A 288,358-nucleotide genomic window follows, 5' to 3' on the forward strand; every position below is an offset into this window, starting at 1 on the left:
AGACGATGAAGAAAGGTTTCTGAAGAAAATTATAAAACTCCAGGTTTAGATAATCGATGTAGCCAAAACTGCCTTCTCTACCCAGCATTCACAGCTGCAACTGACTCCTGGCTGCAGTTAATAGTGACTGCTAGACCAGGCACCTAGGATTACGCCTGTAATCCTAGCAATTCAGGAGGCTGAGATATGAGGATTGAGGTTCAAAGCCAGCCCTGGCAAGGAAGTCCATGAAACTTATCTCCAATTAGCCAGCAAAGAAGCCAGAATAGAGCTGTGGCTCAAATAGTAGACTGCCAGCCTTGAGCAAAAAAGCTAAGTGACAAAACCTAGATCCTGAGTTTAAGCCCCAGTTACCAGCCCAAAAAATATATGTATATTTTTTGAGAGGCACTTTGGAATGGCAGATTAAGGAACTTGGAAAGTCTGGTTTCCACAAAAGCAGCAATAAGCTCGGTGGCATTTTGTTTTCTTGGCCCATCTTGTACACAGGCTACAGGCCTCAGAAATAAACTCTGATGACCCATTTTTGTGCCTCTCCTAAAGGTTGAATTTAGGGCCAAGGACACTGATTCTGAGCTCTGCCTCACCCCACCTCTCCTCTCCTCGCCTCACCTTCCTTTTTCCTCAAGGCTAGCACTCTAACTTGAAGCACAGCTCTACTTCTGGCTTTTTAGTGATTAACTCCTGAAGATAGGAGTCTCCCAGTCTTTCTTTTCTTGGCTAGTTTCAAGCCATGATCCTCAGATTTCAATTTCCAGAATAGCTAGGATGACAGGTATGAGCCACTGGTGCCTGGCTTATGACAATCTTTTCATCTCCAAATGCTATTACCTCACCTGTCTTTGTGAGCAGGGCTGTCTGGTCCACTAGGCAGGACTGGCTGGGCTTTAGCCCTGTAACAGGGCTTCCAAAAACAAGGGAGACCTGAAACCCAGAATTAAACCCAAAACATACAAGTCAAAGTCAATTCTAACAAACATTTAACTAAATGTCTGACAATCATAATATTACAAGTCCACTCTTTTAGTGTTAACAAAATCATGCCAGGAAATATCTGCGGCTTAAATGTTTCTTTCGCTCTGTGGAATTTCCTCAGTATTTAGATGACCTCCAAGAAATGATCCTAATTTTTATACCATTTAATTTGTGAATTCTAAATTAAACGAAACACCAAACACAGCCGAAAATTATTTCAGAAATGTGACGGCCAGCTCTATTTAAGTGGGACATGAGTCCGTATGGATGCCATATGAGTCTGTATGGGTGCCATATAGGGGCCTCAAAATCAGAGTCCTAGGATCTTCCTAGAGATACCTTCCAGGGGTTCTTGCTGTGAGGTTTAAGGGTTGCACAGATGTGATTATTGTGCTGCAGAAAAATGTGGTGACTTGGTAGAGTGCTTGGTCAGCATACTCCAGACCCTACATATGACCACTACAACCACAGATGCAAAAAAAAAAAATTGCTGCTAATAGTAGTAGTAGTAGGAGAATAGAAGGAGGAGGAGGGAGGAGGAATCACTGTCCCCAAAAAGCTACCAGCCAGGAATCTCTGGGAATTGCCCCAGATCTACCTGACTGCTCATGTCTCTGGGGAAGGGAGGCAGAGTGAAGAGCTGGGAACTGGTTTCTTAACCAGACCTCAGTGATTTTGACAACCAGCCAGGTTTGACCTTGCCTCTAGCAAGGTCATCTCATCTCATCTCATCTCCTTATTACGTCCATTTGCCTTTGGTTTATCCTTTTGGAAAAGATCGCTGTCATCTGACCATATTTCTGCACGAACTTGACAGCTGCCAAGTCTTTCTCAGGCAGGCAGGGGAGCACACGGGACAACCACTAACACTCACCATGGCTTTGTCTTTCACCCTTTCTGTTTCATATTTCTCCTGACCTTAATACCTCCCTTCCTGACAACCATCTTCCTTTCTCAGCCTGACCATTTTCCTTCCATGCTCTGTTCTTTCTCTTTTCTCGTTCCTGCTTTCATTCCAAGTCACAGCTTCTGCAACATGTTTTTCATTTTAGTTGTGCAATAACAGCAGCAGAGATTTTAGAGCTCTTATTGCCAAAGGCTGGGAGGCTGGAAGTAGGAAGCAAACGTTGTTACATCCTCCTGGGACCATCAGCAGAGCCTTGGTGGCTGGGAGGAGGCAGAGTAGGGGAAGACAGGTTCATTGTTGCTCTTCTGGGCACCTCACCTTTCCTCGGATAGGAAGTCCAATGGATAGACAGAATTACGGGGCCAGGTGGGCAGACCCTGCACTAAACTAGGCCAGAGGTCAGAAGAAGCTTCTTTGCTGGGTAGTTTTAGTATGGGTCTTCTTTTAGCTGTGAAGGCTGAGGTGGTTGTCTCTTCTTCCTTCTGGGAGGCCTCTTGTGCTGGGTTGATTTGTACATGGAACTCAGCATGAATGGGTTGGTGGCATACCCCAGAAACTGCACACTTAATTATTTTAAAGGAATGGCCCTAATGATAAATAGAAAATCAAAATGAAGATGGATTGTCTTATTGCGTGAACGATTTGTCATCCTCAGATCTGAACTCATTACAGTGGAATGACACAGCACCAGTAGCGATCCTTGACTACCATGCCACTCCACCTGCTCCCAGAAAGTCACTTCCATTGAAAACACCTGGGGAGGCTGCTGAACAGGTAGAGTGTTGGTCTCCAGTGTGGCAGCATTGATGAAGTGAGAGTCCAGGAAGCTACCTGTTTAGATCCTCAGGTGATGCGTAAGCACACTGAAGTTTAAGAATCATTGACTAGGGCTGGGAAGGTGGCTCAGTGATAGAGTGCTTGCCTTGCAAGCCAGAGGCCCTGGGTTCGATTCCTCAGCACCACATAAGCAAAAAGCAAAAAGCCGGAAGTGGCACTGTGGCTCAAGTGATAGAGTGCTAGCCTTGAGCTGAAGAGCTGAGGGACAGCGCCCAGGCTCAGAGTTCAGGCCTCACAACCGGACCCCCCCCCCCCCCAAAAAAAAAAAAGAATCATTGACTTGCCAGGCACTGGTGGCTCATGCCTGTCATCCTAGCTACTCAGGAGGCTGAGATCTGAGGAGCACAGTTCAAAGCCAACCCAGGCAGAAAAGTCCCTGTGTGAGACTCTTATCTCCAGTTAACCACCAGAAATCTGGAAGTGGAGCTATGGCTCAAAGTGTTAGAGGGCTAGCCTTGAGCAAAAGATCTCAGTGGTAGAGCGCTTGCCTGGCATGCCTGAGGCCCTGGGTTCGATTCATCAGCACCATATAAGCAAAAAGAAAAAAGCCGGAAGTGGCGCTGTGACTCAAGTGGTAGAGCGCTAGCCTTGAGCTGAAGAGCTGAGGGACGGCGCCCAGACCCAGAGTTCAGGCCCCACGACCCGACCCTCCCCCCCCCAAAAAAAAAAGATCTCAGGGACAGCATCCACCCCAGAGTTCAAGTCCCATGACTGACAAAGAGAGAGAGAAAGAGAGAGAGAGAGAAAGAGAGAGAGAGAGAGAGAGAGAGAGAGAGAGAAGCAAAGCAAATCTCCTTATGTGTTCTGTGTCTCAAAGCACAACTAGCTTTCATCATGAAGACCCCCAACCTGTCTGTCGCTGGCCATGTGATCAGAGTGAGCCCTGTCCTTGGTGGGCAATCACGGGAATGCTCAGCCGGGAGGCAGGCAACCAACCACCAAAAGCTACCATCCGCAAGGTAAATGGTTTGGCAAATACAATGAGCTCATTAGGATTCATACATTGTGGCTCAAGTGGTGCCCAGTCACCCCCGGAGCACACAGCCAGCCAGTGCTGCAAGGGGAGCAAGTGTTGCATGTTCTCCTAACAATATCAGCCACACTGCCTCTGATCATCAGAGCTTCCATAAGGACCTGTGCACAGGGTGGATACACCCCTGGACCGCCCATAGGTGAATCAATACAGCAGTTGTTAGAGATCAGGGTCTCCCCTGCCTGTGGTTGTCACTAAGCTGGGGTCCTGGCAACATTCATCCATTGCTGTCTCTGGCTGCTTTGATGGCTGGACAGCCAAGAGGCCTTGGTGATTATGGAGGCAATTTAGACAGGGTGTGGGCTTTTGAGAGTCAGGCACCACCACGCATCAGTTGCCACTCACAGTCTGTGGGGTCTTGGACTCGTTCCTCAATTCTTCTGAGCTTCGGTTTTTAAAATAACATCTACTTCATAAGATTGCCATGAAGACTTTTTGTTCCTACTCAGTCTCTAGCCTGTGATGGGTACTTCCTGAATCAATGATTCTTTTTTTTTGTTGTTGTTGTTGGTCATGGGGCTTGAACTCTGGGCTTGGGCTCTGTCCCTGCGCTCTTCAGCTCAAGGTGAGAGCTCTACCACTTGAGCCACAGTGCCACTTCTGGTTTTCTAGTGGTTTATTGGAGATCAGAGTCTCACAGACTTTCCTGCCCAGGCCAGCTCAAGTGCCTGTGAGACACAGGACACATAAGGAGATTTGCTTCTCTCTCTCTCTCACTCTCTCTCTCTTTCTCTCTGTCGGTCATAGGGCTTGAACTCTGGGCTGGGTGCTGTCCCTGAGATCTTTTGCTCAAGGCTAGCCCTCTAACACTTTGAGCCATAGCTCCACTTCCAGATTTCTGGTGGTTAATTGGAGATAAGAGTCTCACAGGGACTTTTCTGCCTGGGTTGGCTTTGAACTGTGCTCCTCAGATCTCAGCCTCCTGAGTAGCTAGGATGACAGGTGTGAGCCACTGGTGTCTGGCCAATTCAGAGTTTTCTTTATAACAAACTCTGATGAAGTGTGTTCCCGCTTCTACTTCTATGGCATGGTAACCATAGAAACCAATGGGATACCATTACTACTTTAAAAATTAAAGGCAATACTCTAATTTTTGTAGTGAGAGGAATACCTATTGCTCAGCTGGAGATGGATCAGTAGACAGGCCTGTTCACCTAGCTGGGATCAGCGGTCAGATCTTATTCCTGGAGATGAGCTCTGGAGTCTGTCCCCATGTATGACACTGAAATACATATATTTTGTTCTTTGTTCTGGGTTCTAGACACAGTGTTCCTAAAACCCTCGGAATTCTATGGGTGGTGAGTATACTTTTGGTATGCTGAGGGTTCCCTAGAAAGGACCGGAAGATCCCACAAAGACCAATCATATCGCCGGGCGCTGGTGGCTCACGCCTGTAATCCTAGCTACTCAGGAGGCTGAGATCTGAGGATCGCGGTTCAAAGCCAGCCCGGGCAGGAGAGACCGTGAGACTCCTATCTCCAATAAACCACCAGAAAACCGGAAGTGGCGCTGTAGCTCAAGTGGTAGAGTGCTCGCCTTGAGCTGAAGAGCTGAGGGACAGCGCTCAGGCCCAGAGTTCAAGCCCCACGACCGACAAAAAAAAAAAAAAAAAAAAAAAAAAAAAAAGACCAATCATATCATTGGAGGCTGGAACTTTTGGCACCATCTCTGGACCTTTGGGAAGGGGAGAGGAACTGGATTTTAGTTCATCACCAGTGGCTGATGACTTAATGAACTGGTCATCATTAGTGAAGAACTTTCCTGAGCAATGTAATTTGTTCTAACAAATTGAAGAACTTTCCTGAGCAATGTAATTTGTTCTAACAAATTTTGAACTTGAGGAACTGATGGAGGTAAGCCTACCAGAGTTTATCCCTAGAGGGTCAGAAGTACAGATGGCTTGGGCCTGCAGCTGGCATCAGAACGGTAGATGGTCTTAGGGTACCTGTGAGATCTGTGCCAACTCCAGGTAGTTAATAACAGAGTCAAACTGAATGGAAGGACATGTGTGGAGAGTGTGGGAATGGGTGAGAGGCAAAAGCCTACACATTCGATATGAGAAGTGTGAATAAAAGTGACTCAGCCTGGACGCTTGTCCCTGGCGTGGCTGGAGGCCTCCCGAGTCTGGAGTGTCCTTGCTGTTCAGTTGTATTAGGAACCAGATTTGGAATCCCGTGCCTCATATTTTGAAGAGTGATCAGCTATTTCATATCAAATATTCATCTGAATCCAAACAGGAAAACCTGGCCAGGCTCTCAGGTGCTCAGTGAGGTTAGCTTTTCTGGATAAAAGCTCTCTGGGCTGAGACTGAATGATAGATTTAGTGCAGGAATGAAAAAGCTAGAGTTGGAAGAAATTAAATGACAAGAAACCTAGCTTACTGGAGAGCTGACCTGAAATGATTAGTTCACAGCAGGAGTTGAGCTCTCAGACTTTAGGGATTATCATTTTTTTAAAGAGATTCTGAACTACTCTTAAGAGAATGTGCTTTCATAAGATTAAGGAAATTTTGAATATTAGAAAAAGAATTTTTAAAAATCGCTCTTGACCTGTCTACTTTAAAAAGAGTTTAAAGGAGCTAAAAATACCAGAGTTTGTATAAAGTGGGACAGCAAAAATAGAGATAAGGAGCTCAGAAGTCAGGGGCCTGGGGTGAGCTGGAGAAATTGAACACTCATTCTAGAAGTTTCTATTTCTGATCCTAAGGGTGGTGTTAAGAGATTGTCCAGTTCATGACATCAGAACTGACCAACATTTCCTAAGTCCTAAATTTTATGAGAATTATGTATGTGAGCAAAATTCTCATCTCAGAGTCCATAGAAAATGTCTTTGTAGTGATTTTGTCAAAGGCATCAAAATTTCAAACAGATGGAGGAGAGCTGAGTCGGCGTCACTTGCAGCACATCTTGGGTTTTGTGTTTTCTCTGAGCTTCTGTTCCTTTGCCCCCTGCCTGTGTCACAAAATGACTGAAGGCAGAGAGAAACCTGTGCTGAAATGGTGATCTAATGGCACAAAATGGCTGAGGAGAGGCTGACAAGAGCCACTGGGGCTGGGAGAATCTGAACATGAAAAGAAAAGTGAATTTCCAACCACAACAAAATAATTACAGGTTAAGATGCGGATGGCCACCGACTCAGGCGTAGACTGAATGAAGGTTTAAAGTCAGCTTTTGTCTGGAGCACTTAGACCAGTCTTGCAAAAGGGATTGTGGTTAGGGAGCTCAGTAGCAGACAATGATAACAAAAGAAGTGAATTTTACTTTCATGTGTCATGACCTGAGTGGTGGTGGTAGTGGGAGCAATTACTGGACAAATAGATTGACCTTTGGAGAACAAGGAAGAAAAAGATATCCCCTAGCAGCTTGGGGTTTAGGCTGTAAAAACCCATCAGAACACTTTGTGTTCTAAGCCTGTGCATCAGATCCATTGATTGGAGGGGCCTTCTGCCAGCACCCACTCCCCGCTGCTTGAGCCTCTGACACTTCCACAGGAACTGATCGGAAAAGACTGCAGCCCCTAGAGGCCAAGGAGCCAAGAGGGGCAATTGCTCTACCGGGGAAACCATGGTAGAGCAGAGCAGGGGCCACTTTGAACTTAGAAGGTGAGACTTTCACAGTATTAATCTTTGCATTTCAGATGTGTTTGCTTGAGGAGTGTGGGTAGGTATTACATAAAACCAATACAAAGCACAAGAACAGACGCAACCCTGTTCCTGAGTCATCACACTAAGGAATCGTGAGGAGTGGAAGAAGGAGAGGAATAGAGTCTAGGAGGTTCCATGGAAAAGGACCCTAGTCCCATGGGGATTGAGAGTGGAGGTGTGAAGGGCACACTTCCTGAGGATGAGACTTCCTGAGGCTGAGCACAAGCACAGAGGAGATAGGAAGTTGAAGGAGGTGGTAGTGGGGGACAGGAAGAGCTCCCTGCACAGCGAGTAGATCGAGCCCAGGAAGAATGGGTGGTCACCGTCACGTTGTAAGCAGAGCAGAGGACAGTCAGATCCACGTTTTGAAAAGATGACTGTGGTCCTGGCTTAGAGATGACCCAAATGAGATGGTTTTATTCCTTTGCAGAACTCTGCCCTTGCCTTCCAGGTTAGTGTGACTCCATAGTTGGTACTGGTTAAGGTCAGAGTGACACAGCACTAGGGCTGGCTTAGTCTCAGGTCCATCTCAGTTTCGGAGCCTCTTCCTTGCTCCAGAGGAGCGGGGCAGTGAGTGATGTGGCTGGTCACAGAAGTTCAAAGCGGTCTAGCATGTCACGGAATGCCCCGCGCCTTCCAGGGAGCCAGCGGGAGGCAGCTGCTGAGGCAGCTGGCGAGCAGCGTGGCACCTCCACAGCCTCCGGGGCTCTCTCTTCACATGAGCTACAACTGAGTATCCTCTGAAGTCCTGAGTTCGCATCTAACCATTATTTTCTCAATGCCAGGAGAGCCCGAGATTCACCCAGGAGGAGGCATCTCCGAGTTCAAATGTATCTCCTTCCATCTCTGAACCTTTGGCTTAATTACAAAACAACATGTAAGTGCTTTAGGATTGACCATTATTTTGTGCTTTCTGATTTTTGGCTTTCTTCCATGAACACAATAACTAACCTTTAAGCTTTCATGAACTTGGAGAAGGATGGACATCAGGGGTTTTTCTTGTTCTTGGAGCCTCTCTCGAAACACCTATTTTCTTATCTTTCCAGATGAGACAACTTGAACTGGCAATGGGCAGGACCCACTCTAGAGAGCCCACAGTTCTCTAGCCAAGAAGTGTGCATGTCCCATAGACCCAGGGACATAGTTGGAGGTGGTTCTACAAGCCTTTCCCCAGAAGCCCAGGTCTGCAGTACATAACCTCAGACAGGACCTGGGGGTCAGATCAGAATGGCCAGATCCCAGTGTCCTGTTATATCTGAGGCTGTGTATATGAGGGAGGAGGGAAGGGCCCAACAGAAACTTCCAGAGAAAACACCTGGCACCCAGCAGACAAAGATGGCCACAGTCCTAGCTGAACACTTCCTCTGGCTGCCTCTCCCTTCAACACACACTGCAAGCAGTGGATGGTAAAGAAGGGGTTTGAGCGGGGGGGGGGGTGTCTCAAGCTGCCTCTGGTGGGGGCCTGTTGCTGCCAGCAGGTGGTGAGGCCACCCAGTTGAACTGGACTAAAGTAGATCCAACAGAACTATTTCTACTTTTGAAAATAACTCTTTGTTACTGGGCGCCAGTGGCTCACACCTGTAATCCTAGCTACTTAGGAGACTGAGATCTGAGGATTGAGGTTCAAAGCCAGCTCAGGCAGAAAAGTTTGTGAGACTCTTACCTCTAATAAACCACCAGAAAACCAGAAGTAGTGCTGTGGCTCAAGTGGTACAGTGCTAGCCTTGAGCTGAAGAGTTCAGGGAGGGCGCTCAGACCCAGAGGTCAAGCCCTACAACTCACCAAACAAACAAAAACACCAAAAGCAACAACAACAACAAACCCCGCCCCCCAAAACAAAACTCTGTCATTGAAATGATACAGAATCAGAATCAAATAATTAGGGCTTAGATGTAGATGAGGAAAACAAAACAATTTCATGTTTTCTTGATTTTTGATGCCAAGGGTACTTTGTTTAGTAAAGCAGTTAACACATATGTTTTAGGATGAATTATGTCAGACCAATCTGGCTGTTATTTTTGAATTCATGATTTCCAAATCTATAGATATAGAATTTATTATGGTAGCACAGTTTAACACCTTTCACGCCATGAAATCTTTCTAGAATACACAGAGAAACAGGAACACAAGATTTGAACTCAAACAGTCTCAAGATAAACTCAAAAGAAGAAGCCATCATAGCCTTGGGGAACTTGAAGGTTCTTCCTCCTCCTCCTCTTCTTCCTCTTCCTCCTCTTCTTCTTCTTCTTCTTCTTCTTCTTCTTCTTCTTCTTCTTCTTCTTCTTCTTCTTCTTCTTCTTCTTCTTCTTCTTCTTCTTCCTTCTTCTTCTTCTTCTCCTCCTTCTCCTTCTCCTTCTTCTCCTCCTCCTCCTCCTCCTCCTCCTCTTCCTCCTCCTCCTCTTCCTTCTTCTTCTTTTGTTGAACTCTGGGCCTGAGCTCTGCTCCTTATCTCTTCAGCTCAAGGCTAGCGCTCTATCATTTGAGCTATAGCACCACTTCTGGTTTTCTGGTGGCTTATTGGAGATAAGAGTTTCACAGACTTTCCTGCCTGGGCTGGCTTTGAACCAGGATCCTCAGATCTGAGCCTCCTGAGTAGCTAGGATTACAGGCGTGAGCCACTGGTGCCCCATTTGTGGGCCCTTCTTAAAATGGGCATGTATGGCCTCAGTCACTTGTCTGTGGCCTATTGTTTCAAGAAAGCATTTATGGAGTACCTACTGTGTGTGAAGCCCGTGTTGGGAGCCTGGAGGCAAGCTTGTTCTTTACAAACCTGCTTTCCTCTGGATGCTTCTCATCTAGGGAGTACCAGGTAGTAAATGGAATGATAAGGCAAGGATGGAGCAACCGCTGAGAACTGGTATGTGTGTGGAGGGGGGTGGGAGCTGAGGAAGAGCACTGTGGAGGGCATGCTTCTCCTTCCCAAGTACAGAAGGGAGACAGAGGAGGTCACGTGTGCTAACCCAAGGAAGGCCTGCCCCCGTCACCAGATGAATAGGAATGATACACCAGCTCCAGTTGTTTCCCATTTCCAACCATAACAGCTCTGTTCTTGTCAGCCCCAGATAATGCATATTCATGAGTGGACCCTGGGTACAGCGCTGGGTCCCTGGTTTGGAGACATCAAACTAGATGCCAAAACTATTGCAGGTCAGTCAGTGCAATGTGGCTTGGCAAGGGAGAGCCCCAGGGATGGGCTATAGGATTCACAAAGACTCAAAGACATTCGATGTTGAATTTACTTTGTGTTAATGTTTTTCTCCTCTTTCTGAAAGGAAGCAATCAGAGAAGCATGGCATAAATCACTAACTGGCAACACAAATGTCTAAAAGGGACTGCTGTGTGCAACCAATTTTACATTGAGAGCCGCTCCTTCGAAATGCTGAAAAGCTATAAATCAACAAGCCTAATGGATTTTGTCCTGTCTATTCAATATCTTCCAGGGCATTGAATTTAGAATGTAATTCATTAAAGCAGGGGGGGTTGTATGCAGGAGAGGAACCTCTCCAGCAAACCACACTAGCCTGAGCATTTCCAAAGTCAAATCCATCATGCTAAAAGCTTTCCTTCCTCCTTGGTACAAGGCCGTGGCCTTGGGCACTCCATCACAGACTCACAGCTTGTCTCTTAAGGCAGAAGAAAGAACAGATCCGCATGAACCCAGCCCTGGTACCAGAGCTGTGGGGCCTCCGGCCAATAGCATGGGGCTTTGAGCCATACTTTTCACCCTCATCCGGTGGACATAGGACCCTTAAGATTGCTTTATTAGCATATGTTAGTTGTAAAAAAATGAGTTTCATTGTGACATTTTCCTAGGTGCATATAATGTACTTTGATCATTATTTACCTCTTGTGATTATAAATGAGAAGAGGTTATAAGGACTTCAGATTTCACTGGCCTAATAGCAATTGCTTCAAATGTGGTACCATCATGCATGTTACTTTTCAATTTTGATCCCTTACCCCCTTCAGCCACAGCTTCCTCAGTGGGGACAGGGGCCACGTGCTTTCTACCTATGACCAGGACAAACACATGACGGAATGTCTCTCTCTGCTAGATTAAATGGCCCATGTCAGTACAAGGACAGTCCTGGACCATGAAGATTCAGCTCTGGTCTGCTTCAGCTTCTGATTGAGAAGTTGCTGGGTTCCTTTTTTGGGGTGGTGGGGTGGGGGAGGTAGCTGGCCGCTTTGTTGCTGGGTGGGGCTGTTTTCTAGGGCAGAAGCTCAGGGAGTAGGCCTCTGCCCCAGAGCCTGGAGCTGGGCCCCATCTGTGAATCACGAGGATTTCTCTCCCTCCCTGTTTGGGAAACTCAGCTCTGGAAAACAAAACTTCCTTGCAAGATTTCTTCATTCCTTGCACACCACGAAGTTACTCAGAAATGGAACTGGAGCTTTTCTCTCAGGCAAAACTTGGCAAGAGTTGCTGACTAGACAGAGCCAGATGCCTAGTTTTTAGACTCCACCCCCCCCCCGCTCCAACCCCCCCCCCTTCTTCATTTACAGGTCATTGATCCCAAATCTTTATGAACCAGAATAAGAACAGATACAGATAAAAATAATATTATTGTGCCTGAAACACCTGGGGGCTTAGAAAGAAGCTTAATTCAGAGTGATGGTTGGTTGGGTTAGACCTCTAACCTCCACACTTGGGAGAAAGTAAATGATGCTTCTCTGCCTCCTTCCCTTGTGGAATTTTTGTGATAGCAGACCGAACTGACTGGCACAGAGAAAAGGCCAAGCCCTTAATTCCAACATAACATGGAGGCTGGAGTACAGGCCAGGCTGTGAGGTCAGGAGGTCTAAGCCCAGGCACTTCCTGGCTTCCCTGGAGCAGTCCTGGGCTCTCGCTGCATTTCTGCGAACCTGTTTCCTAAGCGGAGGGAAGTGACTGGAGGCACGCACAGACAGGAAGTGTGTCCCCGATGGGACGTGTGAAACGCAGAGGGCCGCTGCTGCTGCTTTTGAGAAGTCATTCCACCAAGCAGGCAGGCAGCGTCTCTCACAGCTCAGGGGCCACTAGCTCTGCTTTCTTTCCAGCTTGAGTCCGTGGGCTCCAAGTCCACATACCCGGATGGCAGGGTGTGTAGGGCTGGTTTGGGGGACTCCAGCTGGTTCCGTGTGTCAGGGCTCTGTGGGGGCAGGCGTGGGGATGCCTCTGCTGGTGAGCATACTCGTGGTTCTTGGCTTCTGGCTAGAATTGAACAAAGTCACCAGAAATGGCGCGTATGTGTCTCAGAAACTGAGCTCAATAGATTCAAATGTCCTGATTTGCAAGGAAATGGCAACGTCAAATAATGATCTCATCACGGACCCCATGGGACCCCAGGGGAGGGAAAGAAAGAACAGGAACCCTGAAGGGTGGAGAGAGAGAAGGGAGGCACACTACCTGCAAATGACTCCAATATCGTGCTCATTGCCGGCCTGCCTTTTACATAGTTGTCCCTGGTCTAGCATCTATTATCAGTATCTAGCTACATGGTTATACCTACCACCTGTGGCCCAACTCCTCTGCTGCACAGGTTCTCCTAAAGCCACGGCATGTGAAAACCGAGTGCAAACCTTGCACTCGCCACTCACGATTGTGCCTTCACCTTGGATCAACACGTGGTGAGCATGTTGTTCCTGAGAGCTGGCTGGCAGCGCTCTGACACAGAGTCTGGGGGTTTTTAATGGAGCACCACTGCATTGCCTTATGCACAGAATGTACAGGCTTGGCCCACTGAGTGGCCCCTGGAAAGGCCGTGTCCAGGATGTCTGCACGGCTTCGTGGCCTCAGATCCATGGGAAGTATGTCCTAAAATAACCACAGCAGACGACAGACAGAGCCAGGACTCCCGCCTGAGGGAACCCTCCCCCTCCAAAAAAACAGGTTTGGATCCGAATGCCCTCTTATTAACCTGGTCTCTGATGCTTTGACATGGAGTTTTGCTGATGCTGGAGAAATGGCACCTCCCACAGGCAGCGAGTTGCTGGGGCTGGTAACCAGGCCATCCACAGCACCCCTACCCTAAGCAAGGGGACACGGGCCTCCCCCATGGACACGATCCAGCATCCGATCCCCAGCCTGCCTCCTCTGCCACACAAGGTGGTTTCCTATAGAAGCCACCACGTAGATTGTGGCTTGGATTTTCCTCCCATCTCCATGCGTCTTGATGGTCAGTGTGGATGGAGCATGCAGAATGAGCTTCAGCTTTTGTAGACAGAGAACTAGGGAGATAGAGGAGAGGGAAAGTACTGAGCTGTCACGGTCAGTCATGGCTGTGATGTCATCATTTCAGTCCTTGCTTTGGGAGGGTTCTGGAGAACTTGTTATCACTGTTGTCACTGACCCGATGGTGACCTGTCCTGAGGATTCTCTAGGAGATCTTGGGGGCGATTTCTGCTCCCTTGTCATAAAAGTGTGATCCGTCAGTCTGGTTCCAAGGTGATTGCAAAGGGACCACAGGGGGACTGGCTTAGAGCAAAGACACAGACAAGATGGGTGGCCCTGAGGCCTAGCTTTTCATCTGCTTTCGGTGAATTCAGGAGCTCAGCAAAGAGCGCCTCCTCTTACACTGTGGCCTTCTTCCGAGCTAAAAACCACAGAATGGCTTACGATGAAGATGGACACAAGTGTATCTCAGAAAACGCCTCTCTGGCTTGTGGTTCGGAGACTCAGTGGGTGAGGATAAGAAAGAGCCTTAGGAGGTTCAGGTGGAGATAATATGTGTTGAATTGTGTTTCCCAAAAGATATGTAAGCCTCAGGTCCTGCGTACCTGTGGATACAACCGTATTTGGGACTAAGGTCTTTCCAGATGTGATCAATTAGGACGAGGCTGTTGAGTGTTCCAGTCTGACTGGGGTCCTTATGAGAGGAAAACAGATGTGTGGAAGAGCACAGGGGCAGGGAGAGGAACGGTGAGCAGGCCGCAGCACAGGCGTGGCACATGGGTGAGGATTGCTAGTCCCCTAGATGCTGGGGAGGCAAGGAGGCTCCCCACAGAGCCTCAGAGCAATTCTGGCCTCGCCTATGCCTTGATTTCCATTTCTGGCTTCCCTGTCCGAGAGAGTAAGTTCCCGCTGCCCCAGTGGCGAAGCTTGTAATACTAAGACCCTCCTACAGGTAACCATGGCCATGGGCAGTGGCAGCCGGGAAAAGGGGGTCACACTGTACTTGCACCAGGCTGAAAGAGCCATTACGGGCTGTTGAGCGGGGGAGGCTTGCAGCCATAGTAAGGGTCTGGGCCTGGCACTCGCTCTGTGGCTGCTGTTCTGTCTGTCAGCCATGACACTCAGCCTTCACTAACCTTGCCAGCCTTTGTCCAGTTGCCCGAATTGGTCTATTGAATTGTGATGTGACATTGTGGTGATCATGTCAAAGACAAATGCAGGAGGTTGCTGTTTTGTATGTGATGCCGGCCCTCTCCGCTCATGAGGTTTGGTGTGAGGCGCCAGAAACAAATGCAAACAGCTCAGTGCCATCCACCAAGAGGTCCTGAAAACCAGAACCCAATCCCAGGGGTCAGATGCATCTAGAGTGGCTGGGTTCTATCCCAGGAACGGGAAGAGGGTCCAGCTGCTGTCCTGGGCCCTACACACGAATTGGAATTGGGGGCAACAGTGAAGAGATCTAAACTAGCCTAGCAGGCAGGCAGGCCTTTCATTTCACATTTTCCAAATTTTCCAGCATGTTCTGGAACTAGACTTTATTACAGGAAATCGAGTTTTGCCCAGATCTTACAGCTACAAAGATATGCACTGCCTGATCTTAGTCTGAGAATACATTATCAGGCCACAGAGTCCTGCCGTGAGCACCACACCGCTGACTGCAGCCGTTCATTAGATACGTGGCGAATGCTACTGACTTTGGTGGCCTCTCAAGCCATCTGCTCTCATGATCCCCAGAAAGTGGGTTTTCATGACCAGTTGCCAGGACGACCTAACAAATAATTGATATTGCAGTCCTCAGACCAAATCTCAATCAGAAAACACAGATGCCACAAGCAGATGTGCTTACTGACTAGATATCTCCAAACAGGGCCTGCAGAACCTCTGCAGGTTGTCATTTTCCTGGCCAGGATGTGCCGATGATGAGGTCAAGAGGCCCATCCTAGAATTCAACTTCACAAATAGAATGTTTTCAACATGATGCTCGCGGTGGGATAGCTATGTCTTAAAGCACAGGGCCTGTTTGGATCCAAGATATTAAGAAGAAAAGCAAACATTCCCTCAGCCCTCAGGGAGTCAGCCGTGTTGGGTCAAACTGGATTTAGTTAGCTGAGTTTTTCTAGAATTTATGCATGGAAATTGTGCTGAACTTCTTAGAGGTTTTCAAGCAAAAGCTGGAGGGAGGAAGAGGTCTTGACTGTTTTCAAATCGGAGGTCTGGGTGTGGTGGTACATACCTATAATCCCAGTGCTCAGGAGGCTGATGCAGGAGGATTGCAAGTTTGAGGCCATTTGGACTACATAGAAAGGACCTTGAGGAGGACCCAAATGCCCTCCCCCCCAAACCTAGACAAACAAACCATCATGAATCACTGGGGGCCAAGGAAAACAACTAATGGCAAGAGAGGAAGCGCAGCTGTGGGAGGAGGGAATGAGTGGCAGGGTCATGGAGAAGGGCCTGGTTCAAAGGTCAGGGGGAGGAGACACAGTGAGTCTTGGGGTCAGGGGAGGGAGAAGGGGCTCCAGGAGCTGGTGTCAAGCCCCCTTTGCAAGCAGAAAGTCTAAAGGGAGATGCAGGTCTGTGGATGAAGCCAGTTGGAGTTCAGGCTGAGAGGGTCTTTTTCACGAAAGGAGGAAGAGAGTTTATCTGTTGTGATTAAATACTAACTTGCCTCTGCTTTCCTACAGAACCCTAGAGCCCTACAGAAATACCCAAAGCACGGCCTTTCCCAGCTTCTTATTCAGCCAGGGGTGGGCATGCGACAGTCAACATTGCAAACTGAAATCCAAAAGTAGGGCATCTAGGAACACCCTTTAAAGGGAGCAGTCTTAGTGTCCACTACCCGCTTCTTCCTTCTAAGCTTCTCCCTCTCTTAGAATATGGCTTTGAGGACTGGAGCCACCGCAGCTGTCTTGTGAGCATGAAGTGATGAAGGATGAAAACTAATGTGAAGAATGGCAGACCAGAAACAGAAAGAAGTCTGCATGTGGCTGTGCTGAGATGGTGTAGATCCATCGCCTGGCCCCACTGTCTGCTGGCTGGACTTGCTACTTTTCTAAGCTGATAGAATTTGGGGGTTTTGTTACCAGTAGCCAAAACACAATTCCTCTCTCTGGTTTTTGTTGGGAGTTTGTGTGTGTGTGTGTGTGTGTGTGTGTGTGTGTGTGTGTGTGTGTGTGTGTGTGTGTGTGTGTGTGTGTGTGTGTGTGTGTGTGTGTGTGTGTGTGTTGGAAGGTGGATCACAGAACAAGCAAGTTAGAGGTTGAATTTCTACATTGCTTTAAAGTGACTTGTGGATTGAAAAGGTGGAGAACCACAGCTGTCAATACGCAGCAGCCAGGATGCGGTTGTGTAGAACCTACGAAGGTCCACACAGCACGTGCCCACGGAGGACAGGGTGGCTTGACTTCCTCTCCCTGCTGCTTCCCCTCCTTGACCTCGACGGTGTCTCTCAGGAGACTGACATGGACATGTTGACTCATGGGTACTTTTGTACTGCAGGAGTAAATGCTTTCTGAATAGGTTCCTGGTTTAAGATCCGTTCTGCAGACATTGCCTCAAACATGGGAGGCACTGGCCACACACACCTCTCTAAAAACATGACGCGTGTGTGCAGGCGTTCACATTTGAATCCACGAAGGGTTTAAAATGCTTTGCTGTTCATTTTCATGCCAGGACGTTGAACTGTTCTGAGATGCCAGTTCCTAATGCTCTGGGCAAAATTCTGGGAAGGCTTCCACCTTCTGTCCCCTTGTAGGCTAAAAACATTCATGTAGACTCCCCCCCCCCCCACATCAGGTCTCTTTGGATGTGAAACATGGACTCTTGCTTTAACTATGAATCTTAAAATATCCAGGCCAATGAGAAGAGTTCATTCACATGTTCATTTCTGTCTAAAATTTCATCAATTACCAGTTGATAGAAAAATCTTGCACTCACATTGGGTGCTTCTGCATGCTCTGATCCATTCTGATCGTCATTTCTGTGGTTTATGAGATCAAAAAGCAATTCCATTTGAAGCCATTTATCTAGTTCTGTGGCAGCTGCAAGTACGGGTACCCCCAGAGACAATCTAATCTCATCTTTCATCTCCCAATTATTTTCAGTGTGTGGATTAGCCACTTATGTTTGAAAATCCATCTCGTCTGCATGATCTTACTGATTTACAAAACTATTAGTATCTGTGACATTCCTAGAAACAAAAGGACACTTTAGCTCATTTAAAATCTCAATGATAACTTTTCTTGAAGAAGAGAAAGGAAGAGAGAGGGGGAGAGACTGAGTGACTGACAGTTGTTGTTGTTTTTTAATGTGGTAACAGCATACAGTGCCACACACAGACCTCCAGAATAGGTAACCGGGACCAGGAGGAATAAGAGCTCATTTGAAAATCTCTCTTTTTCCAATTCCCACAACTCATGCATTCAATACAAAAATATAAACATCAATTTGATTTAGGCTCAGATTTAGAACAGTTGTAAGCAGCACTTAGAAAATAGATTCCATATTTATTCCTTGTTGTTTTCTTTTTAACCTGGTCAAAAATTACATGAGCAGAACAGAGCCCTGGGGTGGCTGAATGTCTGGGTACGATCCCTGTTCTGATACTTTGCAACGAGCTCCAAATCGCAAAGCTAAGTTGGGGTGCAGTTGGATCCTGAAGAGGATGGGATGGGCTTGCCTTCCCGTTCTCACAGATGGTTCCATCTGCACCTGGGAGGCCAGCGACCCCCGGCCCAGGGCAGGACAAGCTCTGGGATGACGAATCCTGTCCCAGTGACATGGCTCTGCGCCCCGTCTGAATCCATCTGGCATGCTGGTCACAAAGGAAGACCGGACACACTTAGGGGTGGAGAGTTAAGGAAACCAGACAGCGATCTCGTCTTTGCTGGCTCAGGTGGGACACGGCATATTCTTCTGGCTGAAAAATCCCACTGGGAAGCTGGAAGCAGCTTTTCTCAAGCAAGCACAGCACAAATGCGGGCTGACGGCCCCAGCAAGTGACATGTCATCACGCCCTGTCAGAAGCAGGCTGTCTGCATTTTCGTGCTCTGGCTGCTGACCTGGGCACTCAGGCTAAATTCAGCCTCTGCATGCCTGGGAAGGCCTGGAGGCCCCAGAGCATTCCTGAGGAAATGAGAGCAGATGAAATTTTCAACAGAAGTGTGTGTGTGTGTGTGTGTGTGTGTGTGTGTGTGTGTGTGTGTCCAAGGCTTAATAGCATGATAAAATATTTATCTTCTTTTTTTTCCCTAGCCAGCATGCAATCAATTATGAACTCATTGGAAGCATTTAGAAATATCTAGGCCTACTCAGCCACAGTAGATGGATACATGCGAGTGTGTGTGTGTGTGTGTGTGTGTGTGTGTGTGTGTGTGTGTGTGTGTGTTAAGGGGAAATGCTGAACCCTGCCATCATCAGATAACAAGTCACCCCCACCATCCCCACCGCTACCCTACCATTGGGGGAGCCCTGGGAACACAATTGCCATTCCCAAGCCACATGGGAAAAGGCTGTGGGCATCCTTGTAATTTTTTTTAAGATGTCTCAGCAAATCTGTTCAAATTATTCTCCCTCTGGACCCTGAATAGCTTTGTTCATTCCACCAAAATGCTCAAACCTTCTTTGATAAAGGATGGCATGTATATGCATGGCAGGAGGGTCATAAAAACCATGATCACTTCTCAGTTTCCTTAGGGGTTTGGTGCTAGGGCAGCCACAAATACCAAAGTTCTTGGGTGGTGAAGTCCTTTGTATAAAATGTGTACAGCATTTGTATATAACTTATGCATGCAATCCCCATTAATTTAGATTATCTCTAGATGACTAATACCCAATACAACGTAAACACTATAAAAATAGCTGTTATAATGTTCTGTTTAGGACATAAGGGTGAAGAAAAGTCCACACATGTTCAGTGTACACACAATTGGTTTTCAAATATTTTCAATCAGCAGTTGGTTGATTTCATGGATATAGAACCAGAGGAGACAGAGGGTCAACTACATTGTTACAATGATCCCTGCTTCTTGGATTTTTTTCATAAGGAGGGCTCTGGCCTAAATTGTACATAGGTTTTAGCAGTGGGAGGTGAAAAAAGTGGAAAAATAAATGGTGACATGTACTTTACCTTTTCCATGTTTTCATACTTGCATGCAGCATGAGAAATAAAGCTGGCTCCACACATCAACATGCAGCATGAGAAATAAAGCTGGCTCCATGTATCAAAAGAGGGCTTTTCAGTAGAGTGATGTCCCCAACAGGATTGGTTTGTGTCCCAATTAATGCCTGAAATTATGCTTTTTCATCTTTTCTTTCACATACAATGGCAACTCTTTCTAGAAGAGAGCCACTCTTCCTATTGGTGGGAGTCATGTAGGGCTGCTTGCATGTGAGAGCCAGGTATGTTACTTTCAGATGGTTGTAAGAGAAAAACCCCTGACTTGGAAGCAGCATTGGAATGCAGCCCCGCCGGGCTGGCTTCCCCCTGCCTCCAAGAGACTCTCCTGAGCGTGTGGCGCGTCCGCACCACTGACCTTCATTCCATCACTGTCTGCTTCCCAACATCATCCACCCCAGTGCTGAATATGGTGGTGTGGAGGTTTGAACTCAGGGTCTTGTACTTACTAGGCAGGTGATCTACCATCTGGGCCAAACCCTTCCCAATCTTCTCTACTGGGGCTTGAACTCAGTGCTCAAGGCTAGCATTCTACCACTTGAACCACAGCTCCACTCTTGGCTTTTTGGTAGTTAATTAGAGATAAGTCTCAAGGACTTTCCTGCCTGGGCTGGCTCTGAATCTTGAGTCTCAGATCTCAGCCTCCTGAGTTGCTAGGATTAAAGGCATGAGCCACTGGTGCCTGGATTTCCTCCTTATTTTTGACACCTTTACCAAGACCTCTGAGGTTTGGTGCTTCTGAGGTGTGTGGACACAGCAGCACTGCACGGCACTGGGCGCACAGCCTGTCAGCACCCTGCTCCTACCATTCCCTCCAATGACTGCCAGTCACCCCTGCGAGGGAATCTGTAGAGGACAAGTTCAGTCAAGATCCTTGAACACAGATAAAGGGTTGAGAGAAGTGGACAGGAAAGTCATCTTTTATCTAAGAAATCATCCTACAACCATTCTCTATCCCAGAACCCAAAGATTTGAAATTGGGTTGTCTCGAACCCAACAAAACCAAAAACAGACCGAGCTCTCTGCAGGCGCCAGGCTGGGCTCTCAGGAAAGGATCACCACACGCACAGGCGACATGATGGAGGTCACCGCTTTATTGGCTGTCCGGAGGGAGTTCGCCACACAGGAGGGCTGCGGTAGGGTGGCTGGACACAGCGCCTCCCCTAAGTATTGAGGCCTCGGCCGGGACAGCCCCAGCAGCGTCTACCGCGGCCCCGCCCACCGCGTGATGCGAGGCCGCATCGCCCCACAACCCAGGCTATTGCACTGTCTTCCAACACAACAGCACTCGACAGTTTCACAAAATTAAACTAGGAAAGAAAGCAGCGTTTCCTTTGGAATACCCACAGCACCGGAACACAGACTGCAGCGTGGCATGCAAATCCACATCCCTTCTCTCTCTCTCTCTCTCTCCCTTTTTAAGATTTCTTCTCAATTACAAACAAAAGGACATGTCTATTTCAAATACAAGTAGTGGAACAGCAGATGCAGTATCAGTCTGGCCACTGGCGTTGGAAACCTTCTGGGTATCTGGTCTACCAGCAGCAGACAGGAAGCACAGCACCCAGGCAGCATGGTCAGTCCTGGTGTTTGAACTCGCGGCCCTGCGCTTGCCACCTGTGCTGTGGCCTACAGGCAGCTTCTTTCCTTCTGAGGGTCCTCCCTCCCCGAGGTCACCCCCAGAGTCCAAAGGCCTGAAAATGGCCCTTTCTCTCTTCCTCCTCTTCCTCTTCTTCTTGTCTAAGCACTCGGGCTGCCTCTGGTGCCCACCTGTCTTGTGCCATTAGGTCTCTAAGCGGTCTCTGTGTCCCAGGCCCCGAGGCTGCTGTCTCCCCGGGGTGGGTGAGCCCCCCACTGCCCAGGGACGAGCCCTGCGGTCCCCGGGCAGCCACCTGGGTCACACGGAGCTGAGCTTCACCAGGCCTCGCACAGAGTCCTCGTGCAGCGAGTCCTGGCTGGCCAGGCCCAGCACGTGCATGGTGCGGCTGTGCGCCAGGGGGCTGCCGCCCGCCAGCATCCGCCGCGGCGAGGGCGCCTCGTCCGGGGTCAGGAACTGGTGGCCCCCGTGCTCGTCCTTCAGCGGCAGAATGTCTGACAGCGTGGTCTGGGTGGCCAGGTTGGGCATGGAGGAGGGCGGGGTGGGCTGGCCCAGGGTCAGGCTGGTGCACGGTGTGCCCAGCCCCGGCTTCCCCGGCAGGTGCAGCTCCTCGCTGGTCAGGCTGGGCTCGCTCTGCAGCAGGGGTGTGGCTGCGGCCTGCAAAACGAATTTGGTGCTCTGAATGCACTGGTCTTGGTCGCACTGGAGAGCGGCAGGAGTCAGCCAGGAGGAGGCAGAGAGGCAACGGGGAAGGGCCAGGAGGACGAGGCGGAAGGGCAGGCGTGAGAAGAGAGAAACCATTAGTAGGCAGTGAGGGGCTCACCTGCAGCAGCCTCTCCCTCCTCCCCCACATGATGATTGACCCCAGCGCCTGGCACGGGGTCAGGTGCTCCCGTGACACAAACCCAGAGCCTGTTTAGTCCCGGAAGTCATGCCAGGCAGTCCTGCTTGTGACCTTGGGCCTCACCTGAAAGGATGCGATTTAAAAACAATCCCAGAAGGTGGCTCAGTGGTAGAGCGCTTGCCTTGCATGCATGGGGCCCTAGGTTCGATCCCTCAGTACCACATAAGCAGAAAAAGCTGGAAGTGGCGCTGTGGCTCAAGTGGTAGAGCGCTAGCCTTGAGCTGAGGAGCTGAGGGACAGCACCCAGGCTGAGTTCAGGCCCTCGACTGACCAAATAAATAAATAAGTAAAACAAAGAAAACCAATCCCAGATGGGTGGGGTTGGGAGGGAGGGAGGAGAATGGCAGAAGGGGAGACGGGCTGGGGATGCATTATACTCATAACCTGACATGTACAACTACATAAAGGTAATAAAATACGTCAATACAAAATGATCCCAGGGGCAGGGACACAGGTATTCACCACCCCACAGCCGTGTGAGGCAGCTAGTTCTTGGATGCTGAGAATGACTTCTGCCATGTGGAGAAAGTACACCCGTGTTCATGTGGTGAAAGTACACCCATGTTCATGGCAACTGCACTCACAGAAAGCAGGGGAGGGGGGGTGGAGGGGGGGGAAAGCCTTGCATCTGTTGACAGGTGACTTCAGGAATGAGATCATGAACTTGAACGAGACCACAGTGTGGTCTCTTCCTACAACAGGGTATTTCTGGGTCCTAGTTAGCTTCCTAACTAGGAAGCATGGAGAAAGCCCAGAGGACATGCTGCCACTTGAAATAAGGCAGCCACAGGGCAAATGCCGTATGAGTCACGGACATGGTGCTGAGAGAGAAGGCAGATGATGCTAGCCAAGGCAGGGTGTGTGTGTGTGTGTGTGTGTGTGTGTGTGTGTGTGTGTGTGTGTGTGTGTGTGTGTAGGAAGGCCTTGCTCGCTCGCTCCATGGGGCAGAGCCTCAATCTGGGAAGATGAAGGAGGTCTGGGGATGGAAGGTGAACAGAACAATGTGAATTTGACTTGACGCCATGATTGGGGAAAAGGGTCAATTTTATGTTATGTCTATTTGACAACAAAAGAAAGAAAGAAAAAGCTGGGTCACAAAAGCCCTAAATGGTTGGATCCCAGGGTTCTACAAAAGTCTAGAATTCCGTTGCTAGATTTTCTTCAGTTTCAAGACCCATTCCTTGGGCTTTCGCTGTGGGAATGCCAACATTTGAAGACATGTTTTGTTTCCTTCCAAACGCTCAGAAGTCACGTGGCAAAGAAACATTTCTAGCCTGAAGGTCAGGGGATCCCCAGCTGCTCTGCCGACAGTGCCCTGGGGTGCCTGGGCACTTAGCCACCGATGAACTTGACCTTGCACAATTCTTCCATACTGAGGGGCGGGAGGGGCAGCAGCAGTAACGGCACCGGCACCGGCACCATATGTGACGGTTCACTCTCCCAGCAAGTCCCTAACTCAGCTCTTCCAAGGAGTTCACATCCCATTTACAAAGGCAGATGGGCTGGGGGTGGAGGCCAACACTTCACCGAGGAAAGCCGGGGAGAACGCTAGCCTGTCAAGCTGCGCTCCTCTGCTGCAAACCAAACCCCTACTGGACACCTGGCACACATAGGTTCTTCATGGGACTGTACTCAGAGCCCCATGGCTGAGTTCCCCAACTCTTCCCACCCAGATATACCCACATGTATCGCTCACTGCCTTCAACCCAACGGCTGACTTGCAAGCCACAGACCCGGTCCAGGAGTAGAGGGCGCTTCACCTGGCTGTGCAACATTTCAGGGATTTATGACAATGACGGTAGTTTGTGCACCCTTCCTGGCTCTCTTTCCTAACGTCACAGCACAAGCCATTCCTCCCTGCCCCAAAGCCTGGATGAGAATAGCGAAGATGGCAAGGGATGGGCAGAGCCAGGGGGAGGAGGGACAGAGCCGGGGGAGGAGGGACAGAGCTGGAGGAGGAGGGACAGAGCCGGGGGAGCTGGAGGAGGAGGGACAGAGCTGGGGGAGCTGGAGGAGGAGGGACAGAGCCGGGGGAGGAGGGACAGAGCCAGGGGAGCTGGAGGAGGAGGGACAGAGCTGGAGAGGAGGGACAGAGCCGGGGGAGGAGGGACAGAGCCAGGGGAGCTGGAGGAGGAGGGACAGAGCTGGAGAGGAGGGACAGAGCCGGGGGAGGAGGGACAGAGCCAGGGGAGCTGGAGGAGGAGGGACAGAGCTGGAGAGGAGGGACAGAGCCGGGGGAGGAGGGGCGGCGCTGATCAGGCTGCGTGTACTCATCAATGGACGTGCTTACTTACGAGTCAACTACTTACAGCAATAACAAGAAAAGCAGCTAAAAGGTCCTGGTGCTAGCACGAGCTCCAAGGCCATCCTCACTCTCCTCAATCAAACCAATCAATCCCCAGCCAGAGAGCTGGGGAGGGGCTGAGGTGCGGGTGGGAGGAAAGCGTGGGCAGTGCCATTCAGAGGGGATAAAAGAACCACTGAAATACACTTGAGCCAGTGGCGGTGGCCCACGCCTGTAATCCTAACTACTCAGGATTGCGGTTCAAAGCCAGCCTGGGCAGGAAAGCCTGTGAGACTCTTATCGCCAATTCACCACCAAACAGCTGGAAGTAGAGCCGTGGCTCCAATGGTACAGTGCTAGCCTTGAATTAAAAAGCTCAGGGACAGCACTTAGGCCCAGAGTTCAAGCCCAGGACCATTCCCCCCTCCCCCGCCTCAGGCATGGCTCCTTGGCAGCAGGCTGCAGACCCTGGGCTGTGCCAGATTGCTGCTCCCGCCATGCCAGCCCACTTAGCACACAGGCTCGGAGCTGACTGGGCAGGGCTGGCCCAGAGGAGCTGTGCAGCTTTGGGACAGGCCAGGGCTAGACCCTTCTTATTTTCACACTGGTAGAGAAGGCCTAGCTGCCACACTGTGGACACGGCCAGGGCACAGGGCGGGGCAGACAGCTGCCAACCCATCCTTCCTGAGTTCCCACTCAGTCCCTAGTCTCAGTCCACGCAACCATCCAGCTCCATGGCATCGGGAAATTGCAAATGGGATTTGCTGTCTCTGTGATCCAAGGGAACCCTTTGTATTGAGAAGTAATTGACAAATTCTAGTTTCAGGATCAGCTCTTCAGAGTCACATGATGTGCACTAGAGGTTCAGCCAGAAGGGATAGCCCAGCTGTGACAGCCAGCTGTGACAGCCCAGCTGTGACAGCCAGCTGTGACAGCCCAGCTGTGACAGCCAGCTGTGACAGCCCAGCTGTGACAGCCCAGCTGTGATAGCCAGCTCTGACAGCCCAGCTGTGATAGCCAGCTGTGATAGCCAGCTGTGACAGCCCAGCTGTGATAGCCAGCTGTGACAGCCCAGCTGTGACAGCCCAGCTGTGATAGCCAGCTGTGACAGCCCAGCTGTGACAGCCCAGCTGTGACAGCCCAGCTGTGATAGCCAGCTGTGATAGCCAGCTGTGATAGCCAGCTGTGACAGCCAGCTGTGACAGCCCAGCTGTGATAGCCAGCTGTGATAGCCAGCTGTGACAGCCCAGCTGTGATAGCCAGCTGTGATAGCCAGCTCTGACAGCCCAGCTGTGACAGCCCAGCTGTGACAGCCAGCTGTGATAGCCAGCTGTGATAGCCAGCTGTGACAGCCAGCTGTGATAGCCAGCTGTGACAGCCAGCTGTGATAGCCCAGTTGTGATAGCCAGCTGTGACAGCCCAGCTGTGATAGCCCAGCTGTGACAGCCCAGCTGTGACAGCCAGCTGTGACAGCCAGCTGCGATAGCCAGCTGCGATAGCCAGCTGTGATAGCCCAGCTGTGACAGCCCAGCTGTGATAGCCCAGCTGTGATAGCCAGCTGTGACAGCCCAGCTGTGATAGCCAGCTGTGACAGCCCAGCTGTGATAGCCAGCTGTGATAGCCAGCTGTGATAGCCAGCTGTGATAGCCCAGCTGTGACAGCCAGCTGTGATAGCCAGCTGTGATAGCCCAGCTGTGACAGCCAGCTGTGATAGCCAGCTGTGATAGCCCAGCTGTGACAGCCCAGCTGTGACAGCCCAGCTGTGATAGCCAGCTGTGACAGCCAGCTGTGACAGCCCAGCTGTGACAGTGCAGCTGTGAAGGAGCCAAGCCCACTCCCAGTGCCATCTCTTTGTCCTGTTTTTTCTCTCTCCCTTCCTGTTTCTCTCTCCATTTCCTCCATGTTCTACTATTTTTCTTTTTGTTTTAAAACAACATTTAGCTAAGCTGCCAAGGCTGCTTCAAATTTGCCATCCAGAGTGCTGATATTACAGGCATGTGACACCATACCTGGCCATTCTTGTCTTCTTGATCACTTGTTTCCTGCCTACGCCTTCTTTCCATCAGTGTCCGCGGGCACCCAGCAGAGCCCTCTAGGATAAGATGGCTGCCATGGCAGGAATGGTCACTGGTGAGGTCAGTGTGGAATTCCCAATGCCTTCGGGGACAGTTAGTGACAAATGCTACCTTGTCCGCTTAAACCACAGGCCCGGAGGAGTGGCTAGGAAAGCTGCTGCTCCAGGTCCCCTTGCCAGGCGGGCCTCGTTCCTGTGTTCGGTGTTCATTTTCTCACAGAAGCCCCCATAGTATGATGCAGGTCACATCAGACCCGGCTTTGCAGCCACACTCAATCACTGGGGCTTAAACACTAGGCTGACAGCTCGCTTCCAACTGGACAAAGCCAGCGCCGGCCTCACGGGCTGGAAGCTGTGGAAACGCTCTGTAGTTTATCATAGCGCTTGAGGATAGCAATAAAAAAAAAAAAAAAGAAACAGGACTGAGAGCAAAGTTTTGTTTCAGTCAATTACTAAATTAAAAAAGTCAAGGTGTTGGTAGCTCCTAGCTACTCAGGACACTGACTTCTAAGCATCGCAGTTCAAAGCCAGCCTGGCCAGAAAAGTCCATGAGAGACTCTTATCTCCTATTAACAAGCACAAAGCCATAAGTGGAGGTGTGGCTCAAGTGGTAGAGACTCCAGCCTTGAACAAAAAAAGCCCAGTACCTGGGTACTGCCCCCCCCACCCTTAAAGTCTACTTACCAGTCACTCCAAAATCCTTCCCAACAGCGTAATCAGACCTCAAGCACTGACTGCAGAGATTTGTGGGCTGTCATCATAAACGATGACTGTCTCTCCAAGTTCCATTGCAGGCGTTTCTCTGCCCTGCCTCCCAGTCCTGTGCTTCCAGTGAGCACAGGGCCCAGGGACCTGAGAGTCTAAACCAGGCCCCAGGCTATGACTTCAAAGATCATGTGCCACATTCACAGGGACTTCTCACAGAGACCACGCTCGCTCCCACTGCAGGGGGTTTATAGAAAGCTATGGGCTCAGTGGCAGGAGTGGGACACTACAGGATCTCATCAGAGGACAAGCCCCGCCGTGCAATGCTCTTCCCACAAACTTGGTTTATTTTGAATATCTTTTTAGAAAAAGACCCCCACAGGAATCAAATAATCAAGAATATATATATATATATATATATGTATACACACATATATAAACATATATATATATATATGTATACACACATATATAAACATATATATATATATATATATATATAGTTGTTGTTGTTTGCTGTGGGGCTTGAACTCGGGGCCTGGGCGCTGTCTCTCAGCTCTTCAGCTCAAGGCTAGCACTCAATCACTTGAGCCACAGCGCCACTTCTGGTTTTCTGGTGGTTTATTGGAGATAAGAGTCTCACAGACTTTCCTTCATTTGGCTGGCTTTGAACCCCCGATCCTCAGATCCCAGCATTCTGAGTAGCTAGGGTTACAGGTGTGAGCCACCAGCGCCTGGTTTAAGATAGATTGTTTTTAGGGCAGAGTTCCCCCACATTTTTTTCTGCACTGTCACAATCCCAAGGATGAGGAGTCGCTGGAGCTTCCTAGTGGCGGCTCTTTCTTGTGTGACTGTGGGGATGAATATTCTTCAACTTCCTTTTCTCTTTTGGTGACACTGGGGTTTGAACTCAGCACCTTGCATTTGTTAGTCTGGTATACTACCATAGAACCACACCTCCAAAACCTATTTATTTATTTTTGTTTGTGTTAGTTTGAGATGGGCTCTCCTGGATTTCTATGTTTCTTTGCTTTTTCATTTTGTTGGGGGTGATGTCTGCTCAGCTAATAGCAATCAGATATCTTATTGAACCTGAGTTTTAATACAGTATCCTGAGTTTTAACCCTGTTGTGGCTGGGATGGTAGACATGCCACCATTCCCAGCTTCTTCCAATGAGATGGGGTTGTAACTTCCTCCCTGGCCTGGTCTGGAACCGCAATCCTCCAGACTTTAGTCTCCTGAATAGTTAGGTTTACAATATGCTCCGCCAGTGCTCTGCATCCTCTTTTTCTTTTAGCCTTTGTTACTATTTTTTGTCTTATTTTTAGTACTGGGTTTTGAACTCAGGGTTTTGTGCTTGCAAGGGAAGTTCTCTATTGCCGTAGCCTTGAGAGACAAATTCTAGCCTTTCTGCTGTGTTATTTTTTTAGACAGGGTCTCAGTTTTTGCTCAGGTTGGCCTTGGACTTTGATCCTCCTCCTTATGCCTCCCTAGGAGCTGGGGTTATAGATATGCACCTCCATGCCGGTCCCTCTTTGTTTCTAATTCTTTTTTGTTTTTCTTCCTGATTTTTTTTTTTTTTTTGATCAGTCATGGGGCTTGAACTCTGGGCTTGGGCGCTGTCCCTCAGCTCTTCAGCTCAAGGCGAGCGCTCTACCACTTGAGCTACAGCGCCACTTCCGGTTTTCTGGTGGTTTATTGGAGATAGGAGTCTCACGGTCTCTCTTGCCCGGGCTGGCTTTGAACCGCGATCCTCAGATCTCAGCCTCCTGAGTAGCTAGGATTACAGGCGTGAGCCACCAGCGCCCGGCTCTTCCTGATTTTTTAACTTAATTTTCTCTTTCTTCTCACTACCTCTCTTCCATTCTTTCTTCTCTTCACTTTCTCTTCCACTTTTCCTATTTTTGCTCATTTTTTAAAAAATCATTTTTCTCTTCTCTACCTGACACTTTTCTGGTACCCTGAATACTTTTTACTCTCCTACCCTGACTTTTTGGGTTTTCATTTGAGGGCTATTTTACTTTTCACCGGTAGAGGGCAATACCACTGCTCATTTCTCTCTCTTACAATTTTGTGGCTTTGGGAACATTCTAGTTAACACCAAGAACCCATAGGCATGTTTTATTTCACCAGTTACATAATCATAAAGGGGGAAAATAACCACCTAAATTCTTTGATAGAAGTCCATCTACTATGAACAGCAAACGGAGAAGCACACATTTTCATTCCCCCAATAACCCTTTAAAGACCCACATTTTTCAAATAGTAGATTGAATCCTATTGACATTGCCTTTTTTCTTGGTTCAAGTTTGGTCAAATGCAGAGTAGACTCAGGACAGCAGCTGATCGCCAGGGAGGGAGCGTCTGTGGCAGAGCTTAAAGTGTGCAAGAACACCAGAAACTTCTCACCAAGTCCTCCCAAAATGTAGACGGCGGTTGGGAGAACAGCTATTAGCAGTGCTATTTGAGCTGGTTCAAGATAATTTTCCCCAATGCTTTTGACTTTTCCAGATTACACAAGGACTGTTCTGGAGTCCTAGTTTAACACATCGTACAGCTGCTGGGTTTGTCATGTTTAGATACTGGTTTAAGGGGAATATCAGTTAGCTTTCCAGGACTATGAGGAAATACCGGAGGTAAGGGACTAGGAGGGAGCAAAGGTTTATGTGGCTCATGGTCTGGCAGCTGTAGCCTGTGATCCCTGGGCCCGGCACTTGGGACCTTTGGCGGCTCAGGATGTTACGGTGGGCGCACACAGTGGGGATACTGCTCATGTCACAGCCCAAAGGCCGAGAGAGAAAGGGACTGGGTCCCAGTGTCCCCTTCCAGGGCACACCTAACTTCTTCCAATTGGGACCCACTTCTGGAAGGTTCCACACCTTCCAAGAGCAAGTTGTGGGGGGATGTGAAATTTCGTCTAAGTAAATATACTGTTATTATTGCTACTCTTTTGTGTGTGCTGATACTGAGGTTTGAACTTAAGGTCAGAGTACTTTCCCTAAGCCTTATGGCTCAAGTTTGGCACTCAACTATTTGAACTACAGCTCCATGTCCAGCTTTATGCTGGTTAACTGGAGGTGAGAATCTAATGGACTTTCCTGCCCAGGCTGGCTTTGAACAGTGATCCTCAGATGTCAGCCCCGCGAGTAGCTAGGGTTACAGCTGTGAGCCCCCGGCGTCCGGTGACTCCCTACCTGAGACACAGTTGAGACTCCAGCGAGTCCACTCAATGCCAGCTTTCCCCCGCTATCCAGCTAAGAGTCCCTTGCAATATTAGGGTGTTTATCTAAGACTTTTATGTCCTTTATCTCTAATTTCCAAGATGCTGATTCTCCAGGAGAGGGAGTGAGGATAACAGGCTGTAGAGACTAAAGAATGTGGGAAAAAACATTTTCTATACAGTCAATTTTCTGCAAATATTTCATTATGGGGGGGTGGTACAGCATAGGGTTAAGAGCAGGGACTTGTGGGTAAACATGCAAAAGCTACAGGCAAAATACCATTAAGTACTCGTGGTCCCTGGGTTTTCTTAATCTGCAAAAATGGAGGCAATTTGCTCACCAGCCTCTGGGGGGTTCTCTAAGGCCATCGGGAGATACCAACGTAAAGGCTTGCTGCAGCATTTGGTATGAATATGGTGAACATTATTGGTGTGGGTGTGAATAAACCGGAAAGAGGAAAGTGGGGTGAAGGCTCTGCTTAAGACCAGCCTTGCTGCACATGACTGTAGTCCTCTTAGTCCAGTACTTACACACCACAGGAACCCATAAAGAAAGCTGGAAACATAACGAGGCCCAATTCTAGGTGCTGACTGGCCTATACATTAACTGCAGAGCGGTAATATGTTGGCATGGTGATAAGATGGAATGGGCTGGAAACTCATCTGTCCAACAGGATATGACGTGGAAAGGTCAAGGTTCAGTGGAATTCCCTGTCTGGACTTGCGGGGGAGGGAGGGACTAAATTCTCCTGTGGAACTTTCCGGGACTCCTGTCTGCCACGTGAGCTCTGGGTGTCAGAGTCTCTTGCATTGAGGGGATCTGAATCCCAATCCAGGCGGTCCCCGCTCTGACCTTGTAGGTCGAGGGATTGATCTCATTCTCTCCGGAAGATAAGCGCATGTGCCCAGGGCAGTGCCAGTCAGGGCACGGTCATGTCATCAAGAAGATTTCTCCTGAAACAAGCAGGAGGCCACGCTGGGCTTCTCCTAGCCAGGCAGCATGGTAAGGCAGCCAGGGAAGGGGCTCCAGTAAGAGACCTTCACATGTGTCTATCTGCGAGCAAACGACTTAATTTATAGTTGATCACGACTTCTGTGTAATCACATGTGTGCTCAGGAATTCTTAGGGAGTTAAGAGAAACCCAAGCTACAAATCATTTCTAAAATGTAATTATACTTTCATGAATGTTAAGTTTTAACAGTTAATGAGGTTGACATATTCATGTGGCTCACAGACATTCAACATTTATTAACTCTGATTTCATGTTTTCGAACGTAGGCATTTGCCTGGACCTTCAGTTTCTTTGCAGTTCCTGCAAAGGACAGAGCACTCACCTGCAGTCTCATGGATAAAATGACCATGACCTCTCTTGGCCACAGGTTAGTTTGGTCCTGTCTAGATCATTCTTTCATGGGCCATGTTGTGCTATCACTAGACCAAAGAAACTCCTTTCCTTCTGTGTTCTGTATGTAGGGTGGCTAAGGCCTACTGTTTACAGATGTGGCAAATCAGAGGATGGAAGGAATGAGGAAGAAGACAACTGTACCCTAACATTTGCTAAGAACCTCCTACGAGGGAGCCCCTAGAAGGGGGATTTTCACATATGTTCCATCGAAGGTTTAATAAGCACCTACTCTGTGCTAGTCCTGTGTTATAAACTGGTGGGGGGAAGATGAAACAGATGACAGGCTCTAAGTCATTTCTCCCCACAGTCCAGAGTGGCGATGTCACTGGCTTCCTAACTTTCCAGTTCTGGAATTAGGTAACCTGTCTGATTGTCACATCCCAAAGCATCAGCCCCAGTTCTCTGTCATCTACCGTCCTCTGCCCTGCGGCTTCTCCTTCACTGAGTTCTCAGGATCACCCTCTTCTGCTGTCCTCACTAGTAGCCAATCAGACGAGGAAACCTGAGTGACGTAGTGGGGTGCATACAGTCGGCAGCGGTGGGTGCAGGGAACATTAGGAAGATGAGTGACTAATCCTAGCCACCTGACAAATGGAGTGACGTCATCTTCATTATTCCACACACTATCCAGCACTCCATTTCTTCATGAACATGGGTCAACAGCCCTTCCTTGAGCCTCCCACCCCCCTGCTTGCCACATTCCCCCAGCCCCCAGAACACAAGCAGAGAATTCCACATGCCGAAGTCAGCCCCACCCACTGAATGGTCACTGGTGCAAGGAACAGCCATCTCACTCAGCACGAGGTTGGGGTGTGTGTGTGGGGGGAGACGCCCCTGGCTCCCTTTCCCAGACCTTCCCACGGCCTCAAGTCTCAAACCCTGGTTTGTGCTGTGTCCTTTTTGAGTCTGTTTCTGCCGTCCTGGCCTGCCCCTTAGTCCCTGTGTGAGGAACTCCTCTGTCTGCCCTCAGTTCTAGCACAGACCACCCTAGCCTACTGCCAGCCCCATCCACTCTAAATGACAATCTGAAGGTCATATTTGCCGACCGGATGCTCTGCCAGGCTCCCTGACATGTTACAGGACAAAGCCCATGCCGGTTTACAAGGCACCACGGTCCTCTGTGTGCATCTTTCCTGGCTTAGCTGCCCTGAGTTCCCGTTCCCCTATCCACGCTCTCCTCTTCACCTTTCCCAGCATGCACCTGGCAGCCTCGTGCCACACTGGCTGTGATTTTACATTTGCTGTGCTTGGATGTCCCTCCCGTTATAATTTTGATGGAGAATGCCTTGCTCATTCTGGTGGTGCTATTGGGAGATGGTGGAGTTTCTAGAAGAGGCCTACAGGTGGCATTTAGATCATTGGGGGCATGCCCTCAAACAGGACTATGAGACCCCGTGCTCTGATTCTTCCCCTCTTTTGCTTCCTGGTCATCAGATGAGCAGTTCGCTCTGCGGTGTTCTCTCCGTTTCTACCTGGCTCTTCCACCAGAGGCCTAAAAGCAATGTGTCTACAGAGCATGGACTTGAACTTCTAAACTGTGCCCTAGAAACATTTTCATTTTCTTTGTCAGTCATGGGGCTTGAACTTGGGGTCTAGGCACTGTCTCTGAGCTCTTTGGCTCATCACTTTGAGCCACAGTGCCACTTCTGGTTTTTTTGGTGGTTAATTGGAGATGAGTCTCTTACACTTTGCTGCCCTGGTCGACCCTGACCCACAATCCTCTGATCTCAGCCTCCTGAGTAGCTAGGTTCACAAGTGTGAGCCACTGGTGCCCAGCAAAAGACAGCTTTCCTAAGTGAATCATTTCAGACTTTTTGTTATAGTGATGAAAGATGCCTCCCTCTCTCACCCTCGGTGCCTGATTTATTGTCATCTTTATGTTTAGTGCAAACATCATCATCTCTTCCAGGAAGCTTTGTCTGAAACCTACGGGATCCTGTCTTTTTTTTTTTAAGCCATCACCTCCTACCCCTGCCTTACCTTAATCAAGCACCTGTTGTTGAAATTCTCCCTCTCTTCTTTTCTTCTGAATAGACCATGTGTGAGCTGAGTCTCAGCTGAGTCACTCTGACTTGTAAGCCAGCTGATAAAAGACACTTTGTCTGAACCAGAGCAAAAAGTGGCTCCAAAACTGTTCTCAACTCCAACTTTTGGAGAGTTTGAAGGCTATGGCTATGGTTTTTCCTTGCTGATCATCTATTAAACTCATCCACGGAACCCTATTAATCCCAGAGCGTGGGCCCTGCCCTGGGGTTCTGAGCTAGCAGGACTGGGGTGTGAGAGTTGCAATTCTGCTGAGCAGCGAGGCTGAGGGGCACTGTCTCCTCAGCCCCCAGATGGGAGGGCCAGGTGTGGAGAGGTCGCTGACACCCAGCGAGGGCCCATGGCAGAGAGCACACAGGCCTGGACTCAGCCTCCGCATGATCTGAGCAAGTCATTTAGCATTTTAAATTAAAAAAATCCCCCACTTCATCTTGTATAAAATGGGGTGACTGTGAGATGCTGCTGAGGTGAAATGAGACGCAACGTTTTGCTGCTGCTCAGATGCAGTCTAGTTCTACACCAAAGAAACAGCGAGCTAGCCAGACTCGGCCTCGGATCCCTTGTTGAATACTGTCCTAATTTGCCCTTTGACCATTCCCAAGTGAGCATGTGGCCGGCCTCGGGGTTGGAGCCTGTGTGAGTAGAAGAGAAGCGTGTGCTGGCTGGCGGTCCCTACCATGTCACTCTGTGACTGCGTGGCTCCGTACATGGTGATCCCATTGGAGGGCGCGGCGGGCTGCGGAGTGTCAGGCTGGATGTACCCTCGTCTGTCAATGAGGCTGCAGCGAGAAGAAAACACAGGAGGGAGAGCATGAAGAAAAACCTACAGACACTGCAGTGGGCATCAAGACGTCCACGTCTGGGTCCCTTCTTTCTAGGATGCCCCCCCCCTTCACGGACCCGCCGCGCCGCGGTCCCCTTCCTCAGTCTCAATGTGTGCCACAAGGTTTGTCACCTCGGCCGGCCACGGTCTGTCTCCCGCTCTCCTGTCCGGCCTCAAGCTCAGTTTTATGCTCGCACGCCTCTTAGGGTCTCAGGGCAAACGTGGTCTGAACACCTCGCGGGTTGCAGCGCGGGGACCTCGGCCGGGTCTCGCTCCCCTGTGCGCTCCGTGCTTTGTCTGTTCTAAGTCACATTCCCTCCCCGCTCCCCTGTCCACCTGCCACGGGCCCGGAGAGGCCCATCCTGGCTGGAATGGTGGGAAAATACCCGCTTGCAGCCCCACCCGGCACTTGAGAGATGGGGTTGAGTGACGGGGAGGGTGGGCCTTACGAGGCTGACGTGGAGTCATGTGGTCTCCCACGTGACACAGAGGCAGAGGCTGGGGCGAGGCGGCTCCAAACGACCCTGGAGGACCAAGGAGTGTCGGCCACACTCGGCCGCCGCTGCGGGGGGCACGGAGAGCTCCCGAGCATCACAGCCGCCAGCCTCGTTTCCAGCACTGTGACGGCACGTTGCGCCGGCATCTCGGGAGCTACTTCCCCAGTGGGGGGGGGGGGGGAGCCGGTGAGGGGCCGGCTGGGGCCGGCGGCGGGTGGGGAGCCCTGGGAGCTGCACGGAGGGGCCGGCCCCAAGACAGGCCTTTCCAGGATCTCCCGCCACCGCGGGCCAGGACCTGGGGAAGGGCCCCCCTTGCCCCTGCGCCCCCTTTCCCCCAGCCCTCCCCTCGGGTGGGAAGATGGACGGGAAGCGCTAACTTCCAGGGAGCCTGGGCCGGTCTGCCTCATTGAAATGACGCTACTACGTTAGGGAGAATGAACGTGGACGGATGTGTGGGGCGCTCACGGAGGAGCGAGGAAGGACTAGGCCGGCAGTCTGCACGGACAGCGGGGCCACGGCTGCGAGCACGGGCATCGGGCGGCAGGAGCAGCCCCGCCGGGGCCGGGGCCGTGGCTCTGCCCCACGCCCGCTGCGCCTGGGGTTCCCAGGCCCTCCGAATGGCCCTGAACCCCCCCCCCCCCCCCGTGCCATGCCTCTGCCCCCCCCCCCGACCAGGGCCCCCCTTCGTGGCCCTGGCAATGCTGTCTCCCATCTGTAAGTCCCTGCCGCCCCCAGTGCCTCCCCCAAATCCCTACCGATCACCCCCCAGCGCAGAGGGTCCGAGGGGACTGTGCTGTGCACGGCTTGCCCATGGATGGCCCTCGGCGAGCACTCCACATCCGGCCCGACAGACTACTCGACGTGACTTCCCCGGTTGCCATTCCTCCCTCCGCGCCTGCGCGGGGCCCCTGGGAGCCGCCCCGGCCCTCTGGTGACACCGCACAGGTGGCCTGGGGCTCTCGGTGGGACACAGAGACACACGCTCCGCTCATGAGCGCATCACGCCGCCATGTATCACCCACGCGAGGCAACGAAGCTGGGGAAGGGAGGCCGCCCAGCACTGGCAGCCGTGCCCGGGGAGGCTGGGCTCCAGCGGGAGGGCACAGGATCGGCGTGAGGCCGGTGAGGGAGGAGACATGAGAAGAGGGCAGGAAGGAAGAGCAGAGAGGAGGCAAACATCTCCACCCTCACAGCTTCCCGGGGCAGGGAGGGAGGGAGGGCCGGGAACCGATCGTGCGCCTCCCCCACGGCATGTTCTAGAATGTGTGAAAAGGCCCTGGAGGCCAGGCGGCCACACACTGGAGCTGGTTCCGCGTGGCCAGTCTTGACCCCTCGGAAACCGCCAAGCAGCCCCTCACTTTAACCCGCGCGTGTTCCCTCTGCCTTCCTGCGTTCACTCGACACAGCGGGAAGGGCCGGGGCGGCTTCGGTGGACCCCAGTCACAGCTGCTACCTTACTATTTCAGTGGACCGCAGTTCATTGATCGTTTTGGGGGTACTGGAATTTGAGCTTGTGTTTGCCAGACAGGTCTGCTCCCGTGGGACATGCCTCTAGCCCTTTTTGCTTTAGTTCTTTTTCATTTTTCTTTTTTGCCCCAGGCTGGCTTTGGGAGGTGATTCTCTGTCTCTGCCTCCTGAGTCGCTGTGATTCAGGGCCTGTGCCCCCCCAGCTGGCCCTCAGCCGCCTCCCTGCAAGCAGTTCGAGCAGTTCCAAGGAGGAGGGGCTTCCCCAGAAGTGCACAACTGTGACAAAAAGTCTTTTGGATTGTGACGAGATCTACAAATACAAAGCAGAGGTGGAGGTGTGACTCAAATGGTAGAGCTCCTCAAGCCTTGAGAAAAAAGGCTGAGAGGGAGAGGCCCAGAGTTCAAGCTCTAGAACTGACAGAAACACAACAAAGTAAGCGCCTCTAAAACGCACAGAGGAGGGTGAACACAAGTTGAATAAACGTCAGCTACTGCCATGGTTACCATCATTGTCACCTCCACAATGTCCAGCCCTCCTGGCTACCCCTCCCTGCCCCCGCGGCCTTCAAGCTTTCTATCCTGGGCCACTCAGCCTTCAGCACCAGAGCCCACAGGTTTTAAATTGCTTTCCTAGGTTCCCTGCCCTGGCTGCTTTACCATGCTGACCCTAGCTCCCGGCTCATCACTGATGCTGGAACTCACTCAATAATTAACGGCGTTTCCTCATTCCAAGCTCTAGGGAATTGTTCTTAAGCCTGACACAAATTTAGTTTAAGACCACAAACCATGTGCAGAGGGATCAACACCACCAGAGGCAGATCGCTACTTCAGGGGCTGCATCTTTGGGCTGTGAGGGGTGGGGTTGGAGGGGGGAAGGCTATGCCACCAGGGGGCGCCCGGCGTGGAGGACCTGTGCTAACACCGAGGAGACTTTTCCAGATCTGTCAGGAGCAGGCTGCTTTCCGGGTCTTACCTTGGAGAGATGGGTCCACACAAGGCAACGCAGCAATTTGTAAAGATATTTCCGTAGCTGTAGGGATTGTAATTTTCTTTACCTCTTTTGTTTGACCAAGATCCTTTGATCTGAAAGAAAAGGTACGCCAGCATCACACAATGTCCTCCAGACCAATGCTACCGCCTGCCACCACCTTTCGGCAAACTATGCCCAGAGAAGCCTACGGGGAATGCAAATAATCTTCGCTCATTTCCTCGCCAGGAGAAAGGGGGGTACTTTTCTAGAAGAAAATAAGCATTCCCCTCAAACTTAGAGTCATCCTCAAACAGTAGATGCTGCTGCTTGGGGCTGCTAATCTATTTGTACTGCATGGTACCAACAGGTCCTCCAATGTACGCCAGTGGCGGTGGTCATGTTTTCACACATCTCCCACCCAAACCAATTAAATGAATGGTGGCTGGAAAGTGGGCGTGGCTCCCAATTGCCACACTAGAAACAGAATCCAGCCCATGGTCTTCATAAAATAGTCTGGCGTGCAGGTTCTACTATGCACAGTTACAAATCAAATGAACTCTCCTACTCTGTGTATTTTATCACCACTAATTCCTTTTCTGATTTCGTTTTCAGTAGTGGGTAATGAAGCCAGAGGCCTCACACTTGCTAGGTAAACACTCTAGATACTCAAGTCACCCCCTCTGTAACATAATATAATGTAATATGATAGCATGAGGTCTGGCTAACCTCGTGGGATCTGGCCTGGCCTTGAGCTCACCATCTTCCTGTCTCTGCCTACCAAATAGCGGAATTACAGGCATGCATGACCATGCTGAGATACCACGGAATTTTCCCTCACAGCTTTGTTTAAGGTAATCTGACGTGTTCTGAGACATTCAGTTTCTGCGCACACAGCAGTTTCTGTGTACGCAGGACAGTTTCTGCATATGCAGCAACTAGGACCATGCTTACTGACACATGTTTTGTTCCTCTCCTGTACCGGAATTAAATACAGGCAGATGGTCCTGGATATAAAGTTAAACTTTGGGTCAGGGCAATTACTGTCCTAAACTAAAAAGAGACTTGAAGTATGAAAGGCAGATGCGTCATCAATCATTCCGGGAGGTCACACCGCCATGAACTCTCTTCGTGAGACGAAATGCTGCAAGCAGCTTCCACAGTTATTTAGCAATAACGGGAAGAGCTTCTCCTGGCCTGACTGGGGTCCCCTGGCCAGTCTTAGCATTTGACTGACACAACCAGAGAAGAAGAGGAGAATGCGGAAATGCCCAGCACGGCAGACACATGCGACACACAGCGATGCTCCACAGCATGCTCACTGTTCCCAGGGCTCCCAGCTGGGGGTGTGTGTGTGTGGGTGGGAGGCGGGCCCCCAACCCCTCCCTGCACCTTCCCCCTCTCCCTGTCCCCCCTGTGCCCCATGGTCGGGAACTTACATCTTCATTGGTTGTCTGATTGGAGCTGATCAGGTACGTATGGAATCCCGAGAGGCCGATGATGGACCAGACGGAGAAGAAGCACACCACGGCCTCCAGCACAGTGGCGGAGTCAAGGAGACGCGGACACCCCTGCCGCTGGGAGCTGTGATGACGGGGAGCCCTCCCCCTCGCTGGTCTAGCCTCGAGTCCTTCCCATTCCATGTGTGTGTGGGGACGTCCTTCAGCATGAGGACCATGTCAGGTTCTCCCAGCCCCCTCCGTGCACAGGCCGTGCCGGGCTCCATCAGTGGCTCATGGCCTTCCCTAAGCACCATTGTCTTTATCAGTGTGTGTGTGTGTGTGTGTGAGTGTGAGTGTGTGTGCAGGTACTAGTGCTTGAACTCAGGGCCTCACACTATTGCTTAGCTTTTTTGCTCAAGGATGGCATTCTACCCATTTGAGGCAAACTTCCACTTCCAGCTGTTTGTTGGTTAATTGGAGATGAGAGTCTCTCAGGTTTCCCTGTTTCGGCTGGCTTCAAACCATGATGCTTAAATCACAGCCTCGTCAGTAGCAGGGATTACAGGCAGGAGCCACAGGTGTTTGGACACTTTCTTTTCCTTCCTTCCTTCCTTCCTTCCTTCCTTCTTTCTTTCTTTCTTTTTTTTTTTTTTTGTCGGTTGTGGGGCTTGAACTCTGGGCCTGAGCACTGTCCTTCAGCTCTTCAGCTCAAGGCGAGCGCTCTACCACTTGAGCTACAGCGCCACTTCCTCTTTCTTTATTTCTTATCTGAGTCTTGAACTCAGGGCCTGCGTGCTGCTGTCCCTGAGCCTCTTTGTACTCAAGGCTAGCACTCTACCACAGCACCACTTCTGGCTATTTCTGTGTAGTTTAGCCAGTAATTTCATAGGCAAGAATCTCACAGACTTTCCTGCCCAGGCTGTCTTTGAACCGCAATCCTCAGATCTTGGCCTCCTGAGTAGGTAGGAAGGCAGGCGTGAGCCACTGGCGCCTGGCTTACTTACTTCTTTATAGTGAGAGCCCCCCTCACTGTTTCCCCCCCAAACTCACCCTCTCCCCTGCCTCAAGGGGTCAAGGACAGAGGTACCAAAAGGAATCACATGATTAAAGCTGACCTAGCTGGGGCCTTGGATGAAAGGACTCAATACTGACCATCCCGCCGGCAGACACCCTAGCTTGTGAGGCAGACAATGACGCACACGTGGCTCGCTCCAGCAGGACGGTGTCCAAGGGGACTGTCTGTTCTTGGCTGACAAGGTTGAGGAGCAGAGGCCAGCACTTCAGAACCACAGCCGCACCGGTGTGAGAAAGCCGCCCCTCAGGGGACCCCTCCCAGCCCTTCAGCCACAGCTCTGGAGTGGTGACGTCCTTCTTAGAGGAGAAGTCACGCATGGCACATGGGGCGCTCCCACCAAAGGCAAAACACCTGTCTTTCAACAGCTGAGATGCACCGCCATGCGTGTGGCCATCCGAACGCTGCATCTGCCTACCAGAAAAATGTCTGGGGAGACTCTGTTTACAAGATACACGTTCTCAGGAAGAAGCCCATCCATCATGGGGTGGTGTAAATATACATCTTACTCTCCTCACCATCAACTACAGACCAAAGAAAATAAACCTCTTGTCTTCCTCACCCCCCAAGGATGGAAGCCATGTAGGCCAGGCTGTGAGACATCACCATTGTGTTTCAGGTTGGATTAGTTTGTCTGGTCCATAGATGAGGAATAACCAACTAAAAGGGGACACACGCTGTGAACTGCACATTGTGGCTTTAAAAAATCCAATGATCATGAAATTCGAGATGTGATTTTTTTTATCCACAATGTAGAAATTAATACAATGAGACATTTTCTGCCTGTCAAATTGGCAGAAAGGACAGGCAAAGACCCAGCATATGGTATGGCTGGAGAGAAGAAATCGGTATGATCTCTTTTCAGGACCAATTAGTCAGTCTATCAAGATTTCAAATATGCTTAACTTTCAACTCAGATTTTACACCTAACTATCAGTGTCAGAGAGATACTGGCATTAGTTCACAAAGAGTTATATGAAAGAAAATTTAATACCTCACTGTCTGAACCAATAAAAAGATAAGAAATTTCCTATCAATAGACTATGAATCAAGGATGGTTATCCATACCTTGGAATTCTAGAAAGTGGTTAAGAAGTGAAAAAAAAGAGAATGAGAGAGATCTGTACAGTGATATGGAAGTATCTCTAAGAAATGTCAAAAGAAAAATCTGCAGAACAATGCAGAGAGTAGGATTCTAATTTTTAGGGACAGCCACACTTAATGGTGCAGAGGAATGCGTGTGAATGTACACACATGCATCCCAGGACCACGAAGATCTTCTGAAGAATGATATGGACAAGGATTCCCATCAGGGAGGGGGGTGGAGACCATGGATAACACATCTGTTTTCACCACCGCATTTCTATTAGAAAATCTGTATGACATGTTCTCATATTATCTGAATGGTTCAAAAATCTCACACAAGCTCCTCCCTGCATTGCGATCTTACATGATCTCATCTGATGATCATTCTTCACAACTGGTTAGGGACACGGAGAAAGTGTGCCATTCCGAGTACAGCAGGGCCGGAGCTGGGTGAGCCTGGTGACACAGCGGGGTATCCTCTGGGGATGGCATTTTCTGTCTCAGCACATGTGTTCTCAGTCCCCCTGTTTTCTGGGGTCCTTGTGAGTATTAACAGCCCTCAGGATGGTCAGGCCAGTGAACGCCTGTGGGGTCTTCATTGTTTTCCCAAGGTGGGGACTATTGTCCTCTTTTCTGTGGGCCCTGGGGCCAATTCTGAGCCTTTTTCTAGATGCCATGAAATCAGACAGTGTGTATTGGGCCATGAGTGCCTGTCGGAGGGGCAATCACAGCAGTGACTGCAAACTGGGGACAAAGAGGCTTTTGCTGGAGCCTCCATGAATGCAGAATCAATTACCATCTGATTTACCAATCACAGAAAATCCCTTTCATTTTGGGAGAACGGAACAATAAGTCATGATTAAAAATGACTGTAATCCTCTGCAATGGGACATGAATGCCATGTGACGTTGACATGATTGAGGATGGCTGGGGTTCTCCTCTCGGGGGACTCCCCTCAAGGATGCCAGCCTGTGATTCTCGCTGCACGCGTGCAGGTTTCCAGCTCTGCGACTCAAGGAGGCGTCACCACGCGACTCCGCGGGCATTCGAGACTGCAGCCCTCCCTCCTTCCATCTTACAGGAGCAACGCCAGAGGACCCTGGCGGTGAGGCTGGTGTGGAGGCTGGTGTGGAGGCTGGTGTGGAGGCTGGTGTGGAGGCTCCGGTGTGGGATCTCTGAGATCCTTTTGTAAATACATTGTAGCTAGAACTCACCGAGGCATCTCTGATAAACTATCTTGCAATTTTTGTTTCTAATCATTCTCATTTCTACTTTGTCAAAGGCATTGCTCTTGTCGGCTCTGTCTATCTAGTTATGAATCCATCTATCTATTATCTATTATCTATCTACTTGTCTATCTGTGTATCTTTCTATCATCTGTCTGTCTATCCATCTATCTACCTATTATCTATCCATCTGTCTGTCTGTATGTCTCTCTAGCCTTGTGTTCTTTTGCCTGAAGTTGGGCTCAAACTCTGCCTCCATCACCCAGCTTGCTTGCTCACCTGGCACTCTGCCACCTGAGCCATGCTTCCAGTCCACTTAAAAACAAAGCTGTCGTCTCACCTCAGAGTTCTCCAAAGAGGTCACCTGTGAGGTTCAATTAGGCTCCGTCCTGAGCGTAGGCGGTCCAGCCTTGATGCTGCCTCCTCCACTGCTAAGAACTTGCAGCCTTACAGAGCACCAGACTGAGTGTGTCACGTCATAGATATCCATCATCCACTGATGGCCGGCATCTACGCCACTGATTCCCTGAAAAACTCAGACTAGCCTCTCCTTTGGAAAGAAGGCAGACCTTGGAATATGTTAAAGCAGACTGGGCATGGTAGTACATGCCTGTAATCTCAGCTACTCAGGAAGCAGAAAGAGGATTGTTTTCCTAACAAAAGGGTGAGACCCAATCTGAGAAATGCTGAGAGTAAAAAGGACTGGTGGTGTGCATGTGCATGTGGGGGGAGGGGGAGGAGTGGTAGGAGCAGCTGCCAATCAAGTGCAAGAAGACCCTGAGCTCACGTGGGTCTGGTGTGGGTGTGGGGGAAGAATGCCCCATCGGTTTTGAATGGGCTTGTTCTTGTTAGTGCAGATGAGGCTATGATGACTATTTTGCTTTCTGGCCAGCTCCTGGCTCACTTCAGCTTCCCATGTCACTAATCCAAGAGGACACACCAGTGGAATTGGCTCCGAGTCTCCTTTATTCGCTGTTCCTGTGTCTCCTCTGTGTCTTCACCACGCAGACTGCACTACACCACAGAAGCAACTACACCACAGAAGCAACTACACCACAGAAGCAACTACACCACAGAACAACGTCCCATGCTGCCCACAGCTGCAGAGAGGCCAGGAGGACGTACTTCCCTGCGCGTGGATATACTTATGTGGCAACACGTGCTTCACCCTCTGTCTATCTACCTCTGCCCCTCACCAGCCATTCTCACCAGTTCTGAGACATGTGGACCATGTTACTTTAAGAAGTACATGCATGCACACGTGGCAGATTTTCCACTATACGTGAAAAGCACGCATGAGGAGCTTCAGTGCAATTTACCCAGTTACATGTGGAATAAGCTGTCTCCCAAGGAGCCAGGTCAGTAGGCCCTTGTGGTAGATTCCACAGCAATCCGGGTAAACCATTCAGCAGAAGCCCATTGAAGCACGTATTGGGTGAACATTTTTCTTTTAAGAACCCTCTATCTTGTTTGGCAGTCCTCACTTAGCCTGACCATCTTTGTACCTCAGGACCATGAAGGGAGTTCAACGTCTAGAAATAACATCTGGGTCACCTGAACTCCCGAAGGAATGCCATGCTGCACCCAGACACCTCACCCAAATGGCCTGGGGACGCCACCTGGCATCCACCAGGGATCTGTTGGACCGCCCACCCATCACGGGGGTACTAGGGGGAGGCAGCTTGTGTTTCTACCAGTGCCACCCAAGCACAGCCAATACTACTCGATGCTGGGGTGAGGGGAGAAGGGTTCTTGTTGAGGTCTCTGGCTAAAGAACACTTTAATTGAGACAAGGCTGCGTGAGTCACGCAGAGATCCAAGAGTCCGGATGGTCACTTTTGTCACAAACATGAATATTATCCTGAGTGTGAATATTATAAAAAATGTGAAATATATTATATATATATATATGGGACTTGTTGGATGCCTCACAGAATGAGTAAGAATAAGATTAACCAGAAGAAAAGCTAAAGCCAGCGAGGAGAAGGAAAGGGGAGAGAAGTCCATGAATACTGAACACATTACCACGGCACCAAGCACAAGAAAGGATATCTGGCGGGACTGTCCTTGAGGGCATTGAGGAATCCTGTTTGCTGGGAACCTGTGGGAACGAAACAGCATTTAGCATTCCGATATTCAGCTCCTGGAAAGCCTCACGCAAAAGCTCTTGTCTTCATAAAAGTAGTAACTATCCAAAGATCAATGAAACAATTACATTTCCTGAGTGCTGTGGAATCCGGTTTCCTGATGGGAGTCTATGATTCCCTTGAACTTATTCAACACAAATATGGCAGAAACGTAATTACACCCAACATCTGCAAGGCATTTTTTCCAATAAAAGCAGATGGATGCCAGCGTACTTCCCCATAAATTATGGTTCTGATTACTCTTTTGTTTTCCTCATTTTTAACAGGAAAACAAAATATTATATGCTATTTTTTTCTTTCCTGTTTTCCCCAAATTTATTAACTTCTGACCCTAAAATTCCTAGGAACTAGGCTCCATATGAAATAGACTCCTTTCTCTGCACCCAGAGTAAACAAAGCTGTAAAGCTGAAGTTCATGACTGACTCCTTTTGGGTTTAAGACTTATAATAGGAATTGTCTTTGCAAGAAAACATTTTTTTTTTCTGGGGCTTTTGTAAAGCTGCAGCTGATGGAAAGCAATTGTTGTTCAATGTGTTGGCACAGTAGTGTGTCCCCAACACTTGTAACAATAAAACCCCGTTAAGACTAAGTCTTTTTGGGGGGGAGGGTATGGAGGAATTGGGGCTTGAACTCAGGTTGTAAGGGGTGCTTTTCCCTTAGCTTTTTCGCTCAAGGCTAGCACTCAGCAGCTTGAGGCACAGACCTACTTTCAGCTTTTTGGTAGTTCAGTAGAGATAATAAGAATCTCACGGACTTTCCTCTCTGGGCTGGCTTTGAACAACAATCTCAGATCTCAGCCTCCTGAGTAGCTAGGGTTAGGAGGAAGTCTTGGCACTGCCATCTTGAAGCCTGGTCCCTGTTCTGTGGAAGCCACTGTGCTCCACCGGGCAGTTAGCCCTTCTGCAGCAATGAGATGTGCAGATCTGGCACGGAGGCTGGGGGGGGAGGTGGCTGCAGCCCTGCGTTAACCAGCCTGGCTGCAGGGTGGGAGTCAGAGAGTGGCAGGGCCCTCGACTCCTCCGTGTGTCCCCACGACTGTGCGGTGAGGAGGGAGGCTCGCCTCCATCTCTGTCCTGGAGATGACCCTCCCTCTGGGCATCCTGCCCACCAGAGGTACAAGGACACCGTGGTAGGAGGGGATGGGGCTGGGCAGAACCAATGAGGAAGCTGGAGTTTAAACCTTCCTCTTGTAACTCCCTGAGGCCGGGAGGGCACCGCCAGCCTGGCCATGCTGATGGCACATCGAGGAGACTAGAAGAAATGATTTCTTCTCTTTCTCTGCTACCCTCACGTTCTACTGCTTGCCTAAATGTTCTTTCTCCTATAAAAAGAGTTTTCCAGGATGCCCCGGTCCCAGAATTCTCCCCAGCCTCCAGTCACGTCCTCTACTCAGAGCCTGCTTCCCAGTAGAGAAGGCTCAGGTGACGGGGCTTCCGGGTTTCTGCCTCTGTCCATTGCTTTCTGACTCTGAATAGGACACAAAGGCCATGCAAACCCTTTGTTTTCCTCAAAACATCATGGTGCCCAGCCAGATCGAGGACAAGATGCTTTGTGGGGGCTTTGGAGGTGCAGAAGAAGGGGAAAGGCGAAGCATATTTACTTTTGTCTGAAACATTCAGTTATTTTCAGGCAGATAAGTTCTTCTAGTTTGTAGATTAGATGAATAATATTTAATGACAGTAAACTGCAGTGTGCAGGAGTGGAGGTGAGTGAGAATCCAGTGGCCGTGTGTGTGGACGACACAGCCCCCAGTTGTGGTAGGCTGCGGCCCCCCACATGTAGGAGTGCGTGAGTATGTTTAAACCAGTGAGTGTGACAGGGTAAGAGGTTTGTGAGTGTCACTGTGAGGGGGTGTGAGAGCCTGTGAGTGAGTGTGTGTATATTTGAATGTGTGCAGTGAGAGGAGATGAGTATGGAAGGTATGAGACAGTGTGAAATGTGAGTGTGAGACTGTGTGAAAGTTGTGCCTCTGTGTGTGTGTGTGCGTTCTGGAGTTCAACATGAGTGAGTGAGTGAAAGCTGACCCTTGACATCCAGAGCGTGTGAGGTGATGTCATAAATGTGATCTGATAATACATAAAAGCTCAAAGAGCGCTTCAAAGATGACAAGGATTTAAGGTCACATACTACTTGTTAGTGGCATATGTATTCTGTTATTGGTATTTATTCTCAGATTAGGTCAATAATTGTTTCTTTGCAAATACCATGTAATATTTTAGGCTTTCTTTCTGATTCTTTTTGCCTGTGAATCTAAAGAAAGGACCCTGGCTCCAATTTTACCATGTTGGGTTTCTGGAAAGTGATAGAAAGGGGACAGCTCTGTCGAGCCCAAGCTGGGGGCCGTCACAGCTAGGCGAAGCCAGCGAGGCCTCTCTGGGAACTTCCAGAAGCCTGACAGAGACAGGCTAGTGGGTGGTTGGCTATACCAGGAATGTGGATGTGAGGAAAGGCTGGCTTCTAATGCAGCATGGCACCACCATGGAGGTTGAAAGACCTGAATTACAGTTCAAAGTCAATTAACATCCTTCCACTCACTTCCCACTGAAGGAAAGCAAAGAATCACAGACCAAAGAAAGTCAAAGTTATGACCTTCAGTACTGGGATTGAAAAACAAATGCCATTCAATTTATGCTTACACAAATACATCAAGATCATTTACATCTAAATCTGACTTTTAATATGGTTGCTCTCTTTACATGCCAGGGGTCATTAGCCTGCAATCTTGCAGATAAATGGATATCTCTGTAAATGGATATTTTATTTGTTTTTTGTTGGTCGTGGGGCTTGAACTCTGGGCCTGAGCACTATCCCTCAGCTCTTCAGCTCAAGGTTAGCACTCTACCACTTGAGCCACAGAGCCATTTCTGGTTTTCTGGTGGTTTATTGGAGATAAGAGTTTCACAGTTTTTCCTGCCCGGGCTGGCTTTGAACTGTGATTCTCAGATCTTAGCCTCCTGAGTAGCTAGGATTACAGGCGGGAGCCATTGGCACCCAGCTGGATATTTTAAACATATAAAAATGTGTACAAGGAAACCTATTCTTTATCCCAGACCTTGTTTTCTAGGGATAGTAACTTCCAGTATAAGTAGATATTGTGTTAAGGAAAACAGGCTCTGCTATTCATGGTTATTATCACTGTGGCACGAAGGCCTTTGTACAGAATGCGGGGATGAATCTTTCAAGAGGATCCCTTAGCAGAACTACCAAGTTGGAATGGTGACAGGTGTTTCAAGGCAAAGTAGTGGCAGTGAACCTGGTCTAGGCGAGACCCTGGGGAAAGTGCTGGTGGAAGGAAGGGGTGGGGAGAGATGGAGAGATGAAGAGGAAGGAGGAAGAGAGAAACAGGGCAGGGAGAGAGAAGAAGGAAAAGGAAAAGGAAAAGGAAGGAGGAGAGAGCCCGAAATGATCAAAATAGTAAATCAAAATTAAATCAGAAAACCAAAGTCAGGTAAATGGTTACATACGTAATCTGATTTCGTCAGCATACTTACGAAGGATGACGTGGGTGATAACGAATGCAAATATAAAGACTGTCAGAAAAGACAGGGATAAAATAAACATATAAAAAAATCTGTAGTTTCTTTTCCCCACACAGTTGCCTACCCAGGGACAGTGGTGATCAAACCGTTCTGAAATGAGAGGCAGAAAAGAAAAACAGCAATCAATAACAGAATGTCTCAGCCACGCGAAGGAACCCTGCCCCCAGACTCAGAGTATATGACAAATCATCACATTGTGCATTTCCAAGCTAAGCACTTAGAGAGACGCTTATTATCATCCAGACGTTTCAAGAACATAATCAGTCTTCCAACACAACTTAGCGCTTTCAAAAAAAAAAAAATTAAAGGTATGCATTCTTCTCAAAGGGCCATTTAAAGAAACAGGAGTACCAATTTGCATTCCAATCAGAACGCCCAGGATTTGAAGGAAACACCCTGGTCTGCCAGTGGCACTGACAAGAAGCAATGGGTCAGAGCAGAGGACACAGCACCGAGTCCAGAGCTCACTGGCAACCTGATGGTCCTAAGATGCCGACTTTCAACAGAAGCTGCTTCTATTGGTGTGTGTGTGAGGGTCAGTGGATGGCTGAGCGGCTGAGCCCCACATACAAACAAGTGCCCTGCTTGTTTGTAGGGGACAGCCGGATAGACAGGCGGGGCACAGAGGAGGGTTAGGGCTTCAGAACAAATCTGGATAATCATAGATACAAGCCATTATGCATTTGACCAAAGCCCCAGAATGTACAAGGCCAAGAGTGAACTTTATGGTGCACTAGGAGCTTGAGGTGAACACAAGGTGCCCGTGCTGGCGATCAGCGTCACTGATGCTGCTCCAGTGTTGGAGGGGACGGCAGGAGGGGTGAGGTGCGTAGGTGGTAGGGTGGGGACTGTGCGGAATTCGGGGTACTCTTTTCAACTTTTCTGGGAACCTAAACCACTCTAAAAAAATAAGAAGTCTTTAAATATTAAAACAAGTCATGGACCTGTAGGCTGTACAAGGAGAGGTTAAGAAATGCGAAAGAAAGAGGGAGAAAAATAGCTGTGTCAGCCAGACTTTAAAAACAAAAAATCACTTTTCTCCTTGATCCGATGGAGAAAATGGGGATGAAAGTGGCGGCGGGCGGGCAGGGAGCGTGTGCTGGACTGACGTCTGATGCTGAGTGTATGTGGATCTCCAGGCCCAGCATGGGACTGAGCTGCTGAGCTCCAGGGAAATGGTGATTGGTCAGGACCTGAGCCCTGGGTGTGAAGGCATGCGGCCTGGCAGCCCAGGGAAAGTTTCACAACAGCCAGGCAGCCCTGCTGTGCTTGTCCCAGGGAGCAGAGGCACCGAGAGGACGGACAGGTGACAGCTGGTTACAACCTGGGAGGAAAGAAAGCAGTGTGGACGTTGGGCTCGTGCTCAGGCCTGGCCTGGAGGCCGTTTTCATTTGAGGCCTGTCCTGGTGAAAATCCTTTTGTGGCTGACAAAAATCTCACTAAAGCTGAGTTCTTCCTGCAATGCTTCTCATGGCCTCTGCTGACCGCTAAGTGCATGGTGACCATTGGGTCTGAGACTCCGGGGCACCTCTGTGGACCGGGCAAGCGTGGCCTTGAGGCCTGCCATTTTGGAACCCCCCCATGTGTACTTTGTCCCAGAAAAATCTCCCATCACACTTCTATACATGAACCTTTCCAGACTTGCAGTTAGCCAGCGCCTCGGCCAGAACCCCACCTGCCCATACTGACCCCCTCTGCCCCTCCCCAGCCCGAGTCAACCTGTGAGCACAGAAATCAGGTTATGTTTACTGGGTTTTGTCTGCTGAAATCCGGACTAGGCTTTGGGCCTAATAAACCTTTGTGTGATGGTCCAGTACACCTGTCTGTGACCAGGACAGTCAGTCTAGTAGGGCGCTGTCCAAGATCGCACAGGTAAGGATGGGCCTGCTCCGTCCATCTGTAGAACCGGAGCTCCTGGCCGGGAAATGTCACACTGTCCCTACCGGGTAGTTTCCACCTACCTAGCACTGCTAGAAATACTAAAAAATGTTAATAATAACATAAAACTCGATGGCTTCAGCAGCCCTTATCTTATTTGGAGATTATATCCAGCCTCGAAAATATTCCTGAGATGCAGGGAATGAAGTCCTAATAAGCTTAACTTAGTTACTAAATCATCTATCACCATGTCCTGTGGCACCCAGTATGTGTGCTGGTCCTGGGACTTGAACTCAGGGCCTGGGTACTGTCCCTGAGTTGCTTCTGCTTAAAGCTAATGCTCTACCACTTGAGCCACAGCTCTACTTCTGGCTTTTTTTTGGAGGGGGGAGGGAGGTATAGTTTACTGGAGATAAAAGTCTCATGGACTTTCCTGTCTGGGCTGATTTTGAACTGAGATCCTCCTGAGTAGCTAGGATGACAGGTACGAGTCACGGGTACCAGGCTCCAACATTTTTCCTTCTGGATCAAGGATAAAACCAGGAGAGTAGCGGAGGCCTTGCAGTGTCTGGCCTTGCCCCACAGCGGGCCGGGTGCCCTGCCCGGAACACAGCTGCTGCTGGGGCGGCTCTGACAGCAAGGCTTATGCGAGACACTTTCCAGGCCACGCGAGTGGACAAGAACTGGGCCGAGCTGAGCTGAGGACAGAGTGAGTGCCCCGGCTGACACATGGTGCAGCCCCAGGGGACCATGCGAAGCAGGGTGGACATCTGGAGCAGCGGGCGGGGACAAGGCTGGCGGCACACAACTGCAACATCTGAGCCGTTTCAAACAACTATCATCTGAGGTCAGTGTGTGTATTTTGTGTGTGGAAACCAAATGGGTGATCTGTGTACTGTGGGGGACTAGGGTGTGAGAGCGTGCGTGCGTGCATGTGTTTTAAAAGAACATTTTGGAATTGTTGTCACATCTCTATTCTCAAGTCTGCATCCTGCCAGAAGGGAGTATTTCTAAACAGCAACATTTCTTGATTCCTTTTATGAGAAGAAGGAGTCGGATGCTGCCTTAGGACTGCTGAATGAGGCTAGGAGTCAGGGTAAGGGATGGCTGGAAACCATCTCAGGTAGTCACACTTCTCCAAAATAATGAGTTTGTTGGGCCTGGTGGCATACTCCTGTAGCTTCGCACTTGTGAGGCAGAGGCAGGAAGGTTCAAAGTTTGAGGCCGGCCTAGGCTCCGTTGGGAGACCCTGCCACAGACACGCAAACAAAACCCAATCCCCCCAAATAAAGAAAACAAAAGATTAGCTAGTTGGGGTTCCCTGACCACCCACATGACCTATCACCCCACAAAGATGCGAGGACTTCCTTTCCTTTCTCCTGAGGTGACTGAGTCATTTTGACCCACAGTGGACACTCAGTAAATACAAATGAAGAGAGAAATGAGTTTCAGCGCCCTGAGAAGGCTTGGGAGTGAGGGTGATCGATCCCTGATGGCCACGAGGAGCTCCCCGCACCCCCCACCCCTGCGCCGCCCCGCTGGGCCTGGGCTGGGGATGGGATGGAAGTCGGGAGTTGAGTGTGCCAACCAGGGGCTGCACAGACAAGACGGCAGGTCCAGAGGCAAGAGCAGTGCATGCACTCCAAGCTCCGTGGGTGCCAGGAGAGACCCCAAAGTCACGGTGGAGCCGAGTCATCTGCCTGGGACCCCAATGGGGAAGGGAGGCTCCGCTGGCCGGGCCAGTGTAGCGCTGGCCAGGCAAAGGAAGCATGAGCGTATTTGGCTGACCTAGTTTCCCTGGAGCTCGCAGCCAGGAGAAGCTTTGGCGAGTATCTGGGGCTTCTTTCGCTTGACAGCCGCTGCCGCGCCTCCGGTACAGCCAAGGATATAAGCAACAACGTAAAAGCTGCTTTTGCTGGGCTCATGAATGAACTAAAACCAGGATGAAAGCGGGGCACCCCGCCCCCCGCCCCCTGGGTCTGAGCCATTCTCAGAAGTCATTTTACAGTCACTTCCAGGAGAGACAAGATTTACCTGGAAACATCCTAGGCCAAGAGGCGAACGCCCCTCAGACAAGGCTGTGCCTTTCCATTCTGCAAAAGGCAAAAAACTGCTCCAAGGCAAGAAAACAGCCAAACGCTTGGAGACAACCTCCAGACAAGAGTGACTGACTTGTCCTTGTTCCCCTCAGGTAACAAAGTAACTACAGCTTCTCTAGAACCTTCCAGAGACAAAGGCTGAGATAAGGGTCCACCAGGCCATGTCTGTGACTGTTTTAATTTCATACCTCTAGCCCTCACTTCAAGTTCCCTATTTAAAATGAAGGCAAACGTGTGTGCCCCTGAAGATGGCTAAAGACGGCGGGAGATGCGTAGAAGTGCTGTCTGCGGTGTCCGCCACCTAACACATCTCTCTTCTCTGCCCTTCACCATGTCTCTTTATTTGGTGTTTTGGGACCGGTGGCTGACCTGACTGTGAAACTCCTGGCGTTTCAAGAACTGGAGACAGGTAAGTGTTTTGCTCCCTCAGAGCTGGCCCCCAGCTGTGTGGCCCTGGGCTGAGTTCCTTTCCTTCTCTTCTCATTAAAGAAAAACTGCTTGTTTCTGGGTCTAAAGAGGCAGTGAAGAGTTCCTAAAGCTGGATAGTGACAGAAAAATTCAATAGAGGGAAACAAGGGAAGAGGAGCGCTCATCAAAGTTACAGTTAAGAGTAGCAGAGAAACAACGAAATACTTGGAAAAATGATGATGAGAGTTTGCAACCTCCCAGAAGGTTCTATCCCAGATGCTTCTAGAAGTGGGTGCCAGAGACAGGTACAAAACACAACCTGGCTGGCCCCGCACTGGCATTTTGGATTGTCATGCAGACACTCCAGGTCCCTAGCCACAGGCGGCAACCCTAACTCTGCTCTCCCAGAGGACTTTGACACTCCTGCGAAACGCACAATTGAAGTTTAAGACTAATTTAAATGTTAATTACATTCGAATTAAATGAAGTGTTTTTAAAGGTTTTCAGTGGAAAATCAGTTTTCTTTAAGCCTTGTGCCTTTGTACCCTACACACTATAGAAGTCGCCCCTAGTAAGTATTTCACTTGTTTTAGGAAGTGTTGAGATGTAGGGGGCGATCTACCTGCCATCTCACCTTTATGGTCTCCACATAACTCATAGCAGGGATATTTAAAAGTGAAGCTAGCTCAGGGGTCGAGGGACCAAGTTCTTAGCCACCATCGAACTCACGTGACTCTGTCCTCCGGCAAGACCTAAGCCATAGAGCGCACCCAACCACCACTTCACCTGCTTCACCACGCCTCCGTCTGCGCTGAGCCCACCGTGGAGCCCAGCCTGCCCCGCACCATGGATCACATAATTTAATGCTCCCCACTACTGTAAGAGGCAACTGATAGATGCTTTTGCTGAATTAACTCAAAGGCCCCCAACCTCCTGTCTGTGCCCTTTGAGCTGAGCTATTCTCTGCTGCTATCCCTAGACGATCACCCTGGGCTCCGAGAGAGAAGACTCAGTGAGAAGCATCTTGCGTGGAAGGCCAACCACCCCTCAAACAGGCAAAGCCTTCTTCTGAACTCAGGAGGTCTCCTTGTTCCTGTTCTGTTCCAGTCATAGTAACCACCATTCTGCAGAACTCCTCCGAGGGCAAACGCTGAGCTGACGGTCAGCCAGGCCGCACCTGGGACCAGGGACTGTTTGAACCTCCTTCCCTCAGTTCCCCCTACTGAGCCTGAAGCCAACATCTCCTGCTGAAGTGCTGTCTTCCCATGGCTGCCATGTGACATACCTCCATTCCCTGCCCTTCACTATGTCTCTTTACTTGGCATATGGGGGAGAGAGGCTGGATCTAACTTAGGACTCTTGGACTTTGGGTCTGGGTTCTGAAAGCCAGGTTTCACATTTGGGGCTCTCAGCCCATGTGTGACACCAGCCACCTTCAAGAAGTCCTCCGGTACACACGGCACTTGAAGAGGGCTCTAATTCTCAGCAAGGTGGACACTGGAGAAAGACTCTTCTTATGCAGAAGTGTGTGTGTGTGTGTGTGTGTGTGTGTGTGTGTGTGTGTGTGTGTGTGTGTGTGTGTGTGTGTGTGTGTGTGTGTGTGTGTGTGTGTGTGTGTGTGTGTATGCATGCACTCAAAGTAAGGCTCAGGGCTTGGGGGTTATCCTTTATCTTTTTTGCTCATGCCTAGTGCTCTACCACTTGAATCATTCCTCTACTTCCTGCTTTTTGCTAGTTATTTGGACATAAGAGTTTCATGGACTTTCTTGCTTAGACCATCCCATGAAGCAGCCGTAGCTCTAGCCTCGTGGGTGGCTAGGATTCAGGGTGAGCAGCTGATACTCCAGAATCCTTTGGTGAGTTTGGGGTTTGGCAGTCTACTGCAAACACCAGGTTTGGGCTGGTGCTGGGCAGGGGGAGATCCTGCGGTCACCCTTGCTGTGGACAACGGGTGGGTGGCCTGTGAGGGTGCGAGGGGGACCCTTGTGTGGCTGTCCTCGCTGCTCCTCTTCCTCAGGTGAGCTTGGCCTGGCCCTTTCTACCTAGCTGTCACTCAGACATCTCCGTGCATGGAGCCCACGTCTGTTCATTATGCCTGGCTCGCACCTCTGCCTTCGCTGCGCCGCCCGTCCATCCAGCTGCCCCAGGACCAAGTGCATCCAGCCCGTCCGTGCTCCGTGCCTCCTCGCCGGTATCAGCCGGAACTGGTGACTGAAATTCTGGTGTTTTCTATCCTTCTGCTCTCCTGTATCTGAAGGCCATTGCAGTGTGCATGCCTCTATCCCCTCTGGCAGGAAAGACTGTCCCATTTTCCTGGCCACTCCTTCACCGTGTTCCCCAGTCTCTTGCCAGGCCAACCTCCCAACACAAGGCCTTCTTAGCCCCTGGGACTCTCTGCCAGTCTCCCCTGAGTGGATCCTGCTGCAGGTACCTGGCTCTTCTCACGGGCGGCTACCCTCCGGGGGTCTGCAGAACCGAGGGGCCTGAAGCCTGGTTTTCCAACCTGAGCCCCTCTATGGCCAACTCTTTATTCTCCCTTCACCTGCTCAGAACTCGTGTGTGTGTGTGTGTGTGTGTGTGTGTGTGTGTGTGTGTGTGTGTGTGTGTGTGTGTGTGTGTGTGTGTGTGTGTGTGTGTGTGTGTGTGTGTGTGTGTGTGTGTGTGTGTGTGTGTGTGTGTGTGTGTGTGTGTGTGTGTGTGTGTGTGTACTGGGCTCAAACTCAGGGCCTGGGCACTGTCCCTGAGTTTTTTTGCTTGAGGCTAGTGCTCTATCACTTGAGCCATAGTTCTATCTCTGGATTTTCCTAGTTAATGGAAGGCAAGTGCGTTACAGGCTTTTCTTGCCTGGGATGTCTCTGAGGCACGATTCTCAGATCTCAGCCTCCTGGTTAGCTACGATTATAGGTGGGAGCTACTGGCACTGGCTCTCTATCAGTTTTATATAGTGGATTTCTTCATTCATTTTCTAGAATGGATACTACTTGTGACAACCAATAAATAAGTAGATGACAGATTCATAGTCAGCTAGTAAATGTTTACCATAGTAAATGTTTACATACCTGTTCTAATAGCGCCAAGTAAAGCTGCCAGTGTGCTGTGCTGTGCGGTTTCCTGGCACCAGCATTGTGGCTTCAATGGGGTTCAAAGGATGCTGGATCTGAATTATATCCTGGCCTTTAGTAAATTTGATATGCTATATAAGCCCCCCCATAACTTTTCTAAATAAAACTTTTCAAGAATTGAAGTCAATGATGTCTGCCCTATAGAAGACGAGGAAGTCTTGGCGTGTCTCAGCAGAGGAGCTATAAATAAAGAATTTACAAGAACTGGAACTCTTACTGACTCAGGTTAGGCCCAGAACCAATTGGTGGCTTGAAAGGCAGTCAGGAGCTACAAAGCACACAGAAATACTCCTACCCGCAGACCAAGGTCTGCACAGACTCCTCAGACTCTAAATATAGTGTTGTTTTTGTTTCTTATTGTTCTCATGAAGCTGTACGCACTTCACTGAGTCACTGCGCTTCAGCCAGTAGGTCTGTAATTACTTGGACAAACACGGGCACCCAAAAAAACCCAGCAAAGGGTCTCTCTCATGGTTAGGACCAGCTGCTGAATTTCTGGGGTCTACTGCCAAATGAAAGTAGGGAACAGTTTATTAACAATTCTAAAGAATTTCAAGATGATTGTAGCCGAATAAGACATCTGCCTGGGAATCTGTGCGTGAACAGGTCACAAACCTAGGGAGCCGGCCCTGTTGGCCGCCACCACTTCATGACCTGAGAATGTCACTTTCTCCACTTTGGGCACTATGTCACCAAAGCCCGCTGGCTTTTCTGCAAGGATTTTCAGAGAGTGTCTAAGAACGTGGCACAGGGAAGAAACTGTTCAAACATTACCATAGCCACCAGGCACTGGTGGCTCACACCTTCTTCCCTGAAGAAGCTGTAAGTCCTAGCTATTCAGCAGGCTAAGATCTGGAAGTGGCTCTGTGGCTCAGGGGATAGAGCATTCGCCTGGAGCTGAAGAGCTCAGGGACAGTGTCCAGGCCCAGAGTTCAAGTTTTCAAGTTCCAGTACCAACCCCCCTTCCCCCATCCCATAGCTATCATCCTATCATATGGATGGACGAGTGACATGAACAGGTGATCTTCTGAGAGCTGCGGTCTTGAGCCCCTGACCCTTGGTGGACGAGTTCTGTTGTTGCCATTTTTGAGTCTGGGATGACTTCCAGAGAAAGGTATAGTGGGAACAGGGAAAAGAAGGAAGAATACTCATCAGGAGGACCAGAGAGGAAGTGAGCAAGGCCCAGATGCCCACCTTTAACTCTTGTTTCTCAGGGTGTCAGAAACCCCATTCTTCAACCCTGAGGGCCATGGTACTTAACCTTCTTTTGCATTCCCTAATACTCTGAAAATCTGGTGGAAACAACTGGTCTGTCGCCTCTACCTCAAAAAGGAAAGGATGGTTGACATACTGGTTTTAGTTCTTAGAAATCCAAACGACCTATTTCAACAGCTAATTTAAAACCAAGTTGTTTTAAGAAGGCAGGCAAGCATCCCCCTGCTGTGTGGCCCAGCGCCCTGGCTCACTCAGTATATAACTCAGCCACTCTCAGGGCAGAAGTGGCTTGGCTCTGCTCTTTACTCCAAGGTCTTTATAAATGAAGGGTGTGCTCACATAGTGAGTCATGACCAGCATTAAAAACCAAAAGGAAGGCCAAAGCCTGTGGAACATGCCTGTCACGCTAGCCAAGTAGGAGGCTAAACTTGGGAGGATTCTGATTTGAAGCCAGCCTGGGCAGAAAAAGCCTCCAGACTCCACATAACGAGAAGCTGGATATGACGGCACACATATGTGCTCCCAGCAATGACAGGAAGCCGAGCGCAGGCTGCTGATGGCTCAGGTAAGAAGCCAGAGCCTAAGCTAACAAAAACCAATCGTAAGCGGGGCTGGAGGTATGGCTCCGTGACAGAGCTTCGCCCAGGAAGGAGGAGGCCCGAGTTCAAACACCCAGTGTGTGGTACAGGCCTTGTGAGGTATTACCTCAAAATTCGTACATGTTGGGTTGTGATGGAAAGCACCTTTCCGACAGTGAGATGTAGGAAACTACAAGTTTGAAAACCACTACTGTCTTTGAATTTGTTGTTGGTCCATGAAAGACCCTAAAAAATCTGTTGAGTAAGTAAGTATGTATAAATTGTGTCTTCACCAGGCCCAGACCGCTGAGGAGACGTTTTCTATGGCATTAGTGTGGTATTCTTGAAGTTTGAGATTTTTGCTTTGTATTCTGCTGAGGTTGTGGCAGGGGCCGTGACTTTTATTTAGATGGGCTGAAGGCAAGTTAAACAAACATTCTACCCTGGCCACAGGAGAGTAAAACAGTTAAAAAAGATGAAGGCAGCCACAGCAAGAAAGACGTGACATTCTCCCTTTCTTCTGTCTCCCTTCTTTCTTCTGCCCTTCCTGGACACCTGTGCCATCCTGGCTGGTTTTGGGGAGACATACCTGCCCTTTTGGGGCTCACACTGCACTCTGGAGGTGCAGTGGGGTACAGGGAAGGTTTCCCAGAAGAAATCCCAGGTGCACTTATCATGAGAGCACGGAGAGTGCTGAGGCACCCGCACCAAGCCCCCCAAATAGGAGAGGACTTGAGAGGGAGGGCTGGAGCTGCTAGTGACTGCGGCCTGCGGGCCGGGCGTAGCTGGCTGGGGCTGGTTGGGGCTGGCTGGGGCTGGCTGGAGCGGATCGGCACAGTCCTCAGGGGCCGCAGAGCAGGCAGACTCGGCCCGCTCTCCCCGAGGGGCCAGGTCTGCTTGAGTGCGATCACTCTGGGGTCTGGTCCAAGCTGGTTGGGGGGGCACAGGAGTGGGTGTGGGGGGCCTCTAGGAGACAGACCACTGCACAGGGGAGGTGAGGCCAGGGGCAACTCTTGGTAGTGCAGGAGGAGAGATGGGTGAGTCAGGGAGCGTGCCCGGCTTGCCCACACCCTGGTTCCTGGGGGCTGCGGGTGGGCTGCGGGGAGCTGCTCTGGCCTGCCCGGGGCATGCGGCTCAGTGGGGTGGGTGGCACAGCGGAGACTGGCACGGGGGCACGGGCAGGACTGGAGCTTGGAGGAAAGCACTGAGTGAGACTCAGAAACTCGAGAGAGAGGCAGACTTGTGGAAAGCACAGGGCAGGGACTCGAGCGGAGCGAACTGCAGACACCCAAAGCCAAGAACCACACGCGGACAAAGACACGGCGCAGTCACGAGACGCACAAACAGAAACAGGCTTTCATGAAGTATCGGCCGTGCCTGTTCTAAGGACGGAAGTGTTTCCCAGGCAGGAAGGCGGCGAGCTCTTAGCCGGAGGTCACCCCTTGTTGGCTCGGACCCAGCTGCAGCCACAAGCCTTTCCGCCTCTTGCCCATGTTCACGGGTGCTGTAGGGAGTGCCACTAATCCAGGAACAGGTGGAAACTGTCCTGCTGGTACGACCTGAGCTTTCCAAGATATCCCATAATAGATGTCCAATTTCATTCTTTCGCCAAAAACAATTTTCGAATGAATAAATGTGTGGAATGAGGAACACCATACAGTTTTAAATGCCTTTTAAGCACATTTTTACAAATTATCAGAATCCTCTAACAAAGCACTATGGAAGTGTGCACATGTACCTGGATCGCCATCTTACAGACCATAGAGTTTCTGACAGAAGGATCCAGAAAGTCTTCTAACACTGACCAGGCGGGGACGCTGCTTCCTATGGTGTGTCTATGTCACATCCGACATTTTGAATGCTGTTCCGCTCGTGAGTTGGCTACCCTGGTAGCTAGACTACAGGCAGACGCAGGGCCACCCGCATGGGGAAGAACTCAGCTAATATGAGTCTGTCTTAAAGGCATGACTCTGTCCTTGGGCACCCTACCAAAGCCAGAGCTTGGACCTGATGTCTGCAGGGTCCAAGACTAAGGTCTCTGGTGAGTGTCTCCCACTTTCCAGGGTGATCCAGCTCTCCCTGCCTTCAGAGGCCGCATGGCACTCAGATGACCAAGAACCCTGAGCCTTATGACCTGCAGAGACACAAGGCTCCTGAAAACTTGGTGAGGTATGGTTTGAGCTCAGGTCAGGTCTGGATTCTGTCTCTGGTCCCAGGCTGAGTCCCCCCAGCCGCTGCCCGTGCCACCCAGCAGCAGTTCAGCGGAGGTGATGCTCAGTGAGCGCGCGGGAGGAGCGCACGCGGCCATCGTCACAGGACGATGCTCTGGGATGAACTCACATGCGTGTTTTCCTGGACCCCCCAGTTCCCTGTTCTCAGGGAACCCACCACTGATGCTTTCAGCCAGAAGGCTCTGGAAGAGGCGGCCCTGGGTCCACCTTTGAGGTTCCATGACGGCCCTCCTCCCATCTGGGCTGACTCGAGTGCTTACTTAGAGTCCAGCCTTGGTGTCCCGTGGCTACCTCTGGGCTTCCTGGGGGGGGTGACTGCCTTCTCCCCATCTTCTCTAAGCACTGTCCCTGTCTCCCTGCTCTGTGGCCCCAGATGAGGGGGACAGGTGAGCAGAGCTGAACATGAGCCCTCTGTATCCACAGTGTGTCTTAAGGAAGTCCATGGAACAGTACCCTGTCCCCCCCAAATAAACTCTTAGTACTTTGTGTGATGTCATCTTGTAAAGCAGGGTGACTATGTTGGCAGTGGGGACACGTCTGGGCTGAGCGCTCGCTGGATGGCTCTGGGTCTCTCCTCAGCAGCTCTGGGGGAGCCCCTGCTCCACCCCAACCCCAGCCCGGCCAGGAGCGGCTTCTCCTCTGCCCATGCCCAGCACCTTTCCACCCTTCCAAGACCGCTGTCCTCCATGACCCTCGGCAGCACAGCCACGCGCGACCGCTCGTTCGCTGTCCATGCAGCCTCCTCCTCCTCGTCTTTCCTCCGCTCCCTATTACTGCCTCCTTTGCCCTCGATGCGTCTTCCTCACAGGCACCAGCCAGCCAGCTGCAGCCTGCTGTACAGCGTGCACCGTTCGGGCCCTGGAGCTGATTCACTCCAAGCCCTCCCGTCTACTTTAAGCTGATGCATGTGAGGTTCCAGGTAGTTAAACTAAATCATGTTCTTAACAGGCCTGGGTCACACAGTCACGACACACTGAAAACACAAGAGCTCTACCTTTTTTTAAGCACTGAATTTTAGGACAGGTGTGGTGGCTCATGTCTGTAATCCTAGCTACTTGGGAGGTGATCAGGGAATAGTGGTGAGAGGCAAGCCCAGGCAAAAAGTTACAGAGAACCCCATCTCACTCAATAAGCTGGGTGTGGTGGCATGCATCTGTAATCCTGGCGATGCAAGAGGCTTAGGTAGGAAGATCACCATTGGAGGGCGGCTCCAGGCCTTATCTAAAAATAACTAGAACAAAAAGAGCTGGAGGTCTGCCTACAGAGTATAGCACCTGCTTAGCAAAGATGAAGTCTTGAGTTCAAAACCTGGTCTCTCTCTCTCTTTCTCTCTTACACACACACACACACACACACACACACACACACACAGGCACTGCTCTTTAACTTGGAAAAATAACCAAATTCTCTCTTTTGCCTCAACCCCATGCATTTAACAAAGACTCGACCCGTGGGTTCTTTCTCTGAGATATTCCTGGAAGCCACTGCATCTTCCCATTCCTCATTCTGGGCCGAGGCCTCCTGCCCTGGCACCACAGTGCTGGGCCTAACCAGTCTCTGGACTCTGTCCTGCCGCCACGTAGCTCACAGTGCGCTTTCTGAAACCCAGTGTCCTCACCCTGTTGAGAAGATGCGCATGCCCCGCCTGCTTCTAGGCCCTGCCTCTCCGGTCAGCAGGCCTCGCTGGCTCTGCCTGCCTGCAGTCCCCACCTGCCTTAGCCTGTCCTCCTGGCTGCCAGCGGGGCTTTTCCGCTTGGCCAACTAGGGCTCACAGCTTGGAGCTTGGACCCGACGCTCCGGCCGGTTGGCTGCTCCCCACACATTCCCTCACTGCCTGTGTTTTCCTGGGTGCCACCGCCTCTCTTGCCCAGTGTTTGCTGCGCTTTTCTGCAGGACCACCGCTCTCTCCCTGTGCCCTCCTAGCTCAGAGCAAGGTACACAAGCGACATCTGTCTCCAGTTCTTTTTTGTGCCAGTCCTAAGGCTTGAACTCCGAGCCTGGGCACTGTTCTTGAGTTTTAGTACTTGAGGCTAGTGTTCTACCACTCTGAGCTATAGCAACACTTTTTGCATTTTAGAAGTCCATGGAGACAAGAGTCTTACTGATTTTCCTGCCTGGGCTGGCTTTGAACTGTGCTCCTCAGATCTCAGCCTCTGAGTAGCTAGGATGACAGGCGTGAGCCACTGGCGCCCGGCTGTGCCCAGTTCTCTCACTGGGCAAGAGAACACAGCGCTTGGTGGCATGTGTACAGGGCGGGCGCTTCCTGAGCCTGGCACCCCCAGTCTCCCCGAGCACACAGTGGGGTAACCCAGAGGCACATGCTGCACCCCCCGTCCCACAGCAAGGCCTCGGCATGATTAGACATGGAAGGAATACATTATTTTTTGTTCCTTGGTGAAAGATAAATACATAAATTAAGCTAGTAGTGAGTAGTGGGTTTCTTATTTTTTATTTATATTTATTTATTCTTGGGTCCGGTCGTGGGGCCTGAACTCTGGGCCTGGGCGCTGTCCCTCAGCTCTTCAGCTCAAGGCTAGTGCTCTACCACTTGAGCCACAGCACCACTTCCAGCTTTTTCTGCTTATGTGGTGCTGAGGAATCGAACCCAGGGCCTCATGCATGCAAGGCAAGCGCTCTACCACTGAGCCAACTTCCCAGCCCTGAGCAGTGGGTTTCTAAGCATGAGCCTCTAAGCAGAAAGCGGGTTACTCCGCTTTCTATGATAAACAGCACTGCCCCGTTACGATGGCAGAACTCATAAGAGTCTGCTCACGCTTGTGAACCCTAGGTACCAAGGAGGCTGAGAGCTGAGGATCGAGGTTCTCAACCAACCAATTAGCCAGCAAAAAAGCTGGAAGTGAAGGTATGGCTCAAGTGGTAGAGGGCTAGCTTCGAATGAAAAAAAGCCAAGGGGTAGTGCCCGGGTGCTGCGTTCAAGCCCAGCACCAGCACACACGCAAAGAGTTACCTGCATGGATATGTAGGGGAGGCGCAACTCCTGTGAACAACGGATAAATACCAGGTCGTGGCATTGTGCTTGGATAGGGTATACAGGGGGAGTGTGCACGAATGGAGAGAGGAAGAGCAAATGTAGTCATTGTCTTTGATGTGTATTATGCAAAAACTAAACTACGAAACCTGAGACTAGGGCTGGGAGGGAGAAAATAGGGGAGAATGACAGAATGGGGTGATGCTGATCAAGATGCATTGAACTCATCACCTGACTTCTCTGTACAGCGATATCAAAGTCACCTATTATAACATCCCATGAAAAAGCTGCTGATTCTAGTAGTGACCGATGCCACTAGTGTGCTGTCACCTGTATTCACAGTTGATGAAAATACTGATTTTCTTTTCTTTTTTTCAGTCTGAGTCTTCAACTCAAGGTCTGGGCACTATCCCTGAGTTTTGTCTTTTGCTCAAGTCTAGCACTTTACCACTTGGAGCCACAGTGCCACTTGCGGTTTCCTGGTAGTTAATGGAGATGAGAGTCTCTCAGACTTTCTTGTTCAAGCTGGCTTCAGACCACATCCCTCAGATCTCAGCCTCCTGAGCAGCTAGGATTACAGATGTGAGCCACTTGCGTTCAGCTTACTGCTGGATTTAAAAATTCTTCCCAAATATAATCTTTCCAATTCTCTTAGGCCCTTATTTAAAATACTCCTTAACCTTTTAAGAAATAAAACTTATTCCACCCAGCCAAATTGTTTTCATAGCTCTTTTTAAAAAATGTACAAACATATATTAAGCCTTCAAAACCAAAGCACACAGGTTATTGTTCATTATCAAAGTTTCCAGCCGTGAGCAGCTCAGCTCTGCCCAACTCCTACAAACAGTGGGTGGAATTCTGTGAACGGTTTACTGCCTAATACCCAACAGAGAGCAGCTGGATCGCCTGATACACCCACAAGTACCGCAGAAGATTGAAGGTATGTTTTGGCTTTTACCTCTGTAACTCTCCAAGCCATTGCTGTTGGCCAATTTGGGTTCTGGAAGGTTCAAGTCAACCCTAGATTTTTAAAATATCAACTGTAAGGCACTGTAGGGGGTCGAAAGATGAAACGATTTCTCTTCTCCCCCCCCCCGCCCCTTCCTCTTCCTCCTCCTCCTCCTCCTATTCCTCTTCATTTTTACCTTGAACTCTGGGCCTCAAGTTCTTACTCAGCCTTTTTCCCTCATGGCTGGTTGGCACCCTATCACTGGAACCCTGTTTCCACTTCTGTTTTTATTTTTTTCTAGTTAACTAGACACAAGAGTCTCTTAGATTTGTCTTCCTAGGCTGGCTTTGAGCCTCAGTTCTCAGATCTCTGCCTCCTGAGTAGCTAGGATTATAGGTGTGAGCCACTGGTGACTAGTCACTTTCTGAAATAACTGTCTCCAGTCTTCTAACCTCCCCATGAGCCACAGGTTGTGTTACTCGGTAAACATTTTTTTCCTCCCTTCTGGCGCCGTGGACATCTGTGATGGTCATGGGCCTCAGTTGGCGCTGTGTCTTGGCAGCTGTGCTACCGAGAGAGGTTGGGCGAGACATGGAATGTTTTGGCTCTCCATCCCATGGTCTAATGACCTGCTGGGAGGAAAATTTGCTCCAACTGCTGCTTTCCCTTCAGCCTAGATTCTGGAATAAAATTTGAGAGCAGTATCTGAACCTGAACCCGTGCTGGAGCCAAGCTCCAGAGCTGTCCTGGGCAATCCCAGGCATGGGAGAGAAACCTCTGCGAGTTTTTTTTTTGTTTTGTTTTTGGTTTTTGGTCCGGTCGTGGGGCCTGAACTGGGCCTGAACTCTGGGCCTGGGCGCTGTCCCTCAGCTCTTCAGCTCAAGGCTAGCGCTCTACCACTGAGCCACCTTCCCAGCCCCCTCTGCGAGTTTTGATGGTGTTTGTTACACAGCATTACTGGGCGGCAGCTAGCTGCTACAGCTCATCAGTTCACTTAATGTGCAGGGCTCAGAGTAGTCCTCCCAAAGTGGAATCTAACTCCATCTTTTCTACTTCCTGTGAGCGTATGTCCAGGGGTTGAGTCAAGTCCCTCTATTAGGAGGGCAGCAACCTTAGAGTGACTGTATCTGATATTGTCACTCTTTTTTTCCCCTTCACTGCTTTATGGGACTGTTTAAAATGATGCTGATGGAATTAGACTATATATCCTAAAGACCACAATGTCCTCAAATATTTCTTCGCAATGTTAGCTAGCTTTTTATGTCTTGGAAGAAAATTTGTCAAGGACAGGACGCCTGTATTTTTTTAAAACTCTACTTGCATGAACAGCCAACAATAAATAGCTCGGTATTTATTGGTTGTAGTTAACAAATGACAGAAGGCCGTTTTTCCGGACTAGGTTCTACAGTGCGACCCATGAGACCAGATTAAAAATCCAAATGGAGTCACTCACGCTAAAAGTTCTCTCACCCAACAAAAACTATGCTGTCATCTGACTGGGAAATCAAGACAAAAAATAACAGCCATACTTTCTAAAGGGGGAGTATCAGTTAGCACGATAGATAATGGAATTCTCTTCGCTTCAGTCCTTCCACAAAAAAAGTAGCCTGAGGCATCCTGATGTTAATTAGTTGTTTTGTTTTTTTTGATAGCACTGGGGTTTGAACTCCAAGCCTCTCAGTCACCTGGCTTGCTTGTTGGTTGATGCTCTACCACTTGAGCCACGTCTCCAGCCCCTCCAGCCTACCACTTTTGTTGGTATATTTTGGAGATGGCATCTCATAGACTTCTCTACAGAGGCTGGCCTTCAACTGTGATCCTTTGGATCTCGGCCTCCTTAAGTAACCAGGATTATAGACATGAGCTACCAGTTCCCAGATTAGTCAGTTATTTTTCTACTGTGCTGTCTCTTTAATTCCTCTTACAAGAGAATTAACTTTGAAATGACCAATCCACTTTCAGCTGTTTACATTTTATCTTTCCTATCTATAAAACCAACCACTGCTGCCTGGCACATTGGGACGTTTATTCTATTTTACAGAATGAGGTGTTGCCTGATTGTAGAATCACAAAATAAAGCCCCTTTGAGGTCTTTAAATTGGCTGTAATTTCCTCTTTTGAAGTTGTAAATGCTTGGCTCCACAAAGCAGGTGACAGAGGCGGCTAGATGTCTCACTTGCTCGTCTGCCTGCGGCCCCGGGCCTCCACGCTGGCACGGAACATTGTGCACCCTTAACCCTGTGGGCAAACCTTGACACTGACCTCCAAGGAGCAACGCTCGCAGAAGGAAGCCATCTGTAAAATTATATCCATAATGCACAGCTTCTATCAGACACTCAACGAACGGTAGCTACTTATTAATTTTTCCACATCACTAGTCACCCTAGCAGCGCCCTGTGGGAGGAGCCGCTGCTGGCCACGGTTTCCTAGGCAGGATGCACAATTCCTGAGGCATCCGATGGCCTGGTCTCAGTGGCAAACTCAGGCAAAGTCTTCCAGTGGCTCTCAAGCTGGCCCATGCTCATGGTGCCCCAGGGAGCTTGCTGAGCTTGCTAGCGTGCAGACTTCCAGCAGGGGCCTGGTGATTCCATCTCACTTACCAACCCTGTGACAGAGAAAATTCTTCTGAAAGAAGGAAAGACTTCTTGGAATTTTGTTTTGATGACTGCCTCAAAAGCACCTGCACATACATGCTTAGTTTTCATTTGTTTTGAAGAAGAATCCTCGGTAGCAGTACCTGGGGTCTCTGGTTTGGGGGAACATGCGGGGAAAGGCTTTGCTGGGGATGGACCAGCGCCCCAGCCACTGGCTCTGGCCCACAGCTTGGAGGGCGCTGGGAGGATGGGGTGGAAGCCAGGGTCCTGCGGTGGCCAGGCCCTAGCAGAAGCGAGTCAACGCTGAAGTCATGACAGGTCAGCTCAGATGACATGTGTCATGGAGTTAATTATTCTGTTGCTTGAGCTAAGATCCCCAAACCACTGCCTGAACCTGGATTACTTTCTGAGAAACACAGAAGGACTTGAGGAAACCTGGAATAAGGCCAGTGCCCCACACATGCCCTACTAGAGCTTAGGACCTTGCTAGTTGGGGTAAAATGGACTTGAAGCCTCGTGAATGGATGCATCAAAGTGGTGGTCTTTGCAATCAACCATGCAGACTTTCTGGAGTCACTGGCCTTTCCATGAAGTGTCAGTACGTCCTCACAGCCACACGGCAGGTTAGCAATGGAAAGGAAAACCTACAAATGGATTTTCCTCTAAAGAACTTGTGATTCCTTCCTTCCTTCCTTCCTTCCTTCCTTCCTTCCTTCCTTCCTTCCTTCCTTCCTTCCTTCCTTCCTTCCTTTCCTTCCTTTCTTCCTTTTCTCTTTATTTTTTCCTTTCCTCCCTCCTTTCCTCTGTCCCTCCCTCTCTCCCTCAATCCTTCCCTCCCCTCCCCTTGGTACTGGAGATTAAACTCAGTGCTATCCATTAGCTTTTTCCCTCAAGAATGGTGCTCAACTACTTGAGCCACAGATCTACTTGCAGTCTTTGGTGGTTATCTAGAGATAAGAATCCTTCCTGGGCTGGCTTTGAACCTTGATCCTCAGCCTTCTGAGTAGGATTACAGGTATGAGCCACCAGTGCTCTGCAGTCTTACTATCTAATTGTTAGTCTCTAGTCACCTTCAATGACACCAGCAGAGTCTCCACTGCTAAGCAAGTGACCCCAGGGGGTGGGAGTCATAGGGGTACAAATTCTACCCAGCCCTCCTCCCGATCTTGCTTTACTAAGTTCTGCAGAGGAACTGTACACCACATTTGATTAAATCCTGTTCTAGCATCTATCATGATCTTATACCTTTTGTCCTTTGACCTACAGATACATGAACAGTTTTATTAACATTTCTAGAATACACCTTCCTATGTCATAGCAATTCTTTCTTTCTTCTTCTTCTTCTTTTTTTTTTTTTTGTCAGTCGTGGGGCTTGAATTCTGGGCCTGGGCGCTGTCCCTCAGCTCTTCAGCTCAAGGTGAGTGCACTACCACTTGAGCCACAGTGCCATTTCTGGTTTTCTAGTGGTTTATTGAAGATAAGAGTCTCATGGACTTTCCTGTCTGGGTTGGCTTTGAACCATGATCCTCAGATCTCAGCCTCCTGAGTAGCTAGTATTATAGGCGTGAGCCACCGGTGCTCGGCTAGCAATTCTTTTATACTTTTAAATTTCCTATGTCTTTGTGTCAGCTTTTAATATTTGTTTCAAATTGATATTTTTGTTTTGGATTTTTTTTGCAGTCTTTTTTTTCTTCAAGTTTTGGCTTGAGGGCTAGATACTCTCTTGGTGAAATAACAAGAAAAACTCCAACCTTTTCTAAACTCTATTCAGAATCTTGGAAGTAAAACTGTATGAATCCAGCTTTCCTAGATAATTCTTCAACAAACTTCTGTGTGTGTGTGTGTGTGTGTGTGTGTGTGTGTGTGTGTGTGTGTGTGTGTGTGTGGCTATTGATCTACTGGAGTATTTCACTCATTCTTTGGTGAATTCCCAATAAAAATGATGTTTCACTGAATTTTCAAATCAACTAGCATACAGTTATATGAAACACAAAGTAATATTTATTTATCAATAATTAAAAACTGTCACCTACATTTGTCTCATTTCTACATGCTTGCTGTTTTCTCTTCATCTTATCAGAGGCCTATCTCTTGGCTGTTTATATTCCAGGAAATTAGACGTGGTGTCTTATTTACGGCTCAGTTTTCTAGGTCATGGATTTCTTCCTGTTTTCTTCAAGTTTATTTTGCTATCCTTTTTCTGTCTTCTGGAGATAGATGGTTTGTTCAGTTGTTTCTATTCTGAGAGTAGTTTTGCTTTTTGTACTGGACTTCCACCAACTTGTTTGATTTTATTGGCCATCTACCATCCAAGTAAACTTCCTGTTTGGGGAGTATCCCAAAATAGGGAGGAAGCAGAGCCCCGCCCTTCCACCCCCACTAGCGAATGGACAGCAGGCATTGCCCTGGCTCTCTGGCTGCTCCGGTGGAAGTGGATCCAGCTGAGGGGCTCTGCCCAGATCTCTGCATCTGTAGCCTATGGTCTTGGCAGAGAGGGCAGAGTTTTAAGCTGATATTACAGCAGACTGAACTTGGTGGAAGTGCTGCCAGCATCTTGCTTGTGGGGTTCACCTGTAAGCCCCCAGCAGGTATGACTGGCCCTGCGTGGACACCTCGTCTCCCTGGGTCTGGCTTGTAGCACCTGGCTCATCTTCCAATGAACACTTTTTCTCTTCCGGCTATTGTTTAAATTTTAAATCTTGAATGGTACAGTTTTTATTATTGTTCTTAAGTGCCATTTTCTAAATATTTTCTAAATATTCTACTACTCCAAGTTTTGAAGTTTTTGTCTCTCAAGAGTTTATGAAGGACAGGGGCTGAGAAGGTGGCTCAGTGGTAGAGTGCTTGCCTTGCATGCCTGAGGCCCTGGGTTCGATTCCTCAGCACCACATAAGCAAAAAGAAAAAAAAGCCAGAAGTGGCACTGTAGCTCAAGTGGTAGAGTGCTAGCCTTGAGCTAAAGAGCTGAGGGACAGTGCCCAGGCCCAGAGTTCAGTCCCCATGACCAGACCCAAAATAAATAAATAAATAAAATAAAACACTTAAAAAAAAAAGTTTATGAAGGACAGACCTCAGGACCAATGGAATAGAATTGAAAACCCAGAAACCAACCCACAGACCTATAGCCATCTAATCTTTGATAAGGGAGGTTAAAAAAAATAGAATGGAAGAAAGACAGTCTCTTCAGTAAATGGTGCTGGCAAAATCAGTTAATCACTTGTAGAAAACTAAAGTAGATCCTTATATATCACCCTGCACCAGAATCAACTCCAAATGGATCAAAGACCTTGGAGTCAAAGCAGACACCCTGTAAACATTACAGGACGGAATAGGAGAAACCCTAGGAACTTGGTGCGGGGTGGGGGTCGGGGAGATGGGTAAGGATGGGAAGGGGAAACAAAGGAGGAGGCAACAATGCTTGATAAGAAATGTACTCATTACCTTGCCCACGTAATTGTAACCCCTCTGTATGACATTTTCACAATTAAAAAAAAAAGAGTTTATGAAGCCAGGAATGGTGGTACATATCTGTGACGCTAACAACTTGCCAGAATCATGGTTTGAGACCCTATCTGAAAAATAGCAAACGCGAGAAAGGGCTGAGGATATGGCTCAAGACGTAGAGGGTCTGCCTAGCAAGCCTGAGGCCTGAGTTCAAACCCCAGTACCATTAAAAGAAAACAATGTACATAGTTAGGCACTGATGTATGTCTAGGGAGGCAGAGGCAGGTGACTGAACACAAAGCCATCCCAGGAAAAAATTAGCAGGATTCTATCTCAAAAATAAAAGCGTTATAGGAATGGTTCAAGTGGCAGAGTACTTGCCTAGCAAGTGTAAAGCCCTAAGCTCTTTCCCAAGTAGCACAAAAATTGTTTATGTAAGGTTTTTAATCTTCAAAAAATGATAATTGGTTGTGTTTGGGCACCCATTTCTTTCTTTCTGTTGGTCATGGGGCTTGAACTCCAGGCCTGGGCACTGTCCCTGAGCTCTTCAGCTCAAGCAAGCACCCTACCACTTGAGCCACAGCGTCATTTCCGATTCTCTGGTGGTGAATTGGAGGTAAGAGTCTTATGGACTTTCCTGCCAGGGCTGGCTTTGAACCGTGATCCTCAGATCTCAGCCTCCTGAGTAGCTAGGATGACAGGTGTGAGCCACTGGTGCCCAGCTAGGCACTTATTTCTTTGTGGCTGTTTCTAGTTTAATGTGTCATCAGATGATGTAGTTAAGGCAACATCTGCTTTGTAGGAATTTAGGAATATCTTGATGGCCTTTTATGATTTATTACATGTTTTGAAAAAGGCATCTCTTACAGAAACAAAGATCAACATATATTTATTTGTTACATAGTGAGGTCCTTGATTTTCTTATATTTTGTTGACATCAGTCTCAAAAACAGGTATGCCATGTGTTCATACCAAACTATCCCTGTATTTCCTAACAATTTTAACTTTATGAATTTTGATGCAATGTTATTTTGTATATAAATGATAATTTTGTACTGTACTTTTGTTGGCATGACTGAATTCAGGGCCTCACCCTTAAACCATTTAAGCTACCGTCTCACACTTAAACCATTTAAGCTACCGTCTCAGACATTTTTGCTTTACTTATTTTACAAGTAGGGTCTCACATTGGTGCCTACCCCGACCCTCACCATGGTTTTCCTATTTATGTTTTCTGCATAGCTGTCAGGCTACAAACTATGGTTGCCAACTTTTTGTTGGCTGAGATGGGGGTCTTGCAAACATTTCTGTCCTAAAATTCAATAGTTCTGATCTCTTCCTCTGGAGCAGCGAGGATTACAGACAGGAGCCATCATATTCAGCCTTTAACTGCACTCTTTAGCAAAATGAAATTACTCTCTTGGACCTGTGCCACATGATAAATGCAAAGCGTTCTGCTTGAATTCTCCATGCTCTGCTGTAGTAACAACCCGAAGACTATCTTTTACTTTGGCATAACTAGCTCCTATCCCATCCCTAGACATACAGATGTTGATTAAATATTGGTGAAATGCAAAGACCCAGCAAACTAGGAGGCATAGTAAAGTCTTAAGAGTTCAGGTTTCAAAGAGGACACAGATGCCAGCTCCTTCCATTTCCCTCAAATGACATCTTTTTGTTTTGTTTTGTTTTTGGTTGTGGGGCTTGAACTCTGGGCCTAGGCACTGTCCCTGAGCAATTCGGCTCAAGGCGAGCACTCTACCACAGCACCACTTCCAGTTTTCTGATGATTAATTGGAGATAAGAGTCTCATGGACTTTTCTGCCTAGGCTGGCTTTGACCGTGATCCTCAGATCTCAGCCTCCCGGGCGTGAGCCACCAGCACCTGGCTAACTAACATCCTTTCGATGGGACATTATTGGTCCTCTTACCAGACCCAAATGGTGAAGAAGAAATCCAGGATGCTAGCCTGCACTAGAAGGCAAGTACAATGCCAAACTCCTCATTTCAACCTTTTGACGTCCAGTCGGACAGTGACGCCGTGGCTGGTTTCTGAGGACCGTGGTGGAGGTGTGTGTGCTCGGGTCTGAGCTCTGAGACCCCTTCACAGAGGATGCAGCGAGGCAATGGGAAGGCCCACTGTGGCCAGGAGGGGAGTGTATTAAAACATGCCACGTGCTCAGGAGAGAAAGGACAGCAGGCCAGGGGAGGAGACCTGTAAGCATTTTGTAGAGGGCGGTACAGTCCCCGGCCACAGCAATAATGGCTTTGGGAGAGTTTTAAGGTATCCAGACCAGACAGGACAGAGGGGACAGAAGACAAGTGGGCCACGCTGCCCTCTGGGCCCCGTGCGGCTCCTCAGAGCTCGGCAGCCTGAGCGCCTCATGTGCACAAGACAAGAAATAGCGGGCTGAGAACAGGAAATGCAAATGAGTAAGTAGCAACAAAGAGTGTCCAAAAACGGGAAAGATTTTTTTTTATAAATGATAAAGAGAAGAAGAAAACACATCCTTATTTATCAAAATGCAGATCAGGGTAGGGCATTAGGCCGGCAGGAGAGGGCATGCAAAACAACACAAGAGTTAAGTTTTACATTTTTCGATCCTATTAGAGTCACGGGGATCAAAATAACAACCCAACAAATGGCCCTGAGAATTCCCACAGATGGGTCCCCTGAAGAGTTAGAAGCCCCTGTGTCGTGGGGATGCCTGTGGGATGGCCCCTGGGGCTGGCAGCTGATCCCAACGAAAGGTAGGAAATCAAACCTAGCCAGGGATATCTTTGCAGAAGCTCTAGTGTGTCCCCTCACATGGGTCGCGTGCTACGTGCCAGGCTTACTGCAAGCGCTTTGCATGGCTCTAACCTCCTACCATCACGTGAGGTAGGTACTGCCACCAACCCCACTACAACGAAGAGAAAACGGAGGCCAGAGCGTAAGCAGTGGGTCTAAGTCACATGGTAGATATTTGGACCCAGGTGCTTTCTTTGGACTTCTGTTATTTTTGAAAATGATTCTCTTTAAGTATTGTACAAAGGAGTTGCCCTCTCACATAGCAGTTTATGAATATACCTTGATCAGTGGCACCCCTTTAACATTCTCACCCAGCCATTCCCTCCCAATTCTTAATTTTGTAGGATACATATTGGATTCCTATCTGCATTCCCCCCATCTTCTCCTCTTCATTCCCCTTTTCCCCTAGACCTCACTCCACCCCTTCTGAGTACTGGGTCCCTGGTGATTTATTTAGCTGGACTTTAATTTTGGCTTTCTAAGGTATTGTTACTATTTAAGATCTCCTTTGAATCTACTGTATTTCAGTTAATCCATTTGTATGCACTTGAATACCACCCAACATATCTACTTATGAGTCTGGGAGCTACATCTAGCTTCCACATACAAGGGAAAACACATACCCTTTGTCACTCTGGACCTGTCATACTGCACTTAACTCTAGGTTCCTTTCTCCTGATAGGAAAGACAGAACCAAATTCTATGCTGTTCCTTAGGGAAGGCAAAAACTAATTTAAGTTAACAAAGCCTGACAGGAAAAATAGGGCCTCTGTATGAAATTATTGATGATTAAAGTTAGGATAAAGTAAATGTAAGGTACATAAGATTACTTGTCCCAGCAGGAAGTACATTATAGAACTGCATTTTTCTCAAAAAGAATGAGACAATGAATTCTTAGACTGAAGGAGGAGAGGGCTGGAAGTAAATGACGGACATATGGATGTGTCACTAAGGGAAGGCAGGCTTGTTCTGAGCCCCTCTCTCTCCTTTCAGGCATGAGGTCGCAGGTTCCATGCTTATTTTCATGGGAACATCACATTCATGTCTACTCAAGGCTGGCCACGCGCTAAGAAGCGGGGTCCTCCACATGTGGTCCAGCCCTCAGCTGCCCTTCTAATCCCTCGCCAGCCTCGTGGCGTGGGCAGTGGCCCTGTCTGAGGACTCCAGGGGCTGGACCTGGTGGGTTGCAGCAGCCGGTGCAGGGGTGGTAGTAGGGCCACATCTTGTAAGGAAGGGCCTCCGGCCTGTCCCCCTGCCTGCCTCCCCGCTCCGTCCTAGGGAAGCTTGTGGCTAGAGCAGGGGCCCTAACAGCCGCCCCGGGATGGGGACGCCGCCTGCCTCGGCCTGGCCTCCTGTCCCTGGGATGCACGCCTGCAGCTCCTCCAGGAGAGGTTTCATCCCAACTCCTACCGGTCTGACAGCCCCAGGGGGACGAAGACCCTTACGCGGTACCTGCGCTGGGGAGGAGGCCTGGGGCGTCGGGATGCTAAGAGCCAGGAAACACGAAGGATCGGTGGCCATGGACCAGGCCAGACGCGGTCAGCCAGTGGAGCCAGTCAAATGCAGTAATGGGGGCGGAGCCGGATGGGGGCGGAGTCAGGCACATGGGAGGAGCCTGCCCCAGGGGAGGAGCCGGCCCCGGGGGAGGAGCCTGCCTGGGGGCGGAGCCGGCCCGGGGGAGGAGCCTGCCTGGGGGCGGAGCCAGCCTGGGGGAGGAGCCGGCCCGAGGGGCGGAGCCGACCCCTGCAGACCCACAGCCTCACTCACCTACGCAGTTATCGCACAGGCTGCAGTGGGAGGCGCGAGGGGGCCGGAAAATCTTGCAGGTGAAACAGTACTTAAGTTTCACAGTCTGGCCGTTGATGATGACTTCTTTGGTTCTGGGGGGCGGGCGGTACCCCCCGGAACTGGTGCCATTTGCAATGTCTGTAGAGGAAAAGGAGAAACAGTGCTTCAGCCCCCAGACCCTCCTGGTGGACACAAATGCCCCTGCAGTCGGCCCACCTAGCTCGGGGGCCCCCACACCTGACGCGCATGCGTGCAGGGCACCAAGGGCAGGCTGTTACTGCATACCTGGAGCACCAATGTGATTTGTTCCATGCTCATAGAGCCCATGTGATCAACTCTGGCCAATGGCCTTTGAGCTCATATGCCCCGCCCATCCCTGGCCCCGCCCAGTAGGAAATCTGAGGGACCCCGCCTACTCCCTCCTGGGGAGGGGGTGCAGACAATTCCCCACCCCCCCCCCAGGCCACCTGGACAGCCCAGGGTGTAGAAGACCACCCCTCTGATTTTTGTCTTCACTGCCCACCAAACTTGTAGTATGTCAATCTCTGATGGTCTGTTACAAAAGCTAGCCTTTGCCCCAATTAGCACAGGGCCATGCTGAATTCTCCTTCTTGGATGGTGTGCTCCAAATCCAGCCCAGCTGACTCTCCACATTCGTTCCTCAAAAGTACCAGTGTGGGGAGGCGCACAAGGACCCAAAGCCTTTGTGCCTCTGATCATGGAAAATAATATTTATTGACATGAACTCCAGAAAGTGGAAAAAACCCAAAAATCTAGTGCATAGGAGATGGGAATATACATTGAAAAAAATTTGTAAAAATAAAAAACTTAAATTTATATTCAAAGACATCATTTCCACATTTTGTTCATCTGACCAGAATCTTTGATTATGTTTTTGAGCCAATTCTAAAAATGTAGAAAAAATTACAAATACATCTGTCTCCAAGTTCCATCTTGTCTCTGGGTTTGGTTCTGCTTGCCCATCTCACATTAGAATCACCCCCTAACCCATGGGGTCCCAACCGGTGGTCTCAGTATTCTGTAGGAAGATGAAGCTTCCAGTTTTATTCTCACATCAACACCTCACCCCAGACCCCAAGATGTGACTAAAAAATTCTCTTGGAGAAGAGAAGATCATCAGGAGGGCCTTGGCCGAGTCCTTCAGTCCTTCTGTACTAAGGAAGAAACGAAGTGATGGGGCGGCCTTGGCTTCGCTGAGCATCTTTGTGAAAAGAATGGGCTTGGAATAAGGTCCTTGATGATGAGAGCAGATAGCTATGGGTGCCCCTGAGGCTCAAAATAAAACGTTGCTGTTTCAGTAGCTTTGTGTCAGTTGTCAAATTGATCATACCTATTTAGCTCTTGCAAATATGAACTGAAAAACTAGAAATCAGATACAGGCTTAAAAGGCTATTACCAACCCAATCAGAGGTTGGTGTCAATTTAGTCAGAAAAATTTTGAAGCTAAAACTAAAAGTCAAATATTTTTAAATGAAGCAATGTCAACCTTCTCAGCACTAGAACTACCTAAAAAGTCTAGCTCTGAGTAGTGATAATTTGACAATATGAAGTTTGTGAGCATTTCTTATGACAGATAGACTATTGATCTGGGGGCTCCAAAGTACATTTTCTTTTTTTTTTTTTTTGGGTCCGGTCATGGGGCTTGGACTCTGGGCCTGGGCGCTGTCCCTCAGCTCTTCAGCTCAAGGCGAGTGCTCTACCACTTGAGCCACAGCACCACTTCCAGCTTTTTTCTTTTTGCCTATGTAGTGCTGAGGAATCAAACCCAGGGCCTCAGGCATGCAAGGCAAGCACTCTACCACTGAGCCACCTTCCCAGCCCCTCCAAAATACATTTTCTGAAAGTATAATCCTTTGATACAAAGTGAACTAAGAACTAGTATTTGACAGACCCAGTAAAGGGAAGCTTAAGAATGTAGCCAAAACCCTGAATGCTCTGACTAGATATTTGAAGGACTCTAGAAGGAAATGGAAGGCTGGGTGCTGGTGGCTCACATCTGTAATCCTAGCTACTAAGGAGGCTGATATCTGGAAGCCAGCCTGGGCAGAAAAGCCCGTGAGGCTCTTATCTCCAATCTATCAGTGAAAAGAAAGAAGCACATGTGGGTAAAGTGTGCAAAAGCCAAGTGAGAGTACGAGGCCCTGAGTTCAAGCCCCAGCTAGACAGAAATAAAGAACGAAAAAGAAAAAAGAGAAAGAAATGGAAGGATTGGAAGATCTGGACTCAGGGGCTCAGAGATGTCATCAAGTGATGGAAAGAACAGAGGATTCAAACAAATGAACAAACCAGTCAGCCATATTTATGCAGGGCTGTGGTGCAGCAAGGTTGGAACCTGGGGGTCTAAGAGGGCTCCTGCTGCCGGTGACCCTCTCCTTTTGGATTGGATATATTCTCTACACAGCCCTCATAGTAAGCCTTCTAGATGAAGTGTGACTAAGATCCTTAGGTCTCACCAAGGCCCCCCAAGTTCTGGGCCTCTGGTCTGCTCCTCCCGTGGCATAGCCTCCCACAGGGCCTTTGTTCCAAACAAGGCGGTCACCAGGGGCTTCTTGGAGTGGTCATCCTGTTCCCCACACAGGTACACTGTCCCCACCTTAGGGCTCTCTGGGCTGCGGGTTCCTCTTCTGCCTTCTAGGGAGAATGAACCCACTGGTAAGCCCAGTACAAAGCATTCATCCCGAGAACAGTGGCAGGCAAAGCTGCTGGCTCCTTCCCTTGGATACTCATGGGATTTAATGCATCTATTTATCCAGTCTAGCTGTGCTGTGCTCTCAGCCCTGGCCACCAGGGCTTTAAGTACCATCCTGAGGACAAAGGCTTTTCTTCAGTGTTCACTGGTCTCTCGTCTTTCTCTCACTTGTGGAGATCACAGGTACAACGCACTAAACTTGGTGTTCTGCTCAAGTCCTCAATTACTCTGGCTTGGGTTTTTGGGGGTGGGGGTGTTACTTGTGTTTTTGTATTTGGCAGCATTCAATTGAGTCTCTACTTCGTAGGGCTGTTTTATGAGGTTTAAATGCAGCTAGCGACAAAGAATAGCAAAGTCTATAATAGCTAATGGTTCAAGAACACTACCGTTTTTTGGGTTCTTTTTTGAAAAATCTCAAACAGTTTCTCCAAGTTCATATGAGTCAGTATTTCTCAAGGGCATTTTTTACAAAAGCATTCTGAAAGGCAACTTAAAAGCTTAAAAGAAGTGGTCTTTACATGCATAAACTCTCCCCTAAATTGCTGGCACAGAGGTAGAAATAATACCAGCCCTGCATCAATGGTAGCCTGCTCATCAGACCTGCGGACAAAGAGTTAGGGAACCAGGGGACATGAAGAGCAGGTTGCCCAGTGTGTGAGCTCTGGAATGAGACCTGCCACTGACAGAAGTCCTGGACTAGACAGAGCCTTGTGTAGTTGTTTGTTACTGAAGGTCTGCCTTTCCAGTGCTAGCTCTGAAAGTTAAAGCCTCTTTTCCTCCTGATTTAGATCATGATGGACCTAATGTATCTCCTTAGTTATTCCTACCCCAAATTGTTATAAATACACATGTAATTGCACTATATTTCTCTAAAATGCAAACGTAATAAAAATACAACTTTTTTTTGGGGGGGACAGCACTGGGCTTTGAACTCTGGGCCTTAGAATGTGGTAGATAGGTCCTCTACCACTTGAGTCACACACCCAGCCCTTTTTGCTTTAGTTATTTTTCTAAAATAAGGTCGAGTGTTTGTGCTCAGCCCACCTGGATCATGATATTCTTATTTCCATTTCCTGCACAGCTAGTAGAACTTTTTGTCAGCGATGACCAAGAACCACAATCCTCCCAATCTCTACCTCCTGAATAGTAGCCAGGATTGAAGGCATGAGTCACCATGCCTGGCAAAATCTTGCTTCTTCACAGATGCAGGTTCTGATGTTTTCCTTAGCCAAAGAATTTGGAAGAACGACATTCCCCTGTGCATTTAAGTTTCACAGACCATTAAGCAGCTGACAGAGCATCTGCCAGGGTGCTAAGAATGTCTGCTAACAGGAGTTTAGTCAGAATGAAGGTAAAGCACAGGGCCAGCGTGAAACCATGCATCTGTCTTCCTGACTATTGCAGTGGTTGGAGAACAGCCACTGGCTGTCCCCAACACACAGCCAGTGGATGGAACAAGAAAATATTCACTAGGTGCCGTGACCTGGCCAGCAGTATTCTGCTCACTGTGGTGAGCAGGGCAAGTCACTTGTGGCTTACTCTCTGGAGTGGGGGTGGAGGGCAGGTAAAGCAGAGAATGGGTGTTTGGTAATTCACGTGTGCACACACACGAGTTCTATTTGGAAGTAGATGATCAGAGTCACTTTGCGCTGCTGCTGTCAACAAGGGTAACTTTGCTTCCAGGTAAACCTCCATAAAATGTAAATGATAAAGTAAGCCGGGCACCAGTGGCTCATGCCTGAAATCCTAGCTAGTCTGGGGCTGAGATCTGAGGACCCTGGTTCAAAGCCAGCTCTGACCAGAGGCTGTTCCATGCACTGGGGTTCAGCCATCCTGGGGGGAAGCAGCTGCATGAGGGCCTGGGGGCTGAGCAAAGCACGCTCCCTTCACCTGGCCTTCGTGCAGCATCTTTCTGTAAGAAACTTCATTGCACGGGAATGACTTTCTGTCAGCTACCAAAATCCAATTCAGATCCGGAACCATGAGAAACTAAGGAGTGATGGAAAGAGCAGTTTTCCTGGGAGGAAGGACAGAATTATATTGCCTGTTTTGTATGCTGCTGAGCAGCTGCACTTCACTGGGTGACAGAGTCTGTTCCTAGGAGAGGGGAGAAAGGGTCTTGTTCAGGGTGTAGGAGTCTATATGGGCCTTTCCTTGAACAGGACCAAACCTTTTCTCATCTTCTTTTCTTTTCTTTTTCAGGCCTGAGGCTGGGACTCAAACTCTGTACCTGCTGCCAGCTGAGCCACGCATCCAACCCCAGGACCCAGCCTTGGCTTCCCTGACATTTGCATTGTGCTAACTCTTCATGCCTGTGGCTAAATTTGAAGAACACTGTGTAGCTTGCTTATGTTCTCTGTCACAATTTAGTCCTCACAGTTCATGAGTTCAAGGTTAGAGTGCCGCTATTGGAGTTGCTATGGATGGTTTTGCCGTGGGAGCTCGTGGACAGTCCGGCTGGGAGCATGTCTTTCCAGGGGCTTGTGGGATCCTGAGCATCCTGGCTCTCTGCATCCTGACCCACCATGTCAGCAGCTTGCTCAGACACATGCTCCCCAGTATCTCTGTCCAGGGCCTGAACTACAGGCCACCTCTTCTTGAGCAGAAACATTCAGAACTGTGAGCCCAATAAAATCTTTTCTCTTCTATAAGGTAATTTACCTCGGGTAAATTATAGTGATGGAAAGCTGACCCATACATTCTCTGCAAGCCCTTTTATTTTTGACGTATCCTCACAGACATTAATTGTTAAAGACACGAGTAAGTAAGCAAGCATGTAAATGTTTGTTTAAACTAAATCCAGTATCCCCCTGGATCGATGATCTCAATTGACCACGTCTTTACTTACAGTGATGCTCATGAAAGTAGCCAGATGAGTGTTACTTTGGAGCGTTTCTCTAACAAAGGCAGCCTGCACAAGCTCAGCAACAGATTTCACCCCACCTTCAAGGGCCAAGGCCTCTGAGTTTTCAAATGCAAATCAGGCAAAAATGAGTTTCATCTAAACTAGATTACAAAATTGATTGGCAATATTGATTTTATCTTTGTATTGGTGCTCATAGTTTAACAAAAGATTATATAATTGTTGTGAAATTACAATGTAAGGGCTGACAGATTTAAGATACATTATTTATTGGCAAGCTCCTGGAGTCGAGAAGTAGAATCTAGATTTTTAATACACACAAATCCCATTCACTTAACTGTATTATTTTCAGAGTCTTGCAGATGGCCAACCACTCTAAATATTATTGGAAAAGGGAGAAAATTGGGTGTCCATTTATAGGGATTATTCTGTAGTGGGCAGTAATTCCTACACAAGTATATATAATACAAAAGACAACACCTCTGAATGGCCTATCCTTTTAACTCCAGCCCCATAGATACGTTGATACCTCTGGAGGTTCTATTTTCCCTCCTGTCTAAGAAAGAGACTTGCTCAGGTCCCAAGCTTGATTGGTACAGAGAGTAAAGTAGAACTGACATTTTTGTGCTTTTGCCCCAACCCAGGTCCCACGCTGAGCCTCCAGATGTCAGTTGTGATCACCAGGCAAGTAGGGGCTTAATTGAAAATTATGATGTTGCTGATGACAAGGATTATGATGGTGATGATGATGACAGTGACATGATGATGTTGATCTGGTCCATGAGGGAAGAGTTTCTCAATGCTTTGGTCAATGAAGAAATTATCTGAGAAATTCTTCAGGTTTCCAGCCCCAGTTCACCTCGGCAAGGCGCTGACGTGAGGAGCAAGGCATGACAGGCCTCTCCTTGCTGGGAAGGGCCTGGGGTTGGTCCACGTGCTAACCATTCCACCTGACAGGGCAGCCTGGGGAGCCGGGGACAGGATGACTGCGGTCAGCCAACCACAGCACCACGTCGCTTCCATCCGGATTCAAAACAAATCCCAGAACTGCACCATGTCTACTCACCACAGCCGACCACCTAGACTAAACTAGTTTGGCTTTAGAGATGCTTGGATGTTTGTTTTCAACGCAGGGGGTGATGGGCTAAGGAGGCTCCTGCATGCTCCTTCCCTCAAGGCCTGGACACCCGCAACCTCTGGCTGGGTCTCTATGTCCTCCTTAGTGCTCAATCCCAGACAGAGACAACTGGCCATGCCCTCCTTTCTGGCTAGAGATGCCACCCTATCATTTCTATCAAGAGAAAGAAACGCCCATTCTTGTTCTGAATAAGCACACGTTTAAGTGGAGCTGCGCAGGCTGGAAAGACCGTTGCTGTGGGTCCTGCTAATCAGCCCCTTCCCAGACATTCTGTTCTGGGGTGGGAGATTAAAAAAACAAAGCACAGTGCACTGCAGGAGCCGGTCACATTTGGGTCCCCTGGCACACAGATCTGCCCCAGCTTCTTCTCTGATGAGGGCCTGGGACGAGGCTCCTCTCTTCTCAGGAAGCGTCCGTCCCAGGCGCCGGCGCACCATGGGATAGGAAGGGCATCTGCTGGGCTGATAACCGGTGGTTCTCCCACCCAAGGCCCTTCCCCCTCCTTCTGTCTCGATCACCTCAGTGTTCTGGGGTCCCAGTCCACAGCTGGTCCCTAGGAGACAGGCTGTGGATTTGTGGGAGCCTCCATCCTTACATCTGAGGGGCCCCAGCATCCAACCGTCCTGACTTCTTCCTTCTCTCTGCCTGGATGGCCTCTGCCAGGAGATGCTGAGCTCCTGGGGACGTCTAGGTTCTTTGCCCTGCTCTGGCCAGCGCAGAGCGGTGCGAGGTGGAGAGGGGAAAAGGGAGAGGGGGTAGGGGTGCTTGTCCAGAACTCTTCCGCTGTCCTTGGTACCAATCTTGGTTCTGGGAACAGCAAATAAAGGGCAGAATTTCTGCCCAACTATGCAGTCAACATGGGGTTGACCTCTCCCCCCCTCCCGCCAAATCACCCCGGAGTCTGCATTGACGAGTTGGCCACTTCTCAGTGTCCATGTCTGATGGGCTCTGACTGAACAATTCAGACATCCTCGTTCAGCTTCTCATTCCTTACGCTCTAGCGGGTTTGTGATGGGACACAGCGGGCGCTTATTGTCTGCGCACCAGCTTCTGTTAGCGCCTTGCTCTATTCCATTTCATCATGTTAACATGGCTGTGCCTCATAGTACTTCTGAGAGTCAGGCAGGCATTGGATCTCATCATCTAAGAAGCCTCAGAGAGAAGCCAGGACTCACAAGACCAGGTAGTGGGTTGGCTTTATAGATGACTGCTGAATGGTTATCTCCCTGAGGATATGTGATGAGTTTCTTTCTTTCTGACTACATGTTCACCAGAGATACTGGAATATCCAAGACATACAAAAAGAAAGAATTAGAACATCAATTTCCAATCCAACCAGACAGAAATCTTCTGGTACTTCCTTCTTGTCATTTTTCTAGGCTTCAATATATAGTAAGCTTAAATGTACATATAATTTTGTATTTTGCATATGTTCGGTGAAAGCATACAATATAACTTTGATGACATTGACACACTAGTAGGCTTCCTAATGGTAGTCGTGGCGCAGTTCCTCCTGGGAAATGGGAGTACTGTTTCAATTTCCTTCCTATGTAATATCTTCCATCATTTTGTCACTTTGGTTCCTACATTCATTTCCAAAACTTGTTTTTCAGGAAAGAGTGCTCCTAATTCTCCTTCTACAAATTCCAGGTAGTCAAGAGCTTTTCTTAGCTCATGATTGATGGCTCAAGCCTATAACCCTAGCTATTCAGCAGTCTGAGATCTGAGGATCACAGTTTGAAGCCAGCCCAGACAGAAAAATCGGAGACTCTTATTTCCAATTAACCACTAAAAAGCTGGAAGTGGAGTTGTGGCTCAAGTAGTAGAGTACTAGCCTTGAGTGAAAAAGTCAAGTGAGAGTGCAGACCCCTCCTAAGTTCAAGCTCTAGTTACCAGGGCCTCCCTGTGCCCTCCCCCACCCCCCAGCCTAGAGCATTTCTCTCACATTCTTTACTGGGCAAAAATATTTACAACCAATGTTCATGATGCCCAGGTATTTGAAATGGGGAGAAACAGAGCAGGGGAATCAAGGATTTGGACATGGCTTTCACTGACAACTGAGGAAATATGCCTTCTTCCAAGAAGGTGGCAGGGCTCAGCTCTCCCGGCAGCTGGGACAGTTCCTTCTTGGGCAGGCTCTTTCCTCCCAAACAGGCACAGAACAGCTGCCGACGCAATCTGAAGGCAGCAGCCCATCAAAACCACATAGAGACGTAAGGCTGTGGACTGAGGTTTTCAGTGTACTTACTTAAGTGCAAAGCTGTCTTGGGGGAGAGAGTGTGAGGGAGACGCTAAGCAACTTGGCTGGTTCTTGGTTCACCTGCTCCAGACGAATGCTAGGCAGCCAGGGGCGGGCTGAAGCTTCCTTGTCACAGAGAGCTTGTGTGGCTCTGATGCTGGAGCGTGTCCTGTGAGTCATCTCTACAGTCACCATCAGCTTTTCTAGCCATGATTGCCAAAATGTGCAAATAGTCATTAAAATATTGATGGAAGAAAACCAACAGCCATTTATCACCAGGAAGAGCAGTCCTTAGCTGCTTTGATCTCAGGAGGGTGTCGCAGGAGGCTCACACAAGGCCTGTCATCGCGCTGTGGGTGTTTGGGCTGTAATGGCTCTACCGGATGATTAGACTCAGAGGGGCTCACGAGAGGTGGAGAGAAATCCAGTCCCCAGAGGGTGAACAGCTGGGCCTGCAGGCCATGCTTCCAGATGGTCTCTGTGATCTCGGGCTCATCCCTTCCCCTGTGGTTGGCCAGGACAGAAATGGAGCCTGGGGAAGGAAACAGGTGCCTGCACTCACGCTGCTTGAACTTTGCTGTATGCCATTATCCGAGTTTACCTGGTGAGTTGCAAAAATCAGTCCCAGTGTGTGTGTGTGTGTGTGTGTGTGTGTGTGTGTGTGTGTGTGTGTGTGTGTGTGTGTGTGTGTGTGTGTGTGTGTGTGTGTGTGTGTGTGTGTGTGTGTGTGTGTGTGTGTGTGTGTGTGTGTGTGTGTGTGTGTGTGTGTGTGTCTTCATAATGAGTCCCTGCCACCAGCCTGTGTGTTGTCAAGCAGAAAAATGGAATCATACGGGGGCTGAGATGAGGACCTTGAGCAAAAGAAATAAAACCCAAACCACAGTTCTGAGTTTTTTGGTTTTTTTTGTTGTTTATTGCTGTGGCTGAATCCAATCTCTCTTTATTGATGGGCCACTGCCTTTCTCATAGTAGAAAATCCTCTGCCCCACAAACATGGATTCTATTTCTGCACCACAGTTATTAGTTTTATTTTTCCTTAGACTTGGGAATGGCTGGATGTCAGCCCTCTTGATTGGCTGCTTTTGTCACTAAATGGCCCATTGGTGGCCTCTCTGGGTGATAAATGGCTCCTCCACAGTTTCCCTCTGGAAATGCAGACAAGCTGAGGTGAGAAACAAAGCACAAATGGCATCATATATGCCTGGTGGTGTTCCTATGGGGACGGGGGGGGGGGAAACGAGTGTCCCAAGCACAGAGTAATGATCAGCTTTTCCCGAAATGGTAGCATCTCAGACAAGGAGTCTAGACCTGCATGTCCAGGATGTCGGCCACTGGCTGCACTCAAATGTGGCTAATTTGCATCAAATTGTATAGAAATATGAAAAACACACACTTGATCTCAGTATGGTACACAGAGAATGTAAACTATCTCAATTCTGTGAATATCGATTTCATTCAAAGTGTAATCCTTTTAAGAATCCTCAGTACCACTCACTCACACACTCACACACACACACACACACACACACACACACACACAGAGTCTAATAGTGACTTAATAGCAACAGAAGGTAACAGATGAAGTCAATTTTAGTAATATATTATACTTAAAGCAAGACCCAGTCTTGAAAAACATCAACACAAAAAGGGCTGGCAGAGTGGCTCGAGTGGTAAAGACCCAGACCCTGAGTTCAAAACACTGCTACTGTAAAAATAAAAATCACTGTAATTGCCAGGTGCTGGTGGTTCACACCTGTAATCCTAGCTACTCAGGAGGCTGACATAGGAAGACCAAGTCCAAAGCTAACGTTGGCAGAAAAGTCTGTGGCTCAAGTGGTAGAATGCCAGATTTGAGTGCAAACACTTAAGAAGCATACCCTACCACTAAGTTCAAGTACCAGCGCACACGCGCGCACACACACACACATACACACACACACACACACACACGTGTACATACATACACACAATTTAACTGAAGCTAGCAGAAAATTACTATTTGTGTGCTATTCGTTAGGGCACACTGTGGGGAGGTAGGATTCAATCATCTGCCAGAGCACGTGGCCTCACAGTGCTATCCTCATTCCTTTCTGGTTAATTTGCCTGCAGAGCACTGAGCTAAGAGGTGGTCTGGGAATGAACTGGGAGACTGCAGGTAGGGATATATCCAGCTGTAACCGCCAGCTGCCACCTCTCCACCTTTAAAAAAAACAAAACAAAACAAAACCGGAGGCACCTTGCTATATTGATATGAAATACTAACTCACAAATATAAACCACCAAAGCCTATCCCTAAAAATAACATTCTGCTTTTCTCTTTTTCTTCAATAGACCACCGAGCTGAACACATCCAAGCACTCAGTTCTGCCCCAAGTGAAAACCACTCCAGCTCTGACTGTGCCATGTCCGGCCTTTCAAAGGTGTAAGTACGGAGACCAGAATCCTCACATGGCCCCAACCAGATACCCTTCCCCCTCCCAGAACAGGCCACCCTGCCCATCCCAACCCATTCGTGGAACTCTCCAGAGCCGTGTCAAGGCCCAATCTCTCCTCCCTGCCTGCAGTGACTCTTGCCCGTCCCTCGCCATCTGGCCCCATCAGCACCAGGAAAGCTTTCTCTACCATCAAAGTGGGCGTCCAAGAAGTGGCCTGTCCAGTGTCTCATTTAACTTCACAGTGACCTGACAGGAGGGTGCCTAGTTCCTAGAGAAGAGGGCTGAGGCCTGAAGGCCCAGCCCCTGCCTAGATCCCTCTCTGGGAGTGGCAGAGCTGGAGTCCAGGCCCATGGCCTGCTGCTCAGGCCCCTGCCTCCGCTCTGCGGGCAGGTCCATCGCTCATCCCAATTGCAGTTTCCTAACATGGGCTCAGCTCCCACTCTAAACCAGGCCTTCCCACCATCCCATCCACCTCTCTGTGTCTCCACTGGCTAAGCCTTGTTCTTCAGCTCACTCAGGGCCCATCTGGCTCATACCTGGAGTGTTCCCTGTCCCCAGCCCAGCCTTTCCTGACCGTCACACCTGTCCCTCTGCTCACAGTCTCTGCCTCAGTGTCAGTCTAACATTTGCTGGTTGAGTCTCAGGGCCAGGGCCAAGCTCTCCATATGGACCCCTCATTTCTATAGTTCCTGGCTTTGTAGAATGTCCATGCCTTGTGCCCCGACACTGCTTGCTGAGCAGCACAGGGGGCGGGAGCAAGGCAAAGCCGCCTTGTTGCCCTGCTGCTGACAAACTGAGAGACCCTGAAGTTACTTTTCCCCTCTATGCCTCTGTTTTTCTAGCTGGAAAATGGAAATCATAGTTCCACCTGCCTCCTAGGTTGCTGGGAAAGTTTAATTAATATTTACAACACGGAACAAGTGTATGGTATACAGGAGACACTGTATAAACATGAGCTATTGTTTTTTCAAGTACTGTTTTTGAGATAGTCTTACCACTGCTTTTGACCCTTAGAACCTTGCATTAGAAATCCTCCTACATTTTGCATTGGGAGCAGCCAGGACTGCAGGTGTGTACTACCATGCCCAGCTTTGTTCTCTTTTCTTTTTTGGTCTTGCTTCTCATTTGCTGAAATCTGGCGTATGCAGCTATTACCTTGCTACACTCTCCAAGGTCATTAATCACTTCCCCTTTCTCTGTGAATGCCGCTCATGCCAGACACAGGTTCTAGCTGGGGTCTTCGTTTGCCTGTGTTGTCTGTCACTAGTTCCTGAAATATCACCTCCTCTCTCCTAGGCTCCTCCACACCCCTCATGCCATTCCATCTCGTGGGCAATTCACATCCTCTGTCTCCTGAAATCCAGCTCCAGTTTGCTGTCTCCAGAAAGTTCTCCATGATGAATCGATGATTAATCTCCTTTGCTCCTCTCCTAGGTTCATTTCCCATCAACACTCACAAACTCAGTTGACAGGATAAGGTCATCAGCTGTGATGACTGTGTGCCCAAGGGACATTTAACAATGCCCAAAGAGGTTTCACTGTCACAACAAGCATCCTGCCACACACAGGATGGGCCCACAACAAAGAATTAGCTGGCAATGAGGCAGAGCTGGCAATTGCTGTATTACAACAATCAGTTCTTGTTGAAGTCCTTCTGTCTTTTGTTTAAAGCACTCTATGATTTCATGGGTGTATACCAACCCCCACCCCACCCTGTTCCTTCCAACCTAGCTAGAGTTGTTTTGAGTCTTCTGTAGTACTTAAGGTAGTGCTACATTTAAGGTAAACTTCAAACCTGATGTGATTAATGTCTTAATGGCCAGGAATATTTTTATGTAACTATCTGGGATGCATCATTGCAAGATTAAAACATTTTTTCTACGCTAAAGAAGATTAAGAAGTGGTCTTCAAGTGTGTTCCAGTATGGGGCAGAGTGTAGGTGGATGGAACACCTGCCTTTATATCAGCTCCCCAAGAGGCACTGATGTGCAGGTCCTGAGGTCCCCCTCAGAGGACCTGAGGATTGGAGTCATTTCTCCTTTAAGATGCTTTGGCTCTTATGTAGTCCTCAGACCCACGGGCAGAGGGCTGGCTAGCCACGAGGTTCATGTCTCTTGTATAAGAAATAGATGTAGTGACATGAATGGGAAGTTCCTGGAGTCAGCGGGGACTAAGCCAGCCAGTGTGCAGCTACAGTGCTCCCATCTCATCCCAGCCTCTGGGTGCAGAGCACCATGGCGGGGGAGGGGGAGTGGCACACGTAAGATCTAACAGGTCCTCTAGGTGATTCTGATCTATGCACTGATTTAAGAATGAGTGATCAAATCAAAGGGCAGGAGACTTGACCACAAACATGAGCAATAGTGATGAGTGTGCTTAGCTATTTCACATGATTTCATTACTTATACCCTCATAATTATACTGACAGAAATTAAAAACAAAGAGATCTCTTAACAGTATAGAACCTGTCTAGTGCCCAGTAAGCACTCAATAAGTGACAGGGCGAATGAGAGAATCCATGCATGAATGAAGCTGCTCTCCTTCAAAAGCAAAACCAATGGTGAACTCAAAAATCATTCTCACCAGGTGCCAGTGGCTCACGCCTGTGATCCTAGCTACTCAGGAGGCTGAGATCTCAGGATGGAGGTTTGAAGCCAGCCCAAGCAGAAAAGACCATGAGACGCTTATCTCCAGTTAACCAGCAAAAAGCCAGAAGTGGAAATTGGCTTAGCTGGCAGAGTGCCAGCCAGTCTTGAGTAAAAAGGCTAAGGGAGAGCGCCTTGGCCCTGTGATTAATTCTCAGTCCTGGTAAAAAAACAAAACAAAACAAACAAAACCCCCAAACCATTCTTACAATGTCCCTTTCAAATGCTCCAAAAAACACATAAACAAAATGGAAAACTCCAAGAGATTCCAGGAACTATTTAGGTCCCATTCTTTACAGACTCCATCTGTGTGGTCCTGTGCGGTCACCACCGGTCATGCTGTGCCCTGGAAATGTGGCTGGTCCCAAATAAAATTTGTTGTAACATGAAGTATAATTGGACTTGAAAACTCTGTGCAGAAAGCATCCCATTACTACTTTTTATATTGAATACATATTGGAACAATAATACCTTGGATATCAATAGGTTAATAAAACATGAGTAACTAACTCCCCTCATTGCATTTTCTATGTTATAAAATATCACTACTCGGAAATGTGTGATCACACCGGGACTTGCCTTGCGTTTCTAGCAGGTCCAGCGCTCTGCATCACTTTCTGTTACCTGTCAGTTTTGTGAGGGCTACGGCACATTTTGGCCTGCTCCTGCTCTATTTCTTTTTACCCATTCACTCAGTCAAGAGCCCTCAGACTTCAAGTTTCCATTCCTGTTGGGAAACAGAGATTTCCTAAAGTACATACTCTAAATCAGGCATGCCTCTATTTGGACTTCTGTTTTCTCTCCAGTGAGGTTGCAAAGAATTGCTCTTCACTTCCGTCCACCTACAAAAGTTCCATTTTTTTTTCCATAGGAAAAAATTCAAATGGTAACTCTAAATAAATGGAAAATGGAGGGTTTTTATTTTCCTTATCAAACACGGTGGTGGGACGGGCTCTCGTGGGATTAGCCACTGTCTCTAGTTCTCACCATCTTGAGCCGACTGTCCTCTGTCTCGGTTCTCTTCTGTCTCCACGATGCCCACATCCAACTTCATACCAGATAGCAGCCGCTAACCCAATAACGTGCTTTCCATAGGGATTCTTTACCTCCGAGCGCATCTCACGGGATATCTGTATTCAGTTCTGCACTGTCCAGTGTTAACAAGATTGATCTTGTTAACCTACATTTCCAGGGCACAGAAAGAAAGAGAGACACTCTCCCCCCCCAAAACAAAACAAAATAAAACTGGTACCAATTTCAACCCTATGGCATATGGCTGTAGAGGGGAAGAGGTTGCTGAGGAAGGAAGCGGTTTGACAGGGAAAGCGGTTTGACATGGGATTCAGGGGGTGACAGTGTGATGTATGGTGTCAGTGACGTCATAGATGTCCACACAGACCCGGCAGGACAACATGCTGGACCTCCCAGAGCTCACGGTCCGCTGAGATGCCATTGCTTTGAAGCAGGTATTCATTCCTTCCAGTCAGTCCTCGGTGTGCTCATCTCCACCACGCCCCCACTGGACAAGGATCCTTCTGAGTCAGGTTAGGTTAGCAGAACCTCCCCTGCCCCTTTGTCTTTGTCGGTCATGGGACTTGAACTAAGGGCCTGGGTACTGCCCCTGAGCAATTTTGCTCAAAGATACCACTTTGAGCCACAGCGCCACTTCTAGTTTTCTGGTAGATAACTGAAGATAAGATTCTCCTGGCCTTTCCTGCCAGGGCTGGCTTCGAACCATGATCCTCAGAGCTCAGACTCCTGAGTAGCTAGGATTACAGGTGTGAGCCATCAGCGCCCAGCTAGAACCCCTGTTCTTGATATCTGGACACTCAATAATGTCTGCTCAGGTCTCCCATTTATCTGCTTTCCATTCACTGATGCAATCGAGTTCCTTGGTTAGAGTCCTGACGTTTCCTTGTGTTTGAGTCCAAGTCTCTCCCCTACTGCAAAGGTCCACTTTGCAAGACCTCCCCCTCCTCCTCCCTCCCCACTGCTGGGGAGCCCTCCCCCTCTCCTGGCTCCCGCTGAGACTGGCTGGGGGCTGTGAGGCCACCAGGGGAGTTTTAGGCAATGACAGTTATGGGTAATCAGGATACAATGGGCATGGGTCCCTCATCTCGTCCGGCCACGCACCCCTGTGTGGTTGCTAGGAGGCAGCGCGTGGAGTGGCACCGCCCTGTCCGGAGAAGCCAGCTGCCTCCCAGATGCTGGAGGAGGCCCAGGCTTCTTGGCCGCAGCAACTGTTCCTTAAGTGGCATGGTGTTCTCTCTCCCCAGGCTGTGCCCACGCTGGGCTTTCCAGGCAGACGCCATCCTCACACTCCCCGCTGGTCTCCTTCCTCCATCCTCACTGAGGCTCTGCTTCTATTCCTGGGCATCTCTGCAGGCCATTTCCACGTGTGAGATTAAAAAAAAAAACCAAACCCACTGCCTCCCCGGCGTCCAGCGCCGCCTGCTCTGTGCCAGTCATCTGCCCGAGCATTTCCCTGAAAAGCCAGGCCTCCCTACCCCTCCTCCCCTGGTGTACCCCAGGGGTACACTTCTGTTCTAGCCTCTGTGCCCAGCATACTGCCCTTTGGTTCTCACAGGCTCTGGTTTCCCCCACTAAACCTGACTGACCCCCAATACAGTGTCCCCTCCAGAGCTACTGCTCTGTCACCTGCTTTGTCTTCTCCAACTTGCTGTCCAAGCGCTAACGATCGTAAATCTAAATTAATATATTACTATTTTGTAGAACCTAGAGTTTGCTTGCTGCATGGAGTGGGTGTGCCTGGGGCTCTGCATTCTGAAGTGAAGAGAATTCCTCACTCTTCCTCTTCGAGCAGCTGAACAGGTTAAATAACCTCAAGCATTTCCGTTTCCAGCTTTTCATGGTTAAACAAAGGTTCTTGTTTCGGATATCCATTTGGGTTTATTTTGGAATCACATGGGGATAATTCTGAAAGCAATCTTTCTATTCTGCTAAGTAAAGGAAGTCAAGGTCTCTAGTCTTACGGAGATCACATAGCAGGTGATGATGCTTTTATCCCAGCTATCTGGGAGGCAGAGATAGAAGAAACTTGGATAGAGGCAAGCAGGGCAAAAGGTGAGATTCTATCTGAAAGAATAAACCAGACATGGTGGTTCCTATTGTAATCCCAGATACGGGAGAGCCTGAAGTAGGAGGATCACAGTCCAAGATATGCTCAGAGAAAAAGCACAAGACCCTAGCTGAAAGATAACTAAGGCAAAAAGGTCTGAGGATGTAGCCTCAGTGACAGATTGTGTGCCAAGCAATGGAAGGCCCTGAGTTCAAGTCCCAGTATCACCAATAAACAAACGTGTAAACAAAATGTCGCAAAGTTAAGTAAAAGTGCTGGGATCCAGAGTCAGTCAATTTAGCTACAGATCCTGTGCTCAGATCCCTACAATCAGTTTAGCTACAGAATCTGTGCTCATGGCGGCATACTTTGCTGATAACAAACATACGTAGACTCTGAAATCTGTAAAGCACTGTTTAAAGAGAAGGTATCATTAATATGGGTATTTTAATAGGTAACAATAGAGTGGCTCCGAGAATATGAGAAGCACTGCAGTGTGGGAGGGCTATTAGCCTGAATGCTCAAATCTGATAGTAGCTGAACGGAAAGTACAGCATAGCAGTCCTGAAAACTTAAGTGGAGCAGAGCCCAGGCTGATGACTGAGAAGAGTCATGAGATGGGCAGCCCTTGGGCTGTGCTTCTCTCAGACTTTCCTGTGGTTCACCTGACACGTGGTTAAAGTTCAGAGTCTGACCGACAGGTGGGTTGGGGCCTGGGATTCTGCATTTCAAACATGCTCCCAGGTGACAATGATGTTGCTCTTCCACAGAGCTCACTTGAAGTGGCAAGGATTAGATTCTGGCTAGAAGCTACACAAAGGAGGGAGGGGCGTAGGGTACCAGAACCCAGTGTCAGGATCTCAGGCCTGTTGCCAGTTAGCTCCAGGTAGGAGGAGGTGGATTGACCTAGCTCTCTGAGCTCAGTACACCCATGATGCAAATTGAAGGAGCTGTCTAGATGGGCCCTATGGTGGTGGAGGTCCCTTGAAGCTCCGATATTCTGATTTGGATCACTGGCTGGGACCGGTGCCTTGGAGGAGGAAGGGGGAGGGGGACAGAAAACTCCGTGCCATGGATGGATCGGGAACGGCCAGCTTTCTTAGTACCCCTGGCTGGTGGGGGAACATCAGCATGCTCCAGACCACTTTCCTTCTCCCTTTGACCATGTTCTTCAACCCTGAGGTTCTAGCTGTCTCTTGGTCCTCTCCTTGAAGCCCGTCTCCTGGCTTTCTTGGAGCTGACCTTTTTGTAATCCTGGTTATTATTTCATCATCCTTTCTCCTTTTCACGGGCTTGCACATAAGAACTGTTTACAATGATATAATATTTCTATTTTTAAACAGAGTATGTCAACGTTGCTCTAGGACATCACTGGTTGATCATAAACCCTAAACACAGTGATGGTGGTACAGTCAGACCAGAGAGACCATCCCTTATCTGATACAAAATGACATTGCTCAGGGAGGAGCTTATCAATTCTACATATTAAAAAAAAATGTCTGGCAGGCATTGGAGGTTCCCACCTGTAATCTGAACTATTCAGGAGGCTGAGATCTGAGAATCACAGTTCAAAGACAGTTCAGACAGAAAATTTCATGAGACTCTGATCTTCAATTAGCCAGTAAAAAGCCGGAAGTGGTGGGGAAGTGGAGGTATGTCTCCAGTGGTAGAGCACCGGCCTTGAGCAAAAAAGCCAAGCAAATGTTCAGGGCCTGGAGTTCAAGCCCTAGTACAGGCACAACAAACAGAGTCTACATGTAGGTTCACATAGGTAGGTCAAATTTTGACCTCGACTGAGAGAGACACTGAGGCCGGGGACACTGCTCAAGAACACTAGGCTATCTCCATGTGACTGCAGATCTGGGGCTCAGTGCAGTGTGAGAAATTTGATCAGACAGGCTCTTTTGTCCCGGCTTCTCTTCTGGTCAGGAGGGAACTGCAGCCTGCCCCCATGATGCTGTCTAGAGGATGGAGAAGACAATGTCTCCAATGTCCAAAATGAGCATGGGGTACTGGGTTCAATCCCGGTGCCCAGTGCATTCCCACAACAAACTTGTGCCATGCCCTGGATGGAAACCACTCATCCTCACAAATCTGGCAGAAAAGCCCCACCTCCAGCTCCTTCCTTCCCGCAGAGCCAGATCCTCCAAAATCTTGTGGCATTTCCTCCAAATACCATGATTTTGAGCTGTGACATCTGGTTTGCAGCTCTCCTAGGCTGGGATTACAAAAAAAGGAAAAAGACAATCATGTATTTTGACATTCTGAGCCTCCACCCTGCATTGGGATGGGAGATTCTCTGCCTACTCATTCCTGGCATTGGAACACACTAGATAATTCTAGAATTTTCCTCTAAACAAGGAATCTACTTTTCTCTCTCCTTTCTTCTTTCTTTTCAATTCCTAGGGTATGATTTTCTTCACAGGCCTTTTTTTCTCCCAAAGGTACTTTAGAACTGGTGGTCTCCCTGGCTCCCATTTACCTGAGTTCCTCAGAAATGCCATGGAGCATCTAGATATCAGTGAGAGTCCCACTGGACAAAGAGCCTTGTGTTCTCAGACAGCTCCAAGAGCACTACTGAGCAGTGTGGACTTTTCCTATAGGGCCTTCTCCTCTGGCCATTTGGGCTCAGTGCTTTAGTAGCAGTTCCTGTAGCCATGGGATGCTGGCCTCTGCTCTGTGTCTAAGTCCGGGGATATGAGGAGTCAGCTGGGGGCAGAAAAGCTTTAGCACCGGGTGATGCCTTTGGTGTAAAGGAAGTGAGAACATAATCCAGGAGACTGGGAAGTGTTACCTGCTCAGGTGAGCCCAGAAATCTCCCTCTCAGGGAGAGGGAGGTGGAGCAGGACCAGGCTGTGGTGAGGAGCACAGGGTGGCCTCTCAGGTGGACACCCAGCTCCAGCCAGGTGGTATCCAGCAAACCACCTTTAATTTATTTTCTGAGCACGGGCTTCCTCCTCCATGGAGCAGGGCTGTGAATACTATCTAAAGACCATGGAGGGGCTGCTGCATGAGCTGAGATCCAGAAAGATACACGAGAAGCAGCCATTGAAAGAGCTCAGAACACCATCCCACGATTCACTCTGGTCCACTTACTTGAAGATGCAGGGAGAACAAGGAGAATGCTCTGGTTCCTAGGCCTAGGTACATGCTTGAGCTGGGGCATGGATAAGGAAGTGTGCAAGAGCTTCCTAAGGTGGCATGTTAACAGAGACTCAGGCGAGAGCTGGCAGAGAAGTGCGGGAGCAGGGGATGGCCCAGGCAGAAAGGCATCTCAGAGGCAGATTGAATCTGGTTCTGATGGGAACTCTGGAGACGGGTCTAATGTTTCTGAGAGTCTGAAATGCTCCCTGCAAACAAAAGCTACACCAAGGGTAAATTGTGAGGATTTGGAATCTGAGTGGTGAGATATAAATAAGAAACGTGGAAATGGCCTGAAAATGTCACCATCTGAAAAGAAAACTGGTTAAAAAAAAAAAAAGAAAAAGAAAAAGGAAAAAAATAGCCACTAATGATGCCTGCCACTGTGTGGGGGAGGGGGTGGGGGTTGGCGAGAGTGTGTGCGTGTGCATAAGTGTGTACATTGTCTTAGTATTGGGGCTCGAACTCAAGGCTTCACTTTCACTGGGCTTTCCACTCAGGACTGGCACTCTACCACTTGAGCTACACTTCTGCTTCTGTTTGCTGGTGGATGTTTGCAGATGTCAGCTGGCTTTTTCTGCCTGAGCTGGCTTCAAACCGTGACCCTCAGATCTCAGCCTACTGAGTAGCTAGGATTACAGGTGTGACCCACCAGAGCGTGGCTAACGCCCACCATTTTGACTCTGCAAATTTGGGTTGAGGGTTTCTATCCGAATACTGGGGACAACTAGAGTACAGCACACAAAGTGACAGAACAGTGTATAAGATTCCATCACAGACTGATTCCAGCCAGCAGATGCTTTATTACATGAAATGAAACCATCAAAATTTAGAAAAGTTCTATGGTGAATATCACCAACAGAAACAATCAACACAAAGTGAATTAATGATGGCCAAAACAAAACCAGCAACCGTGAAAGACCCAAGTAAATGTCCAATTACCAAGAAAAACTGTCTCAGTAGAAGTAATGGTTCTATAAAAAAAAAAACAACCTAATAATGGCCACTTCCACAGAATTAAAAAGAACTGGATCAAAAAAATCTTAGTTACAGATTTTATGCAGAAGATAAATTACTTGAATAAAAGTAATTTTAGTAAAATAAAAATGTAAATAGAGGAAATTGATTAAGGTCTTCAATGGGCTTAAATATGATTCTCAGAAAGTATTTCCTTCAAGAAAAACCCATTAGTGGGGTAACAATGCTCGAGAGGAAAAGTACTCACTACCTTACTCGTGTAACTATAACAGTATCTTTACAATAAAAAATATATATTAAAAAAATAAAAATGCATTAGTGTCATTAAGATTCCAATTAAAATGTTTCTGCTCTTAAACTTAGAATTAAGATGCCTTTGGGGAAGAAACTTCAGCAAGTCCAAGCGGTGGACCAACACTGTGGTTACCGTGGAAACCTTCCCTGGAGTGGTTCCTGCCACAATGGTGCGGAACTGCTGACAGTTCAGGGGCTCCCCAAGACCAGAATGTTCTCTGCAAGTCTCACCTAGAAGATTATCTTCAAGAACTAATTTGGGAAGTAACAATGGGCACTCTGCGGTTACAAGTGTGACGGGTTCTGTGCACTACAAGGAAAATTGCAGGATGATGGCAATTTGACCAGCTATTGGGGGAAGCACAGAGTTGTTGGGCAGAGTAGGAAAAAGAGGAGAAAGAGGAGGAGGAGGAAGAGGAAGAGGAGAAGAGGAAGAAGAAAAGGGGGAGGAAGAGGAGGAGAAGTGTAAGAACCAGTTTTCCATTTCTTGTTAGCTCCTTCCTCAGTCTTGAATTTCTAGCCCCCAGCTCTGTCCGCAGCATACCGTACCACCTTTCCAGCAGCTGGAGAATATCCTTACCCCTAATGATTTTTGAGCTTCGGTAAATCAGCTTGCTTGCTTGCTAAACCACCACCTGGGTGTGGTTCTGACCTTTATAAACCCTGCCCCAGTGGAGGTCACTGCTGCTCTTAGCTCTGACCTTAGCTCAGGTCAAGGCAGTTGCTGGCCAGCTAAATAAAACTCCTTTGTCACCTTTGACAGTGTCTCTGTGGATTTTCTTGACTCTGAGGTCATTACAGTAGTAGGAAGAAGAAGAGGAGAAGGAAGGAGAAGAGAAGGAGGAAGAAGAGGTGGAAGAGGAGGAAGGGGAAGCGGGGGAAGAAGGAGAAGAGCAGGAGGAGGAAGAGGAAGAGGATCAAAGGAGGCAGAGGGCAGGAAACAGGAGGGCGAGGAGGGCTACACATGCACGAATACACTCTGTCTAGGGACAGTGGTATTCTGCCTAAGCACAGAAGGCGCAGAGAAGAGGCATTCATCCCTGACATTCTGCCATGACACTGGTGGATTTAATTAACTCTGAGGACTGGGGACCAAACTCAGAGCCTCAAATAATAGGTACTACATACTCCTATACTACCCCTGAGCTATGCACCCCCCCAACCCAGGAAGCCCACCAGGCTTCCTTCCATGGACTCTATGTTCATTTAATGTTTTGCTCTCTTACTTGCACCAAATGACAGTGGTCCCCTCCCCTTGAGAGCCTTGGGATGGCGAGAGGTGGGTGGAGATGAGGCCGGGGACTAGGGAAATGGAGAACAGAGGCAGACCTGCAGCTTTCCTCTTTTCATTCCTAAGAAGGTCTGGCCCTCACTGAAGCCGAATGCTCTGGTCCTGAGATTTCCAGTACAGTAGGTTTCTCATTCTATTTTTTCTCTAACTCCATTATCAGTTTCTCGCTGTGTGACTCTCTTTGGGGGAAGTGAAGATGTTGAGTTTTGAAATGGCCAAATTTCCAAGGAGGCCTCTGTTTACCCCAATGTGCATGGACTTCCCTGGACACCTGCTGTCTCCCTGTTTAGCTGTAACCTAAATTACTGGGAACATTCTTTCGGAAGAAAGAAGTGCATGGCATTTCAAGAGTCCTGGAACGGTCTCAGAAACACAGAGCCCTCTTCTTCACTGGCTACTTCCCCACAGAAGCCCTAAACCAGAGGGCCTGTGCACATCTTCGGCCATAAACCAACCACTCCAAGTGGCTATCATAGGCTTTTATAGGCAAGAGGTCTAAAATGGATAATTAGAATTAATAAACCTAATAATAAGAAGTTTCCAAAGCTCATTTTTCCCTTTCCTTCTCTATCACACTGCACAAAATAAACATGCCAGGATTCCATTGAAACATGTTATTATTTTCCAAGCAGAGACGCGAGGATTTCTCAGGGAGAATTAGAGCAGCCATGAGGATCACATGTCCACATCCCACCCCCACCGTCCACCTTGGGGAGTTAGTGTCCCCAAAGACATCGCTTCAGCTCTGCCAGTCAAGGTTGTCATACTTCAGGTAGCTTCTTATAAGACCTATGTCCATGGATGTTGAAGAGCCAATTTGAGTGGGAAAACAGGAGAACTTAAAAACATTGCCAGGTGCCAGTGGCTTATGCCTCTAATCCTAGCGGAGATCTGAGGACGGTGGTTCAAAGCCAGCCAGGGAAGGAAAGTCCATAGGACTTATCTTCAATTAATCTCTGTGAAGAGTGGTTGGAGGGATGGGAGGAATGCATCTGCAGAGAGATTTTTACAGTAGACCCCGACAACCCTCTGGCATTCTTACTGAACTCACAGCAAAGCCAGACAGTGACCAGGGCACATTTTTAACAGCACGAAACCAAACCAAACAAACAAAACTCTCTTTTTAATTAAAACAAGTTTGTTGGGTGAGAACTTAGAATCAGATTCAATATCTTCAAGATAGATTTGTCGTGAACTCCTCTAGCCCAAGGCTTCCATTTGTCAGAGAAAACAATGCCAAGTGTGTCAATACACATCACAGGTGTGTATTGTTGTTCTGACTAAATACAGGAATTCTGGGGCCCTGGTTGGATCAGCAAGAGAGCAGTGTAGGTGTAATCTCCCCGAGTCTTTGTTTTTATTTTTTCTGGTGGTAGCACTGGGGCTTGAACTCAGGGTCTCAGCTCTCCCTTAGCTTTTCTGCTCAAGGCTAGTTCTCTCTTACTTGAACCACACTTCTGCTCTCCACTTTTTGGTGGTTAATTAAGAGAGAAGAATCTCAGGACTTTTTCAGCCCAGGCTTACTTCAAATTGGGATCCTCAGCTCTCGGCCTCCTGTGGAGCTAGGATTACAGGCGTGAGCCACTTGCTCAGTCTAGTTTTCTGTATTACAGACACAAATTAGGCTCTGCAGGCTGAAGGAGGGAATGAGAACACCAGCGGCTCAGACCCATCACCACTGGGACGCCTCAGAGGGAAGAACTAGACGCCTGGGTTTCCAAGAAGTGTCTGGAAACTCTGCTCACTGTCAGGCTCTGCTTGGCATGGCACAAGTGCCAGCTTCTCTCCAGCCTTCCCTCGGCCACTTTATGTCCCACCTCATCAGGCCACCACCTTCTTCCTTCCTGGACACTCAACTCTTCATGCCAGCCAGCGCCCTCCCAGCATCTCAGCCTGCCCTGTCCCCACACGGGGGCCGGTACAGGTGGGAGGGGACCACAGGTGGAGGGCACACCCTCAGTGTTACCTATTTGTCTTTCCAGGTCTGCGGCTTCATCCGGCGTGGCGCGCGGGAGGACTCCGGGGTCACTGAAGCTGGTACGCAGCAGGGTCCCCATCACGAAGAAGAACAGGATACCACCGACCACAGGGATGGCAGGGGTGATCTTCACCGCGAGGTACGGGCAGCTGCCAACGGGTGGGCAGGCAGGGAAAGCGGGGAGAAAGAAAGGGAAGGTAGTGTCAGGATCCACCAAAGCGGGCTGGATCTTTCAGCAAGCTGATTTGGAGGCTGATTTCCTATGCAAACCCCTGAGTATTGGGAATTTCTAGTGGGGGGGGGGTCCGCACTTCTCTCTCAGACAATAGAGCTCTCTGTGCCCAGCCTTGGCAGCCCCCAGTCCTGCTGGCCCATACTCTTCCCATAGGAGATGCAGGCAGAAGAATGAAGAGTCCTGCTTGCACAATCGATCGAGGATGTACACAGCTTGTGTAAATATGCACATGCCCTTTGCACTGTAAATGCCACCCATCTGGCTGCCCCCATCTATCCCTGCAATCACATACTAGAACAAGACACCAACGAACAGCTTTTCTCCTACCCTAACCCAACTACACAGGCAGCCTTCCACCAGCACGAAACCCTGAGGACGAATGAATTCACTGGCACAAGGAGAGGGATGATTTCTCAATATTTTGTGGGTAATCTCGCCAAGAGTTTCAGGAGCTGTGGAAATGAACTCGCAACAGAGTTTGGGGAGAGGTTGAAAGAGATTTCAGCAGCTAGACTAGAATAATCTCATGGTTTGTTTTTTTTCTAGAAAGTAATTGAGCTAGTAACTGATGGAACTGGTTCAGCTCTTGTTTTGTTTTTAAGAGATGGGAATGCTCTGTGGCCGAGGCTAGTCTTCTGGTCCTGGGTTTCAGTGATCCTCCGGCTTCAGCCTCCCACAGAGCTGGGATTACAGGAGTCTAGCTCTTGTGTTGGTGACAGAGTAGATCTTAGGTTTGTGTATATTTTTTTTTTCGCTGTTGGTCTAGAATATAACTTGCAGAGTGGCATCCTTCGAGCTACTCACAGTAATGACTTAGCTCGACCCCTGCGCTGATCATGGTCTCTATGGCTACTCCACCAATGGCCGGGCTGATGCTCTGGAGGCCTCGCGTCACCTCCCCCTCCCCAAGGAGGATGTCCCTTCCCCTTGCTGGGGTCTGAGCATGCATACACTTCTTCACACCTGTCCCAGGAAAGGAGGAGAAGGAGCAGAGAGGACCTGCCAGGGCTTCCCTCGCTGTGTAACCGCTGCCCGGCTTGGTGCAGTGGTGCTGTGGTGGGAGCCTTTTCTGGCTTCCTGGTGAATCTCCTCCTGCTCCCGCCCATCCTCTGGGAACGCTCAGGCAGGTCTAGTGGCTCCGCTATCATAATATGAAGGCAACAGGCAGTGCTTCGGCCACTCCAAATAGCCAGCGTTTCAGTTAATTAAAGTTTAACGATCCCAGATAGCAATGGAAACTTAAGGACTGGTTTTTTTTAACAGTACTAGGTTTTTTGGTTGTTTTTGATGTTGTTTTTCTTTAACAGTACTAGGGTTTGAACTCAGTACTTGCTAGACAGGTACTCTATTGCTTGGGTCATATTCCAGCCCTTTTGTTCTGATTATTTAGGAGACAGGATCTCCTCCTCCCCCCCAGCCCCCCAAGCTGGTCCAGGCCTCGATCCTTCTATTTACACTTCCTGTCGTAGCTGGAGGTGAACCACTGCCGCAAGTCATTGGTCAAGATGAGAGCACACCAACTTTTCAGCCAGGCTGGCCTTGAACTACAATCCTCCTGCCCTGCACCTTCTATCTACCCAGGATGACAGGTCTGGGCCAGCAGTGTACAGCCTTAGCAGGACGCCAAGCGAGGCACTTGAACATCCCTCGCTGCTGTTCACAGCCCGTCCATAGTTGAAGAAGGCAGAGAGCAAAGAAAGGGAGGCAGGAAAGTAACTCATTCCAATAGCTCTGGAACAAAGTGGCTACCCACTTTGGGTCTACCAAATGTTTTAAATGGACATCCCAGGAGACTAAGTACCAGCCCAGCTGCACTCTGCCCTCCTCCCACAGGGGGCAGCCTTCCGTCCTCGCGGGTCCTCAGTCCCCTCCTGCCAGGCACTGCTCCCTCCTGTGCTCTGGCAGGGACAGCGGTGCCGCTGTGCCACCCCTGCCTGCCAGTCTGTCTCTACCGCCTGCCGGTCTCTTCCATCTGCTAGTCTCCGGCCACCGCTGCCTGGCCTAATCACATACAGCTCTGCTCCGAAGCCTCCAGCGATGTCCCCTTGCCTGCCAGATCTTCTTCAAGTTCCTTATCTGGCATCTCAACCCCGTCCTTCCTGACCTCTCCCATTCCCTCCCCTGTCCTGTTTCCCCCCTTTCTGACCCCACCACAATGGCCACATGAGCCTTTCCCAGGTCCTGCCCAACTCCCGCCCGGTCCTGCGTGTGGGAAGGCTCTGTGCGGTATCTGGGCTTTTACACAGAAGGGGGTACTTCTGTCTCTGGATGCCCCAGCGTCAGCACAATGTGCCCCACCCCCCACATACACCATAGGAAGCCCAGGGAGCTGAGTACTGAGTGCTGTGCTACAGGAGATCCGTGCCAGCCAAGCCCTCCACTTCCACAGCGCAACCTAGATCTGTCTAGAATGTCGCTCCTCTCTGAGCTTGCTGGGGTCTGTAGCTTCATTTACTCAGAAGCTGAGGCGCTGCCCTCCGGGTGGCGTGCTGGGCCGAGAGGAGGAGGGTGTGTCTCCATGCTGAGTGGGCCCTGGGCACACGTTCTAAGCACTGGTCAGACCTCCGAAAGTGCTGGAGGATGCAGCACTTCACCTCGGTGCTACTCAGCGCAATGCTAGCAGCTTCACAACAGTCCCCCTCATCCACCAGTCTCTGTGTGGCCAAAGACTCGGCTGAGTGCCCTTGGAGATCCTGGACAATCTCCTGTATAAGAAGCAGAGGGAATCTGGGCAGCAGTGGCTCACAGCCTAGCTACTCAGGAGGCTGAGATCTGATGATCGCAGTGTGAAGCCAGCCCAGGCAGGAAAGCCCGTGAGACTCTTCTTGCCACTAAACACCCAAAACCCAGAAGTAAGAGGTATGGCTCATATGCTGGAGCCCTAGCACCCAGGCCCCAAGTTCAAGCCCTGGTTCTGGCACATGCACACACACCAAACAGAGCAGGATTCATGCCAATGTCATTTGTGCTCCTAAACAATGAGATCAGTGCTACAAAATTGCCAAGCTGCTGCTGCAGAAGAGGCAGGAAACGTCTGCCGTCCGTCCCTCTGGTGAGGACGAGGCAACGAGCAAACTCTGCCCACAGCTGTGATGGTGCACGAAGGCTTCCGGGAGGAAGGGGGCAGATTAAGTGTCTCCACTGACCCACAGAGCAACGCATGGCACGCAGCACATTAGCCGTGAGCAGCACGGAAACCTCCACCCCAGCTCAGACCCCTTGGAGAAGGGCGCGCGCGCACATTTCCCAGCAGTGTGGACAGGAGCTCCAGTTCTGCGTGCCATCTGCGACCAGGAGGAAGCCACCCCCGAGGGCCTGGATTTCATACAAGATGATACAACTGCCAAAGGCACAACCCCCCAAATGGAGTCCTATTTCTGTCTCAAGAATCATGACCTACATACAACTCAGGGCAGCGCAGAACACATACGGTGGGCGAGCATCTTTTTCTTCATAAAGCTCAGTTGTAAAGCGACAGGAGGACAATATAAGAATCTGAAAATATGGCTTTCCAGAACACACAGGGAGTTAGCTAATTTAGTACCAGACAAAACAAATGCTGAAGTGCTGAGATGCCTTCACAAAGTATCCCTCCCCCAAACCGTGTCCAGTGCTGCCAGCTGTCCGACTAGACACAGGAAATATCCACGTAGAAACTGGCAGCTCACTGACTGCAGGTAAAGAAAGGCTATTCCAGGGAATAACTAGCAAGTGTAGCATTGTCAAGAGATTACAAGGAAAATTCTAATAGAAATCTTAAGGAAAATAATTTTAGTGTGTTTTGATGCTTATACATGAAAGATGGAACTGTTTCCTGGCTGTCATAGCATTTGAGATGACAAAGTCAGAGTGTTTGGCAGTTAAAAATATGAAGATGGGTCAGGTGCTGGTAGCTCATGCCTGTAATGCCTGCCATCCTAGCAACTTAGGAAGCTGAAATCTGAGGATCACAGTTGGAAGCCAGCCCAAGTTTGAGACCCTTATCTCCAATTAATCACCCAAATCAGGAAGTGGAGCTGTGGCTCAAGTGATAGAGTGCTAGTCTTGAGCACAAGAGCTAAAGATGAGTTTGAGGCCTTGAGTTCAAGCCACAGTTTTGGCACCACCACCACCACCACAACAACAACACATGTAGCTGGATATAAAATTACTTCACCCTCAGCCACTGACACCTCAGAACCAATACCATCGTTAATTCTACATTTGTATTTAGAAGTTGGCTCCCCAGGTAATATTCGACATAAATCTGATTCCTTCAACAAAAACCCTGAGACTAAATTAATCTCCAAAACAATTCAGATAGGAAACCTGGATTTCATTATTGCGCAGCAAGGTCTCTGTTTTTTTCCACAAGACAGTCTTTGGGAGAAGATTGACTTTACTTTAAACAAAACAAAACAAAGTTAACAAGATGTAGCAGAGATATTATAACCATGTGGCCTTTGGAACATTAAGTAGAGACTCTTTTTACATATCAAAACAATCTAAGTCACCTTTTAAATTTTTGGTCTGCAAATGGACACAAAATTTTCTGTTCATAAATCCCAACAAACAATAAATATCCTATATATTTTTAAATTTTGTCCTGTTTATAATAGCATAGACCTGTGACTATTACTCTCCTTTTTATTCAGCCCTGGGGTTTTAAACTCAGAGCCTCATGTATGCTCAGCTTTGTTTGCACATGGCTGGCACTTTACCATTTGAGCCACACTCCTTGACCAGCTTTTGCCTGGTTAATTGGAGATGGAGTCTTGCAGACTTTTCTACTCAGGCTAGCCTCAAACTGTAATCAGGATCTCAGCTTCCTGAGTTGCTAGGAATCCAGGTGTGAGCCACTGGTGCCTAGCAAGAATAACCTTTAGAAGTAAAAATGAGTTATGCATTTATTATTTTTCAGAAATAAGTAGCCTTTTTGCACTCTAAGAGAGCATCTATATTTCAGAAATTACAAAGTTATTATTTTAAAATTCAGATACTTGATCACAAAGCATTTCTGTACTAAGTAGTTGAGGTAAATGATTGTAGAGAACAAAATTGTCAGCCAATGACATAACAGCAAAGCAATCTCGTGGGAAATGGAGGTTGCAAGAGGTGTAAGAAAAACAAGGAACAAAAATCAAAAACCAAAAAAAACCCACCTTTTTTTCCTTTTCATATGAGTCATTGTAAAACAAATGCATTTTTTCAATTATAGGCAGGGACATAAGCACCACTCATTCTGTGATTTGCTGCTTAATCATCTACTTAGAAATACAGCTAATGCTTTCTGGCAAAGATAAAACATATTCCTGGGAGACAAACAGAGAGAAAGTAGATTTAGAAATAATATCCACTCAACACTGGAATAGGGAAATCAAGTAGATGTTTTCATAAATCTCCTGGGTGACATTCTCTTATGACACCTGTGGGAAAGCCTCCATCTTACTAATTGCATTTACTATCCCAGAATCACCTAAGCATGATGCTTTTACCAAAGGAAAGGATTTAAATAAGTTGTCCCAGGGAGTAAAAGATAAAAATTCAGGAACATAAAATGGGAAGAGCCCAGAGCCCATGAGAAGAACTCCAGACATCTGTGGGTGGGCTACATAAACGACTCTGCAAATGATTCTGTCTCATTGTATCGCACCGGCCTCCTGTAACCAGGCTCTGATTTCCTTCTGTGAGAGCTTCCAATTTCAGGCTAAAGGAAGCGGAAAGTGAAAGTCACTACAAAAGAGAGGAAAGTCACCAAGGAGTGGAGTTCAACCCTGAAGACACAGAGACTAAGTCAGGGTAAGTTATCTTCAGTCAGTTACACAAGGAAGACTTAAAGCTGGCACCTTCTTGCCTTCTGCCCGTGGATCTCTGGGTGAGAGCAGGGCCCCAGGCTTCACACATTCGGGGAAGCAGAGAGCTGTGGAGGCTAACCAGGTGGCCATACTGTCTCCACAAGTCCAGGACAGAGCCAGTCATTACTCCAGACTCAAGGCCTCCCAGACCACCCAGATGAATCTACTTATAGCCCAGAACCTGGATCTCTGTAGCTCAAAAATATAGGCTTCAAATCATAGTGTGCAGACAGCTCAATTTCTCCATCTGGACTGAGAATGGCAAGGGCTTGTTAGGGGAAATTGTGGTGTTTCAGTGTTTTTGCCAAGTGATTCTGACTTTCATTTAAAATTCCAGGAATCCAGAGGCTTCTGGGTAGTATGTGAATGACAGGAAGGAAAGCCAACATTATTTTTTCTTCCCCAAACTGGCTGTTTAAGAACCTAACACAATTTCTTAGACGTGGTGACATTGCAGATTTCCCACTACAGTCCTGGCTCAAACGATTGGTTAGTCGTTTTCAAATCACAAATGGCCACAAAGTAATAGACCATAGTATCATCATTATTTTGCTTTCAGTACATCTTGGAAACATAAGGAATTGGCAGAAAAGCCAACCAACCCCTCCATATTAGGGCAGGCTGACCATGTGTAGGGGCGGCGGGGGGGGGGGGGGAGGGAGTGGAGGCCTTGCATACACAATGATTGAAGGAGAGCCTTGCAATTTCTGTGATTTAGACAGAATTCTAAGGCTCAATTGCTTCGACTATGTCTTATGTTTGAAAGGCTGTGCACTCTGCTCTTTGGCAACTCTGTACAGAAAAATCCTAGCAGGATTTTAACTGTTTATAATGAATTCTGTATCTCCTGAAATCTAAAGGTAGTTTTAAGAGGAACCATTGAGGAAAAATATGCCAATAAGATATGTTTTTAGCATATGAGCATATGTGATCTTAGCTACTCAGGAGTCAGAGAGCTAGAGAATCATAGTTGAAGCCAGTGTAGGCCAAAATGCTCTTAAGATCCCATCTCAACAGAAAAGTCTGAGTGTAGAGGAATGTGCCTGTCATCCCAGCCATGGTAGGAAACCTAAAGAAGAGGATTGCTGCCTAGGCCAGCAGAGGCAAAAAGTGAGACCCTATCTCAACTATAACCATAGGCAAAAGGGCTAGAACACCTGCCTATTGAGCACAAAGCCCTGAGTCCAAACCCCAATACACACACACACACACACACACACACACACACACACACACACACACACTCGCACGCACGCGCATGCGTGCATTCAATCACATCACAGCCCTCCTGTAGCTAGCAACTGCTGTGGTCTGCCACCTTCTAGAGCTCAGTCCTGCCTGCCACCCTGTGTGTTTTGACTTGTATATTATCTGCTTGTTCCACAGTTGTAACTCCAGGGCCCAGAAATCAGTCTGGCACATAGTAGGCCTTCAGTGAATGTTGACAAAAATGAAAGGTATCCTTCAAAAATGGGATCCAAACTAGAGTTGAGATGATTCCATTTGTGTTTCAAACACATATTTAGATTTGCAGCTAGAAGAATGTATCTGTGCTTAAAGGTATAAGGGCATTTTGTTTCTATGTGCTCTCTCAAGTCTACAATTCCCTTAACTAAGGCATTGCTCATTTCTGCAGGAGAAAAAAAGATATCAACAATAAATTACATAAGTACTTGTTCAACCGAAAAAAGGAAAGACTGCCAAAATATTAAAATATGCTTTCTTAAAAACTTTTTATTCCTTAAAAAAACATTTGAAAACAATGCATATTGAGTTGGTTTGGAAGTTATGGGCGGGCTGGGGGGGAAAGGGGTGCATAGCTTCACGGTAGAATGTCTGCCGAGCAAGCTTGTGGCCCTGAGTTCAAACCCCAGTATTGTAAAAATAAATAAATAAAACAACCCCCCTACAAAACACACACACTGGGAGGTCTGAAGCCTGTGTTCTCCGCGGTAGTCTTCCCTAGGCAGACCCACTCTACTGCAGAATATGGAGTATGATCTTGCAAAACCTCAACTTACCTCCATCTCGGCTCTAGTCTGTATATAATTTCTCACAGGAAGTGACTAGAAAAAGTTCTTCTTTTGCCATCCTTGTAGATTTCTGTGTTTGGCTGGACATTTCTTCTTATTAAAGGGAGCTAAAACTATACCCTGGCTTCCATATTTCATGGAGAAAGAGGTAGGGAGGGAGGCAGGGAGAGAGGGAAAGATGGAGGGAGGGAAAGAAGGAAGGAGACAGAGACAGAGGGAAGGAGGAAGGGAGGGGCAGTCAAGGAGGAGACAGGGAAGTTCAGGACCACACACACTGGTCCTAGACCCTCTGAACTTCCCACACACCCCTGGAGACCCAGAGTCTCAGGTTCATGGTGGATTTCCTTTTCATGTCTTTGTGTTGGGTCAGAGCTCAGCAATGGCAGGATGGGAAGGGAGGCCTCCAGGGGCAGAAGAGATGAAAAGCTACCAAAATTAAATCTCCCAAACACCAGCCACATTCATGGAGCTGAACGCAAATGAATGCTGTCTCCCCCAAAGCACGCTGTTGGAGAATGAATTGTTCAACACTGGGACATTTCCAAACGCAACACAAATTAGTCCACTCATTATGTGTTCAAAGAAAGCTTTTGGGAGAGACAATGGCCCTGTGTTGTTTCCAGACTGCACAATGAGCATCCTTGAGCCCCTCTGTCCCCGAGCTCCCCGGCGGGCTGAGATGTGGCTCAGAGCCTGCCGTGCTGTTGGTACCGAGCACAGAACTTCCACGTGTCCACTTCCTCCCTCCCTTCTCCACTGACCTTCCCAGGAGCGCCTCAACCCTGAACAAACTCTGCACAGCCCAAGAGTTCTGCCCAGACCTCCAACCTGGAGAGCTAGTTCAGGTTGCTTGAGACCTCCACACTGCAAAATCATTCTCCTCTCAATGTCTAGAAGTTTCTGCTCTGGAACAACAGGCTCAGGTATTACAAAGATATAGGAACTCAAGGCCTTTGGGGCAAAGGTGTACAAGAGTTTTGGAAAAGTCTCTCCAGAGAGGGAGAGCAAGTACTGGGGATGTTCTAGATAGAAGATATGACAGCGTATCACCCATTCCTTTGTCCAGGCCTCCCACACATTTATTGACTGAGTACATGCCAACACATGTGAGCCAAGGTTTGGGAAAGTGAGATCAAGACACAATCCTCCATCTCTCAGGCAGCGTGCCTTCTCTGAGGACAACAGTACTCCAGATGAGTTAATCATAAACAGAACAGGACGTAAGCCTGGAACGGTGTGGGGAAGCAGCTCAGTGGGCCTGGGGAGAGTCCCAGAGGCTCCCCGGAGGGAGCTCCCAAGGGTAAGCATGAGTTAGGTCAGCCATGAACAAGGACATAGGAAAGGTCACAGTTTTCAGAGCCAAGGTCATGGTTGCTGTCCTGGGTCTTCTAGGTTGACTGGATGAGTGGCTTGTGAGTGCCCTGGGCAGGGCTGCCTAGATTGGCATGTCATTCTGCACAGAGCACTTCAGACACTCCTGTAACACAGCAGGTTGCTTGGCAACACTGACTGGATTGAGTAGAATTAGAAGATCCCACGGGAGACATCTGGGGAGGTCAAGGGCAAGGTCATGCTCAGCAAAGGTCATCCTGGGGCTGAATGAAGAAAGAAGCCGAGCATGAACGGTTTTCTATCACAGATGTCCCTCCATGCAAGGATCTCCCCACCTGGATGCCATGTTTAACCCCTCACCCCAACGTGGAGGAGGAAAGAGCCCTGGCCTCCCTTCACAAAGGAAGAAGAATGACCACGTCGATTTTCCTTTATAGCATTTCCTCGAGGTGGATGAGGAACTGGGAATCTGGTTTATAACACATTCATCATCCCTGACCTCTAAAAACAGACTAGAAAAAGTCAATCACATCAACAGAGATGCTTGAGTTTGGGAGGCTCAGCAACTCACAAAACAGTAGTTTCAATAGTAGAGACGCTGTAATCGGAAAAATAATCTATAACATTTATACAAAATGACACTTTTGGCCAGAGAATAAAAAGTCTCTATAAGAGGGGAAGTCCTATTTCACAAAAGGAGAGGAATTAAAGCAAAGGAAGCCAGGTGCCGATGGCTCATGCCTGTCATCCTAGCTACTCAGGAGGCTGAGATCTGAGGATTGTGGTTCAAAGCCAGTCCAGGCAGGAAAGTCTATGTGACTCTTATCTCCAATAAACCACCCAAAAGCTGGAAATGGAGGTGTGGCTCAAGGTAGAGCATTAGCCTTGAGCAGAAAAGCTCAGGGATGGTGCCCAGGCCCTGAATTCAAGCCCTAGGATTGGCACAAAAAAATAAAAAACACAAGAAGTCAGTAGTTTAACAAGCTCATGAACTCTTTAAGACCAAGCTTTAGAAGCACGTGGTTGGTGGGAAAGTGGGGGTGTTCCTTGGACATGGCTTGTGCATGGAGCTTTGGATTCATTTTTCCTTTCCTTAACAGGGCAGCACTCACCGGAGCACTCACTAACACACATGAGTCTTTTTTCCCTCATCAGAAATACTGCTTGGGCTCTTGTCTAGCTAGCCTTGGTAAAGGCCTTTGCATGAAAACACAGAGCACTCAGTTAGGAGAACCACCATGTAATTATCCAGCCCAATTAGATGACAAGGTCAGCACAAACAGATCCAGGGAGAGGGTCCACAAATGCAGACACACACATGTGGTCCAGAGGGAGGGTCCCCAATACGGGCACACAGATGTGGTCCAGGGGGAGGGTCCCCCAATGCAGACACACAGATGTGGTCCAGAGGGAGGGTCCCAGATGCAGACACACAGATGTGGTCCAGGGAGAGGGTCCCCAATGCAGACACACAGATGTGGTCCAGAGGGAGGGTCCACCAATTCAGACACACAGATGTGGTCCAGGGGGAGGGTCCACCAATGCAGACACACAGATGTGGTCCAGGGGGAGGGTCCCAGATGCAGATACACAGATGTGGTCCAGGGGGAGGGTCCCCAATGCAGACACACAGATGTGGTCCAGGGGGAGGGTCCCCAATGCAGACACACAGATGTGGTCCAGGGGGAGGGTCCCCAATGCAGACACACAGATGTGGTCCAGGGGAAGGGTCCCCCAATACAGACACACAGATGTGGTTGTACATATGGTTTTGTCAAAGTAACAGGCAGCCAGACAGGAAGATTGCAGGGAATGGAAGAAAAGTCATATGGTTTGGGGGGAGCACCTGTATTTCAAATTGTTTCATATCTGATGTTTCATAAACAGTATACATTCTCCACCAAAAGTCAATGCCACCGGTTTTGTAGAGACTATTGAACAGAGGAGAAAATCAATTCCTAAGAGGATAACTAACTCCATTGACATCAGCTCAATTAGTAATTTTCTGGACAAGAATTCACTTCGGTTCACTTAGCATCAGCTGATATGGTCCTATGTACCTAGCTTTTGTCCTCTTCTGCTTGTCCTAGAAAAATACTAGTTATTGCAGGTAAGGGAAACCACAGACCTATTATAGAGACACAAGAGATTTTATCTTTTTTGCTCTTCTTTTTAATGTACTTGTAATGTATTATGTGATTTTTTTTGTTTGATTCTTTGTATGTTCTTCCCACATGGTATAAGCCCTGTTGTTACTGCATTTGATTCAGGTGTCCTGCATCTTGTATATACATTTTTCTAATTTGGGGAGGGGAAGGGAAATAACAAAATGCTGAAATATGGATACAGGATGACCCATTGTAACAATGAGATGTATAAGACACTACATTGAAAGTGTACTTTGCAACTTGGGTGTGGGAGTGGGGGGAGGGAAGAATGGGGAGGTGGGGAGGGTAGGGAGGGTAGGGGAAAAACAAAGGAGGGGGTAAAAATGCTCAATAGGAAATGGACTCATTACCTTGCTTATAATTGTAACCCCTCTGTACAGTATCTTTACAATAAAAAATATATATTAAAAGAAGAATTCATGGGAGAAGCGGGGGGAGGATGGGAAGGGATGGGAAGGGGAAACAAAGGAGGAGGCTACAATGCTTGATAAGAAATGTACTCATTATCTTGCCCATGTAATTGTAACCCCTCTATACAGTATTTTCACAATAAAAAGAAAAAAGAAAAAAAGAATTTACCTCAGATGTGGCTGTCTACAAAGCCCTTAATGTCAGGGCACATTTCTCTTTTAGATCACAGTGGGTCTACAAGTTATATACTATATGCTGTGGAACAAACTGTAACAGGTGAATCCTATTTGACCTTTGTATAAAGGTCTCATCGTCTTCAGTAAATGTGCTCACAAATGCCTTGAGAATTTGCAATCTGACACGGCTTAAAGGTACTTTTCCAGACAAGGGAGAAGGCAGGCCTCGTGGTTCATGGTCAGTGATGAATTGCTGATAGGCACAAACCTCAGACAGCCAAGTGTAATGGTGATGTCATGGTCCCAGCTATGCAGGAGGCAGAGATGTGAGGCTTGGAGTTGGATGCCAGCTGTGGCAGTCTGCATCTCACAAACAAGCTAGTCATAGTAGCTCATACCTGTAATACAAGCTATGAATGGAGATGCTGCTAGAAGCATCTCCGTCCAAGGCCAGCCCAGGCAAAGCAGGACACCCCATCTGAAAAGCAAAAACTAAAGGCAAAAAGATTGGAGATGTAGCTGAAGTGGTAGAGCACTGGCCTAGCAAATGCAAGGGGCTGAGCTCAATCCCCAGTGCCACCGGGGAAAATAATAATAGATAAACTAAAAGACAAGCACAGAGTTCCTGACTCCTGGCCAGCATCATCAGAGTTCTAACAGGTAGGGGCAGAGGAAGGGCACAGGGCGGCTAAGAGCAGGAGGAGAACGCCAGGCTGCCCCAGGCCCTCTGAGTGGAGTACAAGGAGAGGGTCCAGGACACCTTTGGGTGTCAGCACCTCTGGGGAAAACGGGGTGTGAAGCCTCTCATGACACCTGGGGCTGCTGTGGCTCAGAACACCCCGGAGGGGAAGGTCAAGGGTCTTCCCCTTGGGCTTTCCCTCTTCCTTTTGATGAATAAAGGCTTCCCATTTCCACACTCAGCTCCCCCAGAGTTCCTGCCAATCCAACATGCCACTGAGTTACCTATTAGTCCAAAATACACTGTCCCCCATACCCACGCCTACTCAACCAGGGCGCCATGATATTGGCAGTGAGTGGTGGGTAAGGCCCCCAATCTCAGGGTTTTCACTGGGCTCCAATGAGTGCAATGGTATACTTTTTCTGAAATTTGGAACTTGCCACAGAAAGCCGAAAACCTCCATGGGATAAAATGAATGCCAGAACCTCCTCTGCCTTCTGGCTTCACCGAAAAAATACTTTTCTTCAAGTAGGTAGGCCAGGTGCTACCTTGCCTCTCATTTCTTTACTTATGTTTTCTTTTAAGTCATGTGCTTCTGAGGTAAAAATCTTTCTGGTTCATTTTGAAATAGAACAGAAGGAATCTTTAAGACTGCCCAGTGGCAAAGATGACTGTGAATTAGAGGCAGGTAAAGGGCAAAATAACAAACCTGAATCCTAGGGAAAATGGAGAGAATGACCTGACAGGAGAAACATCTGGGAAAAGTGTCTTTCCTTAGAGATCACCAAGTGGGATTCAGGCAAGAGGAATCATGCCTGGCTGTCCTGTTGGAAGGGTTTAAGAATTGTTGCTGCTATGAAAGGTTTAATAAATACAATGATTCCTGTATTTCTGGCAAAGTTGGAAAATCAACTGGGAAATAGAAAATGACAGAGAGAGAAAAACTAAATGTTTTCTACTGCTAAGTCCTTGTTCACCTTGGCTTCTGATGAAAACTGATATTTGTCCAGAGAATTTTTTTTTTTGGTGCCCGTACTGGGGTTTGAACTTGGCCTTGTGCCTTTGTTTGGATTTTTCATTCAAGGCTAGCACTTGTATCACTTTGAGCCATAGTACCACTTGTTGGTTAACTGGAGTTAAGAGTCTCTTTGATTTGTCTGAGCTGGCTTTGAACTATGATCCTCAGATCTCAGCCTCCTGAGTGGCTAGGATTCTAAGTGTGAGTCTTAGTGCCTAGCAAGGGGATGGGGAATTCTTTTTCTCCCAACGGCCATTTGGATATTTATAATATCATACTCATACAAAATTATCAATACAGGCTGTGGGCTTCACCTTCTGTGAGGACATTGATAGATTTTTTTTCCCCCAAGGGGTTTCTGACTCCAAAACTGGAACAAATAACTACTCTCAGGAATGGAGGTAAGTACTATGGACCTAGGCAGAAGTCGGGGATGGCTGCTAAATATGGTGCTGCAAGGCCTTGAGTTCCAAATTCCCAGTGACCATGAGGGACCCTGGGCCTCTCCCCATTTCCATGGGACTTCTCCATGGTCTTCTGCTTTCACAGAGGGGCTTCCAGGTTCCCGGCCCCTGGCTCTGCCATCTGGCTCTTCTCAGCCACCTCTGATGAGTCTTCCAGTCTCAGTGGGAGAAGCCCTAGGCCTCAGTGACTGAAGCAGTGAAGAGAGCAGGGCCACCTTGAGATTTGGGCCAACACAGAGACAGGTGGAGAAGCCCTTTTCTCACCCAGAAACCTGAAGGTGAGCCAGACTCTGAAATCCTGAAGCAGATTTGGTGTGACAAAGAAAAACAGCCTGAGGCATAATGAGAATGGGGAGAAGCTTTGAGAAAAGATTGAGTCAGGCTCCTGTCCTGTCCTCAGTATTGTCTGCAATCTGGAGAGTTTCACCTTGGCAAGATCAAGCAGATGGATGTTTAAGGCAAGAACTTGACTCATTTCCATACCAGAGGCAGGGGTATGGGTACAGAGGGCCAGCATGAAAAGTTTCTCTGTGTGGTGGGAAGGCCTCAGGCACTGGAATCGGCCCCACTGGCTACCATCCCAACCACGACATTGTCTGAGTCTTAGTTTCATCACTGACTAAATTAGAATGTAAATGACGGAGACCATAGCCCTGCTGCAGTCCTGGTTTGAACACTGCCAAGCTGACCCCAGGAAGACCCTTAACAAAGTCTCTGGGCATATTATTATTCTGTAAATGTCATTTCTTCCTCCTAGAGAGCTAGTCTTGTACTTGTGTGGTCTTCCAGTAATTTCCCACAATCCCTGGTGTGCCTTGTTTTCTTTCTTTTCTTTTTTAGTTGGTTTCCTGCAGGTTGATGTAAAGCTCACGAGAGTTCTGCCTGCTTCAGAAGCCATGGCGTCGGGGAGAAGTTTGGCTTTAAGCACAGAATGAACCCAGGCAGAAAGTGACTGGTGTCAACTGGAACAGCAGGCAAGAGAGCCAATTCCTGAAAAGCCCATGAAAAGGTGAGGTGGGGGGGAACAGTGGTGGTGGAGAGGATGCGGGGAGGAGGTCTGGCTCTGGAACAGTGTGCATCCCATAATGCTCTCTGTGGGTTAAGCTGGCAGGAAGCCCTGTTCTTTTACCACCACCAAAGAGCAGTGGGCCCTGAGGGAACAAACACATCCAGGCCTCTGACCCCCAGACGCATCTGACATGAAGCGCTTATGGGAAAAGGCATTTCAGGGTGTCTGAGTCAGCTTGGGGCTGTCACAGAACAGCTGAGATGAGGAAATTTTTTTTTAGACAATCACTCGTTATTTAGCTCATGTTGGCCTCCAGCTCCCTATGTAGTCCATGCTAGTCATGATCCTCCGGCCTCAGCCTCCCAAGTACTGGGGTTACAGACGTGTGCCATCATAACTGGGTGAGGCTGAGACTAGGCCATTTGCCAAGGATAGAAATCGATTTCTCATTGAGGCCCAGAAATTCAGGATCAAAGTGAGGTATCTGACAAGAGCCTTCTTGGTATATTAGCCCATGAGAGAAGAGCAAAGAGGAGGTGAGGAGAGGAGAGGAAAGGGGAGGGAGAAAGAGAAAGAGACAGACAGATAGACTGACTGACTGACTGGTACACAGACACAGAAAGACAAGCAGAGACAGAAAGATGAGTGAAATATAAGAGATGAAATTCTTAGCCTTGGAAGAGGTTGTGGCTCAGTTGTAGAGCACCAGCCTTGACCAGAAAACAAAACAAAACAAAAAAACGAGAGCATGAGGTCCTGAATTTAAGCCCCAGAACCAGCATAAACTCTCAATCCCTTTAAGCAGGGCTTTAATCCATTCTAACCTGACCCATGTCTACTAGGCCGAAGCTCCCCACTCTGTCTCAGTGGGGATTAAATTTCCAACCTATGTTTGTGGATGGTGCACTCGGAACACGGATGTTGGTATGGTAGATAGGTGGCCTGCCGGAGGCTTCCAGGGACTCAGACTCCTCAAGGTTTGCTTCCTGAAAGTAGTGGAAATGATGGTATCCCTCATACAGTAAGTTACTCAAAAGAAGGCAACTTCTAACTTATTTACTTTCTTCACTCTCTTACTGGGTCTGAGGGAAGCCAGCTCTTATGCAAGCCAAGGCAGCTGTGAGGGTGTCTTCCGCCCAACAGCCTGATGGGTAAGATTACAGGCAGGTTGTCCCTGGTCAGCCTCCATGACTGCAACCCTGTGGGAAATCTCAGTCCAGAGAATGCAGCCAACCTGCACCAGATCACTGTCACAGAAATTACGCCACAATAAATGTGCATTGTTTAGGTCACTAAGCTTGGGGTAATTTGGTATGCAGCAGTAGCTTACTAGCACATGTGGTTCTACCAACTAAACTAAACAGAAATTACATATGCCAAATGGAATGGAATATTCTTCTTCCTATGGTGAGAAGAACAGAATGAGAGAGAAGACAATTAGTCCCAAACATCCTTCCCATGTGTAATTCCCTCTGGCAAGCCAAGAGGCAGGCAGGACTCCTTTTGCAGGTACAGAGAGCACATCCAGGATTACTTGGGCTTTGTCACTGCTGAGTTGAAGATTGAGCCATCTCCAGCTAAATGACTATGTTCAAATCTTACAGAAACAGGAGCCAAAAAAAATCTGGCAAAGATATCTGAAGAAATATGGAAAGACAAATATTTGTTTATGCACAACCTGGTGCCACTGAGAAATCTAAAATTAACCAGGGGAAACGCAGAACTGCTACCCGTTAAAAAACTACACATAAGCCCAAGTGAATTTAATGTGAGCATAACACATGAAACTTCCTGGCATTTCCTAAAGCTCCTCTCCCTCTCTTATTTATCTGTTGCATTTCTATAATCTTGTGCTAGATACCACCAGTTATCTAATTCTTTTCCCTCTTTCATTTCCTAAGAAAATATTTCCATCTTTGATAGCGAATAATAAGAGAAAAATATTTGCTAGTGAGTCTTTTTTAAAGAGTTGGCTATGCCAACTTATCTGCACTGGTGGTTTGATATTATTGTGAGCAGGAAGAAAGAAAATAGAAGTCTTGATGATGAGGTTTGCCTAACCCTTGAGGAGATGTGTTTGATGTTTGTCCTCCAATCTCCCACTTGAACCCTCTGGACGATGCATACAGAGGACACACAAAGGCTGAAGGTAAGAGACTTCGATATGCCATACTTCATAACCCAGAAGGCCCAGAAGAAGGAATTGAAATGGCCGCTGACTTCACCAGTAATCAAAGCAAGGAGAATTAAAAGTATCATTTGTAGATTAACCTACAAATGACAAATGACCCTAAGGCCATGGAGAAAGAGCGCCTCTCCCTGATGGTGGAGTCCAAGAGCAGCGCTGTCTCCTCAGAAGGCTGCGGTGGTATTAGAGGGATGAATGAAGCCTCATAAGTGGGGAGGGAGGAGGGGAAGGAGAAGGGCAAGCCGGGCAACAGGGAGGAAAGGCAGGAGGGAAAGAGAGGAGAGGAACAAGGGAGAAAAGAAGAGAAGGGGAGAATGAGGATGGAAGGAGGGAGGGGGAAGGGAAGGTTGAGGTTAAGAGAAAGGTGAGAAGGGAAAGAGGAGGAGGAGAATGAGGGAGGAAGCAGAGGGAAGGAGAGGAGGGGTAGAGGAAAGAAGGAAGAGGGAGGAAGGAAAGAAAAGGAAGTAAGAGATAAGAAAAGAAAATGCAAAGAAACTTTTTATAGTGAGTAGGCTTTTCAAAACCTTAGGAAACTACTTCTGAATTACATTTTAGATAATAATAAGTTATTTTTAAAAAAAAGGTCTAGGCAGTTCTTTGAGGCCAGAAAAGGCATAATTTCTTTAAAATGCATACCAACAAAAACTAGACTGCCATTTCCTTTTCTAAGCCCATGTTTCCCATGTTAGTTATTTTTGTCAGATCACAAAAGTGGGAAGTGGAGCAGGGCGCCGGTGGCTCACGCCTATCATCCTAGCTACTCAGGAGGCTGAGATCTAAGGATCGTGGTTCCAAGCCAGCCCGGGCAGGAATGTTTGTGAAACACTTATCTCCAATAAACCACTCAGAAAAACGGAAATGGCTCTCTGGCTCAGTTGGTAGAATGCTAGCCTTGAGCTGAAGAGCTCAGGGACAGTACCCAGGCCCAGAGTTCAAGACCCATGACCAACTTCTCCCCCGCAAAAAAAAAAGTGGGAAGTGGGAAACCAACAAGGTCATGAGCTGGATTACACCACCCAGCCCTGAAAGAGTTGGCATCAAGTCAGAGGCAGCTGTAAATCCATGAGCAGTAGCGAGCAGAGTGACTAGAGTCTCATGATCATTTACATTTAGCTTAAGACTATGCATTAAATTTAAACTCTAGTAATAGAATTTCACATTTTCCATTGTGAACAACATTTTTATTTCGGCCTGCCTTCTGGCATATTTGTACATCACAGGCAGGGATTAACATGGAACAAAATAGTCCAGAAACTGCCGTAAAGGACACCTTTCATCTCCATAGCATTCCTCTGAGGAGGGACTGACTGCTGGAGATGAAGGTCAAGGCCACAATGACCTCTGGCGAATGCTGGGTATCTGTGCAGCCTAGCTTCATGACTTTTGAAAACACAGTTATTTATATGCTTCCTCAGTTTAAAGTGAATTTGGGTAATGCGGCAATTGTGATCAAATGTCCCTCATCATACACTCCTTCATTCCATGGCCTTCATTTCTAAAGTACACATTCCTATTCTGCTGTTCGGGAAGCCTCCTCCTGTCCCTTTAGGAGTCCGCAGTGCTCCTTGGGTCCTTGGTGGAGGTGTGGCTGGAGCACTGGGTCAGCCAGGGACATGCTGGGAGCCATCTTTCCCTTCTCACCCCTGGGCTCTACCCCTGCAGGAAACAGGGAAGTCTCTTCCTTCCCACCCGCCTGCAGCAGCTGCTGTAGGCTTAATAAACCAGACCATGCAATTCATAGGAATTCTCTCCTTCCATGTCTGAAAGGGGCTCTGGGACCGTGCTCATCCCACGAGTATCCTGGACTGCACTGCGGAAACAGCCATCAAAACCAAGAGGGGGGACACCTGGGGGAGACTGATGGAAGGGGAGATACCAATCAAGATCATGAACTGCCATACTGAACTGAACTGAAACCCTTTTATACAACTACTTAAAGATCATTATGCTTAAAAAAAAAAAAGACTGGAGATACAAATGTAAAAGGACAAAAATGTTAACAACAAAAAAGGAAATGGAAAAAAATCCTAAAAATCCTAGGAAACCTCAAGGTACTTCAGAGACCCTCCCCCCTCCCCCGCAAAGGAGTATTGAAACAAAATAAAAGAGAGCTCTCCTGTTATCAAATTAAAATCAAAACAAAGTAACATGGGAACTGTGTGTGGTAACACCAACGTGTAATCCCAGCTGCTCTATGGGTGGAGTTGAACCTGATGGCCAGTGTGATGGAACTGGGTGTGGGGCCTTTGGATGTGATCAGGCCGTGATGGTTTTATTGAAGAGGATCCAAAGAACTGCCTGTCCCTTCCATCATGTGAGGACACAGTAGGAAGGGGCATTCTTTGGACCAGAAAGACATCAAATCTGCAGGTTACTTGACTTTTGAACTCGGCCAGTACTGTGAGAAAGAAATGCCGGTTGTTTCTAAGCTGCCCCTGTTATGTTGTTTCATTATTGCTTGGGGGAGGGGACTTGTGCAAGACCACACAGCTCTTGAAAGTCAAAGCTAAGACTAGATGTCCAGTCTCCAGGCCTGCTGGTGATCAGATGCTAGTGGTTCCGAACCTTCAGTAGAACACTTTAAGTGGTATCTAGGATCTGTATAAAGGCAATGGATGTTTGTAGAACAATCTAGCCTGTGTCTTTTTAGGCCCTCTCTGTTCCCATGAGCTCATGTCTCTAGGAAAGTAGGTAAAAGCTGCTCTCCCCATCCTCCCTGAAAAGGGGTCCGTCTTTCCCCAGGCCACGCAATAGCCTTCTTACATCCATGTGTATGCAATCTAGATATTTCGGGCAATTTCTTCCCAGCAAAAAATAAATAAAAATAAATGTCAAAAATGTGGCTCAGGTCTTTGCTTCTTGCTTGAAATAAAGACAGTATCATAGTTTTAACATCAGGCTTTGAAAATACATATGTAGAAAATAGGAAATGAACTTAGCTACTACTCTGCAGTTGGACTCTTTAGGAGGAAAAAAATACAGCCCCAAACTCCACCTCTACCTGTGTTTCTGAGCTCACTGAAGTTCCCAGCCTTGCCCATTACTTGGAAATCAGCCCTGTATGGCTGTCATTAACAACAGCAACCGGCTGGATGCATAAACGCACAAGGCACCTGGAGTGACCTCGAGCCACTTCCGTTGATCAGCTCTCTCTGGGGCTTGCTGAGATTTGCAGCACTTCTCTTGTTCTGCTTCTCCACCTGAAGTGAAGATCTCAAACCCCAAGGGTATAGACAGGCTGTTTTCATCTCAAGAGAATACCTGGAATTCAACTTGAAAATACTCATTAAAACCAAGATGGACGCTAGAGGTGGTAGCTCATGCCTGTAACCAGCTTCTTGGGAGGCACAGGCTGAAGGATCATGAATGTGAGGCTAGCCCAGGCAAAGTTATCAAGACCCTAACTCAAAGACAAAAATTAAAACAAAAGACCCAGGGTATAGCTCACGTAGTATACAGTGCTTGGCTCTGGGTAGCATGTACAAAGGCCTGGGCTCAATTCCCAGTCCTGTAAACACAAACAAGAAAGAAAAAAAGCAGAACAGAGCAAAACATGGAAGCGAGAGGGAAGGAACCACAAAAGCTAGATGATTGGGGCTTAAATACTGGCTACCAGGACATATACACAGCAGTTGGTTCCAGTAACTTCAGCAGATGGATGCGAGAGATTGAGAAGGACTGGGAGAGGTTGGGGACTGCTCTGCAGTGGGACCAGCTGTGGGGCTGGTTTGCTGTGGCTTACAGAACAGAGGGATGACACCGAATTCCTAGTGTAAACTATAATGCAATCCAACCATGAGCTTTAGTGCCCATTGCTTTACATATACTGAGTCCGTAACAACTTGCTGTCTCAGGTTATTCATAAAATGTGACCTCCTCTACCCTTATCCCAGAGACCTATTGCCTTCAGGAACTTGGAGGCCTCATACCTGGCCCTGGGGAGACCTTGGCCTGTGGTGGGGTTGGGGAGAGGCGGTGGGATCGAGGACCCACAATTGAAGTCTCAAGGGTAGGTCTCTGGATGGCTCCACCTAGCAGGAGCCAGTTCTTTCACACAGTGGCACAACTCCGCTCAGGGCTAACACGCAGACGAGAAAGAAAAGCAAGGGCAGGTGGGTGGTCTTTGTTCTGCTAGGCCTTCCACCAAGGAACGATACTGTAAACGCCGGGGAAATAAATAAAGCAGCAAGCAGCCTGCTGTGTGTAAAGAAGTTCTAGGGGTCACTGGCCCCTCCTCTCCTGCCAGCTTGTATAATCACACCCCTGAATGCTTGTGGTTGTGTGCAGGTGCACAGATTCACAGACACACACAGGAACAACTCTTCAAGGAGTCACCCGTGATGCTATGATGATTGATTTTTCCAGCCAACCCTTTCTCAGCCACCAGTGCCAGCCGTGGCTCATCTGTGGGGCTCTGATGGAGACACAGGAAATGAGTATGGACCCAGCAATGCGCACAAAATCTACCCTGTACCTTTCATCCTCTTCAAAGGTATAGAAGGGAAATCAAAGGCCTGTGCTATTTCTGCAATGTGGCAGGTTCCACGGTTAGGAGCAGCTGGGGAGACAAAGCCGGTGGAGCTGTCCAACAGCTCTCTGTTTAGGTCTGAGCCTGGCTGATTGCTAGTTTAGGATGGGGAGTCTCTGGTTTTGGATGAACCCAAAGATTGCAAGATACACAGAATAGATCTGGAGATGCTATAGAACACATGGCTCTCGGGGGTATGTCCACACCCTGCCAGACTTTCTTTTTTTTTTTTTTTTTTGGGTCTGGTCCTGGGGCCTGAACTCTGGGCCTGGGCGCTGCCCCTCAGCTCTTCAGCTCAAGGCTAGCGCTCTACCACTTGAGCCACAGTGCCACTTCCGGGTTTTTCATTTTGCTTATGTGGTGCTGAGGAATCGAACCCAGGGCCTCATGCTTGCAAAGCAAGTGCTCTACCACTGAGCCACCTTCCCAGCCCCCTGCCAGACTTTCTGAAAGCAACCACAGCTCCCTACTTTTTGTGTCTCTCTCAGTGTCCGAAGAAAGGGACAGTGAAGCAGACCGGAGGCAGATGTGGACCCTCACCTGGGTTGATGTCCAGGTACAGCCTCGGCATAAATAGCGCCTCTGTGTCCCCCTCAGAACTGCACGTTCTTCCACATTCACCCTCCCATGCAACACCACGTTGCTGAAGCTCTCAGAAAAACAAAACAAGCTAGGCACAATGACTCACACCTGTAATCCTAGCTACTCAAGAGACTGAGATCTAAGGATCCTGGTTCCAAGTCAGCCTGGTCAGAAAAGTCCGTGAGACTCTTATCTCCAATTAACCAGAAAAATCCAGAAGTGGAGCTATGGCTCAAGAGGAAAAGTTCCAGCCTTGAGTGAAAAAGACATATGAAAGCAACTAGCCCTGAGTCCAAGCCCAGTACCAGTACAAAAAACCAAAATCAAACCAACAACAAAGTCTTCCAACAAAACACTGCCATGCTTTGGTGTTACACAGATGGTAAGAGCAACAAGAACAGAGGTCATCTCAGGATGGACAAGGGCACCTGAAGGGCTTTTGACATTAATTTTCCAGCATGTCTAGTGACTAACACACACAGGAAGACTACAGAGGGTTTCCGTGCTCTAGCCCTGGGTCCCCTTGTTTAGTCTGTCTCTAATGTGACCATCTATCAGCTTGATCTGTGTCTCCTTGCACAACTAATTGTTTTAGCACTATGATATACTGCAATGGTAAAACTGACATCATAACTCAACTTAAGTTTTGTTCTCAATTGCAATCTAGCATTTGGGGTTACACTCTTTTATCAAAATAGTCATTCAACTACAGAAGGATGATTTATTTACTATGTGCAAAAGGGACCCTGGGACCTGTGGACCAGTCTGGCATGAATCACAAATGGCATCAAGTTATGGCAAAAAGATCACAAAAAACCAGGCCATCAAGGACCTGTGGCCTGTCACCCTCACAAGTGTTAATATTAGTGTTAGTATTCCCAGAACGCAGAACTCAGAGATAAAATTACCTTGAGAGAGCAAATTCAGAATCAAAACATAGTTGGTTGGCACAAGTGATATATACAAGGTGTTCAGAGGATCTGCTATGATAACAGCCCCAGACTGAAGTCAGCCCAATGGACCACAGCAGAAAAATGTAAAAACAAATTACATTACTACACTCTTAATATCACATGGCAATGATAGAAACATATTATTTCCTTGAAAGCAGCAACCTAGACACTGAGCAAAAAATAGTTCAATGTGAGTCCCATTTATATAGAATTCCCAAATAGGAGGGCCACACAGAGGTTGCCCTTGAGGTAGTGGCTTAATGGGGGGTGGGGCTAGGGGGACTTGTGGGTTAGTGACAGGGCTGTATTTTTTGCTCTGAGTGATGGTTGCATTAGTTCCATGCTTTGTGCAAATTTATCAAGTTATCCCCTTGAAATCTGTATACTTTTCTGGATGTATATTATGCATCAATAAAATGTTTGTGTAAACAAAGATATATGTGGTTGGTTCTAGAAGGCAGTTGTAGAAACAACACAAGAAGGCCAAGCTTGGACCACGGCCCTGACCATCCCTGAACTCAAATAAACCACAATGGAAGATTGCAAGATTCATGGGCAATCAAGACAACAAACCAAATCCAAAGGCCAACAGTTATCCATGAAAGAACTCCAGTGAGAGTGAAGGAAAAATGGAGGATAAAAGAACCATTAAAAAAATGATGACAGAATTGGCCAATGAAATAAAAGGGGAAATGCAAAAGCAATTTGAAGAGCACAAAGAAGAAACGGCACAGGAATTCTCAGAAAAAGAGAAATGCAGACAAAATAGACTCCATATATGCCTCATTAAAAGATGAAATTAACACTTTGAGAGCTGATATCAGAAGCATAAATGGTTCAGTTTTCACAATGCAAACCACAGTAGAAGCCAAAGGCAACAGAATAAGTGAGATGGAAAATAGACTATCAGGAGCTGAGGATAAAACAGAGAAGCTGGAACTGAAAATCAAAGGTATGGAAAAAACACGAAGAAATTACCAAAGGGAAAACTTCCCCTATCTCAGGAGAGAAAAATCTCAACTGCCTAACAGAAAGCATATAGAACACTTAGTAGACAGGATTCAAGAAGAGACATAGTAAAAACATTAAACTTGAATAGCCAGGAATTGATTTTAAATGCTGCAAAATCAAAGAAGAAGCTATATTACAATGGGAAGAAAATCAGAATCACTGCAGACCTCTCCACACAAACGCTCAATGTAAGGAGAACCTGGAATGGTATGATCCAAATCCTGAAGATCAACAACTGCCAATGCAAACTGATATACCCAATGAAGCTATCATTCATATTTGATGGTGAAACTAAAACCTCTCATGACAAACAAAAATTAAAGGGCTTCATAAACACTAAACCAGCACTACAAAGAATACTAATGGGAGGAATACAACATGAGTAAAACAATCAAAATCAAGGAAACACATCAGACCAAAATCACTAGAAGACCAATTTAGTAAGCACAGGAAGAGGAAAGAAGCCAGATACAGGAAAACAAGAAAATGACAGGAAATATAACACATCTCTTTATAATAACCCTAAACATTAACCAACTCAATTCCTCAATCAGAAGAAAAAGAAAAGCAGATTGGATCAAAAAACAAGCTCCATCCATTTGTTGTCTCCAATAGACCTCACAGTCAAAGATAAAAAAACAAACTCTGAGTGAAGGGATAAAAAAAGATCTTCCATGCAAATACATCCTGCAAGAAGGCTGGAGTAGCCATATTGCTATCTGATAAAATAGACTTCTCATTAAAATCAGTACAAAAAGACAAGGAAGGTCATTACGTATCAATAAGAGGAATGATCCATGATGAGGAAATCACAGTGGTCAATATCTATGCACCAAACAATGAAGCACCTAAATATGTTAAAGAAATACTCTCAGACTTACAGAACACAATAACAGTGGGAGATCTGAACACCCCATTCTCACCAAAGGACAGGTCAACCAATCAAAAGTAAGCAAAGAAGCCGCTAAATGACACCGCAACCCAAATGGACGTAACAGACATCTACAGGGTATTCCAGCCAACAATGACCCAACTCACATGTGTCTCAGCAGCCCATGGAACCTGCTCCAAAATAGATCATATCATAGTACACACAATGAATCTAAGCAAATACAGGAGGATTAACATAATCCCTCACATCTTATCCACCACAGTTCTTAACCACAGTTCTTAACAGCAAAACATACTGTAGAAATTACTCAAAGCGCTGTAGAAATTAGGAATAGAAAGAACATTCTTTAAAATAATAAAAGACAGACACGACAGACCCACAGCCCATATATCATACTAGATGGGGAAAAACTAAAACCATTTCCCCTAAAATCAGGAACAAGGCAAGGATGTCCACTATCTCCACTCCTCTTCAATAGAGTTCTGGAATCCTTAGGCAGAACAATAAGGCAGAAAGAGGGCATTAAAGGGATCCACATAGGGAGAGAAAAAATTAGACTATCCCTATTTGCAGATGACATAGTCATATACCTGAAGAACCCAAAAAACTCCACTCTCAAATTCCTAGAACTAACTGACTACTTCGGCAAAGTAGCAGGATACAAAATTAACCCGCATTGGCACATGTACCTGTAGATGTTAGGAGCCACCAAATGCCTTTTGCATAGCAGAGCATATGGCTCTACCCTTGAAGGATAGATCACTGAAACCCTAAGGGAGGAAACAGCCAAACTAAGGGAAGACCTGCAGATGACAGCCATGGGGAGGACACGTGGGCATGAGTCAAAGGAAGAGCTTCTTAGGCGAGCAGGTCAGTTGGGCCAGGTGCCACCACTGCCAGGAGCCTGGCCTGGGTGGAAGGGTTTAGTCCATTTCCCGCAGTGATAACAGAATTCTCAGAATTCTCGAGGCTGGGTAATTGACAAAGAACAGCAATGTATTTGTCAGAGTTCTGGGGACATGTATGCAGCATCTGGTGGGGACCGGCTGCTGGATCCTACGCCGGAGAGTGCATCCTCTCAGAGCAAGATGACCGCCTCCCATGACAGCATCTAGCTGCTCTGCAGACAGGAGCTTCACTGCCAGTCCCCTCTGCACGGTCCTACCTCCCAACCCAGTCCCAGCAGCCATTCCACCTCAGCCTCAGTTCTGGGGGGAGGACCTCCACTCCGTAGCACTGGGTTCAAATCCGGGCTCCCCACACCTTCTTGTCATGTGATGCTTGCAAGTTCCTCACCAAAACTTGTCCTGCTTGGGTTTCCTCCAGTCTGAAGTGAGAACGTAGTGATGAAGAGTCTAACTTACCCAAATACATTTTCTGAGAGTCCTTTTGAGTTTTATAGACGTGGCATTATACTGTTCATACTCTTTGAAACCTGCTTTTTTTTTTTTTATCGAGGCCTTGTTTTTATGCATGGTTTGCTCACATATCTGTCTCTGGAGACTATTATTGTGACTTGCATGTGAAATGTCCCCCATAGGCTCCTGTACTGGGTTGGCTGACACCTGGCGGGCTGTGGGGGAGTGGCTAGATGCTGAGGGGTCAACCTAACACACAGACAAATCCCCGATGGCTTCATAGTATGAGGGGATTTGGGGAAGATGTGCCCTGATCAGGGAGATAGGTCATCTGAGGCACGCCTTTGAAAGAGTTCTTGTCCCTGGATCATTCTGCTTCTGCTTCCATAAGCTGGGAGACCATGTCTTTCCATCATTTCTTCTGCCACGTGAACTGTAGTCTTGGCAACCATGAGCCAAAATAAACCTGTCCTCGCTTACACTGACAGTTTGTGGTATTTGGACATAGTGCTAAAAAGTCTAACTTGGGCTGGGAAGGTGGCTCAGTGGTAGAGCACTTGCCTTGCACGCATGAGGCCCTGGGTTCGATTCCTCAGCACCACATAAGCAAAAAGAAAAAAGCCAGAAAGTGGCGCTATGGCTCAAGTGGTAGAGAGCTTGTCTTGAGCTGAAGAGCTGAGGGACAGTGCCCAGGCCCAGAGTTCAGCCCCCACGACCAGACCCCCCCCCCGAAAAAAAGTCTAACTAATACAGAAACATTTTTTCAGAGTCCTTTTGAGTTTTTATACATATGGTGTTATACTGTTCATAAACTTTGAAAACTGCTTTTTTTATTGAGCAAAAGTTTCTAAGATGTCTATGTTATAAGGGACTGGTGGTTCATGCCTGTAATTCTAGCTACTGACATCTGATGATTGAAGTTTGAAACCAACCTAAGCAAGAAAGTCTGTGAGACTTTTAACTCCAATTAGCCACCTTAAAAAGAAGTAGAACTATTGGGCAAGAAAGCTCAGGAACAGTGCCAAGGCCATGAGTTTAAGCCCCAGCACTAGCACACAAACACAAAGATATGTCAATTATGTTGCATGTAGTAACTGGTTCTTCATTTTCACTGATACATAGTATTACATGAATATATCACACAATTCATTTATTTATTCTCGTGTTCTTAAAATTCTAGATTGTTCTCGGTTCTTGCTGCTATAAATAGTGTCATGAAGGACATTCTAAATATGACTCTTCAAGAAACACACACACAGAGTCAGTCAGTGTATCAGGATCAAGCAGATACCATTTTATTCCAAAGATATGGCACCAAATTATGCTGCCACTATATGTAAGGTTCTGCTTTTTCAGATAAATCATGAGTGCTTGATAATGTCAGATTTTTAAATTTTTGCCAATTTAGTGGGAGTAACATAGCATATCATGTGGTCCTAATTTATATTTTCCCGATTGCTAATGAGGCTGAGCATATTTTCATGTTTTTATATTGTCTACCACCTGGCTCCTAATAATCTCAGGCAATTCATTTTGTAACACTGCTCATCAGACGATTAGCAGCTACGGAAGGAAGCTCAGGGGGCTCTGAGTGACCCCTCGCTTTTGTGTGAGGACAGTCACGGACCTTGCAGTCGTCCAACTTCTGCCCCCCTGAGCACGGCCTGCAGCTCGGGCTGCAGCTTGGCTAAGGTGGCCATGAGGAGACTGAGGGAATCCCACCTGGCATGCCAGTCACTGGCTCAGAATGGAGATGCAAACCAAGTCTGCCCAAAGCAAAAACAAGCAATGGTTGTGTCAGCTGAAGAATGACTATCTTACTGTCAAATCATAAAGCAAACAACTGAATCCCTGCTAGGCAAACCCACCAGTCCCATGAACCAGAGAAATGGGCAGCGGATGACCCTGGGCAAGGGCTTTGGAAAGGAAGATGCACTCAGAACGTAAACACACAATTTTAATAACTGTGTTCACAGATGCAGAACAAGAGCCAGTGATAACAAGGTTTGTATTTCAGCACTATGAAATATAATACCATAGGCTGTACGTATCATCTTAAAGAACAACACCTACAACAGAAATCCAAAATGACAAGTAATTTAGAGTAGAACACATTTCTAGAATCATCTTTCAGAAAAGACCCAGAAAGGATGGACAATGTCCTCACCTTATTTCAGTTTTGAGTTTTTGCTTATCAAAGTACTCTAAGCAATAACAATGTTGCCTTTGAAGAACTCAAAAAACATATAAGCATTTCAGGCTAGTTTTTGGATTTCTTTTTGTGTGTTTTGCAGAGGGCATATTTGCTACACAGTTTTGGAGAAAGGAAGAAATAAGAAGAAAACAAAAGAAAAGTAAACGGGAAATCCAAAATGTAGCCAAATCCAGCACTGCTTCTGCAAGAAAATAATTGAAAGTTTGAAATGCCAATGCTAAGGAGAGATAACGCCACATTTCCATTATATGAGTCCTTTTCGCCATTACTTTCACTGACATTATCTCTAGCACTGTGACCCCATAGAAGAAACTAAACCTTTCCAACATGCTAAATAATGAACTTGGTAATGAGCCCACAATAATGGGCCTCCTTTTCCTGGAAACAACAATTTGCTTTATTTTTCTAACCAAGGAACATCTGTTGGGGTTTTGAAAGGTTGCTAGGGAAAGGTTTTTTAAAAAGGTGACACAAAGCAAGCAAAGTCTCTCTTCTCTTCTTCCCAGAAAGTGCACAGCACTTAAACTTTAAACCTTTCTTTTAAATCATGAAAGCCATTTAAGGCCTTGCTTCTGTAGCTTTGGGTAGGGCGTAGGGGTTTGTGTCTTTGGTCCCAGGGATTTTCTAGCTGCTGCACAAAAGCAAAACTGTTTCTCTAGCAGTCACATCTGTTGTATATCTATCAGCAAACCAAGCGAACTGTCAAAACACTGCTAAAGCCACGGCCATCCTTTCCTGAGCTGACCGGCAGTGCAACGGGTTCATGCAACCACACAAATAGCCCGTCCATTTCCCCTCCTGCTCCCATTTAGGCTGCTCCCACACAGCACCCAGAATGACCTTCTAAACTGACTTTCTTCTGGGTGGCTTGTAGCCCTAGCTATTCAGGAGGCTGGGATATGAGGACTGAGCTTCAAAGCCAGCCCAGGCTGCGAAGTCCATGATTCTCTGATCTCCAATTAACCATCCAAAATCCAGAAGTGGAACTGTAGCTCAAAAGGTAGACTTGAGTGAAAAAGGTAAAAGATAATACCCAGATCCTGAGTTCAAGTCTAGCCCTGGCACCAAAAAAAAAAAAAAAGAAGTAAACATAAAAATGACCTCTCCTTGCACTTAGAACAAAACCTGATGTCCTCACCATAGTGTACAAGGCTGCACCCAGGCCTTGGATTCTAGCCCCCAGCTCTCTGTCTAGTCCCATCTTCCTCTTGCTCCCACTGTGGTTCAAACACTTCAGCAATGCTTGTCTTCTTACCATTTCTCAAAGAAGCAAAATTCATTGCAATAACTGTTATTTCCTCTCTAGAACACTCTTCTTCAGAGAACCAGAAGTCCAATCCCTCACTCTTATCAGATTTTTACTCAGTGTCATTTTTTTCCCCAAAAATACTTTCCCTCATCTAAATTGGCCTAATCTTCCCAAATCTTGGTTCATCATCTCCTTGCTGCTTAATTTTCTTCTATCCATTGCAATGACCTGGTATTATATTCTATAGGTGTACACAGATTTGCTTCCTGTCTGATAGATGGCCTAGGACATGGGATCCTCAAAGCAGGGACTTTGTTTTAATCATTACTAGATTCTTCAGCACTTAGAATAATGCCTAGTTCTTATTAAATTTTCACTGAATGAATGAGTGAATGAATAAATGAATGTGTCTGTTGGTTGACTAAGAGCTGCAGACTTAATAGTTATAAAAGGTTAAGCAAATCACTACTTAGTCAAATGGATTGATTCAGGCCCTTATAATAAGCAGGTGCTGGTTGGATGGTTGGAATGAGCCAAGCACCAAAACCCAGTTCAAGATGCCACATGGAGTCTGGCAGTCATGCTGCTGCGAGCGTGCCTCCTGACGCAGCCCTTTGCAGAGGAAAATGCCGGACTTCCGATCTCAGGCCAAATGCTGCTTGCAATAGATTGAACATCTGCATCCCTCCCGAATTCCTAGGTTGAAGTTAATCCCCAATGGGGCATTAAGAAGCAGGCCTTTAGGAGGTTGTTAGGTTCTGGTGAGGTCATGAGGATGGATTACTGCCAGTGTAAGAAGAGGATGGGGAAGTAAGTGCCGGCTCTCTGGGCCACGCGGCTACGACAGACAACATGGCCGTCTGCAAACCAGGCCACAGCCCTCAGCAGACACCAGGCCGCTGGATCCTCCATCCTGCTCCGGAAGGGTGAGAGATCAATGCTTGTTATTCCGCCCATGTGGTTTAGGGCACTGTGTCTGTCCAAACTGATTAGGACACAGTTTAAAGCCTAGGATGGACATCAGCAGCCACACACCAAAAATGTTCTCTTGTCCCCAGAGGAAGCTCAGCTAGGTGGATTTCATGACTGCTGGGGCAAAGGGGTTTGAAACCGGGCCAGAAGTCAGCCCTCCTGGTGTGTTTGCTTTTCAGGTTTTCAGAACTGAATTTATTTTCTCACCACAAACAAGAACAGTCCATCCTACTTCTACTTTACCAAAACTATTGAGAACCCAAATAAATCTAATGGAAATAAGGTCTGTAGGATCCAAACCTGCTTAGCTATCCATTCTTAACAACCCCCCAGCCCAGTGCAAAGGAATCACAGACAAAAGCTATGGGTCGCTCTCATGGAGGATTGAAACCCCAGCTAAAAGCAACAGATGTTTTTGCACCATTCTTTAGCTGCATTACCCACCTTCATCTGCATTTGCTATTTTTTATTTGAACTTTCATGCAAGGAAAGAAATAAACAAAGATAAGAAGCAGTATGAATAAATGACAACAGAAAGATGTTTTGCCTTCCTGGTCAATGGGACAGACATTTCTATGAGACTTCAGAGATGAGAGGCCTTAAAGATTGTGCAAAGGATCAGGCCCGTAATGGTATTTAGCTTTATATAAACCAAATCCCTTGATATCTTTTGAGTTGGAACGGACCCCAAATACTAGCACATAGATACCCGTCCCTCCTCTAGTCACTCTCCCACCTCTGCCCATAGTCCCTCCTGACCACTGTCCTCAGCTACAAATGCCCGTCAGACCCACAAACAGGCACTGTACTGAATCTTTACTTCCCAAGTCTGGGATCAGTCTCTTACTTCTCCTGACTTTACTTTTTTCTCTTTCTTACTCTTTTTCTTTCTCTTTCTTTTCCTTCCTTGTTTGTTTGCTTGCTTCTTTCCTCCCTTCCCTCCCTTCCTTCTTTTTTATTTGTGTTGGTACTGGGGCTTGAACTCACGGCCTGGACACTGTTCTTTAGCTTTTCCGCTCAAGGCTGGTGCCACTGTCCTCAGATGTCAGCCTCCCGAGCCATGCCAACTCTTTATTGCAAGTACTTCCCCCTTTCATAGTGCATTTTACGGTTTTCAAGGCATTTTTACAATCAGTTCAAGATGAGATAATGTCTACTTGCAGGTTATAATGAAGATAAGGAAAAGATTTCTGGGTGACAAGGTCACAGAAAGCCAGCTGCCATCCTCATCAGATAATTCTGGCATGTGGGTTTTGTCTCTGATGAGGTTGTAGACTCTCAAGAGAGAAAGCAGGCTGCCCTGTACATATGTTGGTAGGGGTGCTAACAAGAAACCTAGAAATTGGGATTTGGATTCTGACTTAGTCTTTAGTTATATGGTTGTAGACAAGTCACTGAGGCACAAATCCCTCATCTATTGAGGGCTTGGATGTTAGGGTGAAGGCTGGCACCGACTCACTAATCCTGCAACCTATAGAGCCCTGATATCACACGCTCTTCAACACATCTCCATTTGTCAAGGGCAGCAATTCATGCGGTGAATCCAGTGGAGGTGCTGGGTGGTCTGGGCCTGTTGGGTGGTCTGGGTGGTCTGGTCCTCTGCTGACAACGCAGAGGACCCCCTCCCCCCGCCCAGCCATCCTACCTCCCTACTCACACTTCCCTGGACCTTGGCTTTGCTACCTGGCCCACATCTTTCCACACAGTTTCAGGTCGCTGTGTTCCCAGGCAGGGCAGACAGAAAGGTCAAGAGGAAGTGGTGAAGGAATGGCTGAGCCTGGTTTCCGTGAGCTTTGTTCCAGAAAGCCCTTTGAGAATTAGGCAAGGTAGTGTGTCTGTAGATTCCCAGGGCGGTCACAGCCAAGAACCACACAGTAGGCTACTGAAAACAGCAGACATTAGTTGACAGACAGTTTTGGAGAACTGAGGTAAAAGATGAAGGGGTTTGTGGGGTCACACTCTGAAGCTATTGGAGAATCCTTGCTTGCTTCCTCTAGCTTCTGGTGTGCACGTGTCACAGCCTGTAGATGCAGCAGCCCGACACACAGACATCTCTCTGTGTCTCCATGTCATCAGTTCTCCATGTGGCGCTCTCTTTCCTTGTTTATAAGGATGCTAGTGATAGTTGATTCAGACTCATTCTATGAATTCCTTTTAACTTCATTATTTCTGTAAAGACTTTCTCCCCTGGGCTGACCTTAGTGGCAGAAATCTGTGCAGGGCAAGATTCACACCTCAGAACCACATTCAGCTCACCAGAGCCCCTGCATCAGTGGCTGTTCCCCTGCTCAAAACTCTCCAACTCCTCCCTACTACCAGTCCACCTTCCCTCAGTGTCCTTCATAATTTAGATAGAACAGTCAATGCAGGCTCCTCAACATTTCCCACAATGCTTAGCACCGCCTCCTTCTCCACCTTTATGAATGGCATTCTTTTCCACCACCATCTCCCAGTTAAAAACAAACAACAACAACAACAACAACAACAACAACAACAACAAAACAAAACATAGACCCGTTCAGTCCCTCCTCTACTGGGCCCCGCCACAGTGCTCCTTCCTTCTCTGCCCCTGGGTCTTGCAGATGCTGTGGACTCTGTCCTTCAGGCAGCCAGAACCCCTGATTCCAATTATAGCTTAGCATGTGCCCATGCTTTGCTGGCTGCAAAGGATGTGAGGACAGAAATAGACCTCATTAATGTTTTTATTACTCACAGGGCTTGCCCAGTGCATGTATATTTTAAATGTTTATTGAATGAATGAAAACAGGAAATGAAAAAAGTTTATATTCTATTCTATTTTTAGATGGCTTTCAATCCCACAGTTCCACAGGAAAACAAAATTAGAGCTTAGATATATGTTTCCAAACACATAAGTCTCTAGCTCTTCAGTATTTAGTGAAGAATCTACAGATGGAAGCCTGGTGGGAAAAGGTTTATAAAAAATTATGAACCTCCTTGGGGGTATATTATATTCTGCCTTAAAAAGAAAGAAAAATAAACCTGAAGAGACACGGATACCATGTAACAGCATAGCAATAGCACAGCTGGAAATGAAAAGCTAAGATACTAATTCTGACTTGAGATATTTCTAGAGAAATGAGATAGGAAAAGGCAGGGTTTTTTTGTGGCCAGTAAGCCAAGAAGAAGCTTTCAAGTTGCCAATAGCATTTTATCACTTGACTCTTGGTTTGGCTGTCTCTGGTATTATTTGACTGTAGGATATGCATTCAGGATATGAAGTGGATTTAGACTATGCATTCAGGAAATAAAATGGATTGGGAACCATCAATCCTATAAAATGTAATTTAGCATTTTCTCTTTGCATTTATTAGATTCTTAAAATTTTATTTCTTTTTAAACTTCCTTAGTGAAACACAGTGAACTGCACTGGAGCAAGGCATGTACTGAGAACGGGGCCAAGATCTGTAAGAAAAGGCAGTCATATCCCCCTTTTTAAAATGCCAATCCTGAGCTTGAACTCAGGGCCTGGGCACTGTCCCTGAGCATTTCTGCTCAAGCCTAGAGCTCTACCACTTGAGCCACATCTCCTCTTCCAGCTCTGTGTGTGTGTGTGTGTGTGTGTGTGTGTGTGTGTGTGTGTGTGTGTGTGTGATTAATTGGAGATAAGAGTCTCACTTTCCTGCTAAAGCTGGCTTCAAACCACAATCTTCAGACCTCAGCCTCCTGAGTAGGAGGCTGTGAGATATCAGAGCCCTGCTAGTCAGGGCCCTTTGGTGTCCTGTGTGGCCTGGGGAAGAACTTAGGAGTTCTGACTCCTGGCTGCATCCCCTCTCCACCTCAGACTTCTGTTCTTGCCAGTGGAAATAAGAAGTTAGGCCTGCCTTCCCCTCCAGACCCAGAGACACCCATTCTCCCTGCCTTTAAGGACTCACATCGAAGACCTGCAGGGACCCGGGGTGGGTGGAAGCAGAGTGGCGTCAGGGAAGGGGCAGGCCTCAAAGCTGGCTGGTCCCTTCCCTTGGGGCTACCTGTGTCAAAGAGGTCACAGGCAGGGCCCAAGCACAGCATAAGAAATACATGCAAGAGGCCACCTGTCAACTCTGATCCTAGCACCTCAAGGGATTTGAAAATGATCTTGGAGATGATCAAGTTCAAGCCAGTGTTCTCAAAGTCCAAGCAACTGAGGCTCAGAGGGAGGAAGCAAAGTGTCCAAGGCCGCTCCAGAGTCAGGGGCTGAGCAGGGAGACCCTCTCTGTACAAATAAGAAGGCTGCGAAGTCATTTAAAACACTTGTTGACTCCAGCCCTCTTCAGGCATTAGAGAGCCGATGACCGGGCATAGATTTACAGCAGGTGGATAATTAGAAGCAACGACCAAGCTTGAGGAAGAGGAACCCTAGAAGGTGCAGAGAGACCGAGGGACCCTGTACCGTTCAACACTCCACCAGCCTGAGGATGGGGCTGTATGACCCACATGAGCCGTTCTGACAGACAAGATGGTAGGGTTGGAATGGGCAGGTTCAAGTAGCTACTGCCCAACCAAGGCTGCCCAAGAGCCACAGGCCAGCATCACGGAGTTGGAGGGAAATTTCTTGCTAGAACTCCAGGAATGTCAGCAGCTCTGCAGAACTGCTACCAATGGCTTGCCGGGCTCCAATGTCAAGCCTTCCTGGGTCATTTCCAATAGCTGGTGGGTGGGCGGGTGGGTTTCCTAGGGCTGACTAGCTTCCAGAATATGTGTGCTTTTGGCTTTAGGGACTTGTCAATCGATCAGCCGCCAGGATCGAGTGGTGCCAGCAAGCACTCGGGTGAGCTCTCCTCTGTGCGTCTGGCCCCTCCAGAGTTCCCCGTCCCTCCTGGGGGTAACACGTCTCACACGCGCTCTCTTGAGGAGGCCATGTGTCTGGGAGAGGGCCGGCCCGCAGGCTGTCCTGTCTTGCCCTTGTGGTCACTGAGGTTTATCAGCGTGCACACGGCCGTCAGCAGCGGGTCACAGCGCCTGCTCTGCGGTCTCCATCACTGTGGGACAGGGGCCAACCCTGAAGCAGCGCTTTCTCCCGCTGAGTTGCTGTGGCTGGTGGGATGGCTCTCAGGCCTGGGACTGGGGGGAAGAGGAAGAAAAGGAGGAAGGTGGGGAGCTCAGAAAGGCTGGGTTTCCTCCTGTCACAAGGCGGCTAATCATGGGCTCAGAAGAGAGGGCTGAGGGAGCAGCAGTCGCCGATCGATCGTGCCAAAACCCAAGCCCGGCCAGGAGGTCTCATGCTGGCTACCACCTTGACAAGAGCACAAACGCAGATGACCAACTCCCCAAAAGAAGGGAGCAATCACTCATCGTGAGGGTGACACAGGCAAACAAACACTTCCAGATGTTTGCAGTGCTTCAGAAAATAATATGGGTGGGGAGAGAGGGAGAAGAAAGCACACGCACTTGTGAATCCGCTGCAGAACTCTGGGCCTGCGGTCCCCAGAAGCCCTCCCAGGAGGGTGCGGGGGAAGGGAGCGCCTGGGAGCCACTCCTCCCCATCTAGATGACAAAGACACGTTTGCTAAGCTCTCTAAGCCTCATTCGTTCAGTGGTTCATTCATGGGAAGGTCTTCTGCGTGTCTGGTGGTGCCAGGCACGGTGCTGGGCGTGATGGACACAGAGCTGGGCACAGCAGGCTCCTTGCTCTGGAGCTTACTTCCATCCTAGAAGGGAAATCAGGAAAGACAACTGTCTAAACCCCCACGTTGGAGAGTAACATGAGGGTTTCCTGAATAAAGAAGGCAGAGTGGGGGTGAGGAGGGGGTCTAAGGTGGTTCTCAGCCGGGAGAAGACGGGGGACTTGGAGACTGGAAGGATCTCTGGCTGGACAGTGGATGGGAGACCCGCGCAGGAAGAGGGCGCTGGTGGTAGTAGGGAAGGAAAGTGGCGCCGGCCATGGCCCTGCCTGTAGGGCAACTGCATGGGATGAATGAGGCAAGGCTTAGAGTGAAGCGACCGGGGTGAGGGCAAGTGGTGAGCGGCGGGACGCTCTGGTGTGGAGAGCAGGTGTAGTGGAGACGGGACGGCCGAGGGGTGGAGCGTGCTGAGCGCTTCTGAAAATGGCAAATCAGAGCCAGAGATAATTAACAATCAGCGTAATTAATCTCAGGATTATGATCGAGTCGCTTGCCACTTACAGACTCCATGATTATGATCACTCCCAGCCTATCTGTGCACACTCCTGTCCCTTCGTATCCACCAGATTGTGGAGCCAGAGCTCTAGATGGGGTGACAGTGGAGGCCGCGTGTCCATAAAGCACCCCCTAAGTGAGACTCAAGCCATGTGAGGTTCGGAGACTCCCTACCAGAGTGGCTGACTTGAACCTCTGATTTCTGAGTTTCACAAAGTACATCTTACTATAGAAATTCAGCTCATTCACGGGCATTGATTAAGGAAGAGAGGTAAAAGAGGAAAGCTATATGATCCCATTACAAATGCACTCCAATCCTGCAGCATCTCCATAGCCTTATAGATTCTCTCCCTCCCTCCCTCTCTTTGTCCCTCTCTCTGTCTCTCTCTCTCTCTGTGTGTCTTCACTTCCAGGAATACAGATCTAGCCCTATCCGTCATTCCATAAGTATATATTGAATACTTCACTACACATACGTGGAATAGTCTTTGTGGGTCCTGCCCTTGACCCTAAGAAGAACAGAGAAATAGCTCAGAGTGTGTTTTATCCCCACTGAAAGCTACAAATCGATTTGCCTGCCCCTGTTCTCTAGGTCTCCCCTTCCTCTACTGTACACGCCCCCTCTGCCCAGTGGAGATGAGGTGACAGGTAGGGGCGGGGTGGTGAGGAGGTAAAGTATAGCGTCTGAAGATGCACCCTGGCCCCCACAGTCAGGGGCAGCTTGGATTCTCATCCATGGCCCCTGCCCCCAATCCTTTTCTCCCTGCCCCCCTCCACTCTGTGAGCCCTATTTTTTCCATATGTAAAATAGATGCTTCTCTTCAACCTTAAAATTGAACTAAGCTGGGCAGCAGTGGCTCACGTCTGTAAATCCTGGCTCCTCAGGAGGTTGGGTCAGCCTGGGCAGGAAGTACAGGAGACTCATTTCCAACTAACCACCCAAAAGCTGGAAGTGGGGCTATGGCTCAAGTGGTGGAGCACCAGCTTTGAGTCAAAAAAACTAAGGGACGGCACTCAGGCCCCGAGTTGTTTTATTTTTTAATTTAAAATGTCAAAGAAATAGAAATAAAAGTGCAACATTTAAAAAAGTAAAAGTAACTAGATAGGGAGAAAAGGGATTTTACAACAGCCATTTTTCTTGCAACTTTTAAAACCCAATGCTTCTTGTCAGGGGATAGTCCTCCCCCACCCGGGGCGTAGTTTTCACATGCTTATAATTTGTACAAAAGAACCAGTAACACTTGAGTCTGCTTTCTGTATCAGGTTCACATTACAATTTACATCTCCAGAAAGGCTTTTTTCTAAAAATTGCAACTCTACCTATTCCTGCATGAGAAGAGCGAGAATCAGAAGAAAACGAGCAGTTCAAGCTCACCTTCAAGCTGCCTGGAAGAATTGTCAATGGCTGAGACAGGCATCTTACACCTTCAATTTGCAAACATCTTTACTATTCTAGACGGAGCTCTGACAGAAGCCCCTTTGATTGTACAATACACCATGAAGCTGCTAGAGTACACAAACGAAGCGTGCCAGGTTATATTGTAAATCCATTAAAAGCAGAGTAACAGCTCTTTCTCATGCTCACAAAACCACATAGACTCAATTAATTTATGGAAATTAAATTGATAGATTTAAATGGTCTAGCCATGCTAATGTGTCTCTACATCCAGGCTCAGAATACATACTGCAAAGTAGGGGAGAGGCTGTCCAGGCTGGCAGATAAACCTACCCTAGCAATTGTTTGTGCTTTTTAAAATACAACCCAAAGACCAAGACAGAGTATGAGATTCACCCTGTGGGCAGCCACCCTCTACCTGACTGAAACAGATAAATACTCACTGGGTGAGCGCACCAGGATGATGTTCTAGGATGCAGAGAAGAGGGTCCAGGAAAATGGGATTCTCTTTTGAAAGGTTTACTGCAATATGCTGGAAAAAAATTGTCTAGAGGCCATTTGGAATCTAAGAGTTAAGCTCTCAAAATGCCCCTTCCAAAAGGTTATGCTATGGCTCAGAGGTAGAGCACATACCCAGCAAGTGTAAGGCCCTGAGTTCAATCCCAATAATAAAGGGGGGGAAAAAAGAATGAAATTAAAAAGAACTAGGCATCAGTGGCTCATGCCTGTAATCCTACCTACTCAGGATGCTGAGATCTGAGGACTGAAGTTTGAAACCAGTCCAGGCAGGAAAATCCTAAGACTCATCTCCAGTTAACCACCACAAAGCTGGAGCTGTGCTCAATGAGCAAAAAAGCTAAGAGATAGCCCCAGTACACATACACACAGACAACAAACAGACAGACAGACAGACAGACAGACAGACACACACACACACACACACACACACACAGTATGCTATTTAGACACCTTGAGCTCTAGATACAACTTCCTGGCTCTCTCTATAGGATGACAATACTTATCAAACAGACACATGAGTTCCATGTGTCTGAAGGAGTGGATTTCAGTTGCAAAAACTACCAGAGACTATGCCCTGCAGCTCCTGCTGGCTTTCAAGTACAGGTGGAAGCTGGCGCTGTGGCTCCCTGGCAGAGTCCCAGTCTGCAGCCTGACTGCTGTGGGCAGAGATGTGCACCCATCTTCCCCAAGCCAAACCCTCCGCACTCAGCACCTGCCAGAATGAAGAAGCTGGCTGCCAGTCCCCTGGCCGCTCGCCTGGGTTCTATCTGCTTCCCTTGGCTCCTGTCTGTATCTTGGAACCTTGGCTAATAACTATAATATCAATAAAAGCTCTGACTGTAGACTTCATGCTTGCGATCTGGGGTTGGGGAGCTCAATACTCAAGGATAAGTAACAACAGCTTGGTAGCCACTCCAACTTGATACTGCTCCTCTCCCCCCCCCCCCGCCTTTATTTTTGGATTTTATTTTCTTTGATCCTTACAGGTTTGCAAAGAAACTGAGGTCCAGGAAGATGAAAAAGGTGGTGGCTGACACCTGTAATCCTAGCTACTCAGGAGACTAAGATCTGAGAATTGAGGTTTAAAGCCAGCCAGGGCAGAAAAACCCTTGAGACTCTTCTCCAATTAGGGAAGCTCCAAAAAAAATTGGAAGTGGAGCTGTAGCTCATGTGGTAGAGCACTAGCCTTGAGCAAAAATGCTCAGGGACAGGGCCCAGGCACTGAGTTCAAGCCCCAGGACCAGCAAAAAATTAAAAAAGAAAGAAAGAGAGAGAAATAGAGAGAAGGCAGGCAGGCAGGCAGGCTAAATGGAGGGGAGGAATGGGGTGGGGAGACACAAGACAGGCCAGGTGCTATAAAAAAACTAGGGCTCTGCTGGAATCAAGTTCACTCCAGCAGAATCAATTGCTATTTTCCCTTCAATTTCTCCACCCAAGAGTCTCCCTCTTGCCTCTCCCAGAGAGCTGCTGACTGCTCAGCTTATAAGGGCACCATATGCTTACCTGGCATCCGCCATGGTTCCTCTCTCAGATACCTAGTGGGCTAGCCCAGTGTGATGACTGTCTTAGACCTGAGTCTGGTTTCTCTGAGCAGTCACCGCCATGAGTGGCAGTCACGCAGAGGCCCAGAGCCAGGCAGACAACTAAGCACATGGCGCAAAGAGCACCACGGGGTAGAAGGCAAACACAGTCACTTCATTTCCCAAGTGCTCAAACAAGAAGACAGCCTCCAGCCTGAGAATCACACCCACTGCGATCTGTGCCTTTCAAAGACATGAAAAGAAATCAGAAATCGGGGAGGATACAGGTGTGGATTCTTAAATATAATTTTTAAAAGTTGAACCTTTTCAGATTCAGTCACTGGAGCTCTCACCTGCTTATCTCTGCCAGAGCATTAAAATCAGCTGGGAAGGCCAGGCCAGGAAGAGCCACAAAACCAGGACCGAAATGAAAACAAACCCCAAACACATAAACAAATGGAAAAAAATCTAAAGAAAAGACATTTTGGCTAAGATTCAGAAAGGAAATTTTTACATAAAAGGAAAGATACCAACAGGACAAGGGAAACTGTATTCCAAACTTCCTTGTTCCTGCGCTTCTGTATAGAAACCTTTCCACAAACAAAACTGCCTCCCTGGGGTGGGTCTGGGCTGCGGATTGAGATTGAAGCTGGCAGGCTTGTCCTGGCCTCTGCTCTCTAGGCACCCGGCCTCCCTCAGGCTCAGACCTCCCCAGGGCCCTGTAGAAGCTCATAATTGGCTACAAGTTAGGGCTTCGAGTTCACGTCTAGGTTAAAGAGTCTGTGAATCCAATATCTATATTCTTCACTCAGGGCCTTGTGCTCTCACTTGGCTTTTTTGGCTCAAGGCTAGCACTCAACCACTTGAACCACAAATCTACTTCCAGTTTTTTGCTGGTCAATTGGATATAAACAGTCTCATGAACTTTTTTGCCAGGGCTGGCTTCAAACTATGATCCTCAGACCTCAGGAGATAGGATTATAAACCATCAACACTCAGCTTCTATTATTTTCAAATGAGCCAAATATTACCATGTATCTCAGCTTTACTACTTGGAATTATAACTTAGTAAGCAACTTCCAAAGGATGAGTTTTGGTTACAATTTTGTTTACACTCTAAAATCCTTAGATGTCTTCCTATTTTTCATTATACAGAAAGATCTGAGCAGAGCCGGGCATTGGTGGTTCATAGCTGTAATTCTAGCTATTCAGGAGCCTGAGATGTAGAGGATGAAGGTTGGAAGCCAGCCTAGCTCTACCAGGAAGAAGGAGAGTTGGAGGTGTCACTCACAGCCTCAAGTTCAAACTCCACTACGGCAAAGAAAGGGGCAGAGAGAAAGGCAAATTCAGAGAGGAAGAGAAAAAAAAGGAGATCAAGAGAAAGAAAGATTTGGGGAGATTAATAGAAATAAAGAAAACACTACATTAATTATTGTAAAATTCTTCAAGGTAAAGAAATCAGACCTCTTCACCCAGCAAGCATGTATCTACATTTATGTGCATACATGTTATATAATGGAGAAACTAAGCAGCATGCAAAAGATTTGCTTTACCCACAATCACACTTCCTGAACTATTTTCCTATATGTCATTTTTGAAAGAAGCAATGAAAATCACCCTTTCAGCAGATGGGTCCTAGGAATTAGCTAGCAATGATCAGGAAACGGCCTCAACCAAGGCCCGTCAGAAATTCATTACTGTGAGGCTGCATTCACGTTGACATTTCACCACTGAAAACAAGTTGCCAGTTTTGAGAAGGAAAAATGATGCACAAGATGTTAGCCAAATGCGCAGGCATTTCTCTTATGAAGAACTTCGTGGACAAATAATACACAGCCAGATGCTCCCATTTGCACATTCGAATCACTGCTTTGAAAGGCACCATTCTACCTCTTGAGCTAGGCCTCTAGATCCACTGTTTGCTGGTTATGTTGGAGATGGAGTCCAGCAAACTTTTCTGCCTAGGCTGGCTTCAAACCTCAGTCCTCTAGATCTCGTCTTCCCGACAGCCAGGATTACGAGCATGATTTGTACTCAAGTCTTATTGAATACTTCCAAAACACGGGGTGATTAAAGAAGAGCGGAGACGGAAAGACTTGCTCTGCTTCCATGCACCAAACATTGTATTTGGTCCAATGAAAAGAAAATACATGAGTAAATACATGAGTGAAAATATGAGTAATGCAAGAGTAAATACATGAGTGAAAATGCAATCTGCATGCAGGCTTGGGTCATTCAGTGATGCACTACCTTGGTCATTAGGTGTAATCAAATTCAAACGTGAGACTAGAGTACATGTTCACACATCCATTCAGGCCCAAGAAGCTAGGTGCAAATCTAGAGACCCGTCCAAGTCACAGTGGGGAACTGGAGGCTGGCTCCCAGCTGGGTTCCACACAAGCAGGGGAAGAGCCTGAGGACCTGATCTGGTTGTCGTCACTCCCCCCCACCCCACCCCCCTCCCCCACCCCCAGTGGGTGTCTGACTCTCCCTCAGCCCCAAACAAGTAGAATTCCAGTTCTACAAACATATACCGAGATTGGAGAAATAGAAAAGGTGAACAAAGGCGCCCTATTAAATGTTAAGATTTCAGCCATTCTAGGCTGGGATAAAGTACCAAAGCTGAGATACACCCACACCAGCAGAGACACATACCATCAACCACGGGCTGCCTAGTCAACAGAGAACAGCCCACCAGAAAGAACTCAGGTACCCGAATGTCAACATCAAAAAGGCCTTCAAGTGGGTAAAGCCCATGACAGACATACAAGAAATGGGAGAAACCAAGGAAATACAACACTTCCAGAAAACAACCACCATTTAACAATAGAACAGAAAGACAAGGATCTAGAGGAAACCTGACACACAGGACTAAAAGACCTACTGATAAAAATGATCGATGAAAAGATAGAAAACTTCTACGTGACATTTCATGAATGCAATGAGACCAAACAAAGAATAATGGAAGAATTCCTGGAGAACACAAATAAAAAGCTAAATGAATTCCAAAAGATGGCAAAGGAGTCCAGTAAGAATAACAACAACAACAACAACAACAACAAAGCAGCCACTCAGTCAGTGAGGAGATGAGAGAAGGCACAAACATATTAATGAAGTCAATTCAAGATCTTTCAAAAGACTTCAATAAAGAGAAACCATGAAAAACGGACAAACAAAAGACAGAAATAAAAAATGAAGTAGGAAGCCTCTCCAGGAGAATAGATAACACACAGATAGTGTGTTGGGGCTTGAAGACAGAGTAGATAGAGAGGTGATAACCATACCAAAAAACCCCCTCAAACAACAGGAAATGAATTGGCAAGAACTTTAGGACTCAATCAGACGACCTAATTTGCGGCTGATAGGTATTGCCAGCTGGGTGGGAATGAACTGAAGAAGCACAAAGCAAGAGCCTGCACCCCACTACAAAAGTGTCCCCCACAAAACAGTGAGACCTTTTCACACACACATGACTTTCCAACCTACTTAAAATACATTCCACCGAAGGCCCCACCTACCCAGACCTCCGACTCACACAATCTGGGGGTGGGGGGGAAGGAAGGGAAGGGCATGCGGCCCCTCCTTCAATGCCCTCAGCCTGGGACTCGTCACCAGCTCCATGGTCCTGAGTTTCTCTTTCACAGCATCTTTTCCTGTTCTTTAATCATCTTTATCACAGTTATAATTGCAGCTATAATGGTTTCTATATGAAATGTGCTCCCCGGGCTCATGTGTGGAAGACTTGGTCCCCGGCTGGTGGCGCTATCTGGGGAAATGCTGAAACCTGGCTGGGGAAGTAGAACACTTGGGGGCGTGGCTTTGAAGACTGTCTAGGCCCCGGTCCCTTCCCACCCATCTGTCCACGCATCCTGCCACCACGTTCTGCCCTGCCACACCTCCGCCATGATGCTTCAGCCTCACCTCAGACCCAAAGCAATGGAGTCAGCTGACCCTGGACCATGAGACAAAATAAAACCTTTTCTCTCTTGTTTCTCTTGGGTATCTGTCACAGTGGTGAAAACGGATGAAACACAACAGCTCTGTTTCTTAGAAAATGAGTGACCTGCCCTGACAGGGATGTGTAGTGAGCCGCCAGCTGCTCTGCCCAGAGCTGCGCCGGTCAGGCAGGGAGTCGTTGACAAGGAGGGCTTGGGTACTGATGAGTCAAATCACAATCCTAGACTGCCGACACTAACCAGGAGACTTGTGACATATAGCCGGGACTTGCTAGCCTGCTGGACTCACAACCCGACCCCCAATCTGACCATCCAAGACGGAGAACTCCCAGCCTGTTATGTGGGAGGAGTCAACAACACGGCCCAGTCTCTTGAAGTTAATGACACAGTAACCTAGTTTCCTGAGGCTAGCTATCCCCCTGTGGCCAACTGCAATGAAAACTTGCGGTCTTGAGACTCTCAGCACAGTGCTCTTTCTCGAGTCTGCCAACCCTCCCATCTGGTCAGGGCACTTCTGCTTTGCTTTAGTTTTGCTTTGCTTTATTAAACCTGCTCTTGATTAAGACTCCTCTGTGTCCATCCTTGAATTCTTTCTCTGATGAGATCAAGGACTTTCTGGCCCCTGAACCCAACAACCTGCGCTTAATAACAGCAGCTTGGTGGTTGGTCCCAGCTCTCATCCATATCGGGTCAGTTGAAGGCTTTCGGTACTTTGTGTCTCCCGGGTGAATCACAGGTTCGGCAACATCAATTACTGTCTGGGTTTCCTGCCCCGTGTGTGTAGAGGAGCTGCTCTTAATGATGCTTCAGTTCAAAGAGACAAGACAGACGCATTCTTCCATGGTAGAGGAAGAGGCACTGGCACCCCAGCCAGATGTTCTCAGCATCCTCCTCCAAGCAGTGTCTGGAAGTATCGAGAGGGTTCTCTGTCGCCCCGGTGTTGGCAGGAGGGGATTCTGGCAGTGAGCGGGGAGCCAGGGGTACCGGGCCTCCTGAGAAGATGTGGCCAGTACCGGTGCAACCTCACTGAGCAGCTCTGGCAGCCCAGTTTCCTCTGTCTGCACTGGTTCTGTCTACTATGACCTGACCTCAGCCTTACAGAACCAGCCAGGCCCTCCCTGGCCCTCAGGGCAGGGACTTGCAGAAGGTGACGTTTATAAGGGTTCTAACTCCTGCTGGCCCTGGAATCCTACTTCCTGAGGTGGCAGGGACGGCAAACATGGCCATCGGTAGCAAGTGCAGCCTGCTAGATCGGGACCAAGACGCAGTCTTCGTCACATGTGCACGCCACTAACCTAGATATCTGCTATGATCAAGCAAACAAAAATGTGGCCCGGGCAGGAAAGGAAGCACACAGAATGAGAACACTGCGTCTTCTTTGACAAGATGGCTGGAGTTGTGACTGCAATTGTGGCAGACTAGCAGTCTCTCTTGGCATAATGCCCCCCAAATAATTGTACTCCTTCAACTAAATAATGTAATGATAAACAACAGGAGCCAAATTCCACTACTTGCAAGTAACTGTGCATGAGGCTCTGCAGTTGCAGCAAGAAATACAAACTCCGGGCTCTCAAAAATACAGCTGCCCATGAAGGGGGAAAGCCAACAGCGCAGCCTCATCTCACAACCCAGCTCTCTGCCCAGGGAGAGGAAGAGCCTGCGATGGCTGCCAGCTAGAGGCAGATGTATGACCGAGGACACTTTAGGGCCTATTAGGATAGGACTGAATCACAGGACCTGGGTTACCCCAAGGAATGAGGCACTGAGTCTGTGGCCCCAATGTCACTACACATCTTGACATGCTTTCTCTCTTTCCACCTGTCAGAGCTTATCAATTCCAAACAAATCAGCCCCATTCCCTCCATACTTTGACAGGGTTGTTGTTATTACCTAGACTTTAAGCCAACAGCAGCTCCCAAGAACCCTCAGACTGGACATCTGCCTCTGGGCATAAATGCCCCAGTCCTGGTCCCACACTATCAACTTAGCTTCATACTTAATCAAAACAACGCTCTTCAAGAATCAGTCACATCTCTGGTTGCTTATAATTTGGCAAGTTAAATAAGTTAGATGATAGGATGGTGGGATGAGTAGGAAGATTAGATAGATAGATAAATAGACAGACAGACAGACAGACAGATAGACAGATAGATATAATTCTAAGTGTTGGATGCTGCTATGGTTTGAACGTGTCCACTAGAAGTTCATGTGTTTAAAATGTGCCCCCTTGTACAGAAGTGTTGAGGGATGAGATCTTGGGGAGATGATTAGGATTCAAATGGATTACCCCATTTCTGGATTACTAGATTGATGGGTTATCCAATAAGTTCTGTCTAGTTTTCTCTGTCTCATCCTGGGATGCACTGTACCATGTTTGACACAGTGAACCATCTCTCATCAGAAGCCTGGCAGACACCAACGCCTTACTTAAGCATTTCCCAGCTGCCAGAACCATGAGCCAAATAAACTCTTCATGAATTCACCTATTCTGTTGTATTCAGCCATTATAACTTAAAATGCACCAAATGGGAAAAATCTAAGGTAATAAAGAGTAGGGAGAACGAGTCAAATTCATTCTCTTCCAACTGGAGCAGGCATTGAGGGCGTCCTGGAAGAAGTGGCCTGAGACTAGTGAGATGTATTTACTAGAACATGAAATCAGTATGTCAAAGAGATGTCTGCATTCCCATACCCATTGCAGCCTGATTTATAATATAGTCAAGATAAGTAATCAGGCTAACTATCTATCCATCTACAGATAAACGGATGTAGAAAACATAATTCACACCCAATAGAATACTATTCAGTCATTAAGAAAGAAGGAAGCCCCATCATTTGGAACAACATGGATGAGCCTGGGGGATACTGTGAAGTGAAATAAGCCAGGTACAGAAAGACACATTTCTGCCTGTTCTTCACTTACATGTGGAATCTAAGAAGTCAGACTCAAAGAAGTCTGATGGTGATGAGCAGGGGCTGAGGGTAAAGGGCATTAAGGTGTGGGTCAAAGACACCAAATCTCAGTTAAACAGGAGGTGCAAGTTCCAAAGATGCATTGTACATATAGTGACTATACTTAATATGCTTAAAGATTGCTAAGAGATTTTAAATGTTCCCATAACACAGAATTATGTATGCAAGGTAATGTATGTGCTAAACATACTGATTTAAGTATCCTACCACTTGAGATATGTGTGTGTATTCAGTTGTAAACCATATATATATATATATATATACATATATATACATATACTATTTAAAAATAAAGTAAGCATAACTCTTAGTGAATCTATTTCAAAAGAATCGGTCATCCTGTTTCCTTGGCTTTTCAAAACACAGTGTGCAGGAAATACTAATTTTATTCAAGAAAGCCACAGCCAGAGGATCATGGTGTACCACAGCCCTGCAATAGCAGGCTTCCCACCAACACTCAACACTTCGTTAGGTCTACACTTGACGGTGATTTCGTCTACACCTGGTTCTGCCAGTGGCAGAAATCATCAGAGGCTCCTGAGAGCAAAGCTTCTCTTGTATCTACCGAGAAGAGCACACAGATGCCTCACTAATTAGGCCATCAGATCGTCATTTTTCCATAGCAAGTTGGTGAAATACACCATTTCCAGAACACAGGCATTTGAACACCTTTCACATAAAAAAAAGCACTCTCTCTTGCAAAGGAATGGAAACAATGAAAGGAGAAACTTACCTGTCTACTGATTTAAAGGAAGGTTCACACAGCAGCTGTGGATTCTGGCTTTACAGTAGTGCTTTAAGGTTGTGTTTTCTCAGCCCGTTCCCAGAAGCCAAACTCCAGGCCGCTCCACTCTACTGGCTTGTGAGGTCAACCACTGTGGTCCAAGTCGGACCAGCACTGGCCACAGAGACCTGTTCACTAGCTGAATAAACATCCTGCACTACATGAAAGGCCGTCACAGCCCAGAGCACATAGCTCTCTTGAAGAGGAGCTTTGGCTAGTGTCAAGACATCCAGCACTCAGCCTAGCCAAGACGGCAGCCACGGGCACACATTTCTATCCCACAGCTGGACTACAGCCATGCTGACCAGTGAGAGGGCCCCGTGCCAGGCCCTTGCACCAGCCTCTGGTAGCTGAGAGTGTGGCTGGGAGTAAAGGAACGGCCTCTCTACTCCCAGGTGAAGCCCCACCTGCCTGCAGGGAGCCAGGTGCTCTCCATTAGAAACAAGGCACACTTGACCTACAGCCTTTCACTGGGTCTTAGGACAAACCAGGAGTGGGGGAGCATGAGAATCCTCCATTTCAGGTCCCCATTTTCAGGCCAGAACCCCTGGGCAGAGCTGGCGCTGAGGGCATCTTCAGAGACAGGCAGTGAGGCTTTGGTTTTATTCCCTCTTGCCTGGCCTTCAGGTTCTGTTTTCTCAACAGAGGCAGCCATTCCCCCGTTTCAAAGCCGCAAACTCTTCCTTTTAGCCAGCTAGCGCTCCCTCCTGAGATCATTTCTTCCTTCCCAGGCTCGATAGCACTCACCAGCTTCGAACAAGTGCTAGATTTCCCCATGAAGACATTAGTGCAGTGTAAATTCCATTTCTTCAGGGCTTCCCGTGGCAGGCAGGGGCAGCAGGTGTCTCTGGTGGGATTTGAGGAGGGGGTCCCCCAGGAGGCCACAAGTCCAGTCCACACTCAAACCACTAGGAACATGTGACACTTATAATCCTGTATTTAGACAAAGCTTCTCTCAAGTCTGGTTAGCTTGTTCATTTTAACAACACACTTTTGAGCTGTCCCTACCACTCACAGAGGGAGCATGAGAGTTACATGCCTGGACCCCACATCCACCCACGTATCAGCATCCTGGGTGTGATGCACAAGACTCTGAGCCATAAGTCAGGTCCTGGGATGCTGTGAAGAACACAGGCATACTCTACCAGGGCTGCCATAGATAGACCCAGGAGAGAGAGAGAGAGAGAGAGAGAGAGAGAGAGAGAGAGAGAGAGAGAGAGAGAGAGAGAGAGAGAGAGAGAGAGAGAGAGAGAGAGAGAGAGAGAGAGAGAGAGAGAGAGAGAGAGAGAGAGAGAGAGAGAGAGAGAGAGAGAGAGAGAGAGAGAGAGAGAGAGAGAGAGAGAGAGAGAGAGAGAGGGAGAGGGAGAGGGAGAGGGAGAGGGAGAGGGAGAGGGAGAGGGAGAGGGAGGGAGGGAGGAGGGAGGAGGGAGGAGGGAGGAGGGAGGAGGGAGGGGAGAGGGAGGGGAGAGGGAGGGGAGAGGGAGGGGAGAGGGAGAGGGGGAGAGAAAAAGAAAAAAGAGAGAGGGAGGGAGAGAAAGAGGGAGAGGAAGAGGGAGGGAGGGAGGGAGAGAAACAAATATAGATATCTAGATATTGATATCTTTCACCTTCTAGCCTTCACGTCTCTGGGGAGAGACTGATCTGGTAACCAGCAATAACTACCAAAGGTAATTAGTCCTTTGTTCAGCCAGGTGAAGTCCAAGAGCCTCCTATTCGAGAAGGACTTGTCAGGCTGCAAAATGACCAGCTCAGCGCTCATTTGGAAGTCATTGTAGTATGCATTCATTATTGCCCAAAGACAGTTCTATTAACTGTGCTTTCTAAAATACTTTATTTTTCTTCTTTCTTGGTTTCTTCTGCTGAACTTATGAACTGTGGGTAATCTGTAAAACATCAGCCAACTACCAGGTAAAGGTATCTAATTTAAAATTTCAATGTGTTTAGGATATTTTCCTAAACTTTTTCTACCTGTAAAATAATAGTGTTCAAAACTATATAAAGAACATTGAAGGACAGTCTTTATTCTGTAAGTTGATATTTTATTTCCAGTCTTTATTTGCATTTATTTTATTCATGATCAATGAATATTAGTAACTGTATAATACAGTTTCAGTCAATTTGCCATCTTGAATATTTATGCATTACATAATCTTCCCCATTATTTTTATGGCTATATAACAGCTCATGAAGTCAATATATCAGTAATTTTCTTAAATCAATCTCCTATTGTTAAGAAACTAATTTGGGTTCCCCTTTCGATTTTTTAAATGTGTAGCCTTTTACCTTCCATTTTAATTGTCAAGAATAGAATTCGTGCACTGGCTACTTTAGGGGAAAAAAGAATGAAGAGAAGTCAGAATAATGGGCGTGTTCCTGACTGTTGGGGAACTGTAACTGCAATCCTCAAACCACCCACTTCAGAGTGAGCGGTTGTTCCCATTTTGCAAAGGTAATGTGCCCAGAATGCACAGCTTGTGTGGGTGGGCCACTCTGTTTAATGTAAGAGAAAGAGCAGGAGGAAGACAAAGGAAGAGGGGTACTTCAACATGCCGGTGGCAGAAACTCGAGCTAGCCACCAGGATTTCCAGCTGCACCCTGCTTTAAGGCACCTAGCGTACTGTGCTGTGCTCCTTCTACCCCAAGCCCCTGCCAGGCAGAGCAGGGAAGACCAGACCTGAGCACTAAGCTGTAAATGGCAACAATGCAAGGCAATTCCAGGTCAAAGCATCTCACGGCTGGTTCCAGATCCTCTCCAGCTCTCCCTCTGCCACAGTGACCACTGACATGTGTCAACATTTGAGGTGACAGCTGCTCTATTAGCCAGAGCGCAAGGCTAGAGAGCAGCTTTCCAGTTGATCTGCACTGGTCCACAACTCATGCAAGAAAAAGCTTTTGTATTCCTAAGTCATCAGGTTTACTCCTCAGCCTCTCCTGCCCGTGTGTGTCAACTTCCAGAATGAATGCCTTTTGATCATCAGCGGGACAGCTAAGGCATCTGAGAGACATCTAGGGCAGAGCTGCCTAGAACTTTACCTATGATACCTTCTAGGAAGGACATCGAGTGGGTAGCAGGCTCTGGAGGACAGGGCGTGCAATCCGGTCATCACACCTTTACAGATGCATGTTCCCAGCTCCCCAGGGTGGGCAATGTTGTGCTGGGCTGTGTTTGGGGACATGGGGAAGAAACGCTTAGGATCCTGAGTGCCTTCCAGAAAGCCTGACTGGAAGAGATCCAGAGCAGAGAGCACTGGGCATGTGGACAGTAGTTTACTGTCCCTATCCAATGAGATCCTACATCCAGATTCATCTGCTTGACAATTATGCCTTTGGTCACATGGTCCCACAAAAGTGTGACTCTGTCACTCACACTGAGACCTCTTCCCTTCCACCACCTCCCAAAAGATGCCTTCAGGGAATTGCAGGTTCTGGAGTCTTCTTCCCAAGCTCTGATCTACACTCCCACCCAGTCACTAGTTGAACGACCCTGGGTCCGCTATCAGAGCTGGGCCTCAAATTTCTCATCTACCAAATGAAAATAAAAATATGACTCTGAAGAACCATGGGCTATGTGGAAGAATAAGAATGTCGGACCTCAAAGAGTCAACTGCACCTACCATGATAAGCAAGCAGCCTAGTAGGTATATCTTCTCCAAAAGGAGAGTAAAACCAACAACAGTCCCCTGCCAAAAGAAAACATCGCAAAAGAGCCGGCCTTTTCTCCTTGCTTCTTCTTAAGGAGTTCATCATTCTGTGGGCATTCTTTGTCCTTGCGGGGCCACCAAAGCAAGGGCAGAGTCATCCTGCCAGGCCAGCCTTTTGAGGCGAGGCATTATTGGCTGCAGAAGCCATGGAATGCTCTATCACCCACAATGCCTTGAGAAAAGCCTTCTTTCCGCATAGGCAGGCAGGACCACTATCTCTCTCCAGCAGGACCGCTCCCAAGAGCTGGGGTGTGCAAATAGCCACCGAGGCACGGGCGATGCTGTCCACACATCTTGCCTGGCAACTCTCACAACCAGAGAGAGATTTAAAGCACAAAAGCAATTGGCCATTTGAGAATGTGCAGATCTCTACAGCACCTGCCACCTCAGTGTCCAGAATCAGATTGCGTAGGCCACTAGGACCGAAGATTTCCTGGATGGATTAGCTCAGAAGGCCTGGGGCAAGCCCCGTGTGCCCTAGGCTCGTCTCCAGCAGAGCTTCTGCGTGACCAGTCCTCCTCCTCTGCTCCTCAGGGTTCTTTCCTGTGCTGTCCTGCACTCTCTGTAATTTAGGAATCGTTTTCTCTTACAACAGTGATTTCACAAACTTTTTGGAATGTTGATCATCTATCCCTGTTTTTCAGATGTAAAGGTTTTTTTTTTTCCTCTCTCTGCCTTGAAGTGCTAAACAACATATACTTATTTAATAAAATTAAAAATCTTGCAAGAGTTGTTCATAATAGCCAAAAAGTGGAAACAAGTTAGATGTCCATGGTTTGGAGAATGATCTGCACAATGGAATACTTCACCATGAAAAGGAAGATAGTACTGGTATGTGTTTCAACAGAGATGAGCCTTGGAAGACTTTGCTGAATGAGAGAATCCAGGCATAAAAGACTACATACTAAACCACAGCTTCTATATGAAATGTCCAGACTAGGCAAATGCATCTTTTCTGAGGGTGGAGGACACAGGACCTGGGGTGGGTGCAGGGATGTGTGTTGGAGGGGATATAAGTGTTCTGATTTAGGTGGCTGTGACGGTTGCAAAACTCTGAGTACACTAAGAGCTTCTGAGCTATGTTCCTTAAAAGGATGTATCTGCTGAAATGTGAATTTTACCTCGTAAAACCATTACGGAAAGAAATCTTTCAGTGGGAGAATTTGTAACCATCTTTAAAGTGAATGGAAATTCTCTGGGCTATTTCCAAGATAGGCAGCGTTCACACCTAAACAGGAGGTGTAGGCTGGGCACAATGCAAGAGCCAGGGGCACCCAGAAACCAGCCCAGTCCAGAGGGGCTGTCACTGCTCACCCCCACCCTGATCGACTGTACCGCTCAGGACCAGTGTTGCCAGGTTTTCACACTTTTCAGGAAAAAAAAAAACCCCAACCCTTCCGTTTCCATTGAAATTTTCCCATTTTGTATTTCAAAACATTTTAATTTTTTTTTTAGTATCACACGTGTAATTTTTGCTGTTCACTGCTCAGTCAACAGATACTCCTTGAGTACCTACTGTGTGCCAGGCACAGCCCCAAGCCCTAGAAACGCAGCAATGGCCTGGCCTCAAGGGCTGGCCTCTCATGCTTTCGGTGGCACGGTGCCATCTGGGAGCAGAAGGCACACACCGTGCAGCACGGGCTGAGCTGTCCTGAGAATGGTGCCGGGCGTTGCCATGGGAACCAGTATTCACACCGGTATCTGGGAATTCATCCTGAGAGGTTGTTGGGGATGAGGCCAGGATAGAACCAATTCTCAGGATGCCAGCTGAGCCACAGAAGCGATTCTTCCCACCTCTCCCAACCTGCTGGACAGCGGCCGAGGCACAGCGCCAACCTGCCCAGGGGGATAACATACCTGCCTGCATTTTGTCTTAACAGCGGCCTTGGGTGACCTCACAGAAGACCATCATTGGGAGACCTCTATTTTTCTTTCCTTCCTTTACAAAACAGAACCTGATTAACTATCCAACCATCACGGTTCACTCCAGCCCCTCCAGGCTCACAGGTTTCTTCAGAGCCTATTTTATATCATTTTGCAACTCCAGTGCTTTCAGGAAAAATTGCCTTGTGATGGGGCTACCGTTTTCAAGAGCTTGAGCATTTTACTGAGTTCATCGTGACTTTCTGTTCTCTAGAACTGTCTTAGGAGACAATTGCTTAAAAGGCACTCATGAACATCAGCAGATCAAGACCTGAAATTATTGATATGCTGCTATTTCCAAGTCCTCACCTGAACTTACTCGAGCTTACAACAAGTTCGGTTTTGTGTCTGGCCTGCTTTTCATTGCTGTAACGAAGGCCTGGGCTGGGTATGTGGAGAGAGGTATGTGTTAGCTCAGGATTTCAGAAGTTTTAGTCCATGTACCCTCGGCTCCATTGCTCCTGGGTGCCGGCGAGTCAGATGCATCATGGCAGGAACATGGTGGAGGAGAGCAACTCACTCTTGGCGGACAGGAAGCAGAGGCTGAGGAGCACTGAGGGCCAGAGATGCTATCAGAGTCATTCCAGTCACCTACTTCTTCTAATCCTTCTAATCCTCCTAATTGTCCTTTTGGCTGTGAATTAATGATTAATTTATCAATGATTAACCCACTGATGACATTAGAGCTCTCAGGATACAATCAAGGGACCATAGCACAGGTGCAATTGGAGGACATATTAATATCAATAATACGACATTTTTTGTGTGCCCTACTAGGGATTGAATTCAGATCCTGGCTGTTGTCCTTTTGCTTTTTCCCTCAAGGTTGGCACTTACCACTTGAGCTACATTTCCACTTCCAGTTCTCTGCTGGTTAATTGGAGGTAAGAGTCTCATGGACTTTCCTACCAGGGCTGGCTTTGAACTAGGCTCCTCCTATCTCAGACTTGCATGAGCCACTGGCTCCTAGTTCATGACATTTTTATATTCAAATCATAACAGGCTTAATCTGAAACTAACATAACCTAAATGCTTATATGATTTCCTAAAAAAGAAACATACATTTCTTCTGTTCAAAGAAACATGCAGTCTACATTAATAATAACCTTCATGCTACTTCACAGAAGACCATGATTGGAGATTTCTGTTTGCCTTCCCCTCTTCTATAAAACAGAACAAATCCAACAGACAATCATTAGAATGTTTACACAAAGGAGAAGAGGAGCTATTTTTAGCATGACGTATGGATTCAATAGCTGGAAATTCTTTGCTCCTGCCATCGTAAGATTGCTTGCCCCTTGAACCTGAACTGTTCTTAGGGATTTGCATGACAAGAATATGTGAGAGAGCTTGGACAGAATGTGGACTTCCAAGCTCAGCTCACAAGAAACGTTGTAGCAGCTTCTACCTGGGCTTTCTGGGATGCCAGCTATGAAGCTGATGGAGAAGCCAAGGCTAGCCCAAGAAGAGGTCACATGACAGGAAAGAAGTTATCTTGCCAACCTTTGGCTGCTCCATCACACCACCAGTGGCAAAAGCACAGACTGGCAGAGTTCAGCTCAGCCAGAACCTAACCGGAACGGCCCAACTAAGAACCGCTCTGGTGAACCAATTCTCCCAAAGCACCAGCAGATGGACGAACAAGGTGTGGAGCCACTAAGTTAGGAAGGGTTGAAAACAATAACAGCTCACTAGACACTATGTTGGAAAATGAACTAAACAACTTGTGGGAGTGAGGATGACAGGAAAAACCTGGGGGAGAACGAGGGAAGGGATGACACTGTCCCAAAAGAAATGTACTTTTTACCTGACTTATGTAACTGTAACGCCTCTGTACATCACCTTTATAATAACAATTTTAAAAAGAAAAACAATAGATCATTGATTTTATTTTAAGTAGTAGCTAATGGCCACTAACCTCTAGAAAGGTGTCTTAAACAATAACAGGCAGTTACAATTAGAAAATAGAATATGATTACTTCTCACAAATTTTCATTTTCAGTAAAAAGGAAAAGAGTGAACTTTGACAAATGATAATTCCACCTACAGTGGCCTTAATGTAACTTATGTAATTTATAAGTTACAGGCATAAATTGAAGAACAGATGTCACCAGTAGATCCATTGATAATATCTATTAAATGAAAGTGAAATATCTGCTCAGAAGAATGTTCAACAGTTCCTGGTCTAGATGAGTTATGAAATAAGAGCTACGAAGCCGGGCACTGGTGGCTCACGCCTATAATCCTAGCTACTCAGGAGGCTGAGATCTGAGGATCGCGGTTCAAAGCCAGCCCGGGCAGGAGAGACCGTGAGACTCCTATCTCCAATAAACCACCAGAAAACCGGAAGTGGCGCTGTAGCTCAAGTGGTAGAGCGCTCGCCTTGAGCTGAAGAGCTGAGGGACAGCGCCCAGGCCCAGAGTTCAAGGCCCAGGACCGACAAAAAAAAAAAAAAAAAAAAAAAAAGAAATAAGAGCTACGAATATTCAAACAAGAGGTATGGAAAAGAATGCCACAAAGCCCTAGGGTGAGAGGAACCATTTTCCATGCATGATTTAAAGCACAGCTACGACGTGCATGCGCCCCAAGTTATACACAGAGTGAACCCCACAGCACTCCTTCTTAAGAGCATGACAGGATTCCGCTCAACCTCCAGAAACTCAGGTTTCAAGGTTAAAGAAGATTGTCAACAGATACTTGTGGTCTTGATGGTGAAATATTCAAGTGTGGATGATGGAACTTCTTTTTTTTTTTTTTTTTTTGGTCTGTCCTGGGGCTTGAACTCTGGGCTTGGGCGCTGTCCCTGTGCTCTTCAGCTCAAGGCGAGCACTCTACCGCTTGAGCCACAGCGCCACTTCCGGTTTTCTAGTGGTTTATTGGAGATAAAAGTCTCACAGGCTTTCCTTCCCCAGGCTGGCTTTGAACCGTGATTCTCAGATCTCAGCCTCCTGAGTAGCGAGGATTACAGGAGTGAGCCACAGGCGCCCAGCTTGGAACTTCTTTTAATCTTTACTTACTATAATTTTTAAAGTCTTATCATTAGTGTTGATTTTTAGATCTGATCAAGGAAAGGATGTGGGGTGGGGATGGGGGTAAATTGGGACAAAACACCAGCAGTGTATGCTTGGCCTGAAAATTCATGGACATCTAAGAGCACACATATTGATTCCAAATAGCCATCTCGACCCTGAAGGTTCTTCAAGTAGCAATATGGGTGGGCTCGCGTATTACTGCTTTTCTCCTCAATTTCCCCCAAAAGTTCAACAACTCAGTAACTTTTACCAACCCTGGGAAAAGTGGTGAGTAAGGGGGGCAGTCAACAAATGTCATCGATATGCAAATATTGGCTATAAGTATGCAAATATGTACAGGCAGGCAAGCTATGGGACTCTGGAATAGATTTTCATTTGTCCCCTTGTGGGACCCTTTACCATACCCCAAACACAGAGGAGACAATACAATGTGACAATGTCTTCTGGGGGGGGTTGTTTTGAATATTCCCACGTCTTCATTTTCAGGCGAAGCACTTCCTTGGAAAGGATCCCGTTTCTAGCTGATTTACACACTCTTTGCACACCTGTGTCTCTAACAACTTACAGAAGAAACACTGGAATAAAATATGCTTCTTCCCACTGACATACACTTTCTGAGCCTGCCACCCCACAGCAATTACCTTTGCAAGCTTTCAGGACATTTCTTTAGGATGGAAATGGAATAATGTTCTCCTTAATAATCTTGCCAGGCTCATGCTTCAACAACGAAAACAGCAGCAACCAAATCTGCACTGGAACCACAGCACTGGTGCCTTAGAACGGCATTCCTGCAGCTCAGGCTGCACATGCAGCCAGGACCAAAGGCCAGGGCCGAAGGAAGTCCCAGCTGAGCCCAGCAGGACTGAGACACCAGGCTGGGCTCTCAAACCCAGCATCACATTTTCTTCTTCCTTTGCAAGTTTGGAGAACAAAGCATCTAGCATAACAAAGAGCCATTTCTGAACCCAAGAATTACAATGTACAGCCAGGGTGTGTGGAATCCTCCGAAGAGATCAGAGGCCTTAGTAGGAAATTGCCTCCCCTGACCAAAAAGTCCCAGCAATCTGTACCTTGTAAGTGACAACTCTCCCTCAAACCAGGCAAGTACTTATTCCTGCCACCCCTCTTACCCCCCCCCCACCAATGTGGTAAGAGGAAAACCCCATGACAACAACAAAGAAAGAACAAAACATGGTTCTTACAAGTCAGAAGATAGCACAGGCCTGTGGCTTGGAGAACACATGGCTGCTGAAATTCCCACAGTGAACACCACTTACAGGATGAAGGTAACAGGCATGTCTGCGAACTCTGAGACCCCTGAGCCTGGGGGGACCATGCTGAGCCAAACAAGAAAGATTCTGAGCCTCTGGGAGCAAGGGTGAACTTTACATGGTGATGGAAACTTCCTAGCACTCTGGAGAGGACACCGAAGACGCCGCCACTATCAATAAGCTTCAAGATGATTTCAAGGCATGGATCAACAGTGAGTTGTAACAGGGAAATGAGACTGTCAGATGGCTCTACAGGTTTCCCTGGGTGCCATCTGTCACACAGCGTAGACTACGACCTGACCCAAAAGGGCCTTTAAATGTGTTTTTCTAAAGCACAAAAATGATACTAAATTCATGGTGACTCGATGTTTAAGATCTCACACTCCTTAACAGCTTGGCCTATACAGGAGCTGTGTGCTCTTATGGACTAACCCTACAGGCCTTGACCATTGCAGTGGGCCCTGCATTGGCTAAGAAGCGCTGTGGTTAGACTCCCTAGCGCCCCCTTCAGGGCAGAATGGAAGAATGGCACGCGGTGGCTGGCCCCAGGTCTGCTTGTCCACCCACTACTGGCTCTCTTTGCTCTTCACCTTTGCCTTCCGAATTCATCCGGGCATCCCCTGACTCTAACAGGTATCCTCATGTTTGTATTTCTTATGCTGGAGAATGTATCTTTAAGATTAAGAGAGGCTTCTAATTCAAAGACACTACCCACAAAAAAGTGTTGGTCCAGAATGTAGCTGCTGTAGAGAAATAGCTAGGAGTGAGCGGGCAGGACTTTCTGCCTTTGAAACCGCCTAAGCAATAACTAACAACCCAGGCCGCACAGAAAGCCGTGCCGCATGCAGTGTTCAGCAAAGCAAAGTTTTGAACCCTGCAGCCATCTGCCCTGCTGCCTTTGTCTGACTACAGCTGTATCCCGATATTGCCTTTATAGCTATTTTTAGTAACAATTATTATTCACAGTAAGGAGCAGAAACTTACATTAACTGTGTTAGAGACTGCCCACAAATGGGTTGTCTTTTAAAGGCACCTTCTTCCAGACCTCACCTCACACCTCGCCTTGCTCGTGACTCAAATCTGGACACCTGACACCTTTTAATAGGATTCGCACAGCGCGCATTCTTGGCTGTGGACCTCTGGGAATTTCCTCTGGGAATTTCCCAGTTCCCTGGACTGTGGGTGTGGTCTCAGATTCCCCAAAACAAAAGCGCTTCGAAATGACATTGGTGCTCCCTCCCGGCCCCCGCCCCCTACCCCAACCAGTCTCCGCTGAGCAGGCCGCAAAGCACCTCCCACCACCTCTACAGGTTTGATTCCCAAGCCCATCAAGAAGGCATTGATGGAGAGATGATTGGGGAGCCTCGTGCAGCTCTCTCAACCTACACCAACAGGGAGAAACATGCACTGACCAGAAGACAGGGCAGTAAGAAAGCCCATGCCTCAGGGGTGCCTGGGCCCTTCTCCTTGGAAACCCTTCCTCAGTTTTGTTCTCAGAGGACTGAGCTAAGGGCATCACTTGCAAAGCACGCACTCTTCCACTTGAGCCACAGCTCCAATCCTTTTTCTTTTTGCATTGGTTATTTTCAAAGCAGGATCTCTTTCCAGCCGATCTGGCCATCCTTCTTGTACTTCTCCATGTTGCTGGGGATGACAGGTGTACCCTCCGTAGGGTTCCTCCTGTAGTTGGGATTATAGCCATATACCATCACACTCAGCCATTGATTGATATGGAGTCTCTTGAATGTCTTTTTGCCCCAGCTGGCCTTGAACCTTGATATTTTTATCTCTGTCTCCTAAGTAGCGAAGATCATAGGCTTGAGCTACTGTGCCCAGCTTTTTTAAAAATACATTTTTGCTTCATACGCAAATGGAATATAGTCCTACCAAGGCTCAATGCCAGGCATATTGTTTCCTGCTAGGGCTCAAACCCACGAGCTCTCTACCCCTGAGCCACATTCCCAGAGCCCATTCGATTGGTTTCTGACTTTATATAACTCAAATGTGCAACAAAGAACAGAACTCTTGATAAAAAAGATATGCATTCCAGACTTGTAGGAAGCGTCCTCCAGCATGCTTCCTGCCTGGGGTGGGAAATTGGATTAGCTGGTGTTGAGGGAGCTTTTCCTGCTGGGGAGTGTATTGCTTTATTTGAAGCTGCAGGCTTCTTCAAACCTCTTCTTGCTGGAATTCAAGAACTGCTACATGGGCATTAACAGCCCTCTTTGGAGCAGCAGACATAGGAAAAGATCCACAACAAAAGGTGAACTTGTGTGGGTGTATGTGTGTGTGGGGGAGGTACTGGGGTTTGAACACAGGACCCTGCACTTGGAGCCAGGCTCCCAGGCCTTTTTGCCTTGGTTATTTCTGCAATAGAATCTTCCATTTATGTACAGACTGGCCTGCACTGAGGTCCCCCTTAGGTATGCTTCCTATGCAAGTAGGATGGCAGGCATGTACCCCTACTCCCAGCTTTCACTGGTTGAGATGGGGTTCTCTCAAAGTTTTGCCCAGGCAGGCAAAATCACTATCTACCTGATCTCTGCCTCCCAAGTACGTAGGATTACAAGTGTGAGCCACTGTGCCTAGCCAGGCGGCCTTTTAGAAGCCATCCCAGCTCTGTGTGGAAGGAATGACTGAGCCGCATGAAACTCATTAGCAGTCCCCCTTCTCCTTGGAGTGCAGCAAACACCTCTACCTGCTGGCGTCTCCCAGCTTGCTCATTCTGAAGAGTCCAACCCAGAGGCTCTCCTGGCCTCGGCTGCAAACTCACCCAAATTCCCTGTGTTCTGGGGCCAGCTCTGGGCTGCATTCACCAGCAAGGGACTCCTGGCCAATGCACAAGGCTTCACCCCACTGCCACCCAACAGAAGTGCCTCGGCCTTCATAAGTCACATTGTTCTTCCAACAAGGTCTTGAGCTTCTGCCGTGGCAGAAACAAGGAACTGGGCTCCCTGCTAACACTTGAGCAAATCTTCCGGCTGGCAGGGAAGGGGCTCATGGCGGAGCCAAGGAGAGATAGATCTTCTGTCTAGGAGGTTCCATGCCTTTGTCAGTCACCTGGAGTTCAACGGTTTACAAAGAAACAGCAGGAGCTATGGGATATGGCTTCTCCTTGGAGTGGGGTTTGAACTTAGGGCCTTGTACTTGCTAGACAAGCCCTCTACGATTTGAGCCGTGCCTCGAATTCTTTCTGCATCAGTTTGTTGTTGTTTTTCCAGCTAGGATCTCACACTTGTGCATGAGCCAGCCTTTGAGAGTGATCCTCCAAACTCTACTTCCCAAGAGGCAGAGACCACAAGTAAGAGCAGATACATTTCCTGTATTAGGACGAACATCAACTATTTGCTCTCTAAAAAGTCCTTTCAGAGACCCCTTTCGAGAAATTCTTTTATTCTATATATCTTGAGGTTTCGTTATCAGTTAACACTACTCTGGTTAATAGTTAGCAAATGATACTTTATCATTTCAGGCACTGGGATTTTTTTTTTTTTGGTTGGTCGTGGGGCTTGAACTCTGGGCGTGGGTGCTGTCTCTGCACTCTTCAGCTCAAGGTGAGCACTCTACCGCTTGAGCCACAGTGCCACTTCCAGTTTTCTAGTGGTTTTATTGGAGATAAGAGTCTCATGGACTTTCCTGCCCAGGCTGGCTTTGAACCGTGATCCTCAGATCTCAGCCTCCTCAGTAGCTAGGATTACAGGTGTGAGCCACCGGCATCTTGGGATTATTTTTTAAGGTTAAAAAATTATGTGCTGCTGGGCACGTTGGCTGGTGCCTGTAGTCCTAGCTACTCGGGATGCTGAGATCTGAAGATCACATTTCTAAACCAGCCCAGGCAAGAAGGTCCATGAGACCCTTATCTCTAATACATCACCAAAGATCAAGAAGTTGAGTTATGGCTCAAGTGGTAGAGCACAATCCTTGAGTGAAAAAACTAAGGGACAGAGTCCAGACCCTGAGTTCAAGCCCTAATAGCAGCGCGCGTGCGCACGCACACGTGCACACACACACATTATATATACATCCTCATATGGTAATAATTATATTTCATATCTTTTGATTACTGATAAAATAATTGCAGAAAGCTATTGTGTAGTCAGAAATCCTTTTTTTAAAAGATTTAATAAAGATTTGTTTTAATATAACAGGATAAAGTAGGGGGGAATGAAAAATAAGAGAAACATTTCCTGCTCTTCAAGCAGGAAATGGGAGTTAAAGCCTCCTCAGAAATGCTTTTAACTTATTAGTCATAAGTCAACAACAGCTACATGCACTTGAAAACCTGGACCAGTGCTTCGAAGGAGGACATACATAATGTATGTTACTTATGTTCAAAGGCAGTGCTAAATTCTTACCACCTTGAAAGTTAAGACCCATATGCCAGGACCTCTTTTGTGAATTGTAAAAACCAAAATACCACAAGAATCGAGTTCTTTCAAGGAAAAGAAAACAAAATAATTTATATGAGTATTTTTTTTCTTTTCATGCTACCCTTATGCTCCTGGCATTGTACCAAATGATGTAAAAGGTCTCAACAGTACAGGTTTTCCACCATTTTATGCTGTATATCCATCAACAAACATTAAATTAAAAAAATACAAATGAATCACAGCTCTGTCTGCTCCTGGGGACTATTAAGAGTCTAATTAACACCCACAAGATCAATGCTATGCTGAACGAAAAAAATCACCATGGGAACTATGAAGAGGAAAAAAGACATTTGTTAGCAATCACAGACAATTATCCAGCATAATCCTCTCTCCTTTTATCTTCCCACAAAAACATTCCTCTAGGCTTGAACACAAATAAATGTCAATAATCAGATTCTTAAGTAAGGCTCTGGGGGCTCATGCCTACCATCCAATGACTCAGGAGGCTGAGATCTGAGGATCGTGGTTAGAAGCCAGCCCAGGCAGGAAAGTTCATGAGCCTCTTATCTCCAATTAAGCATCAAACAAGCCTGAAGTGGTAATGTGGCACTAGCCTTGAGTGAAGAAGCTAAGGGACAGCATGCAGGCCCTGAGTTCAAGTTCCCTCCACCACCAAAAATATAATCACATCCTAACATGTACTGACTTCAGAAAGAGAAACATTAGGCCCAAGGGCTAAGGCGGCAGCCTTAAACCTCTGGCCCCAGATGTGGGTCTTGATAAACACCCAACTGCTGAATCCCCATCCGCAGCCAACTCAGGCACCTGTCTACCAACCTGTCTTACCCTGGCATGAATTATGAATGACTAAGAATAACACTGCTTCACCACCATCTCAGGTGGAGGTAGATGGTAAACTATGTCCGCTGATTATCCAAAGCATTATAAAACTCTTCTTAGACCTGTCCTTCCCTTGACAAATTTCCAGGCTTCGGTGGAAAACAACCACCACCACTACCATCATTGAAGTTGTTGGTGAGGATTAATTTCTTCCTCCACCCACATCTACATTCAGGAAAAACAACATTGCCAAGAGGAGGAACGATAATGCTTTGCCTTTATTTAATTCTTGACGGTTTTCACAGTGCTTTCCGATAAACTGTCCTGTGAAGCAGCTCACAGCTCTGTGTGCCCCTCAGACACTATTTTTCTCCAACTTTGCAGAGCCTAAGGCTCTGCTTACCAGTGACTTACCTAGTTACCAAAATCCTAGACTCCTTACCCACAAGTTCTCAAATCATGACAGGCAGGGAAAGGGTGCACTAGTCTGAAACTAAGCCTCTTGGGCCTCCATCCGGCACATCAACTAGAGGGAGCTAGTGAGTCTCCCAGGCCTTTAAGATCTTAATGTGCCAGGCACCAAGCTCATGCCTTATAATCTGGTACTCAAGAGGCTGAGATCTGAGGATCACAGTTGGAAGCCAGCCCAGGTAGAAAATTATAATCTCAATTAACCAGCAAAAAGCCTGAAGAAGAGGTGGTAGAGAGCCAGCCCTGAGAGGAAAAGCAATTGAGAACACAAAAGGCCCTGAGTTCAAGCCCCAGTACTGGCATGCATGTAAGCATGCACATATGCACACACACAGTCTGTCACACACATACATACACATGCGCACATGCACACACACAGTCTGTCACACACACACATACACATGCGCACATGCATGCACACACATCTAAGTTTTGAGAGCTAATAGGATACATCACTGGCATTGCCGGCGGCTCTCCTGGGGCTGGAGCTGCGTGTGCTGTTGGTCTCCCCAGGAAGTGGAAATCAGGAAGAGCCCCCTCCCCCACCCCTGCCCCTGCCAAATGCTGCTCAAAAGAGACACAGAGAAAATGTTTTCCTAATGGTGGCAGGAATCTGCAAACACAAATGAACTCCAATGAAACCCAAACCATCAAAAAAGCAAAACTCCCATTTCCTCTGTTTTCCCTCTGATGCCTATAGTTGATTCTCTTCTTTCCCCCATTGGGCTGATTAAAGGGGTGTGCCGGGACCAGGGCAGCCACCGAAGGATGTCATTTGACAGTGTGATAAGTGCAGAGAGCTGTTCAGACACACAAAGGGCCAACACATTTCTTTCTCTCATTTCCTTTCTAAGACGACAGGCTTTATCTGAGGGAAAATGCTATGCTCCACAGTCGTTTTCTTTCCAACAAGAGCCACTTGTATCCCCAGCTGACTGCAAGATCGCATTCTGTTCTTCATGGAGGAAACGGCAACGGTCTGGAGACTGCCCTGGACCTGTGGCAGGGGATGGGGGTGGGGGTGGGGTGCAGGCCAGGTGCCGAGGCTCCACAGAGCAGGCAACAAGTGGGTGTCCACGGAGCTGAGCCAGGAAACCACGCAGACCCACTGCAAGGCCAGGCGGCCTGCGCCTCCAGACTGAAGGGAGAGCGCTGAGAAAACTGCAGAACGCGGAGATGCGATGTGATGGACCGGAGGGATGATGGGGTGCGAGTGCCAGCGGAGCCCCCGGCCAAGGCCTCCTTCCTGTGCCTTCTGTTGTTCCTGAGTCCTTCTAGCCTCCGCCGCCGCAGGTCCTGCTGCCTGTGTGTGGGCATCTCCCAGAGCACCGTGCGGCCCTCGTGGAGCCTGTGTCTGCAGGAAGACTGACAGCGCTGCGTCAGGAAGCTTCAGGATCCCGGGTTTTCCCATGACTCACGGGTGCAACCTGGGAAATGCCTCCAGAACTTCAGAAGATAATGTACCAGAGAAAATGCCTGGTTCCAGGCAGATCCAGAAGTGCGTGTGCGTGTGTGTTGGTACTGGGGCTCTCACTTTGCTTTTTCACTTGGGGTTGGTGTTCCACCACTTGAGCCATACCTCCACTTCTAACTTTTTGGTGGTTAACTGGAGCTAAGAATCTCACTTCTGCCTGGGCTGGCTTCCAACCACCATCCTCAGATCTCAGCCTCCTGAGTAGCTGGGATTACAGGCATAAGCCACTAGCACTTGGCTTCTGGCTCACTTTTAAAGTGTCCTGTGGCACATTCTGGGAAATAGGAGGCCACAGATATGGAGCCAGGAAACAGCTGGTGTAAGGATTAAAATGGTGAGACCTGAACCAAGACGTGAGTATCCAAGGCACGCATGAAAGGCTGCGTCCACACCCGACTGAAATCGATATTGTATGATGCTGTGGCCTAGCGAGCATCTGACACGATCGCAGCAGCAAGTACAGCATTAACAGAAGGCGGCACCAGCTGCCCTGGAGGTTCTGGGAAGCAACTCCATTCATCTGGAGAAAACTCAAAATATTCAGAGACTTCCTAATGCGCCGGAAGAAAACTAGGGGCATTTATCACTCCTTGTTTTTAAATTGTGTTAGCTCATGTTTAAAGATGCATTAGAGACATTTCTAAACAGCAGTAATATTCTGTTACCTTTTTTCCCCTTCTTTCTTTTTATGGAGAGACACATTTTGTAGCCAGGAATCTTTTGAAATGCAAGAGCACAGCATGTCTCCATAAAGTATTTAGAGAGATAACAGAGCATTACCCTGGATGTTTGAAGAAAAGTACATTTAAATGTAGCTAGGATTAGGACATGCCAGGGGAAGTAAGTAGATGGTGTTTAAAGAATGGTGGGTGCCTATTTTTTTTCAAGCTCATTTCTTTGTCCTTCTACCTGTTCAGTGACTGAAATACAGATATGATGGCTGGAGCTGAGTGGCCACCTTGAGCTATGAGATGATCATAGCAATGTAGGTCCAAATACAGCTAACAACAACAACAACAACAAGAGTATGGGCTGGGAATGTGGCTTAATGGTAGAGTGAAGCCCTGGGTTCGAATCTTCAGTACCATACAAACAGAAAAGGCTAGAAGTGGCACTGTGGCTCAAGTAGTAGAATGCTAGCCTTGAAGCTCAGGGACAGTGCCCAGGCCCTGAGTTCAAGCCCCAGGACTGGCCAAAAAAAAAAATAGTCTGGGGCCTGAGGACTTTGTAAAACAGCTGAAACAGCTGGTTTGTCTAAACAAAAGTCTTCTCTGTCTCCCACAGTTATATCACAACTTCACTTACATACCTTGCATCTAAAAACTTTGAGTTATGCATGAGCTGCCCAGGAATAAGCGGGATTGTTTTCAGAGCCAGAATAGTGCAAAATACATTGAGCAGCAGAAGGCAGAGGTAAAGAGTGACACCATCCAGGGTCCAAGACAAAACAATGGCTTTAGAATGAATGCAACCTGGAAGTTTGTGTCTGGGTCTCAGAAGATGCTCAAACAAATTCCCACTGAATGAATGAAGTTCAAGTCAAGGAGGTGGAACAATTACCCACAGGATGGGGGAAGAGGGTCAAGGGTCACTAGTACGTATAATCCCAGGGATCTAGGGATCAGAGGTCCTTTCTCATGTAGGCAAAAACGGACACCACAAGAAAGCTGTACTGTCAGGATGGAGGGAAGATGGACTGGTTTCCTTTGATCAACTGTGGTGACCAGTGGCTGGACAGTGTCCTGAGAGACCAGAAAGATCTACCTGACCTTGGGGCCTGGAGGCTTCAGTCTGTGTGTCTGAGCAGAGTGAATGTCAGACAGCCGGGCTTCCCACTGATACCTTGTCATGCAGATTTCAAAACGCTTAAACATAAAAGATCAACACACAGAACATCTTTTGAAGGGAAAGCACATGGATGAAAGGAAAGAGATTCTTTTGGGATTCCTGTCTGAAGGAACCCTCCCCACCACCTGCAGAGATGGAGATCAGTAACCCCCACTGCAGCCCCAGAGCCCAGCTCAGAACCAAAGCTTTGTAGCCACATGCCAGCCTTACCCACGTGACACATCACTAGCAAGGAGCCTGGGGAGCTGGGGCGCCCATGATTGGTCCCCTGGGCAGGATCACACAGCCTCTTTGTCAGAAAGAACATTTCCCACATTTTGGGATCTTTCGATTGGCCAAACATCTGTCCTTGGAATTTAGGTTAGGAAGTCTAAGTACTCATTCCCTGGCAGGCATCGCCAATACCCCCACGTGAAGGCTATGGAGCTGGGCACGTCGCGGAGATTACTGTGTAGAAGCATTCGTTTAAGACCCTGGATCTTTGAAATGAAAAAAATCAAATCAAATCTAGAATTTGGTTAGGGAATTTCCACAGCAGAACACACACTGCGCCCACACCCACACCCCACAGAAAGTCCCACTTCTCAGGCATGATGGTTCAGAGGCCTGGGAGCCCAAGGTGGGTGTGACGGGTTGCAGATTGGGAAGTGCCCGTTTCCCAAAGGTGATTCCTAAACCCGTGACCAGAGTGGTACACAGGCAACTCGCGTCTTTACCAGGGAGGCCTAGAGGTGCTAGGCGATCAGTAGTGCAATGGCACGAGGTTTGTAAACACTAGCCGGACTTAAGTCAGAGAATGTAAGTCTGTCTGGTCCAAGAAGGTCCAGTATGAGAAGGAGCTATGGCCTACATGGCTTTAACCTCAGAACTCCCCGAGTAGGTTTCCATACCGCACTTTGGCCCAGCACCACCACGGCTAAACCAGCTCTCCAGAATATTCAGCAGAACTCACATGACTACAAGAGCATCCGCATCTTCTGCCAGTTCCCAGAGTCCTCGGTAGCTTCTCAGGCTCTCAGCAGATACTTTCTGTTCTTTCCCTGATGCCATGCTTCTCCAAGGCATATGCCATCTTTGGAGATCATGAGTCAGCAAACATGCCTTGCCTTCTACAATGCAATCTCCGCATGAAGATGTTTGTTTCTTATTTCTGTGTAATTTCTTCTATTGCCCTAAAGTAATGAACTTGAGCTGGGTGCCGGTGGCTCACATGTGTCATCCTAACTCCTGAGATGTGAGGATAGCAGTCCAAAGCCAGCGTGGGCAGGAAAGTCTTAGCTCCAATTAACCACCTAAAAGCCAGAAGTGGCACTGTGGCTCAGATGGTAGAGTGCTATCCTTGAGCAAAAGAAACTTAGGGATGGCACCCAGGCCCTGAATTCAAGCCCTAGGACTGGTACCAAAATAAGTAAGTAAATAAATAAACTTGATTTACCTAAAGCTTAATAAGTTTTTGCTATATCAAGCAACTGTATTGGTTCATATATTCATTCATTCTCAATTTATGTTTATAGGAGAGTCATTTATTGGTGCACGTTGGTTGAATGGGGGCCTGCAGTGAGTCGGGCTGGGCACTGGGCACGGGGACCCCATCACGGATGGAACGCACAGTGCCTCCGGACCATGGATGGCTCTGCTTTTATTATTCACAGTGTGAGAGATTTCATCCTTCCTAGCCCAGAAAATAGCCGTGACGTGGAAAACGGACAAGGTCATTATTCTTTCATTTGACATTTCTCCAAATACCTCAAACATTGTTTTTATTTCTGATATTGATTTGTGCTAAATTTATCAAAGGAAGATGCACCAAGGATTAGCATCTATGAGCTCTGATGAGGGTCAAGATCACATCAAAGGTTAATTGGATTCTTTGGAATCGTAAGTATGGCGTTTGCATTCTGGTCCACTCATCTCAACCTCTCACCTTGACCAGAAGCAGCTCATCCTCAGAAGAGAACAATGAAGCCTCCACAGCACAAACAAACATAGATTTTGGACATCCAGAATTGGGAGGAAAAAACCCACTAGAATATTTTGACATGAGAAGACTCCTGGTACTATAAGAAGTTAAAATAAGTTCTAATCTGACAGTTACAGATACAGGCTTTGAGGAAACTTAACTCAAGAGTCTCCTTAGGCAATGTGTGTAGGAAGCCTATGCAGCTGTGTGTATTTCTCTTTGTACACTTGCCTCACCGCAGAGAATATTTACCATCCAAAGCTTGCACACGTGAGATGGAGTGTGGAAATGCAGTTGCCAAAAGACATCAGTGGCTTTGAAGTGAGAATGTGACTTTTTTTTAGAAGCTGGCTTGGTTTTCATTTATGTTTTGAAGGAAACAGAGCTGATCTATCCCTGGGATGGAGAGTTCCAGACCCTTGGGGCTTCAAAGCAAACATTCCCAACCAAAGCCAAGGAACAGCACATGGACTGGTGAGGAATTTCTAAAGTGGATTTCGTCCTTTATTACATCCTGGCTTGTGGATTCCAAACCATCTCTCTTCAAATACATGTGTTTACCTGTGTTTATCAATGTTTACCCAACTTGTTTCCATGTGGGTCTCCAAAGCACCCTAAGATAAGGCTCATAGTCTGGGATGGGGGAAAAATCTGTAACTGGTTGGGTATGAGAAACTCCATATGTGGATAACCAACTTGCTCACCTTCTCCGTTTCCACACAGTCCTCTGATGAGACAGAAAGCAGACACCACGACTATGCCAGATCATCACACTGAGGAGTCTCCTATGATTCACTTCTCATGTAAAGCTTGGTCAGTCCTCAAAGCAACACTGATGGCCTTGTACCAGTCCTGGCCCCTCTTGATGGGACTGACACTCTGGGCTCCGAGAAGCTAAAGCTGCTTGAGCTCACCATGAGAAAACAGGAACATTTCCATTCCAGCCCTCAGTCTACCTGATACACTGAAGGGGCAGAGGGCACCACAGCAGAGGTTTACCTGAGGTTCTGAACTCAGAGCAAGTTTTTCCATCAGAAATGAGTCAGAAGGAATAATACCATCTAATTCCACTTGAACAAAACCTAGTTCATGTATCCCAGAGTCTAGAAGAACAAAACTAAGACCATTAAAAGAGAGCCCAAGGGAGACTGGCATGGTAATGCATGCCTGTAATCCAGCTACTCAGGAGATGGAGGTAAATGGATCATAGTTTGAGGCTAGTCCAGGCAAAAGCACAAGACCCTATCTGGAAAATGAAAGGCTAAAATATGTTGCTGAATTCCTGGGAAGGTAAACTATAGTAACAGCAAAACCATGGATGCTAGGATCCAGGGAAGGGTCTGGTGGACTTTAGAAGTCTATAAGACTTCTAAAAAGGCAAAAATATTCCTGATTACCTCGTAGTGACGTTTACCCTCCTCACACATGTGTCACACCCATCAAACTGTGCACTTCCAAGGAGTGGAATCTACCCTGTGTTCTTCTGGTTTTCAAAAGTAGACTTGACAGGAAGTTGACATGTTCATGGTATTCAATGTACGCTCCTCTTCTCTTTTTAGATGATGTCCAAGTAAATCTGATTGGTGGAAGATATAAACAAATCTGATAGACCAAAATCGTTCATGGCTCAAGAGTTCCAGTTGGCAATCTCATTTCTTCACCACTCCCCAGTCAATGCATCTTTCCTTGAAGCTCTATTTATCAGCCACAGATGTCTCTGGCTGTTTATGACAAGACTGTGTTCCTGGGTACCTGGAAGACACATTGAGTGGTGAGGCTTGCACTCAATGTGGGGTGACTGTCCTTGGCCTGGCCCTTCTTCTGTGTGTCCCTGGACAAATCACTACACCTCCCTGAGACTAATTTTTCTCTTTTATAAAGTGGGCATAGCAATAACACCCCTTATGGATTGATAAGTACTAAATTGACTAAGATAAATAATAGCACATTAGGAGGAGGAGGAGGAGGAGGAAGAGAAGGAGGAGGAGGAGGAGGAGGAGTTGTACTGTGGTGGTGGTGATGGTGGTGGTGGTGGTGGTGGTGGTGGTGGTGGTGGTAGTACTGGGGTTTTGAACTCAGGGCCTCATACTTGGCAAACTGCAGACAGTTGACCACTTGACCCTTGCCCTCAACCCTCTTCTTCTTCAGTTATTTTTTCAGGGCTGATCTTGGACCACAGTTTTTCTATCTATGCCTCCCTGTGATCGGATTTATAGGCATGCACCGCCGTGCCCAGCTTGTTGGCTGTATGAGGTTTCACTAACTTTTTGCACTAGGCTGGCCTCAAAATGCAATCTTCTCAATTTCTTCCTCTTGAGTAAGAAGGTAGTAATGAGGAAGGTGGGGTTGAAGCACATAGGAAAAGATGGACAGAGTACACTTGGACAAATATTGATTGTTGGGATGAACTGAATACTGAGCACAAAGATCTACTCCACTCTGTCACTTGAAGATGCAGAGACTTTTACTCTATGCATGGGGACCGTTGCTTTGCACTAAGCACCCCACATGCCACTCCATAGAGCCCCCAGCTCTCCTGCAGTCCTAGCGGTGCACACCCACACCCCATGGTTAGTACTCAGTGGACATAAATAGGCAAAAGCCTGTCAAGGAGTTTGGGATTCTAGACCCAGAGCATGGGCTACAAGGGGAAAATGTGCCTCATGGCCTCCTTGAGAGCCAGGCAGCAATGAAAGCTGGGGAAAGGTCTTTCTCTCTTGTGCATTCTGGAGATTAAATGCACAAATAAAACCTTGAGCATTTGAGGTGATACTACATTTAGGTGACAGTATTCATAAGCAAACATGCCTAGGTACGTGGATGCAGGCATACAAACATGCACAGCGCATGGTTCCACTCCTGCCGAGTCACGCTGAAAAAGATGAAACAGTAAATCAGGTGTTCAAATCAACTGAACGGCCAAGAAACACATTGGGGCTGAGAGTCCTGGGCTAGGTTTTCACTTGCAAGAAGGAGACCGTGGTCATGTGGAGAGGCCCCAGGGCACACACGGGACCTGCAAAGAGCAGAGTGTCATGCGTGTAGCCAGTGAGAGGAAGGAAGATGAGCTTCTGGAGACAAATTCCAGACAACAGCATGACCAAGTAAGCTTTGAAAATGACACTGCTCCTCCGTACACAATAAACTGTCACCAAAAACCAGCTATATGGCACAAGGCACACGAGAGACGTGGCCATCTTGAACAAGAAGCAGGACGAGATTAAGATAAAGGGGATTGCTGGCAGTGACGGCCACACTTGTGCCAACACGTAACTCAATCTTGGGGCCAGGACTGGGCATCGAACTTGCCTGCTGGAAGGTGCTGCCCCCAGGGATAACTTCATGGTGGGGTGGTGCTGGCACAAGAATGTTAAGTTTGGTGTGACTGTTAAATTCTAGGCATTTAAGAGCATCTAGATTTATACCCTAATGTCTGTCTTTCTCTTTTCTTCTGCCCCCGCCCTCAGCTCTCTCTGTTTCTAATTTTCCAAAGTAGAACCATTTTGCTTTGGCTTTTTTTCTGCAGCTTGATATACTTTTGGTTTTGGTGTGTGTGTGTGTGTGTGTGTGTGTGCAGCTTGATATACTTTTGGTTTTGGTGTGTGTGTGTGTGTGTGTGTGTGTGTGCGCGCGCGCGCACATGTGCGTGCATGCGCACACACACTCTTGTACCAACACTGGGGCTTAAACCCAGGACCTGGTTGTCCCTTTGTTTTTTTGCTCAAAGCTAGCACTCTGCCTCTTGAGCCCCACTTTTACCTTTGGCTTTTCACCAGAAAATAAGAGTCTCGTGAACTTTCCTATCCAGGCTGACTTTCAGCCATGATCCTTAGATCTCAGCCTCCTGAGTAACTAGAATTACAGGCTTGGGACATTGGCACCCTGGCTTAATACAGTAATTTAAAAGTCATTAAAAGCCCAGTATAAGACAAGGAGAAAGGGGATGTCTCACTTGCTGACATGTCTACTTTAATAGATTTCCCAGATGGATGATCATTAGGCTTAGAAGAACGCGTCTCCATTGCCACCTATGAGCTGACACGTGGCCGGGACCGGTGACTCACTCCCAGGGGCAGTTGCTCCAAAGGGAGCACCCAACGCTGGCCTCTCACAGAGGCACGGAAAGATCCTCTGCTCTTTCAAAAATAGAAACTGTTTTAGACAGACAAACCACAAGGGCTGGGGAAGAAGCGAGAAGAACACAGGCCAAGACAAAGGACCTAAGGCTGCATCGATTTCCAGCCCATTTGGTTTTGTTTCTTTTTCTTAAAACACACTGTCTCTTGTCTAATCAAAACTGCTGCAAGAAGCTAGTAGATGACAGAAGTGAAATTAACCCTTAGGGTCTGTCTATCCCTTTCAGTGGCATTAATTTATCACCAGAAATTTGAAGTTTTGGCTTTATATATAATAAAGCTACACATCCCCAGAATCTATCTGTGGATGCACTGGTACATGCATGAAGGGGTGTGTGTGTGTGTGTGTGTGTGTGTGTGCGCGTGTGTGTGCGTGCGTGTGTGTGTGTGTGTGTGTGAGATGTATTTCGTAGTATCATAGCCTTTTCTAGGACTCACTAGGAGCTTCTCCTGCGGTTTCTTTCCAGCCCTTTCTGTGGAAAGCTTCACAGTCCCACTCTGGCTTCTATAGGCCCTGCCCCCTGGGGACCCTTCTACCTCAGTAGACCCTCACTGCTAGTCCTATGCGCACATCTCACCTGCACCTTGGTCACTGGAGAGAGGATCTAGTCTTAGTTTTTGCTAGCCAGTGCTCCTTACCCTGTTCTGGTCTCATCCTTGAATGACTGGCCAGACCCTGACCAGATGCTCTGCCCACCTAGAGATCTCTATAGGGAAATAGTGGCCCTTGGAAATCTTGTAACCTAAGACTATCCATGGCTGTCGCCCAGCGCGGAGGCAAGACACACTCCTGTCTTTCTTGGATGGGGCAGGAAAGGTGTAACTCCCACCGGAGCTGCCTCGGAGCCTCTCCAACTCAGAATCCCCCTGCCACTGACCAGGCAGGTAGAAAGAGAGACGTGTGCTGCTGGTGTGGCTGGCAGCCAGGCTGTGTTACCAACTGCATCTTTCACTGGGTGAGTAGAGGTGTCGCTAACAACATATTATCAGCCTGTAGTAATTTGGAGCCAGGTAAATTTTTTATTTATTTGTTTTTGCCAGTCCTGGGGCTCGAACTGAAGGCCTGGGCTTTGTCCCTAAGCTGCTCTGTGCTCAAGGCTAGCGCTCTATTGCTTGAGCCACAGCACCGCTTCTGGCTTTTTCTGAGTAGTTTATTGGAGATAAGAGTTTCACCAACTTTCCTGCCCAGGCTGGCTTTGAACTGCGATCTCTTCAGTAGTTAGGATTACAGGTATGAGCCATCGGTGCCTGGTGAGCCAGGTAAATTTAAATTAGAGGGTTTTTTGCTACTTAGTATTGCAGCAAGTTCCTTATTTCCTGATGGTCATTTCCTTATTTTTAAAATACAAAGCTCATTATTTAAAAATAAATAAATGAAATACAAAGTTCATGAGGTCACTGTGAGGGAGAAATGAAATACAGTGATGCTCCTTCACTTAGGAGTGGCTGTATCCCAATAAACTCATAATGTGCCTGAAATCCTGAAGTCCTGACTGTTGCATACACCTCAGCTCCTGACCACCACAGCTCTTTAACAATGCATACTGTAGAGTAGCTTTGGGCCCCATAGTGATCATGTGGCTGCATGGGATCCATGGCTCACTGCTGCTGTCCAGTATACCACTAACATTCAAAATCCATGTCACAGTCTCCATTGAATGCAGATAGGTTTTGAACCACCACCATAAAGTTGAAAAATTAACTGCTGAACCATCATGACAAGATCACCATCCAGCTATAAAGACTTAGCCCAAAGTTTGGCACATTTAAGTTAAATAGTACTAGCTGACTGTGAAAAATAAGAAAGTAACAATGTTCACTGCTAATTTCTTAGCGCCAAGCATCAGGCCTTAGCATCAAGCAGTATTCTAAATGCTTCATGGGGATTAAGACATTTAATCTCAGAGGGAACCCTAAAGGGCAGGAGAAAAATACAGAGGCTAACCAAGGGTAAAGCTCTACCTAAAGTCACACAGCTAATAAGATACATAACTGGGGTTCAAATGCTAGTGAACTGGCCAGCGTCTTAGCAAACAAATAGAAGCCATAAATATCCATGTGCAGATAATTTGTGCCCATTGGAAAACATTTTCAGGATACTGGTTATTGAACCTAGGGCTTCCTACTTGCTAGACAAATGCTCTATTACTTAAGCCATGACCCCAGACCTTTTGTTATATATTTTATTTGTTTTTGTGATAAGTTCTCAATAACTTTGCTTGGGCTAGCCTCAAACTCATGATCCTTCTGTCTCTGTCTCTTTAGTAGTGGGGATTATAACTGTATGCTTCCATGCTTGGCTAGAAAACACTATTGATATTCATCTGAAAGCTGGCCTGTACTGTTCCTCTCCACACGAATATGCTTTTTCCATCGCTGGTAGGTAGCGATTGTGGGCCAATGTGAACAGTTCTGGTGGTCCCTAGTTGCTGGTTTTGACTGTAAGAAAAGTTTATAATTGTTCATTTTGCAACCCATGTTCCTCTTCCTCAAATGAATATCGAGGTGAGGGCAGCTGAACAGAATGGACGGGGTTCAGGCCAGGATGGTTCTGGGTGCTGATGCAAGGTTCCCCTTTGCCCTGGTGATGGGGGCTGGGGACCTGGAGGGGGTGGGGGTGGGGGCCTGGGACAAGCAGTTACCTATGTTGGCTTTGAACTAGTAACAGGAATAGCCTTGTCACTGCAAAGTAACACTGACTATAGTCTGGATAAACTGTCTTGGCACGTCTGTAAGTTGTGGGCTTTACAGACAATCCGGCACACTGGACTGGAGAGAACGGCCAGGCTAGCCCTGCGCGTGAAAGACAAGAAGAGCGCAGTATGCAAGGGAGGCGTCGGCCAGGGCCTGCAGATCAGGCCCTCGGCGGGGGGGGGGGGGGGGGGGGACAAAAATGTGGTGTCTGTTGTCCTGAGGAAAGACTTTCTCCATCATCAGGATAAAATATCCCCAGGCAAAGTGCCAAGGAAAGGACGGACCGCAAACATTTTCCTTTTCCTCTGTTAACAGAAATAATATTTACTTTGCTACCAGAAAACAGACACACCAGGCAAAAGAGGGCTCAGAAACCCTGTTCTGAAAGCCAGGGGAGAAAAGGCTTTTGTCTTCCATGGCAATCTACTCAATTCCTGTTACCAAAGCAATTCTACAACTGGGCCATCATTCTAGCTCTACCAGAGGATACCAACGTGGAATTTCCAGTCAGCTCCATGAGCCTTGGGTAATAAAGCAACGTGTCCCTTTTACAGCGACATGCTCTGAGACCACAGAGGGTCTAAGTGCTACCATGAGACAACCGGAATGACCAGGCTAAAGTTTAAAATACTTGATGCTATGGACCTGCGCTAACTACCTTTCTATAATGAATGTAGTCTTCTTTTATTATTTAATTTGAGAGCAAAGACTTAACCTATATTGGCACCAAGTCCATGTACTACAGTATTTAGGGTAGCGAAATGGTTTTACCTAGACACAAACCAGCTCAAAGGTACCCGTGGGGAGAGTCAAATACAGTTCGGGGCACGATCCATCTCCACTGCAACTCGTGTTCTATGGGCAGCTCTCTCCAGCAGGAGGGTGCAGGTGTTTTGTGCATATGCATGCAGGGTCTCTGGAAGGACAGTCATACGGGGCTAAAAACATCTCTGTGAGCAGAGTGGACGTCAGGAGACTTCGCCAAGTTAGCTCTTTGGTCTGCTTTGAATTCTGAACGTTGTCAATGTAGTTCCCATTGGGTACGTGAGTGATGTCAGTACCTGAAATAACACCATGTCCAATGTTGTCAAAACTAAGGTTTGTTTTTTTTTTTCTGTTGTTCCATACATCTCTGAGGTTAACTAGGAATATGCTGATGGCTTTATTGGGAAAGAAGTCTGTATCTCAGACCAACAAACCAGAGCTTCAGTGTCCAAGATGAGTTCAGCCCACTTTCTACCTCTTTCCTGATTCCTGCAGCTACCAGCTTTCCTGTCAGACTCCAGCACCTGGCCATGACCCACAGATACAGAACTCCCTGCTTGGCGGGTCAGCTCTGCAGCCACCCAGCACCCTCAGGGCCAGAGCCCGCTGCCAGGGCTGCCCTACCCCACCCCTGCTGCCTCTCCTCACCCCAACTCTCCCATGTCTTATTCCGTAGTCTCTTGGTGCATCAGATTGAGTAAAATACAGATTTTACACCCTGAAAGTCACATATGCAATCACAACTCTGCAATCAGGCCAGTTCTTAGTTTCTCATACAAAAGAGATAAAAGGTCAACCTCATGACTGTTTCCTACAGTTTTTCAAACTATTCTCAAAGACAGATCGGACACTGATGGGAACCCAGACACATGCAGCATGTTGACAAAGCCAGGGTCAAATATGGAAGACACAGGTGGTGATAACAGCACAAGCCACACCCCACGCCAGCCCCCAAGCTGCCAGACAGAGGCCAGGGCAAGGCGCAGGCTGCGTATGCTCTGAGCCCAGGCAGACTCCTCCCATCGGCCCAGCCTGATGTGACCGCACACCACACCCTCTGTCCTGTGACTCACAACCACTGTCCAAGTGACTGACTGGCCACCAGATGTGAACAAAGGTGACATCTACCAAAGCCAAGGAGCAGCAGCACCTTCAGTGCTGTGGCTGTGTAGGGTGTCTTGTTCCTGCCCCATCAGGAAGAAAGCCCACCCAGGAACAGCATCATATACTGCCCTTGCTCCTGGGCTCTCTTGGAATGAGAAAGGCTATGGGAGGCTCTGTGGCCCCAAAGACAAGTCCTCTGTGAAAAAAACCAAGACACAAACTCCATTGTAAGCCACTGTGCGCCCAGAGCCAAGTTAACTATTCATTTTCCCCGCAGGCCATCCTGTGACTAGAGGGTTGGAGCTTCCAATTCCTTGGCCCTGCACATGTGTGGGGTTGCTTCAACTCTCTGGAGGGGCTCTGGTGCACTCAACAGCCTCACCCTGCTCACGGTCACACTGAAAGCCGAGGCATATTAGGAGATGAACTATCAATAACTAATGTCGATTTAGATTTGGAATATTCTTTCACCAGCTGCCCTGCAGGCCTGTTCTGGTCAGTTTGTGCCAGGTAAAACTGCCTTATCTAAGCTTCCATTTAAGTTTAATCTGGCTATCCTGGTATTTATCATTGCCAAACTGCACTGACGCAGAAATTCAGTTCATAAGTCTTTGTTGGGCACCACCTGCACACCAGGAATCATGAAAGGCTATTCTGTTGCTATAAGCAATCTTACTGTATTCAAGGATTATTACATTTTTTCTTTGCAAAGTTAATGGTTCAAAGCAGTCTGCATCAGTGTAGGTACTCAGCCTGGCAGAGCAGACCAGTGCAACTTGGAGGTTTAAATCCAGAATAATCATTCTCACTATGGAGGCTATTTCCCTGTTTTCTGGAGAGGCAGTTGAGTTGCTGAATAAGCCTTTGAGCTCTGATTGCATGACCTCAAGCCAGGCCCTTGGGGGAAGCTCACACAAGACTCTGGGGAAAGACTCTAGGGAAAGCTCACACAAGACTTGGGGTGGGGCTCAATGTCTACCTGGGTGTGTAGGTCACTGGTAGTGTGCTCAAATAGCATACATGAGGCCCTGGGTTCCCAGCACCACAAAAGCAAAACAAAACAAAACTTCAAGCACCAGGCTTGACACTGAGTAAGAAATTAATATACTGTTTCCTATTAAATAAGATTCCTTCCGTCCCATGGTTGAGCAAAAGGTGATTTGTATATTTCACTTAACAATTTTACTTCCCCCAACATTCTCCTCTAATATATAAACTGCAGTAGTTGACCTACAAAGGGACTTTCTTAATTTAATAAATTAAATGAGGGAAAAGGAAGCAAAGTCATGATGCGCTTTGAATAAATACAGACTTCTATGACACACGGGGCTGTCTTTGCGTGCGCACACATGTGCGTGTGTGCGCAGACACACACACACACACACATACACACACGTATTCCCCACACACAGACAAGAAACAAGAAATTTGTCTCCTTTTTCATACAAGAGCTTGACAAACACATTGTCAGAGAGAAATTAAGATAAGAAATTTCCTTCTCTTCCTCCCACACAGCGCACCTGTCAATCTAACGCTCACAGAGGCAGAATGGGTGAGGAGGTTACCACAGTGGAGAACAAATAACCAAATTAACAGGATGTTAGAAACCAGAACAAGTATCCAGTGTCCTCCAGAAACCATTCCCAGCAGAAGGGCTCTCTTCCCACGGGTCAGAAACCTGTGGAACAGAATGGAGGGGCTTGAAGGGCTACTAAGATGGAGCACAGCAACCCTGCCAGGCAAAATGCTGCACCCACCCCTGCCATAGCCTCCCCTCTTTTTAAATCCCCCCATGACTCACTTGAAGCCACAATATAATTACAGCCATCATAAAGGGGTAGAAGTAGAAATCTGGGACACAAATAGGTTCCCTCTGGGTTAACAGGGAAAACATCCAAGACCCTAAAGCCAAAAAAAGACCCAAATAAGTCACATTGGTTTTATTTTTCTCCATTCCCTATCAAGAAATAACCTAACTCTTTACTGGTTGAGAAGACTGAATATTTACTATGTATTGTAGGCTCTGTGGGAAATATGAAAATCAAGTACTCATATTTCAAAAAGCTGCCTTCAAGGAACTTACACTAATGACAGAGAATATCATGAGTCATACATTCATATAACAAATAGTTATTAAGTACCTACCCATTCCTAGTTCCCATTTTTTCTTCAGTCATACTGGGGTTTATACTCAGGGCCTTGTGCTGGCTAGGCAAGTGCTCTACTACATGAACCACAGCTTCACTTTTGCCTTTTTAGTGGTTGATTAAAGAGTCTCACAGACTTTTCCTGCCTGAGCTGGCTTCGAACTGTGACCCTCAGATCTCAGCCTCCTGAGTAGTTAGGATTATAGCGCGCGCGCGCGCACACACACACACACACACACACACCGCCCCCATGGCTAGAAAAAAAAAACATTTTATTCCCTGACAATGTGTTACAAGGACACAGCACCTTCTACTAACAATGTTAGAATGTAAAGTTTAATATAGAGTTGCTATGGTGATCCTCACATTTGCAAATTCACTGAGGGTTTCAGTATCATACTGTACTTTGAGGTAATGGTGAAGCTCATTTGTTAACTTCAGCCAATGAGAAATACAGAGATTTATCTACACAGGACATTTGTGTTCAAGAGTCTCACCAAATCTCTACACTTCTGAACCCAACTCAAAATTCACATTCTGACTGTACAATGTACACAATTCTCTTTTCTGGTGACCTTAGAGATTTCCTTACTCCCCTGACAAAATAAAAATAATCACTCCATGTAAAAACTACCCTATTTCTAGAATCTATGGGAATATTCCATGAAGCAGTCTTATCTTAAAGGCTTCCTTCATGCCCACAAAAGACCATATCTGAGACCCACTGGCATTCAGTTATCAAGTACATTTCTTCCTGTAGTAAACAACCTTACAGTCTTTTCTGATTTCCTGTGTATACCGTCAGACTAATTAAAGCCACATGAGAACTCATGCGTATGATCCTAGCTACTCAGAGGGGTGACACATGAAGATCGAGGTTTGAAGCCAGACTAGGCAGAAAGGTCTGTGAGACTCTTAAAGAATTTCCAACTAATGAAAGCAAAGATGTGGCTCAAGAGATAAAGCTCCATCCAGCCTTGAGTGAAAAGGCTAAGCAATTGTACAAATCTCTGAGTTTAAGACCAGCACCAGCATAAAAAAGTTATCTTTAATGCCACTGTATACTTCAAAATGGTTAAGACTGTTCATTTTGCTATGTGTATTTTAGCTGAACAAAAATATTATGTGAGAACTCAGTATACAACATTTTACTAGCATAATCACTTATAGGAAATGAAATAAATTATTAGGAGAAAAACATGTATGGTTTACACTATTACTCTGTGGAAATGCCAAAGGTTTTGAAATTTAACCTACTTGGATTATTCCTTTTGTAAAGTAGAACCAAACACACATTGGGTTTTTCCTCCAATTCTTTTTTTTTTTTGGTCTGGTTGTGGGGCCTGAACTCTGGGCCTAAGCACTGTCCCTCAGCTCTTCAGCTCAAGGCTAGTGCCCTACCACTTGAGCCACAGCGCCACTTCCAGCTTTTTCCTTTTTGCTTATGTGGTGCTGAGGAATCGAACCCAGGGCCTCAGGCATGCAAGGCAAGCGCTCTACCACTGAGCCAACTTCCCAGCCCCTTTCCTCCAATTCTTAATATACAGATTTCTTATTTGTGTCAACAATCAGCTGACATAGTTACATGGGTTGCATGGAAGATTAGAAGCTTCTACAGAAGAACACTTTTCCAATAAGAAGTGCTGGATTGAGCTATAAAGATAGAATTTTTTTTTTTGGTGGTGGTGGTACTGGGGCTTGAACTCAGGACCTCAAGCTTGTTTGGCTTATTTACGAGGCTGGCGCTCTACCACTTGAGCCACACCTCCAGGCATGCTCTTTGCTGGTTATTTTGGAAACAGATCCACAGACTGTTCTTCCTGGGCTGGTTTTGAACTGAGATCCTCCAGATCTCAGCTTCTTGATTCAAGGTGTAAGCCACCAGTGTCCAGCTAAGGGAAAGATTCTTAAGCTGAGGTCTTGACCTAGGTACCACGAGCCCACTGAACAAGTCCAAGTCTTGTGCTCAAGCATCCCAAGAGTTTCTGGGAAGATGGCCCATTGCTTATTTCCAAAAAGATTCCGAACCTAAATCTCACTACTAAGAAAAACCAGTTCAAGGCCAGGGAAGCATGGACTGAGAGGAGGTCTGGGACGCCTGGAGCACAGCTCCCCGCTCAGCGCTCATTGTCCCCACACGGCTATAAAGAGAATCCAGGTATCCTCCTGGGGGTCTGTGGCCTCCTTCAGGAAGAAAACAGCCATTAACCTGATTTGGTGTCCCATGCCGTCTCTGTGACGAAAGCATGGAGTCCAGCAGGCAGCGTGGAAGCTCCAGTGCGTGCAGGAGAGGCGCTGAAGGCTGCCCAGGGTCCTCCCTGCTCTGCTGGTTCTCCTGGGCTTCTCACCCCCGCCCTCCACTCTGCCCTGCCAAGCCTCCAGCTCTCCCCACGCTGCTCACCCCCCCTGGCTGATCTCCCCCCAGTGTCCACAGTGGACATTCCACAGTCTGCCCCTCGAGCAAGATGACCCAGGCCGATCCATTACCCCCCAAACACTCCTGCTGTCCTCTCTCTACGACTGGCATATCCTCATTCCCCCAGCAACTCAGTCAAACCGCCACCCCTTCCCTGGAGCTAGTGGCCAAAGCCTGCAGAGCTTACCTAGGCCTCTGAACCCCACACCCAGCATGGCAGTGGATTTCTCTCACCACCCCCAATTCAGGTTCTCTTCAGGTCTCACCTGGGTGATGCTGGAACTTAGGATGTTAAAGTGGCATCGCTCATGGAGTCCCTACCTCCATGCTCAACCATCTGACTATTGTGAGACAAACTGGCCAAAAAGCCCAGCGGAGACATACCCACTTCCCCACAGGAAGACGGCACTCACACCAAATGCAGAGTCAGAGATAACCGCTACGGCTAACTGCCAAGCACTTCCGCTACTGTGCTAGTGTGCATGGCAATCCTGTGTTATTAACCTTCCACACCACCTCCTCTCTCTACCCATGCCCTCATGTTCTCCATTTTACAAGTGAGGGAGAAACCGAGGGTCAGCCACATTGCAGAAGCCAATCCACAGCCTCACACCAAACATCTGGAAGGCGTGGGAACTGGCTTTCTGGGAGCTTCTTCAGCTGAGCCTCCAAAAGCTCCCACAGTGAGACACACACATTTCCTGACACATGTGGTCTCCTGCCAGTCACCAGGCAAAATAAACAACACCCCACTTCAATGCCTTACCCCTAAGGACTCTCTCTGCCAGATGCAGCTCCATGTCCAGATCCTTCCCAGAGATCCAAGGAAATGCCAGCTAGGCACGCTCAGCATGTGCCAGGCCTGTGGATCATGGCTATAGCTTTAGCAGTGGAGTGAATGCTTCTCAACAGGCCCAGTGAAAAAGGCTCCGTTTCTAGCCAGGTGCTGTTGGGAGAAGGTAGAGGCCTCAGGGAGGAGAGCCTAGCGGGAGGTCTTTGGGTAATTGGGGCATGCCTCAAAGAGGATTGTTGGATCCCCAGTCTCTTCCCCTTTCTTCTTGCTTCCAGCCATGAGGCATACAGTTTTGCTTGGCTACAGGCTTCTACCATGCTACACTATGCCTTTTCTTATCTTAGGTATGTGTTATAGTGATTTAAAAAAAACAACTGACTTAACATAACTACAGTGAAGGAATGAGAGGAGCAGAGAGGGAGGGCAGGGCCCCTAATCTATTGGCTTATATAGGTCCAGACTACCATTCATCAATCACACTTCAGGGTTCCTTGAAGACTCCCTGTAACTTCAAGGTTCCTTAAAGACTCCCTGTAACTCCCTGTAACACATCACAGGCCAGCAAGACTCCTGTCCTCTGTCCCAGATTTCCACTCTTACCTAACTTCCCTGGTTAGAAACCAAGCTCCTCTAGACAGATCCTAGTCCTATCCCTTCCTGTGTAATAACTTCACAGGACCTTAGTTGTCCCCATTTGCGAAGCTTTTACAGTTAGTATAAGAACACCCAAAGCCCTGGCATTCAGGCCCTGCTGTGTGAAAACAATCCTCTCTCCACACTGAATGGAGTTCTTTTGCATCTACTGATGGGGGAAAGATTTATGTTATATCTGATAACACAGATCAACAAGGATAGACAGAGTCAGCCTCCTGGAGAATGAGCCCCGGAAGTGCATTTCTGAAGGGTTTTGCTGTCATCCAGCAAGGAAAGCCCTGCACAGGTCCCTCTCCAAGACCACAGCCAACCCTGGCAGGCTATTACAGAACATGGAGAGCGGGGATTCTCCGGCATGGAGCCGGTCCAGTTTCATCAGGCAAATAGCTTCTTGGACATGAAAATTACAAAAGGGGTCCAGAGATGCTTTCCTTTGCTTTAAAAACCTGCCTCTTTCTAGAATGTAAAGCTTGAGCAATCATTTCCAGTGGCCTCAACACAGTGACAAAAATTTGATAAACTGAATAAAAGTAGGCTGAAAATACTATGTAGAAAATAACCGAAGGATTTTAAAAATTAACAGGCAGTCCTATTGTGGCTAAATGATGAATGGAATTGTGTTTTCAAAGACTCAGAGCCCCAAGAAGTGGTAGAAATGGCCCACAAGAAATCATGGCTTTGCTGTATCAAGTCTTCATGAGGCCTTCTGGTGCAGACTCCAAAACAGTGCAGGGCTGCACCAGCCACAGCTCATGCCCGAATGGAATACCCCACTTCCTGGTGCAAAAAGGTTCAGCCCCCAAAAGGTGCTCTTGGCCAGCTGGCTGGGTTCCAACAAAAGGGTTCAGTTAGGCCCCAACCCCAACATCACCTGGCCTCAATTTATTCCAAACATCAGAAGAGCTCAGTAGCTTTGAACTACAAGCGTAAGAGGAATGCTGAATGTAATTATATAAATTATAAATATAAATTTTATTGGCTAACTTTTGAGAATTATCTGCAGTCAATTGTATTCTGTGTCTACTACTGGGTTTTTTTGTTTTCTATTCTTTTTGTTGTTAGGAGTTTTGCAGACTTGAAGCTAGATTTCTGTAAAAAAAAAAAAATCTTTTGGCATGGTTCTTAGGAGTGTCAAAACCAGGTTCTGAGACATTGTCCTTGATATCTTGTGGGTTGACAGACATTATGATGTGTGTATTTGGCTAATTAAACTGATAAACTGAATAAAGCTGGAGTGAAAATTCTATTTTGAAAATAGCCAAAGGAGTTACTATATTCAATTTGTGATAACATTCTATTATTGAGAAAGAGATTTCATTTTCCAAGTCACTGCTATTTCCTCTACCTAAAAGTCTAGCATTGCCTAGGAAAGATGATCATTTTCATAACACCAGTCACACTGCGGTTTGTTAATGTCACCATTAAAAAGGGCATCTGTCAAGGCCAATGAGGGCTGCCTCTGTGTGTACTCACGCTTGAGCACATGCATGTGCTTCTCACTCTGTCCAGATGCTGCCACCCAGCCACCCTGAGAGTCATAATCCCAGACTCCGAGAATGTGCAGAGCTGAAAAAGACTCTGAATGTCCTCTCTTTCCATTGTATCTGGGACAAAACAGTCCCCTGGAGAGTGACTGGTTTGTGTTCTCCAAAAGAGGCTATAATTATTCAAAACAAATTACCCTTTCCTTCAATATCAGAAAATACACAATGGTACTTGGTATTGAAAACTTGCAAATGTGGTCCTGCATCATCAGAATTAGAACGATGAACTACAAGGGCCAACTTAATTCCATTATAAACCCTTATTACTCAAGTATGTCTCAAGAAATAGAGCAATCGTGCATGCCTGCACTGTGCTAGCGTTCATGCCCAAACGCAAACTTGCCATCTGCTGAGGCACATGACAAGGTTTTCAAAGAAAAGTGAGCGCAGGATCACTTGAAACCTGTGTTAGAGGGGGATGCTGCTCTTGGGAAGTGAGTGGCTGCGGACCACAAGAATGACAGCAGAGATGTTAATTCTGAAGGAAAGAAACAAGTCTCTTTACTTCCCACTTGATCAGCAGGGACAGTGCTCCTTTTGGAACAACCATCTGGATTCAAAAACAAAAATGGTCCCCCCAAACTGCACATGTTTAAATGTCAACAGTATAAAGCAACTTCCAGAGTCATGGAGAAACTGTCTTTCCCACTGCATTATTTAGTATCACCTCAATAGTCATCAGAGGTTAAAACAGTGGTTTGTGTCAGTGTTGAAGTGTCAGGAAAGTCATCTTATGCTTCATGAATTCAGTTTGAATGAATGGCTCTTTTCGATTTCGAGCATAAAGCAGGTCAGTCTCTAAAAGCAGTCTTCATGTCTTTTATTCTCTCATGCCGGAAGTCGAATTTTAAATTAAATTACAATGAAATTTTTCCAAAAAAGAAGAAAAGAAAAAAAAGAAAGAAAACATTTCCTATTGGGAATTAGCACCCAAAGAAAATAAATTGCTCAGGAAAGCAGTGATTCAGAAAAGCCTCTGTTGACTTCTAAACTCTTCCACAGCTTTACAACTTCAATTCAACTGCCAATGTGCTGAAAAAGACATAGGGCAAATGTTATCTTCTGGACAATAAGCTCCCTGAAGGGCTCTAGCCTGCTCTCTTTGGTCCCACATAGTCTCTGACTCAAATGCCACGTTATTAATTAAGGAATGAATAATCCAATTATTCATTCAACACAGTTGTTGAGCACCCACTCTATCGAGCACTGGAGATAGGAAGATGAGTAAGAAAAGATTCTTTTTTTCTTCTTGCAGGAAATGTTTTCCATTTATTTTAAAAATCATCTACATAGCATATGAAACTTCAAACTGCACCTTAACAAATTTCAACCACAAATAAAAAGAAACTATAAATCATCTCATGTCCCTTACATGGCTTTCTACAAGGCTGGCATGGGAGAGCCTTTACCTCAGTAGATGGTTACCGGGTGAGCATTTCCAGGAATGCACAGGAAATCAAAGCAGAAAGGGGACATATACAATCTAATTACATAATGTATGTATGAAAACGTCATAATGATATCTGACATTTTTATATAATCAATATACACTAATTTAAAAAAAAAGAAAACAAAAAATACTGAAACCTATTTGGTTTCTGGTTCACATCAAAGCTTCTAGGAGTTGAGGTAACCCTGCTACCCTGCACGGTAAGATATTTTTAAAAACAAGTAAACAATAATGTAAATACTTATTCACATCCTACAGTAGATATACTAGGGTCATCTCTCTTTAGTCACCAAAGCAACGGGACCACAGACCAGCCCCTCTGCTCTTCCCCTTCACAACACCATCTTCTTGCATTGGATGAGGGAGGCTGGCACCACTATACAGGTGGGAGACCCAACAAAGATTCACACCGGGCTCTAGGAGGCCAGCACTGAAGCTCCTACTCTGGGCAGTCTCTGCACCAGAGACCAGCAGGACTGGAAACCACTTGGACCAGCTGTGTGAGCAATTTGGACAAATGATGATCTTCCCTATAGGGGAGGTAACAGCATCTACTTCAAATGGGTGTTCAGTCATTGCTGCACAGAGCTGATGCAGGTGCTTAGTGAGGACTTGCCCACATGCGATTCCTGTTGCCCTGTGTCTATACACAACTTGGCAGACAGGAGTAGACGAGCCAGATGAAGACAGCATCTATTTACAGACAACTCCATCAAGCAGATCCACAACAGGGTGACAGCTTTGGAAAAATATCAGACAAGAAAGCCACGTACCTGGCTGTCCAACTCACCCAGCCACACCAGGAGCCAGAACACTCGCCCATCCCCCAGCACACATGCCCAACCTGGCTGTACCCCACACAAAGACAGAAAGCCTGAGCGAGGCACTAGCAACTGACAATCTTAAAATATAAAACCACAGGCAGAATAGTGGCCCCACAGAGATGCCCACGTCCTACGCCCCAGGACGTGGGAATGTATAAGGGTGGCGAGGCAAGAGGGAATTAAGGTTGCAGACATTTTTGAGATTTCTTATCAGCTAACACTAAAATAGATGATCTTGAATCATCAGCAATATCATGAGGGTCCTAAATAGTGGAGGAAGGAGAAGGAGGAGGAGGAAGGAGAAGGAGGAGGAGGAAAAAGAGGAGGAAGAGGAGGAGGAGGAGGAGAGAACCAGAGAGGAGTCCTGAGAGAATGCAGAGAAGGCCTCAGCCCGATGCTGCTGGCTGTGAAAACAGGAAGGGTTTCACAAGCTGAGGAACATACAGCCTCTAAATCAGAAAGGCAAGCAGAGAGCTTCTCTACGGCAGCCTTGGGGATACCCTTTATCAATTGAACAGCTGCCAAGGACGATCCATATCTTGTTGGCTGGTAGTTGTTTCCTTCGATGCACAGAAATTTTTTAATTTGATGTAGTCCCATTCATCCATCTTATTTGCTGAGCTATTGGAATCTTAATCAGAAAATAATCACCTCTGTCTATACTTCCAGATTCCCAATGCTTTCCTGTAATAGTTTTAAGGTATTACTCAAAGTAGTAAGTTCCAGGTCTTAGTAAGAATTGATTTTTTTGTATAGTGAGATACCCAGCAACCTACACACACACACACACACACACACACACACACACACACACACACACACACACACACACACACACACACACACACACACACACACACACACACACACACACACACACACACACACACACACACACACCACTTACCTTTGCTAAAGGAGATATGTGCTTATTTTCTACCCCATCCTTCCTTCTCCCTGGCATTCTATCCTATTCTATTGCATTACATTCTTCCTATTCCATGGTGCCCAGAACCCCAATAAATTGATCTCATGACCTGGTAATGGAGTACTAGTTTGGAAAAACTCTTTCCTAAAGCCTGGATGGTGGTGCTGAGAGGACCAGTCCAGAGTTGCACGGCGCCCAAGCAAGCACGCCAGGCCCAAGTGGATCCCAGGACGAACTTCCCCTGCCTGTGCTGTCCATCCCAGGTGAACTGACCGAGCCCTGGGCTCTAGTCATTTAAACGTCAGCTATCACCCAGCCTTAACCCTCACAGCTCATCGCCCTCGAAGGGCAGGAATGAAAGGTGTGGGATGTGTAAAGCCATGACTCACAGATCCTGTCAACCAGGTACCTGATTACAAATGTCACTCGAGCGAAATCATCGCAGAAGACTCCAGAGTGGAGAACAAACAACCTCCCCAAAAAGCCATGGGCTCTGAATGTTCAGGCTGCCATGAAGATTATACTTTATGTAAGGAGAAGCAACCAGAATGTGTGGGCAGAATGCCAAATGACTAAAACTGTGCTACAATTGACATTATTAATCACCCAATGTATCGAGGGGAAGATGACTGGTTGAATATGCAAAAGATCCGGCGGGGCCATCAGCAAGCCCGTGCTGGGGCAACATGCCCGGCATCTGTGTGAGCCTCTCCGCGCTCCTCCACAGGGTGCCACAGGCCACCAGCTTCAGAGGGCACAGCTATAAAAAGCAGCTGAAAAGTCACAGTACCCTTTTATGTAACAGAGTCTTATTTGCACAGAGATCTTTTTTAAAGAGGAATTTTCACTTTCAATTACTTGTCATTCCATCTAATGACATATATTAAAGCTTATCTTTGCACAGACTAATTTTAGACTCTTACCAGTTCCCAGATCAGTCGTTTAGAAAGAGAAAAAAAAAAAAAGCAGTACCCAGTTTTGCAAATCCAGTTCACTCTGCCTAGAACATTCCTAAGCAGAAGCAGACTCCCTGGCCACCTAGAGGTATCTCAGTGAGGACAGGCAGGGACCCTGCTATTTGCTACATGAACCCTCAGGTCCCGTCTCCCACCTGTTCTTCCTTCCTTCCCCTCTAGAATGACTTTTCACCTGCCTTTACATCCAGAGCTATCTCCTATAGCCTTTTATGACAACTTTTTCCAACAAAGCTGAGGCTGCAATGTTCTGTCTTCCTTAGCCCTCAGTCTCCAGCTCTTACTCCTCAACCCACTGAAGTCTCCATTCCCACTGAAAGTGCACTTGTGAAGGCTGACTATGGCCTCCAAAGTGCCGAATGCAGTAATCTACACATAGCAACCTCGGCCCCTGCCCCCTCTGTAGGCTCTGATGATGGTTTCCAACCCTATTTCTCTCCTAACATGGTTTCCAGCTTCCTCCTCTTTGTCTGCACTCTCCCTACATTCTCTCCACTCAACGCCACAGTTGAGGAGCCTCTACTGTGAAGTCCCAGGCCACTCTCTGGGCCCTAGATCCATTTATCCTGCCACCTGATGCTATTCTTCTCTCAAATCCCAACAGTCCCCTCCTATCAGCCAGCTCCACAAGACCAGCGGCCATGGTATCCTTGCAGCTCACAGGATCCTGAGAACACATCACGGTGCCCTATATACAAATGACTGCTGAACATCCCCAACCAGATTCACGGCCTTCCCCCTCAATCTCCTTACAATCTCAACAAATAGTACCGGGCAGCCGCCCACGCAGTCATCTCAGCTGTCCCGATGCCACCCACCACGCATGTCCACTGTAAGCGAGCCCTGTGGCTTTAACCTCCAGGTGGCTTCCCTCATCTCCTCCCCAGAGCCATCATCATTTGGTAACAGGCTGGCATCATCTGAACATGAACCAGTGTGATGGCCTATTTTGGTCCCCCTACTACTACTGGTCTAGCCATCTCTGATTCACAGCCCAAGATTCTAATGATCCCACTCTGCCTCTGTGGGAAGAATGTAGGAAGAATCCAGGACATTCAGGAGCTGACTGTAGAAGGTTGCTGGGAAGGTGGCTCAGTGGTAGAGCGCCTGCCTTGCATGCCTGAGGCCCTGGGTTGGATTCCTCAGCACCACATAAGCAAAAAGAAAAAAAAGCCAGAAGTGGCACTGTGGCTCAAGTGTAGAACGCTAACCTTGAGCTAAAGGGCTGAGGGACAGCACCCAGGCCCAGAGTTCAGGCCCCACGACTGGACCCCCCCCCAAAAAAATGTGGAATGGTACAAGACTATAGAAGGTGACCATGAAAGAAAATTTAGTGTGTGAGGGAGGGGGACGGCAGAGGGGGCAGCAGAGCATTTAGCATTCTGGACCAAAGAAACAGGTGTCCACAGATCTCAGGGTATAAAGTTGTGCGATGTGCTTCAGATGCTACAGAGCAGTCAGTATGGCTGGAACCCAGGGAGCAACCGGTCACCTGAGGCTGGCGAGGAGCTGAGACTGGATGGTCTCGAGCCTGGTGAGGATTTCAGTTTCTTCTTTAGCACTCTGACAAGAAGAGATGTGACAAGATGAAGTCTACCTTTTAAAAAGACTCCTCCAAAATGCTCAATTAATTAAGTAATGGGTGCTGCTTCTCTAGCAAGTGACATATTAACTACCTCATGCTGAAACATGGAAAAGGGAGCCCATGAAGCATTTCACTACTCAGAAGAGTAGTGAAGAGCTGGCCAATACACTTGGGCAGAAAATAAATGAGAGAGGCAAAATTCAGAGAGAAGCACAACTGTCGTCATTTGTATATGATATGCTCAGATAGCTACACAGCCCCCAAGAAACCACTAAGAAACTCCTCATCCTGTAAAACAATCAGATGGTAGAGCAAAGTATTATGCAGAAATCAGTAGCTTGTTTGTGTATAAACAATGACTAGTTAGTAAAGGTATTAGGAGAAAAGGCTTCCATCTACTAACAGGAACAATGGAAAATTTTAAAAAAATATAACAAGTATTGTAACATGATCCTTATGAAGAGAGTTTAAATTAACCTGCAGAACACACACACACACACACACAAAACACTTGAAATCTATTCCTGGACAAGAAGATTCAACAATGTCATAATGTCAATTCTCTCCTAAATTAATCTATAAATATAATTCCAATAAAAACAAAACCACTGAGATTTTTTTTATAAATCAGAGTAATTTGATTTTAGGCCTTCAATGAAAGCTCTTCCTGGCTATCTTGTAGCTGTGAAATGCTGAGTAAAAAGGAATGGGGTGTGGCTGAACTTAAAAATGCAGCCACAGGCCTGGTTGAGAAAAGCCTGGTACTAATGGAATAGCACATTGCTAGGCCAGGGTGAGGGCTCCAGCCAGCATCTGGACCCTCGGAGGTTTTAGAGGTGAGAGAAAGGATGTACGGGAGAGGTATTCCCATGGAGTTGGACATGGCGGGTAAGATGTCAAGGAAGGACTCCTGATTTCAGATAAGGAGAGGTATCAAAGAATTATCCGTTCTATAATTAATCCAAGGCCCTACAAACCTTCCGCACATTTGCAGAGCCACCTCCCAGCTAGGAGATGTCTCTGGGGCCAGGGAGATGGAGCCAGACCCTCCTGAAAGGCTGGCTAGCTCACACAGTGACTGAAACCACTTCTCACCTGGACTCTGCTGACCAGATGCAGGCTGCCAGCCTTGGTGAACAGGATGCCCCGCTTCTGTCAGCCTCAGGAAGGCTTGCTCCTTCCTTATTGGCGTGTCTCCCCCACCCCACCCCCACCTTTCATTCAAAACCCACAGTAGGAAAAATAATAGGGCAGTGATTGTATTTGAATCTGGCCTAATCAAAGTCACTATTCACTTCCACAGCAATATCTCCAACCCATCTTTACTGCTCTTTAGTAAATGAGTAAGTCCTGAGGTTACAGCAAAACCTGTCACTGCCACTGGCTTGGTGTTTGGTCAAGAGAAATGTTCCTTTAAGCTCTGCCTTCCTTCCCTGCTCTTTTAACACATTTTTAACCAGAACAAAGTGTGTTTAAATATACCGCACAGTGGTTGCCTCTGGAACATCTACAGAAATCCGTTCAGTGAGGTGGTGTTTGATATGAAAAAGACTATTTGTTTTTGGTACAAACAGGCTGTTAGGTAAAGTATGTGTTGGTAAAAACTCAGGTGAAAGATTGCCAAGGTTTTAGATTAAACAGGCAGAAGGCCAACTCACCTCAAATGTCTCCCAGGACAAGCTTTCTGTAGGCATCCCACTAACCCACAACCAGGTCCCTGACTCTGGCTCTGAAGCGCGGTGGGGCACACAATCATGTGGGGGGGGGTCTTGCTTTGCCCAGCTCTGGGGAAGGGGCCTTTACAATTCTGCTTCTCTACTGAGCTCCAGGGAAGGTATCCAGGGATAGCACTTGGAGGATCCAGAATTTAAACAGGTGACATAACTTCCAGCCACTTTCTCAAGGATGAACCAGAAAATTAGAACACATTCTCCTTATTGGCAAAACAGAGATGCTGCCCCTGTTTATGTCAAAGAACTTCAGTAATGACAAACCAATGCTCTTTATTCTCTTCAGATCATGGATAATACCAGGAGGTGAGAAGGCCCCATCCCAATCTAACCTGAATGGTACTCTGGCTAAAAATTCATAGCTAGAAAATCCTGGAATACTTAGTAAGGCCTACCCACTGTGCATTAAGTAAAAGGGAAGCTTTATTATTGAATTTTTAAAGTCCAGTCTAGATTCTTACTTTCAATTTCATAGACTAAGTAAGTCTGAGGTGTTTGGGAAACAGTTCATATATCTCCTTCAGTTGTTCATATTGTTTCATTTGCCTTGTCTAACAAAAAAGAAAGGAAAGAAAGTCACAGTCTCACCAAACCCTATTTATGAACTGCTGAAAATTCTGAATAAAATTAAGTGAAAATGCACACAACAAAAGCTACAAATACAAAGGGAGCACACAGTAGGTTTCTGCAAATACCATCTTTTCCTCCTGCTGGCTATCATGATCTGGGCACACCCTGCCCATCTGACTCTGGGTAAAGAAACCTTTGGGGCATCTAGGCCTTGGGGTTACTTACCTATAATCCAGAACTTGGGAGTCTGAGCCTGAGGAGCAGGATCATAAGATCAAAGCCAGCCAGTCTATTCTGTGAGACCATGTCTCAAAAAAAGGGGGGAGGGAATCTTCAAAAATCATTCAATGAAAATGAGATGTGTACTTTATCCACAAAATGATACCTGGTAAGTTTCCAGTTTTATGAAGACAGCAACCTTCACTGATCATCTCCCCACCACTTCAGCAAAGTTCCTCACATGCCTAGCTACTACTACCCCCAGAAGAAGAACTTAGCTCCACAGCCAACACCATTCAAATCCAGGATGGTGACAGGGAGGCACAGAATCCAGAAGTGAAGATGGAATGAAATGGGTTTTTTAAAATTTGGATAGTTATTCATAGGCATTATCATTTACATTACTGACATCATTATCATCATCATCCAGTGGACAGATATGTGGAACAAGGGATAGAGGACAAAATACAAAGTTTGCATTACTTCTCTGATGATGACACTGACAGATGCTTGTGCTTATCATAATAACTAAGGGCACTTTCCATTGTCCCACCCTCAGCGGGCTTTCTGAGCCCCATCACTCAGTTGTTAGAGCCATAGAAGAGCCTCCAGATACCCTGAGAATATCCTCAAACACACTGTATGTAGTACACCATGTAGACACAGGCTCAGTCCTGACACCCGGATGCACAGGTCTCTTTGCTGACATGCTTTTGTGGGGGTTCAGACTCACCAAATGAGGCTAAATGGCCTGCTCCTGAGAGAGTTCTGAGGCTGCTGAAATCCAGACGGAGTGTGGAATGAAAGGACGCATTTTTTGATACAATTATGTGAAACATATACATAGGAGTGTTATTCTTACCCTTTTAATACTTTTAATGAAGGCTCTGAAAACATACAACTCACTCACAGTTCACTAAGTAGGCAGCCTGCTTAGATCTTGGTTCACAGAAAATGTCTAGACTCCAGGTTTTTGGTAGAAAGTCTGATTTACTTCAGATCTGGACTCAGCACCCACCTATCTTTAAGGAACAAGTATTCCTAATAGTAGTGAAGAACGGGTGCAGAAGAAAAGAGTCAGGATGTGTTCTACTACCAAACGTCAGGAAAGTTCACTCATGCCAGCTCAACCAATGAGGCAGCTCCTCTAAGGGCTCAGGCCCACCCTGTGTTGATGTTTGGGAAGCTGCTCCTGAGGCTTGTCTGCACAGAGACAATGTTTCTTGTGGGCAGAAACTAACCAGGCCACTTCAGGAACTACCAGGACACCTATCCACTATCCCCACAGCTCTCCCTCTTGCCAAGCTCTGATCTACACTTGTAGCTCCCATTCCTTCTAGAGAGAGAAGCAATGACTGAGATACTCAAAGCCAACTGAGGCCACTTGGTTTGTTTATCAAAGAGTCTCGGACGCCATTCTACTGCCTGAACAGTGACTGTCACTTCTCTCATTAGTGTCTCCAGTTCGCATTCCTAAATCAAAAGATTCCTTTCTATGAGAGAGATCTTAAAATAATTCAGGGAGAAGGCGCATAAGCATATGAAAAGATGCTCCATAGCATATGTCATTAGGGAATTGCAAATTACAACAATGAGATCATGCACAGTAATTAGAAGGGCTAAGATCCAAAAAGGTGACAACACCAAATGCTGCTAGGGATGTGGAGCAACAGGAACTCCCATTCGTCCCTGGTTGGAATGCAAAATGGCACACTCGTGTTGGAACAAATTAGACAGATCCTTACAAAGCTAAAAATCGCCTTACTGTATATCTATTCATCGCATTCCTTGATACATACCTAAATAAATTGAAAACTCACTGTCCATGAATGTTTTTAGAAGTTTCGCTGACAATTGACAAAAACTGGAAGCAACCTACATTGTTGTAAGGTATTCTCTAGTAAGTGATAGACAAGTAGTAGTTACCTCAATATTATTCAACAGTACAAAGAGCTAAGGAGCCACAAAAAGACATGAAGGGACCTTGGGAGCATGCAGTTAGGTGAGAGATGACAATCTGAAATTGCTACAAACCATGATTGCAGTTGTGTAACGGCATGAGAGGGACAAGACCACTCAGTCAGAGAGACAGTAGAAGGAGTGCGTGGCTTTGAGGTTTGGGGTGGGAGTGTTGCATGTAAAGTTTCAGCACGGGGAAACTATCTTGTACAATACCGTACTCGTGCTGCATGCTAGCAATCCATAGAATGTGCCACACAAAGAGTGGTTGCAAGCCACAGCCTTTAGTTAGTAACAATGACTCAGCGGAGGCTGATCAATTTTCACAAATGTTCCACAGTATCATTACAGCAAAGACTTGAGGCACAACCCCAGGAGGAAGAAGTATGGAAATTAAAACTCCAAAGGAAGAAGCGGAGCTCAGGCAAGCTCAAGAATGTGTGAGTTCTTCTGCTCAGGGATGCCTTACAGGCCCAGGGCACATAGCCACATTGGACAACATTTATGCAGCCACTGCTCCAATGTGCATTCCCACATGCTGAATCCCATTCTTAAACTAGTCACCGACTGCTGTGAGCCCAAGGACAGGCGCAAATTTTCTGGAGGAAAGAAAAGAGTAAACCCGTGGGCAGACAAGAGTTTTGAAGTTCCATGGAGACATGCTTTAGACAGAAAAAGACATTTTAGAAAATGCAGTGTAGAAAGCTTTTCTGCACCCACACATTCTTCCCACTAAGTTTCTGAATGTGAGAAATGTTTGGCTGCCTTCTGATTTTGAAAAAAAAAAAAAGTGTTTTAAAAGAAATACCTAAAAAAAGGGAGGAACGCAAGCCGAGAGCACATTACCTGCTATTTCAGGTAATATTTTGAACTACGAAATAAGAAGTTCTCCTTCCTGTGTGGAACTGTCTAAAACCCTGATATCGCTCCATTGAGCACTGGGAAACTGAGTCAGGAAGCTGCATCCCCAGGACACCACGTGCAGCAGGAGGACGGGGGCTGGCCAGCAGCCATCTCTCTGCAGAGACGTCTGTGGTGGGTCCCATGAGGCTCTTCCTCGGACTCCTCCCCACGTATCTGGTGCTGTGAAGGTGGAGTCCTGACCTCATGGGCCAGGGGATTCTCCAGTTTCTCCCATCTCGTAGGAGGGGGCCATATGTCCACACTTCCCATGAATACATAAAGAGTGCCCACATACAGGGGGCTGTTGTGGGCACTGGATGCTTCTGTATTCCCTTCTTCTTCTCCCTCTTTTCCTCCCTCCTGCTCACCTAGGGCCTCCCTCCATCTGTCCCTCAGCAGTGGGGGTAATCTCCTCCCACTTCCCTGAAAATCCCCAACAGCTAACTCCAGTGTTTCTCAAAATGACACACTGTGTGGGGGGGGAAGGGAGGTACTGGAGTTTGAACTCAGAACCTTGTGCTTGCTAGACAGAAAAGTGGGCATTCTTTCCCCTTGAATCATACCACTAGCCCTTTTGCTTTGGCTGTTTTTCAGATAGACACTTTTTCCTAGGTTGGCCTGGACATAGTCATCCTAACCTCTACCTCTTGGGTAGCTAGGATGACAGGCAAGTGTCACCACCCTTGGCTTAAAAGACACTTATTCGAAAGCTGTTCCATCTGTTACCGCTGTTCTTTGGAACAGATTTTCCTTTCCTACTTTGTGCTCACTTGCACCATTTTTCACACTGACTCCCAGAATTCCCTGCACATGATGCAGCACCATTGTGTTCTGACTCTAGCCTGAGTGGGGCCTCGTTAGACTCTCCCATCCCAGGTGAAATATGTGTCCCTTCACTCTCAGGGTCACCAGAGTCACTTCAGTGGTATAGTCTATTCCACTGGAATCAATTCCCACTACACACTGTATTCTATTACATGGCCATTGACAAAGCAAACAACAGAGCTGATTTGTTAAGCTAGTACTCCCCACATCCCAAGAAGCAGCAAACTCAAGAACCGCCCCTGTTTTCAGTTTTTCAATTTCTGTCTTCTTTCCCTTATTTGTTTTCCTTACACTTAACCGTCTTCTCACAAATCTTATTTCCCAGCCTGTTTGGGCGTGGCCAGACACGTGGACATCTTCACTCTGGATCCTTCCTTTCTACCTTCTTTGTCTTTCCTATGCCCTCTCAGCACCGCCCCCCTCCCCAGTCCACAATGTCTGCACCATCTTCTGCAACAGTAGCTGCCTGCATAGAGCTATACAGGCCTGGTGACAAAGTGAATGAATCCATACTCTGCAGCAGATATGACACAGAGTACTCCCGCCTCCACTGGGAAATGGTACATCAAAGAAAGTGCCCTCTACCGGGCACTGGTGGCTCACATCTGTAATTCTAACTACTCAGGAGGCTGAGATCTGAGAACCAAGGTTCAAAGTCAGCCTAGGCATTAAAGTCCATGACACTCTGTGCTTCAATTAACTACTAAAAAGTCAGAAGTGGAGGTGTGGTACAAGTTGTAGAGCACCAGCCTTGGGCAAAAAAGCCAAGAGACAGTGTGTGTCCCTGAGTTCAAGCCCCAGTACTGTCACAAAAGAAGAAGAGGATGAGGGGGAAGGGGAGGAGGAAAAAAAGGAGGAGGAGGAGAAGGAGACGGAGAAGAAAGTGCCCTCAGAAAGACTAGGTACAACTCAAATAAATTACAGCAATGACATAACATCTTATATGGAAGGGCTAACAAGAAGAGTGGCCCGAGTAGGTGAAAGGTGGGAAGAAGCATCCGCAACCCTCGCTGTGTACCCCAGCTAAGACTTAACATTCCCTTTAGGACACGCCCCTCCACGACACTAAATACTACGAATTCGTGACAAAATGTCTCTGCTTCTACAGTTTTAATTCTGAGAACAGGCATTATAAGCACTAACTACCACCTTGCTTGTGCACTGGCAGGCAGGGTTAGGCAGTTATAACAAAGAATCACTTACACTTGAGTAATCATTGCTCAGAATTCACCTCCTGACGCATACACGCATTACATTATTATTAACAGTAACAACACGGTTTTCCACAGCATTCCCATTATCATTAATAGAGTCTCTGGAAGGATTTTCTAACCAAAATTTCCACCACCACCTCCCCAAGAGTAAGGAGCATGAATGAACAAAACCAAATGAAAAGGCCCACCCTTCAAGGTCTACCTAGGGAAGGATTTCCCACAGGATCCAGATGCCAACCAAAAGATACTAAATGGGGTGCTCTCCATATTTCTGGGTTCGGATGGAAAATACAGTATTTCTGATTTACTTAGCATATGTATTTTTTGAATGAGCAGAGAAGCATCAATTAAACAGAAGAGATTCAGATTTTATCACTGGCTCACCGTCGTCATAATCCACCACTGCTGAATGCAGATGTGCTCCCCTCTGCATGGCTGGTCATTTCCCAGCCTCCACTTAGTCTGTGAGGCATGCCCAGTGCCACGCACTCCAGGTACACACTTTCACCCACTAGAATCTCCACTAGGAAATGGTCAGAAGCTATTTTGTTGTTGTTGTTGCTTATGTGTTTATGTGTGTGCTGATATTGGGGCTTGAACTCGGGGTCTGGGCCCTGTAGCTTTTTTACTGGAGAGTGTGTTCTACCATTTGAGCCACAGCTCCACTTCTGGCTATTTGCTGATTGATTGGAGATAAGCATCTCACCGACTTTTCTGCCAGGGTGGCTTCAAACCAGCATCCAGCAGAGCTATTTTTAACCATTTAGATAGGGATGGAACTTTCCAGAGACATAGACAGACACTCTCAAGAAAGCAAGTCCAGAAGTCTTGGTCGGCACTAAGGAGTCTAAGCAAAGCAGAATGTTCAATGATGGCCCAATCAATTAGCATAGAATAATAAAACACGTTTCTAGAAAAAAGCCTTTGTGTCACTTCAAGACAAATATTGTCTAAATATTTTTCTATATGATTTACTCTGTTTTCCTGTCTGTGAACCGGAACTACAAACTACCTCCTATTGTGTTGGTCAGCACAGAGAAAGACAACATCCTGCCCCGGTACCATGCATTTTCAGGCAGGCCACATTGGAACTGTCCCCTGCTTGGGTGTCCACTGTGCCTGGCACCTGACTAGCCCCATATGGAATGGACTGAGCCGGAGCCTGGGCCTGGGAGCCCAGCCTCCCCGTGGGTAGGCATGCTGTGGCTGCGGCCTCCACCTTCCCGCTGACTCTCAGCCTTCCTGACACCAGTGGCTGAAGGTGCATATATTACAGTATCACATTAGCTAATGAGATCAGACTGCTAAACTGAGCCAAGCTAATGAGCTCTGCTTAGTTAATCAGCCTGCAAGAAATGGACTTTCTTCTCGGTGAGCAGGCAGCTCCCAAAGTTAACTTGTTGGAAACTGGGAAGGGTTTTCTCATAGAAATAATGTGACAAATAAAGACAGCTCTCCTAAGGACTGGCTGGCCCCAAACCCTAGATGTCGTTGGGGAGAAGCACACCCATACACACACAGTGCTGGCTCCTGAGTGAGTGGTGTGGGTCCAAGTGTAGGCTAGAAAGAAACTTCTGGATACTGGGACTGAGGAAAGGTTTTTTAAAAATGGAAGAAAAAGCTGGGTTCTGGTGGCTCAAGCCTTTAATCCTAGCTACTCAAGAAGCTGAGATCTAAAATTGTGGTTCAAAGCCAGTCTGGGAGAAAAGTCCGTGAGACTCTTATTGCCAATTGGCCACAGTAAAGCTGCTAGTGGAGTTGTGACTCAAGTTATAGTGCCAGCTGTGAGCGAAAAGCTGAGGGACAGAGCTCAGGCCCTGAATTCAAGCCCAGTACTAGCACCCAAAAAAAAAGGAATGAAACAAACATGCATGACTATCCCATTCTAACCCAACTAAAGGACCACAAATGTCATATATATGCTTTGTTTCATAACCTTGTACATTATTTGCTTTTCTTACAGCTTGTAACATATCAAAATGGTATTTGCTGAAAGGGAAAAAATCTATTTGTTTAAAACCCATTTCCCAGCCAAGAGCTCTTGTTAGGAATTCTATTTACATTTCTTTGTCTATGCTAAGATCTTTATGAGAGCAGGTAAAAAGCTATGAGCTTGGAAATCCACATCTAGAAAGAAATCTAAGTGAAAATCAGCACTAACATTTATTGTACCAGGTAACAAGCACAGTTCAGAAAGAAACACCACATACACCGCCAGCTTGAAAATATTCCTATCCTTAATGAAACAGTAGCCTGCCCACCTCTGTCCCCAAGAAATATAAGCTTAACATAAGGAACTGTCAAAAGAATGCTATGCTGAAGGCTAGTGCTGTGAACCAGGGGACAGGGTCATCTCCTTTTCATTGTCTTGGTTACATTAAATAGAAATTGTAAGCTGGGTACAGATGGCTCACACCTATAACCCTAATTAACCACAGAGACTGAGATCTGAGGATAGAGGTTCAAAGCCAGCCTGGGCAGGAAAGTCCATGAGACTCTTATCTCTAATCAGCCACCAAAATGCCAGAAGTAAAGCAGCGGCTCAAGTGGTAGAGCACCAGCCTTGAGTGAAAAAGCTAAAGGACAGTGCATGGATCCTGAGTTCAAGTCCTAGTGCCAGCACACACACACAAAAGGGGAGGATCATGTGTATAGAAAATATGCAAACTAGCAAGTAGCAGGTGTGCATCTCATCTACCCGCCCTGTGAGGGGGCTGTGTCAGTCATCTAGCTCTGTGGGCCTCAGTTTCCTCATCTGTAAAATGAGAGGATTTTTTTTACCAGCTTCACCCTTCTATGTTCAATGGTAAAAGAAAAGGATCTACATACTTAGCTAGCAAAGATTCTAGGATACGGTGTTCTAAGAGATTGACCACAGTCAACACTACACAAAGGGGGGAAAAAAACACGTGTGTTATGTTTCAAAACACCGTTTTGTTAGGAGTCCATTATGAACAACAGCCGGTTTCATCTGCCTTTGAACTCTCCGTCAGATGTTGGGTGACTGATAAGTTATCTCCATGATTGTAATGGAAAAGCTTTAGTGTCTGACATGTAAATAATAAATGGGGCCCATGCCAGGTTTAAAGGCTTGTTTCAGTGAGTTCCTTCACTCAGTACATTATCATGCAGTCCTAAAAACACTGGCCTCATGCATAGTGTGCATCACACACGAGAGCCAGATGCATGGGAGACAAAGGTTGGTGAGAGCGCCTGGGCTCACAGAGTCAGGGCCCGTGCGTGGGAAAGCCACGCAGGGCGACCTCAGCACTCAGTGCGAAGACTGGGGTGGGGTAGAAAGCGGGACTGGTGGGAAGGAGGCCCCGTCACTGCCAGCTGTCAGGAAGGCTTCCTAAACCACGCGCGCATGAGGGAGAAGGAAAGTGGACCGTTTGCATTTCACGAGCTCCTGGCCGGATGCAGGCAGGGATTCCAGAGCGAGCACACAGTGCAGCATCTGTGCAGGGCTGGGGGACGGGTAGGGAGTGCGGCTCAGCAAGTTTCAGACCGCAAGTTGCAGTCCTACCATCAAATTACCAGGCCAAGAAGCTGTACTGCTTGAGCAAAACATCCTCAAATAAAACAGGAAAAGAATAGACTGGAGTTCAGGCGGTCAGAGGAAGTGTCACTTGGTGAGTCTCTCGTTCCTCTGTGTGCTGGGACTCCACCAGGCTGCTTAGAAAAAGTCACCCTCTCTAGGCTGGAAGGCGGTTCAGAGGGGCCACTCCATCATCACCCGCCATGCCAGCTTGCAGACAATGGAGCTCAGCAGCAGAAGCAGCTCTAGGGGCCACAGCAGCATTTTCTCCCTCTAGGGACCGTTTCCAAGGAACATCCCAGAAGAGACCTGCAGGGCAGAGGTCCAGTTTGGCCCCATCCCAACAACACTCTCTGAATGAGCCTCTGCTGGGCTACCAGCGCACCAGTTGGGAGACACAGGGAAAGAGGAAAGTTCAGCATCAGTGAAGTTAATCATCACTTTCTAACAGGGAAACCTCAGCTTTGTGCTTTACATTCAATACAAATTATGTGGTAGAGGGGAAGGGAAGGACGTTCACCATGCAAACTTGTTAAGTGTATACGGCTTTGGAAGGTTTCATCACCAGCCAAGTGCCTGTGGCTCACACCTGTAATCCTAGCTACTCAGAAGGCTGAGATCTGAAGATGATGGTTCAAAGCTAGCCTGGGCAGAAAAAAAACTATGAGAATCTTAGTTCCAAAAAACTACTCAGAAAAAGCCAAAAGTGGTGCTGTAGCTCAAGTGGTAGAGGGCTACCCTTGAGTAAAAGAAGTTCAGGGTTAAGCCGGGCGCCGGTGGCTCCTGCCCGTAATCTTAGCTACTCAGGAGGCTGAGATCTGAGGATCACGGTTCAAAGCCAGCCTGGGCAGCAAAGTCATGAGAACCTTATCTCCAATAAACCACTAGAAAACCGGAAGTGGCACTGTGGCTCTCCTTGAGCTGAAGAGCTGAGGGACAGTGCCCAGACCCAGAGTTCAAGTCCCAGGACTGGCAGGAAAATCAAAAGGCTTTCATTCAGCCCCAACCATGACAACACAAATAGTTCTGAAGAAAGTGAATGCCATCATCCCTGACACACAGCTACCCCTGGTAACAGGCCCTTCCCGGGTGTGTGCCGCAGCAGCCTCATGCGTGATACCAGGACCAGTGCCTCCCTGGCCACTCGTCTGGAAAGGGAAGACCAGGCAGGAGACACGCAAAGGAAGAGATACATGGGAAGGGTAGCCCAGCCACAGGGAAGCGCCCCAACAGTAGCAGGAAGCACGTAAGAGCACTCACTTTGTGGATTTTCTTCACAAACCCATTATCTTTCCGAGGATCCATGTAAGTGGCAATAACACCTGCTTTTACACCTTAAAATAAAATCTTAGGCAGGAAAAAGCACAGATTAGGGAAAGAGATCAACACCTGTCTGAAAAGAAAATACACACATCCAATGCCACTAAACAGCGGAGGCAAATGGCTTCATCTCATATGTCTCCAGGCTTCTTCAACATTGAGGAAATGCTTCCTTTAACACTGACGAGAACAATATCCTGATTTACCTAGCATTTCTCCAATATTTACCACTTTGATGACACTCTGCAAATTATTTCTTGACTCAAGAGATAAAGAAACACTAACAAACGTTAGCAAAAAGTGAAAGATTCATGAAGTGATGGGGGGAAAATGCTGGAAAAAAGCAGATGATATGAAAGGAATGGATGGTGTCATCCATCGGTCCAGGTACCATCTAACAGGAAAGCAAGACCTGACCAATCAATCCAAGAAAGAGTCCGTTCAGGGCCACTGCAGACAATCATCTGGGTTCACTAGCATCTTCATTATTTTGGTCAATGTATTAGACTAGGCACTCCAAGTTAAACCACCTTTCTTGGAAAGCTAAATTAATCTAATTGTGGAAATGAGAAAGCTGCTTGCCCAGCCTCCACTCGAGTTTACTGTACAACACAGTCACGGCTTTTCTCTTCCGTTGTGCAGTCAAGGCAGAGGGGGACAGCAATCCACTTGCAGAAGAATCATACTACAGAACTCCTTTCTCTGACGAGCATGGAAGCATTCCCTCTCAAACAAAGAAGAATCTGATCCTCTCCACCCTGTTCTTATAAATCATCTTCCCAGTCTTCCTGGCTCAGAAGAACAAACACCCTTCTTCAAGCTTCCTCTAGTGCGTCAGCAATTACTCCCATTATTCTGATTTAGGTGGAGAGGGGGAGGAGAACAATGAAATATTTAAAACTCTTCCTTGTGGGGAAGACAGATCTATCATACCCTGAGCAGGAAGTTGAGTCACATGTCAGATCTGGCTTCATCTCCAGCCTCGACTTCCCTCTGTTCCCCACAATGACGGCTAATGAGGCAGGCCTCGGATTCAGACCCAGAATGGACGCAGCGGCCACACCCTGCCTCCCCTTGGGCACCTTTTCCCTGCTCGGGGCTGCTGTTCCAGGCACCATGCCCAGTGCTGGTGGCTCCTATACCTGAGGCTCTGCTCTCCCCCTTCCAGAGCGAGAGCCTGGCCTGCCTCCCCTCACCCCCAGTCCTTTCCCATCCCCCTAGCACAACGCTTCCTGCTGAACTTGGGTCTTGGGCCTGGGACTCTGCTCTAAGCAGACACAATGTCTACATGAGCTCACAAATATCTTTGTTCTTTGATCAATGTATTAGCTTTGGTGCTCTATGGGCTTATTTTTTGTCTGAATTAATCTAATTGTGGACATTGTAGAAATGAGTAAGCTGTTTGCCAAACCTCCACAACATGTTCATGGTGTGACACAGTCTCGTTTCAGGTCTTGACCAGGTCAAGTCACTGTGGCCTTTGACCTGCCCTGCCCTAGGCTCACCCCACCTGGAGCATCGAGGTCACCTGCTGTCTGCAGTCTAGATTCTCCTTTCCTGCTAACACTGCTCCTCTCACAAAGCCTGTGTCATCCTACTGGGCAGCCGAACAACCCTGCCATCCAGCTGTGGTTAACTCCGCTGCCCAGGCTTTCTGTAAATCAGTGTCCGTTCCACCAGATGCTGAGAATGTTAGCCTCTGCCAGCTCTCCACGATGCCCCTCCCTCTCAGAAAACAGAGGGTCCTCCACAAAGTCTGCTCCCTCCATCACATGCCATCAGCAGGGTACAAAGGCCAGCCTATGGGAAGGGTATGACTGGTCACCCAGCCCTGGGCTCTCATTCCCCACAGAGCCATCCCTGGACCCAGATCTGGCTTCCCTGGGAGCCAGTTTGTCCCTTGAATGCTCTCTACCTCAGGATCCCAAAGACAGTCATGACTCCATTCCACATGGACATCTTACAACATTTACTGCCAAGCCCTTCTCGGTGGTTTGGATAACATGTTCAGAACTTCAAGTCCAGCTGAACCTGGAAACAGTATGTCCCCATCCTAAATCCCAGAACCCATGCATTGAGGACCTTACACTGCCGAAGGGACTTTGCAAGCATGGTAATGACATGAAGGACCATGAGACGGGCATTCTGGATTCTTGAGAGGCCCATGATAACCACTCCTGCTGCAGGCACAGATGTGATTACAGATGAGCCAGCACCTGGCTGGCTTTGAAGATGGAGAGAAGGGGTCACAGGCAGTGTAAGGAGCTGAAAAAGGCAAGGAAACAAATTCCCTGACAGCTGCTAGACAAGAAGGCAGCCTTGCTGACATCTTAACACCAACCCAAGAGACCAGATCAAGCTCTGACCTACTGACTGTGAGACAATAAATGGTGTTACTTCAAGGTACTACATTTGTGGTCATTTGTCATGGCAGTAAAAAAAATGCATACAGGGTGGATGGTGATTCTTCATTCATTTCTCCACCTTCGCTCTCACCTTCTGTGCTTCACAGGGGTTCCGCCCATAGAAGCCAAGACCTTTCTTGGATTGTAAATGCCACCAAGCAACAACTCTGGGTGACTCCACAGAACTTCTCCAAATCAACAATTCACACAGGATACCGAGGAATCTTAACCTCACCCTCAGGGAGATGACAATTTCCTCTCTGACCATTCCTGTCAGCTTAAAGCCAGCCACAGCCCAGTGGAATAAAAACACAAATACGAACACAAACTCAGTCCGTCTCCTAAACAGAGAGTAGTCAGCACTTGAATGTGCGTGCTGGAACCATTCTCAAGCTTAATTTGCATGGATTGTGTTCTTAAAGAGGAGAGCCAGGGGCCTACCTGTCATCCTAGCTACTCAGGAGGTTGAGATCTGAGGATCCTGGTTCAAAGCCAGCCCGGGCAGGAAAGTCCGTGAGACTCTTATCTCCAATAAAACCACTAGAAAACTGGAAGTGGTGCTGTGGTTCAAGCAGTAGAGCGCTCGCCTTGAGCTGAAGAGCTGAGGGACAGCGCCCAAGCCCAGAGTTCAAGCCCCACAACCGACCAAAAAAAAAAAAAAAAAGAGAGAGAGAAGCAGGGAGGGCTGGGAAGGTGGCTCAGTGGTAGAGCGCTTGCCTTGCATGCATATGAAGCAATGGGTTCGATTCCTCAGCACCACATAAGCAGAAAAAGCCCGAAGTGGTGCTGTGGCTCAAGTGGCAGAGCGTTATCCTTGAGCTGAAGAGCTCAGGGGCAGCGCCCAGGCCCAGAGTTCAGGCCCCATGACCAACCAAAAAGAGAGAGAGAGAGAGAGAGAGAAGCAGGGAGATCTAAATCAAGTAAGTAAGTGCGAGGTAATATGGGTGAAGAATTCTTCTCCCTGCTTAGACCATATATAGTTGCAGAATTTAACTTGACTTTGGCTTATACATTTTTTGAAGAAAAAAAAAAAGCCCTTATCTACCATCAAGTATGTGTGTATGGGAAACTCATGCCATTAAAAGACCTCAAAATAGGACCGCTCAGGATGATGAATTGCTTTGATGCTTCAATTAGACAAATCTGAGCCCCACTGGGAAGATGAACTCACGGGGATCATCAGTTGCTGGCTGTCCCTCTGACAGGGACAGTGCAGCTTGGCAGGTCCCGAGGCCACCACGGGCCAGTCCTGCCAGGGCCTCAGGATGTCATAAACACTGAGGCACGACAACCACGTGCATGGCCTGCTTGGCAACCCAGGGAAGCCCGGATCCCCTAGCACACAACAGCGTCCGCCACATCCGGCCCCCTGCAACCTAACAGCTGGGACGGCTACTTACTGTAGGAAACAGATAGCTCTCGTCCACTATTCTCAAGAAACTCCGAGAAAAGTAGACGTGTGTTGAGTTTCTGATTTCAATAGGCTGTCTTGGGATTTCCTTTCCCATACGGTAGGTATCTGGGTAAGTTCCTGCATGGATGGGAACTTGGAGGTTCTGAGGCTGAAGCAAGGAAAGGGTAGAACCAGAGAGCTGAGAGGCAGCCATACTGGCTGCCCGGGCACGGAGGGCTGAGTTTCTAGACCACTGAAACTTGAAAGGTTCTCCCGCTGGGATACAGGTGGCAGCACAGACCACGTCCGTGGATTCATCTATTCGCAGCCACTCCTTCCCTGGAAACTCCCTGGGATGGCAGCAAGTGAGGAGAGCTGGCCCTGAATCTACAGAAACTTCTCAGACTGTAGCTCTGTAACTCGAGGGCTGCAAGTCACACTTAATCACTGCATACCCTATACCAGTCCAGACACTTCAGTTGAGAATTTCTGGTACGTGTGTTTCAGTTACTAGGGCTATACTCTAACAACCCGCCCCCCCCAATATAACAGCAAACAATGACACCCTTGTTTTGCTCGTGAATTCACATTTGGGCAGAGCTGGGCAGAAATCCCTTATATCTTTGCTCTTCAGCCTTTCCTGGCAAGAATGGGGCGAGGAATAGAGGAGTATGGGGGTGAATAACCAGGTAGGGGTCAGGGTGAGGGCGGAACTGGAATGGGATAGACTTGCTTGCTTAGCTGAGGGCTCTAGCCCTTGGTGTGCTCTGCACTCTCTTTATACGATCTTGGCACTACGGGGCTTCTGAGTAGCCAGACTTCCTACATGGCAGCTCAGAGCTCATTCTCTCTCTCTCTCTCCTCCCCGCCCCCCCCCCGCCAGTGGGAAGGGGGAGGATTTATCATGAGTCCTAAGCTAACTTCAGATATCATCCACCATCATTTTTGCCACTGCTGTAGTCTTCCCCATTGGCTGCAGCGTATTCAAAAGGAGGGGAATTCAGATCTGCTTTTGTACAGGAGATGTCAAAGCAAGCAGGAAAATGTTCTAAAAGTGAGCACTTGAGGTTCGGAGACCGAGGAAGAATTCAGCCCGGAGGCGTGCGGTGAAGAACCGGTGGGCAGGGGATGGGGAACGAGTGAGAAGAGGTCCAGAACACATCTAGGGACTGCAAATGCTGTCACCGAGAGCACTGCAGCACGGCAGTGGGGAATTCCAAAACAAATGGGGACCACTGGGCTTCCAGAGTTTTAACCACATTGCTGCTGGGACTCAGAGGAGCTAGGAGACATTAGACCAGAAGGTGCGTGCTGTGTGCAGAGGAAAGAGGCATGGGAGCCACATAGGACAGGGCAGAGTCACCGCAGGGCAACACACACTTATCTGGGAAAGTGGGACAGGCAGGAGGATGAACAAGGCTAATCTGTGGGAAGAAGGGGTGAGCACGAATCACCCAGCAGAAGAACTAACCAAAGGTAAGCGGTGAAGAACAGCCTAGAAGCTCAACAGGAAGTAAAAAACCTCCAAAGAAGAGAAAGCAGTCGCAGTGGCTCACCCTGAGAAAGGGAAAGATGAAAACTAACAAAAAGGACACTGGATGCTGACAGAAATGGCGAGGAACACAAAGATGGGGGAATTGACTTTATATCTCTAATTAGCACAAAGACAGGCGATCAGCTAGCATAACTAATGCCTCAAATACACTGTTCCAATGAGCTGCTGGTGTGAGCACAGGAGAGGCATATGGAAACCATTGCAAGAGAGTAGACGTGCACAGCTAAACTTCTGTCCAAGGAGGCAGTCCGCCACGGGGGACTGATAAGACTATCTCAGGGCAAAGCACAGCAGCCCCAGAGGGCGGGCGCCTCCGGCCTCGGCCATGGGCCACCCTGCCGCCCCCATCCGCAGGTCACATTCTCACAGAGCTCAGGGCAACACCAGTTCCTATGGACTTTGTTTGAAGTCAGCACCTTAAAAAATCCAATTTGATAAAAATGGCAAAGAAACACATGAGGAAATGTACATCATCCCTGGTGGTGAAAGAAATGCAAATAAAGACAACCTTACCCCAGTCAGAATGTCCCACATCCACAAATCAGCCAATGACAAATGCTGGAGGGGATGTGGAGAAAGAGGAACCCTATTACACTGCTGGTGGGAATGTACACTTATACAACCACTTTGGAAAGCAGTCTGGAGGGTCCTTAGAAAGCTAAAGATTGACCTCCCTTACGACCCAGTCATACCACTTCTAGGCATCTACCCTGAACAACAGGAACCAATGTACAAGGACACGTGCACCTCCATGTTTATTGCAGCACTGTTCACAATAGCTAGGATATGGAAACAACCCAGATGCCCCACCACAGATGAATGGATCCAAAATTGTGTTATCTATACACAATGGAATATTATGCAGCCATTAGAAATGACAAAATAATGGCATCTGCAGGGAAATGGATGGAGCTAGAAGGAATCATGTTGAGCAAGGTAAGCCAAGAGCAAAGAGACAAACGGTACATGGTCTCCCTGATAAGTGGATGCTAAATCTAAAATGTTAGGTGATACGACAAAACTAACAGGACTCAAGAAACAAAGAACTCCCACTCATCTGGTCGAACCACTACTAAATATCCCCATGCTGCTGATCACATGTATGGTGTATATGTGCACACCATTATATATTATAGACCATGATAGACAATTTGCTCCAGGAAAGTTAGAATGAACTTGTGACTTTAAATGAGCATCATTATTCCACAATACTGTGAAATTAGGGAATTATGTAATCACTTAATCACAATTAAAAAAAAAAAAGAACCTCGGGGAAGGTAGGGAGGGAAGGGATAGTAGGGGGAAAACAATGGAGGGGTAACAATGCCCAATAGGAAGTGTACTCATTACCTTACTCATGTAACTGTAACCCTCTGTATAATATCTTTACATTAAAAAAAAATAAAAAAAATCCAATTTGAGGACGTATGGATATCATTATATAAATTCCTGTTTTTCATTGGAGTGTTTAGATGAGCCTAAATTGCTCTAAAACAAACAGATAGAAGGGCCCATTAGAGTTGAAAGCAAGTCTACCAGGAGAATCTCTAGAGAAGAATAAGAAAGCCTACGGTATGAAGGGCCAAGGAGGGGTGGGGGTGAGGCAGTCCTGAATTCAGGTTAGTATCATTTGTCCAGTCTGAAGGAATGGAGTCCATATCAAGGAAAACAGCACACAGGCGGGGCTGACAGTCACCTTGCTCTCCTATCTGGGTCCCACTGTGCAGAGGAGCAGGAGCTGAGAGTCAAACCAACCGCCACTGTTCAATCAGCCTTTTCTGAGGCAGCCCACAAAAGCCACACAAGCAGAGCTGCTAAGCCACACTACACGTTAAGTCAGGTATAAGATCAAAGAAGGCCCTCAAAACTCAAAGTATCTGAGGGAGAAGCACCCAAGCTTCTTTAAAGAGAAAAATCAAAGAAACAATAGATTTAAGGAGACGATGAAGATTTGTGACACCGAATATTTCTGTCATCCTTACTCTGAATTAAGTATAATCTCAACTGATGCATCACCTCAATCATTAATTCATTTTATTACCACATGAGAACCATTGAAAGTCAAGTACAGGAGCTCATGACTACAATCCCAGCTACTTAGGAGATAAGAGAACTGGAGGATGAAGGTTCATTGTCAGCCCCAGCAAAAAGCTAAGTGAGACCCCCATCTCAACAAGTAAACCAGGCAATGCTTATATGAGCATGTCCCAACTGCATGGGAGGCTACAGATAAGAGGATCTCAACCCAAGACCAGCCAGGGCATAAACATAAGACCTTATCGAAGAAGTAACTGAAGCAAAAAGGACTGGGACATGGCTTAAGTGCCTGTCACTGACTTCAAACCCCGGGATCCAAAAGAAAGAAAGGAAAAGGAAAAAAAGAAAACACTGAATCCTTCCAAACTATATCTCTGGGATCTAGGCCTACACATTTGAATCAGGATGTCACGATCATTTAAAAAGGACCAAAATCTATGAAGTAGCAGTCTTGTATATTCTGTTCTTCCTATAAAATGCCAGCAAGTGCCAAGAATCAGTGAGAGAAAAGTTTAAAAGAATGTGAAGAACAAATAGGGCATACTTACATAAACCAAATATTCTGACATAAAAATGAATTTTATGTATGTAAAAAACAACACATAAAGGAATCTGAGAAACGTAGTATTAATAAAAATTCAGAAGATGCTTGTAGTGGGAGCAACGATTCCCACACAACAATGAGAACCAGATGGATTAGCTACAAAAGCACAATTTTTACCATCTTCCAGGAAGCCGAGAATGTAAAGAAGCCTAAATGTGGCAAGTCTGTCCCAAAAGGGAAAAAGAAGGCCACCAGCTGCTTCCGTCCTAGCAAAGCACGAGAAGGGCAGGATGGAAGGAGAAAACAGAGAATATTTTAACCAACATCGGTGGCCGCATGTGGACATCAGCATCCTTAGAACCCCGAGCAGCCTCACCACAGAGCTAACCTGCGCCACCCACCAGCTCCTTCTCATCAGTCTTCGCCAAACACAGGGCAGGTGCATGCCCATGGCCGGGAAAGAAAAGCAGAGCTGAAATCCAGCTGCCTAGGCTATGGTACTGAAGTAGAAAAGGGTCAGAGCGTAAATACTGGGAATGGCATTCTGCGGCACTCCAGGCTTTCTCCGGGCTACTGCCTTGGTCTTCTAAAGGCTGGGGCAGGACAGGGAGAACAGTAGAGAAGATGTCCAAAAAGCAGCGAGAATTCATCTACACATCTGCACAGAGATGTTCATCTTTGTCAGCAAGCTAGTTCTGGGCTACGGAGCAGAAAGAAATCTTGACCTCAGCCAGAGCTCAGTTCCCAAATCATACCAAAGGAAGAGCCCTGATTCTGCCCTCAAAGATTTTCAGGTCACCGATAAAGTGACTCTTAGCAGATTTTTCCCTAACCATTTCAAATATAGGTTGAAATTCAAAATTCAAAATTATAAAAATTCCAAAATCCAAAACTTACTAAAAGGCAAAAGGATGCCACAAGTGGAAAATTCCACATATGACCTCACAAGATAGGTAACAGTAACAATGTAAAAACTGTTACACAAAAATAGCTTCAAGCTGCAGATATAAGATACATATAAAACATAAATCAAGTTTGTATTTAAATTTGACCTGATGTGAAAAAAGAGGTCCATATATATGCATATATACACATATATATGTGAATATATAGATATATGTGTGAAAACCTATTCACCCACACATATGTGAAAACCTCAAAAATTAGAAAAAACAAAATTAATCCAAAAAAACTTCTGATTGCAAGCATTTTAGATACTTGTAGAAATTTGAGAATCAGCCCATACACTAGTAACCTGGGTGTTGGGGAAAATCTAAGCAACTGAAGTTTATATAACTCTTTTGTATACAATATCTGGTGTGCAATAAAAAATTATTAGGCATGCAAAGAAGGAAGAAAACATAAACCATAGTCAAGAGAAGAAATAGCCAAAAGAAGCAGGCCCAGAGATTATCAGATAATTGAATTATTAGGAAAGGGCTTAAAATAAGAATAAGAAATGTTAAGAACTGAATAGAAAATATGAGCATGAACACATGAAGAACTTCAGCAGAAGCCTAGAAACTATAGACACACTACTAAAAATATTTACTGTGGAAATGCTTAATATAAAAAACAAGATAACAAAAATGGCTTAAGACAGAGTCAGCAAACTTAAAGCTAGAACAATAGGCAAATACCCAAACTGAAACACAAAGAGAAAAAAGGGTAGAAGAAATGGAATCGAAAGTGTCTAAGATATATGGAATTATATAAAATAGCATCACATATAAATAATAGGGAAACAGAAGGAAATAGAGAAATATTTGTAGAAATAATTGAAAAAATTCCAAAATTGATGAAAGGTATTAACCTACAGATCCAAGGACTTAAGCAAACTTCAAGCTGGATAAATAGAGAAAGCTTGTTTGAGCTGCTGAAAACAAAAGACAGTGATATAATAGTTTGAGAAACATGTATTATATCATTTGAGAAAATGCAGAAAGAATAAGAGCTAATCTAATCAGGGAAAAATACTGTCAGCATAGAAGTCTATATCTAGTGAAAGTAATCATTTTTGATTGATAAGACAGAATCTTACCATGTAACTCAGGCTGATCTCAAATTCAGAATCCTACCTCTGCCTCCCCCGTGCTGGTATTACAGGCCTGGCCCACCACGTCTAGCTGAAAACATTCCTTAAGATGAAGACAAAATAAACATGACCAGAATGGCAAAACCTAAGACTGTCATTAGTAGACCTGCATATAAGAAATGTGGAGAAAAGAAACATAAGTCCCATGGTTTCCCTTATTGCAATAACTATTATATGTCCAGAACAAGTAGAAAAGGTCAAAAACTATGTACATATGACCATATGAGATGAAGTTAAGTGAAATGAACCCCAAGATAGGGCCACAAGTGTTTTTTTTTTCTTTCTTGCTATTGTTTCTAATGTATTTATAAGGTACAATGTGATTTTTTTGTTGTTGCTTTGTATGTCCTTCCCCCATGGTATAACCCCTGTTTTCACTGTATTTGATGTCAGTATAATTTGGGGAGGGGAAGGGAAAAGAGAAAATGTTTAAATAGGGATACAGGTTGACCCATTGTAACAATGAGATGTACAAGACACTATATTGAAAAACAAACTTTAAAATTTATGGAGGGGGGGGGGAGTATAGTTGTGGAGGTTGGAGGGAAGGGATGGTAGGGGAAAAACAAAGGAGGAGGCAACAATGCTTGATAAAAAATGCAATCATTACCTTGCTCGTGTAACTGCAACCCTTTTGTATAGTATTTTCACAATAAAAAAAAAAAAAACTTATTTTAAAAAAATGTGGAAGCTGGGTGCCAGTGGCTCATGCCTGTAATACTAGCTACTCAGGAGGCTGAGATCTAAGGATCATGGTTCAAAGCCAGCCCGGGCAAGGAAAGTCCTTGAGACTCTTATTTCCAACAAACCACTAGAAAACTGGAAGTGGCACTGTGACTCAAGCGGTAGAGCGCTCACCTTGAGCTGAAGAACTGAGGGACAGCGCCCGACCCAGAGTTCAAGCCTCACGACCGACCAAAAAAAAAAAAAAAAAAAAATGTGGAGAACAAAAAGAACTTAAAGTCAAAGGGGAAAAAGTACTTTAAGTTGAAAATACATGAAGTTATGTATAAAATCCCTTTTAAATAAATATGTTTTGATTCTACTCATAATTGAGCCCCTGTTATACCCACTCAACTAAAACCTTTTAGGAACTAACCACAAGAAAATTAATAATTTTTGTATGCATGAACATCATAGACATACCATGCTCTTGTTTTGGCAGGATCTTGGTTTCTGTTGTGTGTGTTTTCTGACTTGTCCCCTTTGAGTATTTAGACGTTTATTCATTTTGAAGAGTGTCCAAAAATAAGGGGTCTCACACTCAGCTCTGTGCAAAGGCTCCTTTGTGAACAGTGAGCTCTTTCCTGGATGGAAAGAGGTCAGCTCGCTTGTCACCGGACAGATTTTGTGAAATCTGTTCGCTGGGGTCCATACTCCCCCTGTGTTCTATGTCCACATGGCCACAGAGATAGCCCTTGGATTCTTCCATCCTTTTCTGTCACCTTTGCTCTGAACAAAGACTATTTGAAAAGTATGCCTTTATTCAGGCTGGTTATAAATACCAGTTCAATACAGAATAAAGGTTTCTTAAATGCAAAGAAAATTATATATTTTATATATGTCCCTGCACTCTTCAGCTCAAGCGAGCACTCTACCGCTTGAGCCACAGCGCCACTTCCAGTTTTCTAGTGGTTTATTAGAGATAAGAGTCTCCTGCCTGGGCTGGCTTTGAACCGTGATTCTCAGATCTCAGTCTCCTGAGTAGCTAGGATTACAGGCATGAGCCACCAGCGTCCTGCTCCATGAGACTCTTATCCCCAATTAACCACCAAAAGGCTAGAAATAATCTGTGGCTCAAGTGGTAGAGCACTAGCCTTGGGCAAAAAAGCTCAGGGACAGCACCCAGGCCTTGAGTTCAAACTCCAGGACTGGCCCAAATGAATAAATGGATGAATGAATAAATAAATAACATTACCAGCTTTAGAGATATGAAATATAAGACAGAGTATAATAGGTGGGAAGAACAAAGGAAGTATAATGTTTAAAGTTTCCTGTACAGTATTTTTATAGTATAATTTCATGTTTGAAAGTTCCCGTATATTATTCCTGAAGTAAATTACCATAATTGGAAGTTCTTGTATACTATTTTTAAGACAATACCACATTTGGAAGTAGATTATAATAGATTATACTTGCACACTGTGATCTCTTAAGTTGTTACTAAAAATAGCATGAAGAAGCACGAGCTATTATTTTTTACAAAGATAAAATGAAATACCAAAAATAAGCAATTTTTCAAAAAGAATGCAGAGTGGGGAAAGAAAAACAAATACATATTAGATAAACAAAAACCAAAATACCCAAGGCTGGGGGTGTGGCTCAAAAAGCACAATGCTTGCTTAGAAAGCCCTGGGTTCAATCCCCAGCGACACAAGATAAAAAGGGAAGAGAGGGATAGCAAGCATGGTGGTAGATGGTCGTAATCCCAGCTATTCTTGAAGCAGAGGGGGGACTGAAGGGTAGGAGACTCATAGTCTATGGCCAGCCCCAGGCAACAGTGAGATGCTATGTGAAAAAATAAAAGCAAAAAGATCTGGAAAAGGGATGGTTCAAATGGGAGAGCAAGGCCCTGAATTCAAACCCCAGTACCAAGATAAAAATAAATTTTAAAAACCATGATAAACCCAATTTGAACATGGATTGTTATATCCTGTTCTTTCCTAAAATTGATATGATACCTGTACTGATGTAAGAGAATTACATTCTGAAGTACAGGACATGAAGAATAGGATGTCCATACTTTATTCTTTGGTGATTTGGAGAAAATTATTGAGGAATAAGATTGAGAGAAAGACAGAGCAAGAATAACAACAAAGTCGGCAAGTAATAGATTTACCTGACAAGTCTACCAGAGTTCTCTGAATTCTTCTTTTTTTTTTTTTAACAGTCATGGGGTTGGGTGCTGTCTCTGAGCTTTTTAACTCAAGGCTAGCATGCTACCACTTTAAGCCACAACTCCACTTCTGGTTTTCTAGTGTTAACTGGAGGTAAGAGTCTCACAGCCTTTCCTGCCTGGGCTGGCTTCCAACCATGATCCTCAGATCTCAGTCTTCTGAGTAGCTAGGATTACAGCTGTGAGCCACCAGCACCTGGCTTCTGGATTATTCTTGCAGCTCCTCTCAAGGCCTAAAATCATCTCAAACTAACAAGTTGTATTATCTTCACAACTAAAGGTATTCAATGGGATGCTATTTTATATAAAATGCATGTACAAAATCATGTTGTCATTTCAGAAAAAAACACGATATACATATAGCCTGATCCTATATTTATGAGGAAAAATAAACTAAACAACTTAATGTCTGGGAATGTTTTTGTTTTTGTTGGTTGTGGGGCTTGAACTCTGGGCTTGGGCACTATTCCTCAGCTCTATAGCTCAAGGCAAGCACTATACTGCTTGAGCCACAGCACCACATCCGGTTTTCTAGTGGTTTATTGGAGATAAGAGTCTCATGACTTTCCTGCCAGGGCTGGCTTTGAAATATGATCCTCAGATCTCAACCTCCTGAGTAGCTAGGATTACAGGCATGAGCCACTGACACCGGGCTAATGTCTGGGTATGTATACACGCAAAACACTTGTGGGGACACAAAAAAAGGCCTGTGCTGACAGGGAAGGAAGCTCAGGTTGGGATGTCCTCGGGGAAGGAAGGGAGCGGACACTGGGCCGTAGCCCAAACTAGGACATTCGACAGCACTGGTAATACTTCAAAAAAACTACAAGAAAGGATTTCAAATGTTGTCATCACAAAGAAATGATGGCTGCTAGAGGAGATACATAATGTTCACCTTGATTTGAACATTATACAATGTGCATGAGTTAAAAACTCTCAAGATACCCTACAAATACAAACAACAAAAAAGCACTATTACTGATATGTTGGGGTTTTTTTGGTCGGTTGTGGGGCCTGAACTCTGGGCCTGGGTGCTGTCCCTTAGCTCTTTAGCTCAAGGCTAGCGCTCTACCACTTGAGCCACAGCATGACTTCGACTTTTTCTGCTTATGTGGTACTAAGGAATCAAACGCAGGGCCTCATGCATACAAGGCAAGCATTCTACCACTGAGCCACCTTCCCAGTCCCTGATATTGTTCTTAAACTTGGTAATTTTATGGTGTTCTTTACAGTATTTTACCTCAAAGATTACACATGTGTTATAAGCTTCTATATAAACTAGTATATTTTTAAAAGGTGAAAATTGAAACATTAGAACATCATTCAGTTTATAAAAAGTAAGTGTGAAATTGGGCCAATCTTAATATTTAGAGAAAAGCTAACCAAAAGCATCAAGAGCATCCCTAATCTTTACCTGAAGCAACACACATTGATCAGATTCCCAAATCATGGATGCAGCTCATTATAATACTATCGATCAACTCTGTTTGGGCTTTCCTGAAAACCTCAGCTGCAAAAGAATGAAGCACTTTCCTTGAAATCCTTAATTTAAATTCTCTTGCTAAGACATAATAATTCAGTCATGAATAAATTATGTGCAACATTGTACAGCAAAAGAAAAAAACCTCTAGGATATGCAGATATGACCCATTAAATAATTAACCATTACTATACTATTTTAAGAAGCAAGTTTCTGTATAATATGATATCATTTCTCACTAGCTGAGAGAGGAGGCATAAAACACAGGTGGGTCAATAAGATCCTTGAGAGCTTTATTTGATAAACCTTTGTGTCCAATGCCAAAAAACTATCAAACAAGCAATGATCCTAGGTGCTGGTGGTTGTTCAATAATATTTATATATATATATGTATATATACACGTATATATATATAAAGCATATATATATGCCTAAAGCATTTAGGTTAAAAAAAATAAGGAAATATTAGAAAGTAGTCTCAACCAAGTAACTATGAAAACCCTACCACCAATTTGCTAAGTAATGAAAAAAAAAAATCTTCCTCCTCTGCTGCTATGAACACGTTGGAAAAGGGATGCCTCTCAATTCTGATTCCAGAAGAGTTATATCAAATAATCAGAGTTACCAAGGCAACTGTATTCTGCAAGACATAATTATAAACGCTGTGTGTCAGTATGACAATGCCTTCCTTAAACAGCAAATCTTTAGTCAAAGTCTGCTGTATACCAGGTAATTCTGTAAGGCAGTCCCTGCCCTCCCAGGCACATGCACCTTACACATGCATACACAACACGCACAAAGGGTGAGTCCGTGCACCATGGCAAGAGAAGGTACCTGAGTGTCTGGTGGACACTCTCCACCCCCCACACCCCCCACTCCCGCCCTGACTCCATCCTCTGTGTTACCAGGCAAGGTCCTAAGCGTTATCTACCACCATCTCTGTCTACATCAAGTAGATATTGTCTGAAACCATGGAAAGGAAGACACAGTTCTGCACGGAAGGTTGAGAAAGAATGTTGTCTTTGCATGTTATCAGGGCAGCACTTTCTCCTAGATAATAAGGCTTACCCCATCTAGGACAGACATTGCTAGAATGGCACCTCAAGTTCCAGGAGATAGTTATTGGATGCTGGAGGGCGAGCCGTTGAGAATGGTGGACGTTAAGTAGGTGGGCCTAATGGAGGTCTTTAGGGGATAGGACATGTGCCTTGGAAGATAATAGTGGAGCCCTAGCTCCTTCTTCTGCCAGCTGGCACCATCTGGCACCTCCACAAGCAGCCTAAAGTCAATGGGTGCACCAGATTTCATTGGCTAGAACCTCTAAAACCATGAAAACACAACTTTTCATAAGTTAATGATCTCAGGTATGTTGTTATAGAGACAGAAAACTATCAGACGCAGACAAGTTCTTCTGTATTACAAGGGCAGTCCCTTCCATCACAGACATGAGATGTAAAAATGATGCCATAGAAAGGAAATAAAAATTATCCCATCTATGGCAGAAACTTAGTACAGGAAATGATACTTTCACTTGCCAGGACTGGCCTTAAGTTCCTTCTTTAAGATTAACATGACCCTAGTTTGTTGACTCCCAATGACTGCGCATTTATTTCAGAGGAGATTAACACATTTAGAAAAAGGAGAGAGGGGTAGAAGAAGGGAAAGAAAATATGAAAAGGGAGAAAGAAGAAGACAAATTTTTTTAAAAATATCAGTAGAACTACAGAGAAGGGAAATCTGAGAATGTTCCCCAATTTTCAGCTGTTTGGATGTTCATTACACCTTCAAACTATCAGAAGTGACCACACAGAACTGGGAGACATAGGTCTCCCCCCTCCCTCACAGGAGGCTCCTGAAACACTAACTTGCCTGGCCTCCCAGGTCAGCCATCTTTCTGCCAGTGATCAAATGGCTATGAAGTATCAATATATCAAGCAAAACCTTTGGAATTTCCAATGCATAAACAAAAATAGGATACAGGTGTGTGCTGTGTGTGTGTATGAGAGAGAGTGAAAGAATGGCAGAGACAGAGACAGAGACAGAGAGACACTGGGACAAAGGGAGAGAGGAGAAAGACAGAGACAGACACAGAGAGAAATGCAGACAGAGAGATCTGTTCAAATTCCAGGGCTGGTGCCTGGGGATGATGGCACTGAAGCCTTCCTTCTCTCAGTGACAAGGAGCAATGTGATGTCTCAACAGCACTGGCCAACTTCCCTCCTTCCCCTCTGAAAATGCAGCCATGAAACGCTGTCACTTTTCATCAGGACTGCATATGCTGAATAAAAGCAGCCCGGAGATAAGCAGTCTTTGACCTGCTTAGAGAAGTGTTGCTGCTGATAGTTTTTTATTTCTTCACAGCCCTGGAGTGGTGGCTCCAAAAATGGAGCTGAAATCAGGGTGTGGATCAGGGCGGGTCCCCAGGCATCCGTGTAGGACTCTCCGTCTATAGGGGCTGGATTGGGGACACTGCTCCCACAGGCTCTTGGGACTCTTACAAAGGTTACAGTTAATGAGACTGCACAGTCCCACATTTTTTTTCCAGGGCTGTCAATGTTACATTTACCAGCCTCCACTTGCCTTTTCCAAAAAAGCTCTCAGAAAAGGATGACCAGAGTGCTGGCCAGGTTAATTCCTAGGTATACTCTAATAATATGGGCTGTTGATCAAACAGTGTTTTGTTCTGTACTGGATAGTGTAGTAAATATACTTTTCCCATTTATAGTATTAAGACAGATGCTCTGAATGACACGGTATAGATTTGGGAAAACTGAGGCTTTCACAAGATAAATCAGTTGTTCGGGGTCACACTGCTGCTAAAAATCTTAGGATCTGCCCTTCTGAAAGCCTTTCCTGCCTTCAACCATGCTCAGCCCTTTGAGGAGGGCAGTTCCCCTGGTGGGAAGAGTTCTGGTTTTGTGGTCAGAAACTTCCCATAATTAGTGATACAATCCACATGGCAGGCACGCTCGCCAAGCCCTCCCCTCATCTTCCAGGTGGGATAATCATTTCTATGCTGCTTTTCAATAGGACTTAAGGAAAGTACCAACACCTGTTGCTGAGTTCTTTCTCTGAGACAAACTTCCCTACTCATGTGCTCAAGGTCTAGAATGAGAAGCAGGTTGACAGAAGTGGCACGGATAAGGAAAGTCTAGAATTAAAGTTCTGCTATGATTTTCCATTTTTATTTCCTTATTCCCTTCTATCTTGGTGTAACTGTCTGGGGAATCACCTATTCTAATGTCTGATAATTTCTACATTTAGAGTTTGGATATAAAAACACCCCAAACACTTGTTTGCCAGCTGATAGAAACAGCTTCTGGAAACTGACTGAATCATGAGGACTCTAATCTAATGAATGGATTAATCCATACGTGAAGTCATAATATGAAGGCACTTCTTCTGGGAGATGGTGACAACTAGGAAGTGGGAGTCTAGTTGGTGGAAGAAGGTCACTGGAGCCTTGGTCTGGAAAGCTATGTCGTCTTCTGTCTCCTGGCTACTCTCTGGCTGCCATGAAGTACGCAGGCTCCTCCAACACATGCACCTGCCAGTATGGTGTCCTTCCGCACCTTGGGCCTAACAGCCTTGAGAGAAGCCGACCTCATAGATTGAAACCATGAACCAAAACAGATCTGTCTTCCATTAAGTTGTTTTTCTCAGGTATTTGACCATTTGACTAATGTATCTACTAACATGCAAAGCTACTGGGACATGCAGTCAAACACTCAAAATAGGGCAATCACAGTATATATTCAATAAATATCTAAAGGAAGTTCAGGAGAAAGGTAGGCAGGGGGAGAGAGCAGGCAATACTGGCATTTCCTCAGGTTCTCATTTAATGATTAACCGCTGGTATTTCAACCACACCTGTGCCATTTTGAGTCTCTAGCAAATTAATTCGGGCAAAGCTATTTGATTTTATTCTGTCATTACTAATGAATAAAGAACTTAAAAACAATGGCAATACTCAAAACAATGGAATTCCATGACAAACAGTCTAAACAAACTAATAATTTGTAGTTTGGATGAACCTATCATTTTTCTCCAACAAACATCTAGTATGGGCCTCCTGTTTCCTTAAAATTCCAAATTAAAGTTACCCTCATGAAGACCGACCACACACACACACACACACACACACACACACACACACACACACACACACACACACACACACACACACACACACACACACACACACACACACACACACACACACACACACACACACACACACACACACACACACACACACACATTCTCTCTCTCTCTCTCTCTCTCTCTGATTCCCACAGAACTGACATAAAAATGCTGCAAATAGTAGCTAATAAAATCCCAACACAATGTGTGTTCCTACCTCCATCAGTTAAGACAACATTGACACAGAAAAATCTGTAACAACATACAAGTGAGAACCTGGAGGAGCTCTTGAAAAAAGCATGCAGACATCAAGAAACAAACACAAATTTAGGATGGTTTGGTTAGCAGCTATGTTTGAAATAGAAATAAAACATGCTAAGTAATATCTGAATTTGTCCCCAACCATACAGCAAGGATTTGGGGGTGTACATGTATAAGAAAATGAAATGGAAAAAAAAGAAAATGAAATGGTTATCATCATACACATAATACACTTGTGGCTAATGCTCTGTAAAAAAGATTGTAAAAAATCAACCAATTGTCAACTCTAAAAAATCACTGAAAAGAGAAAACAAATGCCAATCTGGACCCTCCCAAAAGTTTTTGACATTAGGAACTTAGTGAATCTTCTCCAACTAGAGGAATCTATGTAACTACCTTCACCAAAGATTTGGCTACAAGAGATAGCATCTCCGTTAACTATAGGGCATCACCAGCCCAGAGGCAGTGTTTATTCTATTGTGAAATGTAGACACATCAGGAGCTCTGGGGCTCTCTCCACAGGTCTGCAAGGACAAGAACACACATACACACAGAAATGGAGTAGGGTAGGGCTGTGTGTGAGAAAGTCTGGGAGTGTAACTTGCATCACAGATCTCTCCTCCCCTAACTGAATCCTGTTAAAAACCAGTCATCAGAACACAGTTCACATACAAAAATGCTTCCCCTCATAGAGTCAGAAGGCTTTGAGTGAAAAGTATCACATTGTCAAGAGACCATTCATTTCTAACTGACACAGCTTTTATTTCCAAGAGCAAAATCCAGGCACAAAATCAGAGCCTATCAATAAGACTTATTGGAGACAAAAGTAAACAAACACAAAAGGTTTGAACTAACCCCACTCAATAGCAGGTGGAGACTGAAGGCACAGCATACGCCATAACCAGGACCTGAGAAGCTGAAGGAAAAACTCCTTATAGATGGCGTTTAAGTTTGGAGGGAGGAAAAAGCCTAACTTTCACTGGGCATAGAATATAAAAGGTTACATAAGCAGCTGCTTAGGCCCAAATGTTAGGCCCAAACAGAGCAACTGAAGTTGACTTGGAAGATGGTTAAAGTGCCTTCCCTAATGACTATTAATAAATAAAAAGTTCTTTCTTTAGTTGGTAGGAGGATAGTTACTCTTGACCATTTTGATTTCCCAGAAGATGGTGGAGATGCGTATGAACTTTTTTATTTTCCAGATTAAAAAAAAAAAGCCCAAAGCCGTTTCTGAAGTCACATCAGGCTCCTTCTCCAAGCCTGGCTCCCGCCTTCCCCCACCCCCAACTTGCCTATGGGGACATTCTCCAATGAAACTTTTTCTGAAAGTGAAGAATCAAAAGTGTGGTGAAACAGAGGCCAAGAAGGCCAGGCTGAATTCAGTGAGGGTGATGACAAAATGAAACTACCCAGCCAGAACACACCGGGCAGCCTGCACTCCCAAGCCTGGAATCGCCAGTGGTTCCCAATCGTTCCTGGAAGTGGTCGAGCCTCCTCTAGCTGAGCTCCACCGGAGGCCCCACATCTCCCCGGGGGGGGGGGTCCAAGTCTGTTTATCCCTCTCTCCCCCGCTCTGACTTCCAGGCCCACCCCCTCCCTGCAGAAGACCGCACCTGGGCTGATGTGCGGGCCTCCCGGGCTCATCCGAGGGAGCGCCCCATCTGCCCCCTCCGGCCCCCCTCCCGGGTCCGGGCGGTGGAGCTGCCAGGCCGGGCGCACCTTCCCTGTTCCCAGCCCTCCGCGCTCTCCTCCCGGGAGGCTGGAAAGGGGCTGCTGATCACACACACACCCGGGACCCTGGGCGGCCGGGCGGGCATGATAGAAGGACGCAGAACGCCAGGACCGGAGGGGGCGGGAGGCGCCGGCGAGGGCGCCGTCGGGGGTGGGGGGAGGTGGGCGGCCACTTACTCGAAGGCGAAGAAGAGCCCGCTGGTGACCAGGATGAGGACGAGCGTCAGGTAGAAGACGCCCGTCTGCCGGGCCATCATGATCCGCCCGTTGCAGAAGAACTTGTTCCTCCCCGGGAACACCTCCCATTTCCTGCGGGCGGCGATCCTCTTCTTGGAGTGGGGCGACTCCATGGGCGAGGAGCCGTGGGTGCTGATCTGGCTGTACTCGCAGTCTGTCATGGGCCCGCCGCCGGGAGGCATCCACGAGGGCAGCGGGCGGGGGGCGCACGCCCCCAGGAGCCCCCCGGCGGCCACGGTCGCCCCCTGGGCCGCGGCGCCGCGACCCTTAGGCCGGCTCCCGGCTCGCCCGCAACGCGGCCGAGGACGCCGGGGTCAGCCCCGCGGGGCGCCCCGCTGGCATAGCACGGTCCGCCGGCGGGGACCACGCTGCGCGCCCCGGCCCGCGGCAGCGCTCCTCCGCGCCTTCCAGTCCGCGGCCCGGGGCTCCGGGGCTCGGGGGCCCCTCCGCGGGAGCCGCCGCGCGCGCCCGGCCCCCCGCTCCCCGGGCTGCGCCTCCGCCCCGAGCGCCGCGCCCGGAGGGGACTCGAGGCGGCGGCCCCCGGCGTGCGCCCCGCGCCGGGCTCGGGGCCGGCGGATCCTCGCGGGCGGCTCAGCCCCGGCGACGCCTCCCCGGGGTGGGGACGGCGCCCGCTGCTGTCAGGAGCGCCGGCCACCCCGCGTCCGCGTCCGCGCCCGCAGCCCGGCCGAGCCGCCGGCGCCCGCGCGGGGCTCCCGGCTGAGCGCTGAGCACGGCGGCGGCGCTCCGGGGATCCCTCGCTCCCGGCCCCCGCCCCGCCGCCCGTCCGCCCGCCCGCCCGCTCGCCCGGAGGCCGCTGGAGGGCCGCGGGGACACCGGCACTGACACTTGTTTGCAACGCGGCGCTCCGGAGCGCGGGGCGAGCGGGCCCGCCTCCTCCCGGCCCGGCGGGCGGCGCCGGCCCCTCCTCCGCCGCCGCGGCCCCGCCCCCTCCCGCCGCGGCCCCGCCTCCTCCCGGCCCGGCGGGCGGTGCCGGCCCCTCCTCCGCCGCCGCGGCCCCGCCTTCTCCCGCCGCGGCCCCGCCTTCTCCCGCCGCGGCCCCGCCCCCTCCCGCCGCGGCTCCGCCCCCTCCCGCCGCGGCTCCGCCCCCTCCCGCCGCGGCTCCGCCTTCCACTGCTGTTCCTCCCCCTCGAGCTCCTTCTGCTGCTGTGCCTCCCAGCTGCGGCCCCTCCTCCTACTGCTCCTCCTGCTCCTCCTGCTCCTCCCTCCTGCTGCTCCACCCTCCTCCTCTGGCTGCTTCTCCTCCTCCTCCCACTGCTCCTCCTCCGGCACCTCCTCCTCCCACGGCTGCTCCTCCTCCTGCTCCTCCCACTGCTCCTCCTCCCGCTGTTCCTCCTCCTCCTCCTCCTCCTCCTGCTCCTCAGGCTGCTGCTTCTCCTCTTGCTTCACCTGCTGCTGCTCCTCCTCCCGTTATTCCTCCTTCACCTCCTCTCCCGCCCCGCTCCTCCCGCTCCTCCTCGTCGGGGTTCTGCGCGGTCCCCGCCCTCCAGCTGGCGGCCGGGGCCCACCGAGGCCCGAGCCCCGGGGCACCCGTCCCAGCTGGGGCGCGGGCGCTCCGGGTGGGCTCGGTCCGCCTGCCGGCCTCCCCGCCGGTGAGCGGTGTGTTCCCCCGGCACGCCCACGGTCACTCGGCCCGCAGGAGCCGGGAGGCGACCCGGGCAGGGTCCTCCACTCTCCCCTGCCTCCCCTGCAGGACGCGCGGCGGAGACGGACGCGGGGCTCCACGGACGCCCGGGAAGAGGGCGGGAGACGCGGGGCCGGCTACGGGGACCCGGGGCTCGGCCCCAGCCGGGAGGGCGTGGAGAGGGTGGAGGGGGAGGGAGGGAGGACGGGGAGGGAAGGAGGGCATGGAGAGGGAGGACGGAGGAGGGAAGGAGGGTATGGAGAGGGAGGACGGGGAGGGAAGGAGGGCATGGAGAGGGAGGACAGGGAGGGAAGGAGGGCATGGAGAGGGAGGACGGGGAGGGAAGGAGGGCATGGAGAGGGAGGACGGAGGAGGGAAGGAGGGTATGGAGAGGGAGGACGGGGAGGGAAGGAGGGCATGGAGAGGGAGGACGGGGAGGGAAGGAGGGCATGGAGAGGGAGGACGGGGAGGGAAGGAGGGCATGGAGAGGGAGGACGGGGAGGGAAGGAGGGCATGGAGAGGGAGGACGGGGAGGGAAGGAGGGCATGGAGAGGGAGGACGGGGAGGGAAGGAGGGCATGGAGAGGGAGGACGGGGAGGGAAGGAGGGCATGGAGAGGGAGGATGGGGGAGGAAGGGAGGACGGAGAGGGAGGACCTGGGGAAGGAGGGCGTGGAAAGGGAGGGAGGACGGGGGGAGGGTGGACGGGGGAGGGAGGGAGGACGTGGGGAAGGAAGGCGTGGAGAGGGAGGGAGGACGGAGGGATGGAGGTCGGGGGGAGGGAGGGAGGACGGAGGGAGGGAGGACGGGGGGAGGGAGGGCGTGGAGGACCCCTCCTGGGTGGCTGCGCTCCGTCCAGGTAGCCGCGGGCGCTCCCCGCGCTCCCCCACTACGCGGCCTGACAGCTGTGCGCGGCCCAGCCTGCTGCGCCTGCGCAGTCCTGCTCTCCGCTGGGTGGGCGCCCTGGCGGGAGTTGGGGGGAATGGCGGGTCAGGCATTCGTGCGAAAGGCAACGGGGTGGGATGATCGGTTTACCGCGCTGGCTTTCCTTCAGTAGCCCCCTGGGATATGTAGTTCTCCTTCTCATCGCCCTACCCTGAAAACTACGGCTTTGTGACCTGAAACTACAATTCCCAACATCCCTTGCGAGCAAAGTGGGCCGGGCAAGGTGCTGAGTGTTCTGGTGCTGGGTAGTTGGAGGTGGGAACCAAAAAAGGGGTGGTGGGAAGTGGTTGCTGCTTGGTGCTGGGCACAGTTGTTCTTTGTGCAATTTCACCAACGCACTAGAGGACCCGGCCTACAGAAACTACTTGCCAAACATCACGACGCTCCTTGGTGGCAAAAATGGCACTGAACCCATACCTCTGAGCATTTCCCTCACAAAGCAAAAACCTCAGTGCAGTGTCCAAGGGAGAGGAAACTGGCTGGCCAAAAGATAAAACGGACATAAAACCAATTGGGAAGAGCTTCCTGTAGTAAGGAAAAAGTAATAGGAATTAAAATGGGATATGCAGGTCTATTATAAAGCAAGTTTAGGGCCCTAGGGGAATAGATAGGTTCTTAAACACAGTATCAAAATTAGCTTTGAATTATTCACAATATTGTGTGACTGATAAGCATATTATAGGGACAATTAGGTACTTTATGGTTGCATTATTAAACATCCAACTGGCAGGCCTCTAATGTTTAAAGGAAAGCTGTCCTGCTTTGCTGTGCTTTAGCTGGCAAGTACCTTTTCTCTGGGTATAAAGTTAATACAATAAAACATTTTCTTGAGGCTGGCCAGGGAAATACATGCAAGACTCTCTTTAAAAAGTAACTAAAGCAAAAAGGGCTAGAGGTCTGGCTCAAGTGGTAGAATACCTACCTACTAAGTACAAGGCCTTGAATTCAGACTCCAGTACTGCCTACCTCACCCCAATAAGATACTGAACTTTTCTGTCATCATAGTTATGCTCTTAAGAAATCGTCATCTGTTAGGGAGATAGACTCCAACATTTACAAGTGAATAATATACAAATCAGGAATGTGATTTAAAACACTCCAGCCAACCCACCTCTTGAAGACATAGGGTACATAGGATAAAACAATTCTAGAAACTGGGCAGTGGTGGCTCACACCTGTAATCCTAGCTACTCAGAAGGCTGAGATCTGAGGATCTTGGTTCAAAGCCAGCCCGGGCAGGAAAGTCAGTGCGACTCTTATCTCCAATAAACTACGCAGAAAACCGGAAATGGTGCTGTGGCTCAAGTGGTAGAGTGCTCGCCTTGAGCTGAAGAGCTGAAGGACAGTGCCCAGGCCCAGAGTTCAAGCCCCATGACCGACAAAAAAAAAAAAAATTCCAGAAACGGTTGGAAATCATTCATATCAGGTGCTGGTACTCTATTTAGTTATGCATTGCTGCAAATTATCACAAACTTCGGAAAGACAGAAATGTCTGTCACTGTGTCATCAGCTGGTCCGTGCATAGTGAGTCCTTACTAAATAAAGGCTTTCTACCTGCCATCAAGGCATTGGCTACACAGTGTTATCACGTGAGGAAATGCTGGCTTTTGTGCTCACTCATGTAAATGGCAATTCATTTCCCTGAAGCTATGCCACAGCACCTGGCTTCTTTCTGGGTGTCCACTAGATACTGGAGGCTATCCATACCACCAAGAAGGTGCTTGCAGTTCTTACAGGTCACTTGTAAGGCTTTCACTAACCCAGTGGGGAGCATCTGCTAAGAGGAGCCTGGGTTCTAATCAAAGGAGCACATTCAACTGGCTCAAAAGCAAGTCACAGGTTGCACAAACCTCTCCCTCTCCATCTCCCTTTCCCTTCCTTTCCTGCTCACCTCGCCTTCCTTTTCCTCTGTCCTTCCTGGCCACCATGAGGTCAGCAGCCTTTGTCTACCACATACTTCCTGCCATGAAGTACTACTGCCTATTCACAGGCCCAAAGGACCAGGCCAACCATTTGCAAACTGAACCCCCAAAATGGTGAGCCAAAATAAACCTTCTAGCCTTTTTTTTTCTTTTTCTTTTTCGTCTGTCCTGGGGCTTGAATTCTGGGCTTGGGCGATGTCCCTGTGCTCTTCAGCTGAAGGCGAGTACCACTTCCAGTTTTCTAGTGGTTTATTAGAGATAAGAGTCTCACAGATGTTCCTGCCTGGGCTGGCTTTGAACTGCAATCCTCAGATCTCAGCCTCCTGAGTAGCTATGATTACAAGCCTGAGCCACTGACACACAGCTCCTTCCATGCTTTTCAATTGATTCGTAGTTACTTTCTGAAAGCTAATTCCATTATTCTGCCTCTGATTTTTACAATTAACTTGCCAACAGATCAGCTTGGGCATGTCAGGATCTGCTGTAAGCCTTGTAACATGGGTCTATAGTAGTGTTCACTCAAAGGCTAAAGGACCTTTCCCTACAATGTTGCCCCTCTGGGCATGCTGAATGCTCAGGGTCAGCATCAGGATCCCATCTCTCAGTGACAGAGCTGAGTGCTTGTGGCACTCACCTCATTTTCTGCCTATTGCACAAATCCAAAAGCAGCTGACAGCTGGGCAACTGGCAGCTCATGCTGTAATCCTAACTACTCAGGAGGCTGACATCTGAGGATCCTTGTTTGAACTCAGCTCAAGCAAGAAAGTCTGTGAGACTCCTATCTCCAATTAACCACCAAAACCCTGGAAGGAGAATTATGGCTCAAGTGGTATGGTACCAACCTTGATTGGAAAAAGCTAAGTGACAGTGCCCAGGCTCTGAGTTCAAGTCCCAGTATCAGCATGCATGCACACATGTACACACACACACACACACACAGAGCTGACATATATTTTGCTGGTCATTTGTGGAGAGAGGACTACTAAGGTAGAATTATCTGCAGTGTCATGGTCTGCAGTAGAATTCACCTGACAGATTTTTATAAATGTCTTGGGGTCATAGTCAGGTGCGTGGGAAACCAGGGAAGCCACTGAATACAGTGCTGTATTTTCACCCATGCATGGGTTTCCTGCCTCTGTCCAGGAGGCTTTTCCTGATGCTCGTCCATGTTCCCCGCTTTCGGTCCTCTGAGTCTCCCACCCCGAGGGAGAAGGCGCCACGCTGGCTTCCCGTTTGGATGTTGGGAAGGCCTAAGGCCAGCTCAGCCTTGAATCTCAGCATTACAACTTCTTCAGCTCAGAAGTAGAGAATGGTAGTTAAATTGAAACGTGGAAGGAAACTGCTGACTTATTCATTACCATTTTTCTACCAAACTCAATACGAGCAAGATCCTCCCAGAAGAGGAAAGTTTGTTGAGCATCTTTTAATATAAAAAAGTATGAATGCACCTGGGAAAGTGGCTCAGTGGTAAAGCGCTTGCCTTTCATGCATGAGGCCCTGGGTTCGATTCCTCAGTACCACATAAGTACATAAGAAAAAGCCGGAAGTGGCACTGTGGCTCAAGTGGTAGAGCACTAGCCTTGAGCTGAAGAGCTGAGGGACAGTGTCCAGGCCCAGAGTTCAAGCTCCATGACCAAAAAAAAAAAACAGTATGAATGCATCATACTTTTTATTCAATATGTTCATTCAAATAAAATCCCTGGCTAAGATTCCTTTTTGCATGCACATCATATGGCTTGGAATATCTATGTTTGAAGATGGAATTTCACCTGTCTAGGGTTAGGATGAGTGTTGTAAACTAAGTACTGTGTTAACCTTCCCCACACCAAATTTATATTTTGCAACTCTAATCCCAATATAATAGTATTTGTATGTGGGGTCTTTGGGAACTAATTATGTCATGAGGATGGAGCCCTTGTGACTGGGTTAGTGCCCTTATAAGAATATAAATGAGTTATCTCCATCCATTTTTCTCCTTTTCTCCCAAGTTGACAAAAGAGCCATCTAAGGAGGAATCCCTCACCTGGAGCAGGATAGACTGCCAGCGTGATCTTGCATTTCTAGGTTCAAAAACTGTAAAAAATAAGTGTTCACTTCTTAAGCTACTAGATTATGGAATTTTGTTATCAAATCCTGAACTAAGACAATTGTTTTGGCAGCCCCCTTCGTGACTGACTAGCACAACATTTGGTAATAAACAATGATGATGGAAAACCGCAGCCCAAACCCAGAGTGGTGGTACACTCCTGTAATCCTAGCAAACTCAAGTCCCTAAGTTCAATTCATAGTACCACAAAAAAAACCCACTGTTAAATAAATGCCAAATGCTGGTGAGAAGTTAACACAAACAAGTTCTCACACACTGCTTCCATCTAGAAAATTAATACTATAGACAAGACAGGTAGGTCCAAGAGCAGTCTGTGGAACAATGGTTTTTTTTTTTTTTTTAATTTGTTTTCTGTTTGGTTGGTTTCTGTGAGATGAGGCCAGACTAGTCTGAAACTTTATATCAGCCTTCCTGGGATTACAGGTGCACACATCACACCCATCACACACCATTAATTGTCATTAATGGTAAAAAAATTAAAATTAAAACAGCCTATATGTCTTCTTGTTAGAGACTAAATTGTGGATGAATTATTCTTACAGTAGAATATTATACAAGGGTGAGACAAAAAAACTAAATCTACAAAAATCAATCTTAAGAGTTTTAAGTGACATTGAATGAATAGGGAAATTTGTTTAAGGTTATATAAATATATATGATAACACCTTTTATACAATTATGGTTGTGAATACAAAATAGGAATTTTCAAAAATCTACAAGGACACTAAACCTAAAATTCAGGATATTTGTTATGAGGAGATGAAGGAAAAAAGGTTAGGAATTGTAATTGAATAAATCATATTTGACCTCCTAAGCTATATGGTAGGGACAGTGAAGATTATTATATTTTTATTATTGAATTTTTTGTATTCCTGAACTGTTTTAATATTTTTTTCTTTTTGCTTATGTGGTGCTGAGGAATCGAACCCAGAGCCCCATGCATGCAAGGCAAGCGCTCTACCACTGAGCCACCTTCCCAGCCCCTGTTTTAATTTTTTTTTTTTTTTTGGGTCCAGTCGTGGGGCCTGAACTCTGGGCCTGGGTGCTGTCCCTCAGCTCTTCAGCTCAAGGCTAGCGCTCTACCACTTGAGCCACAGCGCCACTTCTGGCTTTTTTCTTTTTGCTTATGTGGTGCTGAGGAATCGAACCCAGGGCCTCTGGCATGCAAGGCATGCGCTCTACCACTAAGCCACCTTCCCAGCCCCTGTTTTAATATTTTTAATGTAATCTTTTTTACTTTTATACTCTAACTTGTTTAGAAGTGGGTAAAAGTGGTTTCAAACATCAGGTCATCTTGTAAAAGTCTATCCAATGGAAACCACCAAATATAAGGGGATTTTTGTCTTTTTCAATTCCTAGTCAATAATCAATAAGTCCCTTTTTGCCTCTTTCTGCATTGATGAAAGAAGTCTGTATCTATATAAAGAGATGCAGAATGGTAACATTAGCAGAGCTGATTGTTGAAATTTAGGAACAACATGAGAATTATCAAGAACAGCTGAGAATGAAGACCCAGAAAAGAGAAATATTTAATTTACTGGGAAGTATAAAGAGGAGGAAGTGCTAAGTTCTGTGTGAATACTGCTGGACCTCCATGATAGTCTGTCCCGTCCACGTGTAAAACCATCAAAAGAAAAACTTGCTTTGATATTTGATTTCAATCATTGCTTTCCCACTAAATATTTATTATCTTCCTGGTAAAAGAGAAAGTGGGTAATATAAATTCCTTCTTAGCTTTGGTTTCTTAACAGTGAAACAAATCTAGCTATCTAAATTAACACAGATGTTCAGGGAATGTGTGGCAAAGCTTTAAAAAAATCTTTAGGCTGAAAAAAATAAAAGGAGAGAACCTAGAAGAAATAAAATAGACAAAGTAGCTGAGTGACATGGACGAGGTAGGGTTAGAACTTTAAAACTGGGTATTAAGGTCAGTTAGAGACGCGTTAGTGAATTCTATTCATCCATCCATCCATCCATTCGAGTCTGAGCACATTCTATAGACCAGTCTATAATCTAGGAGAGTCTATAGTTCACACACACACACACACACACACACACACACACACACACACACACACACACACACACACACACACACAGAGGTGAGCACCAGTCTCTGATATTAAGTATAGTCACAAAAGCATGTCTCAGGTCTCATGTCTCAGGAACCAGTGGAAAGTTTCATGGGGAAAGCTAGCATGAACCTCTACTCATCATTCATCAAGGAGATTAAAAAAAAACCCTCCAAACTGAGGCTAACAGACAACCATCATGTTAATGTTTAATTTGCTGGCTCCAATGATTAAGAATGAAGAATTCATGAGTGAAGAATTATTTATGAAAATATATGGGCTGAATTGTACCTCAGAACCATGAAATTCAGCCATTCTAACTCAGGACCTCAGAACATGACTGGGGACACACACACACACACACACACACACACACACACACACACACACACACACACACACACACACACACACACACACACACACACCCTTTAAAGCAGGACAACCCTAGATGACTGGGGACACACACACACACACACACACACACACACACACACACACACACACACACACACACACACACACACACACACACACACACACCTTTAAAGCAGGACAACCCTAGTCCATTATCTCAGACACACACAGGGGAAGCCATGTGGGACACAAGAAGACAACCATTGCACAAGGAAGGAAAGATCCCAGAAGAAACCCGCCCTACTGAAATCTTCATCTCAGACTTCAAACCTCTAAATTTGTGAGAAAATATATTTTTCTTGTTGAAGCCACCCCCTTTGCAGAAGTTTGTGATAACAATGCCAGTAAATAAATATACATGGTATACTTAAAATGTTGGTTGAAATCCTGAATTGACCTGTAAGTATATTTGTTATGGCTTAGTTATCTCACTCTCTACCCCCACCCAAAAAAACAAAACAAAACAATAAGCTTGGGTGTTGAAATCTTGTTCCCTAGTTTTTGGAATCAATCATTAAGAAGTGACGGCTTACACAAGTTCTGATCTGATCAACTGACTACTCATTGATAGATTTATGAGTCTCTGTCATTACTGAGAGGTGACAGTCTTTCGGTGGTGGGGCTAGTTGGGGGAGGTCGGTTGCTGAGGGTATATTTTGTTATGTCTTCAACCAGGCACCTCTGTGGATGTCTCTGCTTCCTGGCTGCTATGAGGTAAGCAGCTCTAGTCAGTCCTATGCTTCCCATCATGATGACTCTGCCTCCCCTGAGGCCCATAAGCGATGGAACCAACTGACCCTGCACTGAAGCCAGGGGCCAAACTGAATCTTTTCTCCTTTTAAGTTGTTTACATCTGTTATTTTTGCCATAGTCACAAAAGGCTGGCTAATGCCCTATTCAGACCAAGTAATTGAATTTTTAGAAAGCAGGCTATCACACAGGTACAAAATGATTCAATTGTTATAAAGATGATGCAACTATCCACGTAAATATAGATTCAAAAATGGACGTGATGTCCAGAATTGTATGCCAATTTTTTTCATTAAACTTTTATGCAGTGCCCATTATTTTAACAAGCATGTAAGTGGATAGATTCAAGTGGAAATGAATAAATAGAGCAATAAAAATGTAGCTCAGGACAGAACCTTGAGGGATGCTGGTATGTAAAGGGCAGAAGGTGAAAGGTGAAAGCAAATAAAGATGACAAAGGATTCTTCAGAAGGGAGGAGAGCCACCAGGTACTTTGAAAGAGACCAATAAAGGGGAAGGTTTTAAAAGGCACACGGTACACAACACTCGTCTACATCACAGAGAAAAGCACATGGAAGTCTGTCAGGAGTGGTACACCAGGGAACTCCAAGGTCACGCTGTCCTCTGGGAGCCTTTGAAGGACTGGGGAGGCCAGCTTTCAAAAGGGTTTACGGGAAGAATGCTCACTAACAATGGCAGGTAAGAATGCCATACATGGTGAAAAGAATTAGAGCCCATTAGGTATAAAGGCAGATTGTCATCATCATGCCAGGAATAGCTTGAGTACAAACCCCAGGAAGTTGAAATGACGGTTACCCTAGAAACCTGAGAAGAGTACCTTGGCAACATTCTGAGCTGCTCTGGAACTCTCCTAGTGTAATCCGTCAATCCGCCTCTAGTCTTTGCTTATTAGGAAAGAGGTTTCTCTGACGATGGAATCGCATAGCAGCTCATCTGTACTAGCAAAGGTGATGGCAGAAACAACTCCATTTGCTATTGGAAAAGCTCCCTAATGTGGCAAGAAAGCGACTCATTTGACCACTACCACACTCAGCTTTTCCTTCCTTCATTTGTGTGTGTGTGTGTGTGTGTGTGTGTGTGTGTGTGTGTGTGTGTGTGTGTGTATTTATAAGAATGTCATCATGTATAGGCAATATGCTCTATTTAGTATTTACATTATCCCAGTAGGTAGATACTATTTTTATCCTTTTTTTAATCCTTGATTTAGCCAAGATGCTGAGAATAGAAACACTCTTTCCAAAGGTGTGGACACTGATAGAAAGTTACATCATTTACTCGAGATCAATCACACAAACTGCTTGATTTTAGGTTAATTTTCTGAGTACTACAGAGAACACAAAGTGACTTTAGACATTAAATCTCTGCTGAGCCTGGTGCACGCTGGTAATAAAAATTAGGCCCATGTAGACTTGGCACCACCATGAATGCTGTGGGAGAGGGGTTGAGTGTGTTCCTTCCTGCCTGTGTCAACCAGAAGATTTTTTTCAAAGGAAGTAGGGGTCTAAAATTTCACTTTGATGACACTTGGTGACTCAAGCCTGTAATTCTAACTACTTGGGAAGGCTTGCATAGGGGACTGAGGTTTGAGGCCAGTCAGGCATAAAAGTTCACAAGTCTGTCTTAACTGATGGCTGGGCAATTTGGGGGAGCTAAAACAGGAGGGCTGCAATCCAGGCAGTCTGAGGCATAAAAATGAGATCCTATCTAAAAAACAACCACCACAAAAAAAGGTGAAGCGAAGTAATTTCAGTAGCAAAGCACTTGCCTAGCAGGATGAGGCCCTGAGATCAAACCCTAGTACTGCTCTTCAAAATTTCCACTTTCAAGAATGGGAGGATTCCTTTTAATCTTTTTTATTATTATTATTATTTATTATTTTTTTGCCGGTTGTGGGGCCTGAACTCTGTGCCTGGGTGTTGTCCCTCAGCTTTTCAGCTCAAGGCTAGCGCTCTACCACTTGAGCCACAGCTCCACTTCTGGCTTTTTCTGCTTATGTGGTGCTGAGGAATTGAACCCAGGGCCTCATGCATGTAAGGCAAGCACTCTACCACTGAGCCACCTTCCCAGCCCCTTCCTTTTAATCTTATATGATTGAAACACTTATTTTTTTTCCTTCTCCTGTTTGTGTTCCCCAACTCTTCACGCTCTATAAATAGCAATGGATCACTAGCACTTCCATCTTTTCGTTTCCTTCATCTTGTCTTCTATTTCATTTGGAATGCTGAAATTTCTTAACAATAGCAGACAGAACTGGGCATGCTCAGATGCCACAGCAGGCAAGAGTTACTCTGGCAAGAGTAAGCTCATTATAGTGACTTCCTTAGAGGCCGATAGCCATCTTCCTTCAGACACGAACTCTGCAGGCTAGATGAGTTGCCAGGAGAGGCATTGTTTTTGGCAAGCAGAATTCAAGCCGGAGGAATTTCTGAGCACAGCTCTGTCCCATGGTGATACGATGAGCTTTCATCTTTGATTGTTAACTACTATGTAAAATTCAAAACTTTGTTATCTCCTTAAAGTTGGAGGAGACAAGGCATGAGTGGTCCATTTCAGACGTGTAAATAGGTGACTCAGTCTCTCACCTCACCCAGAAAAGGTCCACTTGACAAACTCTCCCCCACACCTCACTTTGCCTACTCCTCACCTACTGCCAGCCACCCTTCTCTCATGGGCTCCTGTGTTCCACCAGATGCTGAGGGTGCTGGGTAAAGTGAGTTCCTTTATAAAAAACTAAAAATACTTCTCAGGGCTGGGAAGGTGGCTCAGTGATAGAGTGCTTGCCTTGCATGCCAGAGGCCCTGGGTTCGATTCCTCCGCACCACATAAGCAAGAAAAAAAAAAAACGGAAGTGGCGCTGTGGCTCAAGTGGTAGAGTGCTAGCCTTGAGCTGAAGAGATGAGGGACAGCGCCCAGGCCCAGAGTTCAGGCCCACGACCGGACCCAAAAAATAAAAATAAAAATAAAAATACTTCTCCCACTGCGTATAACCCAATGTCCATTTTCCTTATAATACCTGGAGGATACTGTAATCAGGAGAGATGGTAGATGTTTTTAGATAGTTTCTTTAAGTAGGGAGCAATTTCTCCATACATGTGGGAAGATAAGCCAAAGATATTGAAGAACACACACTAAGGGCCATGTGTCCTTATCAAAACCAAGTCATGCCTCATGAGAAATTTTGTGATAGTTGGTTATTTTCAATCTGCTGAAAGAAACCTCAACAACTTAAGAAGAAAAAGCTCTCCATACACCAATACTACATAGTTGGCTTTGGTGCCAGAATTTCCTGTTCCTAACCTAGAACTACTTGGATTCAATCCTCTTTCAAGCACATATTATAGGACATGAGGAACTATCCTTTCTCAACTTGGTCAGCAAACAAGGAATACTTGCAAATCCAAACTAGCCTAACATTTAAACATTCCTTCTGTTGTCCTCAATTATTTTAAAATCCAGATACCTAAGTGTCATTCCTTCCCAGTTTAAAAATAATGCTGTGTTTTTTTTAAATTATTGTTTCCTATGGAAACCATCTCCTTAGGCATGGTAACCGCCTGACTTTAACAGGGGTTATTTATGGGAGCCGTTTTCCCTTGTTGCATTCTGGATGACACGAACCCATAGTTTAGCCCAATGGGCCAGTGAAGGCTAACCCTTGTGTGCTCTGGAGAATCATCTAGTGCTAACACAGCCCCAAACCAGCTGCTAAGCAGCCAAAAAAAAAAAAAAAAAAAAAAAAAAAAAAAAAAAAAAAACCATTCTGGTCCCCAGAGATCAGTTTGAGGAACGTTAAGTCCTCGGGGACTGGTGAAAAGTTTCAGAACGTGTGACCAAATTGTCAGAAGTCTCCAGATCTGCTTGAGGGCAAATGTCAAATAAAGCAGTGAGGCGCGGAAGACACCACGTGCGCATGGAAGAAGCCTTTTGCATTTGCACAGGAGAACAGGGTTCCCCCTTTCAAGATCCAGATTTCTGGTAACGTTCTTTAAAAATTAAAAATGGTTCACACCTACAATTCTAACTACTCAGGAGGTTGAGATCTGAGGATCATCATTTGAAGCCAGCCTGGGTAGAAAAATCTGTGAAACTTTTACCTCTAATTAACCAGCAAAAAGCCAAACAAAAGTGGACCTATAGCTCACTGGTAGAGTACCATCCTTGAATGAAAAAGCTAAGGGAGAATACAAGGTCCTGAGTTCAAGCCCCAGTATTGACACACAATACAGAAATTAAGAAAAGTAAATGTTGGGCTGGGAAGGTGGCTCAGTGGTAGAGAGCTTGCCTCTCAAGCATGAGGCCCTGGGTTCGATTCCTCAACACCACATAAGCAGGAAAAAAAAGCTGGAAGTGGTGCTGTGGCTCAAGTGGTACAGTGCTAGCCTTGAGCTGAAGAGCTGAGGGACAGCGCCCAGAGCCAGAGTTCAGGCCCCATGACCAACCAAAAAAAAAAGAAAAGTAAATGTCTGTTTCTACCTATGAATGAATAACTTGTATCAACCTAACTCTCTCATAAACACAAGCACAAAGGCAGGATAAAACAGCTTCTTCAAGGGGCCGAAATCTTGGTGAGAAATAAGATATATTGAGGTGAGTCAGGGAGCTGCCAATGCAATTTTTCCCCAGGGAACTTTCTGGGTCTGGGGCTAAGAGCCCAATTAAATAAGATGATGGAGTGCCGCCAGAGTCTCCCTAGAGCAAGGAGACAATAAATTGAGCTCAAGTTAACCAAAGGAAAGGATTTTCAGAGCCAGTATGGGTTCTACATTGAGTAATTTCCCCTCAAGGCCTTTCCAACTGGACTAAGCAAGCAGAGGCTAAGAGGCAAGAAAAGCAAGCAAGTACCAGAGTCCTTAACCACAGAGCCTCCTGGTGCTCAGAAGATGAAACATGACATTGGGGATGAGATGAAGAGCGACAGGGAGAAACAGACACACAGAGAGATGCATTCTTGGTAAGGACTCCAGACCTTCAACTGAGAACCCTCCAGAGCCACATTCTAGTAATAAGAGCAAGAAGGAGAGATAGTCCCCTTGAGGAACGCAACTGAATCAGCTGAAACTCAGCTTAGTTCCTGTCTGTATCAACTTAGCTTAGTTCCTGTCCTGTCCTGTTGAGGGAATCTGATACCAAAATAAAATTAAGCCCTCTGTGAAAGAAGGTGATTTCCATCTATAGTCTCTCTATAATTTTCTAATACACAATATCCAACATTCAATCCCAAACTACCAGGCATACCCGAAAATATAAGCAATGACAACATCTGAGAGAAAAAAGCCAAGACAACAGAACAATGTTTGAAAAAGAAACACACCAAGGTAATAAAGAATATTTGCATTTGGCCTGGATATTAAAACATGACACTTAGACGTTAAGCTGAGTGTCACTAAAATACTCCTGAAAACATACAAAAATACAGAGAGGGGGAGGTAATAAAAACTAAATGGAAGTTTTATAACTGAAAAACACAACAACTGAATTGAGAATTCAAAACTTGGGTTTAATAGTAGTTGATAGCAGAAGAGAGCCCTAGCAAACTGATAGGTCAGTTCAAAACAATCTAAAAGGATGGGGCTGGGAAGGTGGCTCAGTGGTAGAGTACTTGCTTTGCATGCATGAGGCCCTGGGTTCGATTCCTCAGCACCACATAAGCAGAAAAAGCCAGAAGTAGTACTGTGGCTCAAGTAGTAGAGTGCTAGCCTTGAGCTGAAGGGCTGAGGGACAGTGCCCAGGCCCAGAGTTCAGGCCCCATGACCTACAAAAAAAAAAAGAAAAATCCAAAAGGAAACAAAGATAAAGATACAAAAACACAAAAATGAGCAAAGAGACATATAGCTCAGAGTACAAAGTTCTGACACATGTAAAATTAAAACTCTACAAACAGAGAGAATGGGATGAAAACTGTGTACTAAAGCCAATGAAAGACATAAAGCTGCAGATTCAGGAAGTTATCTGATCTCTGGGTAAGATAAACACTAAAGTAAATGGCATGTAGACAAACCATTGTACGGCTGCTGAGTATCAAAGTTAAACAGAACAAAAATAAACAGGAAAAATATTACCCTTAAAGTTTGTCAATAAAACAACACTGAGGTGAGCACTGTATTTCTGTTAGAGGAAAAACAATTTGAAAATGAAATTTAAAACAATACCATAGATATCAAAAGCAAAACTCATTAAAATGATAGAAATAAATAAGCTATATGAAATCTCTACATTAAACAGTATGAAATGCCTTGAGAGATTTTTCAAGACCTAAATGAATGAAATAAAATGCTATGTTCATCTTCAGTGATAGGATACTCATTTATGTCCATGAATACTCAACACTGAATTATTGTCAGTTTTTTAATAATTAATTCTGCCCAAGTGAACAGACTCAATGTAGCTCCAGTTTAAAAGAATTTCTACAAGTCAAATTTTGATTTTAAAATTTATATAGAAGAATAAAAATAATATTGGAAGATTTATATTGTCAAATATCAAGATTTATTTTGGCTAAATTAAATAACCATAGAATTGATGAACAGAAAATAAAAGATTACTACCCTAAAACAGAGAATTCACAGAAAAAATCCACACAACTTGGCCTTCTATCTCCTGCTGAAAAAAATCAATTCCGGATGTAACATAGACCTAAGTGGGAAAGGTAAAATAGTAACAGTGCCTAGAAGATAATTAGGACCAGAGCTTTATTGTCACAGAGTAGTCAAGAACTCTCAAACAACACAAGCAGCATTAAAGAAGATCATCATAACCATTAAGTTTTTTTTGTTATCACAGGACACATAAGCGAGGCAAGTACTCTGCCACTGACTATAATATAACCCCAGCCCAGGGATGCTAAATTTTAAAGCTAAGTTAAGTAGCTACGTGAGTCACAAAGTTTAAATTATAACTCTTAGACCACTTTTGATAGTAACTCTTTATAAGGCATTTGTGAAGTTAGTACAGTGCAAAATATTACACTTTTAATTAAACTTATTGTGTAGATGGCAATTGCCACTTCTTTTCCTCCTGAATGCTGTCTCTAAAACTTGTTTGGCATTTACTCCTTCATTGCAAAGATTACCTTTAAAAAAATGAAGCTGGACACAAGTCAAATCATACCATATGTTTCTGTCTCCAAATCTTCCTAAATTTACAAAAAAAAGAGAGAGTGACAATTTCTGGTTGTTATGAAAATCAAAGGCATTCTCAACATTATTAGTTTAACTAAGGGATCATGGAAGAAAAGGAAAAAGAAAGAGGATGGATATTTTGAAATACATTGCAATTATATACAAAAACAGTACGAAGAACCTCAAAGGAATCTGTTGATCAGTAGAGGCTGTTGGGGGGAGGGGGAGACAAGGAAAGAGAAACAGGCTGTGTTGGAGGTACTAGCAGGGGGCACTGGGCTGACAAGGAGGTGAATGAGGACGCATATGGGGGAAGCAGATGGCTTGCATGTATGAAATAGAGTAATGAAACTTGTTGAAATTGTCCTACAAATGGAGAGGCGGAAGGGAAAGAGATAGAGGGGGTGAAATTGATCAGGTACATTGTATCCATGAGTGAAAATGTCACAATGAATACCGCCCCGCCTAATAAACAAATGCAAATAAATGTAAAGCAAAATATAAACAATAGAAATAGCTTGTAAATTATAGGTCAGCCTACACATTTAATAAAATAAGGCCAATTTGAGTTTTTTTCCTCCCTTAATAACTGATTATATCAAGTTGAATAGACTAAATTCCCTTAAATAATCATTTCTGCTTACACTGTGGTTAATTAGACTTCCCCAAATATGCTAAAGTGTAGTTATGAGCTTAATACATGCAGCTTTCCTTTGAACTACTTCCAATGCCTTTCCTGATTAGCATAGCCATTCCAAGTATTTAAACAACAGTAATAAATCTGATAAATTAAACCTATTAATAATAGTGAATCTCCAGCTCACTTAAACATTCCCAGACTTTTTCAAATTTAATCAAATTTTAGAGTTGATTTTAAATCACATCTATAATCAATTACTTAATTACACCTTTTAAGTGGAATCATAAGGCTGGGCTGTCTTTGTTCCAATGTGTCTAGTTCTCTTTGTCCAAATACATAAGATCCAAGGACACCCAGATTGTCTCGATGATTTTGAATACCTTCTTGAAATTTACACAAAAGTGTAGACATTGTAGCCAGATGCTGGTGGCTCACACCTATAATCCTAGCTATTCAGGTGGCAGAGTTCTGAGGATCTTAGTTCAAAGCCAGCCTGGGCAGGAAAGTCCATGAGACTCTTATCTCCAATTAACTGTCAAAAAGCTGGAAGCAGAGCTGTGGCTCAAGTAGTAGAGTGCTAGCCTTGAGCAGGAAAAGCTTAGAGACAGTGCTCAGGCAGTGAGCTCAAGCCCCAGTACTGGCACACATACTCAAAAAATTATGAGTATTATGACTACTTCAGTGTCTCTATAACTACTTTTCAGCCTTCATTTGTATTAGAAATAAAATACAGCTCATCTACAGAGAAAAAAACTTCATGATCCCCAAAACTTGGGGTGTCAAGATGCCCAAATTATTTATTGGCCAGACAGCCAATTGCTAGTTGAGACTCCAGATCTGAACCTGCATTCCTCCTCCACCCCGCAACCCCCTAGTCATTCTAGGACAGACATTATGGAAAACAGCATGGAGGACTCTCAAAAAAATTGAAAGTAGGAAAGACCTATGATCCAGCAATGCCACTACTGGATATAGCTCTTAAACAGATGAAGTCACAATATGGAAGAGATACCTGTAGTCTCATGTTTACTACAGCAGTATCCACAACAGCCAGTAAAGAGAAAAGACTGGAGCATCCCTCATCACATAAATGGAAAAAACATGATACATAGATACGCGGTGGAAAAATATTCAGCCTTAAAAAAACAAAACAAAACCCTGTTATTTGTGACACCACGAGGAACCTGTGGCATGTTATGCTACATGAAATAAGTCAGGAAGAGAAAGTCAAAGACTGCATGATCTCATTAACATGTGAAAGCCAGAAAAGTCAAACTCATAGAAGCAGAGGGCCACACTCTAAACTCTTTGTGAACCTGTCCATCTCCTCTTTTCCCTACTGCATGCTGCTCTGTAATCATTTTCTTAATTAAAATTTGTTTCTCACCTTCTATTGTGTGAATTATATCTTCCTCCTCTTCTTTTCCTCCTCCTCCTCCACTTCCTCTTCTTCCTCCTTCTCTACCTATCCCCTCTTCTTCCTCCAGCCCAGCCTGGACTGCAAATTTCCTATTTGTGTTTCCCTTTGTTGTGGAGATGACAGGCACACACCACCTTGCCTACCCACTAATTGACATGAAGTTCTTATGAACTTCTTGTTTTGCTGGCCTCACACTGTGATCCTTCTATGTCTACTACCCAGATAGCTAGGATTATAAATCTAGCCACCATGCCTAGCTCAAAAAATTTCTGTTGATGCATTCAAGAGCCTTTGAACCAAACTTGGTTTAATGATCAAAAGTTTTCCCTTCAGTTAGTGAAAACCTCTTTGACCCTTCCCCAATGACAAGCTGAAGTCCACTTTCCTACCCTGTGCTCCTATGACCTGCCCTGAACCTATCTCCTTTATTTTTCTCTACCCAGCATGAACTCCAGAATGCCCATTCATCACCATCCATTTGTTTCATTTCTTGTGTTTTGTTTCTTAAGCATTATAGTACAGGTCTATATCTCTGCCTAGCTTTCTGGGAGATAATATTATAATTCTTCCAATGTTTGCCAGTGTTGGTAGGTAGCAAATCATGAAGCTATTGTTTTAATGTATAATTATTTAATTACTCATAAAACTGAACATTTTAATGAACTAATTATACATTGAAATTATTTTTATCTTCCTGTTCATATTCTTTGCCCTTTTTAAAAACACATTATATCTTATTCATGAAGTTTTTATATTATAAGGTTATTAGCTTGTGATGTCTTGCAAACATTTTTGTAATTTGCCTTTTAGTGAAATATGGTATTTTGCCTTAAGCTCAGTTAGAAATGAATTTGATTCCAAGTAACAGAAAACCCTACTCTACTGTTGTAAACAAAGTGGACTTCTTTTATATAACAAGCATCTTGATTATAGATAGCTTCTAGAACTAATTGAGATCACTGACATTTAAGAGCTTGTCCCAGCCCTCTCTTGGCATTCTATTTTTTTGCCTTGTGGTCACTATATGGTTGCTGCAGCACTAACCATCGGGTCTTTTTTCCAAGCAGAATGACAAGGAAGTAGAGACAACATTGAGCTTCTGCTTGGGTCCTATTGGCCAGAACTGGTCACATGATCACTCAACAGTAAGAAGGAGGCAGACAAAGATGACAGGAGAGGATTAAATGTATAAACCTACTCTATAAGTTTTCCTGTAGTCATATTGGTCTATATTTTGTTCCTTTGCTTTCATGCTTAGAAAGTTCTTCCCCAGATTAAGGATATATTGTACCAGATATCCATCTATATTTTCTTCTATTACTTTCACATTTTTTATTGTAACAGAAAGTAGAAATTAGCCTTTTTGCCCAATAATTGGCCAGTTGTCCCCAAGTCATTGTTAAGCTTTCTTCCCTGATCTGAACTGTCCTCCTTGTTCACTGAGCCATTAGATCTACTTCCGTTATTTTTGATGCTTACTGTTCTGTTCTGTGGATCTAGTTTTCTGTTCTTGTGCAATAGCCAGTACTGTGGTTTCTGTAACTTAAGTGCTTCTTGAAAATTTGAAGACATTTCCCTCTTTCTTCTCATTCACTAAGTAGAGACAATGCCATGCTTTGTGTTTTCTAACTCTAGATGCCACTTGCCTATATATGCTGGATCATATTGGGATACATTAGCAGCCTGACACCTTGGTGCCAGTATGTGTGCACAGATCTACTCACCGAAAACCAGTTACATGACAGAAGATGTGTTCTCACAATTCCAGCAAAGATGCCAAGGGAGCCAGTGACCTCTCCATGAAAGACTCCTCTACGGTTTGGCAGCCAGAGAATACAACCCTATTCAGGAGAACTACCAGGATAGCTACAGAAATGGGGAAAGAGCAAGAGCAGAAACACAGCTGCAGCAGAGAAGGAGTAGTTGAGACATCACCAGGTAGAATAGGCAAAAAAAAAAAAAAAAAAAAAAAAAGAAGTGAGGCCCGCACTGAGTGGAGAGGTTGGATTAATTCGGGTAAGTGGATCACGGGGCATGAGACACAGAAATTCTGCACGTGGAGCTGCCTGTGGTGTGGTTCTCAGAGGCTGAGGATGTGATTGGCACAAAGCACACAGATTTCTCCAGACACAGTGCTCCCATCACCATGGGGCTCACCTCAGGAGAATCTGCACAGGGGATGGAATGTGTTCTAGAAGCAGAAGTCACGGTGGGCTTGAGGCTGCATCAGAAATAAAGAGAACTATAGTGAAATCCTTCCTGGATACAAGATGATCAGCCGCCATCCAAGGTCACTCTCCTTCCAGTCATGCAACTCCGGGAGAGGCAACCAAATAAGGAGAAATATATGGCAGAGCTTGAAATAGTGAATCTAATTCTATTGCACACCAATCTATTTTGGTGCCTCAACTCCACCATTCAAATGTGCTTTAGAGACGGACTCAGGGTTTTTGTTTCTTTTTTCTCCCCTCCTAATTGATTGGAATGAAGTAGATTACTCATGCCTATTTTGCCAACCCCACCTGCTCCAATTCCCTCACCAAATAGCCATTTCTTCTCCCAAAAAGTGAAGCACAGCTCTAAACTTGACATGGGAAAATGAGATACTATTTTTGGCTTACATAGAAGGAAAGTTCCTCCCCTCTTCCTGAAGTCTGCTCTTTGCTGTCCTGGCCACGCTTCTGGTTCAGACCAGCTTCGGAGTGTGGACTTCCTGAACGTCAGAGCTGCCAAAAAAAAAAAAAAAAATGCAAGGCCTTGTGCTCTGTCTTCTCGATGGAAGAGTCATTTTCTCCAAACCTGAATAGAAACGTGGAGTTTGAGGATCAACTAGTTCAGTTTTCTCAAGCTGCATGCTAAAGTATACGAGGCTACAAATGCCCCCAACAAAGGATCCCATGGGCAAATACGTGACAGAATTGCTTGTCCTCTCAAAAAGCCTGAGAAGTCCTGAACCAAGGAAGCCTGTTCCTTTGTTTGCCAAACTTAAATGATGACAAAATCTGTGTGTGTACATATATGTTTGTGTCTGAGGCACACATGTATCTGTTCGTGTTCCCTGCTAATACCCTCTGAGGTTGGCAGGCCATAAAACATACTTGGAAAGAGTGCTCGGCTCTGTAGTCCTTCCCAAAATTTACAGAGGAAGAAACCAAAGGCTGTACGTGCAGACAAACTGCCTCCTGGTACTGGCAGGCCTGGGATTAGATGACCTGAGACCAAGCTCTTCTATCATCCAGAAAGAGTCATCATTTAGGACAGTAGCTCTGATGTATCCCCTGGCACATCATTTTCACTGTCTAGCACTTGAGGCTGCATTTATTTATAGAGCACTCAGCCATGAATCCATCAAGTGCCTTGAATGGGCTTTAAAGGGCATTGGGCCATGCACCACTGACCTACGTAAAACACTATCTTCTGGTTGGCATGTAATTTACTATAGAGGGAAATATTTTATCAGGCTGTATAATCACATTATGTGATAAGCAAGAGTAAATCAAAGGGCCTGAAACTCAGTGAAATATTACTAAAACAATAAGATCACTACTCTGTGAGAATTAACCAATGATACTACCTTGGTAAGACAGAGGAAAATCATTGGTGAGCCAAAATTATACATCTGTGTCCAAAGACTACATTTCCCCCGCAAATACTTAAAATTCAAGAAGTCTGAGATGTTACTCTTTAGAGTGACTTTTTCTGACTTATTTGCTGAATTCCAAAAGCACTTTGGAGGCATAAAAATGTTAGTAGTAGTCCTTTAACTGTACAATTAGCTCTGAAACGTCAGCTCTGGGTAATAAGGAATGTTCTGGGTATGTTTTGGGTGCTAGTGGCTCATGCCTGTAATCCTAGCCAATTAGAAGACTGAGATCTGAGGCTGATGGTTCAGAACTAGCCAGGGCAGATGAACCAGAGAAATTCTTATCTCCCATTAACCAGAAAAAAGCCAGAATGGAGGCATAGCTGGAGTGGTAGAGTTCCAGGTTGGAGCAAAAAAGACAAGTAGGAGTGTGAGCCCCTGAGATCAAGCCCAGCACTAGCACACACATAAAAAGATGTTTTATGAAATAATGCCCCCCAAAGCTGGGATGCTTGTGATTGATTTGGTTACACGTTATCATTTTCCAAGGCCAATATGGCCAATATGGAACCAGGAACAATCCAGAACCAGAGCCCAGCCTAGGAGAGCAGAACACAGTCTGGACTTCAAGCCTCCTTGGTGCTGGCTCAGGTGGAGACCATCATGCAAACAGCAAAACCTCGGGCAAGAGCCCTGTGGATTCCCTCCCCCCGCTGGTAGTCTCCACCACTGCAGAGCTGAACTTGATCACAAGCAGACCCCAGCCCCCACCAGCTGGTGCTCTTCCACTTGAGCCATACTTCTAGCCCAGCTTTTTGCTGGTTGTTTGGGAAATGGATTCTCACAGATCATTCTGTTGGACTGGGTTTGAACTACATTCCTCCTATCTCAGACTCCTGAACAGTTGGGATTAGCCATTTGAGCCACCAGTACCCAGTGACATCCTAGGTTTTAATAGTAAACATCCATGCAGCATATATGCCTGTGCATGCTAATATATAAATGGAAATCTTTTGCTTTGGGGAGTCTTTCTCTAACTAGGATGCATGTCCAAATATAAATAATACCACTTTGTGTCTCCAGGGTGCTTGCCAGCTTACAGAATGCTTGAACATAATGCGATCATATTTGATCCTCACAAGAGAAAAGAGTGCAGTTAAAGGAAACTCTGTGCCTCACTGCCTTTTGATTGATGAAATACAACCGTTGTCAAAGAGATTTTCATCTGATCATCGGCAGTAGCAATTCAACTGGAAGCACAGGAAGAGCTAAGAGAGATGGACTCTCCAGGAAAGAAATACTGAAAGGAAAAAAATTTGTAATAGCAACTGTCATTTACCGTTATAAAGACAGACACATTATTCAAACCTGGGACAGTTCCAGAAGAGGACTCTAAAAGGTAAGTAATGATATACCGGAAGTGAGTAATGAAGTCTGCCTTCAGCTCACTCCCAGAAATTACTGCAATACTTGGCATTTCTATTGTGCTGCACTGATTACAGCAGTGTCCCTCAAAGTGGCTCAGACCCTGGAGATCCTGAGCAGGTAGTGGGAAGGACTGAGGTGGTGCCACGTGTCTGCTCCAGCCAGCCTGGATGCTTGCTCTCCTCATTTTCCAAGAACCTGTCCTTGGGTATCCAGCTGCAGAGTTTGATGAGTTCCCCTGGAAGCCTATAAGAATATTCCTATTTAAACTAAAAGCCCATCTTTTAAGAAAGGTGATAACATTTTTACAGGATCTTACCATTTTTCATTTTCCTCTTTCCTTCTCACAAAAGTAAGATATGTCCCTGATTAAAATGTTTTCCACCATTATAGCAATGTGGAAAATGTTGCTTTGGTGAGGATTTTATACTTTTTGTAGTGGAAAAGAGAAGAAAGAGAAGAAATACAGACAGGAAGTTCCCTTCCCCTTACCATCAAGGTAACCAGCGTTAGCAATTTAAGTGAAACCCAGCAAATGGTTTTTTTCCCTATGTTTTTAACTAGGCAATAACTTTTTTTTTTTTTTTTTGTCAGTCATGGGTCTGGACGCTGTCCCTCAGCTCTTCAGCTCAAGGCAAGCGCTCTACCACTTGAGTCACAGCATCACTTCCCGTTTTCTCAGGGTTAATTGGAGATGAGTCTCAAGGACTTTCCTGCCCAGGCTGGCTTTGAACTGTGATCTTCAGGTCTCAGCTTCCTGAGTAGCTAGGATGACAGGCGTGAGCCACCAGTACCCAGAGGCAATAACTTTTTTTTTTTTTTTTTTTTGTCGGTCGTGGGACTTGAACTCTGGGCCTGGGCGCTGTCCCTCAGCTCTTCAGCTCAAGGCGAGCGCTCTACCACTTGAGCTACAGCGCCACTTCCGGTTTTCTGGTGGTTTATTGGAGATAGGAGTCTCGCGGTCTTTCCTGCCCGGGCTGGCTTTGAACCGCGATCCTCAGATCTCAGCCTCCTGAGTAGCTAGGATTACAGGCGTGAGCCACCAGCGCCCAGCCCAGAGGCAATAACTTTTAAAGACCTCTGCACTACAGTTCTTGTGTGTGTGTGTGTGTGTGTGTGTGTGTGTGTGTGTGTGTGTGTGTGTGTGTGTGTGTGTGTGTACGTGTGCATGCACACATGCACCAATACTAGGGCTTGAACTCAGAGCCTGAGTGCTGCCCCTTACATTTTTAGCTCAAAGCTAGCACTCTACCATTTGAACCACAGCTCCACTTTGGCCCTTTTGGTGTTTAATTGTAAATAAGAATCTCATGGACTTTCCAGCCTAAACTTACTTTGGACCGTGATCCTCAGATTTCAGCCTCCTGAGTAGCTAAGATTATAGGCATGAGCCACTGGCTCCTGGATGCATTGCAATTTTGACAGCTATTTTATATCAAGCCACAGTAAGAATTATTTGTTCAATACATGATCCTAAGCAGATTTTAAAAATAATTCAGCCTTGCTGGGCACCAGTTGATCATGCCTGTAATTCTATCTAATCAGGAGGCTGAGATTGGAGGATCCCAGCTCAAAGCCAGCCTGGCCAGGAAAGTCCATGAAAGTCTTATGTCCAATTCAGTACCAAAAAAAAAAAAAAAAAAAAAAAAAAAGCCAGAAGCTGGGCTTGAGCGGGAGACCACTAGCCTTGAGCACAAAATCTTAGGGACAGCACCCAGACCCTGGGTTCAAACCTCAGTCCCAGAAAAAATAAATTCAGCCTCATACTTTAAACATGGAGTCGCTGAAGTTCCAAAGAAATGTTTCCCAAATTAAGGGGAGGACAAACACCATCAGTATTTAAAACCAGCTAAGGCTAGAGCTCCTAAAATTCTTGGAACAGCAATGCTGATGGATTTCTAGCTGTCAACTTGTGACACTGAAATCTACAGGGGCCAAAAAGTTTCAAGTAAGAATGTAGTCTGATGCATCTCTGGAATGGATTTTCAGCTGACTCAAACAAACACCAAAATAGCACAGAGTCTGCCTCAGATAAACCTTCTCTCCCAGCAGTCTTCTCTCTGCAGCCAGCCATGCTTTCCACCGAGGCGACAGTCCTGCCAGCCTTGCACAAAGCTCTCGGAGACTCTGCCATTTTCTCAGCTCTGGTTTCCACACTTGCTGTTGTAAAATGAAAGCCCCTGGTGTACAAAGAGACTGTGCTCCGAACACTTAAAACTCACCTGTTGGGAGCTCGAAGCCTGCTTTCCCACAGAAATAAGTCCAAGTGAGATCTTGAAATTAATGAATCAGATTGCACTTGAACTGTGTGCACTGTGGAAGTGGAATACCTTGGACAATGCTGTCTTTAAAAAAAATTGTTTTCTTTCAGTGTTCTAACTTGGGATGCCTGGAATGTGTCCTTATCTGAGGTCTGGGAACTTCTGTCCTTGTGTTTCACAGGCGTTTGATGCTCTGGAGACAGGCAGAGCCAAGGGACAAGGCTGCCATTCGTTCCCGCTCCTCCTCTCTTAGGAGTTCTCAGTGCCCTCTCTGTGGAGTGTATCAAACAGGGATCCTCAAATGCAAACTACTTTCTTAAGTCAAAAGTGTAACCAGTGACTTGCTTGGCTTTTAGATTCTGCAACTTCCTTAGATTTAAAGATTACCTCCCTTCTGTTCCTTATAGTAAATAGTGATATAATCCTTAAAACCATTTCCCTGCTTTCTGGGGAAGACAGCAAAGAAAAGATAGAGAGAGTGGAGGGGCCTGTCCTTTTAGACAGGCAAGTTCTCAGGCTCTGCTGAATAAAATCACTTGGATAGGAGCCTCGCAATCTGGGCTTAACAACCCCTCCCGGTGGTTCCAAGGATCAAGCTCAAGTTTGAAGACCTTTAGTACAGCAGATAAGGAAGGGCCTGCCTGGAATCTTGGGCATGCCCCTCAGCAGCTGTGTGAGCTTGACCACATTAAACTTATGAAGACCATGAAGAGTAAATATTTATTAATTATTAAGATTAAATGAGATAATGCATTTGAAGCACTTATTGCAATGCTGGACCTTGTTGGCTTCCCAACACGACAACAAAATGCTAATCATTAACTTAAAAAGGAAAAAGCTCTATGATGACTCACAAGTTTGGTGGTTTCAGTCCATGGTTGGTTGGCACCACTGGTTTTAGGCCTGAGCAGAGGTGGATTCTGGCTTCACCTGTCCCCTTGACCTATGCAAATGAACAAACGGCTCAACTACAGGCAAGAGCCCAGTCTTACCTATATCACAGTGAGGCAGGTGGAGAGAAAAACTGCTTACATCAAGGGAGAAAAGAGAGAAACAGAAGTGTACTTTTGAAGATACACCCCCAATGACCTAAGAATTTCCCAGTAGGCTCCACCCCTCCAAGATTCTAACACTTCCCAGTAATATCCTCTGGGGACCAAGCCTTTAACACATGGGCCTTTGAGAGACAGTCAGCATCAACAGTATAGTAAGGACATAAGAACACACTCAGCAACTATGGGGCACTATTATGTAAGAGGTAAAAAAGTGTATGCCTGTAAGGTTTTCAACAAGTTAGCACAGCATTTACCAGCTGTTAAAGGGCCCTTTCAGACTCTGACATTTTGCTTTCAACAGATTTGAAGGTCAAATATATTCTGTGTGATCTCATCTGTACAGAAACAAAGCTATAGTTCTTAATTCTGGCTGACCATCAGAATCCTCATGGTGCTTTTAAACTCTGCCCTTCCCCAGGCCTCCAGAAATAATCTCTAGTTACTGATGCTGGACATCCCCACAGGGAATGCTGCAAAACAGCCACTGGAATAAAAATTGACAATAATTAGGACTTTTGAGTATCTACATCACTATCCTAAACCCCCACCCCATATGCAGCTTTAATTCTGAGATGGGATCTTGCTCTGGTTGCCTAAAGTGACCTTGAACTTGTGAGCCCCCTACTTCAGTCTCCCCAGTCGCCAAAACTACAGGCATTCATAACACCCAACCCAACTTCTCAGGAAACCCTATGAGGTTGGTACTGTTTCTGTATTTAACAAATGAGTAAACTAAGGTAGTAAGAAACTACATTACACTACATTCACACAGCTGAAACGTAATTTAGGACTTAATCTACATTTGAGCTACTAGATGCATTTAACTGGTGCAGAAACTAGTGCATCTGATGGCTCACACCTGTAATCCTAGCTACTTAAGACACTGAGATCTAAGCATTGCAGTTCAAAGTCAGCCTGGGTAGAAACGTCCATGAGACTCTTATGTACAATTAACCAGCAAAAAGCCAGAAGTGGAGCTGTAGCTCAAGTAACAGAGTGCCAGCCCTGAGTGAAAAAGCCAAGGGACAGTGCCCAGGCCCTGAGTTCAAGCCCCAGGGCCAACACACACACACACACACACACACACACACTCATACTCATTCATCCCACATGCATTTGTTAGGCATCATCAGGTAAGACACCGAGGGCTGAGAATATAAAAATGAATACAGAACCCCTCCATGTCCTCAAGAAACCCGTGCCCTAGAGATCATAAAATGAATCAGGCGGACTGGCGTGTTTCTGTGTGAGAGGCTGAAGGTTTTCTAGCAACCACTAGTTTTTTTCCTCTCCGTGGCCATTTACTGAGCTCGTCCGGGTCGGCACAGCGGCCTTGGGCCTGTGAGCACCAGGCCTGACCAGGGCGCGAGGACCTCCTTCCCTTGGGCTGGTTTGTGTCCTTCGGGCAGCCTCCCTCGGAACCGGGTACGGTGGGGGAGGAGGTGTGAGTCCCTCCCCCCGGCCCACCCCGGCCGGCCCACCGTCCGGAGACCTCGGGGCCCTGCCCTGCGCAGGTCCCTCACTGCCTCCTGGGGGGAAGCGGGGGGGGGGGGGGAGGACACAGCGCGATGATAAGAAGGGCCGCGAGCATCACTCTGCACAAGGCCGGCGCTCCTGCGGGGGGCTCGGCGCTCGAGGGCACCGGCCCGGGGCCGCGCGGGAGCCGCCGCCGCCGCCGCCGCCGCCGCTGCCGCGCTTCCCGCCTGGGATTTGGGGACCGCCGTGGTGCGGCACACGGACCCTTCTTCGGGTTGCACGGGAGGAGCGGCCGCGGAACCTTCCTGCCCCGGCTGCGCTCGCTGCCACCCGGACTCCGATCGTGAAGGACACGCGGCCGCGGAGACTCGGACATGGCGAGCGCGGGCTCCGAGCCGCAGCCTCCCGACCCCCTGGAGGCCCTCGGGCCCGCGGACGATCGGCTGCTCCTGGTTAAAGGTGCGGTGCGGAGCTGTGCGGTGCGGGAGCATCGGGCACTTGCGGCTCTGAGAACCCGCAGCTTGGGCTCGTTCTGAACTTGGCCTTGGGCCGGGCCCTCCCCGGGCGGGCGGGAGTGCGCTCCGCCGTGGGATCCTCGCGCGCTGCGTCTCCCCAGCTCTGGGCTGGTCCAGGTGCCCGCCCCGCCTCTGCTCATCCCCGCACAGACTTCCCGACCCCGGAGCCCGCGTCCGCTTCCACTTCCCGCGCGTGAGAACCACCTTAGAGGGACCCCAGGAGCCAGGTCATGAGGTCACCCCGGTTCACGGCTCCTCAGCCCCGAGCCGCTTAGCCAACGTTTTATGAATCTTAAACGTCACTTGATGTAACTGGAAAAGTAGCTGGCACTTACTTGTGTAACATCTTTTTTTTTAATCCATCCTCTTGGCAGGTGGAGTTTTCCTTGGCTCTGTGGCCACAGCGGGAATGCTAGCTGGATTCCTTACAACATTATCATTGGCTAAAAAGAAAAGCCCCGAATGGTTCAATAAGGTCTGTGATACTGAAGTCCCTTATAATAAACATGGTTAGTGTTTTTAAGAAATAGCAGCTTTTTCCACAGAAAAATTGATGTGTTTATGTTTTCTTGTGCTGCTTTAAGAATCAAATCTATATTATAGAATATAGAAATAACATCTAGTGGTCACTATCATTAAAACTGGACTGATGATGGTGCATCAGTTGTTGAGTTTAGAGCCAGGCACTGTGGCCAACACTTAGAATCCCAGCTACTTGGGAGAAGCGGGCCAGGCAGAATTACAAAACCAAATACAAAGAAATTTCAAAACCAGAATACAAAGAAAAAGGCTGTGGTGTGTCTCTAATTGAGTGCTTGTCTAATATGTGCAAGGCCCTGAGGTCAGTCTGTAGAATTGGGGAGAGGGGAGAAGTCTCATATTTCTAAAGAGCTACACGTAGCCTTTGGATAGGAATCTTTTTAAGAATCCGATGAGGGGCTGGGAAGGTGGCTCAGTGGTAGAGCGCTTGCCTTGCATGTAGAGGCCCTGGGTTCGTTTCCTAAGCACCACATAAGAAAAAAAAAGCCGGAAGTGGCGCTGTGGTTCAAGTGGTAGAGCACTTGCCTTGTGCTGAAAAGCTGAAGGACAGCACCCAGGCCCAGAGTTCAGGCCCCACAACCGGACCCCCCCCCCCAAAAAAAAAAAGAATCTGATGAAAGTGAGGAATTATCTCACATGTATAGTCATGACTTGGCATTCTGTTTTCTGAGATTTGAGTCCTGTGTGACCTTCATGGTCTGACCGTGGTTTTCAGATTGTGACCCATAGATGCTGGCAATCTTCAAATCACTTTGGTGGGTCCCTGAAGTCAGAGCTATTTCCATAACAATGGTAAGATCTACACACTTATGATACAGAAGCCATAGATGGTAAAATGGCTAGTGCTGACACCATGGTATGATCATGGCAATGGCATAAAACCATTCATCATTGAAATGCAGCAGGAGTCTTTCAAAAACCAGCTTTGCACAAGAATATCATTGTTGAAGCAGTACCATCATTAATGTCATTAAAAGACCTACAGCAATTCCATGTAAAGGAGAGGGAAACCACAATTTGTACTTTACACTGAAGTCAGGTATCTTTCTGTAGGAAAACAAATTGTAAGGTTGAGTGCCAGAATAAACTAGCTACTTCTTCTCCCATGTAACAGATTTTTGCTTGCAAGAACTGACAAACTATTTCAGTTAGAAGTGGATATTTATAGATGTTTGTTAAAAATAAACAAACTGAGCTCATCTCTTCAAACAATTGTCAGTCTTTGTTGCCACTGATAAAATTCAAACTTTAAAGTGAAAAGATTTTAGACAACATGTAGCTGACATTGTGAGCCTGACAGCCACTCAGAATTAACAATATTTCTGGTGAGATTTTTATGGTGATGTTAAGGATTTTTAAATACTGTTTAATAAATAGTGGACCAATATCGTTGAATAATCATAATACATTAAGTAGAATCCATTCAACTCACAAAAAATAGTGTAATGAATTTTAGTGTAACAAAGTACAGAAAGTACTAATTTGATTTCAGATTCTATGTGGCTGCTACTATCTGTTTGTCCACTATTGATATATTAAAAAGAAGGAAAGGAACACTATTAATGTAGTTCTCCCTTTCCAACTACATATCAGTCTGAACCCAAATTTTATTCTTATATTTCAAGAAAAACAATACAAACACATTTTGTAGCATATTTGACCAAAAACAGTTATAAAAATTCAACTTCTTAAGCTGGGCACAGGTGGCTCATGCCTGTAATCCTAGCTACTCAGGAGGCTGAGATCTGAGGATCTCAGTTCAAAGCCAGCCTGGGCAGGAAAGTCCGTGAGACTCTTATCATCAATAAACCACTAGAAAACTGGAAGTGGCACTGTGGCTCAAGTGGTAGAGTGCTGGCCTTAAGCTGAAGAGCTGAGGAACAATGCCCAGGCCCAGAGTTCAAGCCCCACGACCAAAAAATAATCCAGCTTCTTAATTAAGTAGACATATAAAAGATTAATAAAAATGTAAGATATTGCTTTCTTTGCAGTATTTGTTTTTGCTTTGGAAAAGTTTTCATAATCTGGATTACATTCATATATAACAGACTTGCTATTTAAAAATGAATAAATATAATTTTCTTAGTTTCAACTTTGAATACATTAAATATTGATAAATACATCCCACATAATTGAAAATCATTAGGGCCTATTTATAAAGGAATCCTAAGAGCACAAAGTGAAACTCACTGTTCTGGTGGTTACATATGTAATATGAGTCTCTGCCTGCCTCTGGGCAGCATTAGAATTAGAGCCTCCATACTCTTGAGAATTTGGGTTCTGGAGCATATGGTAATGAGTTTATACTGCGAAGTTTCAGTTTAAGGATATCAGTAAGGCAGTATACTTCAAAATCACCATCTGATCTTCTATAACTTTTACGATAATCTTAATTCCTAACTAACACCCAAGTGCTTAGCATATGCTAGCTGCTCTTCTGAGGGCCTTATTCATTTAACCCACACAGAGTCTGCTTGCACTAAACAGTAGCAAGTGGAGGCACACATGAGCTAAACAACTTGCCCAACAGGGTATTCTTCCCCTCCTCCCAGGAATAAATAATACCACTTTCAACAGTATAGTCATTTAAACAATTGTCTGGTGTCTAAATATTAACTATAAAGATTCAAATGACAGCCCACACGAAAGGACTTTAGACCAACCAACTTTTCAGTTGGGCGCTGCCCACAGTACTTCGGTTTAAGGCGCTGAATCATCTCCTTAGTGAAGCATTTTATTTTCATTGTCTTTGTTGAGTCTTCAACTAGAAGGCTGGGATTTGAATATTCTTTTTTTTTTTTTTGTCAAGGTGAGCACTCTACTGCTTGAGCCACAGCGCCACTTCCTAGAAGACTGGGATTTGAAATGTGCTGAACAAGCATAAAATTTGTCTTTGTAATCTCTTAAATAAACAGAAAGAGGAAGATATAGAAGAAGGTAGCAAGATAATTCACTTTCAAATTTCTTAGCCAGGTGCTGGTGGCTCACACCTGTAATCCTAGCTACTCTGGAAGCTGAGATCTGAGGATCACAGTTCAAAGCCAGCCTGGGGCAGGAAAGTCTGTGAGACTCTTACCTCCAATTAATCACCAGAAAACCAGAAATGGCGTTGTGGCTCAAGTGGTAAAGTGCTTGCCTTGAGCTGAAGAGCTGAGGGACAGTTCCCAGGCAGAGTTCAAGCCCCATGTCTGACAAAAAAAAAATTATTTGGTTGATCTGTTAAAATGGTCAAGATTGTATTTATTTCTTTATGGTTGTGGGGGGTTGAACCCAGGGCCAGCATATGCTAGGCAGATGCTTCACCATTGAGCTAAATTCCTCAGCCTTCCAAAATTTTTGTTTAAAATAGTACTTTTCACACATCAGCTTAATTAAAAAAAACTATTTGATACTCAGGTGCTATCAGTGAAACTTATGTGCGCATTGTATATCTATTTGGTCATAGAAAAACTGAAGAAAATACAGGATTAATGTATATACACAGAGTTTACTTATCTGTGATCCTACTTTTTCACTCCTAGTACTGGAGCCACCCACACCTTAGACAAGTGCTCTACCTCTTTTTTTTTTTTTTCTTTTTTTGCCAATCATGGGGCCTGAACCCTGGGCCTTGGCACTGTCCCTCAGCTCTTCAGCTCAAGGCTAGTACTCTACCACTTGAGCCAAAGTGCCACTTCCAGCTTTTTCTGCTTCTGTGGTGCTGGGGAATTGAACCCAAGGCCTCATGCAGGCAAGGCAAGCACTCTACCACTGAGCCCCTTCCCAGCCCAAGTGTTCTACCTTTTAAGCCAACCCTCTAGTCCTTTTTGTAGAACTATGTTTTTGAGATAGAGTCTCTGTTAATTTTATCTCGACTGACCATGAGTTCAAGATATCCTCCTGCATTGAGTTCCAAGTAGCTGGGATTACAGGCATGAACCACCAAGACCAGCCATGTTCTTACTTTATTAACGCGTGGCAAAACTTAAATCAGATAACTAAGTGATTTCAAAACCCATTTCTGAAAATCAGTAGATAAAAAGGGCAACTTGTCATTTATCTTTGAATCAGCTATAACTTCTGACAAAAATGCATTTTACATATTATAAAAAGTTGTCGAAGAAATAAAAATTGTGTCAGATAAGAATGCTTTCTACTTGGCTATTGGTGGCTCTCACTTGGAATCCTAGCTTACTTAAGAGGCTGAGATCTGAGGATCCAGGTTCAAATCCAGCCCAGGCAGCGTGTCTATCCTTTCTGAGCTGACTGTCTTACCCACGCCTTTCTGTGTTCATTTCAGGGCAGTATGGGCACAGCTGCCTTGCCAGAGAGCGGGTCCTCCCTGGCCTTGCGGGCCCTGGGCTGGGGCTCCCTTTGCGCCTGGTGTGGGGTTGGTGTGATCAGCTGGGCAGTCTGGAAGAGTTTAGGCGTTCACAATGTAAGTAACTAACTACAGTCTTGGAATTTTATTTCCTGCTGTCTAAATTTCCTGGTTTTCAAATTCGCAGTTTGGTCTCTGTCTTAGGCTGTAATAACAGTGAATGTGACTGAATTCTCACCAGATTGTAGCAACTTCCCATGAACTGGTAAGTCACACAGAACTGGTTTAAGTTTTTCAAATACTTAATGACTAATTCATAGCTAGCGTTCATTCTGTGTTAATTTTCTTTTTTTTCTGTGTTAATTTTCTACTTGTTTGATAAAATTGTTATTTTGGAACAGCTTTGTATGCTGTTTGACATTCATATAAACATCCTTGTAAAATAGTTAAAGCATTCTGTAATGAATTAAGTCAGTTGTGTGGGGAATTTTTGCATATTGTTGGAAAAATCCCAAGAGTCTGAAAGTATATGTGCATGTATGTCTGGATATATATGTATAAATAGGTTGATAGTGTGTGTTTATGTCTGGACACATATTTTTGGTATTGGGTATTGAATATTGAAGTCAGGGCCTCACAGTTCCCTCGTCACTGGTACTAACTGGCATGCTCCACAGTGCCCAGCTATGGAGTAAGATGGAATCTTGAGAATTTTTATGCCCAGGCTGGCATGGAGATCCCTGACCTCCATATCTCATTGTAGCTACAGTGACCAGCTCAGGCTACCATGCCTCCCTTGATTTAAACATTTTCTTATTTTGTTTTGTTCTTATACCAGGGCTCCAACTTTTGTGTGCTCTGGCTAGGTTTTTTCACTTATAGCTGGTGCTGTTCCAACTTGAGCCATATCTCCACTTATGGCTTTTCACTGGTTAGTTGGAAATTCAGATTTGTCTTCCCAGGGGGGTTCTGAACCAGAATCCTGTCACCTTCCTGATTAGTTAGGATTGGTATGAGAGCCTGACACCCAGCTCCACCAAAGATTTTTTTGAATTGTTGCTACTAGCTCAGTGTTTCTCGTATTACAGGCCTTTGTATCAGACATTTGAGATACAGCAGACTAGAAGATACATTTTATAAGTGAGGAAATTGCAAATCAGAGAAGTCAGTTGTCTAGAATCACAGCTTTATAACTGTGGCAGAGTCTTATACTAAATCCAGTCTGATTTGTATGCCCTGGGCTTTTCTGAATTTACTTGTACATTGTGATGGGGATTAAAGGAGTAGATGGAAGTATGTGACAAATAACGGGAAATGTGGGTGAAATTATTTTACTTTCTTACGTTTCTTAGCCTTATTACTTTAATGGAATTACTTTAAAATTATGCAAGACTTTGTTTTTATTAATGGATACTGAAAAATAAGGTAAAATACAGCTGCCTAAGAATTCACAAAATATACCTGACTGGAATGCTATCTGCAAGGGCAGGACGCATTGAACGCTTAGTAATAAAGCTGTGCAGCTTGCTTCTGTGGAAGTGACAGCCAGTGAGCACTGTAGGTGGTTTGGCATTGGTAGCCAGTGTTTTCAGTGTTTTCCTGCCAGTCATAAGTGAAGTAGAATTTCACGGTATAAAAAAATATGAATCATTTTTTTATGTAAGAATAAATCAGTTGCCAGGCATCAGTGGTCACACCTGTAATTCTAGCTATCCAGGAGGCTGAAATCTGAGAATCAAGGTTCAAAGCCACCCCAGGCAGGAAAGTCCATGAGACTCTCATCTCTAATTAACCACCAAAAAGCTGGAAATGGAGCTATGGCTCAGAGAGTGATAGAATGCTAGCCTTGAGCACAAAATGCTAAGGAATAGCACTCAAGGCCTTGAGTTCAAGCTCCAGGACCAGCACCCCCCCCCAAAAAAAAGAATTAATCTAAATTTTCATAGGCAAAATTAGATTATTATACACTTGAGAATTGTTTGATGAGCTAGACTGATATTTTAGTCCTACAACACAGATATCTTTGATGGCCCTAAAGATATTACCTAAATAAAGTGTTCTTAGAGGAAAACTAGTTTCTGACTCAGCACTACTGAATACATGAATCTTTTCATGCATCTTCATGTCTAAATCAAGAGCAGGCACGCACTCTGCCTGTACATAGATATTACATATCAGTTTCATCCACATCTGAGATCTCTCAGAAAAATGAACCCACTCAGGTCTTTTTAAACACACTTAAAAAAAATAGTGTTCAGTAATTTGTTAATTCAGAAGTCATGTGTGGGTCTACAGTTAGCCAGGCAGTGATAAGACAGGGGTCCCAATTACAGAAAAAGCAGTTACTTTAAAATGTTTAAAAGTAGTAACTTTAAAAATGTTTCATCTTTTAATATTTATGAGCTGGAGTGGTCCAAGTGTATGCACCCAGTGAACAGATGTGATAGTCATCTCTAGATAAATGCTGGTAAATTAAAATCAACTTCAGTGTCAAATCTTAGATTGTGGTAAATCTATGCTATTAACCTGATTAGAAAGGGAGGGAGGGAAGGAGGGAAGGAGAGAGAGAGAGAGAAAGAGAAAGAGAGAGGGAGAGGGAGAGGGAGAGAATGGAAGAAAGAAGAAAAGAAAGAGGAGAAAGAAAAAGAAAAAAAAGAGTGCCATCTAATGGCTCACTTCAAGCAGCCTGACAAAAATGCTTCTGTTTCTTAGTTAATTCACAGCTACATCTGCTGGCCTAAAAAGGAACATGCTAAAAATGCTTAAATCGCAGTGCTTTGATTTCTTAAACATTTTGGCTATATTCTGTAAATCCTATTATGAAATTTCATTTCACAGAGAATACCCATATTACACCAAATATAAACAGACATCTGTGTTTTATGCAGTGGTATGTCATTTAGTCTGAGGTTAGTGGAAGCTGTCTCATTGGCTGACCAAAGCACTAAGTCTGCCTAGGATTGAAGGTGGCCCCTCCCAGCCTGTTAGTACCACCATGCAGAAGCCAGAACAAGTTCAGCCTCCACCAGTGACCTTGTCACCTCTGCTAGATGCACAGCTCAAGTGCTCCATTACTTGAATTAGGGAATTTTAGTATGATTGAGGTAGCATGGATTTTATCACAGTAACTTACCTGTGTTAAAAAAATAAATAAATAAGACAGTCTCCCTGGTCCTCTAAATCAGGATGTGATCCTGGGAGACCAGGTCAGTGTGATAGATTTAGAAAATAACTGAGATAAATATGCTAAGTCACTACAGTGGTATTAACGGACAATTCCTTGATTATGGAAGGAAAGAAGAACTCATTCACTTACTGTTATCCACCTGTTGCTCAAGAGCCGTGACTTACATCTCTTTTCTTGCAGGTGGGTGGGTGAAGGACTTGTGAAGAGGTTTAGCTTGTTTATGGCCAGACGTTTTGTGTGTCTTCTCTTAGAAGAGGGACATCGGGTATCCTGATCTTTGCGGGTTGGTAGGACTGCTGCTTTGTAGGAGGCGGTCTGGGCTCTGCCTGGCCTGGTGCTAGGCCCTGTCATCTCAGAAGACTGGTAGAGTCACTGCTGCTCCTTCCCCTGTGGCTTGTATAAAAGATGTTACTGATGGTTGATACAGTATGAGTATGAACTTATAGCTGAGTATAATTATGAGTATAATTTATAGCTGTTGCTCTCCTAATAGCTGAAACCTCAGTCACGATAAAAACCACAAATGAAAATGTTCTTAGTTATTTCTATTTACTTTAAATTATCTAGGGAATTTAATAAGTGGAGTTTTTGAACTTCTTTTTGCCATTCTGGGAATCATACTATAGGTGTCTTACTTGCTTCCTAGTGCTCTACCAGTTAAGCCACACCCTCATTCCTTTTGCTTTCAGTTTTTCTGTGTGTGTGTTTTCAGATAGGGTCTTGAACTGACTTTGCCAGGGCTGGTGTCCTACAGCAAACCTCCTACCTTGCTTCCCATGTTACTGGGATTACAGGCATGGACCACCAAACCCAGCCTTGGGACCTATCTTTTTTTCTTCTTCGTCTTTTATTTATCCATGGCTTGAACTCAGGGCCTCACGCTCTTGCTTCGCTTCTCCCTACAAGGCTCCACCACTTGAGCCACATGTCCTTGTGGCTTTTTGTGAGTTAACTGGAGATAAGTCTCATGGACTTGTCTGCTCAGGCTGGTTTGGAGTCTGGATCCTTAGGTCCCAGTGTTGTTAATAGCAGTGATTTCCTATGTTAGCTATGCTTTGTGCAGGGCATGCTACTCTGGAATATTTTCTTGATGAACAATTGCAGAGATATCTTTGCCTATCAGAGTATGTAAATCTTAGTCATATTTAATGACTACAAGGTACTCCATTACATATTGTAATCCAAGTCAATCTCCTGGCAGTGGGACTAGTTGGACTAATGTTTCACTATTAAATATCCTAATGAACCCACAGGCACACATCATTGAATTTTTCTTGATTTAGACATTTGTCCTAAAGACAGATGTTACTGTGGTACCAAGGTATATTTTAAAGTACTGCTGAATAAAGTTTATGTGGAAGATAACAAGGCATATGAGATCCTGGCCATCAATGGCTGATCTTTAGTGGCTGATATTACTCTGATATTTTGGCCAGTCTGGGGAATAATCTCCTTAAGAATTTGTGTCTCTCCCATGTCTCTGCTGCTGTGAAGGCTTGTATGAAAACCACTGTGACTGGAGGCTCAATGCCCTGCTCCTTGGCTGCTCAGAGCTTCTCAGGAGCCATACTTCTTTTTTTTTTAACAACAACAAACAAAACACCAGTATCTATCTTTTAAGTATAGTTTGTAAGCAAATACTTGTTTAAGAGGCCTGAGACCTTTTGAGTTTCTTTCCTTTGATTAGTGCTAATTTTAGTTGTACCAATATTCTGGTACAACCTTTATGGGTATGCTTATTCCTCTATCATTTTTACGTATTCACCGCAACTGCATCAGCATTGTAGAGTGACTGCTAGGCTTTCTGTAAGTAAACTTGAGGAAAAGCTTATGTGTATTTAACTTTTAAAATACCAAAGAAGGGAACTAGACTTTAAAGTGTCAGGTATTTTTCACTAGCTCAGTTCATTGGTTAAAACAAAATCTGAGTTTCTTGGCAAATGGTAGTTATGCTAGAGGACTCTGCCAGAGAAGTCTGAAAAGTGGCTGAACTCCTCCCCAGTATGCCTGGGCCTAATCCAATCTAATCTAATCCCAGTGCTTCGGAAGGTCTCTGCCAGCTCTGCCCCGAAGCAGCTTCAGGTTTTTACTCTGATCTCTCCTCAGCTTCGCCCACTGCTTCTTCTCAACAATGCTTCCGAGACCTCTCAGAACTGAGTCATCACCATCTAGCTGATGTGGTTTCACTGGTCACCTTCTTGGGCCTTCAGACAGTTCAGGATTGAGAATTTTCCTGGAATCATTTTCAAATGAATTAGAAGTAGCACTGTGCACCAGTCAGCAAGTTCAAGTGCATCTCTACCCCCACTTCCCGCTCCATTGTGCTCTGCCTGCTTGACCTGGAGCTGGGGAGAGGCACTAAACCCGAGTGTGGACGAGCCGTTTGGTGACAGACAGAAACAAAACTAATAGGTATGCCAATAGAATTGTGTAGAAATATCAGTATTGCCTATCAGAATATTAGAAAATGGACTATTCTCTAAAATCAAATATAAGGAGGGTGGGATTGAGTAAAGTTTTTTTTGTTTTTTTGGCCTACAGCATATTCATCTGATCACAGAGAACAGCTAGGGTAACTTAGGCCAAGAATGGTGGTTCATGTCTATAATGCCAACTACTCAGGAGGTGGAAATTGAGAGGTCAAAGTTACCAGGGCACCCTAGCAAGCATAAGGCCCTGAGTTCAAGCCACAGTACCTCCGTGAAGGAAAAACCAAGAAAACCCCTCAGTGGGCAGCACCCACCTGCTCTGCTCCCTCTGCTGTGAGAGCGGTAGCTGTGCTTGTGCCGCCTCTCTAGCACCGCCGCCCCTCACTGCCGCCCTCGCAGGCCCGTCGTTACTGTTTTACTCATCCTCCTCTGCCGACTCTGTCTAGAGGGTAGGGATGTGAGGGAAGTTAGGAGACACAGGTGTGTCTTACCTTGTGGAGAGTCCTATCATGCAGAGTGCAGTGGTGACGGAGGACTTTAAGGATCGGTTCCACTTGGAGGACTGGCAAAGATTTGTAAGGAGATAAGATAGTGGAAAAGGAGGACAGGATCTCTGGCTTGAAAGTCCAGGTAGAAAGAATAGACTGACTTTCTGGTAGCCATTCTTGATACAGTCTTGCTTTCCTGCTTCCTCCCTCTAAGTGGCCTGGCCACAAGTATTAAGGTGTAATCTGCCATCATCGGTAACATGACACTGCGTTTTGGATTTGAGCTGTATTGGAGTGAGAAGGAATAATGAGACACCAAAGAGAGAATGCATCAGGGAGCTTGGCTTCCCACATCTCTGTGTAGACCTGCCTCTTCCCCGGAGGTCAGGTGTACCTCATCTTCCTTAGTGCTTTCCTTCTTGAGACTTACTGTAAACAAAAGAGGATGCTTTGTTTGGAGTATTTTTATCTCAGAGAAGTGTTATTTTCCCCTCCCTCAAAATTGATTTAGTTGTGGCTAAAGGAAAAAAAAACTGAAGAGGCAGCTATCATAGAGCTTGTCTTGCTGAAGAGGTTCAAAGTCTAGGAAGAAGCCTTCCAGCTAAGAGTCTTTATGTCCTTGAATTCATGCTCAAGAGCAGTTATCCTGGGAAATGATTTGACTAGTCAAAGGAATCATTGTAGGAAGAGGCAATAGTTATCAGGTTAAAATATTTTAAGTAAGGGACTGTGTGCAGTAGCACATGCATGTAATTTTAGCCACTTGAGAGAGGTAAGAGATTGGGAGGCCCAAGGCTCAATACCAGTCTGGGCAAAAAGTTAGTGAGACTCCATCTCAACAAACAAGCTGAATGTGGTTGTCACACTATAATCCCAGCTACTGAAAAAGTGGGGACAAAACTTTTGACCAGCCTGGTCAAAAAGCACAAGACTTTAAACCTAAAGGCAAGAAGGGATGGAGGTTTGGCCCAAATGGTAGAACACTTGCCAAAGCCTGCATTCAAACCAGTACCACCATAAGCAAACACATTTCAAGTGAGGAATGGAATAAAAGTGACAGCTGTTTAAATTCTATTGGTTCCTTTAAAGGATCCCTCCAATATGTTGGCCACTATTTAGCAAAATGGTCATTTTTTTAAAAAATCCAGTGTTTAGTTTAACAAATGGCCCCCATAAATCTGATTGCCTGTATAGAGAGAATGCATTTGTGTGGGAGCTCTTACGCTTTTGTATGTCACCTTGTAGCGCAGTACCATCCAGATAGAACTTCGTCATTCTGGCTGGAAAACATGGAAATGTAGCCCACAAATCACACTGAAACAGACTTGCAGGAACCTGGCTAAAGGGCCACTCTCCTCACCCATCATCATCTGCTTTGCTTCTCGTTCTTCTCTTCCTGGGCTGCATTTCAGTGGCAGGAGGAATGAGAATAGCTTTTCAAGTCCTGACCACAAATTATTCAGTATCCGAAACTTGAAATCTTTTCTTGGAGTATGAAAGTGCTGCGGGTAACCCAGAGCCCCGCTCCGGACCGGTAGACAGGAAGTGCCTCCAGCCATCGCGACCTGCTCAGAATTGCTCCTAAGTGGAGAGAGAGTGCCATTGTTTTTATGAGGCTTTTGCAGTGTATTGCGCTTATCAGGCTGTGCATTTCATTAGGTGTGAAGGGCCCATCTCTTCAGAAATGGGACATTAGCCCACGGGACTGCTGGGGGAGTGCAGGGGAGATCTGCGGCCGCGGAGCACTGAGCAGTCTCATCCCGCTTTGGTTAGAACTTGCCATTTTAGGAACGTCCCAAAGATGCCAGCATTTGACTGGGGGCTGCGTGGCCGCCCTTCTGTGACAAGGTGTGTTTGGGGACGCAGCCACAGGGCTTCCCAGAGAAAGGAGGCCATTTTCTAGTGTCGACAGAAGCACTTAGGACGCACACTGAAAACGTCGGGGAGGATGGGAGTCCCTAAAGCCCTAACTCCAGCACTGGGGGCCCCCAGGGGCCTGCGGGGGGGGGGCATGGGCGGGGCATGGGCGGGAGTGGGGACATGGGCGGGGCAGGGGCGGGGCGTACCCTGCGATCTCTGCCTGGGGGCGGGGCCTGCGGGGCCTGCGCAGCCGCAGTAGGAAGTGAGGGTGGGGCCTGCACTGCTACCTGCAACTGTCCGGCAGCAGCGTCCAACGGTCAAGGCTTCCCTTCCCGGTGTCCGGCCGGCAGCCAACTTCTCCTCCGCGTCCCTAGAGGGCCGCCATGAGCTGGGCTGCGGGAGCCTTGCGTGCCAGCCGGAGGGCCGTGTGGGCCTGGCGGGCGGTGCCGCCCCGCGGGCCCTGGTGGCTGCCGACGCCGGCGGCCAGCATGGCCACGGTGAAGTCGGAGCTCCTGAAGCCGGTGGCCTCGGAGAAGCCGGCGGCGCACAACAAGGTGTCGGTGATCGGCACGGGGTCGGTGGGCATGGCGTGCGCCGTCAGCCTGCTGCTGAAGGGGCTGAGCGACGAGCTGGCGCTGGTGGACGTGAACGAGGACCTCCTGCGCGGCGAGACGATGGACCTGCAGCACGGCAGCACGTTCCTGAAGATGCCCACCGTGGTGTGCAGCACGGACCTGGGCGTCACCGCCAACTCCAGCCTGGTGATCGTCACGGCCGGCGCGCGCCAGGCCAAGGGCGAGTCGCGCCTGAACCTGGTGCAGCGGAACGTGGCCATCTTCAAGTCGGTGATCCCCGGCGTGGTGCAGCACAGCCCGCGCTGCAAGATGATCGTGGTCACCAACCCGGTGGACGTGCTGACCTACGTGGCCTGGAAGTTGAGCGCCCTGCCCCCGGCCCGCGTCATCGGCAGCGGCTGCAACCTGGACACGGCGCGCTTCCGCTTCTTCATCGGGCAGAAGCTGGGCATCCACTCAGAGAGCTGCCACGGCTGGGTCCTGGGCGAGCACGGCGACTCGAGCGTGCCCGTGTGGAGCGGCGTCAACGTGGCGGGCGTCCCGCTGCGGGAGCTGAACCCGGGCCTCGGCGGCAACCAGGACCCCGAGCACTGGGAGAAGATCCACAAGGACGTGATCGCCAGCGCCTACCAGATCATCAAGATGAAGGGCTACACCAACTGGGCCATCGGCTTCTCGGTGGCCGACATCACGGAGAGCATCCTGCGCAACCTGCGGAGGACGCACCCCGTGTCCACCGTGGCCAAGGGCCTCTACGGGATCCAGGAGGAGGTGTTCCTGAGCGTGCCGTGCGTGCTGGGCGAGAACGGCATCGCCGACCTGGTCCGCGTCAAGCTCTCGCGCGACGAGGAGGCCCGCCTGAAGAAGAGCGCCGAGACGCTGTGGGGCATTCAGAAGGAGCTCAAGATCTGAGGGCGCCCAGCCCTCCAGGCGAGCCGGAGCCGGCCCGCAGCCCCGCACGCCGGTGGAGAGCCGCCCTGTTGATGGCCCTTGGATTCTTTTAGGTAGCATATAGATACTGGATAGGACTTTCCACAGTTCCTCGGTGACTGCGGCAAAGAATAGGTTTTGCTGGTGCTGGACGCGCCAGTGTTCGCCTTCACAATGTATGTAGTTGCCACGTAGTCCAAAAGTAAGAAAGATGTTGGTGTTGGTTGGTTTCTCAAAGTTCTGATTCTCTTCACTAGCACGTGAGTGTGTGCCCGTTCGTTCTCGCTGACTTACCCGCAATTTCAAAAGTTGTAATTTCGAAAATACAGAAATAAAAGTATGTACACACAGAAGCACGTTTTGTAACCGATCTGTCTTTAGGCTTCTCTTATTCCTCTATGAGTTGGACCACTAAAAAAAAAATAGTGACATGGGGGCTGCCTGCTGCTGCGTGCAGTGTGTGTGTGTGTGTGTGTGTGTGTGTGTGCGTGTGTGTGTGTGTGTGTGTGTCTGTGTGTGTGTGTGTGTGTGTGTGTGTGTGTGTGTCTGTGTCTGTGTGTGTGTGTGTGTGTGTGTGTCTGTGTGTGTGTGTGTGTGTGTGTGTCTGTGTGTGTGTGTGTGTGTGTGTGTGTGTGTGTGTGCGTGCAGTGTGTGTGTGTGTGTGCGTGTGTGTGTGTGTGTGTGTGTGTGTGTGTGTGTGTGTCTGTCTGTGTGTGTGTGTGTGTGTGTGTGTGTGTTGCCTGTGGAGCAGGATAATTAGGTTAACATGAAAATAATAGTGATCAGATTGCAGCTCTCAGAAAATACTGAATGCTGTAAAGTAGCTAGCTCCCAGAAAAGGCTCTGACAGGAGTGGTATAGATACTGTTAATTGATTTGGCAGGGAAAGGAACCATCCTTGAGCTTCGCAATCACCAACATTGATGCGAAAGCATTCTAGGGCTGAAAACCTGGCCTATTGCTAAGGTTAAATCAAAATGCATGTTATAAATCGTCCTTGGGCTGGGTCTTAGCAGTATTAGTGGGACCCTGGCCCAGAGAAGCTCTGGGACCATCCCCAATGCTCAGCTTCAATCATGTGAGGAAAAGACTCTTGCCTTGCTGTTCATCACTGTCTTAAGAGCTGGCCATTTGAACGAATGCTTCTGGAATTGTATTTCCAAGATTACATGTTTGCTTTTTATTCCTAAATCAATGAGCTTCACTAGAAATTCTAGACTTTATGGGTGCAATGCAGTAAGAATTCAGGAGAAAGTAAAGAAGATGCTTTGTGTATTCTTTTTTTTTTTTTTTTTTTTTTTGTCGGTCGTGGGGCTTGAACTCTGGGCCTGGGCGTTGTCCCTCAGCTCTTCAGCTCAAGGCGAGCGCTCTACCACTTGAGCTACAGCGCCACTTCCGGTTTTCTGGTGGTTTATTGGAGATAGGAGTCTCACGGTCTCTCTTGCCCGGGCTGGCTTTGAACCTCGATCCTCAGATCTCAGCCTCCTGAGTAGCTAGGATTACAGGCGTGAGCCACCAGCGCCCGGCGCTTTGTGTATTCTTAATCGCATTGATCACTTACAAGATGGGAAGCTGACATTTAAGAATTCATTGCCTTCCTAATGCTGCTGGATTTTTAAATAGTGGGTTTTCTAACATTTTACTTTGGATCCTTGTGAATATCAACATTCTGTTCTCTAAGCCATAAATAATGGCCCTTTTCATGCTCTTCATACCTCCCAGAGTATTCATTAAAAATATCTAGCTTTGGTCTGACTCTCCAGGAAGCAGTGTCATAAGGGGCCAGCTGGTGTGCTGCATTCCTCAAAGTGGGAAGGGAGGTGAGTCCGTTGATGCCGGTGCTGGTGAGAGGCTTTTAGACAGTTAGGAGATGCCCTCTTACTCAACCGTGTCTTAGCCAAATTAAACTATTAGTGAAGGGCATCCGAGCATGCATTGTGTCTGTTTTCTAATTCTCTTTATCACGTGACTGCCAGGATAGATGATTAACGCTGCAGTAAACCAAAAAAATCTCCAAATCTGTCTCCTAAAATCAAGGGTTTCCTCCTTCCTTGAGTCGAATCCACTGTGGGTTTCAGCAGGTCTCCTCCAAGTGCTGGCTCAGCACCTCAGTGTGCTCTGCCCAGCCACCTCCGGGGCAACATGGACTCAGGATTGCAGTGGGAAGGGAGGAGAGCAACTCCTGATCTCCTGCCATTGGAGCCCAGAGGTGGCATTTCTTTTGTTCCCATTCACTGGTCACATAGTTGCTTAACTTCAAAAGAAGGCAAAAAGGGTAATTCTCTAGTAGATTACAGTAGTAATGTCCCTGTTGTATCGTTCAAAATATCCACCATTACAACAGGCATACATGCTTTTTTTCCTTTTTTTGGTGGTACTAGGGATTGAACCCAGGACCTTGTACTTGCAAGGTAGGTGCTCTACCGCTTGAACCACATCTCCAGCCCCTTTTTGCCTTGGATATTTTTTTTTTGGGGGGGGGGGTCCGGTCGTGGGGCCTGAACTATGGGCCTAGGCACTGTTCCTCAGCTCTTCAGTTCAAGGCTAGCGCTCTACCGCTTGAGCCACAGCGCCACTTCCAGCTTTTTTCTTTTTGCTTATGTGGTGCTGAGGAATTGAACCCAGGGCCTCAGGCATGCAAGGCAAGTGCTCTACCACTGAGCCACCTTCTCAGCCCTGCCTTGGATATTTTGGGGGAGAGGAGAGCCTCATTTTTGTGGTCAGGCTGGCCTGGGCTATGAGCCTCCTATTTGCACTTGCCTGTGTTGCTGGGAATGACAGGTGCATGCTACCATGCCCAGGCATGCATTGAAATGGAGTCTCAGGGGCTGGGAAGGTGGCTCAGTGGTAGAGCGCTTGCCTTGCATGCATGAGGCCCTGTGTTCAATTCCTCAGCTCCACATAAGCAAAAAGAAAAAAGCCGGAAGTGGTGCTGTAGCTCATGTGGTAGAGCGCTAGCCTTGAGCTGAAGAGCTGAGGGACAGCGCCCAGGCCCAGAGTTCAGGCCCCACGACCGGATCCACAAACAAAACAAAAAAGAAATGGAGTCTCAAAGGTTTATGCCTTGACTTGTCTGGAATGGTAATTCCTCTTAATCTTTACTTCCCTAGTAGCTGGGATTCTAGATTTAAGCCATGATACCCAACTACATTATAAGCTTTTGAAGTACTTTTCAGGGAAAACTGGAACATGGGTAAAAGTTGCTTCAGTGTGGCTGAAGGGCAGTACTGGACATCAGCCAGGCAGTAGTAGTTAGAAGCCACATCACTGAGGACACGTTTACCTCTCTGAACTCTGGTTTCTTGTACGTAAAAGTGGTTGTAATTTCTGCCATATAGAATTGTGAAGATTAAATAATAGCACCTAGCTTTATCCAGCGCTTGATACATACCTATCCAAATAATGGACATGATTATTCTTGTTTGAGTAAGGCTTTTGTATCCTTACCGTACGTTTTATCTCCTGGTATTAGTAATTCGTTTATGGCTAAATTACCATCATCTTGACATTTTGCCATTGGCACTGTCTGTGGTCATGAACATGTCACACGCGAGGCTTTTCCCTCAGTAGGTCCTGCAGCAAGGCTGGCAAGAGTCCCTTGCCTGCAAGTGAGGAAGCAGAAGTCAAGGGAAAACATTTCAAAACCCAGCTCTTGGTTCCAATAACTGCCTGTTGTTAGAATTGGTGCTGTAAGGATCTTCTGCAGGTAGAGACATAATGGAATCACCTTACCATCAGAGCTTGGGAAAGTGGCCCCTGGTCACGGGAACGAGGAGAGAATTGCAGGGAAGAGATTCCAGGGCTTAGAAGGGCTTCAGAGCTGCTGTGGACACTGCTCTGGCCTGCTCTGTCCTCACCACACTTTTGGAGCATATGACCGAGGGACAATAGATAGCAAAAGCTGTGATTTTTGATCATAGACTTCATGTGTTTCATAACCCCGAATCCTTTCTGAAAGACATATTTAGGCAAGGAAATACTTTTAATTCTTGCCCGACTCATTGATTATACCTTCTTCTGGATTTTTCAGGGCGAGTGCTATTATTGGGCCTCACACTTTGCTAGGCAAGCACACGTGGGCTACATCTCCAGCCCAATCAAAACGTTTTGGAAATACATATCAGAAATTAATAAAGGGGGAAAAAGGAAGCTTTTCATTTATTATCCGTATCTAAAGCAACTTGGGGCTCCATTTATAACTTAAAATACACATGTTTGAGTTTCCATTTCCATAGCTTAATGTGAGAGGACAAGGCGCAAGGTGTTCTTCATCTCACTTTTCCTCAGACACTGTTCCCTATTCCAAAGCCCAGGTATTTCTGATTGGCTGTCTTTCAGCGTGACTCCTTGTAGTGGTCCGCTTAAGACCCTGGGAACAAGTAAATAATGCAGGGCTAGGGAAATGAGAGGGACAAGAGAGGCGCGGGCGCACAGGGCACAGAGGAGCAGGCCCCCTCGCCCCTCTCCTCTCCTCGCCCCTCTCCTCTCCTCACCCCTCTCCTCTCCTCACCCTCTCTCCCCGCTTCCCACACCTGTGCTTCCCACCTTCTTCCTTCCCACCAGCTCTACCAAGTTCTGCATGACAGAGAGAGAATGGTAAAGATGCTGCAGACGTCATGCACCTGACTCCCAGTTTGAAAACGGCATCATTAGGCTACGTTCTAGCAGACATTCAGCCCAACACCCAAAGGGAAAGAACCAGGTGGTGCACAGCAAACCCTGGTGAGAGGTGCTTAGTACTTACACGACAGAGGTGCATGGTTAGTGTCTGGGATAGAACAGTTCCTGTCCTGGACACGGAGCATCCGTGTGCCTTCCCCTCACCAAATGCAAACAGCAGGGCCGCAGGGTCTAGCCTGTCTTGGCGGCCCATCACAGTACAAGCTAAGGGTCTGCGAAGAGGGTGAGAAGAGGTGCATCCTCGTGTGTATCTTCAACCTTGGCGTCTAGGTATAGAGCCTGTAGATGGCTGGGATATGTGTGGTGGATAACTGTGTCCCTCGTGTCAGAAGAGTCACACCAAGTGACACATAAAGTAATGCTTGAGCTCCGCCCTTGAACACCGGCATGTTGATGATGCCCGCTCTACTGCACGCCAGCTCTGCACGCAGCGCCTCCCCCCACGCGATGACTGAGAGAGTGCGGCTGGGATCTGAACACAATTCTGTCTCACACCAGAGTCTATGCTGGAGACAGAGACTGGGCACATGCCTAGGATTTTAAATCCCCAACAAGATGGCACCCCTGGAATTTGAAAACAATGTGAAATAAATGTCTACATAGAAAACAAGCAGAAAACACCCTCGCTGCGTCTCACATACCGGTGTGTGAAATGGCCTGCGTGTTCAGGAGGAGACCACAGCTGATGAGCAGAACTTGTCACACCGTGCTGCCTCTGAGCTGGCTCCTCCGAGGAGGACGGCAGAGGAGGAAGGAGGACCTGCAGGGTGCACCGAGCACCGTCTGAGGAGATGGTCCTGCCCACAACTCGGTACTCTACAGTACGGACGTGCCCTTTCATGGGCTGGGCACCCGGGGTGAACCAAGAGCCTGCCCATGCTGCACACACTGCAAGCTCCCCGCTCCCTCTCCCCCCCCCGCCCTGCCCCACCTCTGCCCTGCTTCTCACTGCCAAGTCAGCTTCTGCTGCCCAGACTCCCATGTTGATTCTTCCACTATCTGACACATAAGGACATTCTAAGTTATCTGCTAGTCATGGAGTTTGAACTCAGGGCATGGGCGCTGTCTCTGGGCTCTTTTTGCTTTCAAGGCTAGCACTCTACCACTGAGCCACATCTCTACTGGTAGTTTTTCTGGTGGTTAGCTGAAAATGAGAGTCTCATGGACTTCCTGCCTGGGCTGGCTTTGAACCTTGATCCTCAGATCTTCTGGGTAGCTAGGATCACAGATGTGAGCCACCAGCACCCAGCTACTCATTTCTTTGTTCTTTATTAAACCCCTACTAAATTCCTTCTCTTTTTCCCTCTAGCTTTAAAATTCTAACTTGGAACTACCTGAGTGTAATCTTGATTCAGGCTGATAGAACACCCACCACCCCCACCCCGTTCCTCTGTAGAAGGCAGTGAAAACGCACCAATCTTGTGACAGGAAACACCTGTAGGGAGAGATGTTGATTTAGGGCACGTTACCTTGCAGACTTCAGTGATGGTTTTTGTCATTTAGTTAATGGATTCCTACTCGGAAGGAGAAAAGAGGGGTATTCTTTGTTCTGTCTTAGTAGCTAGAACACAGGCCTGTTTTCATCCATATTCCTTTCACTCCTTGTTCTCCAGTGAGCCCAGTGCCGCTGCTAATGGCCTCCACTATTTCTCCCTTCTTTTGACATTTGATGACTGATTTTTTTTTTCTTCTAGATGAAAGACTTTCGAAGTAAAATGCAATCGATATTTCCCACAATCCCGAAGCACTCCGACTCAGCTGTTGGGTGGGAGGAAGCGTTGAAATCTAAATGAGAAGAGCATGGATGAATTCCCAAATGATGGCTGCGGGACGGGTGGCTTTGGGACACGACTGCGAAAGGACTGGGGTGCCTTCTCGGATCACGTGCAGATGGCCGGTGCACCCACAGGACGGATGGCCTTCCCATCGCCAGGCCAGCTGCCTGCCAGTCTGTCTCTGTGTCTGTGATTGGGGAGGGAACGTGATCCTAAACTCCAAATGACATAAAAATAATCATCACTGGGATAACTTCCCTGGATGGAGGAGAATCCCAGAGGAAATACTCAGTTTATAACAATAAACCAGCTTCCATGTCTGAAAAAAAGTTGATAATAAAAGTACCATAGAAAATCTCTAAGCAGTAGTAATACCTTTAAAGAGCCTTTCTTGTCTGCGTAGGACTGAGAGTTCAGAAGACTGGTTTCTGTTATTAGCTGTCTCCAGAGTGGCAGGTTCTTAGGGAAAGCTGGTCAGCAGGAAGTCGGTGTGGCTTCTGCTGGCCCCAGACATACACCTTCCACGCATTTACCTGCTGGTCTCACCTGAAGGGCCTCAGTTCCTATACTTAAGACAGAAAGCCAACACCTGATTACAATAACTTGAAAGGGTACCAGTGGGCTGAAATAATAATAGTAATCATCATAATAATGTCTTGACAACAAAAAATACTTTGTTGAGAAATCGGTTCTGCTTCCCTGAACACTGACTTGACAATTCATAGTTTTGACTTCACTGTTAGAAGGAAAGCAGTGTTACCTGTTTTGGTGACAGTTTTGTCACTACTTGGGTTTAAACTTGGGACTATGGTGTTTACCGGGCAGGCTCTCTACTGCTTAAGCCGTACCTCCAGCCCTTTTTGTTCTTGGGTTGGTTGGTTGGAGATAGGGTTGTGTTTTTTTTTCTGGACTGGCCTGGGTACAGTCCTGTATACCTTCCCCCCTGTGCCTGGGTTCACAGGTGTGAACCACAATGCCCAGCTTTTCTGTGAACGTTTTGTACAAGCAGGTCTTAAATCACATTAAAATACCACAATCTTCTAATCTCAGCCTCCTTTGTGACTATGAAGAAGCTACAAAGCATGGGCTACTAAGCCTGGCTTGTCTTCAATATTTTTTTTACAGAAAGTCACCTAAATACTGGGTCTCTATTAATTATTGGTATCACCCTTGGGTTTTTTTTTGGGGGGAGGGGCCTTGAACTCAGCTCATGGGAGCAGTTCCTGAGCTTTTTTGCTCAAGGCTAGTGTTCTACAACTCCATTTCTGGCTTTTTGATGGTTAATTGGAGATCAAAGTTTTACGGACCTTTTTGCCCAGGTTGGCTTTGAGCTGTAATCCTCAGATCTCAGCCTGCTGAGCAGCTAGGATAAAGGCGTGAGGCATTGGTGTCCAGTGGTATAAACTTCTTGATGAAGCTAATTCTGACTTACGTACCCAACGACTCTGGGTCTCCATGATCTCTTACAGAAGCAGATGGAGAGTAATGTCTGCATACAGTTATTTTTACTTTAACATTTTTAAAAGGCGAGTATGTCAATATGTCCAGAGAAATACCCTCTGGTTGAACATCAGTTGTTCAGTTTTTTCAGGATTGCCTAGGCTCTAATTAGTCAGCAATCAATTTTAATAAAGTGCATTTGAAATTTCTATTGCAGTGAAACCTTTTAGTTCTAAGGGAAATTTTTTAAATGAAATGTCAAATGCATAATGAAACATTCTTTAGACTATGCTAGCCTGTTAAAATTGTGTTGTTAATTAAACAGGTGTAATCAGTGTCTGCTTTCACAGTTACCCTGTTCAAAATCCAAGACCAAAGGAAAACATTGAGAAATTTATCTGTGTGGAATGACAAAAGCTCTTCAGTTATCTTCATTTTAAACTTCTGTGAAGAAACAATTTCCGGCTTTTGAGTGCAATGAAGAAAAGGCCGGAACTAAATGAAGGGCATGTGTCTGTGGCCAGTCTTCCCCGAAAAACAGCACCAGCACCCCCACAGCTATTTACCTTAGGGCTCCCTTTCTATTTTCCTTAGGTGCAGGATGCCTGTTGATTGTTCAAAGACTCCCCCCACCCTAAACACATCACATGGTTAGGAGGAAATGAAATTCCCGCAGTGGTAAGCGAACAAATCATCATTAGCTGTCATTGATGATCAGAGCCCTGCCTGGAAAGCTCAATGGTAGAGATTACTTTCATGGCCTCGTGAGCCTGTAGCATCATCTGCTGCCCCCTGTGCTGATGTCAGCCCACCTTAGTAGGGAGCTCGGGGCCACGGTGAGTGTGCTGTGTGCTCGTGGGGCCTGGCACCACCGTGGCTCACAGGAGGGTGTGCCAGAGGAATGCACGAACACTCGCTTGTGCGGCCCTTGGGGGCAGGGGTCTCCCACAGAGGAGCCCAAATGTGGGTACCTGCCGGCTAAGATGGGCCAGGGCCGCATTCCTAGAACCCGCACCACATACGTGCACACTCTAGTTACATTCCACAGGCAAAAAGTGCACAGAGATGAAAATGCAAGAAGAAAATAAGCAATATGACTAAAAGTGAGAACCTAGATATTGGAAAGATTTAGTCATCTGTCTATTCCTTTTATACCAGAGGCATATTGTTAAATTGGTTAATGGAAAGGAAAAATGTGTAGCAGATAATGTTATTCTTTATGTGAAGTACCATCTGTGTATTGAGTTCTGAATGTTCTGGATATGGAAGAGAGGAAGTGTTATGGAATTTCAAGTTTGTCTTCGTAGCTGTCTCTGTCTTGGGTAGAATATGACAAACATAATCACATTTATCTCCTGGAGCATAAAAGAGTTTTAATCACCCTATTAACCAGGATGACATTTTTCACAGACTTAAAAAGGAATAGAACAGACATTATCTCCCCATAAGCAATCCATTTCATGGAGGCTGAGCACTAGAAATGCTTTAGAGAAGGGATAACAGCCATTTCCATTTCCTGTGGAAGACAACATTAAGGAGGCTTTGGGTAAGGATGTGGCTTCCATTGCGTGAGTGTAAATCTTTGCACTTAAGAGTCTCCAGCCCAAAAAGCTGTTGGAGAAAGCCACAGAGAGGGGCGGCTTCTAAGAATTCAGGATTCTTGCAAGGAAAAAATAATGTATCCTAGTAAGGTATTGCTGATCTGTAATGACATTTCCCTGGGCTTCTGTCTCTCTCAGAGTCAAGAATATACAATCCCAGCATATCCTGGGAAGGGAACGGGGCGGGGGTGGGGGTGCAGCAGGAGGGGTAGGTGGCCTGCGTGTCAAGGCCCAGCAGCGTGTCAGGGCAGGCTAGACTCCACGCCCCTCACTCAAGCTGCCAGAGGCTCACTAGAGAAGGGCTCAGCCTGCCAGTCGGAAGGAAGAACCTAAGCATCTCGCCTGTCAGCCTCTGTTCAGCTTCACCGAAGGTGTGGGACTGAACTTGCAAATTAATCATTGCAACCTAAGGGGGAAACAAGGAATTACAGGGAAGGGGAGTCCATGGGGACGAAAGCAATTAAAATCCATTGAATTTAACTGTTCCACTTGGGGCAACATTCCATCTCTCCTAGGTTTGATTCAAAAACAATGTTTATTTTCATTTCATTTTCATCTATTCCTTTAAAAGAGATAAGCACAGGTAAACTATAAATAAATACCTAAGTTTCCCATGAAAGTTACTCAAATACATTTTTCTTTTGTTTTGGTCCTGGGGTTTGAACTCAGGGCCTGAGCACTGTCCCTGAGCTTCTTTTGCTCAAGGCTAGCACTCTACCACTTGCTCTACTGCTTAATTGGAAATAAGAGTCTCATAGACTTTCCTGCCCTGGCTGGCTTCAAACCATGATCCTCAGACCTCATCCTCCTAAGTGGTTAGGATTACAGGCATGATCCACCAGGGCCCAGCTTAAACTATGTATTTTCATAGTATTTCATAATGTTCACATAAGAGATTCTCCTTTCTGCCAAGAGTTGCCATATGGTGTAGCCGGCATAGAAGTCCCTGCTGGTGTTACCAGGATTCCTTGTCAGAGGCTGTGATTTTTGTGAGCTTTCCTCACCAGCAGAGACAGGAAACGGACACCATAAGAGGCTAGAAGCACCTTCCGCCTGGTGGCAGATGACTCACATAATTGGGGGCGGAGGGAGGGGGTGAAAAGCACAGTTAACAGGAAGCGCATTCTTTCAGTCTTGGAGTGATTTAGGATCTTAATTTCTATTTGTTACCTCCGCTGGATCAGGTCCTCTGCCTCGTCACCAGCGATGAGGCGTGAGCACTTAAAAGAGCACTAGGAAGACGTAAGCAAGCAGGTGTGGAAGTGTGTAAGGACAGAAGAGTAGCAGACTCTGCTAAGAAGCCAGGTCAGCCAAACAGAAAACTTGGCACACTCACAACTATGACCTGCTCGTCGGAAACATCCAGAAATGAGTCTTCACGTTGCCGCTGGCATCTCAGCGTGGGGTGGCAGTCCACGTGTGCAGGCCCGAGGGGATCTTTGACGCTTGGGACTTCAGCCTCCAGCTCCGCCATGCATTGCAACCAACAGACGTTGGTAAAAGCCAGCTCGAATCTGACGGTCCATACCAGCGGTGCCCAGCTCTGTAAGAGGCTCTGGCAAGTCTGGTGATGCGGATGCTGACGTTTGAGTGACTCCAACCGCCTCTGCTGATGGTTCTGGATGCTTCCTTGCCTCCTCTAGCAAAGCTCATACTGCAGAGCAACAAAAACCAGACGCCTAGAAATGGAGGGAGAGGCGTCACAGCCGAGCTCCTTGGCAGCCGTCCCCAGGGCTTTCCACTTCCATCCCAGAGACCCTTGCACGGCTAAGGACGATGCGGCCTAGCACTCTGATGAGAGATGAAGAGAGGCCTCTGTTGAGGGACCTTTGCTCTCGCTCACTTGTTGGGAGCTCGTCATCCCTTCTCCAAGATTTTTGTTAGGAGGGATTATCATACTTGTGGGCACCGCCCATTATCCTGTCTTCTGCAGCGTGGGCAGTGGGGCAGGGAGGTGGGGTCACGTGGTGCCTGGTCTCTGTTTGTCTGGGGTTGAAGGTAACACGATGTCAGCCGGCCACTTGCACCTGTTTTCCAGATGTGCCACTGGAGGTCTCTGAGCTGGGGGTCCTTACGAAACAGAATTAGCCTCACCTGACCATCACCAAAGCTCCCGTCACCAAAGCTCAAGAAAACTCACAGAAAAATGAGAATTCCGTTTAATTTTTTTTTTTTTTAGGTCCGAGACCAGGTCTCGAACTTGGTACCTGATGCATTTGCTCGTTGGCTAGAACTCTACCAGCTGAGCCATGCCTCTGACCCCAGTTTCTGAGTCTTGAAGGCGGGCTTTGTAACTCCTGGTGCTATGACCAAACAATTTAAAAATTAAATGCCACCTCGCAGGAACAGGAAGAAACCAGTAAGATCAAGATTCCATAAACCGGGCCTCCATGTGACCTTCAAGTGACCTTCTTCCTCTCCCAGTACCATGTCTGTTCTCCCTGTTGCAGGAAACCCCAAAATTCCTTGCGATTCTCACTGGACCTCCAGAATCCCTCTTCCCATCTCCTTCCTGTTTCTGGAGTAGAGGGTTTGTGTTGGATCCAGAGAATCTGAGTTGGAGTTGCACCCTGAGAATCAGGTCAGCGGGGACACCACGGAATGTCTTGGGACCATGGCCACCCCCATCACAGGATTGTTCATGACTAAATGAGACAAGCCCACCAGCCATCCACTTCCCTCGAACCCGAGGTGCCCTGGAAAAACCAAGAATGCTACCCAACCTCCCCAATTTGTGCCCTAATGTAAGCCTTGGCATCCTATCTTACTTTCTCCCTAGTTACTAAATCATTCTGAGCCGAGTGCCATCACACATTAATTACCTCGCATGACAACCCCCGCGGGTCAGCTGCTTTTCTGGGGTTTGTCAGCCCAGAGGCTGCAGGACTTATTAGAAAAGTTCGGCCCCTGGGTTAATATCCTCCTTACAGTTTCAATGTGTGAGGCCCTATTCCGTGCCTGCGCTTCAAGCAGCCAAATTAAAACCAGCTCTCTCAAGCACATGACAGGCCGCGCGACGCCAGGCCCCGTGCTGTCTGACCTGCGCACTGGATGACTTTATTCCCTATGGCTCTCGACTTCCAAATCACTGGCTCCGGCCCAAGTGCTCAGCGGCTCTTGGTCTGCAGTGCTAAGACCACTCATGTGCTGTGTCCAGCATCCACCTGCAAGCTGAGGGAGGCCGGAGCTGCTGCAGGAGCTCAGACAGAGTCCCTGGGAAGTCTGACCCTGAGTCACTGCTCCAGGAAACATTCCCAGGCCTTCCGGAACCTAAACCTAAGCACTCCTTTGCAAACCTCCTCTCTTCTCCAGCCACGTGTCGCAGCCTCGTCAGATGCTCTGCTGCACTGCATTGAGTGCACCGGAACAAAAATGGAATGTTCTTCATGCTCAGGCTCCACCTGTGCACACAGGCGGTCCTCCCTGGAGGAGGACGGGACCCCTCCATCCAGACCTTCCCAGCCTGGCTGAGCCCTCCAGGCCTCCTTCAGCCTCACCAAAGGCTTACAGCCCAGGTGACCCGGCAGATGACCCCGCAGATGACCCCATGCAGGTCCCCTGCCTTCATCTCTATGAGTATGGAAATCCCCTGACGCCATACTAGTGGGAGAATGTGTGTAGTGCTCAATGTACTGTGCAGCTTGACACACACACACACACACACACACACACACACACACACACACACACACACACACACACACACACACACACACACACACACACACACACACACACACACCCTGCCCAAGCTGCGGGCATGTGGAGCTGAAGTTACTAGGCAGTGCCGCGCCGAGGGCAGGCCCCGCTGGCGCTCGGCCAGCCGGGCACCATCAGGCACGGCTTCGCCTTCACTGCGCACACATCTGAGCTCCAAGGCACCACTGGGCAGCTCAGGGACACGGGAGGGAGGCTGGGGTGAACAGGACAGTCGGTTCGCTCCAGCGAGGAGAGGAGGGGTTCAGGCGCCACCACAGCCCCACCCGGGTCCAGGCCGTCGCGGGGACCGGCCCTGTCCGCAGGGCTCTGAGCCGGGTTCAGTCCGCGGGGCTGGGCTGGCTGTGGGCAGGGACCTGCCGTCACCTTGATTTTGCACCACCAGTTCGAATCCGATTTAATACGTTTTGGGGGGAATCGGTGGCGCTTTGGGGCTTCGTTAGGGAGCAGCGCCCCGTGCCCGCAGGCTCTGCGGTGGGCCTCCGGAGCAGGTGCCTTCCCGGGGGCATCTGGTGGCACTGCCAGCTTAGCGGGCGGTCCCTGTCATCTACCCGGTCCTGGAAGATCCGTGTGTCCACCTGGCGGCCCCGGGCCGGTCCCGTGCGCTGAGACTTTGAACCCACAGCTGCCCCCAGGCCCTGCAGCCTTCCCTCCCCGCGGCCAGGCCCGCCAGGCCTTACCACTAGGCCGGTCCCGGCGCCGACAAGGGCGCTGGCGGCGTGCTTCCACGCTCCGGCCAGCAGAGGGCGGCCGAGCTGCAGCCCGCGGGAGGCGCGGAGGTCGCGTGCGCGGGCGGGCGCCGTCGCCGGCAGGGGGCGCTGTCAAGCTCCCGGTGGGCCTGGGCCCTCCGCTCCCCGGTTCCCGCACCAGCCTCCCACGGGGACACTGCGAGGACGCCGCCGCCCGCCTACGGCGTCTGGCTGCGCTTTGCGCTTCTGTTTTCTGCCCCATTTCTGAGAACCAAGGCCACTAAAGGCCCTGAAAACACACAGCGACCTGAGACCCATTACTCACCGCCTGTCACCCACTGTCACCGCCTGCCACCCACTGTCACCTGCCTGTTACAACCTGTCACCCACTGTCACCTGGCTGTCACCTGTTACCAACCTGTCATCTACTGTCACCGCCTGCCACCCATTGTCACCTGCCTGTCACCCACCTGTCACCCACTGTCACCTACCTGCCACCCATCACCTGTTACAACCTGTCACCCACTGTCACCTGGCTGTCACCTGCCTGTCATCCACTGTCACCGTCACCTGCCTGCCACCCACCTGTCACCTACCTGTTACCTGCCTGTCATCCACTGTCACCCACCCATCACCCACCTGTCACCCATTGTCACCCGCCTGTCACCCACCCATCACCCACTGTCAACAGCCTGTTACCAACCTGTCATCCACTGTCACCCACCCATCACCCACTGTCACCTGCTTGTTACCAATCTGTCATCCACTGTCACCTGCCTGCCACCCACTGTCACCCGCCTGTTACCAACCTGTCACCGCCTCTCACCCACCTGTCACCTGCCTGCCACCCACTGTCACCGGCCTGTTACCAACCTGTCACCGCCTCACCCACCTGTCACCTGCCTGGCATCCACTGTCACCCGCCTGTTACCAATCTTGTCACCCAGTCATCCAGTCACCCTCCTGTCACCCACCCATCACCCACTTGTCACCCACCTGCCACCCATTCCCCACTGCCACCTACTGTCACCCACCAAAGTCACAGGGAACCTGGGCCTGCCTGCGTGCCCCTCGGCTATGTCTGGAACTTGGGCCACAAGCCAGCTTAATCCTCCCTCCAAGGGTGAGCACTGTGCACCCCTGGCTCCAAAGAACCTCAGAACTGAGGTGTAGGTGACCAAATCCTAAAGGGGATGCCTTTGTGATCAAAGTAGTTTTTGTGGCATTCTGGGTCTTAAGGAGCCTGCTCCAGAGTGTCCAGGATCTTTACTTTTTGGAATGAACATTTTTTTTTCTTACTGCAAGTGACTTCTATATTCAAAAGAGAAAAATTCAGAAATGTAAATCTGATCCTGGTAGTGCACCTCTGTAATCCTAGCTACTCAGGAGTCTGAGATCTGAGGATCTTGGTTCAAAGCCAGCTGGAGGTGTGGCTCAAGTGGCACCAGATGTGAAGAGAAAATGCCAAGAGAGCTCAAGGCCAAGTTCAAGCCCCAGTACACACACACACACACACACACACACACACACACACACGAGTTGAAGAGCTGGACAATGAGAAGTGGTGAAGAGCAGTGGCTTAGTGACTGTGGCCCTTTTCTGTTGGGTATGGATTCAGGCCGTTTGTGAAGGTGTTGGGAAATGTACTTCCTTTAAGAAGTCTTTTCCTTCCAATATCACCTCAGACAAATCTCACTTTTGTGATAGCATTGCTAGAGTTCAAAGGAACCTTGGCTATTTTCTACTGTGACTGTCTACTTACTCACCTCTGCAGCTCAGTTTCTTCATCAGTAAATTACCAATAATAACATCTCCCTTCTGCCAGCCCCGCAGTGCCTGGGGCACTTTCACACACATTATCTGAAACTCCCACTGCAGTCCTGGGAAGAGCGGCTCCTCCGCTCCTCAGGTGCAGGTGGGAGGCTCTCCGACTCCGGAGGACTTGCCTACAGCACAGGGCAAGCCAAGCAGGCTCCCAGGGAGGAAGGCAGCCCGGGCTTTCCTCACCACTGGAGCTCAGATTCTGCTGCCCCCTCTCACTCATCTGCGGAAGTGGTTTGTAAAAATCATGATGCACTTCCGGCCACTGAGAGTTTCAAGCACTTCTCAGGAGGCAGCAGAATGTGAGAGCTGGTCCTGAGAGTCCCTCGAACGTTGGTGAATGCAGTGTGAGGCCAACGACAGTGGGTTTCAAGGGATGTTGCTGAGCATAAGGGTACAGGCCTGTAACGCCAGCACGCGGCAGGTGCAGATGGGAAGATCTCTAGTTGGAGGCCAGCAAGAATACATCAAGAAGTCTTGTCTAGAAAAATTAAAACACAAAATGAAAGAAAAGGAACTTGGATTAGCTTCCTAGGGATTAGAACCACTAGAGCTAGCTCTGAATGAGTGTTCCTTCTATCCAATACTGAAGTCCCTGACCTGACCCATTTGATAACTGTATTTTCTGATCGTTATTTCTTTATTGAGGGTTTCGAGAATTAACAAATTAGCTGAAAATTACAAGGGCCCCAAGGCAGCCTAGCAACCAGCCCAAACACTCCCATCTGTATCCCCAGGCCTGCGAGGCTTCTGCAGGCCGAGGGTTTAAGGCCCCATTTATCCTGAGGGATATTTGCGTTTAAACAGGAACTAGAAAAAGTAGTCCCTTCATGTCAGAAGGAACAAATCAGATACCCAGAGGCCCGGGAGGCCAGGGCGGCCAGGCATGTGGCTGGTGCCTCCCTCGGCCTAGGCCTCGCCTACTCAGCCCCGCACCCTTCACCCCTGCTTCTCTTCCAATCTGGCCAGTCATTCCTTTTTGAAATGAAGGTTGAGTTTGAGATGTGGGACTAACGTACTTCAGACCCTAAAGCAGCCTCTTCTCCTGACTCAGGTGCCCAGGTGACACTTGATCATCTGGAAAGAAGAGTGTCTCACCTGAAGCGCAGAACCCATGCCGGGCAGGGCAGATCCGCAGTCACTCAGTCATTCCTCCGCCGAGGAGATGCAGCCAGGCCAGTCTCACCCAGCCTCGGGGACATTCTCTCCCACACAGAGGACTGCCAGCTCTCTCCAGAGCACACCAGAACTTTACCATTCACTCCTCGCCAAGGCCCAAGGAAGGCAGAGCCTCTGTGAGGAGCCAGAAGCGGCCCTGACGGGGCTGCACAGCCGCAGACCCGTCCCCCCGCAAGGTTCATGTGTGCGCCCGCGAGCGGGTCTTCTAACTCTGCTCCTGGTTTGAGCGGGGATTCCTAGGGACACACCGTCCTTGAGGACAGCAAGACTGAGCGCCACAGGTTCCGTAATAAAGCCACATTCTCAAAGAGAATGGCTGAAGAAAGCCATGACCTCGCCAAATGAGTCATCACTGGCATGGTACCATGAACCTGGAGGAGTCTGTGGTGCTGGTGGGGATGATGTGGTGGTGGTGAAGGTGGTGATGGCACCAGGTCCTCGGATGACTTCCCACACCACCGCCCCTCCCTGGAGCAATGCCACCCACGCGTGTCCAGGGACTCGGGGGAGTATACACCGGCTCCTTTGGCTTGAACACCTAACCCCGCCCCCCCCCAAAGTTCTAACGTGAAACATAACGAGGGTGAAGCTGTTTAGCTCCTCTCCATCAGGAAGGATCCATGGCGTGCCCTGCTGTCGTTATAGGCCTCGGTCAGATAACAGAGAAGCTGATGAGAGCTGAGCTGGGGGCTGGGGGGAGGGAGGGTGGGAGGGCGGCGGGAGGACGGCGGGAGGTCCCAGCAGCTCCTGAGCCCTGCGCAGGCTGTCCCCAGCCATGGGGGACCGGCCTGACCAGCCTGATGTCGGGGAACCCCGTGGCCAGCCCTGTGGGGAGGGTTGAGGAGAGAAGCCGGGCCAGGCCTGCGCGGGACCTGGGACCTGGAAAGGCACAGTGGACAGGCTGGGAAAGCCCCAGGAAGATGGGAAATGCGGGGTCACCCCTACCCCACAGCATTTCCTCCTGGCCCTGGGCCTGCAGCTCCCCGGAGGATGGACGGACGCGAGGCCTCAGCCCCCCGCTTGCACGGCTGCAATCGAATCGGATCGTGCTCTCCACCGCGCTTTCCTGACTCTCTTGAGTCTTTTCAAGGTGCTCTGAGTCCTTGGCTGCTGTGCTCGTGCACATCCTCCCCAGCTCTGCTCTCCCAGGTCAGGACGGCTAAACAGATGAGCAAAGCCATCCGCGCTGCTTCCCACCCCCAGCTCGCTGGACTAGAACATCTCCCAACACTTCCTGCTTCCATCAGCCCCTCGCGGTGGCTGTGCCCTCTCTGGAGACCTGGCTCATGCTCACGGGCCTTGTCCTGATGTCCCTGGGCCTGCTGCTGTTGGCAGTGGGGGTGGAGGATGGGAAGTTGGGGCCTGCCCCGGGCTTTAGAGCTTTAGAGACACAAGGGGCTTTCATCATCTTGTTCCGACAGTGTGGGTGCAAGGTGCACCTCCACCCCAGAGCCCTCACCCCTACACTCCCCACGACACAGAAAGGACCTGCGGGAGTAACTCCACTGGGACACAGGACATAGCACTACCCCATGGATGGTAGTTAACCCCCTTTCTCAAGTCTTGTCCCACAGCCCTGTGAAGAGCGAACGGGCCTGCGTGTCTGTGGCAGTCACAGCCATGTACGGCAGGGCCACAGGACGACGCCAGGGGGCCTGCGGGCCCCAGAGTCAGCCTTCTGGGTGATCCTGCCTCTGAAGGGGACACCCCGCTCATCCTGTGGGTTGCTGCAAGTGTTTAGAGAGCAAAGATTTACTGTGCTTGGGCCAGCACTGGGCACAATGCAAATTACGATGATGATCATTTTTATTATTATTATTTCCCCTGGGCAGCAGTCAGCCATCGGCCTAATAGCCTGCTGGAGAAATTGCACCATTACTGCTCGAGCAGGGCTCAGAGATGGGGCTGTCGGAGGCCACGGGAGCCCGGTGCCAGGGAATGTGCCCCCACGACTCACACTCAGACCTCACTGTCCAGTTACCTCTCACCAAACCTCACCAAACCCCGTCCCCACGGTTCAGCACGCAAGTGCCCAGAGGGCCTTGTGCAGAGAAGCCAGGCCTGTGGCTCAAGTGAAGGGTGTTTGCTTTGGTTCTTGTGGCCCCTGTTAAGTACACAAGTCTATTAGTAACACACAGTAGCACTAACAGACTAACAGGCACTAACCGTTCTTATGGCTGTAAGTACATGTCTGCCAGTAGCACTACCTCTTCTGAAAAAGTTGGTGAGCATCTCTTCATGATGATGATGATGGCGGTGGTGGTGGTGGCGGCGGTGATGTGGTGGTGTGGTAGTGGCAGTGGTGATGTGGTGGCAGTGGTGTGGTGGCGGTGGTGTGGTGGTGGTGATATGATGGTGGCGTTGGTGATGTGGTGGTATGGTGGTGATGTGGTGGTATGATGGTGATGTGGTGGTGGTGGCGGTGGAGGTGATGTGGTGGTGGTGGTGGTGATGTGGTGGTGGCGGTGGTGGTGATGTGGTGGTGGTGGCGATGTGGTGGTGGCGGTGGCGGCGGTGGTGATGTGGTGGTGGCGGTGGTGGTGATGTGGTGGCGGTGGCGGCGGTGGTGATGTGGTGGTGGCGGCGGTGGTGATGTGGTGGTGGTGATGTGGTGGTGGCAGTGGCAGCGGTGGTGATGTGGTGGTGGCGGCGGTGGTGATGTGGTGGTGGTGTGGTGGTGATGTGGTAATGTGGTGGTGATGTGGTGGTGGTGGCGGCGGTGGTGATGTGGTGGTGGTGTGGTGGTTATGTGGTGGTGGTGATGTGGTGGTGGTGATGTGGTGGTGGTGGTATGGTGGTGGTGATGTGGTGGTGGTGGTGATGTGGTGGTGGTGGTGATGTGGTGGTGGCGGTGGTGATGTGGTGGTATGGTGGTGATGTGGTGATGTGGTGGTGGTGGTATGGTGGTGATGTGGTGGTGGTGATGTGGTGGTGGTGGTGATGTGGTGGTGGTGGTGATGTGGTGGTGGTGGTGATGTGGTGGTGGCGGTGGTGATGTGGTGGTATGGTGGTGATGTGGTGGTGGTGGTATGGTGGTGATGTGGTGGTGGTGATGTGGTGGTGGTGGTGATGTGGTGGTGGTGATGTGGTGGTGATGTGGTGATGTAGTGGCGGTGGTGATGTGGTGGTGGTGGCGGCAGTGATGTGCGTGGATACCTTGGCTTGAACTCGGGGCCTGGGTGCTGTCTTAACCTTTTCAACTCAAGGCGGTGTTCTACCACTGGGCCAGGTCTCCACTTCCCGCGTTTGGCGGTTGGTTGGGCATGGGATTCTCCGGCGTCCCGCGCGCGCTGGCTTCGCACTCTGCCCCGGTGCCAGGCCCGAGCTGGAGCGCCGGTTCGCCGCCCTCACCGCGGCGGGCCCTCGTTCGGCTAAAACTGGGGACAGCCAGCTTTACGACACGGCTGCCCCTGCTCGAAGGCGCGCCTGTCTGCCCCCTACACGATCTCACAGCCGCGGAGCGGGCCGGGGAACACGGCGGCACCGTTCCTCGGCAGCCACGGCCTTAGACGGCCCGGCTCAGGCGCGCGCTCCTACGTGAGCATGCGCAGAAGGTGAGCATGCGCAGAAGGTGAGCATGCGCAGAAGGTGAGCATGCGCAGAACCGACTGCCCGCAGGCCCTTCCTGTGTGGATGCCAGGCGGCTCCTCAGGTAGAACCGCGAGCAGGCCTTGAGCATGCGCAGAAGGCTCTTCGGTAGCAGGCCTGGTTCTTTGAGCATGCGCAGAAGGCTCCTCAGGTAGCAGGCCTGGCTCCTTGAACATGCGCAGAATATTCCTCGGGTGGCACACTTGGTTCCTTAGCATGCACAGAAGGCTACTCGGGTAGCGCACATGGTTCCTTGATCATGCGCAGAACGCTCCTCAGGGGGTGGCAAGCCTGGCTCACTGAGCACACACAGAATACTCCTGGGGGGGGGGGTGGCACGCCTGGCTCACTGAGCATGCGTAGAAGGTTCCTCAGGTAGTACTCTAGGCTGCCCTGGTGTGTAGGGGCAGGCGCCACCAGCCAGCAGAACGCCTCACCTGCCGAATCTTTCCCCACTCTCCCATTTCCCGAGCTCCGGGATGCGAGCCCAAGGCACAGGTTACAATACAGCCTGGGTTGTGGTGATCACTGGATTGGTCTAGGATAGGCTGTCCCGACCTGTTT

At 47.2% G+C, this 288,358-nt stretch overlaps 3 protein-coding genes and 1 long non-coding RNA gene across 5 annotated transcripts; 3 read left to right on the forward strand and 1 right to left on the reverse strand.

Moving 5' to 3' along the window:
* The first annotated feature begins 2,545 nt into the window (after positions 1-2,545).
* LOC138819197 (uncharacterized) lies at positions 2,546-8,529 on the forward strand. Its single transcript, XR_011369355.1, has 4 exons — positions 2,546-2,656; positions 3,537-3,678; positions 8,181-8,272; positions 8,442-8,529. It is a non-coding gene; the product is annotated as an uncharacterized lncRNA (long non-coding RNA).
* Positions 8,530-20,797: 12,268 nt separating this feature from the next.
* Zdhhc14 (zinc finger DHHC-type palmitoyltransferase 14) lies at positions 20,798-223,986 on the reverse strand. 2 transcript variants are annotated; one of them, XM_070010910.1, is made up of 9 exons: positions 223,569-223,986; positions 99,087-99,247; positions 74,287-74,445; positions 48,175-48,312; positions 44,588-44,636; positions 39,149-39,251; positions 37,716-37,825; positions 34,632-34,734; positions 20,798-21,975 (listed from the first exon to the last, which is right to left on the reverse strand). In XM_070010910.1, exons 1-9 carry the CDS (start codon positions 223,808-223,810, stop codon positions 21,619-21,621), a joined length of 1,422 nt encoding a protein of 473 aa, XP_069867011.1. In that variant the 5' UTR covers positions 223,811-223,986; the 3' UTR covers positions 20,798-21,618. The 2 variants fall into 2 exon arrangements, with proteins under 2 accessions (XP_069867011.1, XP_069867009.1); XM_070010908.1 differs by having other exon boundaries at positions 20,798-22,020; positions 223,569-223,985.
* Positions 223,987-252,821: 28,835 nt separating this feature from the next.
* Positions 252,822-274,121, forward strand: Tmem242 (transmembrane protein 242). Its single transcript, XM_070011030.1, has 4 exons — positions 252,822-252,939; positions 253,370-253,470; positions 257,815-257,952; positions 273,679-274,121. The coding sequence occupies exons 1-4, from the start codon at positions 252,855-252,857 to the stop codon at positions 273,775-273,777; spliced, it is 423 nt and encodes a 140-aa protein (XP_069867131.1). The 5' UTR covers positions 252,822-252,854; the 3' UTR covers positions 273,778-274,121.
* Positions 266,066-267,657, forward strand: LOC138819155 (L-lactate dehydrogenase A-like 6A). The gene has a single exon (XM_070010458.1). It carries the CDS (start codon positions 266,183-266,185, stop codon positions 267,284-267,286), a length of 1,104 nt encoding a protein of 367 aa, XP_069866559.1. The 5' UTR covers positions 266,066-266,182; the 3' UTR covers positions 267,287-267,657.
* Positions 274,122-288,358: the final 14,237 nt, after the last annotated feature.

The sequence above is a fragment of the Dipodomys merriami genome, unplaced genomic scaffold, assembly GCF_024711535.1.
Source record: "Dipodomys merriami isolate MVZ:Mamm:240054 unplaced genomic scaffold, mDipMer1.0.p SCAF_8, whole genome shotgun sequence".
NCBI lineage: Eukaryota > Metazoa > Chordata > Mammalia > Rodentia > Heteromyidae > Dipodomys > Dipodomys merriami.

What these genes read in the sequence shown, in the direction of transcription:
- Zdhhc14 (XM_070010908.1), bottom strand. Translation starts at nt 223,810, where the DNA reads ATGCCTCCCGGCGGCGGGCCCATGACAGACTGCGAGTACAGCCAGATC. An exon ending in GGGCTCTTCTTCGCCTTCGA is followed by an intron (nt 99,248 to 223,568) that starts GTAAGTGGCCGC and finishes ACCCGTTGGCAG; the next exon opens with CTGCCCGTACCTCGCGGTGA. An exon ending in ATCAGACAACCAATGAAGAT is followed by an intron (nt 37,826 to 39,148) that starts GTAAGTTCCCGA and finishes CTTTTCTTTCAG; the next exon opens with ATCAAAGGATCTTGGTCAAA.
- Tmem242 (XM_070011030.1), top strand. Translation starts at nt 252,855, where the DNA reads ATGGCGAGCGCGGGCTCCGAGCCGCAGCCTCCCGACCCCCTGGAGGCC. An exon ending in TCGGCTGCTCCTGGTTAAAG is followed by an intron (nt 252,940 to 253,369) that starts GTGCGGTGCGGA and finishes TCCTCTTGGCAG; the next exon opens with GTGGAGTTTTCCTTGGCTCT. An exon ending in AGAGTTTAGGCGTTCACAAT is followed by an intron (nt 257,953 to 273,678) that starts GTAAGTAACTAA and finishes TTTTTCTTCTAG; the next exon opens with ATGAAAGACTTTCGAAGTAA.
- LOC138819155 (XM_070010458.1), top strand. Translation starts at nt 266,183, where the DNA reads ATGAGCTGGGCTGCGGGAGCCTTGCGTGCCAGCCGGAGGGCCGTGTGG.